This window comes from Hippoglossus hippoglossus, chromosome 16 (assembly GCF_009819705.1).
Source record: "Hippoglossus hippoglossus isolate fHipHip1 chromosome 16, fHipHip1.pri, whole genome shotgun sequence".
NCBI classification, from domain to species: Eukaryota; Metazoa; Chordata; class Actinopteri; order Pleuronectiformes; family Pleuronectidae; genus Hippoglossus; species Hippoglossus hippoglossus.
In genome coordinates, this window is record NC_047166.1 from 26,087,786 (window position 1) to 26,357,277 (window position 269,492).

Here is a 269,492-nt window from a genome sequence, read left to right on the forward strand (position 1 = left end):
AATATGTTGTTTATATCGACGGATAATACGGGTTTAAATGTAATCGGAATTATTTCCTTAAATTTAGCTACAGCACTATCAGGTAAACATCTAGAAAATTAGTTTATTATTAGTGGCATATATTCTGATAGTGAAAAATCTAAGGTTATTAAATTATGGTCTGATAGAATTGGATTGCGCGGAAGTACCGTTAGATGTTCAATTTTGACACCGTATGATAGTACAAGGTCAAGTGTGTGGTTACAACAATGAGTAGGTTGGTGTACACACTGACTGAAACCAATTGAGTCTAATATCGAAATAAATGCTACGCTAAGGCTATCTTTATTATTGTCAACATGAATATTAAAGTCACCAACAATAATAATTTATAAGCAGTTTCTGTTGCCAACGGGAATGGTGTGTCTTTCTGTGTAATGACATTTATCCAGGCATCATATTTAGATGTTGATAGAGAGTTGATCTGTTATTAAAACGATGTACAACAATCTGGTACACACGAATGTGGTAGGACTTGGCAGTGATGCCGGTAGAACATGATGCTTAATGACTGAAACTGGAACACTGCTTTCTTTTCAATGAGTTACATAAAAAGATTAACATTTTCTATGACTTTACTCCTCTGTCTGAAATGATGATGGTGAGAAGCTGTTATTAATGTATCATTAGCCAATTAATGTTCGTGCCTTGAGTTTTTAATATTAAAGTCACTTTAACCCAGTCCTTACTACAATACCTTTGCTATCAGTGACACATGTAAAGCCTGCTGTTTGTGTCTGTTATTGCAGCTCTGTAGCCCTTTTTAAGGTTCCATTATTAAAATTACCATCGTTGAAACAATAAATCATTACAATATTCAATGCTATAATTTAATGCTTTAATTTAGTTATCATGATCTGCATTTGCACAAATTACTCAAACATAAAAAAGGCAATTATTTACACATTGTTAATATCTATCTGTCATCAGCTTTCTAGTTGTACCTGGTAACCTTGGTGGAGATGTTCTTGAAATTACTGGTTAGCCAGGAAAGTATAAATAACAGTTTGCTTCAATATCAGTACATTTCACTTTATTTTAACAAGATAAGCCAGCCTGTATCAATATTGCTGTCCATGGAGTCATTGTCAGTTAACTGAATTCATACAAATACTGAAGACATGAGAATAAAACTTGGGCAAAGTAGTAGGTCAGTAGATGTTTGTTGTGTACAGCTCCATCTGTCATTTGTCTCACTGATGCTTTTACACCATAGAAGTTCCTAACTTGAAGTTGAAGGACTAACAATAAGTCTATTTTAAATGTTCTTATGGATGTTAGTGTATTTAACTAAGAGTCCTTGGAGAATGACTATGAGATCCCGTCATAAGGAAAACATTTTGGCCAAAGTCAACTTATGATATTGTAAAATAAGTAAAAAGTAAAATTTTGTGAGTCTCTCTTTGCTGTCTTGTAACACAAAAACACTGAATACAGTTATTCAGCCTAGAGAGAACATAACTATAAATGAAGAGTGTTTCTGGTCCTACCATTACTAAAAACTTTGTTCCTTTGTGGTATTTCCATCTACTTTGGTACAGGTGTAATCAATAAATTGCTACATGAACAGTGGTATCTCTATGCATCATTGCTATCATGGAGTTATTCACAATCTTATGTAGAATTTAAGGCAAGGATACAAATTTACATTTTTCCTTTGGTTTATCACAGTTTACTCAGGCACAGTATCAGTCACACTGTAACTGATACTGGGAATAGTCTTTGAGTTTTAGCTTTTCTTGATTCATTTTGAGTCCAACCCCTAAGAGCTAACAAACTATCTAATACACTTTCATAAACCAGTATATATGTTACTGAATAAATCACAAACAGCTTTAGTTGCTCTCAGACGGTGTGGCGGCAGTGACAACTGCCCCCAAACACTTGTGGCAACTGAGACAGCTTCCCCCAAACAGTGTGGCAACAAAGGCAGCTGCCTTTAAACAGTGTGGCAGCAAAGGCAGCTGCCTTTAAACAGTGTGGCAGCAAAGGCAGCTGCCTTCACATTGGCAGTTTCTGTTGACACCGGAAGTGCCTCTACTGGTTACCGCTGCCACCATTTGTGCTTCCCCTTACTGTGCATCTGGCCTGCCCTGCCCTGCGTGGTTACCATAGTAACACAGCCCACTCTTCAGAGAAGACTTTCAACAAACAGCAGCAGGTACTGTTATTTATTTGAACTTTGGTAGCATTTCTCTAGTTTAAGTCACTATTAACAGTTTATGGGCAACGATTTTCTGTCTTGACCCAAATACGAAGACACAGCGCACGTTCTGTAGAGACAACGCAGTCTAAATTAACAATAACGTTGGGTTAGCTCACTGTTCTAAGCTAGCAATAGCTATATATCATTCAGAGCTGCCAAGCTAACTTCATCCAGTAAACAGGACGACATGTCCCTCTGGCTGCCATGTATGAATAAATAAATACAGAAAACGACTATTTCTGCATTCATTTAATTCATTTCTATTTTTATTATTTACTCCTTTGCTTGCACTGGCATTTGCCTGTTTATGTCCATGTATGTTCCCTGTATGTCCTTGTCGATTTGTTGTACTATTTGATTGAGTAAAGTGTTAAAGACTCGTAAGTATCTAAAATTCTTTGCAGGCATGAGTGCAGATGCAGTTTTGTCTCTTCAAAGCCAATCCACCATCGTTGACTATAGTGTCCCTGTGGAGCACCTGGACTATAATTACATTGAAAAATGCAAAAATGTGAAATACCTGGAGAAGATTCTGAAAGTGCTGAGGTAAAATCCATATGAGCTCGAGGTGTGAAAAGAAAGTATATGATTGTCAAGTTTTCTACTATTATTTGTGTTTGTTAGCTATTCTCCATACGATAATTGTTCACTATCACATAGATTATATATCAATCAAATATACAACTTACAACTTTTTAAAGGGTTAGGCACAACCTAAGTAAATATCTGATACAAAGTTTGATACACTTGACATTATTAGAATTTCAGAAAACATTGTTTTACTTTGTGTAAAGGTCTGGTCACGAGGGCATTTATCCTCACCTGATTGAGTTCTGTGAGAGTCACTTGGAGAAACTGCACCCTAGGAGCCCAGCCCTCAGGAAGGAAAACTTAGTCGCAACAGCAGCCAGCCTCTCAAAAGACGAGTGGAGCCTAATTGCTGAGGAGTTGAAGGTATGAGATGTGAGGTAGTGTATTTTATTTATTTATTGATTGATTTTTACTAGATTTTGTTTTTACAGACATGGCAAGAAGAAACCAAAAAGACTGAAACTTCACTGAAACAACAGACAGTGTTTGATGATCTAGTGAAGGAAAATATTCCACCAATAAGAGGTTCTCATTGCTCCATTCTACTTACTAAGGTAACAGTTGTTGTCACCAATGTACATAACTATGAACATGTATGCATACAAAAAACTGTTCGATGAAATGTTATGTCATCACAGACTTTAAATGCAGAGGAAAAGAAGAATCCTACAAAAAGCACTCCTCCACGTGATTATCGAGAATGGGACAAGTGAGTCATTTTGTCTCTACACTCTGTTACAGCAGCTGCAGCCACTATACACAAAAGGTTCCCAAGAGTTTTACTTTGTAAGATTAGGTGTTGATGATGTTTTAATCATTTTTGCAGATTATCAAATAGCCAAATATAGTTTGTTCTTTTTCCAGCTTTGATGTGGAAAGAGAATGTGAAAGGATTGATGGGAATGTGGTCAACAACAACAATCCTCCAGCCATTATAACCAAAGGACATTCTAAACTCAAGACAAAAGTGGATGCATCATGTAATGTATTTTGTAGAACATCATATTTATTTTGTGGTCATTGCAAAGCATTGTGTATACTTCAGTTGTGTGGGTATGTATGTGAAATGTGTGGTCTCTTCCAAAACTGTCCGTCCAGTTCTGACCCAACAGGAGAAGCTCCTCCTGGCAAATCGTGAAAAGGACAAAGGCAACGAAGCTTTCAGAGTTAAAGATTATGTGGAGGCAGTTGTGTACTATTCCAGGTCAGATTACTTTTACAACATCATTTATTATTGAAAGTGTTTCACGTCTCTGAGGTGGGATTGATAATTTTGCCTGGCATTTAATCACAATGACTTCTATTTTCAATGAAAGTGTGATGTTTTCCATCAACTGTACCTCCAAGTGTTTGTCCATTGTAAAGAAAGGTCTGTTTTATTCGTGGCCTTCCATGATAGGAGCCTTTCCATTTTACCAACTGTGGCTGCATACAACAACAAAGCCCAGGCCGAGATCAATCTCAAGCACTGGTACGATGCAATGTCCGACTGCCAGCGTGTTCTGGAGCTGGAACCAGGCAATGTGAAAGGTGCTTTTCGTTGTTTACTGAACTTCAACTGGAATAGCCTATTACAGTGCTTGCAAACAGACCTACTATCATGTAAAATGTTATGTTGTTTGATGTGCTATAATTATAACTTTAAACACAGCAGCATACAAGAACTTAAGTGTGTGTAAAGTATGAATGTGTGTATTTTTTATGAACAGCCCTGCTACGTCGTGCCGCTGTGCACAAGCACATGGGTCAATTTGAATTGGCTGTTGAAGACCTGAGGATAGTCCTTATGGAGGAGCCTCACAATGTAACAGCCAAAGTAAGTCAGCGAAGTAGTTAGTTAGTTATTACCTACCAGGAGCCCTTTGTCCACTAGATGTCACTGTAGTTGTGTGAGGTCAGGGAATTATATTCAGTGCATCATTCGCACTCTGTTACTGCTGTAAATAGAGAATGACATCAATGATTTCAATAGTCAATATATAATATATATGATTGTGGTATCAATGCATGTATAACCATTGCTGACTTTTACTTAACTGAACTGGGTTGGTGTTCTGCTGTTGATGAATTCTAATATTTGTGTATTATTTGTGGTACAGAAACTTCTTTCTGAAACTGAGAAGCTGAAGGAAAGTCAACCAGAGCAACAGAGAAAAGGCAAAAAAATCCTCATCCAAGAGGAAGAAGATGCATATGACAACAGCAACGATGATACAAAAGCAGAAGGTATGTTATTTTTACTGACTCTATATAATAAATATATATATCCTTGATTTACACACAGACAAAACTCTATAAACAAGCAGGTGACAATTCATAATTCCCTGAATCCATCCAGAAATCTGTTTCTATCCAATCTATTTAATTAAATTAGGGGATTGTTCCCTATTTTAGCATTTTTGCTGCTGTGAAGCCATAAATTGATTGTTGAATGATAATCACTCCTTCATACACCAGTTATTGCTGGCACACTTAAATTAACAACCAAAGAACCAAATTATTTAAATCAATATGCCTGTGGTGGGAAAAATGACTTAATTTGCGTAGTCATCCAGTTGAGTCTGACCAATGCATCTATCAGCCAATAAGTGGCATTGTAATTGTATTACAGAGATGCAAAAGATATGTTTAACATAATTTGGATAGACATCATTATATAGGCAGAGCTGACAATAAAATGCCCCACTCAAAACCTGTACTGTAAAGCAATTTGAGTGGTCATCAAGACCAAAAAAGTGTTATATAAATACAGACCGGCTACCACTTAGATTATGTCTTATTCATAATTCTTTAATGATCAAATTTAAATGATTTTAAAAATGTTTGGTTCATTTGTTAAAAAAAGTATCAGCTGACTAAAACCCCTGAAGAGCCTGAATAGAATTGGAATAGCCCTCGAACCACTTACGCTCTATAGAAAACGTGTCGCTATTTTCTGCTGTGCCGCAGAGAGAGGAAACTCTCCTCTGCATAACGTGACATACTATGCATGCGTGTTATCCACCCTGCCCCCACCCACCACTTTGGTCATTCACTGTCAAGAGTGGCTGCTTCCTGGAACTCCCTCTTTGAAGTGGCTGTGTCTTGTGTGTCCAACCCTCCCCCACTGTGATGTAACCACTGACTCCTTCCGGTGGGTGTGCCCACCCCTCTTCTCTCTGCCTCTCCCTCCTCTCCTCTCTCTTCCAGCTTTTCTGGTTGAACCCAGCCAGCCTGTGGGAGGGGAGAGCTCAGCTTCTCCTGCCGAGAGGGGAGACATGGGTAACGCTCAAAAGAAGCCCCACAGCAGAGGTGACGGGGGTCCACACAGTGAGTCCAGCAACTCTCACACAGGACACCGGAGGAGCAAAGGAGGCAGCTCAGACAAGTACAAAGTCACACAGGAGTCCAAGGAAAAGGTAGCCAATGGAACAGGCAAGAGGGGCTCGACAGCTTCAGTCCAGACTGACCCGAGCAGCAGCGGGAAGGGGACTCCAGTTGGAGGAACTGCAAGGGAAACTATCAACCTAGATGCCCCGTGTGGAGCCCTGCCCCCACCCCTGTCCCGGCTAAAAAACGAAGGAAACCTGCTGTTTAAAAATGGACAGTTTTCCGATGCACTGGATAAATACTCACAAGCCATCCAGGGCTATTCGGATTCAGGTAGGTTTGAGGAGTTGTTTATGGTGATGCTTTTCTTGTCGTTATAGTCTAAAGTGACTGTTAATTCAGTTATGTAGTGAGCAAATCAATGTATGGTTGCTGTATGACACCATAGAAAAGATAACTATGTGCCTCAATGTCATTAACATATAATGTTTACACAGTGATATAAACATTCTGACACAAACAGCCTAAATATAACTGACTGATGTTTGATCACCAGTGTCAGCCATATTTGAATAAATGTTGCTTCATGGTTTTAGTCAATCAAAGCTCTTGAGATGGTTTACTGTAACTGGTGAGTGCTACTGTAAGTCAAAGGTTTTGCATGACCTTGCCACTAGAATACTAGTGATTTCATTTACATTTTGTTCCTTTTAATCACACTCCAGTATATATTTTGTCAAAAACGAAAACACACATCAAAATGTACTTTCTTGTGAATACCTAAAAAACCGAAACAATATCTTCCACCACCCTTGCATACATACAGTAATGAAATGGTTAAATGATTTCAAAAAGAGCTAAACAAGTTAAAAGGCTGTTTGTTGATGTATGTAGTGACTGTCCCTAAAGTGATGCGTCACAGTGTGTCTGTTGTGTTGCATATGGACAGTGTTTCTGTTTTAGCCTCAGCCTGGTGCTAAGCCTCTCAGCTCAGCTCAGCCGGTCCAGGTCACATGACTGCTCACCACTCACTGTGAAATTGAATCTGTGGGACCACAGCCATAATTCTTACTGAGAGCGAGAGAGTGGTCGATGGAGGCAGAGAAACTGCTGGTCGTCAGGCCTGACACAACATCAAACATACTTTCTCTGTGATCCACCATAATACACTCATTGCCAACTGTGAAAGAGGATGGTTAAGTGATTGGACATAAACATTATCCAAGGTCCATCATCTGACTGATGTATTGCAGGCTACGTGTAGTGCAGATTACAGCTCAGGATAGTGAAGAAGTTACACTCTGGCAACCCTGTTAAACCCACTGAACATGCACATAGACTGTTAAAAGAAACTTAAATGTAAACATCAAATGTTTGGGTATGTATTTGGATGGCCTAGTTAATAACTTTAACACACTGTGTTATAATAACATAACTGTGTAAGTGTAAGCATTTGCAGAGACATCACTGTCATCATTCCCACACTGTCATCATCCATGTTCTGATTTCATGTGGGATGCTCTGATGACATAGTTCGTAAAGATTAGAGAAGAATGTTACTCAGACCTTAGTGAGGGGCTATCTGATTTGCCCATGTTAGTAATGACACAAATAAATGAATAAGGTGAGTAGAGAGAAAAGCAAATATGCTGTGAGAGCAAGTTGTTAAGGAAAACATCTGTAAACTTGTTAGACAACCTTTTCATTGGACTTCACTGACTGTTTGGTTTTTCATCTTGTCAGTCCTGGAAACAAATGAGAAATTTTGTCTAGGAACATGTGCTCATAATTATACATCTCTCAAAGGCGTATGAGGGTGTAGGAGCAGAAGAAAAGATAGACATCCTAGTTACTCAGACAGGAAGATTGGTGAAACTTAGGAATTTCTGCATCGTAAATGTGTGAATACAACTTTAGGTTATTGTCTTATTATTAAGGAGTTTTGAAAAGTTACACTTCCCACAAATGCGTTCTTTATTCCATCAATACAGGATCACAAATACACACCTAGCACAAGATTTTCACAATTTAAAATAAACCTAAGCAGAATTCCCATGTTTCAACAGTTCCTCGGTTAGTGATAAATTAACTGATTCAGCCAACAACCCGAACATTATAAAAAAATAATAAGACATATGCAGGCATTTTACAGCCACAGGCAGTCAAGAGATTCTTTGAAGCCTAGTAGAATTTATGACACATATATCCAGAGGGAAACTATGAAATGTGTTTTCTAAGTATGATATATTTGTGATGATATTTCTCTCCCTGTGCAGGGATTGACAGTCCAGAGGATCTATCTATTCTGTATTCTAACAGAGCAGCTTGTTACTTGAAAGATGGCAACAGTCAGGAATGCATACAGGACTGCACAAGGTGAGATCATTTGTTATTTTGTTTCGTAAAACAAGTGGGAAGTAATGTCTGCTGTGGGTCACTGAGTCTTACCCGAAAATCAAACAGCCCTATCATTTTGTAGAAGATCACTATCATGTTATGAGGAGATTTGCAACTGGTTGGGTTGTGAGGGATTTCCGTTTCGGAAGCGGTTCTATGAGCAGAAATCACAGGTTTACTTGAGGGAACCTCTCTCTTGAAAGCCTAAATACTTAGTATGTTTGCTTTGAATTCAATTTCTAATGAAAAAATAAAGGAAAACCAATGTGTGACAGTTTACTTACAGATACAACTGTACAACTGTACACCTATATCAACTTTAGGTATATATGTATAGGTATATATTTACTTACACAGAAGAATATATCCATTTGAATATCTCAGATTCACATATATTGACAGTACTACCAGACATCAGCATCTATAACCGAAGCTGCAGACTTGATCCTTTACTTCTATCTCATCCCATCTATTAATACCAACCAGAGCTCTGGAGCTGCAGCCATTCTTCCTAAAGCCCCTCCTCCGCCGGGCCATGGCTTATGAGTCCTTGGAGCGCTACCGAAAGGCCTATGTGGATTACAAGACTGTCCTGCAGATAGACATCAGTGTGCAGGCAGCACACGACAGCGCCAACAGGTATTAGCCTTCACCTCTTGACTGAGCTGAGAGGCCGCAGAGGACAGGAAGACATGAGCACTGAAACACAGACCTGAATGAGTTTTAACATTCATATTCACATTTCTGACTGGTCTGGATAGCAACACAAAGCCAGCCTTTGTCTGTAGGTTATATTGAAATGTCAGCCACTCTAATGATTGTGAGTACCATGTTTTTTGTACAGAGAAAGAGAGCAAAGACCAAAGTGTCCTTACTATCCATTATTTTGTTGAATATTTTCTTCTAATGTTTTAATTTAGAGAATGGACTGTACCTTAACCACAAGACTAAATCAAACCAAATCAAATGAACAAACACATACACTCTAATTACTGGCAAATGGCTTTAGCTTGTGTTCAACAGTCCCAGCTAGAGGCTAAATGTGGCTCGGCATGTGTTCTCTGTTATGCAGTGCAGAAACTCACCTGGCCGCTTTGTGTTCAGGAGAACCAGAGGGTCAAAGCTATAATACATGTCCATGTACTTTATCTGTAAACTGAACAAAGTTGGTTTTAGTTCCATATACATTTCATGCTTATTTTCTCTGAGCCATTCCAATATCCTGTTCATATGGGACTGTCCAGTGTCCAGTGTAAAATCCAAGTAGCAACTTACTGATCTGGCACCTCCTCCAGGATCACCAGGCTACTAATTGATCAGGACGGTCCAGAGTGGAGAGAGAAACTTTCGGAGATTCCCCTGGTGCCTCTGTCGGCTCAGCACCACCGCAGAGAGGAGCCACCCAGTGCAGAGGTCCTCCAGGCACGGGCAGAAAAGGCTGCCAGGGACACAGGTTTGTGTTTTTAGAAGAAAAATCATAAAACATGCTCTGGATAATATTCACAGCAACACAGGATCACACTTATTGGTGTAAACTAGGAGTAGTCGTGACTGTCACATGCTGACAGTGAGCCTCTCATGTAAATCCTTCACTCTGATCTTAAAGTAACCTCTGGATCAGTAAATACAAGTGTGACACAAGGACCAGGTAGCCCTGTGCCTTCTGGGGCCCATGTTTATTTCTGAGTTGAGAAATGCACAGTGTGAAAAACATTTTAATGAGAGCACTATTTAAAAGCTTGGGCCCATTCATCCATTAGCTACAGCTGCTTATTCCTCAAGGATCACACAGTGTCTAATCCCAGGTGACACTGGGCGAGAGGCAGGCTACACCCTGTACAGGTCAATAACAGTGCTGTCACATTGAGACACATTCACTGGCAGTGGAGAGTTGCCAGTTAAACTAACCTACATGTCTTTGCACTGTGGGAGGAAACATGTAGCACTGTCACCTGACATAGAAACACAGACTTTAAGCCTGTGAGTCTTCTCTCTGTTTCAGTAATTAAACAGTCATGTGTATACTATATGTAATATACTATATGTAGTACATATATATATACTCAGATTTATTCTTGATATTAGTAAGCAATATTACAAAGTGAAGATTTACATGCATTTATTCTTTATATTTTCCAAAATATAAAGCCCTTTTTAGATGGCATAACACACTGGTTCATAAAATCCCACAGTAAAGTGATGAATGAAAGTTGTGTACACATAAAGGCATCGGTAATTATCTGGTAATACAAGATATAACAGTGTAGTGCTCACAGGGTCAGTTTTCTACGTTGGGTTATTTCAAACCTTTACTTAAGTTACATTTTCAATGTCGACTCTTTACTTTGAGAAGGGTATTCTTACATATTTTTTACTCAACTAAAGGATCAAGATATTTCTTCTTCCACTGCTCACATCAACATAGAGGAACTGAAAAGAATAAGCTGATGCGCTCTGTTCCTGTTTCTCTGTCACACCCCATGAGATACTATGGAGGAGAGGGAGGCTAAAGGCCTAACTTTTATATAAGTGGACGTGTTACCTCTGTTCACTGACCATGCAGTTTCTTTATTCCCAAGGCCATGTTGCAGCTATTATTTTGAAACTCTAATGAAAGAATGGAGCTGCTGGCACAGTTTTTCTCCCTGAAGACACTGAAGGCAGCAGATTGATTGCTGACTTAACTCATTCCTCATGTCCAGCCAGCACAACATTGATTTGTTTAAACCTTCAAGCTCTGTAGCACAGAGGACTGACGCATAGCCTTACGTTAGGTTTTGTAAGAAATTCAATTTAAATCTAAGTGTCAATGTGGGTTCATGGCTTCACCAGAAAGGAGAGTTGAACTGGTCTGAATAAGCAGTGGTAAGTAATCACCCCTTGACTTTGTCTTCCAGAGAGGAAAGCAGAAGTTCGTTTCACAGTGTTGAAGCAAGAAGGGAATGATTTTGTGAAGAAGGGCCAATACCAGGACGCACTTGGAAAGTACAGTGAATGCCTTAAACTTAAGCCAGAGGAGTGTGCAGTCTACACCAACAGGTTTGAATCTTCACTCTCATGGACACTGCTGTGGTCCTTTCACTTTCTGTTCCTCTCGGTTTTGTGATACTCTACATTCTCATGGTGTATTTCATCATCAAGCAGGAATGTTACAAAACACCTGGAAAAATTAAGTCATTGGTTTGGCATGGTGCATTCAGCACTGCCATGAATCCCAACCAGTCATCAGTCTGCCACTGGCTGTAAATCCAGATCTATTGTTGGTAAGAGTAGAACAGTCAGGGCTCAGGAAGCAGCTGCCTGCTTCAGCTCTTTGTTTATCACAACTTCTCCTAAAGCCAATACCAAACGTATTGTCTAACAGAAAGCATGGTGCATGCGGGAGGCAGGTCTCACTTCATTCTTTTCACACACTCAACTTAATCAGGCATAGATTGTTGATCATATCACAGAGGAAACTGTGACGTTGATGAAAAATGTCCTATTGTGTGTTCGTGTTTGCGTGTGTGTGTGTTGGGCTTTGTTAGCCACACCAGAGAAAACACACATATATTACTTCTACTACACAGCTGCTGAGACCCGAGAACAATATATAATATGTATAGTATACATTTCGTCTCTTGCATCGTGTATTTTTATATGAAATGAATTCATTTAATCTGAGTAACAACTGATGAGTCACAGACAAATTGTATTAATTGTGTGTGTGTGTGTGTGTGTGTTTGTGTGTGTGTGTAGAGCCCTGTGCTACTTGAAGCTGGAGAGGTTTACTGAAGCCAAGCAGGACTGTGACGCAGCACTGAAACTAGAGCCGACCAATAAGAAAGCCTTCTACAGAAGAGCCCTGGCCAATAAAGGCCTTAAGGTGAACAGATTGAACAAAGCTGTCTTATTAATGACAAATGTCATAAGGTGATGTGTTCATTTAAAAGGGGGGGTCAGAGGGAAATCCATTAATTTAAATTTTAAAAAAGTGTGAAAAAGATAATTAATTGAACTTGTTAAAATCCTTAAAATAATGAAACCCGCTTGAAACTATTGGTTTCATGTGTAAAGCTATATTTTGTCTCTGCATCAAACAGGACTACCTGGCATGCACCTGTGACTTGCAGGAGGTGCTGCAGCAGGACCCCAACCTGCAGGAGGCTGAGAAGGAGCTGGAGGAAGTCACAGTCCTGCTCAGACAGAGTCTGGCCCTCGACTCACAAGCCAAGTCCAGAAAGACTGTCCCCATTACAGAGGTATACACACATGTACTGTGGATGCCTAATTTAACCAGGGTACAGTGTTTACATGGAAAGAGCATATCCTTTTTCCCCCTCTGCTGGATTTGTTTACCAGTGGGGCGGCACGGTTGTGCCCTCCAGGTACTCTGACTTCCTCCCTCAGTCCTAGGACAGGTTAGGTTAACCGGTTAACTCTAAATAAATTGTAAATATAAGTGTATATTATAAGAATGGTTGTTTGTCTCTATGTGGCGGCCTGTTCAGTTCCCCACCTCTCTCCAAATATGAGGCTACATATCGATAGACAGAGCCTGACTCAGGTTGTCGATCAGTGCTCGGCTGTATGGGTTTTATGGTCCAGTGTAGTGGCCATTGTATGAACTACAGAACACATGCATCCACTGCAAAACGATTTCCTACATGTTACACAGACTTAGAATGTCCTATTTGAGTTCTTACTCTTTCAACCGTTACAGCCTTTATGTTAACACTAAATTCAACTATTACCTACAACCCACTGCAAATCAACACCTGACATGGCAGCTTTTAGCCACTCGCAGCCTTTCACTGGTTCATTTATGTTCATTCATACAGCCCCTCCAGAGAATGTCCAGAGGATCTCCAGAGTTCAGTGCATGTCTGAAAGCAGCTTTAGGATCATAGTTAGGATTTTCTAAGCACATAGAGAAACTTTAATGGAGTCTCCTCACTCTCATCACCCTCCACTAATGATTGTGTAGAAAATATATCAAGTCCAGACAAGCCTGCACACTACCTGCCCCGAAGTAAAGAGCAGATATCCAAAGTAAAGGAGCAACACACAGTGTTCTATATCACAGCTGTATTTGTTGGAGCCATAGACGTGATGCACATGCACCAACTCCTAGACACCGAACACTGAGCAGGATTCCAAAGTTTTGTCTCATTTGTTTCACCTCCACACCAGAGAAAGACCAGATTACATCACAGATTGGATCATGGTGGCCCAACTGAATAATTTATAAAAAAGGAAGTGAATTCTGTAGTATTTTTTTGTAATTCTGTAAATTACGTGTTGGGATCATACCTGGAATCTTTGTTTTCATGTCTGTCATTGTCTTTATGTGTGCACTGCATGCACACAAAGGCAGCACTGTCTTTCTACCTCAAAGCTTAAAACTTCTCCACAACTGAAGTCCTTCTTTTGTAAATCACCTGTGTTGATCTTCCTCAGGTTGAAGGTGATGAGGAGGTGACAGCCATTCCTACCTCGGAGAGCAGCTGCAGAGGAGAAGACATCACCATCAACATTCATCCAACAAACGTCTACGAGTTCGGCCAGGCTCTGAATGCAGCTCGCTGTAGCAGAAATACTGCAGCCTGTGCTGACCTGCTGGCCTCCACAGTTCCGCAGATGCTTCCACAGTACCTGAGCACCCAGCTGGACGGACCCACCATCACCTTCATCGTACAGGTGCTGGACTCCCACCTCCTGGAGAAAGACCCCAATCTGGTCTTCCAACACCTCAACCATCTGCACACAACGGACAGGTTCTCGGTAAGAGAGGTTTTCTCTTCATTGGAACACGCTTTTTGGACTCAGAAAAATGTACAATCTAAAAATGTATTTTCTATTGCTGCACAGTGACTATTACCTTTTTATAAATTTACAGTATTTCGTGAGTAATCTGTCCACATTGTTTCCAGCAACTGACGTTTTTGTGATAAATGATGATGTGCTGTTTCTGCAGATTGTGCTGATGCTGCTGGAGACGGATGAACGTCACCACATCACCCATCTGTTCGAGCATCTGTCGGCTATCGAGAGCACAGAGTTCACTAAGAACGATGTTCAGAACTTAGCCAACAAATATATCTGACCCTCCTGCCCCTGCTGCATGAGCTGCTGCACCACTACAACTCTATGATCTATGCAAACCACTGCACAAGAACTGAGTAAACAAAGGCAGGAAGCTGTAGAATGTTTCCCCAGAGCAATTCAATGGCACTGGGTCACATTCACTCCACTGATCTGTACTGTAAATGATCACCATATGTTTAAATGACAGGATAAGGAATTGTTCTCTCTGGAAACATTTTGCTATGCAGATTTACTTTTGTACCACCACTTATGACTCGCATTGTACCACAGGCAGACATCAGGATACTATGGACCTTTGACTTAGGGTCCAATGTACAAAGTTATGTAACGCTACAAGCTGTAGCTTTTGCTCAGGACAAGCTCATATTCGCAGAACTGTGCTTAGCTGTGAGCTGGTCCTTGAACCCTGTCAGTCTTCTGATTTGATAACTGAGCTGCTGCCACTAACCTAGATCAGAAAGTTTCAGAAATACCAAGCAAATGAACAAGTGAGGTCATTTGCTACTGAGGTGGTTAAGTAGATGTTCTACGCAGAAGGACAAAACCTTAAGATAGAGAAATTTGATTTTGACCATATGTATTGTATTTTCTTTGAGGAAGAAATAGTCTTACTGCTGTTCTGCGCCGTATGGTAACAGTATCTCTGACAGGTACCTACTGACAGCACTGTGTGAGCAAATACAGTTTGTAACCTTACATGACCCAGAGGCTCTTTGGTTTATTCAGCTATGCCTTCAGCATCTCTGGGCTCTGATGTAAAATTTCATTTAAAAGACGACGACAGTCATTCATGCTGTTTGTTACCAAATTAGCCTGCCAGGCAATGCATATCTGCACACTCATTTTCACAGCAGTTCAGCCATGCAGAAGTGCACACACTGGAGAGAAGCAGCATCTTAATGAGATGCGTGCCTTGGATTTCACACTGTGGGTTGCTTACATTTTAGTGAGTGTGCAAATATTCCCTATAAGAGATGTCATTCAGTAAGTTATCAAATGGATTTGCATCAGAAATTATTCATATTTACTAACATGAATGCATTTGTTTAAAATGTGTCATTTGCTCTTTTTAAGCCACTCTTCTTTCTATCCATGTTAATAACTGTTCAATATTTGAGTCATACAAAATTGTTGACTGCCTAAGTTTTGTTTTCGATTGTTTATCTGCTCTACATTATTGTACCAAATTTATTTCATGCTGATAAGTCAGCGGGCAACAGGCAATAATTACACATTCCACTTTCTCCTCATTGTGGTTTTAAATTATATTTTAGTAGTGATGTAAAAATGTGTACAATATTAACAGAGGGCTATTCAATAAACTGGAAACAGATTTTCTTCCTTATGCCGAGTTCAAATATTTGAAAGTTATAACCATTAAAGATGGAATACCTTAAATATGTGAAGCATTGTATTAACCTGAAAAACAGAGGACAACACATCATATATCATATTTTATTTTTCTGATATGCATTTACACGCATATAGTAAAGCAAATTACCAAACAAATATACAATTACCTTAAGCCATTCTGCACAAATTACAAATTATATCTGGCACTGGTGTTCAAATTAGAATGAAGAACAGGTTTTTGTTTCGGTGAAGAATGATAAACAGATAATGTTTTTGTATGGATTCAGGGAGGACTGCAGATTGTAGCCTTATCCACCCAACCAAATTGAGGGCTCAATCAGTAACAGCCTAGAGTCAAAATACCATTCAGGCTGCTTTTACCTACCTGGTAGAGGTTCACCTGATCCGACTCAGTGGCCTCAATAGAGCCGACCACTGAGCTGTAAAGACAGGCATCAGCAAAACACTCTGTAAGAGGGAAAAGTGCTGGAAACCGATTTTGACTTCAAGTCTGCTCAGCAGCACCGATTGCCAACAAGAATCACAGGAAAATCAGTAGGAGAAGGTAACCCAAAACAAAACTATGTATCCCTATCAACCTTGTGCATTGCAGAATATCAATGTAATAAGAAATAGAGTAAACAGTGCAGGTGCCTTTGGCTGTTGTGCAGCCTCAGTTATTTGCGTAGCATTAGTGAAGCGTGTATGAAACAGCGTTCTGCATGTCGGTATAATCCTGGGTCTTGTCTTCATTCATCTCCTGGTGTAAAAGGATGCACCACACTGTGTACAGCTGACAAGTCAAAGGTATGAGATTTAACAAGAGCCTGAGTGCTGTCTTTGGTAGGCAATTGAAAAGTTTTCATTTACCATGTCTACCACAGTATGTTCTGTATGTAAATGCATAACCCCTACACAGATAGACATTCTGTAACCTACAATAAGTTGCTGTTTGGAGTCTTGAAGACACAGTGGAGAGAGAGACACAAACAACACAAACAACTTCTTAAAGGCACCATGAGTTTACAAAGAAAGATATCGAAGCTCTCTCTTACTCAGTGAGGCGAGACCATCAGCTTGAATAAATCACCTTTGAAAAGTAAAAAAAATCATAATTTTGAAGAACTGACCAACCCATTGGTTAATGTTAATATAATATCTGGACAACTGTGGCCTTCCAGAGACCTTCTCTCAAATCAACGCTCACCCCCCAAACCTATCATCAAAAGCTTTTCACAGAACTAAACAAAGCCTGAGCTCCCAGAGTCTTCTTAGCACTAAAAGCACATATAAGGGTTTTCAGGCTACAGGTCAAAACTCAGTGGATACCAGGCTGCCAAGCACCACTTCCCACAAAGGGTCTACAGCCATCTGTGCATACATCTAAAGATACCATTGGATGTGTTACAGGTCCGTTTTAGTGCTAAACTGTTTAACAATGTTGAGCTCAGTCATTATAATTATACATCCAGGTGAGAAAGAAACTCTAATAATAAATACAGACAGGAGCACAAAGGCTCCTCTGCGACTTATACATTTTTGAAAGAAAAAAAAAAGAGGAACTAGTGAGTCACATTGCCTGGTCCCTGTTGTTGTCAACCTCAAGAACTGAAACATTAAGATTACTGCATGGTGTTGCATCTGCATTAAAAAGCCAGAATCAAATAGTAGCAAAACTGGCACCGTGGTTTTATCATAACCTACACAGATCTAAATGAGTGTGCTGTCTTCTGTTACAAGTGGCTAGAAGGTGAACTGTCAGAAATGTGTCAGCAGTCTGCAGGCCACACAGGGAGAAACACCAGCATTCACAACCTTAACTATTCTCACATGGCTGCACTTTGGTAACCTTTTAATACTTCCAGCGAGCCTTTCAACACTCAGTGGGCACAGAGTTCTATTTTACTAAAACGTTTTTCATGAAGGACACAAATCCCCAAATAGCATGTTCCCTTTACAAGGGAGTACCAGAAAATGCAGGCTAAAGTGTAAGCTGATTGTTAATTTAGTGGAGGACAGGATGTTGAATAAAAACAGCATCTGTGCAGCACTTAAGGTATTGAGATTTTAGATTTCAGTCTGTATACAGGAGTTCTTGGGCTGCTGCTGGATTTGTTGCGGTCGGTGGTGGTTGTTGTTGGTTTCTTTAAGCTGCTCTCCAGTTTTGCTGTCCAGCTCAGCCTGACACACCAGGTTGACATTCTCTTCTGTGATGAAGCAGAGGGGCGAGAGCTCTGTGCCCTGGCCCAGGGAAGAGGAGGTGGATGTGGGGGAATGGGGTGTGATCACAGCTCCTTGTTCCTGGGACGAGAACGATGAAGAAGTGGGGCAGGTTTCCAGACGGTCATTCTCCACCTCAGGTAAGGGGCTGACGGTGGCAAAGCGCATGTTGTAGTCGCCTCCACCGGAGCCATGGCTACAGGACGTCTTCATGCTTTCCAGATCGGAGCAACTGAACTCAGAGAAGTGGCTGGAGTGGGAGTCAGCCACCGAGGGCAGGCTGCCGCTCAGTGAAGGAGAATCGAACTCGGAGGAGTTGGTGCTGCGCTGCTCCAGCAGCTGAGCATCCATGTCCTCCCGCGTCTCGTTGATCTTTGTGCCTCCGCAGCCTTTCTTGCGTAGCTTGCCTTTACTCTTTTTTCCCCCGCAGCTGGTGGAGGAGCAGCAAGAGGCCTCTTTGGCCCACTTGGTAGAGGTTCCTTTGCCTTCTGAGGAGGTGCAGCCGTTAGAAGGGCAGGTCCAGCCACAGCGGCCAACGTGGCTACCGTCATCTATACTGCTGCTGCCGCTGTGGTGCCGTCGTTTGCTAGGTTTGGATTCAATGTCAACCTGGACCTCCATACTGTTCCCATCTCTGGAAGAGTACAGAGACAAAAAGTAAGCTATTAAAAAAAAATGTATGTACAGTCTGTAGGTTTGTACGTGAGAGTGTACATCTTTGTACATGTCACATGATTAAGCAATAAGCCTCAGAAAGCTGTAATACTTCTCAAGTCTGCAACTGCTGACATTTGCCAACATGCCTAATACTAAATACTTGCTTAGTAAATAACAAATGTTGGTCTATTCAATTAATGTTTTTTGTTAAAATAACAATCACAGAAAAGAGAACACTATTCAAACACTCTGTGGCAGAGCAGGGACAGGAGCTATGTTAAAAACCCTGATCCTTCAATAGTGAAAACATTGGGTTCAATCTGGCACTCTTTATAGAAAACAATGGAAATTACACTATTGCACCACATTATAATAACATCATGTTTGAACATCTGCAATCTGTTTTATAATAAAGATTTCTGGGAGGACTCCAGCTACACAGAACAACATCAGTGCTGCCAATGAACAGACTCTGATTTATCCCAATAAAAAGTTAATCATGCTCACCTGTCTAGGGGCATGTAGGCGTTAAGAATGGATCCAGCCATTGCTTTGGTGCTAGCATTGTCACTGATTGTACCCAGGCTGACGGTGCCAGATTCACCGCTGAGACTACAGCGTTCCTTCTGCACATCAGCCTGCACCTCCAGCCTGACAACATGTGAGGGGGGAGATAAGACGACACAAGAAAGCACCACAAGGTCCAAGGTTGCATTAACGTGTGTGTGTTTCTGTTTCAGCACCTGTTCAGGTAGTTGACCATGGCACTGCCTGAGAGGCTGCCAGTGATGCTGGCTCCAGCCAAGGCCATGGTGGAGGCCGTCTCACTCAGGTTGTCCCTGATGGCGCCCAGACGGTCCATGTGGCTGCCACTGGCACTCAGGCTGCCCGTCAACCCCCCAACACTGCCCTCACCTATACTGGGGTTGTTCCTTGTGTCTGCCACGGATGTAGTGTCTACAGAGACGATACCATCATGAAATAACATTAAAAATAGACAAAAAAGGGATAAAACTGTCTGAAAAATTCTGGACTTGAGGCTTTTTCTCCAAGCAGTTGTTGTAACAGAAGATGCACACATTTCTTTAGATTTTCAGTTTTGTTAAAAATTATTTGTTAAACCTGCACTAGATTACATTTAAATCAGGACTCTGTAATGAGCAAAAAACAAACTGTGATGTTTGCTGACTTGGGCATCATCACAAAAGGTGGATTTTGGATGCGAGTGTGGTCAGGGGTCTGTGGGGGCCCCTAAAACTTACCAGTGGCAGCTGCCCCACTGCCAACATTCATGTCATTTTCATCATCAAACTCTATGCGAACTCCTTTGCCATTCCCAGCTGAGACGCCACAACCTCCGCTACGGCACAGAGAGATGGGCACCACACCATAGACATACGCAAGCATGATTGGAACGCCGATGCCTGAAGGGTGAAAAAGAGACAGGGAAAGGTTAGACCATTCTTCCACTGGACCATCCTTATGCGCAACTCTCGAGACATCCAATTGACTTTGGAAACAAACTTTTGCATAATGTGAACACCAAAGGCAAACAAGGTTATGTCAATGAAGATCTCCAGGCGTGCAGAGAGTTACAGCAGGGCAGAGACACACAAGAGACACAGGAAGGAGCTCGGCGGTATTAGAGAACAAACTGACCGACAGTGACTGCAGCTACCACTGGTGACACAATGACGGAGAGCGTCACCCCACCAGCAATCACCAGGTTCCTCTTGTGGTTGGAAATATCTTTGCCTTCGTAGCGGTTATGGATCTGATAGAGAAAAGGGAACAAACAGGTTCTCACAGCAAGGACTCAAACAAACGGTCTTCATTTAAACATCACATAAGAAGAACACTAAGGTTCTTCCTTTTCCCACCTGTTTGCCTACTTGTCTTTTGCTGGGAAGTGTGATGCTTTACTTACCTCCCAAAAAGACTACTTGTTGCTATTATCATACATCAGTCAACTTATAAGGGACAACGTAAACCTACTACAAGACTTAAGAGTATGAGGCTGTGACTGAGGGGGGTAGAGCAGTTGTCCTCCAACCAGAATGTCAGTGGCTCAAATTCCAGCCCATGCCGAAGTGTCCTTGGGCAAGATGCTGAGCCCCAAAAATGGCCTAAATGTAATTGTAAGTCACTTTGGATAAAAGCATCAGCTAAATGACATGTAATGTAATGTAATATGACCATACAGCAAGAAATTGGCCCTGGTTTTGGTGTAAACAGATTCAATACCACGTCTGGGCAGCTACATTTGTTCAGTGCATTAAATGCAGGTGATTCATAATCAGATGGTTCAGATGTGTCAGGTGATCACAACTGGATTTGCTCTGGATTAGTCAAAGGAAAAAGTTGGTTGATTCTGCTTTCTTCTTCGCAGGCGAAGGAGGGGAATTCTGCAGTCCGAGTCTGAATGCGTTCATTTTATTGCAATGTCAAACTGTAATTACAGACCTAAACTGATGTGTGATACAACATAAGTGTGTAGACAGACGCAAAGGTTGGAAATGTCCTAAGCCAGCTTTCATAGTCTGAGAAACAGACGAAAGTCGCTTTCTATATAACTGGTTAGTTAATGATTTATATGTAGTACTTGTTTCTGGTCATGTTTATTACCATAACTGACAACGGTGATATGTACGATGTTATGCAACACCATAGAGTATATTTACCACTAAAAATATATTGCTGGAATTCTGTGTAAGAAGGTGAATTCCACAACAAGGGAACTATTCAAATGATTAAAATGAAACATTGAGAATGAAGCCCAATGTTTTATAATAATCCATCCAGCTCAATACAGTCAAGTGTTAGAGCTGTAAATCTTAGCAGCGACCGAATGAGTCAATGTTCAATCATGTAGTAAGAATTACAAGCAGTGGAACTTGAATATACTAATACAAACACTGTGCCTATCGAGCCTCACCTTCCTTCCCACATAAACAGGGATGCCGATAATCATGGCGGGAATAGCTATGCCGGCTATGAGTGCGATGCCGACAGGGGCCCCCACAAGTGTTCCCAGTTGCCACAGGATCTTCTTCTTCCTGCTCCATGGCTTCTTTCCCCAGAAAGTACAGCCTGATGGACTGAAAGAGAAAAAGAAAAATGTATATTAGTCAGCCATAGATTAGTGTAATGGCACTTCAGCTTTTACATTTCCTATCACACAACTGAATGAAAAAACATTTTCCAGATGTTGACTTAAGATCTTCACTGTGCTGACTTGCTTTTGATTGATTTAATATATTTTATTGTTATTTAGCCAGACAGCTAAACAGTTTGAAGAGTAATAATCACTTGAAAAGATCTTGTAAACTGCCACAAATAAAAGTGACACACAATCTCACAAAACCAAAATAGTACGTAGTTTAGTTCTTATTGGCCTGGACATAATTTGAATGACTGTTATGATTGGCTTATGATATTATGTTGGACATTGTACATTGATGTGTACTTAAAAGGGATATTTCACCAAAAAATGGTGTAAATGACCTCGTTTCGAATTGAATATGAATGTTGAGGCTTGAAGACACTTGGATAACACCACACGAGCAGTATGGAGGCATGTTGTGTTTGTTTCTGTTTTATTACGCCTGAAGAGGGCTCATTGGATTCTGCTGCAACAAAGTTTACCCCTGAAACTCCAGAAGTGTTTTGTGGACTCAAACACTTCATCCACCCCTCCATCGGCATAGTCGTGAGTAGATAATGAGTGACTTATAATTTTTCGATGAACTATCCCTTTAAGAAAGCGATGCGTTTGTGTGGATTTACTGACCTCAAGTAGTGCAGGTCTGAGATTTCCTTCATACAGAGCCAACAGAACTCACAGCCGCAGACGGCGCAGGTCATGTGGTTACAGCTTCCATCATTCATCTTGATGATGTAAGCAGCACAACGCGGACATGGCTTGATGTCATCAGCTGAGAGACAGAGAATGAATGTTCATAGGGTTCAAGGTTTTTGTATGTATGTGTGTGTGCACTTGCATGCGTAGGCAGCTAACCTGCAGCTCCGCTCTCTTGACTATAGCTGAGGGAGGATGAGCGGACGGTCCTCAGGCGCAGGCTTTGCGCTCTCTGCTGCCGTGCTGCATCACAGGTTTGGTTGGGATGCCACAGCTGCTTACAGTGGTAACAGAACTCAGTACCACAGCCCTCCCTGCCGCACGTGATCTTAGGACAGCTGGCACAGCCGAAGGCTATCACTGCATATCTAGTAGAGGACAAACAAATCATATAAATACCCACACGCATTATTTTATCAAATGTTTTTCAACTTCTTTCAGTTATTCAATGGTTTGCTTCCAGTTTTCAAAAGAACAAGATCCTTTAAAAGGGGACCTCAGATTTAAAATTAAAAAAGCTTTGCTCCATCTTCACTGACACCAAACTTTCTGTTCAAGATGACTCCCACAGAGCTGATACTCGGAACAACTCAGTCCGTCTCTCACGCCCTGTTCAGACCTGGTTTAAACATCCATCTCAAATGATCCAATCACAAGTGGACAGCTCTAAGTGCAGGTGTGAACGGACCCAAGTGAGTAAAAACTTACTTCATTGTAAAGCGAGATTCACAACATTGATGCAAACAGCATCATTTGCGAACAGAACATAGTGTGAGGAATGAGATCCAGTCACAAGTGGTCATAGGAGACACATGCAGGGAGGTATTCCAATAGCAGGTGTGAAGTGACGTACTTGTGATCGGATCGCTCAGGATTCATGTCAATACCAGGTACGAAGACTACGACCCAGTGGGTGATGCTTCTGCAGATTCGTCATCCTTGGAAGAAGAAGGACAAGACCACGGCGACACCACCACCACCGGACTCGTGGAAAGAGAGACCTTCCCGTCAAGAAACGGGGAAATAACATGGTCCTCGAGGGCGTATGGCCGAGAGGAGGGCCGCTGCTCCTCCTCCTCTGCTGCGGCTCAAAGCAGGGTCCCCCCGGGCCACACGATCCACGCGACGTCCCGCACCGGTGACCTAGCCTCGACGTTCCGCCTGTTCATCACGCCGACGGTAGAGAACATCATCCTGGAGATGACGAATCGGGAGGGTCGTCGAAAATACGGCGACGAATGGAAAGGGATGGACGATCTTAGCGGGCGTGTACAGGTCCCGGGGCGAGGCCGCCGCCGCCAGCCTGTGGGACGCAGAGAGCGGCCGGGCGATATTTCGTGCCACGATGCCCCTAAAACTCTTCCACACGTACTCCAGACTGCTGTGCTTCGACGGCCGCGAGACGAGACGCACGAGACGAGCCACGGACAAATTGGCGGCCGTGCGAGAGGTCTGGGACGCGTGGGTGGCGCGGCTGCTGCGCCTCTACAACCCGGGGCCCAAAGTGACCGTGGACGAGCAACTGGTTCCGTTCAGAGGTTAGTCTTTTTTTTCCTTTTTTAAAAATATTATTATTATGTTATGTTATTATGTTGTGTAGATAGCGGCTGCTAGTCCTCGTCCTCATCTCCTCTCCTCTCATCTCTTCTCCTCCTCTTGTTCTCCCTAGGCCGGTATCCTTTCCGACAGTACATGCCCAGCAAGTCGGCGAAATACGGGATCAAGTCGTGAGTGGCCTGCGATGCAAAATCCAGCTACGCTTGGAAGATGCAAGTGAAAGCCGAGCGGCGGACGCCCAGAACGGAACCAGGGGTTGCGGGTAGTGCTCGATGTAACGGAGCACTGCACGGTCGTAACGTCACGTGCAACAATTACTTCACCTCCTACGAACTCGCGCGGCAGCTCCTGGAGAGGAATATCACGTGGTCAGTTCGGAAGAACAAGCCCGAGCTCCCGACCGGGCTGCTCACGGTCAAGGGAAGAGCGGTGTTCTCATTCACGCCCACCGCCACTCTGGTGTCCTACATCCCAAAGAAAACAGGAACATGGTGCTCCTGAGCACGCGGCACGCCGAGGCCGACGTCAGCGACCGCGAGGACGGGAAACTGGTCATCGTCCTTGACTACAACCGCAACAAAGGTGGCGTGGACAACCTAGACAAGGTGATCGGAACGTACAGCTGCAGGAGGATGACCGTGCGCTGGCCCCTGGTCGTCTTTCACAAAATTCTCGACGTCTCTTCCTAAAACGCCTTCGTGATATGGAGAGAGATCAACCCCGACTGGATGCGGGGCAAGCGGAACAAGCGGAGGGTGTTCCTAGAGCAGCTGGGAAAGGCTCTCGTGACTCCATTCATCGCACGAAGGGAGCGCATCCCCCGCACGGAAGCGTCCGCCGCGGTTGTGAAGGCAGTAAAAGCCGCCGCCGCACAGAAAGCTATTGACCACGACGATGACGACGCTCGACCCGAGTGTCCGGCCTCCTCCATAGCCCTAGCAGCAGCCCCGCTCGGGGCGAGTAAGAGGTGTCAGATATGCCCCAGGAAAAAGGACTATAAAACTCACACCGTGTGCCGCGGGTGTAACAAATACATCTGCAAGGGCTGCTCACTTGTCTATTGCCCTACGTGTGCGTCCTAATATGGGGTGGGCTATGTGAGGGGGCCAACAGCCGGGGGAAGCAGGAACCACACAAGGGTTAAGAAAGTGCTTTAAAAAGTATTATAGACTGTTACTGTTATTACAACTGTGATTCACAAAATAAAGTTTTAAATTCAAAAATCTGACTACAACAGTAAGTCTATGACAGGGGTCAGTGCTCTCCACACTGATTTGACATGCATTCAGTTCAGACTTGTGTGCTGTACCTAAGGCTTAAAAGGACAAACTCTGATTATATATTAGTTACGTCTCTTGTTGTGTAGCAGGTTTAAACATGTGTCTCATAAACTCTAGAGCGACTCAAACAAACACAAAGTAAACGTCAGTCCTGTACGTATCCTAATAACTTCTGATCAGTGCAGGTGTCTATTGTTAAAGTGTAAAGTGAACGCAGGTCAGAGGGGTAGTGAGGAGGAAAGAGACTACGACAGGAGACTGCGACACAGGACGACGGGACCTTAAATGTGCATCTGTCCTGATACTGAAGCATTGCTGGTTATAATTATGCAGCGGCAGGACATCCCTAAAACAATGAACGTAACAGAAACATGAATGGATTACGTTCTGTCACTGCATCGATTCAGTTGTCCAGTCAAGACATTTTCACACCTCTAGTTTTGATGTCTTTGTTTTAGAAGTCTTGTTCAACAGTCTCTGCAGCAATGTTCATTGCTTCCTTGAATAAATCGCCATCTGTAAAAGGCTTCTTGTCTTAAACCAAAAAGTGATGAAATGATGCTTCAGTAGCAGCCTTATTTTGAGCAGGAGGTTTTGTGAAAAGCGATTGCTGAGCCTTCAACTCGAATTCGATTTTAGCTCGTCAACTTCCTAGCACGGAAAGTTGATGGGTAGCGGTCTTTGATTTTCTGTTGGTTGGTATTGTGGTGCCGCTCCAGATGTCCTCTTTTAGACAGTGCTTGTGTTTGCTGGCACAACATACACTTGTCTTTCACCAAGGTAAAAGAAATTCCTCTTCGTATTCTGAACGTTTTCACCTTCTTTTTAGGAGCCTCAGCCATGCTAGCTAACTGTTAGCTACCCAATACCGGCGAGAGCCGTATATTGACGTTTGCGACAGTTAATGTGCCGGTACTTTAACGCAGCACCTGCTACTCTGAAAAAATACAACAACTAGATAGAGAGATAGATAGAGATTACAGTGTAAATAGGCAAAAGTTTACTCTAACTGTGCTGATACAGAATTTAATTTTAAATTCAAAATAAATAACTTTACTGTTAGTTTACACTGAAATTCATTTTGGGTCAATGGGCAGATCCATTCAATAAATAAAAACATAAATTAAACATACAATAACACAAATGACAATATTTCAACAACATATCACACAATCATATCTACTGGATTCAGAACAGGAGGAAAGGATAGAGCAGAGAAAAGGAAAAACTAAAAAGGAAGGACACTGTAGTTTCCTCAGAACCCAAACCAACCTGTTGTTGCACAAGAAACACACTTGCTTTCTTGTCTAACAAACATAGATGTGAGAGGAAGCAAGGCGGTGGCTGATAAAAACACTGTGTACTGCAGTGGTACAGCCAACAAGTTTTTATCAACATAAATTCTATCTCAGTCTATCTGAGAAGAAATAGCTGACCTGTCTGATGAGTTGCAACTGCTACCGTCAAGTTTTGTTTTCCTTGGCTATTTTTGACACATGGTCCTGTGATCCCATATGAAAAAACATTAAAGATATACAGAATATAATAAATATAACTGGACATATTCCCATCTAAAGTTTTGAGAAAACCCCTTTTAACAAGTCACAAGTGTCAATCAAAACATTAGTGGCGTACTACTGGTCTGCTGATCAGCTAATGAAGGTGACCCTCACAAATGTCATTACAACCAAACATTTTAGAGAACACTCATGTCTATTTGTATGCTTACCCACAGTCTGGTGCAGGGCACCAGCGGCAGTCAGGGTCAGCCACAAGCCATCTCCTCAGCATGAACTCCTCATATTTCTCCATGAGTGCCCGATCACTCAATATCATGCGGATGTCGTGCGGGTTGAAGCGCTCTGAGCACTCTGGGCAGCTGATGTTGACCCGTGACTCTGAGATTTCAATGCGCAGGTACTGGCGCAGGCAGTCGATGCAGGACCGGTGGTGACAGGTCATGATGTCAGGGAAGTTCTCCCTTGAGTGGCGCAGAAGGCACAGCGGGCACTCCAGTAGCTCTGCTCCCACCCCACCCCCTCCCCTTGAGGTGGAGGAAGAGGAGGAGGTAGAGGAAGAAGGCCCTGAGGCAGATGAGGTGGTGGCAGCAGCAGCAGCAGCAGAGGCAGAGGCAGCTCCGGTCCCAGCCACATAGAAGAAGGCAGAGTTCTTGTCATTACACATCTCAGAGTGGATGCTCTCGATGCTGGCGATGCCATCCACCCCTCCAAGGCTACTAGGTCCAGGTTGCTGGAGCTCTCGGGACCTTTGGCGCCCTGATTTGGGCTCCCATCCTCGCCGTCTGAAAAGAGACGTCAAAGAGAGGCGCCTCTTCTTGGGGGCCTTTTTCACCGAGGGCAGGGAGATGGAGGAAGCAGTGGAGTGCAGGTCCCGGTCTGAACCCATCACCCCACCACTACCACCACTCAGCGGCTGGTGCTTCTGCAGGGTCATCTCTCCTGAGGGAGGGGAAGGATGTGCCAGTGGGGAGCCAGGGTTAGGTAGCCTGTCCCTCACATGTCCAGGGAAGTCTGGGAGAGGGATGGGGATTGGGTAAGGGGTAAGGTGGTGGATGAGGGAGGAGGAAGATTGGCCAGGGTGGGGAGATAGGGCTCCAGAGGGCCCGTCTGTGTTTAAGACATGGTGGCTTCGCCTTATCAACCTCGTGGTCACATCTAATAGCCGGATTTTGGCGGAGGGGTGGGGGTCACCTGTTGTGAAACTAATGCAACAGAACCTGGAGAGAGGAAGACAAGCAAAGTGTGAAAAAGATATGTTAATATGATATCGATTTGAATAATTCAGTCATAGTATGAATGCGTTTGAATAGAAATACAATGCAATTTTTTTGTTGGACACATAAGCATTCTTCAAAGTTAAAATTAAGCAATATTCAAAGTGTCAAAACAAATCAATATTTTATAGCTGGACACTGAGGAGAGAAGAGGAATTATCAATCCTTCTGTTGTTGGCAGCCAGTAGGTACACCACTGTGTCAAGAATAGTCTTTAGCTGAGTTAATAATGGCCTATTACAATTGAGCATAAAACATTAATTATGAACATTTAATTTTGACTATATAAAGCATCATCTTAATTGAATTTTGATAAACAATGGTCATCAGGAACAGTGATCATCGTGTGACAAGTTTATGATGCAAGATCTAAAATAAATATTATTGTATGTTAATGTCATTGATAGTTGTATGCATTTATTTATCTGATAAATGCTATCCAATCCTCAGTTACAATAAACACTGTGGTTTTCCAACATAGTTTTAGACACTTGGCTCATTCGGTATCACAGCTGTCAGGGTACAGGCAAGTCTTGGTTACAAATCTCTGACTTAGGTCAGGTTCAGACACAAATATGTGTCCTGAGCAACACTCCAATCTATGTTAGATCAAGGATAGTTGGGTATAAATGGAAATATAAGATAATACAAAGACACCTATGACAAACTACACTGCTCCAAATAATTAAGGGACCACTTAATCGTCACAGTATAACACCAAGTCAGGTAAACTTCAGGGATATCAAGTGATTGTGAATCAATTTCACCTGCTTTGGTGCAAATGAAAGTGACAACAGGTGCAATGGACAGGCTAAAACAAGACAACCCCCAAAAAGGGAACAGTTGTATATGTGGTGGCCACAGACAATTGTTCTCTCCTTATCCTTCCTGGCTGATTCTTCTCTAGTTTTGTGTTCTGCGAGTGTCCTTGTCACTTCTGGTATTCATGAGGCTGTACCTGCAACCCAATCAGGTTGCGCAGGTAGTCCAGCTGCTCCAGGATGGCACATCCATGCGTACAGTGCCAAGAAGGTTTGCTGTGTCTTCCAGCACAGTCTCAAGAGCATGGAGGAGATACCAGGAGACCGGCCGTTACAAAAGGAGAGCTGGACTGGGCCTTAAAAGGGCATCAACCCAGCAGCAGGACCGGTGTCCACTCCTTTGAGCGATGAGGAACAGGAGGACTACTGCCGGAGTCCTACAAAATGACCTCCAGCAAGTTACTGACGTGCATGTTTCTGACCAAACTGTCAGAAACAGACTCCATGAGGGTGGCATGAGGAACAGACGTCCTCTGGTGGGACCTGTGCCCAGCCCAGCACCATGCAGCTTGATTGGCATTCACCAGAGAACACCAGAATTGGCAGGTCTGCCACTTGTGCCCCATTCTCTTCACAGATTAGAGCAGGTGTGACAGGCGGGAAAGAATCTGGAGACACCTATGGGACATTATGTATTGGTGTATGCGATGCCACCAAGTACCACCACAGACTGTCCAGGAGCTCACTGATGCCCTGATCCAGGTCTGGGAGGAGATCCCCCAGGACACCATGAGCCAACTCATTAGGAGCATGCCCAGACGTCATTGGGAGTGTATACAGGCACGCGGAGGCCATACACACTACTGAGTCAATGTGATGAAATTCACACAAGGTGGATCAGCCTATGATTTCATTTTACTTTGATTTTTGGTGTGGTTTTGAAGCCAGACCTCAATGGGTTGATTATTTTGGTTTTCATTGACTGTTGTTTTGTTCTCAACAAATTATACAATGTACATCAGTAAAGATTTCCAACTTGAATAATTCATTCATCAAGATCTGATATGTGATTTAATTTCTAAATTAATTTCTTTGAGCAGTGTATAAGAGCTGAAGAAGTAACAATTGCCAATAATTAGGACCTAGATTTACATTGTAATCTTCTAAGACCTACAAACACACACCACTTTCATCTGAATTCCTACAGAAGTTTGCTGGGTATATCAGCTCATTTAAATTCCTTGTATTACACAACATAGTTACTTCCTTGTAATCTCCATGTCTGCATGGATGTGTGTTTATGTGTCTATTGTACTTCACAAAATGAGCCAATCTGATGTGTACTTCACACATTTGAACAGGTGAGACAAACAAAAGGTAGAAAGTGGAAGACTATGCAAACAACAATGAAACAATGCTGCAGAGGCAAAAGAAACTCAAGACAAATTAACAGCAGATCTTTAAGATTAGGACACATTTTGCATTGACTGCTTAAATGTAAGAGTAGGCTTAAAACCTTCCTTTACGATAAAGCTTATAGTTAGAGACGGTCCAGGCTTGTCTTGGACCTGCTCTTACTTATGCTGCTATAGGTCTAGAATGTCGGGGGACAAATGACAAACGGAGCTTCTCTTCCCAGCAAGAGAGTCTCGCCTGATAATGCGGAGGATTTGTTGCTGTTGTGAACACGTCTGTGCAGAGAACCTCCGGCTGTGCTGTGCATGTGTGAAAGGCATACTGCTCCGTACACTCCGTAGCCAATTCAGGTCTGAAAACAGCTTTAGCGAGGAAACTCATAGGTATAACGCTTTTGCCAGCCCCTTACCCTTACTTAATTCTAACCCTAAGCCTAAAACGAAGTCGAAACCCTCAAACAACCACAAAGGGAGGATCGGCCAAAATGTCCATTGTTTGAAATGACTGTTTGACTGTTTGACTGTTACTGTTATAACAATTGTGCCGTAATTTAAAAAATAAGGTTTTTCAATTCAAAAAGCAGACTACAACAGTAAGTCTATGACAGTGGTCAGTGCTCTCCACACTGATTTTACATTCATTCAGTTTAGACTTTTGTGCTGCACCTAAGGCTTAAAAGGACAAACTCTGATTATAGCCTTTAATGTATCAAGGTGGCCCCACCTGGCTGAAAAAAACTGCAAAAAAAGTCCAGATCCAGTTATCCGGACCTCCGCAGGACATGACTGAACCCTACTTAAGTGTTGAGCACTTCTTGTAACCTTGAGTGAAATTTTAAATGGTTGAAAAATAATAACTCAAGTTTTTTGCTGTCACCTGGAATTAATGAAATCCTTTATCAACTTTGCCCTTAGTTAAAAAGTGGTTTCCTACCATATGATTACCAACACCTTAATTCCTGCTAGTGTGCTACACCCACATATAACAAGTCCATGACGGTTATAGCAACTTCAGAAACTTCTTCATTCTTACATAAAAAACTGTCACTTTTTTTCTTCTCTTTCTTTGCATTGTTCTTTTCCACGCCCTTCCCACAAATACGCAGTACAGTGGTGATTGGCTATTTACTTTTGCCCAAAACCAATAAGTGAAAACCACAGAAGGTTTTATGGCCCCTTGTTAATTGTCTCTTTTAAAGAAAGAACAGTTTTTCACTGTTCTTATTTTTCTGCATTGCCTCACAACAAAATATACCTTGGATAAGTTTAAAGGCCCTGCAGATTTATAATCATAGCATATTGTCATACAGGGAAATCCAATGGTCCTGAGAAGTTTCTCACCATTAAACCGTGTGATGCTACTGCTAAAACGAAGACACTGGAAAGAAGAAGTAAACATGTTTAATTGCTCAGATAGTGCAAATATAAATGCACTTCATAGAATCTTAATTGTTGTTGCTAATAGAGCATGTATTGAAGGACAGGCAGAGCTGTTGTGCTGCTAGATATACCACGACAATGACCACACAAATCAAACAAAAAGGTTCAAATCATCAATTCAAAGACAGGCTTTATGACGTTAGTTGGACTTGGGTATGACTAATGAGTAGTATGAGACTGCATGCACACACTCTGCATAAGTGTGTGCATGCATAAGAACACCAACTGAGATAGCAGATAGAAAGATGAGAGCTGGTAGGCATACCAAATCGTTCCATGGGGACGGAGTTCATTCGGCAATCCAGAGAGAGACACATCCATTACTGACCTCAGCTGACATACTGCAGCCTGGGGGAGTACGACTCTCAACAAACACTGAGAACCATGCTACAATCAAAAGATTTTCATGATTTCCCCCTAAAATTTCTCTGATCACCTCCATGAATATGGAAAAATATTCAGCTCAGTGCCATATGGTGGCACGACAAAGTAAGGGAACCATTTGGAATCACCTGCATTTATGCATAAACATTATGGTCAGGTCTTCGTCTAACGGTAATCAATCTAATCTATCTCATAATAATTAACAATGATAATAATAATAATAATAATAATAATAATAATAACATACTTGCCATCATCAAGGGGAAAATGTATCTCTAATGAATTTATCAATGTGTATTGCAAAAAAGAAAATCTGTATAGCTGTCTGTCAGCTGAAGCTCTGTAGAAATTGAGTGAGGGTAACAACCTTAAAAATCCAAGTAAATCTGGGACAAAATTAGGGCTGCACGATATTAGGAAAACATGCAATGTTGAATACCGATGATGATATGACTTCTGATGAATGAACAAATGCTTAAGTATACAGTGTTTTTATCATGTCTTTCTGCTTTGGTTTCACTGCCAACAAAGACCCCATACATTAAGTGGTCAGACACAAAAAAGAAAAGCAGTATTTCCATTCCAACAAGAGGGTTTTATTGAAATAAGTTCAGCTGGCTATGAACGCAGGGACTACGGACCACTCCAAAGCCTGAGGGAGAGGGCGCACAGCCCGGCCACAGTGCCATCAAATCAACATTTAAAATTAAGCGAGCCTGAGATTTATCACCTTTAAAGCAGTCTTTTGCGATACGTATATCATGCATATTGCTCTGTCTATAAAAAGATATAACCTCAAGCAGGTTTAACTGTGGTCCAAGCTACAGTGCATACAATGAACATAAAATATATCATACTAAGGGTTTCCTAAAGCAAAAACATAATGGTGACAGTGCATCTCAAAGTAAAATATGCTTCCAGATTAGTGTTGCACAGTATACCGATATTAGAAAGGTATCACGATACCCAGCCATTAAAAGAGAGTTCTTTATGTTAACCTTTAATTTAATTACACCATTTCTGAGGTTTCTAGTATAACTAAGGTATTTCCTTGTATAAAAGTAGTCCTATGTACTTAAATAGATACCAGTACTATACAGTATAAAGCTGTTCATCTTCCGCTCCTGCAAATATTTCAAAATAAAACTCTTTAAAAAACAAATTAATGAATTCAGTCAACAGAAATGCTGGAGTGCTTTTATTCTGAAAATGGTGGAAGTGTTGCAACCATTTATGTTTGTGACATATTTGACAGCAACATTGAAACTTTTGACTTCACTGCAGCATGAATACAAACAAACAAGAAAACGCTCAATAAACATGCATAAATGACTTTGTATGTCTGACATTTCGTGTTGATGAAGCTCAAACCCAGGATTAGCTTGCACACTACTGGTCGTCTCACAAACTAACTAGGCCCTCTACTATGACAAATTTATCACCAAAAATGTAGAGCCCGACCTATTTAACAGTTGGCTGATTAGAATCAATTAGATGGCTTTCACAGACATTTGATATTATTGTAATTTCTGCCGACATGTGATTAGGACTGGGCAATATGGAAAAAAATCATATCGATATTTTTTCCCCGTCAATAAATAAATCAAATCCCTAGTTTTGTCATTTCTGCTTCAGATGGTAAAAAAAATTGCGGTATTACGTGTCTTTGCAGGAACATGCTTTCGACACAATTTGCAGTACACACTACTCTGCTTCTTGTCTGACTTTAAATAGTAGTAATAACACTACCGAATACTCTGACCCTTCTAAGGGTCTAAACTAAGTATGCACTGCAAGGCATTATTCCAACAAAGAGTAGCCCAGCCTGAACTCCTAATCTCCCCTTTTACAGTCCCATACAAAATCTCTTCAAAATAAAATTTTGTTAATGAAAATTTTCACTGATATAAAAAAATATTTTCTACAGATTAAACAATGCAGAAAATTATACATTTGCATTATATGTTTATATTTTACCTAAAAAAAATTAAAAAAAACTTCATTCAGGCTCTATATAATTGGGTGTACTTCTGTTTTTTTATTTATGTTTATTTAAAATAAAGTTTAGAGTTAACCATTTGTCATTTTTAAAATTATATTTCAGCAAATGTATTAGTATTTGAACTATTTTACTCCCTTTTATTGGTATCAGCATCGGCCACCCCAAAAACACATCAGTCAGGCTTTGGAAAAATGTAATATATGACATCAGATAGTTCTCATTTTATTTTTTATATAGTTTTGTTTTGATTGTAAATATAAATAAATATTTTTCAGTTTTCGCTAACAATTTGAAGCTGTCTACCAGCACCTTTGGTTAGTAGGAGTAGGGAAAAGAGAGGACCACCCTGTGAGACTCAGCAGTGCAGGAGAATGCTTGTTATTTCACTGAGTTAATTGATGAGGGAATATACTAGGTTTAAAGTTAGCCAGCACAGACTCACTAGTCAACTGTGTTTCTATAAATGGTAAGCAGTGTGTGTGTGTGTGCACTGTTACATATGAGTGAGGCAAGGAAATCAAAAACAGACTGAAAGGTCTATTAGCTACTGCCTGGCATGGTATCATGAAATTAGTTAACCTACTATATTTCACATAGTATTAAGTAACACATACAGAAGAAGCGCAAATAAAGGAAATTGATACAGAAGGTGATAGAGATGCAACTAGGAATAAACAAGACACAATAGACCGAAAGACGGACTGATAGATGAAAAGATATACAGACAGGGAGACAACAGTGATGAAAGGCACACAGACAACTGTGACCAGTGAAACATGCAGCAGCTGAGCCAGTGTAGTCAGTCAGTCAGTATCACTTCAGCTGCATTCCTGACCTGCCTGTCTCCTGTGTAATGTTGCCTCTATGCACATTCCTGGGCCTCTATGGGGCTGGGGACAGCCACTGCATCATGTGCAGACAGAGGACATCTGCCTGGCAGGGAAATTGATCAGCTATTGACTGTTGTGGGATGAAAGTCAAACAGTGTCCTGTCCTGCTCACCAAAGTGTGAAGCAAGCGGAAACCTTTGTGCTAGTGTGGTCAGTGAAGACTTTCAAAACATATCAGTGTTATTAACTGAATATCTCCCTCTTTTTCATGGAGTAAATATAAAAAATATTCAGTATTCAAAGTAGAAGAAAAATATATAAAACCTATATTTCAAACAATCAAAAACCTGGCCATGCAGTATGTTTTGCATCTGACCCTTAAAAATGCAAAGAATTAAAAACAGTGAAAACATCCACCACAACAGCAGTGCTAACAGGGAAAACAATGCTGTACAAAGAGAGACAAGGCAGGCCAATAGTGGGAAGAAAAGGAAAAGTTTCCAACCCCAACAATGCCAGTACAGTCTCCAACTGCCCCCTCCTCCCAGACTTCCCCTCTTTCCTCCCTCGCTTCACTCAAGAAGGGAGGAAATGAGGTAAGCTTCCTAGCATTTCTGCTGAGCTGAGAGAGCCAACAGCTCAGGAAAAGGGTGTGAAAACGAATGAAATGAACTGATAAATTGGGAGTATGTGATACATTTCCCCTGGTGACACTGAAAAAAGAGACAAAGAAATTATTTAAGTATGTAAACTGAAGGTTTGGTGATAAAATGAAGATGAGCACATGAGCATTGTTAACCAGTAGAGATTTTGTATTATTGGCTCTTTTTAAACGACCAATTTTAGTGTGCTATGCTAAAACACAAGCATCTGTCACTTGAATAGTGTAATCCGAGCTGTGGCCACACTGTATTTGGTAGGTTAGGGGGTATGTCAAAAAATATTATCACAATGATATTGACCAATATTATTTATTAATGGTATATATTTAATACCACTGAGGCAGAAAACATATTTGTTACAACTCAAGAGTACATACAATGTGGTATGGTGAGTAAAGATTTGTCATTAGCATTAAGAAATTCTACATGGTACCTATTCATTTAAAGTGTGTAGAATTCACATAGAATACAATGTTTGTTATTGTTCTAAATATTAATTAATATATTTTTATCAATAATTCATCACCTCTGTAATTAATTGGGTAAAAGATGTATGGCCATTAGATTCATGTAAGCCTGTGTTGAGCAGTTAGACCACAAGTTAGTAGTGGTGGCAAATTATACCTGCAGTTAACCACTTTCATTAGATAATTCCATGCAGATCAGAATCAGGTTTTATTGCCAAGTAGGTTTATACATACAAGGAATTTGCTTTGGTATGTTTGTGCTGACCATACTTATAAAATATTGAAAATATGTAACAGATTACAAAAAATTTAAAAACAAATGACAAAAAACTTCAGATGGTAAAAAAATTCGCGGTATTACGTGTCTTTGCGGGAACATGCTTTCGGCACAATTTGCAGTACACACTACTCTGCTTCTTGTCTGACTTTAAATAGTAGTAATAACACTACTGAATACTCTGACCCTTCTAAGGGTCTAAACTAAGTATGCACTGCAAGGCATTATTCCACAACAAAGAGTAGCCCAGCCTGAACTCCTAATCTCCCTTTAACAGTCCCATACAAAACACTTCAAAATAAAATTTGTGCAAAAGCTTGTTCCATTTGATTTAATTGTGTAAATTATTTCTTCTATATTCAGTTCCTCATGACTCAGCTTGTTCCCTCTCTTTCTCAGACCGACGGGCACAAAGATTCCGACAACATCGGACATAAAAAAAATGTTAATTTGCATATAGAGTGAAGAGAAGTGTCATCCGATTACAGATGGTAACAAGGAGTGTGCGAAATACACAGTGGCAGTCCGAGGGTTGTACTGAAGTACCCCCCACCCCTAGATCGTAATCTTAACCCCCCCCTCAAAAAGAAAATAAATAAATAGAACAATAACATAAATAGTGCTGATTATATTTTGATTATTCTGACGCTCTCCAAACAAATGCACTAAGCCTTGAGTGGGGAAAAACTCTGTTTATATAGCCTTAACAGTATCCAGTTGTCCCTGCTGGTCATCAAGAGACTCTGCTCCTCTCCTCTTCAGAAATAGAAAAATGCCTCCATAATGCTCCTGTGGTATCATCCAAGTGTCCATAAGCCCAGAATTCAAGTCGACTCAAAACAAGGTAATTTACACCATGTTTTGGGCCTAAATGTCCGCTTAAAAAACATGGTGTAAATGACCTTGTTTAGTTTTTCTGTTGTTTTTCGACGTTTGAAGAAGTGGTCAATTTGGTCAATTGTATTGAATTTGGCTGCAACGCTTTTTACCCCGGAAACTCCCAAAGTGTTTTGTGGACTCAAACACTTCACCCACCCCTCCATCGGCATAGTGGTGAGTAGATAATGAGTTAATTTTCATTTTTGGGTGAACTATCCCTTTAACCAACAAGGCTGAGGAATTGGTGTCAAAGTGAAAAGGAAAGGTGCATATTTGGCACCATTTTGGATTTGACCTGAAAGCCAAAAGGGAACCTGGCAATATTAATGAGGCAATATGCAAACTGTCTGATGAAAGTGTCAGCATCTGGAGGTACCGCTTCCAATCTAGACACACACCTTCAAGTGCACCACAAGAGTGAGACTGCATGCTATACACCTACTGACCCGACACATGTCTTCTCTAAAATGTCTGGTGTAATTGTTTGTGTTTAAAACCTGGTCATTATGTCATCCCAAACTATGAGATAGGTGCCTGATCATCCACGATGCATAAATGCATGTCCTAATCAATGACAGCAACATGTGTTAGCTAGACCACCACCACCTAGCTTAGCAGCTATGTTTAACATAAAGCAAGAAAGGGAGGTCACACACAGGTCCTGACAAACACACACACAAAGAACACAGGCCAGGTTGTAATTCTGGCCTGATGACCTTTCTTTGGAAGAACACACAGGTCTGGAAAACATGTTGCTAAGCCTAGATGGGCCTCTGACAACCAAACATTGATGACCCTGGAGGGCAGCCTCTAGCACTCGTATCATAATACGAGTGCTAGAATAATTGAATGTGGGGAGTCTCATTAGAATTTGACATTAGAGAAATCTGTAGTGCTGAGCTAGTGTTTAACTAGAAATTAACTAGACTCACTAGGGTACCTGTAAAAGTAAAACATTAGCTAAGCACAATTTACTGACCAAACTAATATATCACTAGCTTTGTCACATATTTATTTGTTTTTGTAATTTATTGAGATAAAAAGGTCATTATGTTGAAGAGAAATTTTAAGATATCAGAACAAAATCTTAAGTCAAATATATTGATCCGTGGTTAATAATTCATTGAATTCAACAAAATACAAGTCAAGAAATAATGGTCTTAAAATTCTACTGAAATTATTTGCCCTACTATCACCACATCAGCTGTCCTACGCATGTTGAGAACACACTCGATTATGTTTCAACTCCTTTCCCGGATGAATACAAGGCCCTCCCTCACGCCCCTTTTGGCAAATCAGATCATGTCTCAGTTCTGCTGCTGCCTTCCTATAGGCAAAAACTAAAAAATGACAGGCCGGTGACTTGCACCATTCAGCGGTGGTTCGACCAATCAGAATCTGCTCTACGTGACTGCTTCAGCACTACGGAGTGGTGTCGTTTCAGGACAACAACATAAACACATACACGGACGAGGTCATCTTTTACATCAGCAAATGCATCGATGACGTCGTACTGAGGATTACTGTACGGACATTCCCGAACCAGAAGCCCTGGATTAATGGTTACGTCCATGCCAAACTTAAAGCACAGAACGACGCCTACAACTCAGGTGATCTGGAGGAGTACAGGAAGTCCAGGGACCGCGCTATTAGCAGTGGTAAGAGACAGTACAGGGACAAAGTGGAGTCTCACTGCCAGGGCTCCAACACAAGGAACATGTGGGCTGGACTAAAAACCATCACAGACTACAAATGAAGGCCAGCACTGCTGAGGTGGTGTCTGCATCTCTCCCAGATGAACTGAACACCTTTTATGCACGCTTTGAGAGTTACTCCCCGGCTGTGGAGGACCAAGAGGCCCAGGAGGACCGCTGCCTACCTGCAATATCCAGGGCAGATGTGTGGAGATCACTTAAACAAATTAACACACCCAAGGCACCTGGACCTGATGGAATCCCTGGCCGAGCTCTCAAGGTGTGTGCAGATCAGCTGGCAGATGTGTTCACAGACATTTTCAACCTGTCACTGCTTTAGTCTGTAGTCCCCACATGCTTCAAGGAGACCATCATTGTCCCTGTTCCGAAGAAACCCCAAACCCTCTGACTGAAAGACTACCGCCCGGTAGCAGTCACCTCCACCATCATGAAGTGATTTGCGCAATTAATCAAATCCTTAATCACCTCCTGACTCACTGGACCCACTTCAGTTTTCCTACAGGCCAAATAGGTCGACTGCAGATGCCCTCTCCCACCTCGACCAGAGGAACACATATGTGAGAATGCTGTTCATTGACTAAAATTCAGCGTTCAATACCATCGTGCCCTTGAATCTTTTCACCAAGCTCAGAGACCTTGGGCTCAACACCGCCCTCTATGATGGATCCTGAACTTCCTGATGGGGAGACCCCAGGCTGTGTGGATAGGCAGCACCACATCCTCCACTCTGACTCTCAACATCGGCACCCCCCAGGGCTGCGTGCTCAGTCCTCAGTCCTCTCCTGTACTTCCTGTTCACGAATGACTGCGTGGCCACCAACAGCTCAGACACCATCATCAAATTTGCTGATGACACTACCATCATAGGCCTGATCACCGGCGACGATGAGATGGCCTACAGAGAGGAGGTCAGAGCCCTGACATCTTGGTGCCAGGACAACAACCTCCATCTCAACGTCAGCAAAACGAGGGGAGCTGATTGTGGACTACAGGAAGAGACTGGGAGAAGAACACCTCCCACTCTCCATCAGCGGGACTACGGTGGAGAGAGTCAGCAGCTTCAGGTTCCTCTGGGTTTACATCAGTAAGGACCTGACCTGGTCTCACCACACAGACTCCATCACAAAGACGGCCAGACAGCGGCTCTTCTTCCTCCGCAGGCTACGGAGGCTCAACATGGATTCCAGGATTCTCTGCAACTTCTTCAGGTGCAACACTAGAGAGTATCCTGACTGGCTGCATCACCGCCTGGTATGGCAGCTGCCCCACCCTGAACCGTAAGGCTCTACAGAGGGTGGTGAAGTCTGCCCAGCACATCACCAGGACGGAGCTGCCATACGTGGAGGACCTCTACACCCAGCAGTGTAGGAAGAAGGCCAACAGGATCATTAATGACACCCATCAACCCAGCCATAAACTATTCTGTCTGCTGCCGTCTGGCCGACGGTACCGCAGCATCCAGGCCCGCACCACCAGGCTCAGAGACAGCTTCATCCCCAAGGCCATTCTCCTGTCTGTCACTCCTCTGAACTTTGCACCTTGCAATATTTGCATAACCCTATCAGTATTACTTACATTCATTCATTCATTGTACTCTGCAAGATACTTTATTTTAGTTTATAATTTACATATTTAGGTGTGTTTTATATATTATATTTTAATACTTTAGATTTATTTTATTATATTTTTTATATTCAGTTTTTTTTTTTTAGCATAGCTGGAAGGGAGCCTGTGACACAAGAATTTAATTGCTAGTGTCTGCTGTATGTAATTGTTGTGCACATGATGATAAAGATAATGATAAAGAGTTTGTGGTTTTAAGAGCTGACGACGGTGTCTGGCTGCTGTAAACACGTGATCTCGGCAGCAGAGTTAATATGTCACTTCCTGCCTCTGTCGGCTGCACCCGGTTGCTCCAGCTCTTGCCTAAATAACACAGAGGATTTGATGCTGTTGTGATCGTGCCTGTGCAGAAAACCTCCGCTGTGTTGTGCATGTGTGAAAGGCAACCTACGGGTAAACTCCGTAGCCAATTCTCCGGATTTTAGGTCATGTCTGAAAACGGATCTAGTGTAAACATACTCACTGTATAATGACAGACTTGGTTAGTATAGTATATAGTATATAACATAATTAGAAAATGTAAATGAGCTTACATTTTTTCTTGATTAGTTCATCTGCATACTGAATTATATATGCTCTAACTTAGACTCAAGATTTAGGCATGGTGCTGATAAAAAGCAGCAGAGTGGCAGCTTCATTAGTATACATGAGTCCCTGGCATACAAATATCTAAGATATACCATAGGGCTGATCATGTTGACCCAAGGATCATGGCAGTTCTTCTACTGCTCTAAGTTATCAGTTGCTAATTCAAAGCAAATGATGATGTCTAGTCAAATTCACATATCCATGTGTGTTTATAATTGTTGAAATTGAGCAGTGGGGTCCATCTAAATCTCAGACTGGAAGCTTTCACAAGAAGCAAACTCATACCAACTCTGACTTTCTTAAATACAATTATAATTATTATTAATAATAATAATAATGAGAAACATTAAGCACTGAGATAAATCTGAGACATTTCTCAAGTCTATCACTGACACATAGCCCTGTTTTACATTTATGTTGAGAGTGTAACATACACAACGTAACAAACCCTGTAAAATCACAGCTTTTTCCTCTGGCTGCTTGCTGTTTTATGGTGTCATGGCAGTCATTAGCAAACCAGCCCTGCTGCCCAAGTTGGACACACTGCTGAAATACTTAGTTGGTTTGATGCTAGTTCAAAACTCAGCGTCTATAATTGTCTACATTCTAAAAGTATACCAAGTCAAATACTACTAAGCATTAGATATGATTCAAAAGGCTATGATAGTACCAGACGTGCCGTTTCAGATTGCTATTTGACTTCATAATAGCGTTAAACCGATAGCTAGGTTAGCTTCATAGTTAATTGTGTTAAATGCCACTTTACGTTACCTCATAATTTACCACAATCAGATAGACATGACGTTAGCAAAATGTAATTACGTTGCATTGGTCTAAGCTTGGCTTGTTAATGGTATCTAGAATACCAACCAGCTAACTACCAAAGATCGAGTGTTAGCGGCTGGCTAGCAAGGTTAGCTCCAAACGATGAGAACGTACCGTCTGTTGCTAGTGACACTTGTTCCGAAGACAGCAACAAAGAAGAAAGGACTCGTTGTGCTTTCCAAAGACGAGTTTAAGTTCAGCAGTGACTTGTTCCGCTGCAGTGCCGTGAATTATGTCCTCTCTGCCACAATCACTTCTTTTCCTCAGTCTTAGGTCCCACCTATCTGTTCCGTTCCGAGCGACAACAGCTCCTCTGGAGCTTGCTCTGTTGTTCACTGTTCTCGTTGTAGCTCACAAATTCAAATGGTATCGCGAGATTTACATCATAGCTGCATGGGCCTGAAGGTCTGGCAGATTTCTTTGGAGCTGGCATGTCACCTACAAAGCATAAATACTAATATTATTAGGTCACGAGCAAGGACCTATTGTTTTTGCTAGGATTGTTTTACTTCTCCTTCTTCCCCTTCTTCTTCTGCATGTTGAAATGCCTTTTTGGTGCCTTAACATACTCAAAAACTAACCAATTTCTGCGGATGCGTCAGGTCTGGTGAAAATGTACATATTTTAATGTGCCCGGGAATGTTCGTCCAAAAATGCCACAATAGCGCCCCCTACAAATTTCAATGAGGGTCTTCTTATTCATTTACTTTCGCCTACAATTATGAGAATAGGCACATGTGTATCATGCCCAGACGTACAAAAAAATCCCTCTACAAATTCATACTTCTCCTACAGATGTCATGCGATCGACTTCACATTTGGTTTATGTCACGTTAAAGACTCTCATATCAAAAGTTATTAACTATAAACTATGAGGTTTCGTCAGGGGGCGTGGCCGTGGCGTGGCAGCGAATTTAGATGATTCGCCAGAAAACAATAAGTGCTTATAACTTCCATGTATATTGTCCAATCTGCCAAATTGGCAGTGAATCTCGATGACTCGCCAAAAGCCTTCAAGTAGCTTTAACTTCCATGTTTTTGCTCTAATTACTGTCAAACTGTATATGTGTGATAAGGAACCGCCCTGAAGACTTCTATTTGCAAATATACTCTAATAGTCACATTGTCCCCTATCTGTGACAGGAAGTACCCTGTTTTATACTTTGAAATGCTCCGCCTACATTTTTCAATTGATCCACCTCAAAATAGGTCAGGGAAGCCTTGAGAAGCTGGTGACGCCATGTTGTGACATTTAAGCCTTTACATTGAACCGCAACGGCGTGCATTTCGATGGAACGCCAACAAACAGGAAGTGGTTTTAATGTCACTGCACATGCCCCAATCTCCCTCAAAATGGACATGTACAATGACCGTCACTATGTGAACACAAGGACAATATTTGGCAGCTGAGGCAGAATGGCTCAACAGCGTCACCTACTGGAAACTGCAAGTAGTCCCTCTGGTTTCAATATGAGTTGGATTATTGAGTCAACAAAGTCTAGTGCTCATGAAGATATTGAGTGAACAGATGCTCTCTATTTTGGTGAGGTATGTTTTACTGAAAATGGAAAGATCTTTTTTTAACCAAGCATAAAGCCTACCTTTACATTCATCCACTTTGTTAAAAAAGCAGGTCATGTTCAGTCAGATCTTTTGTTTACATAGATATCAAGGCAATTCGTCGAAGTTTTAACATATGATTTATCACAAGACTCCAGAGGCCTTTGAAAAAAGACTGATATTCTGCATCACAGCCAGAATCTGATGTTCATCTGTACGAAACAAGATTTATGAAGTTCTCCCTTTTTTTTTATCATCATACTCAACATTTCTTCAATAAAACCTTTCTGATCATCAAAATGAAGTGAGGTACCATGACATCATGAATCATAGCTTGTAATGTTCTAGAATAAAGTCTCCCATGACTTCTATGAAACATCCCCAAAACTAAATGCCTGAAAGATCATTAAGCAAAGTTAAATCACAAGCAATGATTTTTTGAAATTAACAAATAGAATGATGCTCTTATCATTATACAATTCACAATTCTATTGAAAATGGGCAAGTATGATCCAAAATATGGTCATAAATAAAAAAATAAATCACAAAAGGTGATGTTTGTGATTGACATTTTTGGAGGTCAAATTTTGTGATTGGTTATGATATACAACTGCTGCATCACAAATCACTTCTCAGGTGTCACATGTTGCTGATTTAGTTTCATTCATTCCGGTGATTGGCCTAGTCAAGGGACAGATGAATAACTGGATGTTTCAAGTTCATATTTAAAAAGTCTTAGTTTCAGTGTTGCATACTTTATGTAGACAGGGTATTAATGGTACATGAGTAAATATATAGTAGCTGTATTTACCACAAAGCACAATATTTGCTTGTAATAAATCCTTTGATCGGGTCTTTAGTACTCAGCTATATCACAGTCAAACATTTAAGAACTTAATGTTTTTTTCCCCTTCTACCTAACAAACCAGTTGTCAGTTGAGGGGGCTGGGGTTCCCTGTCCAAACCATGTCCCCCCCCCAGTAATATAATGCAGTTCAACTTAAAATGTCTAATAACAAAACCTTAGTCAAAGATTGATTTCTGACTGACACAAATAACTTTCCAAAAGGCCCCTTTTATAAATGACTGGTATAAAATAAGATTAGTTAGCTTTCACTGCAATGCCCTCAGGATTAAGGACAGGATACCGCTGGGATCTGGTATCAACATTTATAGATCCTGTGTATACAAGAGGCAGGTAAGTGAAAAATTAAGCTGACACCATGTTATATGGTCCACAAAAATAATATAACAGTGGTTAGTGTATTCCTGGATGTTGCCCTGACCGTAGCCCTTTGAGACATTCATAATTAGTTGGTTCTATTAAGACAAACCCTGTGCTCTGGTTGGACGGATTTACCAGCACCGAATGACACTGACACCTGGTGGAAGACAGCTCTTCCACCAGGTGTCAGTGAGAATCATCTTGGTACACCAGACCATCATGCTTTCAGATATGGCAAATATGACCAACACATGAATTCTATCCACTGGTGTAAATGTGTGCATTACTTTTACAGAGTATAATAATGGCAATTCATAGGGACAATAACCAGTCATAAAACAGGCACATCTTTTGAATGAGAATTTATTACAGCCTGTAGTTTACGATACAAATCACCTTTCAAAATCGCTCAGCTACCACTTTCGTGAACATGGCTGATATTCTTTGCACTGACAGTAAAATGACATAAAACAGAGGAATGCATTCAAATTCATAAATTCAATTTTCTCTATTTTGCTATTTTTTTTTCCAACAAATTTTTATTTATGATCAAGGTCTAGTCAAACCATCCCTAGACCTGGCAAAGTCAATTGTTTTCTTTTTTTATAAGAAATAATTTATCATTTTGCGATGTTTTCAGAGTTTTAGGTTTTTCAATGTTTAATATTTTTTTTCTCTTTTTCCATCGGTGAAGCAGGTTTCAAAATGCTCAATCTGTAAGAGAGAATATTGATAATGAAGTTAACACTTTAATTAACTTGTGAATTTATAAAAACAGAATTCCTCCTTGCACACACCTTAGACACTGGGAACACCAGCAGGGGTGGTGGACTTCTGAGCAGCCTCCTTGGCCTGGTGGGCCTGAAGCACAGCAACAGCCTCATCCACCTGAAACAAGTAAATATATACAAATACTGCATATGGAGCATTTCACATTTAACTTTCAAGTTAAATAATAAGCTCAAACTATATGCTGTCCATTCATGAGTATTGCTTTATGTAGACGCTAAATAGCAACCAGGCTAATGGTAATTCTAAGAAACAAATATTTTAAAAATGATCAAATTCTAATGACAATCGCAGCCAACTGGCTTCGGGAGATAAATCTGACATATTAGCCATTAACTGACCTTTGAGCGCAGTGACTCAGGTGACTCGAGCATGTGAAGAAGCTCTGAGTTGTCGATCTCCAGTAGCATACCAGTGATCTTGCCTGCCAGACTGGGGTGCATGTTCTGGATCAGGGGGAACAGACGCTCACCTGAAAGAACAGTTAGCAACAACTATTATGAATACTATTGAGGTCAATGTAAGGAACCAGACACAAGTTGTCAAATAACTTGGTGACTTTATATTAGTTTAACCCCCGAAAAACTAATGAAGTCAGAGCAGGTTAAGTACTAACCAAGCATCTGCTTCTGTTCCTGAGGAGGGGCAGCAGCCAGCATGGAGGCAGTCAGGGGCTCCTGTCCTTGGACATGGACAGCAGGCTATAGACAGGGGGAAAAAAAAAAAAATCAAGGAAAATGTTAAAGAAAACCGAGCAGTTATTACAATCTAGTTCTAGACTTTATAAATGACTGAATGAGTAGTGTTGAGTATTGTTTGAATTGTCTGATTCCTGTGTAAATTCAAATTATGTTTATTACCTCTGCCAAGGAAGTTATGTTTTTGCCTGACCATTTGTTCATTTGTCAGCAGGTTTACATAAAAGCTACTTAATATTTCCCCAAACAATTGTTAAAAAAAGAAAAGAAAAAAATAACCCATTAAATGAAGTGGCAGATTTGGGCAAAGGGGTAAATCCACATGTATCTTGATGAAAAAACAGGCACATTGTGGGGACTAATATCTATTTGGTGCAGCTTCATTTAATTTATGGGGACTAGTGGGCTTTGGTGGAGGTATGAATGTTATTCTAGTTGGCACTGTTTCTTGTCAAATCCATGGCATATTAGATTCTTAATAGCAGATTCAGAATTCCAAATTTATTTGTTTTTTTAAATGTAAATTAAGTCTAAATATGCCATTGCCATACACAAGCTAAATTCTCAGTTTCAGTTCTTAAATTTTGTTGGCTATAACTAAGGCAGGTTCTAGAGTAAAACAACCATACACAACTTATGAAATGCATTCCTACACCATCCAATATGAAAGCAACTGAATTTCACCTTTTTATGTCTATGCCCTGAGTAAGCCAGCTCTGACCTGCCACACTAAATACAGACCATGCTTAGCCAACACCACAAACAGAAACGGTGGTTTAAATTTTGCTGTCAGTAATCACCAAGTACAGTCAAGTTTATTTAGTATTCAATCACCACATGCAGTTGGAAAACATGAAACCTATGTGTTATCACCTTGTTTGGAAAAGAAACTGCCTTTTTTTCCTTCCAAATCCTCATATTGAGGCAATGAAAGTTATAGTGATTTTTACCTGCTGCATGGTGACCTGTGGCTGGGACGCCATGTGCTGCTGGGGGTTGCGCACACCAGCAGCATATTTGTACTGGGGCATGGCACGCACTGGGGCAGCAGTGGCTGAAGCACTGGCAGGGCGCTGGCTGAGGGCCTGGGTGGCTGAGGTAAGAGAGGAGGGAAAAAAGGCAATTAATTACATCTATTGACAAAAACAAAGTGACAGAGGAACAAATTATAGCAGATTCTTTTGTTCTTTAGACTGAAATACTTACGCATGCGCTGAGAAGCCATCATGCGTGGCACCTGAGTGTTGGTGGTAGAGGTGGGACGGATGGTGTTAAAAGTCTGTGGCCTGGGAGCTGATGGGCGCATGGCACTAGGCATATTTGGAAGTCTGAAGGAACAGAAAACAGAAGAGAACCAGAATATAGTTAGAATTCTGTTCTTTAGGTGTTAAGAGGTGGCTGGTTAACAATAGTTATCATTACCACGTGCCTGGAGGTTGAATCATAGTGGATTCTGACCTATCAAGTTTAAGTTGCCAGTTGATTATCCTGTCAATAAATGCAGCTCTAGGCTAGATAAAGCTGTTACATTATGAAATTAGTCCTTTTTCTTAACTTACAGCAATAATGCTACATGCATACTTTTAGGGTAAATGTTCTCAAGTGGGTTTATAACACTATGCAATACTGTACTTAATTCATTTAGATGGCCAACAGTTAGTTCAGCAACATATTAAAGAATAATAGCCAGAGGAAGGCTAAACCTTTTGTCATTCTCTGACTTAACATATGGAGCCAGCACATTCCAGTCTGAACTTCATTCTTGTTATGCTTTGAGTATTTTAAGAGCAATTCAACTGTGGTTACTTACGCTGGGGACGCACTCCCTGAGTGGCCCAACGGGGGCTTGGGCGGAGCTGTGCCAGCTGGTTGGCAGAGTAGTAAGCAGCACGGTTCTGGGCCTGACATGGTTGGGAGCAAAGATTCATCATTGTATGGTGTTTTACTTACATGGACCATAATCTTTATTTTACCCCTACAACCAACATATGATTCATATAATGTACACAAGTACTAGGGCTGCATGATATTAGGAAAACATGCGATATCCGATAACGTTTAATATCGCGATGACAATTTGATTTGCAATAAATAAACAAACAGTCCCTGGCTACTGACGCAGAGACCACAGACAGCTCCACGGCCGGGAGAAGGCGCACACAGCCCGGCCGCAGCACCACCAAGTCGGGGCAGACATCAGGGAACCATGCACAGCTCCACTATGTCCACTTACAGTGTTAATGTGGGGTTTTTTCCATATACGTTCTGACCGTGAAAAGTATATATTTTTTAAAAAACAGTTTTTAGTGGCTCTGTCTGTAATTTACATCCTCTTGTGTGTCTGTCATTGTTGCTGTGCGCTGCACCAACCTCGTCAAACCAGGCCGAGCACGCAGCCATCTCCTCCAGCTCTACATACATTTACTAAGATTATAAAATTGTTTACAAATGTTTCCGATCACACTGTTTGTGTGTGTTAGAGAGCGAGCAAGACGGATAGACAGGAAAAGAGCGAGCGACTGATGAATGCGCTACTCTGAAGAAAGACTGAACTCATTAATAAAAGTACCAATCATTACGTGATGATCGGTGTTGATATTGTCGTGACAAACAAATCAACTTTAAAACTGTAGCGAATCATGTTAAGCTGAGTAAGTTCAGCTGAGAGAGGGAGAATCCGTGTGTGCTCTATTACTTTTCCCTCAGGTTCTGGGATCATAAATAAGCTTCACAATTCTTTTATATAATAAACCGCTCATAATGATGAATTTAACTCGGGACAAAAACTGATCACTAGAAGTTTCCACAGTAGAGTTTCGTTGGAGGAGGCGAAGCGAGATTGACGGAGCCGCGTCGCGTCAGATTTCTGTTTTCTCTCGATTCTCTTCTTCAGATGATTCAATACCGCAAAACCTGGTAATCATCTCAATGTCTCTAAATTACCATCTAGGGCAGCAGGGCTCCATCTGATTGGCCAAATATATTGACATGCAGAGTGTGAATGCGTGGCGCAGGACACCATTTGTCACAGTTTTTGCGAAGCCTCTGTTGATATACCCACATGATATCAAGATGACGATAGATTTTCGATATATCGTGCAGCTCTAACAAGTACATGAATATTTTTTGCAAATGGACTGGCTCACCTGAGGTATAGCAGCCATGAAATAGCCTGAGGGTGGGGCAGGCTGGTATGGGTTGAGGACAGGGTTGGGCACAGCACGGACAGTGGCCATCCTCTGCATGTACTGATTGGTTAAATGGGCCTGACGCTCCTCTTTGCGCTGTGCCAGGGCCACATACAGAGGCTTTGTGGCAACAATACGACCATTCATCTCCGTTACAGCTTTAGTAGCCTCTTCTGGGGAAGAGAAGCACACAAATCCAAAGCCTTTGCTGCGGCCACCTTCCATCATCACCTAGCAAAGGAGGGAATGATTAGCATCTATTCTGAAATAATGTCATCTTGCCAATAAAAATTAAGTTAAAATGAAAATCAAAAACTCAATTAACAAAGTAATGAAATATTTTCACATGATATATCAAGTGCTGAAATCTTTACCTTAGCGCTTGTTATGGTTCCAAAGGGAGAGAATTCTTTACGCAGACGCTCGTCATCCAGACCATCATCCAGGTTTTTTACATACAGATTGACACCCTGGTGTACATTAAAATTGACAGTTAGACTAATCTCAAGAAGTTAAATCAACTCTTATCTTTGTAGCACCAACACTGTAGCACTTGAGACAGAGCATTTGACCCAAGATTTGAATGGCAGCAAAATGTGCCATTGACATAGCTGTACTTTAGGCATTTATTCCAATATTAGAACAGACACGTCCATTTAAACCACCCTTGTGATATCATATACTGAATTTAATAACTCTGAAAAACTTCAAAAGTTAAACAAACCTGGTATCTGGTCATGCGATCTTGTTTCATTTGCTCAAATTTGCGCTTGAGTTCGTTCTGGCGCTCCCCTTTCTTCTGTGCGCGGCCCACATACACTTGTCTGCCATTCAGTTCTTTACCATTCATTTCATCGACAGCCTACAATTAAATAAGCAGAAGTCCACTGAAACAAGCTTAAACAAGAGCCACATCTATATTGATTCAAAGCCAAAAGCAGAGGTACAGTGACAGCGTAGCTCATTTTATATTTTCCTGATAGACAAATACATAGGAAGGAGGCCATGTCTTCGAAGAACATGGAGTAGATCCTAACCTTCTGTGCATCTTCGTGTCTCTCGAAACTAACAAAGCCAAATCCCTTGGATTTGCCACTTTCATCAGTCATAACACGGATACTGAGTGCCGGACCTACAACATACAACAGTGTATCAAAACTCAACACGCCAAATCACACTGGTAACATACTTAATCGTAAACCTGTTGACGTCTAAATGTCTTTGTCTTACCATATTGGCCGAACAACTCCTTTAGCTTCTCATCATCCATGTCCTCCCCAAAGTTCTTGATGTAAACATTGGTGAACTCTCTGGCACGTGCCCCAAGCTCAGCCTCCCTTTCTTTACGGGATTTAAAGCGTCCAACAAATCTGTTGGTCAAACGGGAAAGTTAACAACAAATCACTCATGCTGTGACAACCTTTAGACTTTTCTTAACTCCTAAGTGATGCTAGTATCCCACTAACTGTTGCTCAAATATCAAAGACACTCCAGTTTTTGTTCAATGTTGAAAATAAATATTTAGTTTGACAAATCAGAATACAATGAAAACTGTTATCTACTAATTGTAGAACAGGACACACTTGGCTTCATCTTGCTTAAAGGGATTGTTCACTGAAAATTCACTAGTTATCTACTCACCACTATGCCGATGGAGGGGTTGATGAAGTGTTTGAGTCCACAAAACACTTTTGGAGTTTCAGGGGTACACAGCATTGCAGCCTAATCCAATATAATGGAAGTAACTGGTGGCCACGTCTTCAAACGTGAAAAGACGTCTCCATACTGCTCCTGTGGTGTCATCCAAGTGTCCGTAAGCCCCGACACTGCAGAAACAGCGTCATTTACACCATGTTTATAGCCTATTTGAATGTCAGGGCTTACGGAGGTATTATAAGTTGTTTTTTTTACGTTTTAAGATGTGCTCACATGTTACTTCCATTGGATTAGGCTGCAATGACGTTAACCCCCAAAACTCCTAAAGTGTTTCACCCACCCCTCCATCAGCAAAGTGATGAATAGATCATATATCAAAGAGCTCATAACACCATATTGTCCAAATAGATCACTTCACTCCCAAAACACAGGCTCTCTTGTGGTTCCAAGACTCTGTAAGAGTAGAACGGGAGGTAGAGCCTTCAGCTACCAGGCTGCTCTCCTGTGGAACCAGCTCCCAACTCTGGGTTTGGGAGGCAGACACCATCTCTATATTTAAGGTTAAACTTAAAACGTTCCCATTTGATAAGCCTATAGTTTAGGGCTGGATCAGGTGAGTCTTGAACCATCCCTTAGTTATGCTGCTATAGGTCTACACTGCTGGGAAAATTCCCATCATGCACTGAGCACTTCTCCCCTTCTCTCTGTCTCTCTAATTTCTCTGGGATGTTTGTCATTCTTAACTGGGTTGTTGTATGAAGACCCGAAAAACCATCTGGCATTAATGGTAGGTGAGTTTGTGGACAAGATGCAGTTCAACACAAAAAACAAACTTGAGTAGATATATAAACTCTTGTTAATCAAGAGGGGGCCCCAAAAAACACAGACTTAAACATTGACTGTAAAATGTAGTCCCACTTACACTTTTCTGTCATTGAGCAACATGCCATTCATTTTCTCAATGGCCCGCTCAGCAGCCTCGTGGGTCTCAAAGTGCACAAAGCCGTAACCTTTGAGCCATTTCATCACAAACCACCTTGGAAAAGGAAGATTTGAGCATGTCAACAACCCTGAGCACCATGCAGTGTAAAAAAAACACACACAATCACCTTTAAAACAACAGCAATCTTTAGTCGTGCAAATTAGTGGGTTTTTTAATCACTAAAACAGACAAGCAGACAAACTTATCATGTATTGCCTACCTTGCATGAAAGGATATTTCCAATGCAGAGAAGGTGTCATAGAGCGCCTTGTTATCAATGGGACTTGTCCAGGTTCTTGATGAAGATGTTGCCCACTCCACTCTTCCTCAGGGGAGGGGTCACGCTGAGACCACATGATGCGGAGAGGTCTGCCTTGATCACATCAAATTCATGGTGTCCAGGCTCGCTCAGCTGAAACAGATGACAATACCTCTGACATTAGCTTCAGGACTGCACAATGCAAAGCACTTCTGTACCTGTAACAGTGGATTCATGCCATTCATAACTGGTATTCTGAATATTATTACAACCACGTCACAACATATTGACTAAAACAATAGTGCTAATAGAAACAAATGCTTTAACATGGCATGCATAGTCCTCGTTCAAAATGGAGTAGGATGGTGCCACATTCATCTCGCTAGCGGTCCTTACTTCATTACGTGACGGTACACCTACCATCTGCAGGCTGCTGGAAGTTGACATAGGCATAGCCGAGGGATCGACGGGTGATCATGTCTCTGCACACTCTGATGGAGAGAATTGGTCCAGCTGGGCTGAATTTCTCGTAGAGCATGGCCTCTGTAACGTCTGGATGCAGGTCTCCCACATAGAGGGAGGCCATTGGGTAGCTAGGCGCACTGGGATTCATATCCGACCACGCGTGTTCTTAACCAGACAAATGTGGGATTGTAATAGTTTGATATGTCTAAAAAAAACGTCAACCTTTGCCAACCCTCTATACGAAGGGACTGTTTGCTAAGTCTCAGTTAGCTTCACAAAAATAAATGGGAGCGCCAACACTAATGCTAGCTTTTTAAGAGTTAGCAACGTGGGCTAGTTAGCTTGATTAGCAAATGTCGGAGCGTGGCCTAATCAATGTGGCTCGCACACTACACAATTCTGAATCTGTTCTCCTCCACAGTCAGTATACGACGCAATAGTCCTCGCTTATAATACAAACAGGGATGACAAAGCCCTAAAAGAGAAAAATAAGTGGTTAACAGTACAACCGGCTAACGTTAATCACACACGTTTCAACAATGACGCTAGCTGCTCAACGTGCTACCGTTCCTCTCGTTCCGTCTTTCGTTGTTTTTCGAAGGCAGTGTCTTCTTCGCGTTGCTTGGGCAAATTAAATCCTGCTTCACCGATTTTAATTTTTCTTATAAAAATATGTCTGCGTGTGCGCTCTAGCTTTTGGTTTGTTTCATAATAATAAAATGTGTGCCGAGACTAGCTCCGGAGCACACCCTGCGCAGACGGATTACGGGAATGAAAGGAAGGTCGGTAGAGGTTGTTTCACGATTGCGGTCGAAAACTGCTGCGCTTTCACCACAGAGATTGACGTCACACATCTCGCGATATTTGTCATTTGAAGGAACGTGTTTGGTTTACAGGCCATGGTCATTTCCCTTTATCTCTAATTCAGTTAAACCTTAACACTATAATGTATTCCAATGTGAAATATGTACTGCCAAAATCTGTGATTATTTTTTGTCACCTTAAGATAAAAAAATCTAACAAGAAATGTATTTGTGCTGTTTTGAAATCCATAGTTTTCTTTATTATAATCGAGGGTTACATTTTTATTGAATGGAGTCCCTGTCCAGTATGGATAAGGCATTTTCAAAATGTATCAAATGGCCTATTCCTCAAAAGGTTAAAATAATTTACAAGGTTTACCCAGTGGCAGAATCCCTGAAAAAAGGTTAAAGTTTGAGGTGGATTCTTTTGTAATGAGTTGACGAAACATTAGAACACATGTTTTTTTCTTGCTCTGTGTCTTGTAAATTTTGGCTAGATATTAGAACTTGGTTATCACCTAAAGTAAAAAACACCTTTTACATTTCCCTTATTCTTTTTTATTAGGATAGTCTAAATTCATTTGTTTTTTAAATGGTTAAGGTGATAATCCTAATAATCAAATACCATATTCATTGTAGTAAATGCAGAAATTCCACACCCCCAATTTAGCGTTTATGAAAGATTTTATCTTGTTTTTTCATAACTTAAGAGAATGCATTATGGTAAAGCAAGGATGTTTTATGAGGATATATCTAAATTCTTGTTTTGATTCACGTTCCCCTTTTTTGAGGTAAGGTATTCATAAGCAGGCTTTTACTGGTGTACACACTGAACCTTTGTCTTTATTGCTAGTTTCTTGTATGTGTCAAGCCACCTATTGTTATATATGCCCCCTTTCATATGCTTGACAACATTTAAATTGCCTTTGTCTATGTGTGCTCTCTGCGAGTGGTTTGTGTATGTTCAATAAAAAAACATCCATGGTCCTTGTGTAACAGCTATCACTGTGGTGTGCTCTCTTTATTTTTAACATATTATGTTCTCAATACCTTGTTCATTTGTCACAGTAAAACTGTAACAATTATATATTGTCTTAATAACCACTGAAAATGAAATAAACATTGTTATATCCAAGATTTACAACTTAAATCCACTCAGAACGAAAAGATGACAACATATGTAAAACAAGATATAATCAATCAAATTTTATTGATTTGTATAACCCATATTCACAAATCACAATTTTTCTCATAGGGCTTTAACATGGTGTGACATCCTTAACAGCCCTTAACCCTCAACAACAGTAAGGAAAAACTACTAAATCAGCCGCCACCACGATCAGGATCCACGATCACGATCGGTTGCCACCATAGTCCACAATCACGATCCACTGCCGCCATCAGGATCCACCATCAGCTGCCACCTCGATCGTGGTCCACCACCAGTATTCACGATCAGATGCCAGCACGATACAGGATCCGCCATTACGATCACGATCTCTGATTCGCGATCCACCATCATGATCCACGATGTGGCCTCCGGGGAAGAAGTCACAAAAATGAATTGATAAAAATAGGGGTGATGGAGATGTATGTGAATTTAAAATGAACTGTAGAATGGATGTGAAAAATGGAGTAAGTCATTATTAAGTGATTTGATGAAGGATGATTTGATTAAAAAAGTAACTTACAACAGTAACAGGTAAAAAGTCAGTGGAGCTGTCAGTCAAATGATTTGTGCACACCTATGTAACCCTGAGATACGGGGCTCCCTGGTGACTTTGGGGAAAAACCAAGTCAGGTAAACTTCAGGGATATCAAGTGATTGTGAATCAATTTCACCTGCTTTGGCGCAAATGAAAGTGACAACAGGTGCAATGGACAGGCTAAAACAAGACAACCCCCAAAAAGGGAACAGTTGTATATGTGGTGACCACAGACAATTGTTCTCTCCTTATCCTTCCTGACTGATTCTTCTCTAGTTTTGTGTTCTGCGAGTGTCCTTGTCACTTCTGGTATTCATGAGGCTGTACCTGCAACCCAATCAGGTTGCGCAGGTAGTCCAGATGCTCCAGGATGGCACATCCATACGTACAGTGCCAAGAAGGTTTGCTGTGTCTTCCAGCATAGTCTCAATAGCATGGAGGAGATACCAGGAGACCGGCCGTTACAAAAGGAGAGCTGGACTGGGCCTTAAAAGGGCATCAACCCAGCAGCAGGACCGGTGTCCACTCCTTTGAGCGATGAGGAACAGGAGGACTACTGCCGGAGTCCTACAAAATGACCTCCAGCAAGTTACTGACGTGCATGTTTCTGACCAAACTGTCAGAAACAGACTCCATGAGGGTGGCATGAGGAACAGATGTCCTCTGGTGGGACCTGTGCCCAGCCCAGCACCATGCAGCTTGATTGGCATTCACCAGAGAACACCAGAATTGGCAGGTCTGCCACTGGCGCCCCATTCTCTTCACAGATTAGAGCAGGTTCACACTAAGCACATGTGACAGGCGGGAAAGAGTCTGGAAACGCCGTGGTGAATGTTATGCTGCCTGTAACATCATCCAGCATGACCGGTTTGGTTGTTGGTCAGTGATGGTCTATGGAGGCATATCCTTGGAGGGTCGCACAGACCTCCATGTCACAGTCAATGGTACCCTGACTGCTGTTAAGTACCGGAATTAAATCCTCAGAGTGATTGTCAGACCATATGCTGGTGAGGTGGGCCCTGTGTTCATTCTGGTGCAGAACAATGTGGCCAGAGTGTGTAGGCAGTTCCTGGATGATGAACACATTGATGCCTTTGACTGGCCCTCTCGTTCTCCTGACCTAAATCCAATTAAGCACCTATGGGGCGTTATGTATCAGTGTATGCCCCGCCACCAAGTACCGTCCAGGAGCTCACTGATGCCCTGATCCAGGTCTGGGAGGAGATTCCCTAGGACACCATTCGCAGACTCATCAGGAGCATGCCCAGATGTTGTCGGGAGTGATTACAGGCACGAGGAGGCCCTACACACTACTGAGTCAACGTGATGAAATTCACACAAGTCGCATCAGCCTGTAATTTAAATTTTTACTTTGTTTTTCAGTGTGGTTTTGAATCCAGCCCTCAATAGGTTGACGAATTTTGTTCTCAACAAATTATAGAATGTGCATCAGTAAAGATTTTCAACTTTAATACTTCGTTCATCAAGATCTGATATGTGATTTAAGTCTTCCCTAATTTTTTGGAGCATTGTATAAACCAATGTCTGGTTGGTTAAGTCAATCAATATTTCCTGGTTTCCAGATGCGCCAGGCGCATCCTGTCACCTAGGTATCTCTTATAGAGGCTACATAATGCAATTAAATGAAAAGTTAAATTTCTTATCCAAGAAGCTGTTGTGAGATAATAGATTCTTATCTCCTGGCAACAAGTTATTTAACTTTCCAACAATTTAATAAATTGTGGCTATAGGACTTACCGGGGGACTCTGTACTTAAAGGACGTGGGTGGACTGCAAGCAGTGACAAAATAGTTACCCCCTTCACTGTAGGTCGTGCACTTCTTGGCGAACAGCAGGCATGTTGAGATAAGTAGTAAACAAACACAGGTGTTTACAGAGCCTTCATTTATGTGATTAGTTACACCTGTGTTGAGCAACTATTTCAAATCAAAATGGCTGCTGTGAAAAAGATCATTTATGAATTCTAATGTTTATACAATTGTGTGTCATGATAAAGGAAGATGTTTATGTGGGTCTCCCCTGCTTCCAGACTCCCCTTACTATCAGAACTAATAGGCGACCACTACAGCCAATCAGAGCATAGGATAGGTTTGATTCAATTCTATTTGAATAGTGCCAAATGAGGTGACACCTGGGAAAAACCAATAAGTCGTGACCACGATTATTATTTCAAGGCACTTTAGATAAGTCCACAACGAACAAGCACTTCAGCGGTTGCAGAACTAATGCCTGTTTAATTGTAAGAAACCTCAGGCAGAACCAAATACAATGTGGGCGGCCATCTGCCTCAACCATTTGGGGTGAACAGATAAAAATGGGAATGAAAAGAGAAGGGGGACATGAACAGTTGTGAAAGCAGTCATATTTGAGCTCTGTCAGACTGGTTGTGATAAACATAAGTGATATTTATATATGTAATCATGTTCTTAAGGATAGCAGCAGTTTAATAATAGTTTTGGTGTTGTGTCAGATTCGGATAGAGAGAGAGCACTAACTATGGAAGAGGAAAATCAAAGTCAGTGACATGTAGTTAAATAGGCTCACCGTGTCCCTTCTCACATTTTGTGATCAAATGTAGTTTGGAGACCAGACCTGGTGAAAAAAATGTGTGATCCCTATGCTATGCATCTGAGAAAGAAAATACCCCATATTGATCAGGATGGACACAATTGATTCAGACGTTTATGATGACGTCCCCCCAGTAAATAATCTCTTAATATAATTACCGGCCTGCTGTAGTATGCCTCTGCCAACCATTGCTTTTTCTCAGTTTACATACATTTTTTCTAGAAATCTAAAATCAATTAATCTTTGAGTCCAAGTTTCCAATTCATAAACGCAAATTATAGATTTTGGATCATATGTTACAATCAAAAATCTATCCACTAAGGGCTACCAAAATGGATCAAAACAGACAAAACAGAAGTTTGTTTTCTTTATTTCACCTACATGAAATTACACATTTCTCCCAATAAAAGTTCTCTATGGTAATCCCAAAGACAAAAACCCTTCTTGCATTTCCAGAAACTACGTATCAACATGCAGTTTAGGCAAGTACTGAAAGAAAAAATTGAAAAGGCAGAAACAAGACAAACATGTGGGATTTTCTTACTGCCATATCATACAAAACAGCAACAAGCTTGTATGCTCTTTTGTTCTTCCAAATTTTCTATACCTCAAAAGTGAAAACAGAAATACAAAAGCAGGTCACCCAAAAACAGAACAAAATAATAGTGAGTATAAAGTTAAGCAACTGAAAGTAAATGGAATGTAACCTTTGTGTTCCAACAAAACCCTGCCTTCTTTCTACCAATCCCCATCATTTCCTTCACTGCCCTCAACTCTTAGGTCATCAAGTCAAAACGTGATTTTGTAAACCCACAAGTTTGACAAGAAAAAGACCATTATTATGAATAGAATACATACAATATAACCTTTTTTTGACTCTAAAAACTCCACCTGCATGTTTCATGAGTTGAAAACGTGCCTACTCTCCCACCACCACAATAATACAATAGCTATATTGTTACCACAAGAGGTCAGCAGACAGGCAATCAACCCATACATTTGAGCCCCTGATGTGGACCCACCCACCAAACAAATTAAACTATACCCTTATTCCCAGTCCCCTTTTCTCACAGTTACTACAAAAAAGGAAATCGTAAACAGATGAGAGATGAGTGTTGAGACTCCTAAATAGAAAAAAGATGGAAAGAGTTGGACAATGATAGTGAGGTGGTCTCAGTGTTGAGGATCATGATACAGATGAGCCAGGATGATAGTAGGCAGACAGGGGGTCGCCTATGCCCCCATCTGGCTCAATTTTTGGTTTCTTCTTGATCATCTGCATCAGAGTTCCACAGCTGAGGAAAGACAGAAGAACAAAAAGGAGAATGAGAGAAATTTCATTTAAAAATTGTGAATGGATGAATATGACTCAGTGTGAAGTGCTTGGAGTGGTTGTTACAAGTAGAAAAACTAAATAAAAATTGAAATTTAAAAACTAGACTAACAATGAAAATAATAGGTAGTAGTTGAAATGAAACTTACTGTCAAGTTGTCTCTCAATAACTGCATGATAAGCGTACTGTCTTTGTACGATTCTTCACTCAGTGTATCGAGCTCTGCAATAGCATCATCAAAAGCCTACAGGAATTCAAACAAATGTTAGATTAGCCGGAAATAGATGGCCTAGAACAGTGGTCGCCAACCCGTCGATCGCGATCTACTGGTCGATCTATATCTACTGGTCGAACTCGACATTCTTAACCGTCGATCCCCGTAACTCTCTGGACTCACTGGCTGCGGTTGCTCTGCAGATCAGCTGTGTGTCAGTTGTCTGTTGTTCACAAGCGCCGTGTGTCCGCTACTGGCGGCCGAGCTGCAGGTTTATCTACTGCATTTCCTTCAGTACAAGTCGGATTATGTACTAAACATAATGTCAGGACTCTACGATATGAAGACAGCATCTTCCGGTCTGTCGATAACAATCAAAGCCCCGTTAGAACAAATGAATGGATTCAGAAAGTGAAACGCTGGAGTGCTTTTACTTTGTAACGGGTTCAGGAAGTGTTGGAAATACATTTGTGACATAGACAGATAAACATTGTGGTTCACAGCAGAATAAACAGAGAAATGACCTTTCACTGTTGAATTTATGTCACAAACAAATGGTTGCAACACTTTCTGTATGCGTTCCAAAATAAAAGCACTCCAGCCTTTCTGTTGACCCAATCCATTATTTTGTTTAAAAAAGTGGTTTTATTGTGAAATATTTGCAGGATAAGAAGATGCACGGCTTCATACTGTATAGTACCAGTATTTATTTGAGTACACAGGACTAATTTTATACAAGGAAATGTCATTTGTGGCCGTATTCAAGTCAAAGCCTATGTAAAAAACATTGTCCTGCAGTAGCAGCTCCTCTGCAGAACTTATTGTTGAACTGAAGCTAAATATTGTGCATTGAACAGATGCTGTAAATATAAATTGATATTAATGTGAATATTGTGCATCAAACAGATGCTGTAGATATTGATATTGTGCATTGAATAAAGTTGCACAACTACCTTTATATGTGTATATTTATGCTTGTACATTCAGCCTTTAACAGAAATGGCAAAAAATTATGCACAAGACCTAAGTGTTTTTTTTGGAGGGTATCAGGGTGGTAGATCTCGGCTTATGTTTGGAATTGGAAAAAAAGTGATATTGGGCTCGAAAATGTTGATGACCACTGGACTAGAACAAGCTGTGCAGTTATGGAGCAGTAGAATGCGTATGCATTTCAGGTTGGTTTTCACAAAATCAATGCAAATATCAAAAATGATTGCATTTAAAATACTCCCAAATAAGAAAAGAAAGTTAAGTGGTGTCATGAACTCACTTGTTTGGCCAAACTGCAGGCATCTTGAGGTGACTGCATGATTTCGTAGTAGAAAACCGAGAAATTGAGTGCAAGACCAAGGCGGATTGGGTGCGTGGGCTTTATATCGGTTTTGCTGATTTCAAAGGCCTTCTCGTAGGCCTCCTTTGAGTTTGTAATGATTTCTGTAGGGAAACAAAGAGTATGAGTACTGTGGACTCTAAGCATAACAACAAATGGACGTGTAAAATGCTACAGTGTGCGAAAAGAGACCAAGAAGGATAGAAAAGCCTGAAACGGACACAACACACTTAAGGGATAGTTCACTGAAAAAGGAAAATTCACTAATCATGTACTCACACTATGCCAATGGAGGGATGGGTGAAGTGTTTGAGTCCACAAAACAATTTTTAAGAGTTTTAAGCCTAAATGATATCGTCCTTCAAGGTGCATTCATGGACCCTCAGACACACTACATCTGCTAGTTTAGCCACTTCCAGTGGACATTTAGGCTTAAAACATGGTGTAAATGACCTCGTTTTGAGTCACATATGCAGTATTGTTCAGGTCCTAATAACTTTTGATGTGTTCAGTGTTTATAGTTAAAGTGTAATGTGAGCGCAGGTCAGCAGGAGTGTGGAGGGACGACAAATTTACAATGATTTTAAGAGTAATAAACCTCTAGAAGCCCACACACAGATGGTATAAAAAAAGGACTTGGAGCTTACCATTCCTCTCTTCTTTTGTAGCCACCTCAGCCAAGTAACGGTAGTAATCTCCCTTCATTTTCAAATAAAAGACCTTGCTTTGTGGTTTGGTGGCATTTTTAATGAGATGATTGTCCAAGAGATTCTGTGGCAGAAAACAAACAAAACAGACTGTTAGAAAAGAAAAAGCACCACTGTCCTCATGTTTAAACAATTTTTCTGGCAAAAACATTACTCTTAACAGATAGAGCCAATAATCAAATGTAAGCAGTCTCACCAACACGTCGTCGCAGATTTCTTTCAGCTCGCACTCAATCTTTTTCTTGTACTCTTCGACAATGAGCGCCTTCCTTTCGTTTTCTGTGTTTTTAGGCTCGATGCTGGACACCACACGCCACGAGGAGCGTCGGGCACCCACCACATTCTTGTAGGCCACTGACAGCAGATTACGGGCATCATCACTCAGCTCTTCTGTACTTTCCCCTGCAACCAACTTCATTATAGCAGCCATATCATCATATCGCTCAGCCTGCTCGGCCAGCTTGGCCTTCGTCTCAAGACTGCTCATGACTGCTCACTGGAAGAAAGAAAAAAAAGGGGAAAAGAACCACAGATTACATATTATTGAGAAGCAAGGGGGTAATTTTTATTTTCGACTACAGATATTTAAATGAATACCCAAAATAAATGTGCAGAGCAAAGTCAAGTGAAAAAAAAAGAAAGAATTACTCTGTTCTGTAGTTATATGCTTCTGCCAACCAGTGCAGTTTCAGTCTAAAAACATTTTTTAAGCCTAAATGTCTGCTGTGATCCTCCTGCCTGGAGCCGTGTTCACGTTTGCCGCACAAGCTTGCGTCTCTATGCTCTTGCCCAAGGGGCACGTGACGACATCAGCGATACGAAAGCACTAACTGCAGCTATGCAGCCATGCTACCGGAACTGGAGATGCTACAGCGCACCCCGCGCACACTCTCGGGCGAGAGCTTGTGTGTGGTGTGTGTGCATGCGAATGTTAAGCGGCTCCGGAGGAGGATAAGAGTGGACATTTAGGCTAAAAACATGGTGTAAATGACACCACAGGATGATATTAGAAAAACATGCAATACCATTGTGGAATATTGCGATATATAAACAAATGCTTAAGTATACAGTGTATACAGCCATGCACAGCTACACCAAGTCCGCTGACAAGATCATTTTGGGACTTTTCATACATGTTTGGACTACAAAAAGTTATGTTTTACAGTTTTTAGCAGCACTGTCAGTAAGCGCTGAAGAAAGATGTAATTAATAAAATGTTTGATCATTATGTGCTGATCAGTGTGATATTGTGGCATCATTTTAAACAAATCAACATTTAAACTGTAGCGAGTAAGAGATGTCAGATGAGAGCGAGAAAGTGAGCAGCGGAGTCAGTGTGTGTGGCACTATCATAAATAAGCCACTTAATTATTTTATATGATCAACTGCTCATAGTGATGCTTGGCACATGGAACACCATTTATCGCAGTTCAAGCAGTCTTTTGCGATAAGTATATCGTGCAACCCTAGTTTAAAGAAGTGGTCACCAGTCACTTCAATTGTTGTTGCTGCTTACCCCGGATACTATGCTGTTTGAAGTGTTTTGTGGTCTTTAACACTTCACCCACTCCTCCATCAGCATAGTGGTGAGTAGATAATAGGGATGCACGAGATAGAGATATATATATAAATAAATAAAATGGGAATTTTATATTATTATTTATCGGAAATGATAGCCGATAAAAGGTCTGATAAACATGACATGATGTCATACATCCGTGCCTGTCAGTGATGCATTTATCAGAGGCTTTCAGTTCTATAAAAGCCTTTATTTTTTAATGCACATTATTTTATCTGAATTACTATTTTAATACATTGACATGTCCTATTTGAGATGTCAAAATATTTAATTTATTCAATGTAATTTTGTTTTCTGTTAACTATAGCTTTAATCTGTGAGTCTAAGTGAACATTTGTGCCAAATTTGAAGAAATTTCCTCAAGGTGCTCTCGAGATATTCTGTTCATAAGAATATCATGGACGGACAACCTGAACACAAATACATATAAACTGACACAGAGAAATAGTCTGTGCTGGCTCTGGTGTGAATATCAATAAATGCTTATACTTATTCCAACTAACAAAACCTATAGCACATGACGTAACTACTGTCTCTGAGGCTTGCTGCCCTCTCCAGGAAGTACTTGTACAAGGAAATGTGATGCACACCAAGGCAGTTCAAGGATGTGGGTGAGAAGAACATAGCAAGTTAGCACATAAGCAACACTGCACTATATTCAAACTATAAACTGTTTTTTTATTTGAAATGTTAAATGTTTGTTAGCTACAAAAGGAGAGGGTGTAGTAGGTAAACATACAGTTGTATTCAAATTAAATCATGGCTCTAAGACCTATAAGCATAGGAAGTTGAGAAAACGTGCTCTGGCTGCGCTATTAAACCCTACTGTCGTACAGTATTAGCCGAGTGAATTCCTAAGCAATGTTGAGTGCCACAGGGTTGTAAGAGGAGAAGTAATGTACCAGCGCTCACCACTACACCATGACCTACATCCTTTTGACCTATCCAAAATAGCAAACAGGCTTGAACAAAATCAATCTCATTAGTTTCCATTCCAGAGAGCATGCAGTTTGACATGTTCAAGATCTGTCCTGAGATAAGGAAAATGAAGCCAATTCTAACATAGGTACAAACCTCTCACAAGTTGGGCAACCAAGTAAACTGAAAAAAGAGCCAGGAAATGAACTAATGACAACCTGACAAATACCAGAGGATTTGCAGTTTGCACTGATCAAACCTGGGTTGATTCAGTAACTGATTAAGGTACATCTATGGCTTCCACACATAACGACTTATGTTAAAGTACAATGCAGTTAACAAGTTCTGTTGAATAGTAACCCTGAAGACAAATGCATTGAGTGCGTTAAGTATTCCATTTATATTGCAGCATTACTATGACCACTCCAAAACATTAACACACACACACACTGCTTTACAATGACCTTTTGATGATAATTATAATCAAAGGGATTTGGTCAATCAATAAAAGATGCAACATGTTGGACAACGTGACACGTGAACATGATTGAATAAGACTCACGGTTATATTTCCATCAGTAAATAACTTGCGCAGCAAAAAGGGTTAATAAGTAGTCACGTATTTGGAATCCACTCGACAAAAGAATGCAAGCTACAGCCACAGTACAATAGAAAACGACATTTTCTCCAGGGCAAACGTCCCCGTTCTCTCGCCAACGCACACACCACACCCATCCCTCTACCTGCGACTCGCCCAACAGGGAAGTGAGGAATTTATGTGCCTTCAGACTTAGCCTGCTGTGACTATTAGCACTATGCCTTACTAATATAGATCCAGAAACCCCCATTACTTAGACAAACTTGGTTGTAACGAGGAGTACCATGTAGTACATCAAAATCAACCTAAACTGCTTTCCCATAGGCCCTCGTGACCACTTTCAAACATGGCGTTGACTATTTCCTGAAACGTAAGCATTCCTAGCCAAAAATCTTTAGTAAATGATTTCTGCGTTAGATTCCAAAATGAGTCACCAATTATTGTTTATCTCAACCAAAGAAAGTGTTACCTTGGTTTGATAGCGCGACACACAACCCATAAAAGGGTTGCAACTTAGCCCGTTAGGTAGCAGTTTAACTCGTCTTTCTATATCTTTGTTAATACACTGATAGACACATAACATTAGCAAATACAACCGATACTGTCTGCGAACTTGTAATATTACAGACGCTAAACCTGATTTACATTTATCGTTACCCGCAAAATAACAGACACATTTCGCCAAAGCTGTCTGTTCGAATCCAGCCATTAGACATATCCCGAACTATAGCAAAGCTAGCCATTGTTCATTGAGCTGATATCTGTCGCAGCTAGTCGGGGCAAAGGCGCTTCCAATAATGCTATATCTGTTAGAAGGTCTTACAATAACTAATACAAACAGAACAAATCATTTCAAAGCCCTAAGTGATCCCATACCGAAGTGCTAGCAGATGTCGGCGTAGCCAGCAACAGCTGATTCTCTGGGTAAGTCTGCGTGTGAGTGCTGAGTGTGGTCCACGGGGTCTCCCTCCAACCACTCCAGGCCAAGGCAAGGCCCGAGGGGAGGGGTTAGTGGTGACGTCAAACGTTACCGAGGCAACCGAACACGAGAGCCTCTGGAAGTTGCAGTGAACCTTCCTGTTCCTGCCCCAGTCTTAAAGAGGCGAAGGGCTGACAAGTGATTGCAAATAATGTAATTAACGTGAGGACATTTTGATTTTCATGGTAAAATAATTGTTTTATTACAATTATGACATTGTGCCATGGTTTTGCATTCCAACAAGTAGAGATGCAAATGTATGAAAACCATGCATACCTTTGAACATCACAGCAAGTTTAATATGGAAGTCATCACTGACAGATTCAAACACTGTTTTACTGCAGATCACCCATATGTTTCAAGACAGTCTTCTCACTGTAAAAAGACTAAGGCAGAAAGTAATTCTTGCATCTTGAATGACACCTGTAATATGGATCCTATGACAGAGATCATGGCTGTGTGCAGATAATATTTTATTCAATTCTTAAAAAATGGGACAGGTTAACTCTTAAGCTGCATAATTAGATATTACAATTTCTCACACATTTGCGGAATTGTCTAGAACAGCATCAGAATTACATCAAAAAAGTAGAACACAGGATATTGTTTCTGAAGGGGAGAGAGTGGGTTATTTTTGCCTTGTCGTGTTTCCCTTATAGGAAAATAAAAATCCTGTATTTCATAATTATGAGATTCTAAGTCATAATTATGAGATACTATCTCATAATAATGAGATACTAAATCATAATTATGAGATACAGGATTTGTATTTTCTTCATCACAGTGGCGGAAATGGGCTTCCATAGCTACGAGAATGATTTCAAGTAAAGAAAAAAGTAAAGAAAAAAAGGGATACCCTAAAGATGTGTAACCGGTTAGTCCACTTCTTAAAAACCTTAACACACACATAAATGTTTCTCACCAACATTCTTCTGCAATATTATTCACAGTAGTCATACTTAAGCCTGTAAGATCCATTCAGTTTCTGTATGTTGTAATAGTCAAATAAACAGTGAACTAATTTCAATAAGCAGTATTTTGGGAGATTTCTAATGTAAAACTCTAAATGGTCCTGGGGGTGTAAAGTATTGTCAAGTTGAACACAACATTAATACGTGCTTTTTAACTTATTTTTTTATAAAGATTCACTATGCTCCCAAAATGTATGCTAATATGCAACTAGTCAATGGTTAATAAGTGAACCTTATTATTATTTTATAAAACCTATATGGGATGAATTGGATGAACTCAGGAATGTGCTACGATAAGTTTTGATATTATGCCTGTCGTTATAGTCCCAGACTACATGCTAGAATGTTGCCATGCTAAAACCTTTTCCCACCAACCTCATTCAAGCAACATCTCCCACCACTGTGTTAGCAAGCACACATGTAATAAATGCTTCATAGGCATTTCCAATCATATTCAAACAGGTTCAGCTAACGCCTCTGCTCAAAACACCTTCACTTCAAATGAAGTATCGGCTGGTCTCATTACTTCCATTCTTATCTAAAGCTATTGAAAGGGTAGTTTTCAAACATAGTTCAGAGTTCCTCTGAGAGAACATCGTCATTGATCCAAATCAGTTGAGCTTTAGGAGCAGCAGCTTTATGGAAATCTGTGACAGAAACTCTAAAGGCAGCTTGAGTTGCAGTGGAATCCTCAGCTCTTAGTTTGGTATATTACAGCAGCCTTTGATACAGTAAACCCCCACATCATCCTGCTATCTGTGCTCTCCAATATGGGCATCTTGGGCGAGGAGCTTTCTAGTTTTGAATTCTGTTTTACTGGGCTTTCCTTCAATGTCTCAAGAACAATGTGGCAAGGACAAATGTCCTTATGCTTCACCCACCCACCCCACAGGAGTGACACCTGGGGCCCCTATGAGAATGACACTCATCTCCCTCCTAATCAGTTCACATGAATCTCAACTGGCTTGTCTAAATACAGATGACGGAGCCTTATGGTTAAAGAAAACAAACACTTTAACTTCAAAAGAAAAAATTGTTGTGTTGACTATTCTCTTTTCAGGCTTCTGAGGAACTCTGAATGTGCATTTTCAACATTCCCTTGATATATCATATACTTCTCAACTCATATTCTTCCCCCAACAGATCCTTATGACTGCTTACTAGTAAAATTGGTGATAACTTTCATATAATACTTAACAAATATGTCACAACACTTGTATTAGTTTTTAATTTATATTAAATATGAACAAACAAGCACATGAGTGCCACAAATAGGATATTTATCAGCCATGTCAACAGATATCAGCCAGATAAAAGTCGGTTGCCTTTAACGATGAAAACTAGGCTCCAAGTTTCAGTGTCTTTTTTTCTGTCCAGAAATTCTCAGATCTGAGTGAAGATCTGACAAACTCAGGAAGTTCCTGCAGAACAGGTACCTGTTTAGCAGGAGGTTGAAAGAGTCTGCTTCTGAAACGTCAGACCTCAAATCAATAATTCCGTTTAAAAGGATAAAACACCTACATTAATTTCATAGCACTTTCATCCAATTGTACTGTACATTATGCCTTTCATTCATCTGTACACACACACATACACACACGTTTGTACAGCTGTCTCAGTGAGGACACTCATTGGCATAATGCATTCCTAGCCCCTTACCCTAACCATCTAAACTAAATGCCTAACCCTAACCTAACCCTAAAACCAAGTCTTGACCCCCAAACTGTCCATTAAAGTGGGGTCACAAAGTGAGGACCGGGCAAAAGGTGATTACTTTCCCAAAATGTCCTGACTCCGTTGGTTGTAGGCTCAAACTGGTCCTCACAAAGATAGCTGTACAAGACCCCACACACACACACACACACACACACACACACACACACACACACACACACACACACACACACACACACACACACACACACACACACACACACACACACACACACACACACACACACACACCAGGGTGGCCTAGGGATGAATGGTTCTCAATACAGTCAAGTCATTTGCTCAGATTCAGCAGCATCACAGAGGCTTGCTGTCAAGGCAAATGACCAGAGAATATCGTGTCACAGAAACTTACACTATGCTAAGGAATGGTCACATTAAAGCAGTTTTGTTGGGTGACTGCTCTGCTCATGTGGATGATAAAGGTAATGATAAGCAGATTAATTGGAAGAGGGACTACATAATGATAAAACAAGCTTACAAAATCATTATTTAGAACAGGTATTGTTAACACCTGGTAGACCAGGGTTACTTTTCGAGGAGTTTCCTGAACAGAAAGTGGAACGACCTGAAGTTCTATACTCAGCTTTTCAAAAGGTTGTTAGAGCCTGCTCCCTGGCAAGGCTGTCGGAGGCCTTAGTAGCATCTAGCCCTAGGTCCTATTTGCACATATCTGGCACTAGATTGTTCCTTTGTTATCTGGAGGGCTGGCAAAGCTAGCTATCATATTAGTGCTTTTCAAAAATATGTTTAAAAACACACACATAGAAGATAGTGACAGTCAATATATAACCTTTATTAAAAGGCTATACATTACATTGCATGGTTAAAGGTATGAATATTACAAAAGTAAAAACAGGGCTGGTTGTCTGTCAAGGCTTATGCACAGTGATACAATGTCAGTGGTAAATGACCAGTAGGTCCAAATTGTTAATCAGAGTTCCAAATTTGTAGTTAGTACTTTCATGAGACCTAATTGATATATTGGCTATCTTTTCCCTTCCTTTGAAGGGTGGTGCCCCGAGGTAACTTTAATCAATTAAAGTTATTATTTATATGAATTACTAAATTTACATTTTTAATATTCTATTTTTTCTGATAACCACATTTATTGAATGCCCAAAGGCACACAGTTTAATGGTGTAACGCCTAAGGTATCATATGCACAACAATTGATATGCAGCTACATACCATCCCTGCATTAAACACCCATGCATCAGTGACGGAATTAAGCAGCATAAGGAATAATTGAAGCTGGTTGGAAATAATTTCAACTGAAATACTGTCAAACATAGAAGTCTGGCCTGAGTCAACCCCAATTGTCTTACTGAAATGAAGGGGAATCTGTTACACCTCCACATCGTCCAGGTTTGGGGGCATTGGGGACTTTGGATGTTTGCTCTCAAAGTGGTGCTTAAAGGTCTTCGGGTCAGGCATTTTTGTCTAAGAAAATGTGGAGAAGACAAAATAAAGAAAAATTCAAAAACACAAATACAGACAGCACATAAAACACACATTCAAAAAAAGCTAATAATTTCCAAGATACAAGGCACCCACTCCATGTCTTGGGTATATTTTCAGATAAATTGTCATTAAATACCTTGGCTCAGGTACATCAACACCAACAGCACCATAACGGTGGATATATGGTCTTTCACAACAAGATCAGTCAACAGGTCGAAGTATACATCCATGATGTTAAAAAAGGCCAGCGTCTTAATACTCTGCCAGAGTAGCTACAACCAGCTTTCAGAAAGGGGCTTTTCTCAAGAGTGTACAAGGGGTATACAGGTTTGAAGATTTGTTTAAAGATCCCTAAAGAAAGCACAGACAAGGATCAGCTATGGTTTATCTATCCATCTTATTACAATATTACTGTGAAGAGCTGCAGGAGCCCTCTGTTCTATTTGCAAAATACAACACTAACCATTAACTCCAGCCTACTGATCAACAATATATTGTAATGACATTTTTTTTAAATCAGTTGTTCTAGGCAGTGTAGCTATCTGCTACAGGGCCAAAGCAATACATAACATGAAATGATCTGGTACGGGTGTTACCTACATCATGCTTACACATAATATAAACTCTTTAATACATACTTTCATTGAAAAGTCAAAACTTTAAGAACAATTTCATGTTTCAGAGCAGGAAGGCATGAGGCCCTTTGCCTGAGTGCTATCCTAAGGTCATTGGAGAATAATTATTTTATGTTCTTCACCTATGCACATACCCGACACATGTATACTAAAGCAGCCATCGCTGCTGTCTTCTGGTCATGCCCTTTGCTCTTCTTGATCTCTGACTGCTTTTTGGCATTCTTCTGCTGGGACTGGAACTTCTGGTGCCCGCGGGCCATATTCGATGCTACACCTGAAGAACTTGTACAGGAATTTGGTCAGCACAACACCACAAAGAAGGTGATGAGCCATCAGCTGTGAGAGACTTTGCCTGTAAAGAATGACTTCCAGGAAAATGGAAAGCACCAAGGGACTGAAGGTTGCTCTTATTTGAAATGCAACGCTTCCACAGCAGCTAAGGCTTCAGATAAAATAACCTTGATGATTGATAGTTTAAAGAAAGCTGTCTCAAATACCACTTACAGTCCTAAAAAGCAGCAGTGGCTGTGAACAATCTTTTAAAACTAGGTTAAATGTCATGTTTTGGGGTTAGAAGGATAAGGCAATTAACTTTGATTTCCCCAAAGAAAATCAGACTGCAGATATTTATATGGACAAAACACTAGAACTAGGCCAGGCCTATGGTTCTATAAACTATATTTCTGACTGATGGTGACGATAGGGGGACATTTTTTATCAGGACCCTGGGGGACGTAGTGTTACCAGGGGCGACCATGATCCTCTTCTCTAGCACCCTTTTACACTGAAAGGTATGTCCACCATTAACGTTGTGGGTGACGTGAGTAGGTCTCTGAAACGCATTGCTCTCATTCGTGAAACCAGACTTAAGCTAACACTACCTGACAATGCTGGCCAATCAGTAACGTTAGGAACTTTACCGATGGTTTAGTTTAAGAGAACTTAACTTAGAACTTACTGAGGAACAGAGCCGTCTTACACTTTGTTAGCCGGTTGCTATTATTGAAGCTAGCAAGGTAGAATACAGGTACACAGACTTTGATGGATATTACAAGTCACAATACACTTTGTAAATGGCTATTGGTGAAGGCATCCAACAAATTAAAGTGAAGAACAGACCCATTAACTCCTCTGGACCTCCCACCACTTCCTGTGCTCAACTTCTTGTTTGTTGTCGGAGCTTTAAAGGTTTATACCGCCACCTAGCGTGTGGGTTAGTGTATAGTCATGGCATTAGTTCATCTGAATTGATTGGTCTGGAAAAAGCACCCACACCAGTGATGGGATATAACAGACATTTACTATGTTACTGTACTTAAGTACATTTTTCATGGGTCTGTACTCTAACTAATTATATTTTTTTCGGGTATTTTTAGTACTATAATTCCACTACATATATCAGCAAATATCTGCAATCCCTTCTCCACTACATTTTCACAATGCATTACTTTATATGTCAACATCGTATTTAATTAATCATTAATGAGAGGGGACTTCGCAGTGGGCAGGTAACATTAGACCCTGCCTCCTTCAATGAGCGCAAAGCTGCAGCACTCGCATTACTGGTCAAGAAACAGCTCAAATGGATTTGGATGAGGCCACTGCTGAGACTCAGCCATGAATTAGTATGACAATGTAGGTGTTTTCACTAGGGACGGTTAAGAGCAAAGGCAGAACTGTCGGGTTATCAAGAGCTGCATTACAAATCCTCGGGGCTACACTCTACTGTTGCTTACTAACAATTAAGGACAAAACAAAAGAAGCAATTAATGTATTACCTTAAAATTTACAATGAGACAGAGATAAAAACAGATTTTAAATAAGACAAATGATATGAAAACATTTTATTAAAATCCAAAATGGAGCACCAGCACATATAAACTAAAATGTAATAGACAAAACTGTGTGTCAATATCCATGTAAATCAATGTTTAAATGAAAACCCTGAATGTATGTAATATAACATTAAATAGAAGGCGGTGTGATAATAAAGTCAGAGCTTGATTCACTGTTTCTGTATTGCCAGCTCGCTTGAAATGAGAATATGTTTTTCAGGCACAATAAAGAAGCAGAGCATTTTGTAGTCACTGGGAGACAGAGGACAGTGTGTGGACAGACTGTGAAGCGGCAGAGCTGCCCTCTCTGACTCTGGCCGCTAGCTTCTGTCTCAGGTCTCTGATTTCCTTTAGCAGTTCTCTCTCACTGCTGTCCAACTGGGCCCGGCCTCTGTCTAAGGAGACTTACAGAGTAGAGAGAGAGAGATAAGGACAAACTGGAATATGATTAACTGATACAAAAAATATGTCAAAATAATAACAGTCATTTTATTCACATTCTGAATGAAAAAGCATATATTTTTTTTAATTTAATTTAATTTCACTTTCTCAAAAAAGTAAAAGGAGATCTCTTTTGCTGTTTTAATCTATGGTGACTGATTAATATATCTTGCTACATTGATTTTGTGGTCTCTGAAACTGACCATTATCTTACTGCGATTGCACCAGGAAAACACAATAATATGACAAAAATCACAATTATAAAATACATTACTGTAGCCTTTAAAAACAAGAACATATATATAGTGACTTACAGTTGGTAGAAGTGCTCTCTGAAGGTGAGTTGCTGTTCAGACACACCATGTCAGTTCCTGCCTGTCTTGCAGTGGTGGCAGAGTTGAGTTTGAGGGCCTGACCAGCTCCGTTGATTTCAATATGAAAAGCAGCGGTGGTGCTGGGTCTAAGTGGAAGTCCTCTGATAAAACCTGGTGACCTCGTCCTCGTATGTCTCTGGTCATCTGATACAAAGCAAACACTGTCATACTACGTCCAAATTTCAACTCACCAGCCACAATCAACACGTGTGTGTGCATACTGTATGTGTGTTAATACCTGCGTCTGCTGAAGACCAGGCCTGTCGCTGCTCCTGTAACTGGGCTCTTGCACTCATCACTTCATCCCACTGCAAAAGAACAAATACTGTCTAAATGAATAACAGTAGACAATGAACTTAGGCCAGTGCTGTGGTTCTATTATCCCACAGTTTGTCTTCAGTGATAATTCATAATTAACTAGGGCAGTGCCTGTTCTAAACCTGTATGCTTAGAAAGTGCTGTTTGATTGGCCTGTGGTGATGCTGGTTGCAGCTTTCTGTCTGTAACTGTGAGTGAGTGAGTGAGTTTCTGCCACTGTGCTCCTCTGCCCAGTCAGTGTGCTGTGCAGGGGGTGGTGAGTAATGTCCAGCAGTTTGTTTCTGGTCTTCTTTCTGCCACTGATATGAGGGATTCCAGCGCCGTTCCCACCACAGAGCCAGCTATCCCCACCAGTCTGTCCAGCCTCATAGTATTTCTATTCTTCATGCTTCTATTCTTACACCACAGCATAAAAGAAGGGGCTTGCAACAACTGACTGGTAAAACAAAGGACCCCAGCCTCCTCCTTGTTCCGTTTCTGTGGAGGGTGTCTGTGTTCACTGACGAGTCCAGTCTATCATCCAGCTGCAGTCCGAGGTATTTACAAACTGGCTGCAGATGTGGCCACCAGACTCCTGTACTCTCCTCCCTGTCTGTCCCTGAGTCTCCCCTTGTCCAGGTGAGAGTCAGCCCTGTGTAGCAGAAAGAGGATGGCGTCTTCCACAACCACTTTCTCCTGGTAGGCAAACTGCAGTGGGTCAAGCCGAAGGTGATCGAGAAAAAGCCTTTCCAAGGTCTTCATAATATGAGATGTAAGTCACCTGCAGTAATTGAGCTGTGGCCAGTAAAGACCTGCTGCTGGACTTAGTCCACAGAAACCTGAAGCTGCACCACAGCTACAGCACAAAGAGCTGTTCACCTGTTTATTCAAAGTTCTGTCAAGCTCATCTCAGTACGCAGAACATGTATGCGTGTCATGAACACACTTGTTGTCGCGGTCGACAATGTCACTTACGTGGATGAGTCCCAGCTGCTGCTGCTACAGAGTGTATGTCCTCTATTTATTATTGTTTAAGTTTATTAATATTGATCATAACATGCCAAGTGTGAAGCTGATAAGATGAACTGTTCTCGAGATATGTGAGCCACATAAAGACTTTTTAAGTATTTTTAAAAATTTGTTCTCAAGTAGTTTCCTACGAAAACTATTCTAAAGTTCTAAAATTGCAGAATTGTTCGCACGTGTTCTTATATTGATGAATGCCACGAGTTCCAAAGTTAAAAGCGAATGCCATTTTTTTCTAATTAGCATAGGTAAATGCCCCACCAATGCCCATAAAAGGGTATGAGACTACAGTGCTGTGTGCACACACAGAAATCACAGAAACTGAAAAAAACATTTAAGAAGCCAGGGGTGATTTAACGAAAATCGAAAGACAGCGCTGCACCAGACTCAAACCGTTATATTTTGTAGTGTCAGAAGCGGAAATAAAATACCACAAACCAAAATCACACTCAGTAGATCAGACACCATTACCTCTATGCCTTTTTTTAACTAAACACTGTCCCATTTTAGAACATTGGACAATATGGAGAATATCCCTTGTACGTTCTGCCGCACTTATTAATGCCTACCGCCAGTAGATGTTATCTGATGTTAGTGACCACCAGCAGATATTAGGGACATGTCTTCAGCTGTGTGCCTTAGTGTCATCAGTTGTTTTCCGCCTTTAATCACAAGACACCCTCTTCTAAGGCAGGCCCACCACAGGTTGATCAGACCTGGGTGCATGTCCCTAGCCTTTTGGGGCCTGGTTGGGATCTGTCCTCCTGATCCAGAGCCATTGGCTACAGTGTTCTGCAGTGTGTGATGTTTCTTTTATGGTCTGGTGCAGGACTTGTCCATGGATCCCCAGATCTTTGAGCAACCTGATGGTGGATGTTTCAATGAAACCCCTGCAGCCAATCTCCACAAGGCAAACTATTCCCCTTCAGCCATGTTGTTTTGCCTCAAATGCCATGTCTGCATACAGCAGCCTTTTCTTCTCATTCGCTTCATCAACAGCATCCTCCCAGGGTACTGTCAATACTACAGACTAAATGATGCACAGGGTGTTGGACCAGGGTACCAGGTCTGGTATCAGGGTGGTAGTGACAATATGTGATGGGACTGTAAGCTGCTGGCCAACATCATCCAATCTTTTCCAGTCTCATGTCTGTAAACGGCTAAACATACTCTTGTTGTTCTCACCTTCCTTCCTGCCACATCTCTCATGGTGTCAGCCAGTCTCTCCTCCTCTGCCAGGGTTTGCCTGTGAAGCTCTGCCAGCCTCTCCCTCTTCCTCTCCTTCTCAGCGTTGACCTGCTGCAGCCGGTCCGCTATGTCTCTCTGCCAGTCTGACTCCAGGCCCAGCTGGCATGCCTCCGCCAGGGATTCCTCCAGGATCTGCAAGCATAGAGGAGGAGATCATGGATACTACAATATGATTGTGAGGCTTTCTTGTAAAACCAGATGTGGTATTGAGATATATATTATATATATATATATATATATATATATATATATATATATTAAAAAACAGGGTCCATACTGGAAATTGTCATTCACCTGCATGTTTGTCTCAGGGCAATGCAGCAGCTCTGCAAGGCTCTCCTCCTCTCTGTCTGCCTTCCTCATTCTTATCTCCACCTCCTCTTCCACTTCCCGTCCCATGCGCCCCTGCTCCTTCAGCAGGTGCTGAGGGCAAATGGTCATGGAAAAATATTTTCAACTAAAAGTCACTGCAATAATCTCAAAGTGCCTATTACATCAAGTTAACAGCCGCAACTTAACATCCTAAGCCTTACTGGCTGACCGGTTACTACTGTTACACTATTTAATTTGTTCTATATCTAGGAGGAAAGCAGCTATAACTTATTACATTTTATGGTATTACAATTGCAAATAGGTTTCTTGGTTGATAAAAGATATTATTGAGGAACAAAAGTAAATACAAGCCACAAAATAGAGAAGAGTTTAAAAACGAGGCATTCATCACCTGTTCAAGTCTTTTCCTCTGAGCCTCTAGCTCCATCTGCCTTATCTCCAGATCCTGGACTGCTGCAGCTGATTCTTGCTCTCGGAGATCCATCTGTGGCAGAACATGGATGTTAGTGTTTGTATCCTTAGTAGGAAACAGCTGATTATTAGCTGACATTTATTTTTAATGTGATCACTTATTTATAGACCAAATTAAAGTTAAAATGAGGTAGCATCAAGTCACAGAGGGTGATCATAGACACAGGCAGGGTAACAGTGTTCAACTTGTGCCAGCAGTAAATAACATGATCCATCCAGTGAGTAGTTTTTAGCAGAAACTTCCAAACTACAAAAACTATGTTGAGGATAAAGAATAAACTGACAACATTTATTACAGTTATGATTCGCTGGTGAGTTTGGGAGCTCATATAATGAAATGCTGTCAATTTTAAACCCTACAGTTTTGGTATGGTTACGGTGACCTGGACCCACGACCACCAAATTCCCAAAAGAAATTCCCTCAAGGTGTTCTTGAGATATTGGGTTCACGACAATCAGAGGACATATGGGCAGAGGGACAACCCAAAAACACAATGCCTCCGGCTACTGGCTGTTGTTGGCGCAGAGGCATATAAATATATAAACTACATGTTGTTTTTTTGACCACAGAACACTGTGTTTACCTTTCTTCTGATCTCCTGGTCTAGTCGTTGTATCTGTGAGGCTCTCAGGTCCTGCTGGTGTTTGAGGAAGCGTCTTCTAGATGTGTCCAGCAGCTGTAACTCCTTCACCTTCAGCTCTCTCTTCATGGCTGCCAACCTACAGAGGACAGAGAAGTTTCAACAACCAATTTCAAAACATCAACATCGTTTTGTTTCTCATAACTAAACTATAGAATTGTCTGTGTCTTGTGCTTTTACTTTGCCTTCTGCTGTGTTAGTTTTTCCTCTTCTTGTGCCAGGTTGTTTCTGCGCTGTTCCTCCGCCTTTTGTAGCAGCTCCTGTGTTCAAACCAATCACGTACCTTGATTCAGTTTACTTACTTTCCGTGCAAAGCCTGTGTTTCATATACAGATACACTGTATGAGCAAGCCAACAACCTACACTACAGTAAAATCTACTTTTAGTGAATTTTGAAAAGCTGCACAACCAATCAACCTGTTGAGTGTAATATGCCTCCTCTTCAGCTTGACGACGAACGAAATCTGCCCGAAGCGCTGACACCTCCTGCCTGTTTAAACAACACATATACACTAACATGTGATGCATCTTTGCACAGCATTCACTTTAAATGTTATTATCCAACATGAGCTTAAGTTAAATAAATAAAAATCATAAATTATCACCTCATTCTCATTTATCTCACCTTTCACCGAGATACTCCATCTCCTGCAATCGTATCTTCTCCCTCTCCTGGCTCTGATATTCCACTATGAATTCTGGGTAGTGGTTGAACACGGGGTACTGGCCTTTGGTCAGTGGTGCGAAATCAGACAGCAGAGTCCTGGGATGGATGTCTGCAGGTGTGCTACTCAGCAGCCGGTAGGCCTCCCTTATCATGGCTCCCACATCCAGATTGTTTCGATGGTGAAAAAAATACTGATAAAGAGGTAAACAGGAGAGATGAGGGAAATTTTAATGGAGGAGGAGAAACCAAATATTTTGTTGAGTGACGTTGGGAAACCCTTATTTTCAGAAGAAAGAAGTAGAAAAGAGAGATGGGAGAGTTGTTACCGAAAAATCCTGTTTCTGGGAGCAGAGAAGCAGTGGCTCACGGCAGCAGGTGATGTAGGCCACACAGGCCATGATCAGGAATGACGGATGGTTGGAGAAAACGTTGTCAAAGAGTCTGAGCCACTCCTCTCGAGTCAAAACCTCTGAGAACAGGGTCTCCATCAGGGGCCACACATAAAGCTGGGGGAGACACAAAGATGCAAAATAATGTGTTTAAAATTAACCAGTCAGAGATGTAGTCACATAGATGTCTATCTGACCTCTCGTCCACCTTTCTATTCCACCTGCATGTAGCTGTGTGTTTAAGATACCTGGGAAGTAATGCCACAGTCCACCAGGTGTTGTAGCAGCTCCTTGTCATGATGAGCCAGTACGTTCTCCGCCATGTTCAGGATGTTCAGAGGAGGGTTAGGGAAGTACTCGAACCAGTGCTGGCACCAGTTCACTGCAAAACATCGCTGAGTAAACAAAACTCCAACTAGCATGTTTAATAAACTGACAATAACTTAACATTGCCACATGACATTCGGTGACCTCATAAACAACAATGAAAACTGTAGTTCAGAATTTCAAAAAATTCTGTTTAAAGCAACAGAATCTAAAATGACAAGTACCAATGAGAGTTGCCACCACCTCGAAGCAGAGCATTGGGTTGTTCTGGAAGAGCTTCACAAAGGGGAATGCCACCAGGGGAAGGTACTCCACCTCTCCAAAGATGGCTGCCCAGTGAGCTAAGGCAGACAAAACCCTGCGAAGTAGAGGCAAATTAGGTCTAAAAATTATTGGAAAATCTAAATAGTGAAAAACTTCTACAATTAAAGGTTCAACTCTCTATATATAGCAGGTTTAGGTTAGAGTTAGGCATTCAGGCATTTGGGAGTGATGGTTAAAACACGTTTAATCTTTACTGTTCCTCTCTCCCTCATTACTGTGTGTTCCTGTACTTTGTGAGGACCATTTGAAGCATAGATCCTAGTACATTTTTGGATGAGGGCATTTTGACCAGTCTGTACTTTGGTTTTAGGGTTAGGCATTAAGTTGTGATAGTTAAGGTTAGGGTAAGGGGCTGGGGAATATATTATGTCAATGAGTGTCCTCACTAAGATAGAGGTACAAACATGTGTCTGTGTGTGTGAAGGAGAGAAAGAGTACCTCTGAAGTCCTCTCTGTAACTTGTGACTTTTGATGGGGTATTTATCGTGCAGGGTGAGGTAGGCTGAATGCAGGCCTTTATCAGTCAGACTGCTGTATGCTGCATGGTTCTCTGGGAGACACAGCAAAGACCGCCACACAAACATCCTGCAACACACACACACACACACACACACACACACACACACACACACACACACACACACACACACACACACACACACACACACACCATAGAAATCTTTAAAATACATAAAGTATACGAAAAACTCTTAAAACTTGACTGGTATGCATTTTTTGGTCAACAGACACAATTTAATCCTACATTTACCTATATTTAGCAGGATATTCTCCAAAGGCCTTAAGCAGAGCCACCAGTCTCCTCTTATTCAGACCAGCTGGTAGTTCATTCTGTTCAAAGAATGATACAGTCACTACACCTGGTCAGAGAGGGGGGTGCTTTGTTTGTTAAGTGAAGATCTTAATGTTGAAACAAAACATTGCCTTCCATAAAGAAAATTGAGAAAATGACAAAATATGCAGTGAAAAAAACACACTTCAAAATAAACAACACTTACAAAAGAAAACCAATGTGTTGGGACACGTAAGTACATATCTGTATGATCTCCTACCTCTTTATCATCAGTTGTAGGCACAGCAGGAGGTCTAAGTATCTTCACCCGTGTCCTACCTGAGCTCATGACTGGTCTTTGAACAACCTCTGACCTGACTGTGACCTTTGACAATTCCTGGTGAGCATCACCATCTGAAACTACTGCCACCCTGGAGGGAGGAGGCTGGGTGAGGGCCAGAGAAAAACGCACACAACATGAAAAAATGAACACTTAATTATCAGCAACATATCAGAAAACTCTTGTAGATCATTGCACTGTTGTCACAACTGCCTCTCACCTTGTTTAATTCCTGTGTGAGACTCTGGACATTGTAGATATTGATGCTGCCATTATCCATGATGGCCGCAACATGTCTTCCATTGGGGCTGACTGCCACTGTGGTAATGGCATTGTCATGGGAACCCATGTGGAAAAGCAGCTTGCAGGTTTGAATGTTGATGAAACGCATTACACCATCCTGGCTCAATACACCTATTGTCTACACAGACGGGAAAAAAAGCCACGAACGCATGACACATATAAACAGACTACAGGCTCACCCACAGACACACAAACAGAATCTCTTACAGGAGAATAATGTCAAATATTTCTGAAACTGATACAAATGTTTGAGACCCCATAGCAGAAGAACAGAGGAGATGAGAGAGGAAGTGAAGTTTACTGGTCATGTTTTCTGTGTACCTGGCTGGCTCCTCTGTCAAAGCTGTCTGGTAGAAATTCCAGCTGTCTGACTGTTCGGACCTGCGTGGGCATCTGTATCACCCTGACCAGCTGTTTGCTGTCCAGACACCACAGGTGCAGCAGGTTGGAGCGCCCACCTGCTACAAGTCTCTTTCCATCACTGTCAAAAAAGTCATTGTTTGGTGATCCCTTCTGATCCCTATTTACGCTAACTTTTAGTTTGCTTATGAAGTGTAGTGTTATGTAGTCAGAAAAATACAGCAAAGAGCTCACTGGTTGTGAGGTGAGAGACCCACCGTGTGACAGCAAAAGCCTTGTAGGAGATTTGGGGGCCACAGTCAGGAACAGGGAGCTGGTATTTGCACAACAGTGTGTCACTCTCCCAAGCAAAGATGGAGTCATCACTGAAACAGCTGAGTATGGTGTTACTGTCAGGCAGAAAAAACACCTACAACACAAAGAACAGCATCCCATTACCATAACAACAATGAAAAGGACAATTCATTTAAACCATTAATTTACAAGGTTAATTTACTTTGACAGACTTCCTCAGATGAATGACAACCTTCATCAATTGATCAAACTACTATTTTCATACGCAGAGTTTGAGGAAAGGCAAAAGGAGCATTGCACCATGTGATAGTATGCTGTGATGGGCAACATTAGATGTGAGTTTACTTGTTTTTGTGCATTCAGTGATTTAGCTAGCTATCTTTCTGTTATAAAATGAGCAATGATGAACATTTCTAAAATGTAGAATTTCAAGTAAAGGTTCAACAATTATTGAACGTGACTCAAGCTTTACTTGAAATTTACTTGAAAAAAGTTCACTTCATATCTCAGAGACAGGCAGGTGTGTGCAGCAATGTGTGGGGATGTTTGTATCCACCCACCTTTTTCGACACTTTTGGGCCACAGAGAAACTGAGTGGCACACAAATGTCACAGAGTGAGACTTCTGGAGTTTAGCAGCCCATGCATGGGCTTGGGCAAAAATGGAGTTGAATGCCTTACATGAAAATTCGTAAATCAATCAATCAATCAAATTTTATTTGTATAGCCCATATTCACAAATCACAGTTTGTCTCATAGGGCTTTAACAGGGTGTGACACCCTCTGCCCTTAACCCTCAACAAGAGTAAGGAAAAACTACTAAAAACCCTTTTAACAGGGTAAAAAGAAGTAGAAACCTCAGAGAGAGCCACATGTGAGGGATCCCTCTCCCAGGACGGACAGAAGTGCAATAGATGTCAAGTGTAAAGGAGAACATCATCAAAGATAAAGGTTTTAGCAGCATTGATAAGGGTAAACATTTTGAAGCATAACTGAAGGTGAATGAATTGATGGATTATTGTCAGTAATGGTCGAGTATCTGAGGAGAAATACTATATATCAGGCAGTCCTGCTGCAATCATAGTCTATGGTCAGCTGCCACCACGATCATGATCCACCATCAAGATCGGATGCCAACACGATAAAGGATTCAGGTAAAGTAACTGAAAGTTCCCCCTCTCCTTGTTGGAGCAGAGATGGATCTTGTTAAACGTGAGCATCTTCAAAAGGCACTGACTGCCTGTTGGTTCTGCCACTTCTGAGAGAAGTTTATCTACAATGAGGAGAATTTGGAACTCGTTCCATCACTTGGGGTTCTTCACATTGAGGTTGACATAACAGCAAAGCTATCGCTTGAGATGATAGTTCAATTCAATTCATTATAATTGTAGTTGTATATCGCCAAATCTTGTTTACTTCTACACTAGGTAGGACACTGTTTATTTATTGTATATATTTTACAAGCCTTTTGTATCAGGCAACACTATTGCTGAGCATATTGATATCTCACTTTTAAAAGACTGTGATTCAGTTGTGTGCACTCCTACAGTTCAAAGTGGTCAGAACCCCCCCCATGGCTAATGTTAAACACTGCCTCTGACTATTTGTAATTATTGTTTTCACTTAGTATGTCTACACATTTACCTTCTGTATGCAAAAAGACTGTCTGATGTTCAGCTTCCTCTTCCTCTGGAAGGTGTCCAGGTCCCAGAGCTGTGCCGTGTCTGAGGACGTGGTGATGGCATATCGGCCTGAGCTGTGGACAGAGATTGATGAAACTGCTCCCTCGTGACCTCGCATCCAACTGACCAGCTGCTTTGTGTCTGTGCAAACATACAGAGGTAAATTGTATTGAACAAGTTTATTTACAGTTAATTGTGGTGGTGTGGAATGGATGAAGTGAATGCATCATGAATGCTGATTTCCAATATAATTGGAAGGGGGGAAAAAAGAGAGCAGCAGAGAACAAAGAATAGCAACTTTGATTTAAAATGAACGATAAAAGTTGTGACTTGAAAAACTAAAAGCAGAAAATATCCCTTATATCAAAATCAAAATAACGAAACAATGTGTTGTGTGTATGTGTCCATCATACCCTTGTCAAAGCACTTGATAGTGTAGTCAGCCAGCGCCACAAGTAGCTCTGTGGTCCTGCGGAGGCTGAAAGCCAGAGCAGTGCAGGCCTGTCCGGTCTTCTGCACCAGACGAAATCTACCCCAAGAAGAAGCAATAAAAAAACAAAACAAAGGAGTGGATAAATGGGAAAGCATGCTGGGTTTCAGGGTAATGGCTGACCACTGATTGTGTCCTCTAAGTTGAAAGAAAAACCATTTACACTGACATGTACTCATTTGGCTGATCCGTGTATCCACAGTTATTTACTACTGAAGGACAACACTAAAACACAGTAAGAACTAGTTTAGGATGTCAGATGTGTTAGAAGAGGAGGTGCTGTCAGAGGAGATGAGTCCTTAAGGGGTTCTTGACGATAAACAAAAATGTCCCTGTTCTGATTGCAATAAGTACAGTAGTTTGTTTCCACCATTGGGGAACCACCAACCAGAACAGTCTGGACTGTGATTGACTTGTGTGCAAGGATGGCAATAGCAAACAACGTTCTTTGAAGAAAGGCAGTGACTTTAATTTGGGTAGCCAGTGGAGGTCAATGAGCAGCTTAGTGATGTGCAGCTCTTTTTGGCTGATTGAAGACCAGCCACTCCACTGCATTCTGGACCATGAGGTTGCATTATGAGTGAGGTAAGGCTGGATTTTTCTTATGTTGTATAGTGCAATGTTGCATTACTGGGAGAAAAATAAAAAATGTTCAGAAAAGGAAAGCTGGTCATCAAATATCGCACCAAGATTTCTCACAACCTTAGTAAGGGTGAGAGATGAATAGGTTTTTTAATGTTGAAATGGTGCTGGAGAGAGCAAGTAGATTAATTTGACTGAAGAGATTATATACATTGCAAAGAGAAGGGGCCTCAGCACTGAGCCTTGCGGGATCCCTGTGGCCATGAGACATTAAGGGAATGTCTGGTGATATGAATCATTGTCATGTTCATATAGATGAAATGAAAGGGTGTTTTTTGCGTCATTAGCATGATTGTCAATCACCTGTTTCTGCTGATGTCAAAGACATAGATGTTTCCGTGGTGATCTCCAGCCAGAAAGGAATCTCCTTTGATGTCAAAGGTCACATGGAGGAAACGCACAGTCTTGCCCCGCTGAGTTGTGCGAGCAACTGTCACTAAAACACTGAGGAAGACAAACAGCACATGTTAATAACAGAAAAGGAAATTCAGACATCACTGAAAATTAAACTCAGTGCTTTTCACTTAATTGTGGTGGCTCTCTGTGGTTATAATTTACCCTGAAAAAAGTGGCAGAAACGCTTAAGCAGCTGGTCTCATGATCAAACTTACGTTGAGTGCAACTCATCAGCATTTTGTAATTAAATATGGCCAAGTCAATTCCTCCAATTCTCAAAAATTGTTACAATTTAATTTTCTCTTGCTATTGATTAACCAATAGCCGTACAACTGGACAGTTACAGAATGGTTACAGCACAACAATAACTACCTGATTACTTATCCATGCAATTGTGAGACACAGCAAAGGGTAATTTGATATTAGACCATACAACAGATGAGATCTGATTTAATCAGGATTCTATCTAAACTCCACAATTTAGATTGGACTGCGTGGCTGAAGTCCTGTTGCTGTCTAAATAAATCCGACTTGACTATATGACATTATCGCGTAGTAGTCTATCTATATTGAGTTTTAGCTTTGTATATCTGTATTATAATTGTCACCATGAATGCACAAGCAGTGCAACAAGTGTGAGTGAACAAACTCCCCACACAGTGATCATATGCTTTCACAACACAGTCCAGACAGAGCTGCCCCCCCCTCAGCGTCAGATACAACAAGAGACCCATCTTGTGTCGTTCAGACGTTTCAAACCCACCTCTTTCCTGCTGTTGGTTTCCGATGCCACACGTTCCCCTCTTCTTTGTTTCCTATGTCCGTCACCTCCATTTTACAACGCTTTATAGAAACCAAGTGCAAACTTTTGGAAAGCAGAACAATTGGCACTTTACTTTGTGTTTCCGCGACAGCCAACAGAAACACGGTGGGCTAACAGGCTAGCCGGCGAATCTCTGTTCAGGCGGGGCAAATAGCGCTAAATTTGAAAGAGCAGTATTGGCGATAAATAACGACCAGAGAAGACGCAGAGGTTATCGATAAAAGCTCGGTTACATCATATAATATTATTCAGAGTTCTACAGTAACCCAAAACTTTAGGGGACATTGTGCTGACAATTTTCTTCAAACTGCAGTTGCAGTTTTTATGTTGATGACGGTTATTGTGTCGCTTAAAGTTGACGTAAGAGGTAAACAGAGTTGGGCATTATGGGAAACGTAGTTCAAAAAGCTCACGGAGTCTTTCATTTTAAACCTTTAGGTCTTATTCTTATTCTTATGATTTTATCATTAGATCTAAACATGCTTAAAATGTGTTGATGGCTATGATTTAATAGGAAATTGCAGCTTTCCCTAAAATATACGAGTAGATCAAGCTATAATTTTTTTAATCATAATTTAGCTTTCAGATGCCTTATCAAGTGAAAGTTGTCTGAGTATATGTGATCTGAAGCTGCTTGTCGAATAGCACACAACACATTCTATCATTGTGATGTTAAAAAGATAAAGGAGTGTGCTGTGTATTGTTTGCTGCTCATTGAACTCCAGCTGCGTGGTGACTCCTCTTCTACATGAACAGTATAGATGTTGTGATGTGCAGAGCATCACCAGGTCAGATATCAAGACAGTGGACACCTACACACCTCTCATCAAATACAAGGCCACGTTTAAATTTGATGATTCCTTTATTCAGACTATGTTTATACCTAATGTTAATACATGCATTACTTTATTGAACGAATGCAAATTTGCATCAGTACAAACAATACTAGCAATCAAACTTTGATTTGATTTGGAAATGACACCAAAACATAAAATGAGCCTCACTTCCATCGAGAAGCCTCGAGGCCATTGACCAATCAAACCTCAGAAAAAAGAACTTTCCAAAACACAAAGCAGTCACAGTCATGTACCTGCATGGTGCAAAATGAAATGAAATGTCTACCACAAGGTGTCAGGGTGGAGACAACAATGCAGAAACGCTGGCTAAGAACAGTTACTTTTGACCTAACACATATGATAAAGAAATGTGATTTAGCCTGTGTTATAAAAACGAATCATATACACAGTCTCATCATCAAGTAAGAGAAATGGAATGTAGCTATTCATATCAGTAAACGTCTGTTTGCCTCTGATTAATCCACCACTTTCAGTCAAAGTAAGTTATATTACTGTTGTAAAACCTGATTGAAGATGTAGTCATTCTCTACTTTCATGCTTCATTGACACGTTATATAAACTCAGTTGGTAAAGACAGAAACTGAATTTTAGCATTTTCTTTTCAACATTTCCCTCGTTTTCTCTGCTGATTTTTTAAAGCTTCATCAGATTAATACCAGTACTAAAAGTTATGGTTTTGTTTATGAACATTACAAATCTGAGTGCTTCAGAACACCCCTAATATTTGCCTATTTTGTATTAAATTACAACATCTACATGAATTTGTTTCAACAATAACAATAAACATAAAATGTTACTATAACCCCTCAGATTTGGGGGGAAATCTGAGGGGTACAAAATCTGATAACGTACAAAATACACCATAAATTGATGTTATCATCTCCCTTATACATTTTTGTTTGTATTTCTATTCCTTTTTTTACTTTTTCTTTCGTATTTGATATGAGTCATTATCACAAAATGACAACGATGTGATCAGGAGGATGTATACGTGTGTATACGTCAATGAAAAAGAAAAACAGGTCACGCCTCCTCCTGTCTGTGCCACCTGTGTAGGAACATTAAACCAATCAGCAAGGACACTTTTGTTTTGTTGTTTGCGCCGCTTCTTCCGGTTCCGTTGTTCCCTTCTCTTTAATTTAACAACTTTCTACACAACACATTCATCCATGGTGCTCGACTATGTTTAGTTGCGCAATGATTTCATTGAATGATTTCATTGGCTGTTTGAATTGAGACGTTAAATACGACCCGCCTCTTGTGGGCCCTGTTTCGTCAGTGTCCCACACGAACTCACCTGCTCCAACTAGAAAGTCCAGTTTCTCCAGCGAGTCTCAGACAACAGCAGAGAGTGGGGAGGCAGCATGGACATGGACAGGTAAGACACAAACACTCACCTAACAGTTGTTCCGTGAGAGATAAAATGCCCTAAATGCATCACAGAAACAGAGTTTACTTGATTAATATAATGGTGATGTTACAGGTACTAAAGATTTGACTTCACTCTGCATATTAAAAACTGTGCCTTTCTGGGACTGAGAGCTTGTTTCTTCTGTGCTGACTAATAACTTATAAATTACATATTTACTTATTGATCTTATTTATTTTGATCATGAAACAGTAGCTTGACACTTTCAGCACTGACTCACTATATTTTTCTGTTATTTAAATGTGGTAAATGCAAGCAGTTGTTATTCAGTGAACTTAAATAAACACACTTCACATGTAGCAGACAATTAGATGGAGGTTTGGTGAGAAACAGCCTGGGGCAGACTTGGTGGCTTGGCAGAAGAGGCTTCGGAGAATAAGTAGTGACAACATGTCTTATTGTCTCTTCCCTTTGTTCTGCTGTCCTCTCAGTAAACGGCTGGTGGTGGTGGTACCAAACGAAGCGTCAGCGACCTCGGGCAGGGTGTTTAGCAGTGATGATGAGGCGTGGAGGGGCTACCTGGAGAACCCTCTGTCTGCTGCCACTAAGGCCATGATGAGCATCAATGGAGACGAGGACAGCGCAGCTGCTCTGGGATTACTCTATGACTACTACAAGGTGAGAAAAGTGTTACATTACATAAAATAATACCAACACAGTGCATAATGATTTGTTTCTGATCCTATTTTTTTGTATCTGCTATAACCTTGTCAGGTTCCTAGGGAGAGGAGACTTGCAGCCAGTTGTGTAAAACCCACAGACCCCTCTGCTCTTGGGCCCAATAACTGTGGTAACTTGGAAATACTAGATCAGCGTCTTCAGGCTCTTAGATGCATGCCTGTCAACCTCTCTCTAAACAACAGCACCACTATAGAACACCAGGGCTCCAAGTACGACTCTACAGGCCTTACAGGAGGCATTAGAGGAGGAGATGGTAAAAGTGAAGGTGGGGTATATTTTGCTCTGGTCAAGACAGAGGGACAGAAGCCTATGGGAGAGTCCTCCTGTGGAGGTTCCTATCCAGCAGTGACCGGAGAGCAGAGAGAGATGGTTTACAAACAGAGCTGCTATGATTTGTCCTTGTCTGGATACTTGAAAGATGAACAGAGAAGCACTCCAGACAGCACATATGAGGAAGCTGTGGAAGGAGAGGTGATATTATGTCTTGCTTTACATTATTTGTACTTTTTGCTTTATGTGTCGTCGTTTCCTGTTTTCCTCTCGGAACACAATGTATATCTTCTTCTTTTACAGATGTACCAGAGAAGTCCCTCCTCAGGACCTGGGTGAGTTAAAATTCAACATGTAGAAACTGGAAGTCCAAATTATTAACATTTTGTTTGTGGGCACACAGAATACTCTGATACAGAAGTATTGAAAGATAAGACGGTAATCCTCTATAATCACTGTTTTTGTCAAGTCCCATGGAAAGAAAAAAACAACAACAATGCGTTAAATACAGCTTCCTCTGCCTTCCTCTACGCATAACACTGGAGCACTGGCTAGGGGGGGACCCCCCCAGAATGCCACTGTGTATTTCGCACACTCATGCATAGACCCCTGTCAGACTTGTTATTAACATTTGACCTGCGTGATCCAATCACAAGTGATTAGTTCAGGTCTCAAAGCCCCCAAATGTGTCCTGAGATCCGATCACTCAGATGCCATTCGAACGTGGTGTAGGAAACATATGTCCACATTCTTTTTACTGTGTGACTACAAATTGCCTCTTGGGCCACATATGGACAGTCCAGTCAGCTGGTATCCTCTGACCCACTACAGTTTCATCTGCTGGTTGTCGGCAACTTATCATCAAACTAATGTGGAAGACCTTTAAATGTCAAAGGGATATTCACCATCTTGTCCTATGCTTTAAAACATTGAATAAGAATAAGAAGTCATTTGGGGACTAATAATGGACATGGATAGAACATGAACATGAACATGGACATGAATCAAACATATTTTTACTTTTCTCAGTGCCCATACATTATCAGTATCTACACTGACTGCCACATAGTGATTTCTATTTTTTTCAAATGGGTAAAATCTTTCTTCATAGTAGCTCTAACACAGCATTAATTATTTCACTCCCTCCTGAATCTGCTCACTCTCTTTCTCTCTTGCGCTGACACACACCCAAACATTGTCATCAGACAAATCTGTAAACTCATACTGGGTTAAAATAACATAATTTCTTTGTGAATAGAAATGACGTATCTGAAATGTAACCACCTCCTCCTGTTCAACACAGCCATCATGAAAGCATACTCGTGTCATTCAAAATACTTTGGTACACCATAAGGACCCTGAATACCCTGCAACAATCACCTCTGTCCATGTAGATGTTTTGCAATTTTTCAGGCCTCCGCACTGGCCGGACACATTATGTTTTGGGATTGTCTATCCGTACGTAAATATACTGCACCGCTCTCGAGGGAATCTCCTTAATTTTGGTGCAAACATTCACTTGGACTGGATATGGGTGCCTGGGGGTCAAAGATCAAGGTCACGACTATGTCATGTTCCTGTGAATGTGAGATATCAGCATGGCCTGTAGGGAATTTCATTTCATCTGGCAAAATTTACTTGAACTCATGGATGACTTGATTAGAATTTGGTAGTCAAAGATCAATGTCACTGGTATCTGTGTTTTGCCTTTTGAAAGCGATATCTCAGGAACACCTCAAATTGTGCACATGTGTTCACTTCAGATTCTTTTGGACTCACGGATTAACTGAGTCGATTTTGGTAGTCAAAGGTCACGGTGGCCTCACAAAACACGTTTTTGGCCTCTTGAATGTGATATCTCAAGACCGCCTTGAGGAAGTTTCTATATTGATCAGTTGTCACTTGAATTTAAACATGAACTAATTAGATGTCAAAGGTAAAGGTCACAGTGACCTTTATTTGAATCTGGACTTTTTTTTTATGTAGATGGTAAAGGCACTGGTTGGGGGACGTATCCAACTGCAGTGCAATATTTCTAGTTATGTTAATGAGCTGTTCCAGGCTTTACCAAAAAACAATTCCACCAGCTTGATTGTGTGGCCATTGATACATTTTTCTGATATGATTATTTGCATATAGGGTGGGTAAGTGAAATCTGATCTAGGTACTCACAGCACACACTTTAATGCCAGATGTGAACAGACTAACATTACCCTGTCCACTGGTGATCTTAATACTGGGTCTGAACAGGTTGGTAATTGTTGCTGACATCAGTGATGTTTTAAGTTGTTTGATAATTAGAAAAACATAGAACGTTACTTGGGCTAAATCTTAAAAATGAATTGGTGTACTTTTTATTTTTTATTAAAGGTGATACCGTTTGTTCCCATTTTTATTTGCACTCATGTCAATTATTATTATTATTTTATTTATTATTTTATCTGTGGAGATGTTCCAGATGTGCATCTTAATGAGGGGTTGTCAGATGGTTCCACACATGCTTGTGTTCTTACAGCAACAGTTTCCAGTACAATCTGGAGGCCAGCATGTCGCTGCGGCAGGGAGAGGGACCCATGGCTTACCTGAACCGGGGACAGTTCTATGCTCTGACGCTGTCTGAGACCGCCTTCAGTTCAACCCAACGTCAGCACAGAGGCAAAGTGCGGGTGAGTCGACCTTCACCCTCACAGGGGCCTGATGGGAGCTCATGCAGTAGTGAGCAATGCACCATGGGAGGCTCTGAGCTGCAGTGGGACAGTATTGTACAGGTGAGGGAGGGGAGACAGTGTAGAAGTATATTTCTGTTAGCTTTTTGTTGGTTAGCATGAAACCATGTCCTGCTTAGAAATGTTATATTTCTTTTAGATTTTTGGCCTAATGATCCTTTATCCTGCACCGCAGAGTGTTATCATGGTCGTCTTTGGAGAAGACAAGTGCAGAGACGAGCAGCTGAAGAATTGGAAATACTGGCACTCCCGTCAGCACACTGCCAAACAGAGGGTCCTGGACATTGGTAAGATGATTGCTGTTGTGCTTGTCATTGACAGGATAGTCTCCCATAGTCAGATCTCTGCAGCACTGTGTCTTTGCTGGAGAACGGTCTGGCTGCAGACATTATCATTCTGCTAAAGGAAAAAAAAACCTTTTTGAGTTTCTTCAAACAAATCTCTGTCTTTGGTGGTGATAAGCTCAGGGTGCAGCCTCAGTGCCACTGCAAAGTCGTGTTTTTGGTGAGAGGGACTTGTTTCGGTGTAACATTTGCACTTGGAGAGGCGAGGACTGTCATTAAAATGGCAAATCTCAAAATGTAAACAGGCAGAAACTTACCTTAAATATGCGCCCAGATATAGATTACTCAGATATAGATATTTTGACACCTAAACTGCACAGAACCAGGCGTGAAAAGAGACTATGCAGGTCTAAACTCCACAGGAAGGCTGCGTGAGAATCCTGTCACATATCCTGAAGTGCAACCCTACATAATTTTAATAACTGTCAATACTCAATCCTCCCAGCTCAGTGTCGAGGGAGTCGGTAGGTCTGCATTTGCATAGATGTTAACTGGAGAAGTAGGCTGGGGCCTGGAGGAAGGCCATGTCCTCTCAGCAAGAGACAGGCCTCAACCTGTGGTTTCAAACTCTAAGGAATGAACCACAGATTTCACATTGGTGACTTTGTCTCTGGCAAGTTAATGTCAACATGAACATAGGTTGAGAGGAAATGGCAAGGGCATTATGGGAATCTGTATCTAGCTTAGCAAATTTGTCAATTTGTTGGCATAGTTATTCCGTGAGAAAATGCCAGATTATTATCCGAAATCAGTATTTCCAATTTATACTACTTTACACCTCCATCCCACTACATTTTGGAAGGAAATACTGCACCACAACATACATGTTAGAGCCATAGTTTCCTCACATATCAATTATAAGCTTATTGAATTCAATACAATTCTAAAGATGGACCTTTTTGACCCTGTGATACTTAAAAAAACAGATCAGATTCCTCTCTTGGAAAGTAATTTGGACTAAACTAGCCAACTGTATCCAAAGTAGCCTGTATGAATATAGATGTATGTGTGTACTACTATATTTGTATGTAGTACTATATTATGGAAAACTTTCACAGTCAGTAAAACTGCATTGATAAAGCAGTATTAAAATCATATACACTACCGTTCAAAAGTTTGGGGTCACCCAGACAAGTTCGTGTTTTCCATGAAAACTCACACTTTTATTTATCAAATGAGTTGCAAAATGAATAGAAAATATAGTCAAGACATTGACAAGGTTAGAAATAATGATTTTTATTTGAAATATTAATTTTGTTCTTCAAACTTTGCTTTCGTCAAAGAATGCTCCATTTGCAGCAATTACAGCATTGCAGACCTTTGGCATTCTAGCTGTTAATTTGTTGAGGTAATCTGTAGAAATTTCACCCCACGCTTCCTGAAGCACCTCCCACAAGTTGGATTGGCTTGATGGGCACTTCTTGCGTACCATACGGTCAAGCTGCTCCCACAACAGCTCAATGGGGTTGAGATCTGGTGACTGCGCTGGCCACTCCATTACAGACAGCATACCAGCTGCCTGCTTCTTCCCTAAATAGTTCTTGCATAATTTGGAGGTGTGCTTTGGGTCATTGTCCTGTTGTAGGAGGAAATTGGCTCCAATCAAGCGCTGTCCACAGGGTATGGCATGGCGTTGCAAAATGGAATGATAGCCTTCCTTATTAAAATCCCTTTTACCTTGTACAAATCTCCCACTTTACCAGCACCAAAGCAGCCCCAGACCATCACATTACCTCCACCATGCTTGACAGATGGCGTCAGGCACTCTTCCAGCATCTTTTCACCTGTTCTGCGTCTCACAAATGTTCTTCTGTGTGATCCAAACACCTCAAACTTTGATTCGTCTGTCCATAACACTTTTTTCCAATCTTCCTCTGTCCAATGTCTGTGTTCTTTTGCCCATATCAATCTTTTCTTTTTATTGGCCAGTCTCAGATATGGCTTTTTCTTTGCCACTCTGCCTAGAAGGCCAGCATCCCGGAGTCGCCTCTTCACTGTAGACGTTGACACTGGCGTTTTGCGGGTACCATTTAAAGAAGCTGCCAGTTGAGGACCTGTGAGGCGTCTATTTCTCAAACTAGAGACTCTAATATACTTGTCTTCTTGCTGAGTTGTGCACCGGGGCCTCCCACTTCTCTTTCTACTCTGGTTACAGCCCATTTGTGCTGTTCTCTGAAGGGAGTAGTACACACCGTTGTAGGAAATTTTCAGTTTCTTCGCAATTTCTCACATGGAATAGCCTTCATTTCTAAGAACAAGAATAGACTGGCGAGTTTCACATGAAAGTTCTCTTTTTCTGGCCATTTTGAGAGTATAATCGAACCCACAAATGTGATGCTCCAGATACTCAACTAGCTCAAAGGAAGGCCAGTTTTATAGCTTCTCTCACCAGCAAAACAGTTTTCAGCTGTGCTAACATAATTGCACAAGGGTTTTCAAGGGTTTTCTAATCAACCATTAGTCTTCTAAGGCGATTAGCAAACACAATGTACCATTAGAACACTGGAGTGATAGTTGCTGGAAATGGGCCTCTATACACCTATGTAGATATTTCATTAAAAACCAGACGTTTCCACCTAGAATAGTCATTTACCACATTAACAATGTATAGAGTGTATTTCTGATTAATTTAATGTTATCTTCATTGAAAAAAACAGTGCTTTTCTTTGAAAAATAAGGACATTTCTAAGTGACCCCAAACTTTTGAACGGTAGTGTATATTCTCAGCAGAATCAAAATGATTATTTTTGATAATTGAAGTATATTTGCTTCAATATCTGTATACTTTTAGTAAAGTGGGATTTTGAATGAAGTACTTTTACATTGTTTTTATCATTGCTTGTGTCCTGACATGTCATAATAAGGGTTGACACCAAACTTCCCTGAACCCAAAAGTGTTTCCTCTGATCTTCACTTCTCATGCAGCCGACTACAAGGAGAGTTTCAGTACAATTGGGAATGTGGAGGAAATTGCCTACAATGCTGTCTCTTTCACGTGGGACGTCAGTGAAGAAGCCAAGGTAAATAACAAGCAAAAGAAGAATTGTGAGATTGTACTGTGATTAAAAAGCTGTTTTTCAATCTTCACTGGATAACCCATAATGACAAAGTGACAAACTTTATTAAATGTATAAAACAAAAACTGAAATATATTATTTATTTATCTCTTGCTTATTTGCTGTGGCTCTCCAAATTATGGTCAGGTGCATCCCAAGCTATGAAGTCCAAGGAGATCTCTGTAGAAATTTGCGATAAAATAGCGGCAAGCTATGAGGTATAAAATCATTTCTAAGGCTCTGAGCTTTCTCAGAAGCACAATTATCATAATAATTGGGAAATTGAAGAAGTTTGGAAACGCCAGGACTCTTTCTTGAGTTGGTCATCCAGTCTAAATGAGGACAAGAAGGACCCAACGGTTAATCTATCAGAGCAGAGATGGAAGAACATGCTGAATGGATGAGCACCAAAGCGACACCTCATCTGTCACACATTGTATGGTGGAGTTAAAGAACTCTGAGAATGTATGGAAAACTTTCTCAGCTCTGATTAAACTAAATTTGAACCCCTTGGACAGAAATATGTCTGGTGAACACCACGTACTGTTCATCACCTGGCTGATAGCCTCCCTGAGGTGAAGCATGCTGGTGGCAGTGTCAGACAGAGAGACTGGTCAGTATTGACCCTAACATGGGGTCAAGTCCAAAAAACACATCCAGCATTTCCCATTAGTAAGTCAATTGCATTTTTTCAACTGACCCTCTATATGGTTGACAACTTTAAATTTTTATTTTAATAATAATTGTATCTAGTTTCTGCATTACTAAACAATTTAGTACAGACCTTCAAATTCCCCTCAGGATGAACATTAGTGACTTTTCATCAAGTTTTCCAGTACTACAATACCTGCAAGATGTGTGTACCAATATCTGTAAAACATTCTCATTAGCCTTAGCCTCTTTCTTGTTAACAAGTGGCTGCATGCTCACACTCTAAGGTTAGGCTGTAAACATATAAACTTATGCTAAACAAAATGATAAGAAAATGATCAGCGGCCAATGGCTCAATATAAAAGCCTTTTTAGCATGATTTGGTCTAAGTGTACCAAATTAGAGATTTCAAGATGATCCTTATCAGGCCTCTCTTAGCCATACTGACTAACACAGGACTAGGGCTCACTGTAAACACGTCTGTTATTGTGAGGAAGTATGCAGGCTCACATGTCTCCACTATCACTTCCCTCCTCTCTCTGTGCCACAGAGACATTTCGGTTTCCATTATTATTAAATCCGAATCAAATTGTTGTTTTTATCCCAATCATTTGTTTTGGCATGGCTTTGCTGTTGCCAGGCAACAGTCATCACCCCCATTGTAAATTAGTGTGAGATGTATTGATAGGGGAGATGAGCCGCTTCCTGCAGGACCTCTCTGTTTTGTTTGTGCCTGGTTGAGCGGACAGCAAAAAACAGCCACTTTATTCTGCCCTCATGAACTCGTGAACACACACACACACACACACACACACACACACACACACACACACACTTGCAGCAATGCGTTTACCACTTGTGGAGATTTTTAAATGGCTTGGGTCTGTGGAGGTGTGGATTTGCAGATGTGTGTAGGAGGCTCGTTTGTGCTCCAGGCCTTCCCAGCGATCAGCCCTCTCCACTGCAGGTTCCAACACGATGCTGTTGGTGCTTGCATAGTGGGAAAATCGCTGTGGAGCCACGGGGAGGAATCTCTACCGTTATCTGTCTTCACCGACCTGTTGCTCAGGCTGTTGATCCTGTTTAACTGGAGGATTAATGTTGGTTTACATGATTTGGCTTTAAAAAAAACCTTGTCATCCCTCATTGGTAATCTTCTCCATAATGTTATTTAATATGTTAGAATAACCATATGTCAAAAGGTGGTCCGTGGACCACTGCCAGGGTGCTCGTGAAAAGTTTCCAAATTCATCCATTAAAATGATCATGATATATTGATAATTAGTGTTGACATGGTTAAAATATTTTTTATACATGTCTAACATCTTTCAAAGATATTTAACCTGTGTTGTTCTTTGGGCTATGTCAATTTATTTCAAGGGTTGTTTTCCCTGGAAAACGGAGAACATCTGGTTCAACGTGTACACTTTACAGTTTGAAGTGGTTCAATATTTGGTTGTGATTTTGAAATTCAACTGCTAAGCAGCTCCACTCTGCTTCATCAGGTCAGGAAGAATATTAAACAACTGGCAATTCAGTTGGTTCAGTGCCGATGTTACACTTTCCTCTCAGTCGATATTTCCATATTTCCAAATTTCAAGCTTGTTTGTTGGCATGTGAAATATTTTCCATAAGTAATGTGTTGAGAAGTGGTGGAGTTGTCTTGGCTGAGTGTTGATTCTGGGGCTGCTGCTGTTGTGACTCAAGACCCTATGACCCTTTAACTTGTCACTGCACATTTTATGAGTCAGGTCAAGATTCACAACAACAGGTTATACAATTATACATCAGCTGATAAGAGGTGAATAATTGGTTTTAGTTGTTAGAAAAAAGAGTGATACCTTTTCAATATCAACTGTAATACACCATCTGCTAGTGGGAGAAGATCAGAGCTCAGCCCATACACCCTGTTTGACTTCACATCTCATTCAGACAAGAATAAATGACGGACATCACTTTTTTATTCTTTACTTGTGACCGATCAACTAGTTAGGTAATTTAAGGTTTCAGATAAGATAGTCAGATGTACCCAGACAGATGATCTCATGTATGTTCATGTTCCATTATGTTTAATTGTTTATTTAAACTATTTAAACATTGATATGCCTCTCAATTTATGGCTGACACTGTCGTTTCTCATGAGGGTTTTATATATTGTTACTTTGTTGATGTGCTCTGTTACACGCAACATCGATTGCACTTCTGTCCATCCAGTGAGAGGGATCCCTCACTTGTGACCCACTCAGAGGTTTCTGTTATTTTCCTCCATGTTAAAAGGCTTTTTGTTTTTGGTAGTTTTCCATACTCTAGTTGAGTGTTAAGGGCAGAGGATATCCCACTTTATACAGATTGTTAAGCCCTATGAGGCAAATTGTGATTTGTGAATATGGCCTATACAAACATTTAATGTGACATGTGTTCATTGCTATAAGCTACATATGAACTTACTGTGCACTTTACTAGGAGCATGTGTCCACTCATGCATTCATGCAACTATCCAATAGGCCAATTGTGTGCCAACACTGCAATGCATAAAATCATGCAGATATGAGAGGTGCATTGATTCCCAACACTAATGCATGATCACTGTGATAAACATCTCTTCCACTGCTTGTGTCAAAGACTCCTCCAGAAATGAAGCCTGCCCTCTGTCTTATGTTTGTTTCTCAGGTCTTTATCTCTGTGAACTGTCTGAGCACAGACTTCTCCTCGCAGAAGGGCGTGAAGGGGATGCCTCTGATCATCCAGATCGACACCTACAGCTACAACAGCTGCAGCAGCAGACCCATCCACAGGGCCTTCTCCGAGATCAAGGTTTTCTGTGACAAGGTGAGGAAGGCTGCCGGCACAGTCCACTGCCTGGTCGGGCCAATGATTAGAGAATGGTTCAATTCTTTACTTTTACTCTTTGTAAGCATTCTGCACTTCATGTCATTGTAACCTGCTGCTGTTTTGCAGGGTGCTGAGAGGAAGCTTCGTGATGAGGAGAAGAAACATCTCAGAAAGAGGGTGAAAGGTAAAAAATTAAGTTTTTCCTTCCTTTATTTGCCAGATAATAAAATTATATTAATTTCCATTATGTTTATCAATGATTAGTCACCCAGCTTGATTAGAATTTTGCCGAAATGAGGTTGTAAAGCACTTTCTGGGAAATCATGAAATTGAATAGAGAGGACAGTCAGTGTAATCAAACCTGATGGGGCCTTTACTTGGACTTGTTGCCTGGCAACAGTTGCTGAATTCACACTCTCTGGGTATTAGGGAAAAATGGCAGCTCGGGGCCAACCTCTAACATTAAGAGGACTGACTGCACGCTGTTCAAAGCCATGACCGACCTGGACTCCCAGCCTGTCCTCTTCATTCCTGACATCCACTTTGGAAACCTGCAGAGAGCAGGGCAGGTAACCCTTTCTGTGTCTCTCTCACACACACACACACACACACACACACACACACACACACACACACACACACACACACACACACACACACAGACACACACACACAGACACTGTTCTGGTGCAGTGTGATTCATAATGTTTTTTTCTGCTATTTGCAGGTGTTTGCTTTTAACACAGAGGAGGTTGACAGAGATGGGTGAGTATTATCAGTGCTGTTATTTACACACAACTGGTTTTCTCTAAATGTTCATGTGTTGCACATAAATCAGTGTGATAAGAATGACAAAAAATGACAGAAACCATCTTTAAGAAAAATGTAACAGGTCCAGGGGCCATCAAGATAATTTGGGGAGCTGTCATGTCGTCCATCTTTATCGATCAATCAATCAATCAATCAAATTTTATTTGTATAGCCTATATTCACAAATCACAATTTGTCTCATAGGGCTTTAACAAGGTGTGACATCCTCTGCCCTTAACCCTCAACAAGAGTAAGGAAAAACTACTAAAAAACCCTTTTAACAGGGTAAAAAGAAGTAGAAACTCCCAGGACGGACAGAAGTGCAATGGATGTCAAGTGTAAAGGAGAACATCATCAAGATAAGGGTATTTGCAGCATTGATTAGAATAAACACTTTGTAGCATAATGGAAGGTCAATTAATTGATGGATTGTCAGTAATGGTCGAGTAGCTGAGGAGAAATATTGTATATCAAGCAGTCTTGTTGTAATCATAGTCCATGGTCAGCAGCCACCACGATCATGATCCACTGCTGCCATCAGGATCCACCATCAGCTGCCACCTCGATCGTGGTCCACCACCACTATCAGATGCCAACACGATAAAGGATCCACCATTACGATCACAATCAGCCAGATTTATATCCACTTAATGATGCTGCTCAACAAACGTGACATAGTTTGACTTTAAATGGTGTCTGTATGTTTATGTACATATGTCAGGAGTGTTGTGGTGAAGAGGATGTCCTGTGTTGATGAGGAGGCTGTCTGTCCCCCTAAGAAGTCCAGAGTAGACCATGGAAGGAAAGGTTTGTCTTTTGCGTTCTCAATGTTTTTGTTGCATTTGAGTAAAAGATATAACTGCATATAAATATTTGTTTGTCTTGTTTACCCTATGCCCTATTAGTCCTCCTGTATGTGAGGAAGGAGTGTGATGAAGTGTTTGATGCCTTAATGCTGCACACCCCAACACTCAAAGCACTGATTGAGGCAGTGAGTATTAAGAGTTGTACTGTCATGAGGTTTTAACTGCAGCATAGAACATGTTCTAAACATTAGATCTATTGTGTTTATTGTAGGATTATCTTATCTTGGAAAACTAATATATTTTATTAAATAGTTCAACTTTGTTCCTTCACAGATCTCAGAGAAATATGCACTGCCTGTTGACAAGATGGCCAAAGTTTACCAAAAAAGCAAGAAAGGGTGAGTCAAACTGCCCAGAAAGGACACAAACACTAACAGGCTGCTAACATGCTCACAATATGAATGCTCACACGCTGATGCTAAGCAGATGATCTTGTTCATCATCTTTGTTATCGTTTCTGACGATATAATGTTTGAACGATGAGGACTTTCACGTTTCTGGTAGCAATACCATGATGATATCACAGGGGCAACGTAATTAACAAAGTAAACTGGCTATTCATTTTATCCATTCAAACACAATGTTCGCAATGTTAAACCAAAACTTACTGCATGGAGTGTGATCGATGTAACAGAGACATGGTCCTTGGTTTGGACTTTCATTTGTGTAATGCCCTGGTAACTGATTACAAATGTCAATCATTGTTGAGACATTTCATTTTAAGCCACAAACTAGTGGTGGCGCAAGAAAATAATCAAAGGATCACCAAAATGTCTAGGGTACATCATCTAAGAACCATGAATGTGGAAATTTGGTGCCGATCCATCCAGTTGGTCTGTATTTATACAGCACTTTTCTAGTTATGATGACCACTCAAAGCACTTCACATTACAGTTTTGCTATTCACACACACATTCATACAGTGCATCCATGTGCAACACTTTCTCTATCACTAACACACTGCTTGCACAGCCATCAGGGCCAGTTTGAGTCATACTATGGTTCAGTTTCTCCTGCATAATGGGGGAGACGGGTATTGGATGACTGCTCTACCTCCTTAGCCACAGCCGATATTCTTGATTTTAATATAAAAATACAAACAGAATATCTGACAGCGTCATCCCTGGAGTCACCTTATCAATTTGACTGACTCTGAGAATCAACCAAGTGATGTTAATGTGTGTGTTGTCTTCCTCAGGGTCCTAGTGAACATGGATGACAACATCATCCAACATTATTCCAACGAGGACACCTTCACCCTGGCTATCGAGAGCTCAGCAGACTCCTTGCGGGTGACTCTGTCAGAGATCTGACGGTTGTTTGTCACAGCTCTGTACTCTTCAGTCAGACAGAGGGTATCAGTGTGGGCTGAAGCCATGCCATGTGTAATAATTGTGAATAGTGATAACAGTGTTAGATGACAGCGCTATCATCATGGTAACAAACATTTCTGTACTCTTCACCTGCTGGAGTACGCGTCGACAACCTGCAATAAAAAGACAGGCTGACTATTAAAAACTCATGGATCTGTTTTTAGGTGGGAAGAATCTTTTGATCTTTCCTGGATACCAAGCTTCACACGTTTTCACTAGCTTCATTTCCTGACACTTCTTGTCTGTCTGTGACTGAGATGAGATCACCATAAATCATCCATCCAGCCAATTTGCTGTGGTTTCACAGGAAGAGGACAGTTGTTTTTAAATTAACAGCAGGGATGCTGTTGTTTGTCTCCTCCGCTCTTCTTCCTCTCACATCTTTCAGCAGCAGGAAGCTTTTTAATGACTTGACCCAAGCAGGTTTGTTATTTGCTGAAAGTCAGCTGTTTAAGGTAACAGCTAATTGTTTTATATGTTCATAATTATTTCTCAACTTGTCTTGAAAGTGAAATATAATCTTTATTGGTTGTCCGTCTTTGTAATTCATTTGTTTATATTTTTATATATGTTGATTAGTTTTCTGTCCATTTGCTGCCAGTGAAACAAGGGTTATCCCAGGTTGCGATTACATGCTGATCTCTCACAGTCCATAAATTACATCAGGCATGCTGTAAAATTGTTTAGCTCCCACTGTGTGTTATGTTCATTGCTTTTTCTCTCACTGAAGAGGCTGCAGTCATGTTTATGAGATCAGTTTTGTAGATATACACAACCTTGTCCAAGGCGACTGTGAGACATCAGCGCTTCAGTCTTAACTGCTCTGTCCCTGTTTCCACCTGATCCACCCACAGCTTCTCCATCCTCCACATGTGTCATGCACTGTCTTGTATTTTATATGAGCCAATAAATAGTTTTATATGTAGTCACCTGTTTTTCTTTATTTTCTAACTATTATTTGCAGTTTTATTAAAAAGATTCTGCATCTAAGTTCAACTTTGCAGCTAATGTTGTCTGATAAGACGCCATCTATCAAGGCTTTTTAAGTTGTAATTAATGGCTTTTATAAATAAACTAGAAATACTGCACTGAGGTTCTATGCCTCTACCAAGTTTGTGAGTTTCAGTCCACATACATTTTTTCCAGACTTCCACAAGGTCACTCTGACCTTTGACCACTGAACTCTAATCAGTTAATCCTTGAGTACAATTGACAACTGATACAAATTGGAAGACATCCACTAAAAGCAGAGATAAAATATACTCAAAAAGCCCAAACATGTTCTGTGAGGCCACCGTGACCTTTGACCATCCAAATCGAATCAGTTTATCTGAATCTAAAAGAACATTTGTGCGAAATTTGAAAGGATTCATTGAGTCACCTTGATCTTTGACCTCCAATTTCTACTCAGGTCATCAAAGCACTGATGGAGGCCCCTATGAGTGTTCCTGATACACCAAAACATTAGGTCACATTGACTTTGACCTTTAACCTTAGACCACCAAGATCTAATCAGTTCATCTTTGAGTCAAATTGAACATTTACACCAAATTTAAAGAAACTCCCTTAAAGTGCTTCTGAGCAGATGCATTTGTCACAGTGACCTTGACCTCCAAGATGCTTCCAGCCATTGGCTGTCGCTGGCGTGGAGGCATGAAAATATATCAGTCATAATCCAGTAAAAACACATGCAGTAATAGTGCAGTTATATTGGTATCCAATTATAATTAAATAATTATATATATATATATATATAATCCCCATTAGTAAAAATACGTTTTTTGTGCCCAGGCCCCATAAATCTTGGGGGTTAGTGGTTTAAACGGAACAGGTGCTGTGTGTGTATCAGTAAAATTTAGTTCTGAAATGCTGAAAAATATAACACAATTTTGTACTTTTCCTTACAATTAGCACCATGTGTGACATTCCTAAAAGCCAGTCTTTGTCTTGTCATCTTCCAAATTAATTGAGAAGGGCACGGCAACTACAGACAATGTTGGAAATGTGTATATGGTAAAGTGACATAGTCTGTCCCAAAACACAAACTCATACAACATGAAAAAGTTCATGACGTGATGCGTTCAGCATAAATACATCCACATTCGTGTTTGTGTGACCCATCCTGATGTTCCATTTACCTTCAGTATATTTACTGGAGCCTGCAGCTTATAAAGAGTAAGATGTAGAACAGACTGTTTCTCTCGGTGCCTTCTTGTATTGGAGGATCAAAGTCATGAGATCAGTGTGACAGAACACAGAGATCTTATCTTTTGAAAGCAACGTTTTCATCTGAGAAAAATGGCTCTGAATCTAAAGAAGGGTTTGGATGGTTTGGGTCGATCAGAGCTGATGATGATAATGCCATTTCTACCTGATCAGTAGGGGCAGCAGCGTTGGCCAATCCACCACTTTGGTCCAGACATCTCAACAACTTTTGAATGGATTGTATTTTTGTATGATTTTTGTTTATGATCCCCAGTGGATGATTAATTTGGTGATCCCCTGACATAACCACTAATGCAACAATGAGTATGACAGATGTATTAATGACACCTTTCATAATGTGAAAGCTTTGATTGTCCCAGACCTTCCAAACTCCAGTTCCTTTTCATTTTCAGATGTTGACATTTTTGTGAAAAACTGTTGGAAGAATAGAAGTTGGTTCAGACTTTATTTTTGTCTTGTGCTATTCTCAGGTTAGAATCTGATCCAGAACTTTAGATTTTGGACAAATACCTAAAAAGCTTATGATATTCCCATTAATTTGTTCTTGCAAAATGATGTGTCCATAGCAATCGAATGAATTGGTGGTATGTTTCCTGCATGTTAGCAAGCTGACATGGATTATGATGGTGGATCGCGAATCAGAGATCGGGATCTTAATGGTGGATCCTGTATCGTGTTGGCATCTGATAATGGTGGTGGACCACGATCAAGGTGGCAGCTGATGATGGATCCTAATGGCGGCAGTGGACAATGACTGTGGACTATAGTGGCATCCGATCTTGATGGTGGATCATGATCGTGCTGGCTGCTGACCATGGACTATGATTACAACAAGACTGCTTGATATATAATATTTCTCCTCAGATACTCGACCATTACTGACAATAATCCATCAATTCACTGACCTTCAGTTATGCTTCAAAATGTTTACCCTTATCAATGCTGCTAAAACCTTTATCTTGATGTTCTCCTTTACACTTGACATCTATTGCACTTCTGTCCGTCCTGGGAGAGGGATCCTCACATGTGGCTCTCTCTGAGGTTTCTACTTCTTTTTACCCTGTTAAAAGGGTTTTTTAGTAGTTTTTCCTTACTCTTGTTGAGGGTTAAGGGCAGAGGGTGTCACACCCTGTTAAAGCCCTATGAGACAAATTGTGATTTGTGAATATGGGCTATACAAATACAATTTGATTGATTGATTGACATTAGCATTCAGCTCAAAGCTGCTCATTCATTTGCAGCATCGAAAAAGTTGCTAGCATGGCTGTAGCAAAGGGCTGTTAAATTTGGTTGCTGCTATGCATAATCCAAGATTGCCCCCCACCCCTGGCTAAATTAACCACCCAGGCATTAAAAAGAGACTGTACAAATCTTAGGTACTTCATTACACTCACTACACACTAGAATACAGTGAAAATTTGTTAGCACCCCTGGTCAATGGACAATGCCAAGTTTAGGGGAACTTGGAGATATGAGCTTTTACCAAGTAGCTTCTTAGGGCGAAGGCTATGGCTTGTTCATGTTCATCATGGTTGGAAAAGGCAACATGATTAAAACCTTGTTCCAACATTCCGCCGCCAACTGGAAGATGCTGTGTAGCACTCTGAAAATGAAATGAAATGACTCAAGAGTGTGAAGTGCATTGTTCTACACAAATATGACCTTCATGGAATCAGACCAAACCTTAACTGTGTTCTCCCCACATAGTTCAGCATTTGAGCTTTTCAAAGAAACGTCAAAACACACCTGATGCAGTCCTGTGGACTGATGAAGTTCTACTAAAGTTTTCTGTACAAACTATGTAAATGCAACACTGTCCCTGATCGAAATTATCTTCAGCTATGGTCAAACATACAAGTATAAACCAATATGATATCTGAATAATAACACTGGCCATGATTTATTCATCATGCTAGAAATGAAAACCACAATTACACAACTAAACAAACATCATTTGAATGGTTGCACACAATAATTTGTAAATTTAATTCTAGCCTTTTAAAGTTGACAAAAAACAGAATCCTTTACCAAAAAACTGCAGTCACTAAAATACAGAATACCATACAAAACCTACAAAATGCGACAATTACAAACATTTTGTTCAACAGATAACATTTGTACAGTATAAATTTATACAATACTGTTTTTTGTTTTTATTTGGCACAAGATGCTATTTTGTGTTTTAACAGAAATGTTTTACCTGACACTGCTTACAAAGGAACTAAATTATAAAAATACAGTAAAAGCAACACATTGTGACAGTGTCATTGCAGTAGTTGTGATTCTCCGTGTGTTTGTCTGCATCTTTTTCTTCTTTACAAAAAAACAGCAGTTATTTAATAAAACATTCAAAGCTTTTCTAATCGGGAACCAATGTAAAAACTGAAACAGCTTTGCTCAGGTACGTTCCCGGCTCCTGGCTGAAATTCCAAAAAGTATCTAAGGGGGGAGCAAGGGAGCTTCCTCCTCTTTGTATATGTTTCTAGTTGCAGCTGAGCTAAGAAGGACGGCGTGAGGAAGTGAGAAAACCTAAAATCAATGATTTGTTGTAAGTGTTTTATTAAGTGGGACACCAGCACTTAAGTTGCCATTATTTTGATGTAATACTATAAATTGTGTAGATGCCATTTAGTTGATAGTATATACTTAGAATTGGGCAATTTTAAAGATAATTACTGAGCTCAACTGCAACAGAAAAAATATATCTTTGCTGAATAACCAGCATCTCGGCTGAACAGCATGTGTCATTATGTGTCGTTTGGTGTGCATGGCGTTTGTCCTCATGGTTTCCCTCCATAAAGTTATGAACCTTCAGATGTGTCATCTTTGGCAGTCCATGCACCAACAACACTGACTACTGGTCGTACTAATGACAATACCAACATACAGAAGTGAGTACAGAGCTGGGTGGACGAAGAGTCGCCGATAACCATAAACACACATTAAAAACACACACATGCGCACGAGCCACATGCATATGTTATTTAGTCTATGCACTGCTGTACCCAACTGTTCCAACAACTGATTCAACATGCAGCATTTAAAGAAACCTGAACGTGACTGTAAAGAAATGTGTGTCTGTTCTTCACATAGTACATGTCGAAAATAAAGAAAGTGGTTTGCATGCTTGATATCCTGCAACAGCTTAAATACACAGACAGATTTTTAAAAATTATTATTTCACAACATCTGTTATGAACTAAGCATTCTGGACTATGTAAATTTGCTTTACAAATGTAGTTACACTTTAAAATATCTACACTACTCATAATACTTTAATAACTAGTTTTCTATTTGACCTGAAGATAGAGCACAGTGACACTGTAGCTCTATAATTTGTCAAATTCTAACTGGTATGAAAAACCACTGGAACAGATGATGGGGATAGATCTCATCCTTCATTACATCAGCGACAGGTCACAAAATCAGACTTTTGATTAGGGTGTACTGTTTATGCATAGTAGCATAATATAACATGTTCTTGTTGTCCCAGAACAAAATATGAAACAAAATCTATCAAGTTTGCAAAAATACTCAAACATGCGTACACATTCTCACAGTAGAAAAGAGGAAACTAAAAGCAGTACTCATTCTGAGTGAAGGACAAACCGTCCTCTCTGTAGATTCAATGATCTCACCTATGATACGTGCTGTTGTTCAACACCATCATCCCTCGTCTGTTGTCTCATGCACACAATCCATCTATGGTACATGTTTGAGTGATGGAAGCTCTGTGTCACCCTGGCTGGAAGCTCAGGGGGCACAGAGAGCCAAGCAAAGACACTGATACAGATACTCCAGTTTATACTGTATATATACAACCTACTGTAGACCTTCTTCACACTCTGACATGCCTAAAGGACAACTGAGGATTCCTGGTCAAATACAATCAACGGGGTTAGAAAACCTGATGAGGATGTGGGAAAGTCTTCAGGTTTTTGTTGGAGTTTGGAAGTTTTAGAAAAAAACATCTTTAGGTGAAAAAACTGTAGGATGTGGCTCCTGTGTCCGTCTTTGAAGTCCTCAGTGCAAATTGATGGCCTCTCTTCATCGTCATCGTCATCGTCGTCATCGCCGTCATCATCATCATCATCATCATCATCATCATCAGCTCATCTTCCTTCATCATCAGTCTGCTCCATGGTGGAGAGTTAAGGGCATTTAGAGTCACCTAATGAAGCAATGCGAGGAGACAAGGTGAAGATGAACAGTCAGACCAGCACTGAGACACACAACACAACAGGTCAGTGGCTGCCAGGTCAACAAACGCTGTAGCCTGGCTCCGCCCAAAGAGAATAATAGTGCCCCAATCCGCATCTCCATCTATTACAAGAAACACAAGCTGTGGATTTATGGAAAGTAGCCAATTGGAAGTAGGAATGCATTATTGGACTCTAGAGTTATAAACGCATGCATCCTATAATATTCTGTAACTGTTCCTTTAAATTATGAAATCAGTGTTTGGTTCCTTAAAATGTCTCTTTCCTTCTAGATCATGTGTAAAAAGGCTACACACGCACGCATACATACACACATACACACACATAGGACAAAATCATCATCCATGATAACAAAACACTAGAACTAAACAGAATTAAAATAAATCATGTCACAAGAATAATTTACACCTTTACAACATGGACATTTGACATCTCATGTCTGTCTACAGTTCATCATTACTAGACTTTTCCTCGCCCCCTTTGTAACACAACTTCTTTATTCATCTATCTGTAGTTTGAGGGAATATGTGGTAGTTCGAAGAAGAAAAAGTCCAAGCAAACTCTAGAAGACCTACTGTAGTCTCCCCCAGGAGAGAGAGGGCTCTCACTGCTTCTTGTAGAAATAATAATCATCATCACCTTCCTCATCGTCATCATCATCTTGACATTCAACTGAGAAGTAAAGTTGTAGCCCAAGTTCACAGAGTGATGAAAGAAGTAATCTCTCACTCATCAGAGCTCAGGGTTTAAATAAACAGCTATGGGAATACTGAGTTTTTAAATTTTTTTTTTTACAAGAGTTGCCCACAAAGACAGTACTTCAGTAAATCCTACACATGGAGGCTTTACAAAGAAGAAACTTCTTAAACAACTTCGGTGCATGTTTCAAAATACCAGGCCACCTCCTACAAAGTCTCTCATATCGGTCCATGAGCTACAAATAGTCACACAGCCAGTGACACTGTGGATGACCCATCCCACATCCTGCACAGTGCACGCAGCCTCTGAATAGCTTCCCTCCAGCAAGCCTCTTCACTGCCTGGGAGGCACAACTGTTCGTAGGAGAAACACCTTCATTCCTGAAACCTGAACTTGAGCTTTCCAACGGACACGTCCTGTTACAACACCAGTGCACTTTAAGTAACTATCACCTCTCTGAACCTGCTGAGCCCTGCAAATTTTTTAACATTTCATTTTATGTACAGGGTGAAAGTGACATATGCTCTATGATTTTGAGAGTGAGTTGCTGACTGTGAGACCTACAGGTTATGTCCGAGCCTCAGGTTTAGAACTGTCCTGCACTGCTGGGGTCGCACTGCAACAGGCGGACGATGGAGGGGTCGCTCTTAGCTCCTTTGATGAACTCCTCCAAAGACAGTTTACCTACAACACAGACAAGACCAGTGTGCAATAATCATTTTGTTATTTTTGTCATTTAATATATCAATAAAACTGATGGATAGTAAGGAAAAAAAGTCTGCATTGATAACATGTAGGATTGCAAGAGCTACACTTCTTTCAACACATAGTTTGTTTCCGAAACAAGCAGATTCTGACAGTATGATGGTGCCTTTGACGTCCTCATTAAAGCTAGGGTTGGATCCTGGAAAAGCTGGCAATTGCAGGCTACACTGACTGACAACTGCTAGAAGCCGACTTTATCATGACTTGCTCGCTATCTCTCCGCCTTCCCAGCTGAAGGCTCCAGTCATGTGCATTGAGAGCACTGGCAGAGTGTGCACAGGCCGGCAGATCTGTTGGTGACAGACGGGTACACCAGCCAATAATTTAATTCAATCCAAATGTAAGGATTGGTCATGTTTATCACGGCCCTATGACAGCCACAGACACCAGACATTTTATTTCCAGGCTACCTCATGCAGTGAGGAAGTACATGTCCATGTCAGTGCAATTCTCTGGACCGTGGAGCAGAAAGACCTAAAAAACTTTAGACCCGTTTGCTGGAGCGGCTGATGAAATCTGTGACATTTGAAAAGTAATTTAAATGTGAATCTTCTCTGTTCTCACTTGAGATTTCACCTCCTTCATAAGTGACTCTTAATGATGTCCCTTTTCTCACCAAAAGGTGGCAGTGTTGATGATGTTCTTCTTTCTCTTGACCACCCACCATTGTAACAGAGACACTCGAGCTTCCTCTCCCCCGCTTTTGAAGAGAGAGCGAGAGCGAGAGCAAGAGCAAGCTCCTTGCTACTTGTTATTTTTATCAGAAAGAAAGATAAGACATTTCCATGTCCAGTCCCAACACTGTCTTTCTCCCTGTTGCACTTCTGCTTCCTTCCATTTCCTCTTCTCTCTCCACTATCTTCCACTATGTCTCCTCCTCTAATTGTCCATCTCTCCTCCTCTTATTTCTGTGTCTCCTGTGCTCAGGATCACCTTTGGAGTTGTTCTGCTGTATGAAAGGGCTTTCTGAGTACATGCACTACAATTGTGTGTGACTCAAGTGTGTTGTATATGACTGGAATCAAAGTGTGAATTCTGCCATCAGTGAAAAGCTGCTTCAGACGGGAGAATGCCTCAGGTGTCAGAGACCAACTGTTCAATACATTTGCTTTTTAATGTCTGTAATGTCTTAATTCACTGAATTCACTCTATCACTCAATCAATCAAAGATTTCTAACCCTAACCCTTTTAAAGGGATTTTCCGCATCCTGATAGATAAACAATAGCAAAATATAAGGAAAATATGTGCATGTCAAACCAGTTCACAAGTTACAATCACAGATATTCTCTAATACCTGATGATTTTCGTTTTTTTCAGCAGCAGAGTCAGTTTTAACTTGATGCAGCATGTTTTGGCTTTAAGCAGAGTGGTGACGCCAGTGGGTGTTTTTATGATCTTAATACAACATAGTCTTGTCATCAAAATGACCAACATGTTGTTTTACAATTATCAATGTGAAACTACCTCACTTAAAATAAGATAATCAGTAGATGGAGTTCAGCCTACCATCCCTGTTGGTGTCCATCTGCCTGAAGATCTTCTCTGTCCTCTTCTCAGGTGTAGACTCATCCTCAGGCATCTTCATCACTGAGGAAACCATCTTATAGATTGCCTACATGGAAACACAAGTGAGATCATTTAATCACAAGCACTTTAGTAGAATATACAGTATACATATATATCTGTGTATTTCCATCTGACTGTATCTGACAAGAGTTGCAAATTTAGGAATGCATTTACTCCCCAACACACTTGATCCTGTCAACTATTCATCTTTAATTTTGATAGTGGTTTTACTGTGGCACATGTATGCGCTCTACTAAGTGGCATTGTAGTTTTGTATCACACTATTTTAACCCTTGAAGGTTTACAAGATACTGACAGTACAGTTGCAACGGTTATACATTTTGAAACATTTCATCTCAATTCCAACACTAATGGTTATTTTAGAGCTCAATCTTAAAAATATTCTGCCTTCTCTCTTAATCTTAGCAAGCAAAATCTTTACAGAAAAAGTTTCATTCCCTAAGCACAACTCAAGTTTTTCCATAATGTTTCGAAATAGAAGAAAATAACATTAATAAAAGGTAAAAAGTATGTTCCTTATGTCCTCATAGACAAGACAGTAGACTTTCCAGTTTGGAAAGAAGAAAACACGTTTGAAGAGTTCTTTCATGACATTAACTCTCTGTGTGTCTTTAAATAAATATTAAACAATAAAAACAATGCTAACCATGGTTCTTTATCAATTCAGTCCCTACATCTGCACACTTAAAAGATCTCACTCTTTAAAATTAGAAAATGTAAAATCTGTCTCTGTAATCAGTCACTCAAGTTAACTTGACATTTTAAGTTTATTAAACTTAAGATGAACTCATGTTTAGTTAACTCTAGTTTAACATTTTCAAAGCTCATAAAGTTACACAAACTCAATTCATTCATACCTTTAACCTTTAAGTTTACTCACATTTTTAAGGCATCAAGGGAACTTGAAACTATTGTTTGGGTTTTTCTGTACATATTTAGTCCCAAAGATGCTCAACCACAATATGAATATTAACTTCTTTTCTTCTGTGCTGAATAGGAAACCTTCACCATACTTTCCTTTTCAGCTTGCACAGTTGCTGCTGTGCTACAGTTTGTTCACCTGAAGATTAATTCACTCTCACAAAAGGGGAGCTACACCGTTTTCATTTGTTTTTGAAAGAATTAAGAGAAAGTGTAACAAAGAGTGTAAAACAAACAGATGATAATTAATTTACTGAAACGAGTAACATTTATTATGCTCTTTCACAAAAACAAACACAGGTGCGTCATAATAGATTCTCAGAGTTTGCACCCACTGACAGGAATGTTTTCGTATATGTCAGCTCGTAGCACTGCTTCACCGCTCTGTGATTACATTTTCACAGTTTAGGTGGAGGGGTGGAGACAAACATGTGCACATACACAATCCCACACAGACTATTCATCAGTGTTGTGTCTCCTCTGCTCTCTGTTGCATTACAGGCTGTTTGACAGTAAACAGTGAAATCACAACCCACTCTCTAATAAAGAGGCGGGCTTGAAGGGAATGGGAGCTGACATGTGAACAGAGGATGTTTGATTGTAATTACAGTACGGTGGGAGCTTTAAATAGGTGCTGGCTATGCCTCCTATTAGAGGCAGGGCGGCTCAGCTTCTGGGTCAAAGTGGAGCCGAGAGACAAGCAGCATCCATGGTTAATATCAGCCTTCATTTCTATTTGGAGCTCGGTCAGTCATTATTCAAAATCCTTCAACCTGCTGGTGAGTGTTTAGTACATTTAGCCAATATAACATCATGGGGATTTAGCTGCTTATCTAAAGCTATGCAGTGGAATGAACTTAAACTTAAAAATCCCAAAATTACAAGCAACCGATACAAATTTGAATGATCTGCAGCTTATAGACACAATATTTCGGACTTTTTTGTCTCGATGCTCTGTATTCTACACTGACATCTAATGAATGATTCAAATACACAACAAACAAGGACTGCTTGATTTAAAGTACAAGTCTGTTGATGCCTTTATCTTATCATTTCTTTTGTGTGTCTCATACATCTTATTTTTCTTTGACACTGAGTGCTACTGCCATTTAAAAACTATTACAACAGTAAGAAAAAACACACTGTAGTTTATTTAGACTCAATCCCACATGCATGACCTGGTGGCTAAAGGTGCCAACCAATTCTGTATTAACCTGTGGCTGAAAGCAAAGCCTTGTCACTCACATTTAAAGATTTACATCTTTGCCAGGAACAACTGTTCCAAGAAAGGGATGGAACTAGGGTTGGCTACCAAAGTCCGTACTTTTAAGGGTTCTGACAAAATTACGTTGGTACAACTGAGAAATGATAGATGTTAAATGAAATGGTTCCAAATTTTGGTAGCTAAGATCAACTTCTGGGTAAGAGAGTGTAGAAAGAGAGAGCGAAATTAATTTAAATCCACTTTAAATCTGGAAATTTATTTAAATCCACTGTGGCGATAATGCACCTGAAAGCTGAAGACGACTAAAGTGATATGCAGTGAGTCATTACAATTTTCAAACATGGACGCAGGCAATGCTTGCTGCAATATTTGTTATGTTAATGCTAAAGTGGCCAGAGCAACATTTATTGATATTATATATTTTATTGACAGTTACAAAAATAGAAATAAATGCTGCAATATCATTTAGAGTCAGTTTTTAGATCGCATATTTGAGGGTGTTAAATTATCGGGCAGATTAATTCTCTTATATCTAAAGTAAAACCAGTGTAATTCAGGTTTCTTCTGTATCCACAGAACAGAATCTGTGTTGAAACTGTTTGAAGCTTCCCATCTTTTTTCCTTCTCAAGATGCCCTACCTGTGAGGTATCCTCCCCTGTATCCCGGCTCCCACCTTATTCTATACATTATTCTTTATTTCTCATAAATCTAACAACAACACCTCAACCTTTTCCCCTCTCTGTCAGCAATCTTTCCTTTATTTTTTGGTAACAAAATGTACATTTTCAGACAGATTTCACCAAGCAGCATCCAATCTACAACTTGAATGCTCCAAAGAGAAAAACAAAGGTTCCGTCATTCCCTTTCAGCCAGTGAGCGCGGAAAGAGAGAATAAAAGGGACAATTCCAAGGGCCCAGCACAGACAGGGGCCCTCAGAAAACACTATTATTGTTATTATTATTAATAAGTTAATGCAGTAAAAATTATATATATATATATATATATATATATATATATTTTATACATGAAATAAACGTGTGTTTTTTCTCTCCATATTTGTCAAAACAGGATAGGCTTTATATTTCACCCCTCTCTCTGTTCACTGCATGGTTCAGTCTTGCTTGTTTTCCAGTGGGCGCTAGAAGCAGAACAGAAGGTGAACTCTCAGGCCCTACCTACCTAAATACCCTTTTCTAATTTTTATGCATCATTCTCCAGGCAGCACTTTATGACTAATTTGTTGATTTGTGTTTAAAAAAAGCATTTTATAGATATATTACCCATCTCTATCGCACAATAAAGTCCATAACTCACTTTTAAAATGTATTGAGTGGTTATCTAGCTCATTTGGGGAAGAGTGTTGTTCTAGTTCACTGTTTTCTGTCTTTCTTTCTTTTTTTCTATTATTAAAGGGATAGTTCACCAAAAAAATGAAAATTCACTCATTATCTACTCACCACTATGTCGATGAAGGGGTGGGTGAAGTGTTTGAGTCCACCAAACACTTTAGGAGTTTCAGGTGTAAACAGTGTTTCAGCACAGGCGACCACTTCTTAAAACAACCGAAAAAACCTACTGCTTGTGTGGTGTCATCCAAGTGTCCGCAAGCCCAGACATTCATATTCGACTCGAAACGAGGTGTTTTAAGCCTTAAAGTCCACTACCGGAGGTGGCGATGCTAGCGGACGCAGCCACACCATGGTGTGCCTGAGGCTCCATTAACGCACCTGGGAGGACACTATCAGTGGACATTTAGGCTAAAAACATGGTGTAAATGACGCTGTTTCGCGTAGAATATGAATGTTGGGGCTTGCAGACACTTGGATGACACCGCACAAGCAGTATGGAGGCATGTTACGTTTTTTTCTGTTGTTTTATTAAGTCTGAAGAAGAGGGCACAATTAACTTCAATTGTATTGGATTCGGCTGCTATGCTGTTTGAGACTCCAGAAGTGTTTTGTGGACTCAAACACTTCACCCACCCTTCCATCGGCATAGTGGTGGGGAAGGAGTGTCCAGTATTATATTCTTTAAGGGGGCCCGACATTTCTAGCAACTATGCCTCACTGATCACTGATATTTGTGTTTCACACTGAAGGTAGGAATAGAAGGTTAGAAGTGAAAACTATTGAGGATCGGATGAGACGGATTTATCTTTCTCCCTGCTTTCACATTTGGTCATTATCTGAATAGGATGCGCCAGGCTGGCTGTGATCCATGTCATTCAATTACTCCCACAGCAAGGCTAATTATGAGCATCACCAGCATTTACACACACTCTACAGGAGAACATTTTCTACCCCCCAGTCACTACAGCAAATGGAGGTGAGTGAGAATAGAGAACATGGAGAGCACCGTGGGAGGCATGACCGGGCCCTTTCGGTAAAGCATTGGAAAAGTGCTGCCCACAAATACTGGTGTGACAGAAAGAATAAACTCAAAAAACTGGGCTACCTGCTGTCATTTGAGGATTCAAATAGTTATTTCTGTAATGGCCAACAATGCAACAGGCTGCACAAACAAGATTCAGTACAGGAATAACAGTCTACACTATCAAATGAACTGCATGTGCAAAGAATGCTCCTAAAACCAGAATAACATTGAAATATCCTATATATCTTCATCAGAAAATGCTAGACATTTTGATCTTTATTTGTCTGTTAGTTATCAGGATTAGGCAAAAATTTGTGAATGGATGACCATGAAACTTGATGGTAGGATGTGGCATGATCGGGAAACAACCCATTAAATATTGGTACGGATCCAGGAATTCTTTCACTTACTTTAACGTTGCGGGAATAAGCATTTTTCAACCATCAGGCATATTTAGAGGAATAAAATCTATGAGTGTATGTATGTGGTGCGGCTGGGTGCCAGTCTAGTTTCTATAATCATTATTATGCTAATTATCTTGTATGTAAGCACACCTGCAAAAAGAATGACTAATGAAAGAAACTAAAATATTGGACAAATCAAAACTTTGATCTAAGTTCATACATTAACACTTGTTGGCTTTCAAGAACTGAAAAACGGTTGTTTTTGCTTCAAACAGCGTTTCCAGAATTAGCTGGTTAGCATGGATGTAGCCAACAAACCTGCCAACAAGCTCGCTAGCGTTCGCTCTCAGTAAATGCCTGTCCCTTGAGTGTACTAAAACTGAAGAAGGTTATCCATTGTCAGCAGAAAGAGTTCATAAATAAAATGATGACAACTGATGGTCGACAATATTTAAATTAAACTTTTCAAGAGAGCAACAGCCTGGATGCTCCACTACACCAAAATGACATGGCACCATCTAATCGGATGAGTAAAACACAGAGTTCCTGCTGCTAAATTGCTACAGCTACAATCACATTTGAGAGTTAACTACAATACTTGATAACAAATGCAACACACACACACATGCAAATTTATTAGGCAATCAAAAACCCACTCAACTTTTCAACACTCTTGTTCACTCACATTAATAAGCCCTGCAGAGAATCACGTGAGCAGCGACACAATTTATTTATTACTTTCTATCCTTCTGTGCAGGGGAACCGCACCACCCTTTAATGAAGAGTAGGTGGAGGGTTTACATACAGTGCCTTGCATAAGTATTCACCCCCCTTGGACTTTTTCCCATTATGTACTGTTACTAACTGGAATTCAAATAGACTTAAATAAACTTTTTCCCATTTGATCAACAAAACATGCATAGTACTTTGGAGGTGCAAAATAAATTTTATTGTGACACAAACAATAATGACAACAAAAAAGTTGACATCTGTTGGGTGCATAAGTATTCACCCCCCTGTGTCAATACTTGGTAGAACCCCCTTTCGCTGCAATTACAGCTGCAAGTCTTTTGGGGTATGTCTCTACCAGCTTTGCACATCTAGAGATGGAAAGGTTTGTCCATTCTTCTTGGCAAAAAAGATGAAGCTCAGTCAGATTGGATGGAGACCGTCTGTGAACCGCAATCTTCAAGTCTTGCCATAGAGTCTCTATTGGATTGAGGTCTGGGCTTTGACTGGGCCATTTTAAGACATTAACATTCTTTAATCCAAACCATTCCTTTGTAGCTCTGGCTGTATGTTTAGGGTCATTGTCCTGCTGGAAGATGAACCTCCGCCCCAGTCTCAAGTCTTTTGCAGACTGCATCAGATTTTCTTCAAGGATTTCCCTGTATTTGGCTCCATCCATCTTTCCCTCTATTCTGACCAGTTTCCCTGTACCTGCTGAAGAGAAGCATCCCCACAGCATGATGCTACCACCACCATATTTCACTGTTGGGATGGTGTGCTCAGGGTGATGGGCAGTGTTGGGTTTTCGCCACACATAGCGTTTTGCATTGAGGCCAAAAAGTTCAATTTTGGTCTCATCTGACCAGAGCACCTTCTTCCACATGTTTGCTGTGTCTCCCACATGGCTTCTGGCAAACTCCAAACGGGATTTTTTATGGATCCCTTTCAACAATGGCTTTCTTCTTGCCACTCTTCCATAAAGGCCAGATTTGTGGAGTAGACGACTAATAGTTGTCCTGTGGACAGATTCTCCCACCTCAGCTGTGGATCTCTGCAACTCCTCCAGAGTAACCATGGGCCTCCTGGTTGCTTCTCTGATTAATTTTCTCCTTGTCCGACTCTTCAGTTTGGGTGGACGGCCTCCTCTTGGTAGGTTTGCGGTTGTGCCATATTCTTTCCATTTTCTTATGATGGATTTTATGGTGCTCAGAGAGATGTTCAAAGCTCTGGATATTTTTTTATAACCTAACCCTGCTTCATATTTCTCCACAACTTTATCCCTGACCTGTTTGGTGAGCTCCTTGGTCTTCATGATGCTGTTTGTTCAGTAATGATCTCCAACAAACTCTGAGTCCGTCACAGAACAGGTGTATTTATACTGAGATTAAATTGCAGACAGGTGGACCCTATTTACTAATTATGTGACTTGCAAATGTGACTTGTGAATGCAATTGGTCGCACCAGATCTTTGTTAGGGGTTTCACAGTAAAGGGGGTGAATACATATGCACTCAACACTTTTCAGATTTTTATTTGTAAATAATTGTGAAATCCATGTAATATTTCCCCCCACTTCCAAATGATGCACTATTTTGTGTTGGTCCATTACATAAACTCACGATGAAATAAATTTTAATCTGTGGTTATACCATGACAAAATGTAGAAAAGTCCAAAGGGGGTGAATACTTATGCAAGGCACTGTATGTCATCAGGAGGCAGATAGAAGTGACAGGCTTCAGTCTGAATCACTGCAGGCGGTCTTGAGGTAGGAGTTTAATCTTAAATTGACAGTAGGTGTGATACATGTGAGACATTATAAACTGATATTTACTTTGGAGTGGCTACTTGGACATGACTCAGAAGACTTGGCTTAATTAGCACAACTTTATAGCTACTGTAACTATATAGCAGTGGTTCAGAGAAAGCTTCTAAAATATAAACCAATGCTCTGTGAGATTATGATGGGAGTGACATAAGAAGAGTATTTACTCAAAACTATAACGCAGCTTTAACACAATGGAAAAGGTATATAACGATGGACGACATGATGGCTCCTCAAAAGTGAAGCCCCGATTGCCCTCTTGTGGCTGACTGTATATAGGTCATGAACCCTGCCTCCTCCATGTTAGTTGATGGGATATGGGTGAAACATTGACAACTGAGACTGACTCACGATTGGTCGATTGTGTATCGGCGGGACCTCGCTACTACGGCTTCATCCTCCACCGATCGCTCCTGCTCTAAATGCACAACATGGCAGCATTCGTATTCTAAACATATTTTGGCATAATTTCTGGATAGTGGTAGGAAATGGAAAAACATTGTCCATCTACTGTATACACAGTCTATGGTTTACAGTTACTTCTAGCTGCGAGGTTAAAGACATTTAGCATGTATATCATCTGAAGAACTGAGGAGCCATATCTCTCATCTTACAACACCAATAAAGTCAGAGTGTCATTGAAAAAGAGTAAAAACCTACAAAAAAGCAATGGTTCGAAGTTGCACGAAGAGTTATTGGTGGAAATATGTCTTTTGATAAAAAGGTAAGCAGGGCCCAACAGTTTAAAATCTACTTATTACTATGAATTCCACAATCTGTGTACAATGTCTATGTTATATTAATTTTTCTGTTTGAGATATTTGTTTCTTTACTATTAAAAACTAATTTGCCAGCTCTATGGCTTGTCTCCAATAAGTAAGTATGCAACTCATTTCCTCACTTAGGCAAACACCTCATGTTTATAAAAGGACTCCCAGCATAAAGACAAGGTGAGAAGAACTAAAAGCGAGTTGAATTTGGGTGATACTGAGGCGAGAGAAACCGCCTGCTGTTACACAAATGTCCAGGAAAAAAAAAAGAAAAAAAGATGAAAAGCAGGCTGACACACTCACACACACACTTAGACTAGACTAGATATACTGCATTTGGGTGTGCGCGAATGGTGTGTTTACTTGAGGAGCTCTTGTACAGGAAATGCCAACCTAACCACTCCCCCTTTTCCCTTGCTGTTTTCTTTTTTTTCTTTTTTTAAAGGTGAGCTGTGCCCTGCTATTGAGCTCAGAAATAAAATGTCAGTTTACACACAAAAAGTATGTTTGCTAAATGCTCCAAGATGTATAAATCATGTTTTGGTCATAGGAAAAAATAACAAGGGTTTCTGAAATTCAGTCAGTAATATCTCTTTTCAAACACCAATATCTTGCTATTAAGTTTGAAATCCATCCGAGTCGACTGACATGTATCTTTATTACCTTTATGAATAACAGGTTAATATGCAGGCTGGGGTTTAAATATCCTTCCTCATGTTTCCAGCATAAGGCTGTTTTTGGCAGCTAAAAAATAAAATAAGTAGACTTTACAAAATATGCCAATGCTTGTGATGGAAAACAATAGTCTTAAAGTGATAGTTAAAGGGATAGTTCACCCAAAAATAAAAATTCACTATTTATCTCACCACTATGCCGACGGAGGTGTGGGTGATGTGTTTGACTCCACAAAACACTTTTGGAGTTTCCGGGGTAAACAGCGTTACAGCCAAATCCAATACAATTCAATTAAATGGTGACCGCTTCTTGAAATGTATAAAAAAACAAAACATAAAATGCCTCCATACTGTTCCTGTGGTGTCATCCAACTGTCCCTAAGCCCCGACATTCAAATTTGATGGTCATTTACACCGTTTTTTAAGCCTAAATGTCCTCTGATATCCTCAGCCCAGAGCCGTGTTCACAGAGGACATTTAGGCTAGAAACACAGTGTAAATGACACCATTTCGAGTTGAATTTGAATGCCTGGGCTTACAGACACTTGGATGACACCACAGGAGCAGTATGGAGGCATTTAATGTTTTTTCAAAAACGTTTTTATACGTTTAAAGAATTGCTCACCATTCAAATGAATTGTATTGGATTTGGCTGCAACGCTGTTTACCCCTGAAACTCCAAAAGTGATTTGTGGCCTCAAACACTCCAAACACAGAGTGGTGATTAGATAATGAGTGAATTTTCATTTTTGGGTGAGCTATCCCTTTAATGCAGACATTAAGCCATCCTTAGAAATGTTCAAATGGAAGAATGTATATACTAAACAGCAGACATGGATTAGGCTAAGGTTTACTTCCGTTTGCTCCTGTAAATGGTGCGGAGCAGATAGAAAATCTATCATTTTCCTTTCTTGATAAAGCTACAAGCCACATGTAAAAAAGGAGTAAAGCTAATTAACCACGTTCTGAAACTGTATCCATGTGCAGGACAAGGAACATTTCAAATGAGTCTAACTAGTCCTAATATTTAATTTTGAAAAGCACTGACATGAAGCAGAGCCATACGTCCTCCTGTTTTTAAAATGCCTGTACTGTCATAAAGAGTGTGTTATGGATACACGGGCCGTACTGTTAATACAACGGTGGTTAAGAGTCAGTGGCCTGGCTAATGTCACAGTTGAGTGGATGTTTGAATATCTGTGATTCACGTGATTGCAATTTTTTTCAGAATTGAATGATTCGCAGTCAAAGGCCACCTGAGGCCTTTATGACATCAACACTTTCTTCTTGGTGCTACAATTTTCTTTTTTGCACTTTTCAGTATGTTAGACACTGAGAACTTTGGTTACTCATTATCTGTTTAATATGTACTATTTGTGTACACAAATAGCATGCACACTCACCTGTACTATCTCCAGCATCTCAGCTTTACTGATGTACCCGTTCCCGTCCAGGTCATACATACTGAATGCCCATTTCAGCTTCTGCTCCAGCTTGCCACGTGATGTCACACTTAGTGCAATGATAAACTCCCGGAAGTCTATTGTCCCATCACCGTTAGCATCAAATGTGCGAAACACATGCTCGGCGAACTTTGAAGCGTCTCCATAGGGGAAGAAGTTACCATAGATCTTCTTGAACTCCTCCATGGACAAGTTCCCGCTGGGGCAGTCCCTTAGGAAGCCCTTGTACCACTCCTGGATCTCATGCTCGGTGAAGTCGGTGCTCTCAAGCAGGTCCTGCATCACCTCAGGACGGAGCTTGCTGTTCTGCTTTCCCATGTCTGTCAGTCCTTTTGATCAATCAGCTCACAGCTGGAGGGGACAGAGAACAGAGAAGGAGATGCTTTTAGGATGAGATACATGCAGATATCAGTTCATATCCTGAGCAGCACTATGGCCTTTTGATTACTAAGTCCCAGCTGAGCGACAGAGATAAAAAGAAAAACTGTTTACACATTTAATTAAACAAACAAAATTAATTAAAAAGAAACTTTTCTCTATAGGTGACAACATCACAAAGGGAGGAAAATAAACTTGAATGACTGAGACCTTATGAGCATATCCACATGATGAGTTGTTTTTGTGACCCAAACTGCATGAATTTAAAAAAGTAATGGTTGGAAGTGTTCAATATTCCAATAAGTGCAAACTTTGCTCTTAGCATCTATTTGGTCAGAGAAATTTAATAAGCTGGTTGATGGTTTCACATGCCCAGGTACCCCCTTCTATCCCCTGCTTTGCCCTGGTCCAGGTGAAGTGACACAAAAAATACAACCTCCATCAGGGTTGTATGAATTGCTTTGAGATTGACCCCTCCACGAGGACTAATTTTCTTTGGAAGACTCTACCAGGGGCTGTTTACCCCGACAGTGCAGCTCCTAGGATCAACAGGACACTACATTATTGTGGTGATTTTCAGATGAGAGTCAGCACCTCTAAGTCTGAGGACCTGGTTCATGGTTGGAAAATGGTTGGCTGCTGCCTTTGGGTTGAGAGTCAGTTGATGCCTCAAGTGAGGAAGTTTAAGTATTTCAGGGTCTTGTTCACAAGGGACTTTTGTGTAGTGACCGAAAGAACGACATCGCAAATACATGCTAATTTAGTAAAATGATGGGAGTAAAATTCCCTCCTTGGATGGCTGGGTTATCCCTTGTAGATATAGGAGCTCAGATATCGGAAGGGAGCAAGGAATAAAGCTGTGGGTCCTCAGCCATTTTAGGTGGTTCAGGGTAGATCACTATGGTTGGTTTGTAGGAACTATCCATTCAAGTTTTTTTTGGCACGGTCAACTGGTAGGAGGGCCCTGGGAACACCTTGGGGTCCACCAGCAGAAACTAGAAAACGCTGCAAAGGAAACAACATCTGGACTACTCCACCTGCTGCAACTGTGACCAGTCGCAAGCTAGACAGAAAATAAAGGGATAACATTTTGTGGCAGTGTGTGGTTTTACCACACATCTAACTGGTGTAATTCTTTACACCGTGAGCCCCAAAACAAATAACTGGTAATTTTACCATGTGTCCTTCTTTCTGTGCCATTTCTTTCATAAACTACAGAGTAACTGTATCCCTGTTAAATTCTACTTTACTTCAAAAGCGTAGTTTAGCAATTGGTTCTACTGTAGGGTGTTGGTTTTGAGGTCTGATTCTGATCCATGCATCAGCTACATAACCACCAGACTAAGCTGAGGAAGCAGCTGCTGCGTCCTCAAGTGGTTTTGTCGAAGTATAAACCAAAATGTAAGCAACCGTTCTTTATAAACTAAAAACTCCAAAGTGCCATATGCCTAACATGGATTTAATTAGTCTATAAAATCTCTAGACACACATTAAACTTGGCTTTAACGCACAGGGAGGCAAAAGATGTGTTGTCAAATGACATTTAAACTGAGTTGCTCGACAAACACAATTTAGATTCTCTTCCTGGAACTGGAGTATAAGTGTTTGTAGTGCCAATCTTTATGAACAGGATAAAGCTTATAATCCCTCTTCACAGTCAATTCAAATGTTCATTTAAAATGAGAAATAAAACATTGACTCTGAATATTAACAATGATAAGTCATCATCTATATGCAGTTGATCCAGCCACATTGCTTTACTTTCTAACAATAAACTCATGCTTATCAAAGTGACTGTTTTCTGTCTGTCATGTTAAGTGATTAACATGAGTACACACTATTCTGGTAGGATACTACCATTCCATATTGATATTATATATCATATCCATATTTTATGTCTGTGTGTATTTATGTACCTCTTACACAATGTGTATATGATGCTAGTCATAAATACATATTTTATCACTAAATTACTGCTACTGTTTTATTACGGATATTACTATTCTATCTATCCATCGATGGATGAATGGATCTATCTTTTTCATCTATATGAGACTATTTCTTATGTATAAATACTTTAAACATTGACACACCTTTCCATTATGCTAAAATCTGTTTATTCTAATCAATGTTGTAAATATTGTCATTTTGTTAATGTGTTCAGCTACACGAGGAATTTATTGCACTTCTGTTCTTCCTGGGAGAGGGATCCCTCACATGTGGTTCTCTCTGAGGGACAGAAGGGAGTTTTGGAGTAAAAGAAACATTGACAGTGACGAGAGACACAGTGAAAGAGTTCTGAGTCTGTTTTCTATCTTCCATTTTGTTAACACAAACAGGAAGTGCCTGCTCCATGGTCTCAGTGATAATGTGCTCTAAAGTAACCACCCTCTATATTTTATGGAATAATACATTCTTATATTTTATCATGTGTGTTATAACAAGTGTTTATGTAAATACAAGAATCATAAACATGTTTGAAATGAGACATGCAGTAGTATTATTAACATTCTTTTGTGTTTCTTGTGTGTGTTCAGGTTGTATGGACATGTACTGTATTTATGTATGAGTTCAGCCCTGTGCATTGCCCTGTTTGCCTTGCTCTGGCCTACAACTCTCAGAAGATGAGTCACTTGTGTACTCAAATGTAGCAAGGTCTTTTAATACTACTGCACTTCATGAAACCATAGGAAACGACAATAGCTTTACTGCTATAATTTCATATTGGGAGAATGGAGAAAACTGAGCAGTTCAATGTATCATCAGCTCAAGTTCAATTATGACAAATAGTTAAAAAACTATTCTGCCCCCAAGGTTCAATCAAGGCTACCACTGAGTAGAAATTCCATAGCAAGGATATTTGAGAAGTGATAACATATCAGAGCCTCTCAAAGTCTAATGGAAAATCTCCAGCTCCTAGCGTTCTGTAAAACTCAGTAAAATACCCAGTGAGGTGTTCGACAGCTTCTACCTGTTTTTGACAAACAGGATGATGAACACAGCTCTTATGTATGGGTGGGGCAGAATCATAATGAGAGTGAAATCACTTGAGTGGCTCATGAATGAATGCAAGAATGATTTTCACAGAGCATTATTTTTTGACACTCTCCTTTGTTTACCTCTATCACTGACTTATTTGTACAATCACACTGAGCTCGGTAAAATCAACTGATCAACATTTAAACAGCAGCATATGGAAAATGTGTGAAGGGAGATAACATGGAAATAGATAACATTTCACAGGCTGCACATACAGTATATCAAAAAAACAAGATAACATGAAGACTGGAATTAACACAAGGGAAAACTCTTAATGCCATGTGGACGTTAGAAGTTAGAACCCAGATACTAATACACATGGCAAAGCATATTTGAGTAAATGTTGACAAATTTAATAAGACTGAGAGTCAGCCATATTAGCAGGTCTGTGAGCCTGTGTTTAGTTGTACACTGGTGCTTGTAGCTATATGCTAACAAAAGCATGCTCACGAAGACACTATGTTTAGCAGCTATGCTTATCATAGTTTATTGTATATGAATGCCAACATTTGCTAATTAACACTAAACACAAGTAACATTTGAGGCTGATGGGAATGTGTAAATTGATATTTTCACCTGATGAAAATTTAGAGGATCAACAAAGATTGTACATATCATCTCGTGGGAAACATGAACCTGTCTACCACAGTTCATGGGAATACTGTAACTGTCAAGACATTTTCCTCAAAACAAAGTCATTCGGATTTATTCTATAAACCACAAAATGTATTGCAATTAATCCAATAGGTGCTGAGATTTTCAGTCTGGATTAAAGTGGTGGACTGACCAACAGACCATCCAGCCATGCCACTAACCTGACTAAAAAGTAGAAACAAACTGCATGACTAAATGTGGATACAATGCCATTTGAGAATGATAAACGATGAGGTAGTAGTAGTAGTTTCTACACTAAGTCCAGTGTTACAATTTACAAATACTATTCAGACAAGAAACTTAATTACTTTTATGCATGTTCTCCACAGTGATTTAAATTTATCTGCTTGATTTTTACTGAATCTAGTAAGCAAAGAAAGCGCAAGACCTTCTAAATGAAATAAAGGGGTACAAAGATTTTACATATTGCCTTTAAATAACATCTTTTGATTAGTAAGTTTTTGTTGTTTAGTTACGTTTTATTCTGTCTTTTAATGGCATGTGAAACTGCAAAAAAAGAAAAAACTACTTTTTTGCCAATTACTGTACTCTTTATAATACTGCTACAGCGACTGACCCTCAGAGTGATTACGGTAATGGAATGACATACAGTACATGTGCACACACATGCACTCACACACACATGTACGCATGTACGCACAGGCGCGCGCGCACACACACACACACACACACACGTACATCTTAATTACTAACCCACTCTGCTCCGTCACCTGGTATGAGGCACTTTCCAGTCCACACACAACTTTAGCTATACAACCTCTGATGACATGCTCAGCCAACTCAGGATGCTGCTAGCAACAGCAGCCTGAGTGTGTGAGTGTAGCTGGAGCCTTGTGAACATTGTAAATATTATTATTCTGTTGACTTGCTCTCCTACACACAACATCTATTGCACTTCATAACATCCTGGGACAGGGTTCCCTCACATGTGGCTCTTTCTGAGTGTTCTACTGACAAATCTTGGACAGCAGATCACAAATCGAAGAAGCATGATAGGGACTGCTTTGTTGCACAGAGGCAACTCAATAAAGAAATTAAAGTTAGTGTTATTTCCACACTGCTGTTGCAAATTTTGTCTCTTGAAGCAAACTACCGACTATCTCTACAGCCAACAACAGATTATTGTTCAAATCGAGGGTGCAGACAGTGATTCAGATTCTCACGGGCCTGAGACCCGCTGCTCACGCAGGCAGTGTGGACACTCTAACCTGATAACATGGGTGCCTAAATGGAAAGCAAGACGATCAGCGACGCGCATGCGCAGCTCACGCAGCCAGTGTGGCCTGTGTGTTAGTTTACAAAGACACACCAGTTAAGCTGCTGATGTTTTCCAATCACTTCCTTTTTGGACAAAATAACTTGACTTAACTATGAAAACACAAAGCTTCTCAATGATGAAAGGCTGTGTGGACTGTGATGATGTTAATGACGTATGAATACATGTTTATAATCTATTACAGTATTTATTCCATTTTAATTTATAAGAGAGAGAGGTGAAGAGACTGCAGCAGTGAGAGTAAGAGGAGACAGGGAGGCAAGATGAAAACAAATGCATACTGTATAGTGTGTATGTGTACACGTACACACACACACACAGACACACACACACACACACACACACACAGAGTCTACTCAACCTTGTCTACACCTTATTTCATACTCTTTATCCTCAGAAGACCAATTCACTCCCTTATGAAGAAATATTATTGCAGTCACCATAGTAACATACAGCAAAGTCTTCCAGCCATTGACTAGCTTTCTGGCCGAGCGCATACACACACACAGACACACACACAGTCTCTAACTACAGGATGTGTGTGCCAGTGTATGTAGGTGTATGGGTAGTTGTGTGGGTGCATCTCCAGTAAGAAAACGAGTTAAGTTACAAGTAGCAAACTGTGATGAACACATGAAAAAATTCAGAAAAGTAATGAAAAACCCAATAATCAAATAATAACTGAGACACAAAATGATCAGTCTATTTTGCATTTATCTTTTCATCTGAAGCAGTTTTTTCTCTGATGAATTACAATCAGCAGTATATAGACAAAGTAAAAAAGGAAAACCTTTACAAACAATTCTCACCTCATTTCTGAATGCAAGGATGCATTAACAAGGGGGACATCTCATAGTCTTTTTATTGCTAAAATTTTCAAAATCCATATATTCACAATTAACTTGACAGAGTGTTTGCAGTTTCCATCATGTCTTAGAGCTACAGTCGCCAGTCGCCAGACTCCCTTGCAGGATATTTCAAATACTTTATCTCTTTTTAGAATAACACTGGAGAATAGCAGGGCAGCAAATATGGATGTGGGCTCTCTATTGCAGCTGTACACAAAGGCAGGCCCCTGTCAATGACTTAAATCTTTGGATCCCACTGTGCAGAATGCACACCTTCATCTGGATTCAAAGAACATTCAGCAAAGCCTTGGTGACCTAGCTGCATTCTGGTCTACTCACAATGTGCAAGACTGTTCAGTATTACACAATACAAGACATGCAGAAACTATACATAGAATATTGGTATGAGTATAAAAGATATTTAGAATTAGTATTCAAATGGCTCATGCCATAATTGTACTAATAAATGTAGTAACTCAATATACAATAGCCTTTTTTAAAAGGTCACTAATGTATGAATACATATGGCACTAATTAAAAAGTAATTAACCTGTATCTTTTTACTCACAGACGATATTTCTTAATGAAAAACATTAACAAATAGATTTAGTTTGTGGAGCATAAATGAGAAAGAAAAGAGAGCCCCCCCCCCTTTTTTTTTTTCTTTCCAAAAACATATAACCACTTTGTTTTTCTAAATGAAAGGCAGCAGCTTGAGTTTTCAGGACAACAGGCAGCAGGACTGACAGGAGTGGGAATGGGGAGGAAAAAGACACACGCACACACCAATCTATCCACAGGGTTAGCCGTCAATGTATCTGTTTATGCTTTTCCAGATAAAAAAAAAGTCCAAATGCATCTTATTCTACCCATTAAGCTATAGCCTCGGTTCCAAGGAGTCCTTCAAAAGGAGAAACATCTCCCCTCAATGCTCTGAATCTGGGAATTGAAATAGGAAAACAGGCAGTGGCAAACAGCCAGGCAGTAGCTGGATAGAGAAGCTGGATAGAGGGTGAACCAAGAGGGGGGGCAGATGAGTTTGTACTACTTGGACTGAAGCCAACATTTCTAGGATCGGCTCCTTCATGCTTCCCTTCCCTTTTGTAATAAGGCTGACCGTTGTGTAAGCTTCTTCCAATTAAATGAACTCTGAACCTGATACAGGAGACAAACAGTGTGTGACTCGAGTCAGAGTGATTGGTGGCTGCTACCTGGTGAGCGTGATGCTGTCGTCTTCAGCCCTTATACTTTTAAATGGCCCTCTTATCCTTCATTAAGTTGCTATGGTAACAGACCTGAGAGGATGTTGTGGAGGAGGCAACCACACATTGTGCCTACTGATTCTGGAGAAGAAGAGTGTACCAGTGAGAGGCAGATGACACACTTCCTCAAGTCAATTTCATAATCAACTTTAAGGGTTATGCAACTTAATGTGTGAAGCCCCAGTGCAGAGGTCCGTAGTCCCAGCTATGTGTAATTGTTCTTGTATTAAATAAGGATTACATAACAATGTTACTATTTATACTGGCGTCCATTAGATATACAAATGTGTAAAGCTTTTCGATAACCACGGACTAAACATTTACTCAGCTGAGTCACATTTAAAACTATTCTGGTGTACTGTTGTAAGAGTCACATCTGTTTGAGTCTCTGGGTGGACTCTCCTTCTTCGTCCAACAGAAAATGACCCGTCTTGTACACAGAGGTCATAACTACTTTCTTTGGCTCTTTGTCTGCAGTGCCTTGGTGGGAGCTCCCTGCCTGCCAGGCAATGGATCACTGGACCTGGTTAATTGGATGTCTAACTGCTGGGTCCCAACAGGGGGGAGACAGTATAGATATCCCCCTGTCTCTTATAAATTATATTACAATTCTCTGCCGCCAACATCAATAGCTTCAACATGAAGCCTGACTCGTCTGATTCATGTCACTAAACATTTGCAAAGCCCAGCCACATTAGTCAATAATCGTGACAGATTTCTAACTTTGTTTTCCAAATGATTTTACTTCCTGCTCACACATATTAAACTGGAATTACCATGTTACAAGAAGTAACTGGTAATATAGTCTCCCGTTAAAATACGTGATTTATGGCACTGAATAATGTCCAGAAAAGTGTTTTGATGTCATGCATATAGTTCAGAAATGCATTCTTTTGAGGTATCCCTGCTTCCTATAGGACTACAGACATGACCTTAAGCTGAGAGATCAAAAATGTATTTATGATCATTTGATAGGAATGATGCCATCATGATATAACCATGAAGTCAGAAAGTAACGTCATATAGTGAGGCCAGTAACTTTTGCAACAAATAAGTTAAACTAGTTAATCATTTGTCATCATACGGAATAAAGATATCATGATGACATCATTATGAAATGTTGTTATTACAGCATAAAAAGTTAGCAGTGCCTGATTGAGGTATAGATGGTGCCCATGCAGTAAATGCTTTTCATTAGTCCTAGTATTCAAATGCAAAATGTAAACAAAGAATGTTAAATAAATTTCTTACACTTCTCCTTTTGTAGTTTGGTTTTGGAGAGGGTAAACAATAACAAACCACCATCAAAGCTGTGTATAAATTAGCCATGCCTAGCTACACTTTGTAAGCTAGGACTGGATGTTTGGTGTTCAGTGTCGTGGCTTAGGGAACTGTCAGACAGTTAACCTTACATGTGCTCAGTTACATACCCATCTGTGTATTAAACACATCTGAATAAAATGCTCCTGACAGACTAAAGATAATGGATAACTTTCTATAAAAACTTTCAAAGAAACTGATGGGGGATGATAACAAAAGAACTGCCTCACACCTGCTGGACACACGCACCCATTAGTATTGTTAAAGTTGAAGTGAGTTGGCTGTAAAAGGAGACAAAGAACCATTACAGATAAGAGATGTTGAGAGCAGCTGGAGAATGAATGGCTGTTACAGGATGAGTGCAAGGTCTATCATGTCTTATAGTGTATGCTTAATAAGAGACAGAGTGTAAAAAGAGCGTGGGACAGTAAAAAGAAAGGGAAGGAGAAAACATGGAGATGGTTCTGATTGAAGACTGCCCCAGGGGATTCAACAAAGCTTGCTCTGTTTCCTGTGGTCAAGAAAAATATAGAAACAGGATACAACATCATGGAAAATAACAGAGCGGAAGTTACATCACAGTAGAGGTCATGGGTCACGATGAACATAGGGAACTGGGATATGCTGAACAGTGAACATGTATTAAAGCCTAAAGGTTACTGAGAATTCACATTAGTGGACAGTTACACTGAGTGGTTTTCATTGTTGTGAAATCTAATAAAAAAATTGGAAACGGTTTAATGTGAATATGTGTAATTATGGTTTTGGGCAACCATCAAAGTAGCTATATGTCACACCACGGGCACTGCTGCCAATCAATGATAATTTTCACTTTTTGGCAATAATGGATTTACAGGATGTCTGTGTAAACAAAGTAAAGTAATAAGTTGTGAGACAGAAGGAGCTAAGAGTGGTTCTGACACGTCTACCACTGCTGTTGTCATTCAAACTCAGTCGTACACAAAGAAAAACACACTGACATAGTATGTAATCACAAAACTAATTCAGGATCTCCCTTCCACATATTGCATTCAAGTTACTTTTAAGTGAAGATTCAGACATGGCACTCTTCTCCTTTCACCTCACATATAAGATGTACATTCTGACAGCCAAAGATATCTGCAAGCACTGAGGAATTCCAAGTAGCTGTGTATTAGAGATTCATAACCTCCCTGCTGCCACATAGTCATTTACTCTCATCCTCAGTGGCTGAGAGCTGTGTCTGAGCTCCATCTGAAAGGTAAAAAAATCGGATAGAATCAAAATAATGTAGTGAATAAATTGATTTTTTTTTGTTATTCCCCCAAAAAAGATCAAATTTGATGTTCAATTAGGTGAGGAGTGAATTATTAAATTATTTTATTCCTAATATCTAATGTGTTTTCAGTGACCCAGTACCAAATGTTCTTTCATTAAGTCTTCTATATCCAAGTCTTGACAGTAATCGAGAACCATGCCTCAACAAACATGAAGAACATTCGGGTCAAGTAAGCACATAAATTAAATTTAGCCTTCAAGAAACGCTTGGAGATTTGTGATCAGAACAATAGACTATGGTGCAAAAGAGCCAAAAAACATGCAGATAATTCATTCAATAACTATGCTAAACTTTTGTTGCAATTCAGTATCTTGCTAGACAGTGGTTTATTTTATGTACCATGAATGACACAATTCAGCTCCTTACCTTATAACTGAGGTTAAAACTATTTTCTGCATGGTACCTGTCTAGAGCTGGAAGTGTAATTATTTTGCTCTAGAAATTCAGTTTCCTCTTTCCTTTTTCTGCCAAATGCTTCTAAAATGTTGTTGAGGCTGGGGGTTGGGCTGGGATATGGACCCAAATAAATGGGCAGCATCAGGAATTGCTTTCACCTGCACAAAACAGCAGCTGAAACTATGAGGTCAGATTGTCTGTGTGGTAACAACTTAATGGATGATAGCGTGTGGAAAATAGTGAGCACAGCAATACAATGCAGTGGCAGAGCAAAACACAAAGTTCAAGATCTTTTATGTGATTATAAGAAGTGTAAAAAAAAAAATTAGGGTTCATTATGAAACTTTGGCAGGGCAAATAAGAATATGTCTAGAAGGAACACTGCTTTGAGCCCACTTATAGTTCAACTTTGTCCCTACTGTGTGGGACAGAATGAAACTTGGTGGAGTAAAAGCTACTAAACTGAGTCAGTTCCACAGCTGGTAATTTTGGTATTGATTGTTTTTCCTGCTAAGAAAATAGCGAAGAAATTAAACTGAACTCACTTAACTGGACTTTTCAAATGTTCTCATAGTAGGCTAACAATCACCTACCTGACTAAAGCAAACCCTGACCCTTTTTTATGACTGTTGTAGGACTGCATCCATTGATTAGTTTTTCTTAACAATTATTCTGCTGATTAAAGAAACTGCAAAAACATGCCACTCACAATTTCTTTAGGTGATGTCTTCATATTGCTTGTTAATTTAAAAGACCAATACTCTAAAATCAAAAGATACTCAGTTAACTATAATATAAAAAAAGCTAGTGTTCTGTTTAATTACTGAAATCATTCATTGATTAGCAAAAATAATCCAAACCATTACTGAAAATGTACATTATTTGTTGATTGACCAATTATGAATCTTTTGGACTCACAAATGATCACAAAGCAGCCTTTAATAAGTACTATCAGATATGAAGATTCCAGTGCATTGTCTTTTATTCTGAACATTGATGATTTTTTTGAAAAAAGAATTCAAATTACAAATTCAAAATAAAACTTGGATGAGAGTCATTTAGTTTTGTCTAAATATCTGTACAGCACTATCACATGCTCCTGTGTACTGACAAGGATGACACTGAAATCCGATGTTGTCGTTTTCCCATGCTTCCTTTTCAACATTTTGCAAATTGTTCTCCATTCCCACAACACATTCTCTTTCCATCACAACAAGCAGATACATAGAAACACATTCCTTTTATCTGTGTAGCATAGTACATTATTGCTTGTAAAAAGTCAATGCAGCACCAACTACCATAACTAAATACCTCATAACTAAACCTCATAGGGAATGTTCTTCAACATTATGACAGGGGACTGAAGGAACACATTTATCAAGTGCCTGGCCGTTGCCTCAGTTGCTGCACTGTGGCTTCAAAGGTTAAACAACAGGTTTAGTTTCTGGCAAATCTTTTCTTTTTTTCGATTCACAGAAGGTGAACTTTGAGTAGTAATTTCCAGTGTAGTGAAACTGACTCAAATTACTTCCCTTACTATAGGGTGCATTCTCAGTTATGGCAGCCAATAAGATCTTGTTTGAGCATCAAGTACAACCAAGGAACACAGCGACAGGCTACAGGAAAAGAACTCGTTTTTTTCCCGTGTGTCCTGCATGACACAACAGTCTGTGTGAATTCCTCTCTGTAACTAGAAATAGAACATCTGTTTCCCATAGTTTGCCTAAACCAATGCCTGGCAGCCTATAGACCTAGACTTTCCCTTAAAAATGATATATGTCAGCGAGTGTGGAACCTTTTAACTGCAGGCAGCCTGAGAGAGCATTCTACAGCCTACTGAGGCTGGATTTGGGTTAAATGACCTATGACCTCTTCAAATAAACACCCATGGGAGAATGACAAAGAGCACGGATGACCAGCTGTCCCTTGAAACTAGCTCTAACATGTCTGTCCATAAGCAATTGCTCTTGCAAATCACAGAGATCACGACTTTCGCAGAAGATAGAGAGTGCAATTATTTCTACATGGCTGCTCTGAAGGAAATTTGTTTTATTTGCTACTATTCCACGAATAAACTAATCTCTAGGTCAATTACAGCCCAGCAAAACACAACTGAGAAAAACTACTCTTCTATTATCCAGGCTAACAATGACCAACAATACAGAGCATTGCTGTTTGTCCAACGTGCAGTGAACACATGAATATTTCCATAAGTGTGGCTGATGTCATATTTCTAAATGTGTTTTTTCCTCTCCTTACAATCACTGATGAGTCCCAGGCCACAGCTGCTCACACAGGCAGCTTAAAACATCACAATACCTTGGCAAAGAAGTGTAATTGTACCCCAACTGTCCTGGTTGCCCTGTCCCTCTTGTTTTGACCTGCATGAGGAGTGCATTCAAAGGAGTGAAATATGTCACAGCCAACTCAGTGACGGGACCATGATGTCTGACATTTCCACAATTCAGTTAAATGTTTGAAAATGTTCAATACATTTGAATTAACACTGTACAAACGCATTAAATGCCATTGTCATTGTTGAATGCCCTTTTAGTCACTCAGGTACACACAGAGACAATTATGTGGACAATGCCCCATGTCTCATAGTTTATCTCTTTGATAAAAAACAATGGCTGAGTGGTAGAGCGATTGCCCTCCAACCAGAAGATCGGCAGTTCGATTCCTTGGGCAAGATGCTGAACCCCGAATTGCCTCTCATAGAACAAAAAAAAGTGCTGCTAATAGATGCACCGTATGAATGTGTGTGTGAATGGGTGAATGGCAAACTGTACTGTACATCAAGACTAGAAAAGCGCTATATAAATACAAACCAAAAAAAAACAAGTATATACCAAGCCTAATGCTAGAATGTGCTCGGTGAGGGTATTCTAATGCAACAATGTGTGACAAACATGTTACCGGCTTGAGACCTCCAATTCACCCAGGGAAGCTTTTGTTCGGCTTCCGACACAAGACACAGTGTAGTAGAGGGAGCTCTTATTGAGTGGGTGTTTATGTGAGAAAGCCCACATTTAACAAACTCTTCCAAGTGCTTCACAAATCATTTGTAAGTTGTACCATAAAACTGTGAGTGGTGCTGTATAGCAGTGTCTTGATGAGTAGGTTTGTATTTTGTGTCATGTATGTGCAAATGCATGATGCAATAAATAATTAGTTTAACCATTTTATGTGATGAAATAAATAATTTCAGCTATCTGGCGACAGAAACAGAAACATTTCCTTTTATAATAAAGTAAATATAATAACAGCCAGTCCCTTCAAAGTCACTCCTTATCTACTCACCACTATTGAGGTAAATGGGACCCCTTCTTCAGACGTAATAAAACAACAGAAAAAAACACAACATCTCCATACTGCTTGTGTGGTTTCATCCAAGTGTCCATAAGCCGCGGCATTCAAATTTGACTCAAAACAGCGTCATTTACACCATGTTTTAAGCCTAAATGTCCTCTGATATCTTCCTGAGGCACGTTTACGTTCTCATGGGCACACCGGAAAACCGCATACACTGCACACAAGCTCTCGCCTAAGGGCATGCGTGGGGTGCGTTTAAAACACGGTGTAAATGATCTCGTTTCTAGTCGAATATGAATGTCGGGGTGTGCGGACACTTGCAAACTTACAAATAACAGCGGTGAATCCAGAGGGTGCAGGTGATTTGTGTAGGCTTCTTGTGATAATAACTGTCAAGTAGATAAAAACACTTGCAGCTTTAGAGCTAGAACCAGTTGGTAACTGATGTTGATTTATTATGTTATTCTAGAACCCCCTACCATGCTATTTTTTATTTTCAATTCACCTGAAATTCCTGGTCTAGTAGTATAGAAGACAATTCTTCTGCTACATCTAAAAACACACCTGGGGCCTCATTTATAACTGAGAAAGTATATAACTGAAAGTTGCATACGCCACTTCTCACGCAAACGTTGGGATTTATAAAAACAAAACTTGACAGGAGAATGTGCGAACTTCTGACCCATGCGTACAAACATTTTGGAGACGGGAAAATGACGATGCTGATGTGACTTACATTAAAACCAACAGCGTTATTGGTGCTTGCTTGACATAACTGTTCCATACGAACAACGAACAACTTCAATTGAAAATTATATAAAACAACTTACAGCAAATTATATTCCTATACCATTTAACAGCAGAGTTGCAGAGTCATTAATAGTTTGTCATAATATCTTCTAACAATGTGCGTATATAATCAAGTACAAGTGTGTGTAAAAACACTTGTGCGTAATGCTGCGTGATGGTTGCACTGGCACTGATAGAGTGCGCAAATGGAAGGATTAGGAGGAAACAAGAGTTCAGTGATCACATATATTTGTTGTCCCATGATGCTAACTAATCAGCTGATATAGATTCTATAAATCTGTGATCTTGGACCTTTGTGCTGAGTCCAGTATTACACAGATCGACCCGACGGAACCGAACCATCCCAGTACAAACACAAGCTCTCACCACTCTAGTTTATTAGCTGACAGGTATGTGTGTAGCATGATTAACACTGTATAATATTCACATACCTTCTATGTAGAGCCTCTTTTAATCATTAAAATAATAATTCTGTTAAATTTTATAGATTGGGGACATTTTTTGCCTTCACCTTTGAATTCGATTTTTTTTATTTATTTCAGGCTCCATTCTCTTGAAGTCACTCTCGCTCACTGTATTATCCGCAGCAGCAGCAGTGTATCAGTGTATTTCTTTATTAATGACATCCCTGCTGTGGCCACCAAACAATCCGTCTGTCTTCAACTGCAACTCACTAACAAACACCTCGATGTCGGTGTCAGAAAGTTGCTCTTCTTCTTTTCATCGCTTAATGCCACGATTCACCATGGAAACCCATTGGTCAGCAGGACAATTTAATATTCATGCTTTGCATTGACCATTTATGGTTGAATGTGGGATATGAGGCAGATTCACGTACGAACGTTTCCAGGTGGACTGTGATTTATACAGGGAAAATTCTGTTCAGGTGTGCGTGTGCACGGTTTTATAAATGCGATTTTTCTTTTGCGTACAGCATTTTCTGTTTTCATGCGCATGTACATTTTTCGTATGAATGCTACGCATTGTTGTATAAATGAGGCCCCTGGTATTTTTAGTTCCTAAAATTGGATCATTATCTGTGGTTGATGATGATAATGATGATTTCTAGTTGTGTGATGTACTGATGGTGACAAAGTAGTCTTTGTCTTTATTAAGTTCCTTATGTTAAAATAACGGCAGCCCTGCCAGCTGTGTTGCTTCGAGGTGAAGTGTTGAAATTTACCAACATTTTGGTAAAGCAAGCAGTTTCAAACATTGTGAACCATGGCACAGGACGCTGTAGCTGTTTCACATTTCCAGGTGGAAACCAATGGTTGGTTAGTGAAAGCTTCATCTCAGAACAAGTTGCAGGATGTGTTAAGTGTTTAAACTGCAACTCTAAAAAGCAGTAAGTTCTAGCAAGTAAAATTGTTTCAACTCTGCATTATTATGCTATCCATCCCAGTTGGATGTAATACACTGGTGTTAAAGATATAAAGAAGTGCTTATTTATAATTTGGATGTAGAAAAATATACACAATATCAGTAAAGCAGTTTTGTTGTCTTCACACAGAGGATCTGACCCAGAGAAAAGGACAACCACAGAGAATAAAGCTGGAAAAAACCTGACGTGACACGGTGTGTGTTCTTTGTAACCGAAAGGCTGAGAAAAAAATGAGAAAATACCATGGTAACCATGTCGCCAATTTTACATGACAGATTTAAGTTAACTGTTCAATACGTAGATCTAGCACTTGCATGTGTTTGTGTGTGTGTGATTCTGCCTCAGGGTTATCTGCTTAGTGTAAAAATGGTTTCACACAGTGGTTTTGGCATCACTCACTGTATATATTCATTCTAAATAACAGCACATTCATATATTTTGAATTCATATTTTCATGTGAAATCAATGAGCCATTGTGTCAATACAGCACTACAATAAAAGCTGTCACCGCCTTCATTTTATGAATTCAGTCTCCGCATGTCAATGTTAAACTTGCAAGGTTATACAATTACCTTTTTTAAAGTACTAATTTTGGACAGTATTATATTTATGTATTTTCATCTGTAAAACTGTCTGAAAAACATTCAACAGCACAAACACAACGAGACACTCTGAGACAATCCACTGCAGCAGGATGTCAGATAAAGCTACAGGCCGAATTGCTAGCGGAGTGTGTGTGTGTGTGTGTGTGTGTGTGTATGCAAGTGACAGTGCTGCCAACATGCCACAGTTTATAATGCGCACATGATATGCAAACACATAAAATCTAGATAACAGTATTTTTGTGCACAAAATTGGGAAATGACACTAGTCTCCTAATTCAAAATGGCCTCTTGTGGTATTAATGCAGCTAATTTCAGAACAAGAAGACATTTCGGGAATGATGTGAGCTCAGGCTCAGGGGATTGTTGGAACTGTTGAACACAAACCATAAAAGGTGGAGGAAGACTAACATACCTTATAAAATGTAGCTTGAACAATCTATTAAATGTCACAATTCGTAGAACTTTCAGTCTGCTTCTGAGGATCCTGAAGGAACATTTACATTTTATCATAAAGCAGCAATAAAAAGTATAACACATACCAACTCCTATATCTAACCTAAAAAAAACTCATTACAATGGACAATATAAGGTAACAACTCCTTCCAAAAAAAACCAACCATAAATCCCATGTGATCATCACCTCAAATTCCAGTTTGTGTCCTTCAGTGATCTTCTACATGTTACTAATGGGCATTCACAGTAATTATAGTCAGTAGATGTGCGACTGTGATAATTCAGGTACAGAGACAATGACCTGTTATACGCATGTTTGTTGGGTTGGAGGAGGGAGGCACTGCTGAAGAGGAGGAGATAAAGTCTCACAGCAAATGAAGAGCTATACTTCTAGAGAAGTAGATAGAGAAGAAGGTGGAGTATTGAAGGGAAATCTGGACAATTTGTAATCCTTGTTTCCTTTCCACCCTATTTGGGCTAAATGGGGGCTGGCATGCCTTTGTTTGAGGCACGCAGGGAGTTGGGGGTGTGTATGTGTGTGTCCGGGGGTGGGGGATGTCTCAAGCGTGACATTTCTCGAGAAAATTCCTCAAAGAAAAATAAATAAATAAAATAAAATGACCTGATCTCACCCCAGTATTAAATATCTTTACAAAAACAGAATGTCTAAACTGACCTTGAGACTATGAGCGTTACATTTTTGCAGCACATACCTCTGAGGCTTTCCCATCCCCAGTGAGGGAGGGGGGCAGGTGGCAGCTGTGCTGCCCCTCTCCCTGCCTCTGATTCTCTGGCAGACAGAGCCAGCAGCTCCAGCCCACACTACTGCCTCTAACATTAGCAACACTTTGGGGGAAAAATGTGGAGCTGCCCATCACATCCAGCTACATGCATATCACACTCAGCCCCCATAATGATCAACCTCCCCTTCTCTATGCCTTCTCTCATCAGTCATTTCCTGCAGGGTGAAGGGGGGGGGGGGGGGGTTATTGGTTGAAAACAGATCTGGCTGCATTTGCCAGGAAATGAAGCAGCTAGTCTTCTCCCCCCCCATTGAAACCTAAAACATTGCACTACATGTGTGCACTAATTCGATTCTCAAGTTCATCTCGGCCATTACAAAAAGAGTTCCCTCACATTCACAGAGACTCATTCACTCGCTGTCTGACTATTCATCTAAAAGACAATCTCCCCTCTGCACAAGTATGTGACTCAGAGGCAGGAGCTACAAGCTCTTCTGGAAGAAACCACTGGCTTCTAAAGCAAAGAGAAAACACAGGAAGCTTACCTCGCGTTGTAGCAATGTAGCTGCTCAGCAGTCCATCACCGAGCACTTTCTCCCTAGACTAAGTTTGTGTCAGCAGCAGCTGCAGGACAAGCAACAGGCGAGGAAACAGAACTGCACAAGAGAGAAACAAAGATGAGAGGAAAAGAAAGGGAGCTTGAACAACAGAGAGGGGGGGGGGGGGAGAGCAATGAATGAATTACTGAGACAGAGCTAAAAGGTACACACAGAGACTCCTAGCTTGGGCAAGAGGTTTGTTAAAAGCCCACAAACTGACTAGCTCTTCTGCCTGCCTGCCCAGCTTGACGTCAGAGTGGTCACATGACCTCAGTCTAGTGCGGAGGGGAAATGAAAATGGAGGAGAGACAGAGGGAGAGAAGGACTGAGAGACTGAGAAGCCTGCGTTGCTGTGGTAACAGGCATACTGCACCGCAATGATTTCAATAGGTCATCTGACACACGCACGCACGCACACACATAGATTGTAACACAGAGGAGCGGGTAAAAGCCAAGCTGCGTGCTGCACAGACAGACTGACCCAGACAAGATGAACAGAGTGAAGCAACTTGAGAGAAATAAAGAAGAAATTTAGAAACTGAGACAAATTTGTTTCAAGTTTACTATATATTGTTTTCAAAGTTCTCAGAAACACATGCAATCAAAAAAGGAATGTACACAAGACAAGCTGCACTTTTAAACTCGTGCTTAGGCTCCTTGAACCAAAATATATGCATGTTTTTCCCTGATTTGTTGCTTAAGATGAAAGGGCTGATGCGTATGTGACAAAATAAAAAAAAATGGCTTCCGTTAATGGAAATTGAATTAACCTATATATGTTGCCACTCTAATCCAAATAATCCCTTACTCCATAGGATTCCAGTTATTCATTCAGCACATGACTAACAAAATGACTATATATACACAAAAGAGTATGGAGAAAAGTAAATAAGCAACTAAATAAGTTTCATTACTTTAGGTAAGAGGAAAAAAAAGTAGCTCCAGTTAAAACATTTTTTATTTCACACACACACACACACACACATATATATATATGTATGTATAATACTGTGACATGGGAAACAATCAAACCTTAACACATATAGCTAGGTTTAACACTATGACTAACAGCTAACCGGCAATAAAAATGTAATCAATGGTAACAATTAAGACTGGGGTATTGGTATGTTTACAATGTATCGTCTCATTAGAAGAGTGGACGTTATGTTGTCACTAAGGCACTTGCTTTATACAAATTGACAAAACCTGCACATTAAATTCTATTTTCACAGTGAAGACATCCAAAATCAATAAAGGGTGCAATGTCAAAAAAACCTTAAGGTCTGTTTGAAATGTCCAATTGCAATTTGTCAAGTATTAAATCAGCAACTTTACAGATAACTGAAAAAAAATGTATAGTTCCATGAGTTCTCAAATGTGTGACACCGACAAAAAAATACAGTTTGGACAAATCAAGGAAATATTTTCTGATGAATCAATAATTCAAACATTTGTTGGTCCCAGCCACAGTAGTGTGTACTTTAAAGGAGCTCTATTCAGAGCATTCACAATTTTAAGATTTTTAAATGCTGGTGTATGTAAGTATCAGCCCCGCTCTAGTTCAAAACTTCCGAAATGTGCTGTTCATTGGGTCAACTTTATCAGTGTGTGTGTGTGTGTGTGTGTGTGTGTGTGTGTGTGTGTGTGTGTGTGTGTGTAGACTAGACAAAGACCAGTTTGAAGAGAAAAAACATTTCTAGGCCAACCAAAGACCCTCCTTATCCCACCCTCCACCATGCTGTGAGTATGAACAGCTTTGGTCTGATTACATTCATTTGAATAGCATCTGCTGGCCAGTTGAATGGAGTGCTGTGGGGCCCAGAGCAGGGTGGGGTCGTGTGAAGGGTGGGGCTAAGGTCAGCCGAGTGAAACCCCCCCTCTCCCCCCCTCCGGACGACTGTGAGTAAGGGTATGTATGACTGACTCAGAGCCACATGGACAGGGACACAAGATGAAATGCCACAAAGGGTAGAGAGAATTTGCAGAGGACTGGGAAAAGTAATTTAATGAAGCCTGCTGCCTGGATAAATATACTGAGGAGAAGCAAGAGGCAGGACTGAAAAGCCAAAGCACAGAGGCTTAGATGATGTAACAAAGTGAAACAAGAGTCTGTGGCTTAATTGACAGAGGGATGAATTATAGTTAGATTAAAGCCTTAGATTAAATGGTACTTGGATTAGTGGGCTGACTGGTGATGCCTTAATACATGGTCTTTCAGAATAAGTTTTAAAGAAGCATTATCTACTATGTTAAAAAGCTAAACTGTGTATAGTGTTTTATAAGAAGTGCCTCTGAAGGTAGACCCTGCTCCTCATAATGAAGGGAGGGGGAATGATAAGGCAAAGTATTAATTGGTATAGAACAGGCTTTGGAAAATGGCAGCAACATTCAGTTACTGCACTGCACAACATTTTCACCTCCCATTGATAACTGAACCCATCATTGTGGAAAGTGGGAACAACTTATAGGTTTGTATTAACTGTAGACCACCTTTTGTGACTGTGGATCTGGAACGACAACCTTATGTGACTTTTTGAAAGGTGCTTCACTGCTTTGAGTCTCTTTTGGAGGAGCAATTCTGTAGAAGAATGGTAACAGCTTTCTCTATGTGTGAGTGTGTGTGTGTGTTTATGTAGGGTGGGTTAACAGGCGCTAGAGGGAATTCCTTCCTCCAGAAGGCTCAGGAAGCAACAGCATGAGAGGAAGTGAAAACAACTTCTCTTTCCAAGGCAAACCCTTCAGAAGTTGTTCCTTTGGAAAAGGAAACGCTCCCTGCGCTGTGTCAGTGTTCTCACTTCTAAAGACCTCCAACATTGTCTGCAGCATGTAACTATAATCAGTAGTTACATTATAGTTAGACAGGTATGAAACAGCAGGCTCAAACTCACACATTTCTAGTATCTTAAATGAACCAAAACAAGCAGTTGTTTGTGTAAATGTATGTTTCAAATTGGAAGTGGTTTTGTAAGAGTTAATTGTTATGCCATTGTGAGACCTTGAAGCTCAGGGTTAGACCTGTATCAGAGAGCTGTCATGTAAATCTCAGTGGATTGGGGGTATTACAGATTATAAAATAGATTAGATAAATAGAATAGAATCCCATCACTTCCCCTCTCGACTGGATTATGATGGATATTCTGATGGGCATCGGCCCGTCATCCTAATCCTGTTTGCAACTGATGCAGATGCTGCGGCTGGAATACTAACTTGTAGCAAGAACTCACTGTACTTGCATCCCTACACTGGCCACTGGTCAAGTATAGTATTGAGTGTCAGTGTTCTTTCTTTGTTTCTAAAGTTTAACATGGTCTGTTGCCCCACAACATCTCTGTCCCCTTTCTATCCCCAGATCTCTCAGATTCACAGACCAGTTGCTCCAGGTTGTCCCTTAGTTGACGTGAAGGGGTAAGGGCAATTGTGCGTTGGTTGTAGCTGCCCTCAACCTTTTGAACTGTTAACAATTAAGTGTTCCTCCACCATAGACATGTTTAAGACCAAACTGAAGGCCCCACATTATTTCTCAGGCTTATATTCTCTTCTTCGCTTCTTATCCCTTTGTGCTTTACATTTTTAAACTGTTCCTTACTTGTGTGTGCACCTATTATGGGACTGGGCAATAAAAATATATCAATAATTATCGCTACAATATTCATTGTGCAAGAATTCTCCTTATGTTATATTACGAACACTTGGCTGTTATATGTCTATGACTTATCAGCTGCCAAGGAGGGACGGCCCAGAGATGTTAACAAGGTTTGAGTGCTTAATGTAACGAACCAACTAATGCATACAAGAACAAAGTGATTCCTCAACAGGTTTGAGATGAAGTAGAAGGTGATGTTGGTGTTTCACCATTTCGCTCAATGGTTTAAGAGCAACATGTGGGAAGCATGTTTGTAAATGCATCTACATCAATCAATCAATCAATAAAATTGTATTTGTATAGCCCATATTCACAAATCACAATTTGTCTCATAGGGCTTTAACAAGGTGTGACATCCTTTGTCCTTAACCCTCAACAAGAGTAAGGAAAAACTACAAAAAAAAAACCTTTAACCGGGGGAAAAAAACTTTGAAACCTCAGAAAGAGAAACATGTGAGGGATCCCTCTCCCAGGACGGACTGAAGTGCAATGGATGCCGCATGTAACTGAACACATCAACAAAATAACAGTATTTAAAACATTGATTAGAAGAAACAGTTTGTATGAATTGAAAGAGTTGTGAATGAATGTCAGTCATGATGAGTATGTGAGTAGGTGTATTGTATGTCAAGCAGTCTTGTTGTAGTCATATTCCACGATCAGATGCCACCACTATCCACAATCCATCTACATGCTAAGTTTTGTAGCTATGAAAGGAAGAAAAGGGATCAGAGCTCTACAAGTAAACTTGTGGACAACATGTAAACTGAGTCTCAGGAACATTTGATTTAGATTAAAGCTCTTAAATCAATGCTGGATTTTTACACCTGCAGCACCCTGTACAGTGAGCAAATGTAGCCAAAGTCTAGTTTTACTTGATATAGGCTCTTTCACCTCAGTAACGTAAGCTGTTAATATACTTTAACTACATGTTCTCATGGCTTGATGGAATCCAGTATATCCAGTGTTGTTGTTGATTATTTTAAAACAGACTTTCAAAAACTGCACAATTATCCTTAAATACTACAGTGATGATAAGAATGTGGTGTTGCACAATTAATAAGTGTACCCTCTCTATGTAGCTGCCAGTAACAACACATAAATCAGCAAAATAAACTAGCCAGCACACAGGAAAGTGACTTCATGTTCTACACACACCATATGGCTATGACATGTAAATGTGCAGCCATGCATAACCTTAAGAAACCTTTTTTTACAGAAGCTTCACTGTGTAACTCTATTATCACCAATAGAGACAACCTCTGACAATACATACTCCTTTATGCGACAGCACTAATACTCAGTCTCTTGATAACAGCTGCTGTTCTCATACTTTTGAGCATGTATAAGTTAATTCATTTAATTAGCTGCTCACTGAAATGAGTGGACAAGATTGTTTAAAAACAAATCTCATTTGTTACATTACTGTGGTACATGAGGTGGGCGAACTGATGCAACTCACTCATCAGGCTAATCTAATGTACGACAAGGCTTACCAAAACAAATAGAAAGAAAGTATCTTAAAGGTCTATGTTAAAGGTGGGGTTGGTAAGTTGTTTCTGAATTATTTTCTTTTTCTTTGTTGAATTCAACTTCGATGATTAATTTGTGGAATTAACGCAGGCGCAGAATGACCGGCTCCATGTACCCATACCCGCCCCCACTCACTCGCTCAGAGCGACACACGCAGTGAGATCAGAGCTCGTTCACGTGAAGCAGCCGGTCAGTGACTTCGTACAAGAACAGTGAAACACAGAGTTTCTCTGGTCACAGCTGCTCAGTGATCAGCGGCGCTGCATCATGATCAGAGCAGAAGCTGCAGTTGGTTTGTACCGAGCTGGAGTTTCTGTGTCATCCTCCACTCTGCTCTCACTTGAACTAATAAACACTCATCACTAGTTATCAGGACCTGATCAGCACATGAAGTCACTTAGTGTTTGTTTGATTCGCTCCAGAGTTTATGAGGCTGCATTTAAACATCATGAAAATGACTCGTCAACATTTTGTGCTCAGTACAACACGAGACGTGACACTCAGTCAGGACGCAGACATGATTTGACACCATGGATTCCTAACCAAACACATGACCGTACGTTTGTCACCTTAATCATCCCAATAAAAAATGAACTATGAACGTGAACCAGTTCATTTTCACCTGCATGAACTGAACTTGGAACTCGTTCTTTTTAAGTGTGAACTGGCTCAGCACTGCTTCTACAGATGGGCTCAGATTCAGATTTCACATTCACATTTAATTGTGTAAAGGTTTGGTTGTTTGTTTGATATAAAAAAGAAAAGAAAAAAGTTTTATTCAACCATCCTATATTTGCTTAAAAAAAAGAGAGCAAAGGCTAAGATGCCCCAATTGTTAAGGAAAAAGGTTATCTTTGAGTTTGATAAAAAAAAAAGAAAAAAAAAAGTTCTAAATAACATCATCCTATGTTTGCTCAGAGGCATAGCAAAGAGACACATTTACCTTGGAAATATATTTTCACCCATCTGACACTTGGTCAAATTTCACTCCTCTGCTGCCTGGGTCAGTGAGCTCCAGGGCCAGTGCTTCACCTCCACTGCCTGAGTCAGTGAGCTCCAGGGCCAGTGCTTCACCTCCACTGCCTGAGTCAGTGAGCTCCAGGGCCAGTGCTTCACCTCCACTGCCTGAGTCAGTGAGCTCCAGGGCCAGTAAGTATTCCAGAAGAATACGTTGGCCGCAAGCTCCACCTCGGCAAGAGCTAACCAATAGAGAAATAGGATACCTTTCTCAATTTACCCAGTGACTGAAAAACTGGAAAAATGTTTTCTCTTCTAATTATGGTGTGGTATGTTTTAGTTTGATTATATTTTTCAATCTTAATAACTATCATTTGGACTTGTCATCAATAAAAAAACAAATGTTAAATGTATATATCTTTCCGTTACCACAACAATATACAAAAATGGGAATTTTTCGGGCATTTAGAAATGGTAGTTAATCGTGATTAAGCTACCCTGTGATTAATCTGATTAAAAATGTTAATCGTTTGACAGGCCTAATATATATATATATATATATATATATGTATATATATATATATATATATATATATATATATATATATATATATATATATATATATATATATATATATATATATATATATATACACACTACCGTTCAAAAGTTTGGGGTCACCCAGACAATTTTGTGTTTTCCATGAAAACTCACACTTTTATTTATCAAATGAGTTGCAAAATGAATAGAAAATATAGTCAAGACATTGACAAGGTTAGAAATAATGATTTTTATTTGAAATATTAATTTTGTTCTTCAAACTTTGCTTTCGTCAAAGAATGCTCCATTTGCAGCAATTACAGCATTGCAGACCTTTGGCATTCTAGCTGTTAATTTGTTGAGGTAATCTGTAGAAATGTCACCCCACGCTTCCTGAAGCACCTCCCACAAGTTGGATTGGCTTGATGGGCACTTCTTGCATACCATACGGTCAAGCTGCTCCCACAACAGCTCAATGGGGTTGAGATCTGGTGACTGCGCTGGCCACTCCGTTACAGACAGCATACCAGCTGCCTGCTTCTTCCCTAAATAGTTCTTGCATAATTTGGAGGTGTGCTTTGGGTCATTGTCCTGTTGTAGGAGGAAATTGGCTCCAATCAAGCGCTGTCCACAGGGTATGGCATGGCGTTGCAAAATGGAGTGATAGCCTTCCTTATTTAAAATCCCTTTTACCTTGTACAAATCTCCCACTTTACCAGCACCAAAGCAGCCCCAGACCATCACATTACCTCCACCATGCTTGACAGATGGCGTCAGGCACTCGTCCAGCATCTTTTCACCTGTTCTGCGTCTCACAAATGTTCTTCTGTGTGATCCAAACACCTCAAACTTTGATTCGTCTGTCCATAACACTTTTTTCCAATCTTCCTCTGTCCAATGTCTGTGTTCTTTTGCCCATATCAATCTTTTCTTTTTATTGGCCAGTCTCAGATATGGCTTTTTCTTTGCCACTCTGCCTAGAAGGCCAGCATCCCGGAGTCGCCTCTTCACTGTAGACGTTGACACTGGCGTTTTGCGGGTACCATTTAAAGAAGCTGCCAGTTGAGGACCTGTGAGGCGTCTATTTCTCAAACTAGAGACTCTAATATACTTGTCTTCTTGCTGAGTTGTGCACCGGGGCCTCCCACTTCTCTTTCTACTCTGGCTAGAGCCCATTTGTGCTGTTCTCTGAAGGGAGTAGTACACACCGTTGTAGGAAATTTTTAGTTTCTTCGCAATTTCTCGCATGGAATAGCCTTCATTTCTAAGAACAAGAATAGACTGGCGAGTTTCACATGAAAGTTCTCTTTTTCTGGCCATTTTGAGAGTATAATCGAACCCACAAATGTGATGCTCCAGATACTCAACTAGCTCAAAGGAAGGCCAGTTTTATAGCTTCTCTCACCAGCAAAACAGTTTTCAGCTGTGCTAACATAATTGCACAAGGGTTTTCAAGGGTTTTCTAATCATCCATTAGTCTTCTAAGCCGATTAGCAAACACAATGTACCATTAGAACACTGGAGTGATAGTTGCTGGAAATGGGCCTCTATACACCTATGTAGATATTTCATTAAAAACCGGACGTTTCCACCTAGAATAGTCATTTACCACATTAACAATGTATAAAGTGTATTTCTGATTAATTTAATGTTATCTTCATTGAAAAAAACAGTGCTTTTCTTTGAAAAATAAGGAAATTTCTAAGTGACCCCAAACTTTTGAACGGTAGTGTGTATATATATATATATATATACACACACACACTCACCGGCCACTTTATTAGGCACACCTGTTCAATTGCTTGTTAACACAAATAGCTAATCAGCCAATCACATGGCAGCAACTCAATGCATTTAGGCATCTAGATGTGGTGAAGACGACTTTCTGAAGTTCAAACTGAGCATCAGAATGGGGCAGAAAGGGGATTTAAGTGACTTTGAACGTGGCATGGTTGTTGGTGCCAGACGGGCTGGTCTGAGTATTTCAAAAACTGCTGATCTACTGGGATTTTCACGCACCTCTAGGGTTTAAAGAGAATGGTCCCAAAAAGAGAAAATATCCAGTGAGTGGCAGTTGTGTGGATGAAAATGCCTTGTTGATGTCAGAGGTCAGAGGAGAATGGGCAGAGTGGTTCGAGATGATAGAAAGGCAACAGTAACTCAAATAACCACTCGTTACAACCAAGGTATGCAGAATACTATCTCTGAACGCACAACACGTCGAACCTTGAAGCAGATGGGCTACAGCAGCAGAAGACCACACCGGGTGCCACTCCTGTCAGCTAAGAACAGGAAACTGAGGCTACGATTCGCACAGGCTCACCAAAATAGGACAATAGAAGATTGGAAAAACGTTGCCTGGTCTGATGAGTCTCGATTTCAGCTGCGACATTCAGATGGTGGAGTCAGAATTTGGCGTAAACAACATGAAAGCATGGATCCATCCTGCCTTGTATCAACGGTTCAGGCTGGTGGTGGTGGTGTAATGGTGTGGGGGATATTTTCTTGGCACACTTTGGGCCCCTTAGTACCAATTGAGCATCGTTTAAACACCACGCCTTGTTGAATCCATGCTACGAAGAATTAAGGCAGTTCTGAAGGCAAAAGGGGGTCCAACCCGGTACTAGCAAGGTGTACCTAATAAAGTGGCCGGGGAGTGTATATACAGTACCTACCTACTTTGAAAACTAAAACATAATCACTTTATCTTTAAGTCTACTCCGCTCCTCCGCTCCCTTCACTGGTTACTGGTGGCTGCCCGCATCCGTTTCAAAACATTAGTACTTGCGTACCGTGCTGCGAACGGATCAGGTCCAGTCTACATCCAGGACATGGTCAAACGTTACACCCCAGCCCGTTCACTCCGCTCTGCTTCGGCCAATCGGCTTGTTGCTCCCTCACTGCGAGCTAAACACTCATCTAAATCACGACTGTTAGCTGTCCTGGCTCCTAAATGGTGGAATGAGCTCCCCATGGACATGCAGAAAGCAGAAAGTTTACACATCTTCCGCCGCAAACTAAAAACACACCTTTTCCGACTATACCTAGAATAAAATTTGAAACTAACAGTTTAGTAGCACTTATATGTCACTTACTTATAGCACTTTGTAGTTTAGCTTTTTTGAAGAAATTGTACTTTCTTGATTCTTGTTGTTCTGGGTTTGTACCCTCATGGTTGAATGCACTTATTGTAAGTCGCTTTGGATAAAAGCGTCAGCTAAATGAAATGTAATGTAATGTAAAAGTCCAAGTGACAACTCATCAAAAGTTGAAGAAATTCCCTCAAGCACTCTAGAGATATCAAATTCAAGAGGCAAAAAACATGTTTTTGGAGCCACCGTGACCCTGACTACTGAAATCTAATCAATTTATCAGTGACTCCAAGTGAATAGTGCCAGTGGTAAAGATATTCCCTACGGGCAGTCCTAATATATCACATTTATAGTAACATGAGGTCACTGTGACCCTGACCTGTGACCTCCAGGTACCAAAATCGAATCAGTTCATCTTTGAGTCCAAGTGAAAGTTTTTACCAAATTTGAAGACATTCCCATAAATTGATCTTTAGATATCATGTTCAAGAAAAACATAAACATACTTTGTGAGGCCACCGTGACCTTGACCTTCGGCCTTTGGCTACTTAGATGAAATCCAAGCTCAAGTGAATGTTTGTGCCAAATGTTAAAGAATTTCCTCAAGGTGTTTCAGAGATATTGCATTCACATTTGCTTTGTGAGGTCACAGTGAACTTGACCTTTGACTTTTGGCCACCCAAGTCTATTCAGGTCATCCTTGAGTCCAATGTTTGTGTGCCAAAATTTGATGACATTCTCTCAAGCTGATCTTAAGACATACTTTGTAAGGCCACTGTGACCTTGACCTTTAACCCTTGGCTACCAAAATCAAGTGAGATAATCCTTGATTCTAAGTGAATGTTTGTGCCAAATGTGAAACCCTAACCCGAACTGCTTGCATACCTATCCGTCATTACCTGGCAGATTTAAGTTAACTGTTCAATACGTAGATCTAGCACTTGCATGTGTTTGTGTGTGTGTGATTCTGCCTCAGGGTTATCTGCTTAGTGTAAAAATGGTTTCACACAGTGGTTTTGGCATCACTTACTGCACATGAATGGAATCTTTAGCTGGGCAGACATACATCGCTACAGCATAGACGAAAGCCAGTGAGGGAGATAGTCACAGAAAAGTCGGCTTTTAACCAGTTGTCAGGCAGTGTGCATTCATGTTTTGAGAGCGTAGCTTAGATGAGAGGGCTGCTGGGAGGGGTGGGATGTATTGTGGGATGTAATGTGTAAAAAACAGAATATGATGTACATTTACCTATTAATCAAAATCATTGAATATTCAAAATGACATTTAATTTACTCAATCTGTAACAATAAAAGAGGTGCACACTCTAAAGAGATGCACTGAATCAACATTAGAAGAGGTATTTAAATAATTGCTGATGGGAAATGGCACAATATGCATTTAAGCTGATGCTGCTGTATTAAAACTGTGAATAAATTTAGTAAAACTTAAATTAAGAGTGCATCTCTTCGTATATTTTTTTGTCTTTCTCACTCAGATATTATGTGAATTATGTCTTCTGATCCAAATCTAGGAAGAGAACTGTAACTGCAGTCATCAGCCAAAATAATGTCTGCCCACAGAGAGGAAAATTATCTTTATTCTGATCAGTAGAGGATATGTTATCTGTAATGACACACTGAGATAATACCATGAGGGGAAAAGATGAAGAAAATCATTCATCATTCAAACACTTTTGTTTACTTAAATGCTACGCTTTTACACCCTTACATAACCTGCTTTGGCAAATCTAAACTTAAACTTAGAAATAAAAGATTTTTTTGAATTCAGAAAGAAACGTACATTGCCGGCCATCCTCCTCCGTCTCTTGCTTCATACTTGCTTTCCATCACCCTTGTTCAACCACGCTGACTAGACACACTGCTGCACTAAAAGGAAAAACTTCAAGTTGTCAGAGCTCTGGGCAGTTACAAATATTTTTTCTTTCATGCTGAAAGTGATGACCGCAAGATTTTGTATCAAGGATTTTTTAGTTTGGGTGCTCTGACAGAGTAGTCTTAAAGGAGGTGAAAAAGACAAGGATACCATCATGAAATCTCATTTCAGCAGAAGAAATATAGTACTATTAACAGGTGGAGATAGAACTCAAAACAAGACAACGCAAGAACCCACTGTGGTCAGTTTGTGAAATTGAAGATGAAATCTGTTTTGGAAAAGCTGTAAACAACTACTCTCGGTGGAAAGGGTTGAGCAATCGTTGAGCCAACACCGTGATGCCCAAGCCCTCTCGTTCGACACTGACATAGGGGTGCAGCCTACCCGCGCAGACTACAATTTCAGTGTCTACTATAACTTAGAAAAATATATTTATTACTTGTTTGTGGGATTTCCCGACAGATCAACTTGAGCTGTAGAACTGATGAATATGTAGGCTAGGCTACTTTAACACCCGGGGGACACTGGCTGCAGTTTCACCATGGAATGGCTATGCCACGGTTCTTCTGCATGTCTTGGTTTTATGTTGTTCACACTGGCACGTGTCTGCTGCTAGTATTATGAATTTTTTTTTAAACGGGTACAGGAAGTGTTGCAAACAATCATGTTTTTGAAACAGAAAAATACTGAAACTGTGCTGAAAGATTATTTTCACAGCCAATTCTGCTGTGAACCTTGCATGGTACGCAGAAAATCTGCGAGACCTCAAATCTCGAGAAGAGCAGCGTTGCTTCTGTGGCTGAACTACAGCTGAACCGTGGCAGAACCGCAGGCAGTGTGGTCACTCTAATCTGTTAACATGGGCGGGAAATGAAAAGCAAGGCATCACGTGGCGATTCCGCGGCCGTTCTGCAGCCAGTGTGGCCTGGGTGTGAGAGCTATGAAATGAAAAATCTGTATATTCTAATTATTAGCCTATAGTAGCTCCTTACACCTGATTTTTACATAATAAATCATTTTAAAATCCTGCTGGTTTGCGTCTGCCTCTTAGGGGTTGAGTCTTTGTATTGCAAAACTGATGATTAAAACATACCTACAGAAGGAAGTGAGCGAACTCTCTGCTACAGTATTCCCGTCTTAAACAAATGGTCTTCGTTATATTGTTGTTATTAAACCTTTTTCACGATGTCTACGCCCCTCCTTGGCATCATCCATCGCAATGTTTCACTGCATACATTGTAAAATGCCAATTAAGATGAGATTGCCCAACCCAAGTGGAAAGTAGCTAAAGCTGCTTGATAAGTCACTATGCCATAATATGTTAATTAGCATATTTATAATAACGTTGTATTGTATTGTCATGCAGCAGGTTTTTGTCCTTTATCTGTTTGTTTCTCCCCTCTCTATGCTCATTCATACAGCTGTATTCATAATGGAGCTGCTCTCAGTTACATGTTTTCTTTAACTGAGAGCAAGTATGAAACAGTGAGTGAAACACAGTCCTTTAAGATAGGATGTAACTACCAATTACTTCCATCCAAGCTGCTTATTGGGCCAGATACAATTTCTGAGATAATAACCACGGTGTGTTCTGAGGAAATCACCATATACATCAGTTAAATACAATAGCTGTTGTTTGGGCTACATTTATGTCTTCAATGTTCAACCAGAGAGAAAGTTAGAGGCTCATTTAAGTCTATTTGCTCCATTGCAAACAATGGTTCAACTTTACTCCGTCACATGGCATTCAGCTGGCCAATGGTGTAAAACTCAGTCGGTCGCTCAGTCATAGATATTCACATTTCTAGGGCTAACCTCACTCCTGCCATCTTGGCAACAACACTTAAGCTTAGTGCTTGCGTACAGTTCCTGTCCTTGCGCACTGCGTCGGTTGCCAAAAATGCACCTCTCATGCACCTGCCCACTTTTTGATCTTGCTGCGGGCGGCGCTGCTAACATGGATGAGCTGGAGGCAAGAGTTTGCCAACAGGTCTGTCTCTACAGAGATCTCTCTGCTCCTATGCTCCCTCCAGATGGCTCTTGGAGGGAGATTGCAGAGACTGTTGGTAAAGACTAGGCATTCTGCAGGAAACTATGGAAATACCTCTGTGAGTATAAATCGAAGCAAAGCGCACACAAGCCTAAAGCAATGCTCCTGGAGGAAACAGGCCGGTGCCAAAACTGTGTTGTGTTTCTTCTTCTTCTTTGCCTCAGTGGCCACACCTGTTGTTTAGGAGAAGACTGCACTGAGTCACCGCACCTCTAGCACAAAACAGAAAAGTGCCTTGCAATGACAAATCTGTCAGGGATAACTGTGACTTAGGCGTGGCTGCTCCTGTACATTACAAAACATCTGATTTGGTAATTGGACTGAGAATATTTGTCATACAAAACAGCCTAGTTACAACTACAGTCTACAGTCATGCTAGCGGCTCTGTGAAATGTGTTTCCTGTTTTCAAACAATCTAAGATGCAGGCACATCTGAATGAGTTAAAAACACATTTTCTAACAAAACTAAACAAATAAAATGAATCTTAATGGGCTCTTGAACAATCAACATAGTCTTTCTTCTCAGGAGTGTCTACGCACCACGACGACTCTTCTCTCCTGGTAGTCCTTGTAATTACATTAGTGTGTATGACTCAACCTTTGATGTGTCTATATTTCTTTACAATCCACAGAGGCGAGAAGAAAATTATTTACAGAAAGTTTTATTCAATCCAATTTGTAGCTGTTATACAATCTACAGTGTCACAAGAGTTTCTCAACAGCATTGCAACCCACTCCATCCTTGGTGATTCAGGAGCTATAAACAGAAGCCAGAAGAATAGCCTGATGACCAGTCTGTCCCATCTATTGTTTTTCATGGCAGACAGCAGGCTGGATGCAGGGCGAGGATTAGCCAGAGCCCACTGTCTCAGTCTCTCTCTTATCAGAGAGCAGGTTGAGAACCAGGAGCGGGAAAAAGACACATCACCTCCTCCCTATTAGTCATGCTCACTATACTGATACACGCATTGACTCCGCACACATATCAGTAATATTTACACAGAAACAGAGCAGTTGTCCCTGCATACTAATGACTGTCTACTGGCATGGAAAGGATGGACAGATGCAGCCAGCCTATCAAATGTCAGATATTACCAGATTCATGGAGTAAGCAGCAGCCAGGCGCTTCCTGTGAGTCACAGTTTTTTCTCACTTTGGACAACTGGAGATTTGAATCAGGAAGAGTAACTTAACTCTTCTCCATTCACTCTCTTTCTCTGTTAAACCAATCAGATGATTCCCAGCATTCACAAGTCCATCTACTGACCTCATCAAAGATCCTGCTCCAAATTAAGCCTACCCAAGTGGCAACCTACCGTGACGTCACCCATTGGTTTGTGAACTGCCGTTTTGAAGCCGAGAGTTTTTAATTTGATCAGCACCATCTTGGCAGTTTGAAGCCAGAAATGTCCATATTTGGTTAAAAAGGAGGAGCTGGAGGGGTCGGTCTAAACGCTGACCTCTGAACCACAGGAGTGTAAACACGCCCAATTACACCAGATACTGACAACATCGAGCTCCTGACTGCGTTGTGAGAACTAGCTATTAACACAGTTAGCTTCCATCATCCGAGTTAAGTTCATAGCTGAATGTTAAAATAATATGAGAAATATGTCCAGATTACATTTCAGAGCAGTAATAAATTGTAGCTGAAGTTAGAGTGTATGCTAAGGTTAATTAGTGCTGTGTTAAATATTTTCTAACATGTGTATTATTCTGCAGAACATGGAGAGACTTCAGATAAGATGTGGGGCATGCCTTCTGATCATTGAGCAGCTGTTGATCATAGAGGAAACTCTGTGTTTTCACTCCAAGCACAGACACACACACACACACACACACACACACACACACACACACACACACACACACACACACACACACACACACACACACACACACACACACACACACACACACACACACACACACACACACACACACACACACAAAAGTGCCCACTCTCGCTGGAGTGAACGCCGCTCATGTTCATCATTTGTAAACTGATTTGTTCGGTTCAGCATTCACCAAGAATATGAACAAACTATCAATAACTCTGAACTCTCGTAAACTAGCCAAAACTCTTCACCTTCTTTCGCTCTCTCCATGCTCTCTGAGTCTCTTCCCTCCTCTCCTGATACAAAAATACGCATGAGCGCAGGAGAGTTTTCTGGATGGACAGGGAGTAAGCTGTCTGCTGTGAGAGGGGCATGAGAAGAGAAAAGCGAATTTCATGCTGAGGGCTTCAAACATTCACGTGACAATACGATATAGTCATCTTATACATCGCACGTAGTACAAGCCACGATACATTGAGTATATTCGATATATCGCAGAGAGAGAGAGAGAGAGCGAGAGCGAGAGAGAGCGAGAGCGAGAGAGAGAGAGAGAGAGAGAGAGAGAAGTGGGCATTGGAGTCAGTGTGCGTGTGCCGTTACGTTTCCCTCAAGTTCCGGGACTCATAGAGAAGCTATGTAATTCGTTTATAGTAATCAACTGCTTATTGTGATCAAACAGAAAGTTATATGGAACAATATTTAGCTTAAAAGTTGCCAGCTAATTATTACCCCTGTTCTAGAGTTTAAGTATCAAATTGAATGAAATAGCTTAATTTCAATGAGACTGTTTGTGGTTGTCCTTAAAAAAGTTCAGAGGTTTCACTGACAGCAAGCGACCTGACACTTGCAGTCGGCCCTTGTTGAAAAGCAGTGGGCCTCTTAACTGGACAAGCTGCAGCTGTCCCTTAGTCTGAGAGCCCCCTCAGGCCAGTGTGTGTGTGTGTGTGTGTGTGTGTGTGTGTGTGTGTGTGTGTGTGTGTGTGTGTGTGTGTGTGTGTGTGTGTGTGTGGCAAGTTAAAGTTAGCATATCAAACCAAAAGTGTGTGTGTATGTGTGACTTTGTGTAATGGCCTGTGTTTGGAGGCATTTGAGGGCCTGGGAACTGTGTGGAAATCACACTGGGCTTCGTCTGGCTCATCTCAGAGTCATGGGAAACAACAGTACCAGAAACAAGAGGATCTATGCACGATGCAGCTAGACCACCAAACATTTACCAGCTTAGCCTAAACAAAATACACAAGGACTATGACAGGAGAGAGCAGTTTTGATTATGATTATGATACTATAATTTCATCACCAACAAGTTACAAAGATATATTCAACATGCCACATTTAAACTTATGGGATATTTATCATTCTGAAATTTTAAAAAGATAGAAAACTATGTTTTGAAGCCTTGCATAATATTTTAAAAGGCTGAAAAAAATCTCTGCAAACATTATTTTATAATTGAGTTTTTCGTTCTTCAAAACTACAGCATTCTTTACAGTGTTTCTCCAATACATTGTTTTAAATTTGTCACTGATCACCTATAGTGCTAGTAACTTTGTGGACGTATGACATATTTATCCCTATAAATTCATGTTTTTCCCCATTTAGTCAAATCTTTTTCCCCTTACCAGAACAAAATCTCATTATCTAAAAATATGTATTTATATATGTATTTACATATTTGATCTTGTTTTAACTTTGCAAAGCCCTTTTTGAATTTGTTTTGAAAACAGCTATATAAATAAAGTTTATTATTGTCTGTGGTCTCCCACTTTTTGAAAAACCGGTCAAGAGTTGAAACTCCTCTAGTGTGCAGCAGCCCTAGGCAGATCCACATAGTGATCTGGGGTAAGAAAATAAAGTCTCACATTCATTCAGTATACTCTTCTCATGCTTTCGTATGTCACAATGTCCTTCATGTCATACAAAAGTCTTTGAACCAACACAACCAATGAGCAGTGTGTCCCTCCTGACTGCCCCAATGATTTTTGCATCCACAAAATAAAAAAACCCACAATAAGGCCGTCTATCCAGGATGATTGTCTGAAGATCAAATTACAGAATAATGATAAAAATCTGATTTAAATCTTTTTTGTGCAAACCTTTAGCGTCTTCGTCTCTCACAGTGTAATTTCTGCCGATCAGACAGCACAGTCGGATCTGTGGAAAACAAGGGAAAATGTTTCAAATAGTTAAACAAGGCTAAGTGCTTACAGCCATGCTAATACTATGGCACCTAGGGATAAATGCTGATGAAAGCATACTCTCTTTCTGTCTTGGACAGATTCTGGAATATTATTGATTTAGTGCTTTTCTATTAAGGAGAGTAACATTGGCGATTGTCTGAAGAATGACCATTTATAATAATAGTAATTAATATTGACCAATGAACTGAGCAGTAAACTAGATAGAATGTGAGGAGTATATGAAGCTGTTTTTATGGCATGTCCTGTGGAGGATGTCCGGAGAATTGGGTCAAGACTTTCTCCACAGTTTGCATATCAACACACGCAACACGCTGCAGGGGGTTCTCTGCTCAGACGAGTTCACAACGGCAACAGATTCTCCACAGGATTCAGGTGAGTGGTGGTGTAGCAGGCGGAGGCAGGATGTCACATATTAATTCTGCTGCAGGGATCATGTGATTTTGTTCACAACAAATGGACGCCTGCGTCGGTTCTTATAACCACAAACTCTATTAACATCTTTGTTGGTGTTTTCTACATGTGTGACACCACTTTTCAATCTCAGTTATTTGTGTTAGTGTTAAAGTGAGCGGAGCGACACGCAGACATGATCGACACCATTGATTAATAACTAAACACATGATTGTAACTTTGTGACCTAAATCATCCTGATAAAAAATAGAACAAATGAACGTGAACCAGTTCATTTTTGGAATCAGGAACTTAGTTGAAAACTAAGTTCCCGATTCCCGAGTTTTTTTTTTTACTATGAACGTGATCTAGTTCATTTTCATCTGCATGAACTGAACTTTGAATTTAGTTAATTTTAAGTATGAAGTGGCACAACACTGAGTATAACTATATATAAAACCTTATAAGCTGTGTTATCAAATATGTTTTGCGGTTCCAGCCAAATTTTATTTGGTGGAAAAGAGGTCAAAATGGCTCTTTTGTTAGTAAAGGTTGCCGACCCCTGCCCTAGCCTCTAGTAAAGATGATTGTGTACAAGCCATAGCCCTAATAAGCTACTTAAAGGGATAGTTTACCCATAAATGAAGGTTCACTCATTATCGACTCACCACTATGCTGATGGAGGGGTGGGGTATGTGTTTGATTCCACAAAACACTTTTAGAGTCTCAGGGGTAAACAGTGTTGCAACCAAATCCAATGACAAACACAAAATGACTGATGATAATACAGACACAATGTACAGCATGAGCCAATATCCAACAATCACTAAGCCAAGCAGGATAACATCACACTGTGCTACTTTTAGACAATATATTTATAAATAATATGGACAAAAATACAGTTAGCGTGCTATTTATAAATGACATAGTGACCATTTGCCGGTGTTTACAATTTATGACCGTGATATTGAGAAGGACATGGAAGATAATAAAGTAGTAAGGACTGGATTGTTTTGGCCATGTAATCAACGATACAAGCCAAACTTGAGGGTACACTGAGGCTAAAGGTAAATCGGACTGGCTACTGGCTTGTATGGCAGTACTATGAAGCCATGTGGCCCGCTCAGTAGATCAGACACCATTACCTCTATGCCTATTTAAACTAAACACTGAATATCCCTTGTATGTTCTAACGCACTAATTAATGCCTACCACCAGTTGATGTTATCAGGTGTTAGTGACCACCAGCAGATGTTAGGGACATGTTTAATCACAAGACACCCTCTTCTAAGGCAGGCCCACCACAGGTTAATCAAACCTGGGTGCATCTTAGGGCCCATTTGGGATCTTTCCTCCGTATCAAGAGCCATTAACTGCAGCGTTCTGCAGGAGAGCCTTTTCTGCAGGATGTGCCCGAGGGTAGGTGGAGTTGAGCATAGTGGGCAGGATGGATCTTCGTTCAACCACTAGTGAAGGTTTTTGGGTGAGGGAAGGATGTCATAGGTATCCTGCTTGCTTCCATACCCCACAGGTCCTTCCAGCTGATCTTCGTTTTCTCTATGCTCTCCCATTTCATCCACTGCCCCTGTTTTGCTTGAGTGACAGCCTTTGCACATCTTGCTGGTTCTTCCTGATGCTGGATTTCCAGGACTACCAATTTTCGCCACTCTGAAGGAGTTGCCTTGTTCCACAGGGTTCTACTCTCCCGAGGCCCACAACCTCCTCGTGCTGCTTTGCCTATTAAGTTGCTTCTTTTGGTCTCTATTTCCATCCTGATCGATGTTCTTAAAGCTGCTGCTGACATCCTACTTCAGTTGCTGGACCTGCTCGCGGATCTTTGAAGTAGGCTTTAATCAAATTCAACATTACAAAATAACCAAAGTAATATTAAGGGCATATGGAATATATTAAATAGTATTATAAGAAAAGGATATTTAGTTTATCATTGATTATTATTGATAATGAAAAATATGAATGGTATGGGTCGTGGGTTTAACAACTTTTTTGTCAGTAAGGGACCTAAACTGGCTGATAAAATCAATGAGCCACCACTAGAAGGGTGGAGACTGTTAATGATCATGTAGATAGAAATCCAAGCTCTATTTTCTTAAGAGCAGTAGAAGAAAAACAAATCATGAATATTTTAAGCAAGTGTAAAAGTAAAACGTCTACTGACTGTAATGAAAATGATATGACTCTAGTAAAGAAAATCATTGATGGAATTGTAAACCCACTAACCTATATCTGCAACTTGTCATTCAAAACTGAAAAAGCAGTATTTATTCCTTTATATAAATCTGGTGACTAAACATTACCAATTATTATATCGCTACTTCCACAGTTCTCTAAAATATTGAAGGTTTTATTGAAAGGTTGGATTATTTTAACACAAACTGTTAGTGGACAGTCAATATGGCTCTAATGGAACTAACCAATGGAAATATACCAATGGTATAGATAATAAAAAATATGCACTGGGAATATTTATTGATTTAAAAAAAGCATTTGACACCATAGATCATGCCGTATTAATCAATAAAATGGGTTTATGATGGTATGGCATCAGAGAGGTTGTCTTGGACTGGCTGAAAAGCTACTGAACCGCCGACAGTTTGAGCAGATGGGTGAATGCAGATCTGCATGCTTGGACATTACTTGTCAAGTCCCACAGGGTTCAGTACTAGGGCCAAAATTGTTTGTATTATATATTAACGATATATGCAAAGTATCAAAAATATTGAAGTTTGTTTTATTTGCAGACAATACAAATATTTTCTGCTCTGAAGAAACTTTATAGCAGTGGTCACATCAGAAAAGGGTAAACTATCAAACAAATTATCATTAAATTTGAACAAAACTTATGATGTTTGGAAATCGTAAAACAATTCAAGAAGTTCAAATCATTATAGATAATGTCATCATTGAAAGAGTGACTAAAAATACATTTCAGGGTATGATGATAGCCAACAAAATGTGCTGCAAAGTAACCACATATCAAATACGAGCAAAGTTGGCAAGGAGCATTGGAGTTCTGGGCAAAGCCAGACACATACTGGAACACAAAACATTGTATACTCTGTACTGTTCTCTGGTATTACCATATTTGAATTATTTTGTAGAGGTATGAGGAAACACCTACAAAAGCACCCTGCAACCATTATTCATACTGCAAAAAAGAGTCATGAGGATTGTACACAACGTTGGAAATCGAGAACACACTAACAACCTATTTTTAAGGTCACATGCATTGAAATTCAGGGATCTGGTCGAACTCAAAACAGCACAAATCATGTAAAAAGCAAGAAATTATTTACTTCCTGGCAACATACAAATCATGTTTATGGACAGAGAGGGGGGGTTAAAACTTAAGAGGGAAATTAAACTTTAAACAACTATGTTTTCACACCACTCTTAAAAGCATGTGCATACCAATTTGTGGGGTGATTTTGTGGAATGCACTAGTTGATGAAATCCAACATAGTTAAAACATCACACTTCAAAATGATGTACAAAGATATTATTTTTGCGAGGTAAAGTAATGTGGAAGGCGAATGTAAAGCACGGTAAGGGTAATACTGTTGCTAATGGTTTCTTATTTTTCACACTGTATAGGGGGCAATGTAGTTGGTACATGAAGCCCAATGGTTTAATCTGGGGAGGATCACTGGGGAGGAGGGTGCATTTATGTTATGAATTGAATTATTGATGTATTGATATTGATTAGGAGTAGGGCTGTTTATTATTCATTGTTGTTTTGTTTTTTCTACATATGTTTCTTTTTTAAATGTTCGAAATAAATAAACAAATCAAATAAAAAATGATTTACAAAAGGTTGTAGGAAGCGCTGCACTGTTTTGGCTGATCCGCCGGTGCTCTAGAGGAAGGTAGAAGAAGAAGACATTCTGCTCAACAGCTGAAGCCCGTACAGCACATTAAGGGCAATAAATCACAAACATTCGCCTGCTTTTGCATAAAAAAAGGAAAAAGATCATGCTGGAACTTACTTTCATTTTCCTTTTTTAATACTTTAAACATTTATTTATTATTATTTATTTAAAAAATGTATTTGTTGACAGTATCAGGATTTATTATATTTTGATTCAATATAAAGTGTTTATTTCTATTCAACAAATTGCAAGACCTCTGGGATCTTGTTTCTTGTAATAAAAGCAATATTTTAACCACCACACCAGTGTGGGTGTGTGTTTTTTTAAAGACGATGTGGTTTTTGACTCTGAGGGAGTGGTCAGCTCCCCTGTGGAGACACATGGTCACTGAGATACTGAGAGTACTGAGATACAGAGAGATAGAGAGACACAGAGGGTTTGGAAATAAGGTTGTCTTTGAACAAAATGTGACAAGAGGGAGACCTCAGCCTTTTCACTGGTGCCATGGCAACTTGTTCCACGCATACAGTAGGTAGAAAAAAGCAGCTAGAATCAGGTGTAAAAACAAGAACACTCAACTCCTAGAGAGCAAAAGCCCCCATTGTGTGTGCAAAACATCAAAAACATTAGCAGCAATGTCAAATGAGCAGGACGAAGCATTAATTCAAGGGATTAACATTTTATTAGCTGCAAACCTTTGGGCTCCATTTCCATTATTCAAAAGGATAAAAGATCCTTATGAATGACCAAACCCCACAGCTCAACAAGCTAATTATGAAATCCAAAAACTTAGACATGATTTTGCAATTGTCAGCTATGCTCGTGGTCAGTGTGAGTGAGACAGAGATTTTCCATGTGCTATTCATATTGAATAGAATACCATTTGTCATTCCACCATCATATTGTGGTGCAGCACAAGGATCCCAATTGTATGAAAATTACAAATACATGAAAATTGATATGAAAATGTTCAGCCCAAAAGCAAATCACCAGTGCAACTTATAGCAGCACTCACTGATCACTAGGGCTGCACCTATCGATAATTTTTTTTAGCGATTAATCTAACAATTATTTCGATTAATAGATTAACCTAACAATAATAGTGAACTCTACTGTGTGCTGCCAGGATTTACTACCGTAAAGACGGAAAAAGCTGCGCAGGTTCAAATAAAACTACCGTAAATGCAAGAAATCAAAACGCTCCATCACAATCTAATAACAGTGTCTGGGTCCGTATAGAACGGCTCCCTGGGTCCGGTCCGGACTATTGGTGACCTATGCTAGATGATCGTGGGCGATTTTTTTTTCGCTTCAGCTTGCTCTTCAGGTGAGTCCATGCTTTGACTGTGCGCAGCCACCTTTCATACAACGCGTAGACGTACGTTTCGCAAATATACGTATTTACATAATCGATGATGTCGACGCGTCGCCCCAGCCCTACTGTTATTGACAGATATTTACTATTTACTATTCACTTATTGCTAAGCTTGTCAACAGATTAACTTTTGTATTTGTTTTCTTAAAAAATAATATACTGACAGTATCTAAATGCAGGATTTCAAATTAGAAACTTTACAGTGCATTTAATTTTCAAAGAACAAATCTACAGACAAAACTTGCCCAGGAAGTTTTCATCAGGAGCACATGTACATCTTTCTGTTTGAATCTGTTCAAGCCCAAGATAAAACTAAGCAAGTCCAATGTTTTCCTCGATTACAGCAACGTGAATCAAGTAGACACCCCAGCTAACGTGACCGAACTCCAATATTATCACATCCTGATATGCTTGCGTCAGGTATCCACACTCTCGTACAGACAGCTAAACAACATTTGGTGTCAGTGGTCCGATTTTCACAAATCAGTATGAATCTTGTGTTGCTTGGTGACATGTGGTTGGTGGACATGCAGATGATTTGTACTAGTGCTGCCAAACACTTGGAAACTCCTTTGATGGCTGACAGTTGACTGATAGATATTCAGTTTTGCAGACACTGCTCTGGTTGACGTTCTAGCAATCAGCACGCTGGCTGCATGCTCCCTTATGTCTAACGGTGTTTGTGGTCTTTTGACGTTCGAGAAGATCGGACTTTTAGATCAATAATCAAGTGAGCAATAATCATCCTAAGTAATTAGCATCTTAATATTCCACACAGATCAGGTCTTGACAAAAAAGGAAAGCTCATCAACATGGATTAAAAAAAGATTGTGAACAAAATTCGAGAGGAATAAACCTTTTGGTGTGTGTGTGCTGAGAAAAACAGTTCAAATCTTTAATTTCAACTTGAAAACAGGAGCAGACACAGAATCTTTTCTTCATTACTGAGGTCTGTGATTATCCTTGAAGTACAGGTGACACACACTAAATGGCCCTGCTTTCCAGGATGTGCGGAATACACTACATTTATCTGGGGTAAAATGTATACATTATCATACTAACTGTATGGCAATGGTCTTCTTGTCACTTAGGAATGGCCGGTAAAGTCTTTCACTGCTCCAATACAAAAACCTCAGGGATGGATACAGAAATGGCAGCAGGTATTAAAAACAACATAACACAGGGAGAAAAACAGAGAAAGACATAACAATGCATTGCCAATCTCCTAGGACGCCAGCCCAGGCAGAGTAGGTGTCTGGACGAGACACGCTTCATCACTGATTCGCTCATCTGCTCAATAAAACTGGGCTGCGGCTCCAACGAGCTGTCGTCCTACCATGTTCGCTCCCACATGTAACCCCTCCTCTTATTTACAGCTTCTCTTGCGCTCCCCTACTTGTGGCAGACCAGCTGTCACAGTTTCCAGCCCACTCATTACCATTACTCTCTCATGTAACTGTCGCTCTGCGAAGCTTTCATCCCACCTCTCCTCTACTGTGCACTGGGTGGCAAACTGGAACATTATATAAAGAGAATGTGGGCTCAACTCGTGTGCATGTGTGTGGATGTGTGCATTTACATATGTATATTCACCTCCATTGACAGGTTTATGGATGTAATATGTTAATTATGGTCATAAATGTGGCTTTAATATAACAAACTGTACAAACGTAAGTAAAAACAGAAAGGCCTAATTCTGCAGAGGGAGTTTAATATCCATGATATTGTGTTCTGGCAGAATTTCATTAGTTCTGTTTTATGACAGAGGGCAGAAGATTTCCAGAAGTGTTATTATAGCAACCTCTGTGATATAACCCTCACTTCCAAATAATAAGTCTCTCAAAGGGTTTAGAACAAAAGTAATTCATTTATATGAGTGAATGCAGTCTGCACAAGTTTTTTTTTAATTGCTCATGCTTGAAACAAAAAATCCCACTTAAATAAATGTTACTAGAAATTCATGCTATAGGATTGAAATAACAACCATTTACGGTGCCTAAAAATCCCTGTATTGTCAACTGAATACCCAGGGTTTCATGCTTGTCTGACAGCGACAGGCATTTCAGCCACCATAGAATTCTCACACAGTGGGAAAGCCTTGTGCTAATTCAGGGCATCCCCGTGGACTCTTGGCCAGCCAGGGTGTGAAGCCAAAGCCTCTCAGTAAAGCTCAACTCCTCTTAGCTCTCCCAACACAACCTAGTAGCAAGCGATGCCACCACTTCTGACAATCTGTCTGGCCTTGGTGTAGGGGTGTCAATGTGAAGCTGGTGAGGTAATGAGTGTGTGGTTTAAGGGTGTCATAGTGCATACAACTTTTAGAACATGAGATTAAAAATACATGTCTGTCAGGAACTGTTTGACTCCGTCTACCTGCCTGTCTGTATACAGTATCTCTGCTTCACCTCTGCATTAATATTTGTAATGAGGTCTACATAAGAAGTCTCCATTCTGTTTTTTCTTCAGTCTGTATTAATATATCAATGTGTGCCTTTGAGACATCAGATAGAGGTTTAGCAGCTGCTGTACAAGCCTAAACACGCAAGTAAAAAGTAAAAAAGGACTAACGGTGTGCTTAGCTTCTGTGCGATTTCTCTCATCTTCACATTCAAGTTCCAAAGCTGCCTTAACAAAGACAAATACAGAATGTGCATATTCATGTGTTTGTTCCAAGACTTCATTAAACCTGCAACAGCAGATTTGGGGCAGCAAAAACAAGCTGTATTGGCCGATTTATGTTTTCTCAGAGCTAGCTCGTAAGATGTGGAGCCTGATCCTGTTGGAAATCAAGATTGTGCATTGTTGTTCAAAAATAGCAAAACTGGAAGGCTGAGTTAAAAGCCAGCCACCATATGATATAATGATATAATGATATTGAGTAAAGATGGGGATAGCACTGCACGTTTTCACAGTGTTTCCAGGAAGACGTTCATGGTGGTGCAGTTAGTTAGAAATAATGTACTTTTACACTGTGTAAAAAAGGAGAAAAATATAGAGCTAGAAAGGCTGGTACAAAATCTGGCTTTTCACTCATCTCTGCACAGCTGCCCAATCTGGGCATGAAGTGGGTTTGAATAACAGATTGATGATTTCAGAAAGTTACTGAAAGATCTACTGCAACTCCCTTCTGGCTGGTCTGCCTGCTAGTACCATCTGACCCCTGCAGCTTATCCAGAATGCAGCAGCTCGAATGGTCTTCAACCAACATCACTCACACTACTGTGCTCCTCCGCTCCCTTCACTGGTTACCAGTGGCTACTCGCATCCGCTTCAAGACACTAGTAGTTGCATACCGTGCTGCGAACGGATCGGGCCCAGTCTACATCCAGGACATGGTTAAACCTTATACCCCAGCCCGTCCACCCCGCTCTGCATCTGCCAATCAGCTAGACTGTTTGCTGTCCTGGCTCCTAAATGGTGGAACGAGCTCCCCATTGACATCAGGACAGCAGAAAGTCTACACATCTTCCGCCGCACACTAAAAACACATCTCTTCCGACTACACCTTGGTTAAGAAGATGATGTCTTATAACCACCGTCAACTCTGAAACTCATGAAAAATATATTAAGTTTAGTTTTAATAGCACTTATATATTACACTTACATGTAGCACTTGTGGTTTGGCTTTTTTGAAGTGAATGTACTTACATGATTTTTGCTGTTCTGGGTTAGTACCCTCATGGTTGAATGCACTTGTGAGTTACTTTGGATAAAAGCATCAGCTAAATGATATGTAATGTAATGTACTGTAACGGGTGGACACAGACCTCCCCCGATCCAATATTGGGATTGAGGCTATTCAACATAGACCAATCAGACAAATTACACATCCTACTTCATTCTGACAATGATATTCATAATTTAAAAAAAATATGGAAGCAAATTATAGAGGAGGATTTTTTCATGTCAACAACTCAGACAGGGAGATGAGTCGGGTTCTGAGTCCCAGTGAGGACACAAACAACTGTAACTGTACTTCCCAGTTGAGTTTTTAATGTGAAGCCCACACTGCACTGTGCTGGAGGTGAGTTTGAAGCCACATAAAGAGCAGGCAGAATGACATACAAAGAGAGATGACACAGCTGCAACCCATTAAGACAGTTCGTATGGCTGCACTATGATATGTCCCCACTGGATCAGTTGTTCCACACTTACTGAGAGCACCTGGGTGATGTTGAAAGAGGTGTTTGCCAAAACTATTTCAGTGGGACTACTTGCATTGGGGAATTGAGTCATTTACTTTGCCTCTGAGCAGATGCATGGTATATATCTAGGATACTGGGGCCTGTTTCAAAATGGTCACTTGCTCTAATGGTGCTAGTGTCCTGTCTCACGACTGATGTTGCTTGTAACGTGCAAATAAATATAAAACAGGGTCCCATATTTGTCTCTAGTGACCAAGCGGGTCACCAGTACATTGCTCCTTTGGATTGGGTAAATGTGTCGACGAAACTTCTCTCATGTTGCAAGTTGCATATGTCTAGTATTTCTCTGTCTTGCACATATTCCACAAATCCCTGAGGAAAATATCTGTCTCATTGGCTATTATATGCTCGACAATTTTCCCCAACCTGTTGCTAACTGTGCCTGTCTGTTGTTTTATGCTGAGCTAATAGGGTATATTGGGTTTGTTAACTGACAACACACAGCCTGCTGTGCCTGAACATAATGTGGATGAGCGCGAGATTGAACCAAAAACTGTTATAGGCTCGAAAACCAAACCAATAAGCTGAAAGATGATCAAATGCTCTGTAGAGCTGAGGGGAACTTGAGAGGTTGTTGATAATCACTAAGTGTTTCTACTGTTATCCATTGAAAGTATTGATTATAGCAAATTTGGGCAATATCAAACTTGGCTCAGGTGTTACTGCATGAGCTCAGTGAGTCAGAGTATTTTTTGCTCCACAAAGGTAATCAGTCTTCTTCAGATTTTGGCTGATCCATACAGTTTTCAGCAACCAACAGTCAAATGCAGCACTGACTCCACTCAAATAAGTTTCTGCACTTTTATGATGAAACAGAAATATTCTGCTTTATTTAGCATCAGGCCCTGAAGCCCATCACCAGATTGTTAGACATCGGCAGTTGGTCTCTGCATTTCTATCTGATCCTAATGAAGGAAAGTCATGCCAGACAAACAGATGGACAGAAAGACATGTACAGACACACATACAGAGTTGAGTCTAACTGCCAGCTGGTGTGTACAGCTGACATTTGAATGGGAGGCTGCAGAGGGATGTAGTTTTCTGGGAATATCAACACAAGGGTGCAAAGGTAATCGAGAGCAAATAAATATGATTGAATGTAAGAAGACCTTCGTGTAAAATTTAAAGATCTACAACCACTGGGAACCACTGGAGAGCCTTCTACTGGCAACAGGACAGGAACTGTTAGGTCACATCGTAAAGACAAACAGACTGGTGATAGCACTCACACTCAGTGCCTGTAATAATACAATAAGAACATTTGTATATCCTTTAAAGGTTATACACAAATAAGTATGTTTATGAGCAAATTCTGCTTAAGCCAGTTCATAATATAATACATTAATAATAGAAGATGAAAAAGGAAAAAGGCTAGTATTGGACTCTTACCCCAAATAATGCAAATGGGGTGCATGGTATTAGCCAACAGAGTTTGGAAGCAAATCCAAAATTACTGCAGAGTACAGGGTCTGTTATCACATCTAATGGCACTTTGTCCTATGATCTAACATAACAGACAGGCCTGCAGTGTATAGGTGTGATGACTCATAGGTCAAAAGATAGCATCTGACATAGCCAGGTGTCGACATTCAAACATCTATGGACTGCAGACTCACTCTGACATCCTCCTCTGGGGCCACATTTACTTTCCCACGCACACACAGCACACACAAGCTCCTGCCCAAGGGCATGCACGGGGTGCGCGGTAGCACCGCTACTTCCGCTAGCATTGCTATTTCCGGGAGAGGACATTTAAAACATTGCGTAAATACGCTGTTTGGAGTTGAATTTGAATGTCGGGGCTTAAGGACACTTGGATGACACCACAGGAGCAATACGGAGACATGTCGTTTTTTTCTGTTATTGGATTTTGCTGCAACGCTGTCCAGAAGTGTCTTGTGGACTCAAACACTTCACCCACACAAAGCGGCTTCTTTTGACATAACCTCACTATGCTTTGATTGATCAGTTTGGCTGCTACCTTACTACTATGCACCTTGCATGAAGGATGCTACAAGATATACTGTATAAGGACAAGAATTCAGACCACAATTGAGCATTTGATGAAAGAAAAAAGATTTGTGTTTACTAATTAGGCAATTGATTTATCACTTTGATGATTACAAAATCAATGCTGAGGTGCACTATCACACCAGTGATGATTTTGACACTGGTTCACCGCCCATAATGCCATAGGTAAAAAATAATAATAAACCTACAAAAATTCTAGTCTGACGTCAACCTCGGAGAGAAGTAGGCAGGCACAGTTAACAATAACAACATTTGGATTGTCAGCTAGTGTGGGTGCAGTAATAGATCCAACACGAGTTGTGGGGGAAAAAAAACCCACTCCCCAAGTGTGGTGTATGGAGATATATCACATCATCAGGAAGAACTAATAGCCACAAACCAGTATGCAACGGTGCCACAGAGAATTTCAAACAAAAGGAGGAAACACAGGCAAGCCTATCCTGAAATGTTAACGTTACAGGGGCAGATGGTGGCTGTTGTAGCAACGGTCAACAAAGTGTTTACAAAGGCAAACATCACCTTGTTTAGGCTAATGTAGTGACAGCACATGATGATATCTGTGTGCTCACAATGTTAGGTTACTGTCATCACGGTTCAGTCTGTTCCTTTATTATCCCCCGTGGCATAACGATATTTTAAATGAATATATTCACGTCAGTTTACACTACCGCTCGCACACAAACTGGAGGAGTGGGGATGTGTGTTTACGCTTGCACATTTGTGTGTGCGGAACCCTGTTTTAATTTTTTGCTGTGGTTTTGAATTTGGTATAGATAATTGTGGTATTGGTACTGACTATTAAATCTCTGGCAAAATAACACTTCTTTATGGGCGACTGTGGCTGAGGAGGTAGAGCCTGTCGTCATCTAACCAGAATGTCGGCGGTTCGATCCCTGTCTCCCTCATTCTGCGTGCTTTAGTGTCCCTGGGCAAGATACTGGGACCGTACAGTTTTGTACTGTAGCTCTTTGAGTGATCAACAAGACTAGAAAAGCGCTATATAAAAATACAGACCATTTACGATTCTATTGTTAATATTCACAAGGAAATCTGGCCCAAATACACCAAGGTTTACGGTTGTGAAGTGCTGGCTGAGTGAGTTACTGCTGTTGTTATTGACGCAGTTTACCTGGAGGAAACACAGTGAGAGTACAGTGATCAACAAATAGTACTCCTTAACAGATTTTTCACCCTCAACTGATTTTTCATTATTGCTGACGACTTCAATCATGTTAATTCAAAGACTGTTTCACATGTCAAGGTCACGGCATGAGTGCGCAAAGCTTGGATACACATGCACTGAGCACCCGCTCCTCTCAGGAGCTCCGTGAGCCAGGAGGGCCAGCCTGGCCCCTCTCACCATCCACAGTGGCTGAGTCAGAGTGCGTAAAGAGCGGATACACATGCACTGAGCGCCCGCTCCTCTCAGGTGAATTTCGCTGGACCTTGTTAACAGCCAAGTTATTAATGCTAAATGTCACATTCCCTTGAGACTGGATAGAACTGTTGAAAAACATCCTTTTAGGAGCATAGGCGTACTGAACCACTGAATAAATAGAGTATATCTCTCTATTCTCTCTGATGTGATGGCTGTAACTGCCCTTTGACAAGGCGTTTGATGTAAGATCATGGTGTGATCTCTTTCTTTTAAAAGGTTCAGTGTGTAAGATTTAAGTGAAAAGGATCTATTGGCAGAAATTGAATATAAAATAATCCTAGGTGTGTTTTCACTAGTGTGTTTCATCTAAATTGTACGAATTGTTGTTTTCTTCACCGTAGAATGGACCCTTTATATTTAAATTCTTTATATTTACATCGGGAGCGGGTCCTCTCTCAGGAGGCGCCATGTTTTTTACAGTCGTCAAAACCGGACAAACTAAACACCATTTGAGTTTTTATGACAACTGAAGGCTGCCACAGGTTCTCTGTCATGTTTGGAAAAGGAGGGTGAGGTGAGGGGTATTCAGGGGCAACATGCAACTTCTCCACTAGATGTCACTAAATTCTACACACTGAACCTTTAAGCTGCCACAATGTTTATCAACTTACAGGCATTCCACCTAAAGGAATCTAATATTTATGTTGTTTTTTTGTTGCTTTTTTTTTTTATTCATGAGTTGTCTAGTAGTTTGTTAATGGCTCGGGGGGCAAAGGTTTGGCACCCTGGTATATTGTAGTCCATTAAAACTGTAATACAATTTCATTTCCCAGGCATATGATGTACAATAAATGACAGTAAAAGCTGAAAATATTTTTTTTGTGGGTTCTTTGACACAGTGTGTGGAAACAGGTTCATTAAGTAGCTCTATGAGTAACTAATCAGTCACAGAAAAACCCTGAATGATGTCAGTTGGGTGTTTTTTCTCACTCACACTGGTTGAGACCTAAGACAACTAGTGAAAGTGTTTAATTTTAGAAAGAAAGTTTCGAAACACCAGTTGTTACTCCCACAATGCATGACAGACTAAAGAGTGAGCCATATTTTCAATGTGATAATTCAGCCAACTTTTCTTATTTCTACACCATAGTTTTGGTTTGTAGTGTTTTTATATTTCACTGCAATGTTAACTATAGTGCTCAGGCGACATATTGAAACTTTGATTTGGATTGATGATAACTGCCATATCTGTGAATTACTGGAGCTAGAAAATTTGAAGAAAAGATGGTGTTGTTTCAATAATATGAAACTTATTGGCATGGAGTCATGATTGAACCCGAATCTACTATATTCACAAATGATCTGTCTTGAATGGATGGAATGAGGAGGTGTAGTGAGTTAGGCATTATAGTGAGGGCGGTGGCCAGCACATCATGTTCCCTTGTTCAACCTGTCACCAACGTGTCCACGGACTGATAGTTGATGGTCCTGTTTGGTCTCAGCCATGAAGCCACACTCTGTCGAGCAGAGCAGAGGGACAGGGGAACAAGGGCAGATCTCCCACTGTGTTAGTGAGATGCTGTGATATTTGCCTGTACAGTGGGGCTTCAGGGAGTTTTTTATCAAAAATATATTATATAAATATATACACTGCTCAAATATATTAAGGGAACACTCAATCGTCACAGTAGAAAACCAAGTCAGTTAAACTCCAGGGATATCAATCTGTCCATTTAGGAAGCACAAGTCATTGTGAATAAATTCCACCTGCTTTGGTGCAAATGAAAGTGACAGGTGCAATAGAGAGGCAAAAGCAAGACAACCCCCCAAAAAGGGGAACAGGTTGTATATGTGGTGACCACAGACAATTGTTTTCTCCTTATCCTTCCTGACTGATTCTTCTCTAGTTTTGGGTTCTGCGAGTGTCCTTGTCACTACTGGTATTCATGAGGCTGTACCTGCAACCCAATCAGGTAGTCCAGCTCATCCAGGATGGCACATCCATACGTGCAGTTGCAAGACGGTTTGCTGTGTCTCCCTCAGCAGGTTTCAGCCCTGTATCTGTTGCACATCTGCTCAATTTAACATTTGATGCACAGTTCAACTGACATTTACGTCTCACCTACAGCTCCTCCGGGTAATGTCTATATGAATTCAGGATTGCAGTGGATGTGTGAACCCGTTCACACAGCGCAAAGCTTCGCTCTGAGCAACCATCTGCTGATCCACCTCTCGGCCTCATTGACTGGAGCACAAGCAAACAGAATGGAGCCTCTCATTTGCAAGGCAGTGGTGATGGTTTAGTAGAAGGTTTGTCTCAAAAGTCACTAGATTTATTACTAGGTGCTTTTTCAAAGAAAATCAAAGGCTGCTAAAGGAGTCTGATGATTACATTTTAAAACAGCAAGGGACAAAACTCAGCTAGCTGACCAATGGTGTAAGTTCATCACAAACTCAATTCTATCACTCACTCTGTCAATCAGTCAGTCAATCAGACATTCGGATATGTAGCGCTGGACTGTGGTTGGTCCAGCCAAAGAACAACCAAGAGGCAATGTCAGCTCTCTTGCTTAATGCCTATAAAGTAATAAAAAAAACATCTTCATCATGTCTTTACATGGACCATATCTATAGCTCTTATCCTGTTCACCACTGTCCATTTTTATTCATTATAGTACTTCATTTTCAGAAATTTTGAAATGCTGCTGACCCTGTCTTAGTTTGAAAACTCTGGAGTAGTGTTTTAGTCTGATGGGCAGAAACTGAGACTAAGACTAAGACAAAATCCAAAAATATACTTGCTGATAACCACACGTACATGTATGTAAGATGGTTGCTTCACTTATCCTGCGTCCGTTTGGTGCGTAGGTTGTGGACATCCTCAGAAATTAATGCAACATGTCAAAACCACATAAAAGTCAGGACAGTAGCGAGTACTTGACAGGGTAAATGGGCACATCATTAGCGGCATGTCATCAAGTCAGAAAACGCAGAGTTTTGAAGACAAGCTGTGTGACCAGTTCTGGAATTACCCACTTTTCCACATTTCTGTTTTGATCTTAACATTAGCCAAATGTTAATCTCCTTGAGTGCCGTCATCTTAGTTTATGTTTACTGCACACAAATCAGGAAGTGGCAGAAGAGAGCGGTGCACTCTACAAACAGTCTGAGTTCTGTGGTGTGCCCTCTACTGGTTGCCTATGCATGCGCATGGTTTAACAGCGAGTATATCACACCCACATTTTTTCCTGATTGGGTCTTATCAGTCCTGACTCGACTAACAGCTGAATGCAAAATGTTGCTAACAATTACTGTCAGTAGCAATTCCACCTGATCTTAGTTCCGAGAAAAGAAATCCCTGTTCTTATTTTTTATCATTGCTATTTCTCATTCGAAGCATTTTAAGTAACTAAGCAACCAACTGCAGAGTAGACAGTCTGCTTCCTGTTTACACTGGCACACCCATGACCAATGTTAGTGAATGGCCTGGATGTATTTTCAAGTATGTTGGTATAGACGGAGATTACTTCCAACACAGATCCAAAATGTTTGTCTAGACAGAGATTGTATTTGTGTGGATGTAGCCTTCATGTAGTCCTTAACAATTAATTTAGTTTCTGTAGTTGTGTCACTCACCAGATGGAATGTGTAGACGCCTTCAGCCCAGGGGAGAGGTGTCACACTGCTGGCTCACTCCCTCTGCTATCTCAGTTTACAGTGTCCTTCCTTATTCACCACTGAACTTCACTGCAACTTAACAGCACCTGAGGAGGGATGTAAAGAAACTAACTTTTCAATTTAAAAGTGTAACGGTACTTTCTGTTTAATCCTGTTAACTAACTAACAGAAAGATAGACAAACAAACGCAGACGAAAACATAACGTCCTTGACAGAGGAAATAAAGAAAAAGAGACACAAGTAGGTATCATTCACCTGCAGCTCTGTTTAATAAACAGGTTAGCCTGACTGAAAACATGTCACCAAATTCCTCATCAAGCTTTAACACTAGCAATGAAACTCCTTCCTTTTCAGCCAGTTGATGTCGACTGCAGCTGTGAGGGGGGGATATCACAGCCTGCAGATGTGCGACGTGCCCCAGATGTTGGCTCATCTGTCTCTCCGTGCATGTTATGAACTCCAGAGATGAGGTGACAAATCTACTTTGCACATCCAGACACCTTCCACACTCTGACACTGCTGTAATATGTTTTACTCTCCTGTCACATCACAAGATAAAAACAAATCCTAATCACACTGACTGAGAGTCAAGTGGAGTCAGTTTTTTTAGTGCAATGTCATACCAGAAGTTATCTCAGGGGACATTTCCTAAAGAGATGTGCTCAATAAATACATGTTTTTCACTATTAAGGGAGAGTGATCTTGGACTTGCTCCAACCTTAAATTGGAATAAACAGCTGATTAAACGATTAGTTGATTTACAGCTAAATTAATCTGCAATGCTTTAAAAATGTATTTATCTTTTATGTCGCTTTTCTAGCTAAGAATATTTCCCCAAAAAATGTTTGCTTCTCAAGTGTGAAGGTTTATTGCTCTGCCTTTTATTACAATGATTAGAATATTTTTGTCATTAATGGGCTCAAGGTAACAGACACTTCTCACAAACATTTAAACATGTCATTATACATCTGCAAAGAAGAGCATAGGCATTACAACACCAAGTTAGCATGCAAAATACCAGGACCCTGAAACTGAAGCAGCAAATAAATTATTGATGAATTATTTGGCCTATAAACCATCCAAAAAATGATGAAAAATGTTCATCACAGTTGGCCCTTTTCCCAGCAGACATTTTGCCATGTCACAATAATACAAAATGAGTGATGGCTAAATTCTGAGGGATTAGTTGTAAGATTGATCGATATAAAAAAAAATGATTGTTCTTACCATTAATCTAAATATACTGTATCAATATAAAAAAAAATACCAGTAGTGACAAGGACACTCGCATTGCCTAATATTAGACCGATAAGTCAAAGCAGGTGTCTCGTGTATACATATACATGTCCATTACTGATATCTATTTATAAGAACTAGATATTTGTAAGTTTAAAAAAAAGATCTGATGACAATGTACTGGCTAACTTTAAAAAACAACAACACATATTTGTATTTTAAAAGAATTGTGACCAAGATGCACAATGTGGGCTGGACATTTTTCTATGTAAAAATAAATAGGCCTATGTCAAATCTCTGTTGAACTAACTATATAATAATGATAATATTTCTGACTTAGTTAAGCATTTCTGTACATTTCTGTACGTTAATATGGCTTGATCAATGAGTGTGGTTGATTTAGCTCAAGCTTCTCACTCATCTTACTGTGATTTAGGGCTGGGCGATAAAACAATATCAAAAATCCTCACAATACAACAAAAGTCCAGGATATATTGATATAATGCTTGTTCATTGTGCAAGCACAGTGAGGCAGTATAATAAATGACCAACAACCTCAGATTTGTAAAATGTTTTGCTGTTTATCAAGTGTTTGCCCTTCTCTGCTCAAAAGGAATAGCTTTAAACCACAACCTTCATTCAGGAGTAATAATCCCTCCGAAATAATAATGTGACATTTAAAGTGACAATTATTGAAATTACCTGATGTGATTTTTTCCCCCGTCTGTATATGATTTTGGCCATATTACCCATGCTTTGGTTCACATAATATATTCAAGGATGAAAGTCGTGGATATTGGTGAAATCTCTGTTTTGGGAGTGTGTACAGAGAGACTACACACATGGTTAAAGACTGACACACACGCGCGCGCGCGCACACACACACACACACACACACGCACACACACACACACACACCTCTTCACTTGAGCATGTACAACACAATCTGAGGAAACCTAGTGGCTCAGGTCATACACAACAGTGAGACACAACACCGCGGACACTACAGATGTAAGTTTGGGAGAAAAGCCGGCGGAGCATTGAAAGGGGTGCAGGGGTGGTTTGTATCCTACGCAGCTCATACTAGCATAACAAGCTAAATGCTACTGTTGATGCTTCCACAGCTACACACGGTTCAACACAGCACAAACCCTGGGAACCGCAGCTAGCTACATATCTGATAAGCCACAGTGCAGGGACGGAAATGTTTACCGGACTGTTTACATTGTTAGAGGAGGACACGGTGCTGAGTTTACCACAGTAACTGTGTGTTGAGTCTCCAGAGGAATGAAAGTGAAACATGCTGTAGACAGCTGAGATCAAACTAAAGACTCACCGCTCAGGTTCAATGTGTCACCAGTCGTAGCTTTTTCATCTGCCGTGAAATCTGTACACAGCAGCACAAAGCGACACGAACACATGAAACCACAACAAGTGTCAGTGTGGCTACATCAAAGATCGCATTCAATGAAGATGTGCTATGGGAGGAAGATCTGGCTCATCTTCCGGCCTGTGTCCGGCATTACGCATGCGCCCTCGGGAAAAGCACTGATGTTTTGTTTCTGTGAAACGACGGTGTAGTTATTTTACTATATCTATAGATATATATCTATATCTATAGATATAGATATAGATATATCTGTGTTTGCATTTGTGGTATTTTGTTAAAGAGCAGAGTAAGACTTCTGTCTTCTCCATTCTATCTATTCACCCCCACAGCTAGAGCGCGATACAATCATTTTAAAATCAGCCTGTGGCGTCATCTAGTGGGCAACAAGGGAAGCTAGACATTTTCCTCAGGATTTACTAAGGCACCATAACAGAATTTGATGATATAACTATTTTTAATAATAATAATAATAATAATAATAATAATAATAATAATAATAATAATAATGTATTATTATAATTATTGTTATTGTTATTATTATTATTATTATTATTATTATTATTATTATTATTATTATACCAAAAACATTGTACGGCATTAATAGTACATACAGATCATCATTATAAACTTTACCTTACATAATAGTCCAGTAAATTCAAGGCTGTCATTGGTGGTGACACTTTTGTGTTGATTTTAGCCAGAGCTTGAGACTGATTTTTGATTAAGGAACACTTTCTAAATCCCTGATGTTTGCTGGTATAGAAATCCACTTCCCCACTACTTTAATTAAGAGAGCAGATTGACCAAAGGTGGACTTGTGAACTGTGGCATCCAGTCACCCCGAGTGGACGCTCTACCCCTACCAGCATTACCACTGCTCTGATAAACATCTTGCAGGAAGAAAAATAAACAGTTATTAAAACTGAGGAAATTATATTTTTCCAGTATGTAAGACTGATAACAACAACAAAAAAATCTATTTATATATACATATATATAAATTAAATTAAATAGCAACAATCCTACATGGCCTCAAAATATAAATTCTGAATTCAAATGCAGGAGGTGAATTGATAAAGAGAGCTGCTTGTCATCCTTCTTGTCTGCCTACGTGTTAACTGTTCCTCGTTATTCATAGACATCCTCAAGAGTATATATGATATACAGTATATATATATATATATATACTGTATAGTGGGTTGAGGGTTTCCTTTCTTCAGTCTCTTTTTACACTATAGCATTTTCCATTGTTTTACAGAAACTTTGTATTCTAGAAAAAAAGCCTGTTTTAATAAACTTTGGATTAACCGCAAGCACTGGTGTAACAATTTTCAGAAATCATAAGTAAATATAGAAAATGCCCAACATGAGATGTGCCAGTCACTACAAAATGAAGAGCAGTTACAGGGAGACCATCACTAACACTCACAGAGCACATACTTGTGACCGGAGGGTTGAATCGACTCACCAGAATCTTTCTAAATTGAAACATGAATTTCTCAGTCACTTCTCTACCCGGAGACCCCTGTTCTCTTTGGTTCCTGTGCTGGTGCCTGGCTGGGTTTAGTTATCCATCCGCTGCTTTACGGATGACAATATTTTCAATACATGATCATATATATCATATCACAACTGTGAAGAATGGCACCCACATCTCAGAGTTTACATCCTTTAATATTTATTATAGTATGCTGCAGGACTTGGTATGATATCTGTGCAGAGAAGTCAGTGTGAATGAATGAATGAATTAATCAATCAATCAATCAATCAATCAATGTTAAAGGCAGGAAATTAAAAGGAAGAGGCAGGGAGTTGTGTGTAGAGAATACCAGCAGGTGGTGATCAAGTTCTGTGCTCCACAGTTAATTCCCATCTATGATCTCACTTCATCTCATACAAGTTCGGGTGCAAAAACAACATTAATTCAATCAATCAATCAATCAATCAATTACTTTATTGTCGGTCATTGAAAAATAAAGTCTGAAATATGTGTGTGTTTGTTTGTGTGTGTCTGCGAGTGTTGGGATGAGAGGCATTGTCACAGCCAATAGTTTTGGTAAAGCAGGTTTCCTCATATAACCTCTGCCTCTGTTTAGAATCTTAATAATTATCCTCCCCACTTCATCTCAGGCACTTTTTAAAAACATGAATCACGCTGCACTGGATCACATATAGATTTCTGAACATTCTGTGTTCCCCCCCCCCCCCCCCCCCCCCCCCCCCCCACACACACACACACACACACACACACACACACACACACAGATCAGTCAGATCTGTCTATGAATCTACTCTCACTTTAATGGGTAGAGACATAATAAACAAGAAGTGATGCCAGGCGTGGTAATAAATTCTGCAGGAATACTAATTAGGGTTTTGAAGGGTCAGAGGACTGTTCCCATAACAAAAATTACTCTGTCACTTGCTCCTGACATTGTGGTTCTCACATTATGCGCTGATGTCTGTTCTGAGAAAACACTGGATTACTTCAAACAATATTTTTATATAAAATATATACATAATGTAAACCATTAGAAACCATAGAAACCATAACAACTAGTTATCATGGATCATATCTATACTGCTCATTGTTAGACTTAATTGAAATATTGTTTCTGGAGAAAATCTTGATGTGGGTGTGGTAGAAAGAAATCAAACTGAAGGAGTTCATCATTCATAGGGACTATTGTCCTGGAAGCAAAACAAATCTATGCTTTGTTTGGCTGAATCTTAATTACTGTTAATCACAGTTAACTGGCCAATAAAGTAGATAGAATTAACGGACAGTTGCGGCCCAAATGACCAATCTCTCCTCCCAAACAAAACCCACTGAATGACGGCGAAACATTCTATAATAAGTAAAGCCTGGCGATCAGAGGGGAGCGTAGAAATGGCCTAAAAACAAAGGAATCTGTCCAGAGGGGAGGATTACATTTATCAGGACTGCCGAGCTGCCATGCAGACAGAGACAGGATCAGAGGGGGATAACTCGCAGAAAGCAGGCTTAGTGAAAAGGGAAAGAAAAGCATGAGGAGTCTGAATAATAAAACACTGCATGTATGAAATAGGACAAAAAGGTTTTTAATTATTTCCCTTGCATTTTGGAACATGAAATTGCTAATTATGTCAACAATGATTTTGTAAAATTGTTATCTCCAGAAAAGATTTGCTCACGCCTTTTACGCCGTGCAGCATTTTTAAATGAATTAATTAGGCGATCACAGTAATTACTGTTTATATTGTTGTTAATGAGCCCAAAGGCAAGCGAGCTGCACTCATCCAAATTACAGTCATGAGGCACGGAGCCAAGAAACAGTCCAAACCAGAGTACCGCATGTTAAACATTCCCCCAGTCTTCCTGGTTAACAAGCAACCAAGAGCATGGTGAGGTATTCTTTGATGTTTCATATATTTTTGACCACCCATTTTACATATTATTACATGTCGATACAGAATACTGTTTTTAACCTTTGTTAATGTCATCAGCCCAAAAAGGCACTATTAATCAGATAGCAACTGCAGTTAAATATACATGTAAAACAGACACATCTGATCACAATCACTGTGTCATCTTCCTCATTTCTCTCATTTCATTTGTCATTTTGTCAGACATCTATCTCAGGTTCTTCGTCCCCATTTGTCAGACTTGGTCTCACATTTACTGACAGCATCTTGCCCATATTGTATTCATCAAGCTCTGCAGCTATTTGAAACACAATAGCTGAGCATTGCAGTGGAAAGGTCTTATTATAAATAATCTGTGCACACACATGCACACACACACACACAGATCCATGTGGAAAATCTGTGTTCCCTTGTTCTTTATTTGCGAAAAAATGTCAAAGCAAATTGTCTTTCTTTCTTTCATTCAGGAACTGAAAAAGATTGTTCTTTTAAGATTTTGATTGTAATATGTTAATAGAGTAAAAAAGTGAAAGAACATTTTATTTATCATAGGATAACTATACCACATAATTAAGTTTTTTTTTATGCACAATAGGTGAAAGTGAAAGGAAATATTGTGGGACAGTAACAATTTATTATTAATATCTAATAAGATCAGGTAAGTGTACTCCATGATACACACATTCTTTACAGCTACTATTTAACAATCATGGGCTACAAGAAACAATACCCTGCCCTGACACAGAGACAACGTTTTGGTTCTTTGCATATGGCAAAGTGCACACACTAAAGTCATTATTTTGAATATATATCGTGATTGTAAACATATTTCCTTTTTTTCCCCTGAACCCCCTCCCTCAATTCATGATTAGAATTGAAAATATACCAGATACCCAAGACTGACCACATATATAGGCCTTGTATAAAACTGTGTGTGTGGTGTGCTTTTATTTGAATAACAGACGCTGTGAGAAAGAGAAAGAAAAGCAAGAGGTTGCACCTGCATTTGGGTCCATCCAGAGTTGATAAAGTCTTCCTCCTATAAAAGAAGAAGGAAAAGATATTTCTGTCGCCTTGGTTACCGTCTGCACTAAAGCATTGATAAGGAAACAGTGTGCATTCAGAGAGCACTGAGGCCTTGTGTATGACATCATACTCCTGTGACCTGTCGCACAGCCAACACATGACTGAGAAAGGACCTGCCATAGTTTACTCTTAAATTCAGGTGTGCTTGATACAATGCATTTTTTTGTGTCATCAGCACTTGAAGCAAGTAAAGAATTAACCAAGACCAGAAGAAATTAAATGTGTGTGTGTAAAGTAGCTTTGAAGTTTAACAGTGAAATAGAGTCTTTGTCCCTTTATTTGTACAGAAACTCAAATGAAACCACTGGACACATGAAGCGGAGGCAAAATGACACATGGTGTTATCTGCAGTTGGCTGTGTGGCTAAAAGGTGTAAGCAATACTGGTCCCAGTCTGTGTGCTCAGGCTGAGCGACAGGCAGCTGCAGCACATGAGGACAGCAGTCAGTAGCGAGTAGGATGCTGCCACAAACTGTTCTGACTGAGAACAGACAGAGAACGGAACCTTTATTCAGAGGGTCTCACACACACACACACACACACACACACACACACACACACACACACACACACACACACACACACACACACACACACACACACACACATTTATTTGTACAGTTGCACCCAAACATGCGTAACATATTCATATGTGTATGTAAGAGTGATGTGTTGTATGAGCTTGATCCGGACCTTTTCTACTGTCCAACCACACTCATTGCTCTGAAGTAAATTAGTAACTTCTGTATGTTGGTTCAAATTACATGAGCCTGTTGTGTGAGGTTGGGATTGGATTATTGAATGATTGTGAGTGTGACTGTGGAAACCATGAATGAATGAACTCTCTGATAGGTGGGCGGTGACGTGATCCAAAATGTTCACCATTCTATCCTTGATAAAACCTCAGTGTGTTTGAAATTCTGGTGAAAGCACAGTGTTTCACATTTATCAAGGTACTGACAGAGAAATATGTGTAAACTGGATTTTATATTACAGGAAATGTTGCAGCTCCATCATTGACATAACCAAATATAAATATGCATGGATATAGTCAAAATAAACCAAGGTAATACAAAAAGGAAAAATATAACCTTTCAATGTTTTATTCACAAAACAAATGTCTATAAAAAGATTGCGTCAGAAAAATAAAATGCAGAGGTGTTATTTCTAGATATTATGAAAAATGGTGTGTAATTATTCATACTGTGTACATCAATAACTTGCCTTGCAGTCCCGCATTCTCTGTCTCTCCCTCAGATGTTTATCTAAATAGATGCTCTCTAATTAATGTGTCTGGAGGCCGTATTATTCTTTGAGGATGATATTTTCCTGTGATGAAAGGCAGAGAAGGTCAATTTTAACAGAGACCCATGGGAGAGAACAGGACGCGCAGAGACTGTGCGTGTGTCTACCTGTGTGCATGTGCACTATTCTACACTGATTGGTTTTAATGTGTGACAAGATTAATCGTGATGTGTGTGTGTGTGTGTGTGGTGCAGGTGTCACTCATGTTGAGGGCTTAAAAACAATAATGTAATAGGGACTTGTCTTCCTTATTGGGACAAAAAAGTCCCTATAACCTACATTTTAGGGTGAGAACATGTTTAAAGGTTTGGGTAAAGTCAGATTTGTGTGTGTGTGTGTGTGTGTGTGTGTGTGTGTGTGTGTGTGTGTGTGTGTGCATTTTGACTTAATTCAAAATAAGCTGATTCTAGCTGGAACATCTACACTTGTGGCATACTAACGTTTTTATTGCCCTTCCTAATGCTTATTCTGAAAACATTTTACATTTACATAAGGCAAGTTGATCTGATTTAAGTGAGGAAAAGTCACAGTAAAACAGAAAAGATTTAATAGAGTTCAAAATGATAAAGTACAGTGTTCTCCAGAACTGCTTGTGATTGACTGTTGACTTCTTTGAATTTAGGAAAATTGTGTGAATAGCCTGAAACCTTTTTTTAAAATGTGACATGGGAACTCATGGAAAATAAATGAAGCACTTACATGTTGCATTAACTTCAGTGTTAGTATTCTGAAATGGCAGAGAAAGACAAATCACACGAGTTCCAGGAAAATGATTCTCCCTTTGACAGAATTGTAGTTGGTTTGTATTTGGAACAAAACCTTTTCCTCAGTTTTGTTCTAGGATATCATCTCTCATTCTTAGTGGTGCTTAAATGATTGGATATTAGAATTTTTTGATCTGTATATTCTCATCACCATTGATCATCTTGACTTTTCATTACAGCCACAAGGTAGTTAGAGATGATCTATCATACCTTATTTACATCATACTAAAAGGTGATCTACATTAGAAATAAGAATAAAGACTGCCTTGGAATAAATATGAATGGAATTGCTGCAGTTTAGGTTCTGCAGAACATCTTGTTTGTCCAAACCTCTCTCCTATATTACATTCATATACTACTACACAGATTTTTGCAAAGGCAGCCTTTTTTTAAATTAATGAAAGCGATTAATTATTTATAATATAATTATAAACGGCAGCACAGTTGTCAGGAGGTGGTTGGGTTAGATGGCAGACATACAAAGTGCATCAGTATATTATCCTCATCTGTGGCTCATGCCTTATTAGAAGAAGCATATATCTACTGTTGTGCTGTCAATGTGTAAAGGTCCAGAATGCTATGAAGCTAACCAAAATACATCACTGCTGCCATTTTACATGCAATAAAAATATTACCACCTACAAAATATAAAGTATTTTAGTGTGAGAACCAAATCTTTTGTTCTTGTATCATGTAAACAAATCTATCAATTGTTACAAACCAAATCCTGTTGTATTGCAGGTAGCACTGTTGCTTGTCCAAAACAATTAATTTATCTGGGCCTATAATCAGCAAAAGTGCTTTCAATGCATATTATTATATTATTCAGAATAGGTCATGGGTCAATAGAGTTATGTTTACGTTGCTATAATGAGGTTATCTTAGAAGTCAAGATCTACATAGCTACAGACAATTGTTTGCATTGCTGGACAAACAAAATCCACAACGTTGCTATTTCTGATATAAAAGGAGTAGAATGTGGCTCTATTCACAGATTTTTCACTAACGATCTCTTGAGAAGCACATGCAGATGTGTCATCCATGTATTACACAGGACCCTTCCATAGGTTGCTGTTTGGAAGCTAACCTTGTCCTGTGACTTTCCACTTATCTAGAGCATTGGGGAACTCTCCCATGAGGTTAAAAGTTTGAATAATTCATCTCATTATCATTATCTAGATTCAGATAAACTGGTATAGCTAGACTTTAGCCCACTTATCCCCACATCACCTGTGTGCACTGTCATTTATGCTATAGTTTATATGCTCTTCAGTTCCTCCTCATAGTTTACCTCTGAACCTAGCTGCTGTGATTGCAACTGGCTGAAACCTGCAATAATGAGACCTGCAATTAGCACTGGCCAATCAATGGGGTAATTGCAGAGCAAGACTGATGGACTATGAGGGGAGAGGAGGGGTTTGCTGCCAGCACCATATCGATTTCCCTAAAACCAATTAGTTGGTTTCTACCACTTTGGAGTGTTTGTCCCCAGCCATCTGCTTCTTTGATACAGAGCAGAAAACATAATGTTGCATAGATTGTATGCTGCACTGATCCACGTCCTATCTGTTTGTGGCTGATGAGGGAATCTAAATTAGGATCTTTGTCCATAAAGACAGTTACATTTAGTTTGTGAAAAGCACAAGCCTTATGCCACAGACACAAACCCATCTTTTAGATGAATGTTTATTATTTTCCTTCATCATGGACTGTAATGTGCTAACAGTGTTTTAATATTGGTTTCCATGTGAAAAGGTAAACTAACAGTTCTAAATTGCTAAGCCCTGCCCACATAGACTGCATTTACACTTGGCAATGAAATATGTCTTATATCCAATTTATCTGTGTATAATGTAAACCTGATAACATTTACACATGGTATTAATGTGACTCCAGTGTCCACACTGAAATCGATCTGTCCAGCTCACACTGGCCTCTGCATTAGTCTTAACTCCATCCACGAGTGTCTCGAATAACAAGAGAACTGAGGAGAGGGCTGCTTTGTGTGTGTAATGGCTAATGGCTGCTAGCTTAAATGACATATGAAGAATTCATTTTTTCAGACAGTCTTCACTCCACGAACTTCCACTCCCAATGAAGTCCTCCATACAGGCCTGGTATTGATTTTGAGTTCCAAGATGATCTTTTTTCCATTCATGCACTAGTAATGTGCAAAAGGCCAGTCAGTCAACCCCCCTAACCCCCACCCCCCAAAGTGAAGCCATTATTGCATGCGACTTGTCCACCCAACCATAATAATAGAGCCACTTGAGATCAGTACTGCAGTTTTTTCCTCTCCGTCTTCCTCCTCTTCTTTTTTCAGGAGCCACAATCAGAAAAAAAATATTTCGTGCTTTTCACGGAAAAGCTAAATGGATCTCTAATTATAATGACCTTCTCTGAAAAGGTTGAGCAGTAATTGGAAAACAGCCCTAGAGTACAGGCCATCTTCTGTAGAAGTGGCGAGCATGGAGAGAGAGAGAGAGAGAGAGAGAGAGAGAGAGAGAGAGAGAGAGAGAGAGAGAGAGTTTAGGTAGGGGGAGAGGCAGAGATATGAGGGATTTGTGAGGCGGATCAATTCAGGCATCAGAATGGCAAAATGAGAGATTTTTCCTTCCTTCCTTCCATCTGTGTCCATCTCTAAAACCCCTGTGTCAGGGTAAAAACAAGTTGTTGATTCAGACACACAGAGGTAAACCGGCAAAGGGCTGTGAAATTATAATGATAAATGATTGATTTAACGTTAAATTCCTCACCAAGATTTTGCTCGTTCGATGATCTTCCTTTCAGAAATGCAAAAGCACATTACTCACCTTGAGATAGTATGGGTAACTTTGCCCACATCTGATGTGCTGTCTTATGAGTCTGCTGTCTTTTCTGATTAATTTAATTAAAAGTGTGACTCCCGAACCATTATGCAGAGAAACCTAACTAGAATGATCTTTAAGGAAAGATATAGAAAGAGGGTTGAGGATGGTAATTGCTGCAGAAAATTAAAAAGTCCTTTCGGATCAGTGAGGCAGCATTTTTATCAACAAATCTTTCTTCACATATTGGATTTACATTTATTTCTGCAGCTATATTAACATAGGGTGGCTATGTCCGTGATTTTCATTACCAAACAAATAGATTTTAATCTATTGTTCATTTTCCTCAGAGTCATCAGAAAGTGACTACCACACACACACACACACACACACACACACACACACACACACACACACACACACACACACACACACACACACACACGCACAAGCACAAGCACACGCACACTGCGCTGTCTATCTGAAGCATGTGCTACCCGTCTTTCTGTCTTCTCTGCTGTCACAATGGCGCTGAAAGCAGGAAGAGAAAACTGCCTCCTCAAGCATACTCTCTCCTTCCCCTTTATTGTCTTGAACAAAGCCACTTTATTAATCCAAAGGGGAAAGAGAGAAGAGAAGGAAAGGGAAGAGAACAAAAAAAAGGTGGGGGAGATGGAGAAAATAAGAGAGAGGGAGGGAGAGAGAGCGGGGCGAACAGAAAAGCAAGTCAAAGCAGTTTTGAGCTTCATCTCATTTTTCTTTGAGAACTGAGGAGTGAGAGAAAAAAAGAAATCAATTATGGAGCACACCTGAATATTATTTCAAGCACCCAGCCACCCACTCGCTAACCGTCCCCTAGAAAACCAAATTACTCAGCAAACTTATCGCTTGCTGTAGCAGGTCTGGTATTAAAGAAAACAATCAAGCAGGCCTGGATTAATCTCTGACAGGCGCCTTATCTTTAACTTGCACCTTTGTTATTTTCTGATGAGCTGCTCTTTTTTTCCCGCCACATTGTACCATACCTCACTGCCCCCTTTCATTTTCTCTATGGGCCACGGCAGAGGACCTTTCAGTTTATTAAAAATCCCTTTATTTGTGAAGAACAAAGAGGTGGCGAAGGCAAACAATAAGGTCAGGCAATCTCCTTTCTGCCAGCAGTCGCTCACCTGTTATTTGGAGTGTTATCAGTGCAGGGGAGGGATTTGCTGTAGGTGAGAGAGACGGACAGGACGGCAGATGCTGCTGCTGCTGCTGCTGAGGGGTAAAATAAAAGCTGATTGACATATATCAGCCTCCAGCAAAGACCTTTTGGCTGCTATTCATATCAAAGAAAAGAGGTCTCTGGCCACTGCATACCCCTGCTGGTATGTTATACAGGAAATAGAGATTCAAAGGGCAATGCACCAGAGCGCATGCATGCACATAGAAATACACATAGAAATACACATAGAAATACACACAAAGAAGTTTCATTATTCCTGTGGGGGAAAATCATTGAAAAACCTTAACCCTAATACCAAGTTAACCACCAAAAAGCATTCCCCACAAGGAAAATAGATTTTTTAATGCAATCTATAAATGTCTGCATGTTGTAAACATACAAAAAAACACAAACCTGTGGAGTCCACACATGCATCTACGCACATTCACATGCATAAATTCATTTGAACACACACACACACACACACACACACACACACACACACATACACACACACACACACACACACACACACGCGCACAGCGGTCTTGTCATTTGATGCACGGCCCTGGTTGCCACAGTTACTGTAGCTTGTGGCTGATGGAGCTAAATGGTAGAGAGATGCCTCACAGATTGCTCCTCGTTATTTACAACTGACCCTCCCATCTCCCACCATTTGTCCTTGACAGCCCAAACAGAGAAACACAACTGAACACAGCTGCACTGCTGAAACACTGTGGGGTCAGGATGATGGACAGGTTACTGCAGGGATGAGATACGGATATGCATAGTTATGATGTCAGAATCAACAAAGATGAGACATGGCAGTGTTAAATGGAAGGAAGTAGGAAGAAATATGTTTAATTTCTCCTTTTTTCAATGTGAACATAATTTCTATTTTAATAATTCTACAGTGACAGACTTTTCAAATAGCTTTCATAACATTCAAAATATGATGGCTCCAAGAATGACAAATTAGAAACAAATGACCCATTGATATTTTATTTTATGTTGGTTACAGCCGAGGATACTCCTGCTTCCTATACCAGCCTGTCCCAATCCTGCCTATAATCCGTTAAATTCCATCTGTGGCAATCTGAAGCAGCATCAGTTTGTGACAAGTGTTGTTATTCAACCTTTTCCATCTTATCTCCCTCCTTCCACAGAGCTGTCTTTCCTTCTTTCTTCCTGGGTCCTTATATCTCCCTCCCTCCTTCAGTCCCTGGACTGGTGGAGAGAAGATACATAAAAACTAACACCTGACCGCACGCACATGCACACACACACACACACACACACACACACACACACACACACACACACACAGACACACACACACACACACACATACACACACACACACACACACACACACACACACACACACACACACATGTACGCACGCACACGCACACGCACACACACACACACACACTAAACAATTATGTTTAAGTCTCAAATAAAGAGCAACAAAGAAACACAGAAACACATATATAGACATACCTCACTCAGTCCTATATTCTAACTGCTGCATAGGTGAAGGTTGAAGTGCTGGCACAGGCTGCTTTTAGTTACACCATGTGAGCAGCACATTACCAGCACCAGCTTTCGTCCTCACACGGGATGCGTTCAGGCACAGTATTAAGTGCAGGTTATCCATGTTTTGGTGGCTCTCAGAGCCCAACACATAATTCAAGAAAAAACTGTTGAAGCATAAAAAGACCCATTTGGATGGCATTCCTTTGTGCGTATTGTGGGAAGAAAAAAAGCAAGCCGTTCCATGGCCAGTGCCAGCTGGATTATTTAAGATATATGAGCGTACATTATCAGTTTCATCAGACAGACTTGAGATGACTGAAAAGCACAGCTAAAAAATGTCTTGTATTGACATGCGCTTGTTAATTTTGAACACAAGCAGTAATTGTATGCATATTTCCAAAGTTTGGTGTTGTAGTAAGGTATAGGTTCCTCCCAGCAAGAGATACAGTTGTTCCTGTAGTACCTTGCTCTGCTGTAATAGTTGGAACAATCACACAAAAGAGGGTAAGAAACACAGCTCAAAAACGTAGGTGGGTCTTGGTGTGAGCAGATTCTTGCTTCGTCTTTAACAACCTTTACTGATAGACAAGCACGATCAGCAGCAATCCAGCTCATTAATTCAGCTTCATGGGATATTTAGACTTCAGATGAGAGGCTGATCATGTGAAACATACTTGAAGCATATAAAAAAAAATGTAACTTCCGTGTGCTTATATTAACAATTGTGTTTCCTCTTTCGATTCAAGCTTCCTGCTGACAGATTTTCATAAATCTGCATTTTAATCTTGCATAGCCTTATGGTAAGCTTATAAACAGATTTAATTGCACCCATTTTTCACACAAAGGAATCATATTTGCATTTGCAGGTTAACCTGCCCTTTTTTCAGGCCCCTGCTTGAAAATGATATGCCCAAAATTAATAGAGTATATCTTAACCACAACTGCAGAGTCTGTATGAATAATCTTGGTATCTATGTAAAGTGAGTCTAACACTTGTGAGATTTTTGAGGTGTAAGCATCAGTTTAGATGATATGGGGTAAGATGGAACAAAATAAATGAAAGAGTTTATTTTGTAACTTATGCAACTGTAGCCCTAAACTATCAAAAGCACAATATCTGAACATTATGTGTGCAAAACTTTAGTCTAATAAAGTGAAACAGATTAAAGTTAGGTTTAAAGTTTCTACACGGCTGAAGAGGGACTCTTCTCTTGTTTCTGTCCCTTTCCCACTCTCACTCTTTATCTCTCTCCCTCCCCTCTCCCCCTCTCATCATCCTCCACAGCTAGGGCGTCATTGTGGCCCTGTGTGTGCATTGTTTGATTTTGTTAAAGAAGTAAATAGATGCGGCAAACACTTGACACAGTTGTTAAACAGAGAGCGTCTAAATGTCTCCTAACTCGACATCAAACACTATGTTAATGTCTGTTGCATTAGTGATAGGGAGCGAACCAGAGAGGAGGGAAGGATATACACAACCGTTGCAGCTCAGCGCAACACAGCTGAGCGTGGCGCCGAACAACTCAACACATCAGAGCACAACACAACGCAGTGTAACACAGAAGAAGATAATCAATACAGAGGAGTGGTGTGAAGAGGCCCCCTCTTGATGCTTGCTGGGTGTTGGAGAGGTTGGGCCTTCTCTGAATACAAGAGTAGGGACACACACTGGAAAACACACTAAGTGCAACCGGTGACATGGGATTATCAGATACACGTCTGAAATGAGATTGCATGATTAGACTTATATTTGACAGAGCTGATTCTTACACACAGTGAGCTTTTAGTTCAGAGCGGTTAATAATTAAATTATAGCTCCCCCTCAAGTCAGAGGACATATCAAGGAAAATGTATCTGCTGAAATTGTTTTATTAAAAGGACTGATGTTATCTCCCCTACCAGCCCTATCACCAACAAAAAACATGGATCTGCTATAAATCTGTGTTTATTTTTGGAGCAACTATAATTTTCTTTGACTCGATTTACTGTCACTTCATTTCATTCACTTTTCCACTTCAGATGTACTTCTGTTGCACTGTTGACTTGTGTGGAGCAAATCATGGTGGATCTTTGGGAAAACAAAGCACAGCACATAAACACCAAGATTAGTGTGTACACTGTATGTGGTTAGGTTATTGTGGTAACATATTGTTAAAGGATCAGGCTGCCATTAATCCATTGTTTTTCTTAAAGTCAACAAATCCCAATGCAAGACTAAAATTACCAATGAGATAGACAGTCTCTCGACTCTGTCTGTGGCATCCAGTCTGTAACAAACTGGTTTAGGTATTTAAGAAATAGGTTGCAAATAAATAGTTTAATTCTTAAACAGAGTATTTGTTGGGGACAATTTACAGTAATTGGGGACAATTTTCAGTAGTGAAATAAACCACATGTTAAAAGAGCTCTATAAGGTAAAGACATATATTATATATTAGGCTTTGGATACACACAATATTTGTTCGTAGTTTTATTTTTCTTCCTTTGCTGGTTTTGGTCTTCATGACATTTGTTGGCTGTAAACGATCCTTATATATAATATTCTTAAAGGAGAAATTGTGTTTTAGATTAACAGAGCCCTGTAGATTGTTTTGACTGTGTATAGAGATGGATCATAAATCTCTGATTCCACTCGTCAGTCTCAGTTGTCAGTCATGACATTTCACTCCATTCTAGCATCAAATAATTAATTAAAAACAAATTTACTGGGATAATGAACACTTGAACAAACATCAGTGTGATAAGAACAGCCTAAAATGACAGAAACCATCTTTGAGAAAAATGGATTTGACATGTACTTTGACTTCTTTGTTTGGCCGATGTCCCTATTGCTAACAAGGAGGACGCTGGGTTTATGACATATACTGCAGCCAGTCACCAGGGGGCAATTGAGATGCTTAATTTTCACTTTTAGGCAGATGTCATGTTGTCCATCCTTATATACCCCTATGGGTTTGGTCAATAGAAGCGCTGTGGACTAGTGTTTTTAAAATAGTCCCCATGACAGATGTAAAAAATTAAGATATTTTATGAATCGGCCTTGCATATGTTCAGTGAAAAGCAAAAATGTGTTCCACATGTTTGTTAAACACAGAGGATACACCTTGAGGTATTTTGGTGAAAAACACTTGATAATAACCATTGTTTGTTAAAAAGTCAGAATTAGAAGTCATATATATATATATATATATATATATATATATATATATATATATATATATATATATATATATATATATATATATATTGTAAGGGTGTTTTGTGTCATGCAATGTGTGTCCATCAACCTCTGTTGACCTCAATGTTTTCTAATCCATTCACACATGTTCTCCTCAGACAGGTCCCACTGAGCTGTCTGCTTTTATGTGTGTGTGTGGTTGTGTGTGTGTGTGAGAGAGAGAGAGAGAGAGAGAGAGAGAGAGAGAGAGATGTATGACAGCCTGGGTGATGGTCTGACAGGAGGTATATGATCCTCTCAGAAGGCTGCTGACATAGAGAAACACTCGCACCACCTTCTTCTATGTCTGTGTACTTCCCTTCTTTCCCTCTCATTTCTTGCAATCTCACTGTTTCTTCTCCTGCCTCTTTTTCTGTCTCCTTCTCCTGTTTCCTTCTCTTTGCACCAACACTCCTTTTAATGACTGTTGCAATTATGGTTTGCCAGAGTCAATCCATTCTAGGCATCCATTTCTTCCAAATCTTTCTTAATTTTACAAGAATAAAGACACATTGACGAGCAGTACCTGGGGAATCGAGTGATTTGACAGAAATTAAAGGAACAAAGTGAGTGAAAATCTCCTGGCTGCTCTACTATTCTTTGGATTTGTTGTCTGATCACAGACTTGACCAAATTAATGTCAAATGGTCTTTCACTGTGGACTCTCCCCATGTTGAATCCCTGTCTGTGTTGCATGCTCTGCTTTCTCTTGTTCTCCTGAACCCACCATGGAGGAAGATGACTGATAAATAATAAATTGTCCCCCACCCCCCGCCAGTCCCAATGCTCCCGACTCTGAATAAATGCTTCAGATGAAAGCAAAGGGGATTCATTCACTTGCTTCGGCCCGTCCTCTGTGCCATATTAGATCTCAGTGTGCCAGTGTGATGTGTCTTATGGAAATAATAGCCTATATTAATGTAGAGGATGGAGGGAATAATGCACAGACAAGCACTTTTTTTGATTTGGGCAGTTATTTCTTTTTTGGGTTTTAATTAATAACAACAATAAATGTGTGTGAGTGTGTGAAGACCCAAATTCTCAGAGTTTACTAACAATTACTAACCTAATTTAAAAAAAAAAATTGGGTTAAAACTGGAAATAAAAACGTCAATGCTTAAATATGGTTACATTTAATTTAAATTGTAAACTGGCCCAATAATGATAATAAAACTGTTATGCTATGACAACAAGCAAAAAAGATGACTGGAGAGGAGAGAGGAGAAGAGAGAGGAGAGGAAAAGAGTGGAGTGGAGAGGAGGGGAGGAGAAGAGGAGGAGAAAGGTTGACTGAAGAGAAGGTTAGTGTAGGTTCAATCAAAACCGATTTGCTAAACCTTTTGCTAAAATAACTCTACTTGTCTCCATAGATCTAATGCATATATTTCTGTTGATTGTTTAAAAAATGATACGATAAAATATTATACATTGTGGGCCCTAATGTGTTTGCTCTCTTATGCCTTAAGTCTAATGTATACATGATAATTTAAAGATATTTATGTATATTTTATATAATTTGATTCTACTTATGTAATTGTATTTTTAAAAATATAAAAAATGAAGTTATAAAGTTATATATAATACACATAAACATGTTTATATTACCATACTTATATTACAGTATTAAACATTGTTTTAAATAACAAAATATATAAAAATGATCTTGTGTGTTCATAATGAGTTGTGAGATTTTGGTCCTCCTAATGTTCACTTCATGACTACGGCCTTGAGAAAAATTCAATCTGAATCCCCACAATGACAAACAGAAATGCCCAAACTGATTATGAGTGACAAAGCTCTGCCTCTCCTTGGCTATTTTATGAAGTATCACTGCTGACTTGTGTTTGAACCACTTACATGTTTTTTTAGCTCAGAAAAAGGCACATACATACGTGCCAACCACTGGCACGTGTGCACATTATCCTGATATATTATTCTATCAACATGTGCAAGTTGGCTAATTACCTTCATAAAATATGCTTCCACTCATGACATAATAAGGTGACCATCTTCTTCCTCAATTCCTTTAGTTTCTCTGTTCGTAGTTCAGACAGCAGAATCTGGTCAGAAAACAGCAACAACATATTCTCATAATCTCAAATAAAAATGTATGACTTCAGCATGGGTATTTATAGATATATTCAAATATATTCAAGCTTTCATATTCTGCAAACAAAGTTGATATTGCTTCATTAACTCAGCTGCTGCCGCCATACTCCATCACTGCCACAGATGTCTAAGTTTCTGCTGCATCATCTCAGTGGCCAACCTCCCACTGAAGATAGAGGCTTTTCTTGTGCAGTGGATAAACTTTAATGTGAGTTTTATGGCTTTCCTGTTGTTTCTGATGGTCTCTTGTATTTCCATGTCTTCATTGAGAGATCAGGTCTAAGTAGTGTAAGAAAAACAAAAAAAGGTTCAGTAAGGCTGCGAATAAAAAAGATATTTTAATATAGATCTGTAGTTTAATCACAGCTGCTCGTCCTTTAGGGCTCTTACTGAGGGAAAAAAAATCAGCAGTATAAAGGAGGTGATGTGATATGATATGAACAAAAGAAACATCAGTTCAGGTGAGATAGGCTGAAGAACAGCTGGGTATTATTTGTGAGAAACTACTAGACACTGAAGCTGTATCGCACATTTCATAGAAAAGATGTGAAGGTGTTTGTTGTGGCAGCTTTCTCATCAGAGAATAATCACCAGACTCTGTGCTTCACTTATAGTGCATTTAACCATCGTTCAGCCTGTTTCTGGTTTCATGAATCATGTGTTTCAGATCGCACCTCTGAAGCTTTACATTCTATTTGTAAGACATTTATCTTTTTATTTCACATTTGAAGCACTTACACTTACACTTCACCTTCTCTAAAAAATGTCAAACTGAAGAATCTTTCCCTTCGAGTTACCCTTGAGACATCTCCCTAAAATTCACATAATGATATATTTTGGAAACTTATTTCAGGGCCGGCGCTTGGTCCCACCTTTAGCATTCTATCTGGTTCCTGTCCACTTACCTGCCACCTTTGTTCCTGCAACTTATCCTAGCATGTGCTTTGCTCTAAATGGTCTGTTTTTATATAGCGCTTTTCTAGTCTTGATGACCACTCAAAGCACTTTATAGTACATTGACACTCATACAGCACACATCATACTGCACTTATGGGCAGCCCTTTTCAGAGGCCATTTGGGCTTCTGTATCTTGCGTGTATCAAGAACACTTCAGCATGGGGAAGACTGGGATCGAACAGCCGACCTTCTGGTTGGAGGACGACCGCTCTACCCCTCAGCCACAGCCACCGTTAGTGTTCTCCTCATGTACAGATCTATAGATATTTGAGTTTTTCCCTGCTACCTGGTTTGAGGATTTTGCCTATTGGCCTGTGTGTGAATTTCCGTTCTGCTTCTCTAACTACATCAAGTCTCCAGGGAGTTTCTATATGTTTGAGTCCCTATTCTTACCAAAAACCTTACAAGCCAAAATTTATGTTAACACATAAGTCAGGTATCATTTCAATTTGACTAATGACCAATATGATTAAGGACAGAAGATGAAGAATTGAATGGCTCATGTGAAAGAGACAAGACAAATGGAAAATCTAGAAAACAAATGTGGTTTTTAAAAAACGGAGCAGAGCCTGTGTGTATACGTTTGACAAACAGGCAGATGGAGGAAGGAGAGGTGAGAAAGACAGACAAAGCAGGGGGGGAAGGATAGAGGCAGCTGGTGGCAGAGGCCAAGCGGACACAGAGAGGAGAGAGAGAGACTTGTTACAGTCACAGACTAATTACAATGCACTTACCAACACCAACAGGCACACGTCTCGACCACAATGCTCACACCTGAGACCTGCGATTGGCCGAAAGGAGGCCTAATGTCAGCCAGCGGGAGGTCTGCAGAGATTCTTTAATAAATAACGATGCCCCTGGATTCAGACAAGTGCACCTGTGCCAATTAACAGGTTCCTAATTGGCCAGAACAAAGTAGGATATAACAAAAATGTCTGTTCCTCTCAGCACACTGATTGATCCACAGGGGAAAATAAGGGTTGTTACTGTGTGTTGTGACAGTAGGTAACTAATTAGTAACTGTTGTATTTAAGATTAAAGCCTGTTGCATTTAGAAGAAAGCTTTTTTTTGAAAGAACAACACTTGATCGTTTTCTTTCTAAGAGTAAGATGAGGAGGTTGATACTATACTCTCATGTTTATATGTAATGTATAGAGATGGATATAGGTGGCGATCATCTTAATTCATCATTTGGAGACTGGAGACAGCTGGTCTGGCTTTTAAACACTTTTTTATAGTCTCATGTGTTTAATCAGTTAACAAAGAGTAACGTAAAACAGCTATGTGTTGTTTTAGTGGAGTTATAGGGGAGTGAGTTAATGATACAACTAGGGAAGACGCTGGACTTATGTTCCACCCATAGAATGTATATAAAGATGACATGAGGAAGTAGAGATCTATCTATCTATCTATCTATCTATCTATTTATCTATCTATCTATCTATCTATCTATCTATCTATCTATCTATCTATCTATCTATCTATCTATCTATTTATCTATCTATCTATCTATATCTATCTATCTATCTATCTATCTATGTATCTATCTATCTATCTATCTATCTATCTATCCTATCTATCTCTACATGTCTTTTGTATCTCTCTAGCTCTCCAATGCCTTATTCTTGCTGCAGTCTTTCTCTTACTGCCTCCAGTCTCTATCTGTCCATCTGTGCTTACATTTCTTGTTTGGATCCTCTTAACACCATTTACTTACCCTGTTTCTCTTTTTCTCTGCCTTCTTCCCTCTCTTTCATTCATTCTCTCTGTCTCTTTTTTCCCCTTGACTACCCATAACACACTCTCTCTCTCTCTCTCTCTCTCTCTCTCTCTCTCTCTCTCTCTCTCTCTCTCTCTCTGCATCGCTCTAACCCTCTCTCGCCCTTGTCTTTCTCTCTGCAGCTGCACACTTAGAGACCCTTGCTGCATTATCCTTTTAATAAAGGCCTGGGCAGGAAGCACAGAGGCTGAGGACGAAGACAAAGACAAGGCCGCCATAGCTGCCACAGCAGCCTTCAAACCTCATTAACTTTTGTCTTGTTGCGGCAGTCACACACACACACAAACGCACACATACACACAATCATGTACTCACAAAAAGCCACAAAAGCCCTGCCGCCCACTCTGAGCTGTACTGTAAAAGCAATTGTTTTGTGTTTCACTTACAGAAACACACACGCACACACACACACACACACCAACACACCACACACACACACACACACACACACACACACACACACACACACACACACACACACACACACACACACACACTCATGCACCTACAGCACAAACAGACCCATACTTTTGCTATCGATGTATACACACAACTCACCTCTGTTCCACATGCCTAAGTGTCCTTGGGTTAGATACTGAACCCAAAATTGCCCCTGACAGCTGTGCTGGCAGTGTGTGAGAGGTGTGTTTGTTACCTAAGGTTTGTTGAGTAAGGTCAGGCAGGGTCAAAGGGGTCTCTCTCTCTCTTCCTTGCCTGTCTCTCTCCCTCCTGCCTGTCTCTCTCCTGCCCATGTCTCTCTCTCCCTCCTGCCTGTCTCTCTCCCTCCTGCCTGTCTCTCTCCCTCCCATGTATCTCTCTCCTGCCCATGTCTCTCTCTCCCTCCTGCCTGTCTCTCTCCCTCCCATGTCTCTCTCTCCCTCCTGCCTGACTCTCTCTCTCCTGCCTGTGTCTCTCCCTCCTGCCTGTCTCTCTCCCTCCTGCCTGTCTCTCTCCCTCCCATGTCTCTCTCTTCTGCCCATGTCTCTCTGTCCCTCCTGCCTGTCTCTCTCCCTCCCATGTCTCTCTCTCTCTCCCTCCTGCCTGTCTCTCTCTCTCCTGCCTGTGTCTCTCCCTCCCATGTCTCTCAAATCCTCCTGCAAGTATCTCTCCCTCCCCTGTCTCTCTCTCTCCCAGGTGCTGCTTCTGCTGCTGCTGCTGCTGATGGCTGCTACCTGTTTGTGCTGCTGCATTGGTTCAGCTCATTGGTTCCCCCCATTCCCCATCAGCCTACTGAACCCGGGACTCCAGAATAAAGATCTAAGATCTTCTGCTACATGTGCTGTTGGCTGAATGCTACTGCAACTATTTGTAAGGTTTGTGGTGGGAGATTTTTGTTAGGACATTAGGTAATTTGGGGTACCCTATATATACTTTTATATATACCTTGAATAAAATTTTTAAACTAACAATTTAGTAGCACTTAAATGAAACTTACTTATAGCACTTTGTAGTTTAGCTTTTTTGAAAAAATTGTACTTTCTTGATTCTTGTTGTTCTGGGTTTGTACCCTCATGGTTGAATGCACTTATTGTAAGTCGCTTTGGATAAAAGCGTCAGCTAAATGAAATGTAATGTAATTATTATAACATGGCTTGGTTGAATTTTCTGTTGTGATGCATTCTTTAAACTTGGAAAAACTGTCAACATTAAGTCCAATGAGTGAAAAGGTGCACACCCCAAATTTCCAATTGCCCCCCCCAATCTGAGCACTCTAGATCCGGGCTCTGGATAAGACCAGAGTCAATATTGGTCTGGCTTGTCCAAGATGGAGCCCTATAAGCTGCTAAATGGGGCGGCTGTGGCTGAGGGGGTAGAGCAGTCTTCCTTTAACCAGATCCCAGATTCCAGTCTTCCCCATTTGCATGCCAAAGTGTCCTTGGGCAAGATACTGAACCCTAAATTGCCCCTCATAGAAGAAGTACTGCTAATAGATAAATTGTATGAATGTGTAAATGGCAATAAACTGTACTGTAAAGTGCTTTGAGTGGTCATCAGGACTTGAAAAGCGCTATATAAATGCAGACCATTTACCAAATGGCTCAGAAATGACATTTCTCAATGCATAAATAATTAGATTTATGGTAGGATCTCAGCCACACAACCAGGTCAGAAGCACAAAGATTGCTAAATAGGGAGGGTAGACACCATTAAAATATTCTTAAAGACCTAAAACTCAAAACCAACTTAACTGTGACTGTACAGACAAACAACTCACTGAACTGTCATAAGTCACTGTATCTGATTTTTCAACTGCAAAACCATAATGGCTGACCTTCCTCGCTCTCTACTGCAATCAGTATTCAAATTAGTTGGAGGCAGTGTATGCACGTCAACATCTGAAAACCCCCAAAGTTCATTGACTGGTACAGTGATAATGATTTGACAAGATAAATCTTACTGGCTGACATCAAATTGTGCAGAGGATCAAGTTGGTTTAAAGAAAATACTGGAAATAAATAAATAATACTTTATTGTTTTTTTACAGTCATTCTGGTACAAAAAACGCAGAGCAAAGCAAGCAAGTGGCAGACTGGACAAAAAGCGAATTAATGTCAATAATCTGGATGTGCAGGTCAGTCTCTTGTGTAACTGTGTACCATAGCCTAAAGCAATTACAAATACATACTGTAAAATAACACAGGAGGGGAATTTAAAAGGGGTGTCAGGGTTGTTTGTGCCACTCAGTCACCCACTAATGAGTAATCAACTTTCACAGCTTGAGTGTTGGGGTGGTAATTCGGGTTGCACACCATGTTCCCCAACCATGGAGTAGTGATTCATTATCATGGAGATCTGTATAATCAAACAATTAGTGAATTTCTTCTCATCAACAAGGCCTGCTCCCTGTCTGATGTGTTAGTCGGTGACAGGGAGGGGGAGCGGGGGAGGGGTGGTTGAAAGGGGGTGATAGTCGTTGACAACTGGCTGCCTCTGTGACGTTCCCTGGCTGTTTTCCAGTTCGGGGCGTTGTGAGGGTTAAACAGCTCTGATGAATGCTCACACACTCTGTGCATGTGTCAGACTCAGGAGGTAAACCACTGGGACAGTAACTGACAAGATAGTAAAATGTGAGGGAGAGGGAGGGCAAGGCAGAGAGAGAGCAAGGACTGCTCATCAGGGGTAGAGAGAAAGAGAGGCCTCTAAAACTGTCCTTGATTGCAGCCTTACTGCTGGAAACACATTCATTTGAAATCCTTATGGCACTGGGAGACAAAAACAGAGCAACATTCTCACAATGCTATGGTTAAATCTACTGTGACTGCCTCAACATGAGATGACATTTATTTGACTGAAGGTTAAAATGACTCATTTTGTTTAGATCCCTCAGACCTGCTTTCTTGAGATCATAATACAAATTGTATAAAAGCTCACATTCTGAAGCCATAGTCATCTCAAATACTATTGACTTATCAAATGTGGTGTCTTCTGATCACAGAAGCAACAATAATTTGTTTGGAATAAACAGGAAGGATTCAGGTAAAGAAGATACAGTGATTCGCTGAAAGAAGTATGATTTTTTTTCACGGATCACTTCAGCTCCAATCTCTTTGTCTGATGTTTAATTATCTTAAAGGGGACATTGTATGCCCATTTTACCACAAGTTGATATGGTTCCTTGGGGTCTTAATGAAATGTCTGTAACATACTTTGGTCAAAATACCACAAGGATCATATAAAACAGCACCCTTTTTACCCTGTCTAAAACAGCCCTCCACAGAGTGACCTGTTTTGAGTGCCTGTTCCTTTAAATGCTAATGAGCCAGCTCCCCCCTCCCCCCCATGATTTTAAACGATATAAATTACATATTTATATGATATAAATTATCAAATATGCATCCCATACTTTGTATTCCCCTTCTGTTGTCCTGGAGTTTTAATTTTCCCAATCACATAATTAAATGTCCCCCTCTGCCCATCCACTACAAGCACACAAGCAGACAGACAGAGAGAGAAAGAGAGGTGGGGGGGGGGGCTATGAAGACCATCATTTACCCCCAAACCCCGACATTCAACGGGTACAACAACAAGCGGAGAAAGCAGAATCGCGGGCTGACCTTATATATACAGTCTATGGGGCTGACCAGCGGAGAAATGCTCGTCCCGTGTGAACAGCCAGGCGGCTGCGCGCTGGAGAACGGCGCTGCGCTGCCTCGCAGCGGCGCTTCTGCGTCCGGTGTAACCCGGTGTAACGAGTGAGGGGGGGGGATGAGGTGGGGGGTGGGCCAAGGCCATGTAGGGAGACTTCCAGTTCCTTGTTACGACACAAAACCCAGGAAGCTCATTCGAGTCACTCAAGCATGACGTTTCTGACTTAAAGGAACCATAACAAAACGCGCGAGTGTTTTTTCCCCAGAGTTTTGGGGTTGGTAGACATGCCAGATACCCACATTAACCTGTAGAAGCACTAACAAAGTGGAATTTGCATGCTATGTCCCCTTTAAGATGGCAATGGCCTTTTTTGGGGGGCCTCCTGTGTAGACAGTGGCCAGGACTCCACCTTCCATCCTCCGTACAATATTTGCAGTCCGACTGGTTTCTTTCTTCAAACGAGTTTAAGATTTCTCCACACAAAAGAAAATCCTTTTGGTAGGTGTTATAGGTCTAGACGACATTTTGGCTAATCTCCATTAACAGGTATCATAGGAAGCTCTAACCTGATTGGAAGAACAAGAAATGGAAGGCTTCCAGCTCCAAACTCTTGTCCCTCACCTTCACATTCTGCATATTCAAACGTAGAATTTGTCTTTATAGATCACTCAAACTCAAACGAGTGATCCTTTTTGTCAAATCTGACAGCACTGATTGAGCCTTATTGATGTATAAAAAACAGTTCGAATGGTGATTGACATCTGGGTAAAGTCACTGTAAAACCATTTCAGAAATAATATGTAGCGCCTAGAAATTAAACAAATCAACAACAATTTTTAGAACAACACAACGGAGTGGAAATGCATCCCCTCTCTCTCTCTCTCTCTCTCTCTCTCCTCTCTCTCTCTCTCTCTCTCTCTAACTTCTCTCTGTGTTTACACACAAATGCTTGTGTACATGGTGCATGAAAGGCAACAGAGCAGAGTGTGGCTGAGTGGTTAATCAGATTTCTCTGTAGTGTCCAAAGGTAACTGTGCCAGGCAGCAGGTAGCCATTAGACAAACACACAGTGCCTCTCCTGTGCCCACTTGGCATCAGATCTGAGAGTGAGAGAGAGAGAGAGCTAGAGAAGGGAGAGAGACAAAGAGTCACAAACTCAGTTTAAAGTGGTAATCTATGTGTTGTTCATTTTTTTCACCTCAATAGCTTCTTTGGTGCAAGGCAGTTTTAATTTGTTTTTACTGAAGTGTTTGAATTAGTCATGTCAAGTGTTTGGGGGGATGTCCTCGACAAGCTAGAGAGACCAGCACTGTGTGGAACTGAAAGAGCGTAAATGGTGACCTGAGTTGTTTCCCGAGTGACACTTCATGTCAGCAATGCAGTCATGAAATGTGTGTAAATTCTTGTATAGTTATCACAGTATGGATAATTTGTACTGACACATGGAAATGATCAGTGCTATTATTATTTGTAAAACCGATAAAACCTCTGTGGTGTGTTCCTCCTGCAGTGCAGTTTCAGTGCCATTAAAATGATCACGTTTCAAGCTGTTCTTACTCATATTTGCTTATTTAGACATTAACCTCACCCTAACCTTACATCTCGAGCACAGCTTACCTACCACCTACAATGAAATAAAAGACAATGTGTACTGTGTGTCACCAGGTAGGTTAAACTTATTTAATGTGTTATTATTCAGTTACTGTCATGGTTTCACAATATTAAAAACTCTAAGGAATATACTGATACCATGCTGTATTCATTCAGCTATGAGGCACTAGAAGACTCTTATTTGCCGGTCTGATAATGCAATCAAAACATTCACATGATGCCGCTTTATTGGTTTAGCAGGAAAACAATATCAGTCTCTGCCAGTGAATAATCCACTACCCAAAATCGATTTTAGTTTTCTGTGATAAATAGTGTTTCATAAAGGGAACAAACCTCCCTATTATTCCTACTACAATGTGTATCCCAGTGACATTACTGTATATTAATTACCCAGGGAAAATAGGTTGGAATACAATGTGAAAATGATGCACATATGATAAATAATGGATTAGCCATATGTGTGTGTGAGAGAAGGAGATAAAAAAGAGGGAACGTGAAAAAGGTTGTACATGTATATTGAAGAGATTTACAGGTCCTTGGGTTAATGTGTAGATAGTGGATAAAACACAGCAGAATGCTCTATCTTTAACTAAATGATAAATATGTGGCATTACAGGGCCAAAATCATATAAATCATCAAAAAACAGTAAGCAAAACATTAAATTCCATCGTGCAATCTCTTAACCTTTCTATGAGATATTCTCAAGAATATTACGGATGATGTATAAAAGGGGACTGGCAAAATTGAAAGGAGGGATGTGAATAACGGGTGCTGAAATTATAATAGTAATAATACATTTTATTTGTATAGCGCTTTTAAAAGGTACTCAAAGGCACTTAACATGGTATAAACAGTGACAATAAAAACAATAACAATAAGGTATCATTATAGCAGTTAAAAGACAGTCAATTTATGTTAAAAACAATTATAATACATAAATAACTCACAGATTAAAAGCAGATTTAAAAAGGTGAGTTTTGAGTCCATTTTTGAAGGAGGTGAGTGAGGGAGAATGTCTGAGGTGTTGGGGAGAGAGTTCCACAAGGAGGGGGCAGCGATGGAGAAGGTCCTGTCCCCCCAGGTTCGGTGCTTGGACAAGGTAAGGGGGGTGAGGAGGTTGGTGTTGATGGATCTGAGGTTGCAGGTGGGATTGTGCCAGTGCAGGAGGTCAGAGAGGTAAGAGGGGGCGAGGATGTGGAGGGTTTTGGATGTGATGAGGAAAATTTGAAGCTGTATTCTTTGTTGAAAGGGGAGCCAGTGAAGGTTTTAAAGGACGGGGGTGATGTGGTCTCTGGTGCGGGACTGGGTGAGCAGACGGGCAGCTGAGTTTTGGACATATTGTAATTTGGATGAGTGTTTAAGCACCTGAGGAGGAGAGGGAGGGGCGTATTCAGGAAATGTTTTAGGTGGAAGAAGGCTGTTTTTGTGATTTGGTGGACGTGGTGCTCAAAGGAGAGGGTTGGGTTCGAAGATGAAACCGAGGTTACGGATTAGTGTGGATGTGGGAACAGTGGAACCGTCGATGGAGAGGGAGAAATTGTGGCAAGAGCTGGTGATTGATTTGGGGCCGATGATGAGGATTTCAGATTTGTCGCTGTTGAGTTGAGAAAGTTATTTGCATCCAGGTTTTATATCTGTGAGGCAGTTTGTGAGAGTGGATGTGAGTGACTGTGAAGGACGAATTATGAGAATGTAGCACTCACATATACAACTCCAAAATAGAAACATATTACTTCTCGTCATATTTGTTTTTTAGGATCAGGCTGGTGGTGTTTGGTGCCATTGCACCATATTTATGGCACCACTGGTCAACAATTCTCAACACAACAGAGTAAACAAGTGTTGCACTTCAGTTGTTTCAACTAACCTTCAGCTGCACTGACCATTGAATGCCCTTGACAGTTCACCACAAATTTAGCAGAAGAAAGAAAAGTGCTGCGGAATAATATTCAGCTAAATTACTGCAAAATGTGTTAATCAATAAACCTTGGAAATTCTTGACCTTAATGCTTTCATGACCCACCAACATTTTGTGGTAAATCCTATATATAGTCTTACATAAGGTCGTGGTCCCTCCTATTCAGAAGCAGCCTCTGCAACAACAAAAACAACTGCAGCTCTCTGCCCTTTGTTGGTATCTAGAGCTGCTTTTAGACCTGCACTGACCTCCTGATTACCTACTGAATTTATCTTGAGGGGTTGTATGCAAGAACACAAATCTACAAGTCTACTAATGACCTAGTAAAAACTCTGGATAATGTCTGAGGTGAGCCCATGTGAAAATACCACTGGAGATTCTCCAGAGGATTCACTGGGAGGTGTTTGGACATGTCTAACATGTGACGGATGCAAAACGAAAAGAACAAAAAGAGAGCCATACACGTAGAAGACACAGACATAGACACAACAAGATTCAAGAGCTTTTGGTGACATGGGACAACGCCGGTGTCAATTTGCTGTAACACAAAACGTCGATTTCCACAGTGGCCTCATGCATGCTTTTGGTACCTCTTGCCTGAAGGATCCGGAGATTTTTCTGTTGGTTGTTAAAGCGTCTGACACAAATACCAACTTAACAACCTAGATATTTGAATTCTCTGCCATTGCATCCTTGGTCTGTCTACCTCATCTATCCGTGGGTCACTCATTTTCACATCAGTTCAGAACCTAACACACAGTGCACCAGTGGCATACTGGGCCATCCCTCACCAGGTTACAATAAACATGCAGTTAAGCATCTTGATTAGGTTTAGAAAAAGATTGTGGTTCTGTGTAAAAAGCTATCTTGGAGCCCATCAACTATTTATTATACAAATTAGCCTCTTGGGAAAATGGCCAATATTTTGAGGCTTTTGGTGTAGAATGCAGATATCCCAATCAAGACTCTTTCTTCCATTCCCCCATACACTGTTTACTGTCCAACTGTCTTTCATCTCACAAAACACAAACAGCGATACTTTTTTGTTTTGTTAAATTTTTTAAATTACTAAATTGCTTAACAATGAAATTGACTATAGGTTAAAAATATGCTGCTGACACATCTTTTATTTATCAGACAGTCCTTCACTGTGCTGTAAAATGATCATATATGACCCCATATAACACCAAGCTTTATCAAGCTTTAATAAAGTATTTAGATGCACACCATGGACCCTGTGCACCTTGGGTGCAGCCTCTGTAGCATACTCAAGGAGACATCTTCGATGTTCCACGTGTGTGTGTGTGTTTGTCTGTATGTGTGTTTTATCTACTTTTTCCACCGTCGTCTCAATAAAAGTTTTGGTTGTATCAGCACAAATTAGCATTGATGGTACCTAGCTAATCTCACACAGCTGCAGAATGGAGCATTAGGGAAAGGGTGCAGGGCCCCGGCCCATCTGTGGAGGGACTGACTTGCGGTCCCCTGAAACCAACATCACTTTGGCCTTGTCAGATGGTCCCTGTAGTGTGGCAGGTTGTGTGTGTGTGTGTGTGTGTGTGTGTGTGTGTGTGTGTGTGTGTGTGTGTGTGTGTGTGTATGTGTGTGTCTGTGAGAGAGAGAGAGAGAGAGAGAGAGAGAGAGAGAGGAGAGAGAGAGAGAGAGAATGTTGCTGTATGTGTGTCATTGTTTGCTGGTGTTGCATTAACTTACAGTGTGTGAAATAGTGAACTAGTGAGTTGCTGTAGATGCCTCCCTCTGCAGACGTACACAGCTGTGATCAAGGTACTTTGAAGAGAGATGACAAATTATTTCTCTGTACACTTCCTGTGAATTTTAGCTTTTCTTCTCGCATTGGCTCCAGTGTTGTCACTGCTATCCCCGTCTGTCCCTCTGTACTAAATATGGTTATTGTCAGCTCCCTTCCTCTCCCATTCATCTCTGATGTGTCCCCCCTGCTTTCTAACCAAGTGGCAGTCTGATGTATGTAGAATAGTTTTAGGTCTGTCACATGTCTCATTCTTCAGTGTGTCTGTCTGTGTCTCTTTCAGTGGCCTGTGCCCTGTCATGCTGCAAATCAGCAGCTGCTTGCATTTTCAGACTAGAGCAGGGAGTTGGAATATGAAGAATGATCTTTCTATCCCAGTTCATATTACTGAATGGCTGTTTTACACACTACACTTGCTAGACACCTCTGAATATTATGTCATCTAATAGATTTTGAATTGATTTTGGACTTGTTACCATGGCGTGAGTGGCATTCAGTGGAAATGCCATCAGCCATCTTGTTGGTTCTTTATAAATCTGATTCCCATCCATCCTACAAACAAAAAATCACATTGTAGTAAGAATACAGTAACGGCTCTCTGTCCATTTCTGGAAAACCAGTCCTCTCAAAGCTGTTTCATGTGTCCAAGTGCCTCTGTCAGACCTGAGGTGGTGCAGAAGCTCCTCTGAGTGTGGCGCCAGTGGCTTCACAGTCCAGCTGATAGCGGCGGATACCCTGTCAACACTGACTGTTTGTGTCACGAGCACAAAAGAACTATGAGTGCTGCTGTGGCACACCGATGCAAACAAGTGAGTGGTTCAGCTGTGCAAAGGAAGTAGATACCTAAAGATGGTGGCCACATAATGAAATCTATGTAGAAAAATTCTAATCTATTGACTTGCTTTTCCATTATGGTCAGTGACAGGATGTTTGATTTGAACATTAACTCAAATACAAACACAAATAATATTAATTGATTGAGTTAATTACACCATCCAGTTTTTTGCAGACATAAACTAATTCCAAACAGAAAAAAAGTCAAAGCTTTAGTTTCACAAAATTGAAAGATTGACCATTGAGAAATAGTAAAAATATGACAACAGAATGCAGGAAATGTTTCTCTTTTGTAATGAATCCTCTATTATTCTTAACATTGCACCTCTCTGAACCTTGATATAGACAACCATATGTTTTCATGAAAAATGGAAAGGTCAACAATAAACATAAAAAAACGACGAAAGTGAAAGAGGAGTTGTATGATCTGTGTAACTGATCTTTCATTACAAACTTACAAAAATTCTTGCTACTGAAGAAACATGCGACTAACCTTGATTTTTAGCTCAAAGCCAGCAACAATAAACAACATTAAATAAATAAGCGTTACGGGTGTTCCTCATTGTGATACAGACATTAGGGCCCAGTGGCTAAGAGGAGTGAATATGACATGAAGATTTGTGTGCAGAGTATTTTCTGTCTTCTCATCAAATCTTTGTATTTATTTACTAATTTGCCATGGTATTATATTCAAGGGTTGTAGTTTGTAACTTTACAAAGACACTTTTTACAAATATTTATTTTCATTATCTAGATATGAATTAACTTACAGCATCCTTTTTCTAGCATTTAAAGGATCCACTATCTAATTTGTTTTAGACTGTTTTTACCTTAATGGCTAACAATGATTCTCTTTTAAACTGATCTTCGTTTGATTTGATGTCATGCAATTTTGTTCCCAATGTCTGGATTGGAATAGACAAGAAAGCATTTAGGTTTTTGGCACTTAATGAAAGGAATGATTGATTATTCCGCGTCACAACCTGATAAGGTTAAGCAAGATTAAAGGTCTGGTAAAAATGTCTTGTCCATGATCAAGTTTCAATGTCACTAACATATGTGTTTGTATTTTAATTACTTTTATTGTTCAAAGTGTGTTGCTGCTATTTTTCTCCAGGTCTCCCTTGTAAAATAGATTTCTGATCTCAATGAGACTAAAGTTATTTACTTTAATTATTTGTTGCAGTAGTTTTGCATTTTTGTCTCTCCTCTCCTCTCCTCTCCTCTCCTCTCCTCTCCTCTGTTGCCCACTATCCTTGCTCAGCCCTTCAACATCCACAGAGACCATTAAGTTAATGAGACCTGAGGTAGAGGGGCTGCAGCAGGAGGCTGCTCCCTCTCTTTCCTCCCCCTACCACCCCTCTGTCACTCTGTCTCTCACGTCCTCTGTCGTATTCTTTCAGCCCTCCTCATTCTTCTTCTTTTCCTCTCCCACATCCTCCCCTCTGTCTGACTGTAGATTTATAATTTGATGCCCGTTGCAGTCACCAAACTTGTGCCACAGCAGCAAAGCTCTGTTTCTCAGGGGACAGACATTTCATTTCCACCTTCTTAACGAGTTAGTGCTGAGTGTGTGCTAATATGTGTGTGCGTGTGTATGTGTGTGTACAGGAGCAATGAGGAGAGCTGGTTGATGGGGGGTGGGGGAGGCAGACTTCATCGTTGTCCTCCTCCCCTCCTCCTCTTCCACACTCTCAGACAGAGATAATGGGGGAGCTGATAGCAGCCTTGGAGACTGCTGTGGCTCCAAGCACAGATATGGGCCGATAACGCCTCCACCACCTCGCCTGCTGCTGCTGTGTTGTGTGTGTGTCTTTGTGTTTGTATGTTCTGACTGTGTAAAGTGGAGTTAAGTTAATCCATACAGGTGTACATAAATGTGGGTGTATCTTTCCATGTGTTTTCTTTTTTGTGTGCCTTTTTGCTGTTAATTTCTTATGTCTTACATCTGCTCCTCTCAAGCAAGTGTGTGTGTCTCTGCAGCCTCCTTCATCCCACCAGACATTCCTGTCTCCTTTTTATGGGCACAGGAACAGCTGGCTGCCCCAGTGGGCCATTTTCACAATGAGACAATCACAATATATGAGCCTGGTGCCAACACACACACACACACACACAGAAAATCACATACAGTATATGCAGACACACACTCTCCTGGCTACTGCTAATATGTTTCCTGGTGTGCTGTGTTACGGCACCATCAGGATCTAACAGCCAGAGTGTGTTACTGGTGCAAATGCATTTATCATCACTTTTTTCTTTTACTCCATTAAGATGTGAGAAGGATTTTCATTGTTATAGTTTAGATCAGACGAATCACTGAATGACGTTCAATTTTTTTTTGGGATGATGAATGGGAAAAGCTGAGTATTTTCGCTGAACTTCAAACAATGTCCTCATACAGCAATCATGTCCTGACAGTTCAAATGAGAAAATGATTAATCGCGCTTGTGATTAACATAATGAATTATTATGGAGGACAGGTAGAGAAATGATTTCATCAAGCCGTGATATATTTATCTTTGTTCACCTATGCACCTGTTCATTTCACAGCATTTTATTTCATGTGAGATTAGAGTGCTTTCCCATTTGTCAGCTTTGTTTGGAACAGTGAGAATATGATTGGGTATAAATTGTTTCCTTTTGTGCAAGAAAATACATATATATGATAGCCATGCTCAGCTTCCAACATTTCACACAATAGCATTTTATCCCTCTATTTTTACATAGTCTGTCTCTTCATTTTGCAGATCTAAACTGAAAGCAACAACACATATTTGCTTTTATTTTCTGGTACACTTGCACTTACAGGAAACATGTGCTTACTTGAATGAAGACAAATGTGTTGTTATATACAGTCTATTATTATACAATATACTTTCGCAAATGTCTTAATACCGCAATCTCCATAAAAATTGTAAGTTACTGTAAATTACATATGGCATCATGTATTATCCACGATGCCATGCAAATTGTGGTTACCAACTGTAAATATGTTTTATGATATTTTTACTGTGTATTTTGTGGTGTTTGACTATAAAAATACAGCAAAGATTAACAGTGTACACTGTAGATGCATGAAAGGTTAGATGATAGAGGAGTCTTCTAATGTTCTAATGTTCTAAGATTGGATAATCTGTCATAGAGCACTACTGGCACAGCTTTGGCAAGTCTGAAAAAAATAATGATGTCATGAGAAAGTCAGTGTATCCTGCTCTTTAGCGTTTCTATCACTATTGGCCCATTGGAAGATTTGAATGGTGGCTGTGAAAGACTTCCTCATCAATAACAACCGATTAACTCTTGACCAACCAATGTGAAGCATTTTTTATTCTCTCTGTGTAAATTAATGGATAAATCCTGAACTTTTTCACTTCATGATGCGTTTAAGCAGACCAAGGGTGTGTTTGAACAGTTTATTTTGCTTATAAAGGTTCCTAAATGAATGAAAAGACCTGGAAGTGTTTAAGCAGTGTTTCAGTGTTTCCTTGGTCACACCAGTGCACCAAACATTTAGCTCTGTATTTGATCGAGTAGTGTTCCTTCCTCATCTCATCTCCTCTGCAGAGTTTACACACACACACACACACACACACACACACACACACACACACACACACACACACACACACACACACACACACACACACACACACAGGCCCGGGCTGGCCCCGCACCCACACACTCACAAACTGACACACGTGAAGCAGAGATGAGGGAGAAGAGGAGGAGAACGAGGTGATGTATGTTGAACAGTGGAAACAGAAAGTGTGAATACAGAGTTTCCACTACGGACCAACATTGTATAACGGTTAGTTGGTTTGTACCGTGTCAGAGTCTCTGTCTGAGTGTCGTCCCTCCACACTCCTGCTGACCTGCGCTCACTTTACACTGTAACTAGAAACACCAACACTCATCACGTTCAAGTTATTAATTAATGAATTAATATTTTTGAGAATGCACCAAGTTAAAGGTTTCCTTGTTCAGTTTACAGCTTTTGTTTTTTGTTTATTTTTATGCAATAATTTCTCAATACAGAGGTAAATTCTTTACACTAAATAATCATTAAAAAAAACCTTCGGAAACCTAATTTCCACTGTTGGCGCAGTTGTCAGATGTTGGGAACTATTATTGTGTGACAGATCAAGACCTTGATTGACAGCCAGTGTGAAGGAGAGCAACCTCAAAAGAGAGGAACGCTGGTAAAATGGATGATAACAAGGGTTTTGCATGAATAAGTATACAGGTATGCCTTTCGATTTTGGCTTGGCCTGCGGTGGGCCTTGGGCAGAAAAAGTTTGAAAACCACTGCTCTAAATGATAAAGAAAGATGCGTCAATGCTTCTCCTTAAGCTTGGGAAACAACGGATCATCCTTTGAAAAAGGACAGGAGAAAATGTCGTCCCATGTGTCATTACAGCAGTAACAATTCAAGTTACACAACCTCGTAGTTGCACAAGGACAGACTCACTTAAATATAAAACAAAGCAGCTGTTTTATTATTGTCACATGATTCACAACTGATATGAATCCTTATTTTCTGAGCTCCTGATCTCTTGTCTGTTGTCTTATCTATCCAGTCAGGAGTCATGTTGAACAATAAGCATATTGAACTTAAGGATCACAATATCATCATCAGAACTAAATACAAATATAAAAGTAATTGCAATCATTCATGCACAAAAAACTCCACTTAAGAAATTAATAAAAAGGTTAAAAGCACGATACAAGTAAACTCAATATACAAATGTCTGAATATATTTCACTTTTTTTGTCTAATTTAATTATTACGTTAATTGCTCACCTTTCTCTGAAGGTATATTCCTCATTAAATTGTATTATTTCAACATTTCAGTCCTGTTTGTTTTATTTTTGTTTTCAGTAATATCTATTTCAATTTTACTTCCCCTGAATAACTGATGGTTAAATGTTACCTCTTCATGAACTAAACACGTCTTTGGTTAGAAGTTGTCATTCTGTTTCGTTTGTTTTCATGCCTCATCACTAACTCTTCTGTCATTTTAGAACCTGCCTTCCTCTCATGCTATGCAGTAAACTCATTCCTCTAGATCCCTGGCAGTGTATATATATCTATATATATCTATATATAGATAGATATCTATATATAGAGAGAGAGAGAGAGAGAGAGAGAGAGAGAGAGAGAGAGAGAGAGAGAGAGAAGTAAGTATATATAAGATGTATAGTGTATATGTATATGATGTATAGTGTGTGTGTGTGTGTGTGTGTGTGTGTGTGTGTGTGTGCTGCTGTAGTCATTCCCGAATCTGTTGCTCATAAAAGCTCAAAAAGCTAAGAGAGACAGTGGTAGTACCCAGAATGCCTTGTTCTGCGGAGTCATACACACTTAGTAGTAGTAGTAGCACACACACTCCCAACTACACAAGACTGACATTCTCCTCACACAACTGCAGAGAAAAGTCTCCTGAGAAAGACTGCTGCAGGCACAAAAATGGAGAGAGGAGAGAGTGGAGAGAGAGCAGAGCAAGAGGTGAGGGAGAGATGTGCCTGGTGGATGAGGAGGAGGAGGAGAGAAATAGAAATTCAGATTTTTTTCTCTCTTTCCTTTGCACAAGCTGCAGCTGTTTTTTCCTCAGCGCTTGCACCTTCACTACTAACTCCACATTGACGAGTTTCATTGCCCTCGACTGTATTGACTGCGGTCTTGGCAAGCACGAGGACAAATCAATTAAGAGCGACTGATACAGTGTCTGTGTTCCCCCCATTCTCAATAGCAAATAAGAGCAATTAAAAGCCGACTGTAGCACATGATGTGACAGTAATGCCCATAATGGATCGTCGCCAAGGTTCAGACGCCAGATAATGTTGTTGTTTATCTAGATGATTGTTGTTGTTTATTCATAAGCCTGGGAGCCCCACCCCCTACACACACACACAACCCTGTGACACAAACAGACGTCTGTGATATTGAAAGGTGGCCATCTGTCCAATCAGGGAATCAAGTCAATAAGGGGAACCAGTTTGGGGGCGAGACCTGATTTGGAAGACATTAGCATGTGAATTTGTTGTTGACTGGGTGCCAAAGTCAGCAGCCTAATCGCTGCCAACTAGATGACAGCGTTTCCATAATCGATGGCTTAATATCTATATGGAAACATATGGAGGGATCAGGAGTACAGGCTGTGCTATTTCATTTTGATTTAGTTGCGTGCTGAATTTCATCTCAGCATGTGAAAGCTTTTTCAGCTGCTGTGCACCAGAAATCATTACTATAAAAATAAACTGACATTAAACAAACAGAGCAATGGAAATAGAACAGACAGACAGAAATATGGAGCTATATTTCAGATGAACTGAGACCTTGGGGATCTGACTTTCTCTTTGTTCAAGGTTATAGTTTAGTTTACCACACTGAAAAAGCATTAGAAACCAACCCAGATTTACATTCGTGTTGTCCAATGAATATTTATAAGCTTTCAGTATAGTGTATGTTACAAAGTTGCTGCTATTAGTTCATAAGGCCTCCTCCACAAATTGTTTTTTTCTTTTTAAAAAAAATATACAATAAGAAGTGGAAGCCTCACATTTTCAGTCATTTACACCAGGTAACCCACATTTTCTCTTTGCTGGAGTCACTTGTTTCATTCTTTACACAGTTCTCTTTGCTTACCTGCAGCTCAACTTAAAACACTTCACACACATCTCAGGATCAACTCTTGGTGGAAATATGTAATTGAGTGCGACTGTCAAACTAGCGGAGTTAGGCGGCTAGTAGCCATTTGCAAGTAAACACACAAAGCAGTACAGTCCTAAGTCCCCTCACGTTCATGTAATGAAGACGAGGCCTTCTTCACAGGTGGCTACCGTCATCTTCTATTCTTCTTCCATAATGTCTTTGTTATTGTTTGTTGTTGTTTTGGACTTGTGCAAATGAGAGGAGGATGCGACCTGGGCAGGAAAAAATTATAGGATCTCATTGTGGAAACATATGTGTATATTAAGATTAAAATCATATCTTTTTACAATCTGAAGTCTTTGGCATTCAGAACACGATGACCTAAAACATCACTAGCAACAGTTGAGATTACAATATTAATCTGTCTCTAAAGTTTATTTAATTTATTCCTTTGGCATTAATTAAGATTCCATCTCAACTAAAAAACAATACTTCTTTAACAGAGTAAGGGGCCCTATATATAGCAGTAATGAATCAGAAATATTCAGTGAGCCCCCGGTGAAGAATGAAAGATCCTCTGTGCTCACCTGTAATGTCAGTTACCACAATTACGAGACTCTTTCTAGATTCTAGACTCTTAATTGAGTAAGGTATAATGTAAGTTATTTTATGTTGCTAATCCAACTTGTTTGTCAAAAAACCACAACACAAATTAATAATATTTGTACATGTCATAGAACAAAGTCTTGGAGAGCTTTTGGGACGTTTTGTCCAATCTCCCCATATTGTCTCTTCTTTCAGTTTAATTTCAGCCCCAAAGCTCAGTCAGATAACACAAATAAAGAATGCTGCAAATGCAAACAAAGGATTTCCTATTGAAATTGTGAATGATGTAAATCAGAACGCATATCTGTGGCTGGCTGCAAAGCTGTAGGAAGCTGAGACATTGTACCGCCATGAAATGCATTTTCTTCCATTTCCAAATATAATGGCAGTAATGCAGTTATTCAACATCTCTATTTGTCATCTCAGACTCCAATGTGATTTCTGCTTAGTTTCATGTAGTTCACCTTCAGGCAGTCGCTGTAATAAAATCCCCATTTTCCATTTTGAACTGGAATTCCCACTAAGGGACAATTTGGCCTATCTGTCTGCCTGTCTGTCTGTATGTCTATCTATAAACTTTCATATACTCACAGTATATTTTACTCATTTATTATTTTTCTTTGCTTGATCTGTCCATTAATTAAAACATTATTTATAGGGACAACAACACTCTAAATCTTGATAACAGATGTTAGAATGCAGACCACCAACATAAATCATCAAATTACAGCTTTTTAAAATAATTGCTTACCTCAGTATTGAGCTCATATTTTCAAAACTCTTCAGTCAGCTCTACAGTAATCTGTCTGGACTACAGTGCATCACTTGTCATTGCTTTGACAAACAATTATTCTCAAACTCGACCACCAGAGTTCTGTGCATTTAATTGTCTTTTTGTACATGTTGACATACTATTTTCAAAGCTGTTAAATGTGTACACCTAACCTAACACATAATAAATGTAAGTTAGACTGCATTTACTGTACATCAAAAGAGAAATACAAAATCAACAATGTATAAATTAATAATTAGTGCCTCATTTCATTTGTTGATGACCTCTGGGGATGATGTGCACCAGATGAGGGGAGAGGGCAGGTGAGACAGAATCCAGGATGTTGTTGTATGGAATGATGTTGGTTCACAGCCCGTCCAATGGTGCCACGTTTCCCTCCACCTTATTCTCTTATTACCGTAACATGTTTGATTATTTATTTTTCTGGGCCTACATCCTTATTGCCTCAATCCATCTCCCTTTTTTTAAGCTCATCATCATAAAACAATAAAATGAATTAGATGGTTAATTAGATGGTTATCCTTCATACTCCATTCAATCATGCTGATAAATAAACTGTATATGCATCTTAAACCCAAAGAACATTGTTCTTTACTGCTCTGATTAAATGTCTTATAGAAATCAAGTTAAAATAAATACACTGAAACTGCAAATATGTTTCGTAAGAATTGTGGTCTGTGGTTTGTAAGGTATTCATTGTAATTAACAAGTTAATTTACTTTTCAGTTGATAATGAAAATATCAACATTTTTACATTTTCTGGTAAATAATACAGGATTCACTTGATATGACTGCAGCACCATGACACTTTGAATGGTTATATTTAGGCTTTCAGGTTGGTGAAAGATCATTATCTGCTTTAATGTTGGAAAATAAACAAGTTCACGGTGACTGTAGACATAACATGTTTATTATCATGTTACTACAGATGAGACTATCCATGTTGTTACATCTGTGCACTCTATAGTCCACCGCCTTACAAAACCGCAGCATCAATAAATATACAACCTTGTTTTTGCTTCTGAATGTAATCCTGCCATAATGTTTCGCACAATATATATTTGCGGTTCCTCAGAACAGTTTTTAGTGTCAGACACTTTTCCTCTTACGCAGAGTATTGCTCCAACCTCCACCAATTAGAGCAGGAAAAATAATTATGAATCTGTCCGTCCATATTTAATTTTGGTAACATTTTATAAAAAAAATGTATAGAAATACAAATAGATGTACACAACTGAACCCTAATTACATCCTGTTTGATTCAGTAGATAAGAAAAAATGAATAAATACTTGGATGAGAAATGTCATGATGTGTTTTAAAAAAAACACTTGTTGACATTTGTCATTTACAAAAAAGAGCTAAATAAGTGGAGTTAAACAGCTGAAGGCGTCTAGTTAAAATGCATTACTGTCTGAGTCAGAGAGAAACTGTAATGACTGGTAGGCTAAATGTGGTACATTGTTCCCTCTTTTGGAGCAAAGAAGCGTAAACTAAGCCTCATTAATTAAGCTCATTAGGTGAACAGAAACCTGTTTGATTGGAGGCAGTTGGAGCCCTTCCGCTCTGATGCAGCAGCGGTATTTAACTCGCCATATTGGCTGTCTGATGGCTGCACCTCAGGGTCATGTTCTCTGACATGGCTGTTGTCCCGGTGCCATCCCTACACACACACTTTACACAGACTCACACAGATCCTTTAAGGGGCTTGGCAGACCCCCGACTCCCCCTCTATAATCACTGTGTTCTCTGGGGAAGGGTTGCAGCCATTGGTTGCTCTTTGGAAAAGCTTGGCATTTGTCTGAGATCTCATTTCTGTAATTCATCGCATGTCTCCCGGGAGCCTCGGTTGGCACTGGTGATGCCAAGTCCTCCCTCCTCCTTCTACCTCTCCCACAGTGTCTATCCTGATTCCTCCTCTCTTACTACATGTCTCACTCAGTCCTCCTCTCTTTCACCCCTGTCAGTATTTGTATTTGTATTTGCAAGAGGCCCCGACTGAAACTGAACTAATGGGTGTACCAAATTGTGTCCTATCCTTTTTTCTCGAGTGTCTCTAACTGTTGAGTGTCGAGTCAGGCTGCTAAATTAAAATAAGGGATCCGCAGTAGGATTTTTGTTTCTTAATATTTTCCTCCCATATATAGTATATATAGTAGTATATAACTGTCAAATTATGAATACACACAAATGAAGAAATAATTACACATGAGTTATAAATGTGCAAAACATAATTGTGATTAATTAGAAATCAGTAAAATTGTACATCGGAACAGCATCAAACTTAAAGAGATGGATCGCTAGAAGATTTTCATTGCATATTTAAAAAGCAGGGCAAACCATTACATGAAGTATTCAATTGCTTTGGGGAAAATAAAACTTTAAATATATTTTATTGCCAAATTTATATTTTTATGATAAGTGCTGTTATGTCTGGCTGCTTCCCGTGAATCTGCAAGACTTGTTTTCCACTCAGAGCTGTACAGGTGAATTGCTGCTTCTCATATTTTGTTTATGAGGAAATGGCTGTTGGTGGCAGGCATTTTAAGCTAATAGCTGCTTTAAATAGCTGCAATTACTGAGAAGCATGAGATATTTAATCACTCTAGACCAATTAGTCTGTAATCAAGTAGTGTCCAAGAGTGAGCACGTTTTTGTCCTCCACTGTTCCTCTGCAAGCACCCACCATATATTTCTCCGTACGCTGGGAAGAGAAGTGATTAACACGCAGGGATATGGGCCCCCGTGGAACGGCGTAATGTGCAGTTAAATCAGGGAGAGAGGGAGGTGATGCACCACAGCTAAACCTGTTGTTGCAGTTTAACATATGCAGAAGGTTAATTCAAGGCAGAGACGCTGGCGAGCATCCTTGTTTTATGTGTTTGTGTCACAGTGCCTTGTACAGATTTGTGGAAAGGAGGAGTTGGTGTGTTTCTTCTGTGTGGAGCTGCAGTAGAAAAAGCTGATTGATCCTTTTCTTATTGGAGACAATAGTGACGGTAGATTCATTATCCTCTAACGGAGTGTGAGCTGGCAAGATTTAATCAGAAACACTCAGAAACTAACAAATAGGAGTCATGCAACACTCACTGGCACCTGTGCAAACAACTCCACTTGCAGCCTGGTCAATCCCTTCTTTTTAAGATAGTGATACTGTGATCATAGAGACCTTTCAAGTGAATGGCCTCAGGGCCAGTGTGTCTAGCTTGTGTGTGCGAAAAAGGTCGACCGATATAATTTGGACGTCCTTATTAAAAAGGATGAGATACTTTCTCACGATCTGGATCAGGGAGCACAAACATGAGGAGAGGATGGTCACAGGTAAGAATCAATTCTGTTTGTCATTTTTCTCAAATTAAAAGAAAACGCTGATGAAGCCTTTGCGCACCTTCCCTGTGCTCCTCCATCTTGCTGCTGCGCTGCACTGCCTCACTCCCAACAGGGGTTATTTGGAAAATCCTGCAGTGCTAATGTTGGACAGACACAGGATGGGGCACAACAGTGGTGGCTAATAAGCAGACAGAGGAAATTGTTAGTCAACATAGAGCAGGAAAGTATAATAGGAGAGTCGATGAATAATGTATCTAGGGATGGTAGCAGTCTCAGTGCTGACTAATAGAGAGAATTATAGCTGTATATATTATACAACTGTAATGGAAGGCTCCTGCCTTGTGTCAGTGCTGTAACACTGCAGTTGTGAGGGACATCAAGTAATAGGATAATATGACTGTCTAAACACTGTACAGCACGTGTGAATGTAAGCATCAATGTATGACTGGCTGTTGAAGTTACTATACAAAATGTTATTGCCGGAAAAAGTCAAATTTATTATGTTACTTGGTTGCATGTAAATTAATTTTCATAAAAATATCCAATATATTTTCTGCAGATGTAAAAGTGTATCTGGACGGCAGCTACCACAGTAGGAATTTTAATTGATCGTGAGACCGAAAAGATCATGAGATTAGAGAATTAGCAGTAAAAATAAATCCAGCCTTAATTGAAGCAAATAAGAATTCATTGTGTGATCATGATGAGATCTCACTTTCTTACCTTCACTTTACATGGCACCTAACGTTGATACTTCCAACTGTTATGTGATAAATCAAATGGCATTATGGAAAGAAGTGGGTAAAGTATTATGCAAATAAAAAAGAGGGTCAGCAGGGTTGACTGAGTCCAGGTTTCGGTTGGTTTACCACCCATTCAAATTGTATTTACCGCTAAACAAATGTCATATTTCTTTTTAAATGTACAATATTTCTGCTCTGTACTTAACACACACACACACACACACACACACACACACACACACACACACACACACACACACACACACAGTTTAAATCACAAGGTCACAGTGCTTGTGAAGCGCAGCGAGGCCAGGCCCTTACTGTGGACTACAAACACACACAGGTTCCCTGTGTCGCCTGCTTATCCTCAGACGGCCACAGTGGAGGGAGCAGGATGTCTGAAAGGTGTCAGCAGCACCCACAGGGGGCCTCCGTTGCTGGATGTGCCTGTGTGTCACCGTAGCTTTAAACATGCATTTAGCAGGTTGAAGTGAGGACAACTAAACTAGGGTCAGTGTGTCTGCGAGCAAACCCTGCAGCTCTGTGGGAAAGAAGGACGACAGGAAGGACACACATGTCACTAACAAGTGTTAGAATGATACAGGTGTTGTTTAGGACAGTGTTTTCTGAAAGCTGTCAGGAATAGTACTCCAGGATAAATCTCATAATTATTTCAGTAATGAAAAACACAAATTATTAAAATTATAATCAGTTATTATATAACTATATATATTATAACTATAATCTGTCTCTTTTTTCTTCAAAATATTTATAACATCTGAGATCCCTATTTCTATCTGAATTATTGGCATGTGCCTTTATTCTACTATATTCAGTTTTTACACAGAAATATAATTGTAATTGTGGCTTACATTGTACTTGTTTGACTCTTCTATAATGTCCATATGAGATGAAAAAGCTACTGTTGATTCTCTTCAAGGAAGAGAATCCCCAATATCCTTTGGTTCGTTGAGGTTATATGTTTTTTTTATTTTTTCAACAATTGCTGAATAAAAATTAGTTTTTGGCTGTAACATATTATATGTCAAATTGGAAAAAAGGAAGGTGCCTTGAACATTTTAATATTAATAAAGAACAGATAATTTCCCCTGAATGTGAGGATGAAATGAATGACACCTGACTCAGTTACACATGAATTTGACCTCTTCACTATGTGTGAAGCAGTAGTCATGTGTGTGATTGCATTAATAAAACCCTACAACATAAGACACTTTCTACCTGACTCCTGTTTTAATAGATTTGAGGACTGACAGTAGACTCTAATATAGTCTATGCATCCTTTATTTTTCGTGAAGCTACAGAATACATTATGCAGTGTTACACCCGCTCCTCCCTCTTTCTCCTCATTGTTTCATGTGACAGCGCTGGCATTGAAGGCAATAAACCAAGATTCCCCTTGAGACAAAACTTGAGACAACACAATTCTTCCTGGAAACTTTAATTGTTTTGACAACTCCTCACAAGCCAGTGAAGGTCAAGTCCAACAGTGCAGCTGACAGTAATGTACAAGTGCCCTCTCACACTGGCAGGAGGGCGGTGAGGTAAATTCGGTGTTCAATGTCATGAAAAATAAAGGAATTATTTTCCTCCTTTACATTAACAATGGCTGCTGACTCTCCTACAGGGAAATCAGTTTGTACCGACTTAAAGACAATGCCGGCATTAATTCAAGTGTTTGTTGTCCAAAAAGATTCTTTCATTGTTCACATATTTCATCAGTTCATAACCAAAACATTAATGATATCATGGTGTCAATCATTAACTTTTCAAGGAGTAACTCCAACAGCACAAATATAACAGAGACATTGTTTTGAGTGATTTTTATGTATTATACTTTAAGAAGTGTTGCAGCAATCAGATTGAATTTTTGAATCAAATTGGGGCTTTTCTTCTCTTTTTTTGTTTGAAGATCAAATAGAAAACTGACTCCTAGCTGGCCACACTTGCCATAGTTAATGTACAACACAACTGAAAAAAAAGCTGAGCAGGCCAAATTATAATTGTGTTGAACTCCACCACATATATACACAAGGAGGGCTGCTTCAGTGCACATTCAATATCTCTGCAATGAGCCTGACATGCTACATATTCAACTATTCCAAAAACACTGCAAAGAGTTAACTGATACCGTCATGTGAGGACATCACTGGCAGAGCAAAACCTTGGAAACACAATATTTACATGACAACAAAAAAAGTTTTAATAAAAATATCTTATAATTACAATAATCTATTTTAAACATATAAGTCTTCCTTCCACATACTTTTATAGAACATTTGAGTCTCTTTATGTACAATCTTAATTGTCTCGAATCAGAATTGTTCTTCTTTACAATATGAAACATTTTAAGGTTCCAGGGATGAAGTCCCTGTTCAACACAAAGCATCTATTTTAAACAATAGATGTACAAAACATATACAATTATTTTTCGCAGTTTAGTAAAGCTTGAAACTGGAGTCATTTTTAGCTTTTCATTTAGCACAATTCACAAACAGTTTTTATAGCTGTTGACAGACGACTTCTGAGCCTGGGGATTCAATGTTTTCACTCTTTTAGAAAAATTTAAAGCCAGAAGAAGTAAAGTTAGAGCAACTTAAACAGGAGGGGGGAGAGGGAGGTTTCTACACAGTGAGTCCTTGTTAAATGGAACAAAAACATTCTTATGTGAATGGTGACTTTATTTGGGTTTAATTCCTCCCAGCGGTTTTGAAATCCCCTTGTGATTGTGCCTCCAGTTGGGTGTGAGTCCCTGGCGAAGCTTTGCTGGCTTTGGAGCAGCTCTGTGAAGCCTGCACACCTGTGGAGGGGGAATCGGAGGGTGAGGTAAGAGGGGGGGTGAGCTGCACAACTCCAGACTGACTGGCGCCACCAACAAAACAGAGGCCACGCTTGATCAACAACCCAAAACAAACCAGGTCAAACAATAGCCACACAGCTCCTCAGGCTATTGGGAAAGGCTGATGAGAGGCAGCCGAGACTCTCTGAGAGAATGTGAGTGTCTTGCACACACACACACACACACACACACACACACACACACACACACACACACACACACACACACACACACACACACACACACACACACACACACACACATTTAAGGTCTTATTAGATGTGTTTAGATTCAGTGCAATAAATCTGACATTAAAGCCAGAACAGCAGCTTGAATAGAACTAGGGGATGCCGAGAGTGAATGAGAGAGCAAGGAAGGGGTGTGTGTGTGTGTGTGTGTGTGTGTGTAACAATGAAAGAGAGGACAAGCTGAGGTTTTAACCCCCTCTTCTTCAGATTGCTACACCAGTGACAGTTATTGCGCAAAGCACAGCTGCTTCTGAGGTTGGTGCCAAATTCATGTTCCTCAATTTTTTTTCCCTCTGACTACTACTAGCCTCCTCAGAGCACTCCAGAGACTGTCCATTTACACCACATATATAGGCTACAGTAATCAAGTAAATGGAGATGCTTCAACGACCACCACTGAGGCCTGTGGTTTCACTACTGGCCACATGTGTTTGATAAGGAGAAAAATCCAGAAACATGACTAATATTATTTTAAAATCAACTACTTACCAATGCAGTGCTCTTGTCTCAGCGGCATAAAATCGAGTCATCCGGCTTTTTGACTATTGACGTCCTCTACAAAAAAAGAAAAGAAAAAAAAAGAAGAAACATGTCAAATAATTTAGATATTTTGGTTAGAGAAACAAGGCCAAAATCCCTACAAAAGAAATTATCTAGGAGAGCGGCAGAAAATTTGCCAACTATAATAAATTCTCTTATAGCCTATTGAATAACAAATTGCTCTTATTGTGCGCAGTGGAGTGGGCTGCGGGTACTTCACCAATCCTGGGATAAGGTAGGGCCTCTGAATACTGCTATTATCATGCAAATCATAAAGCCCGCAATCAAGTGCGCAATCTAGCATAACGCACGCCAAATGTATTTTTACGCATCGTTTTCCAAGGCTGCGATAAGACGCGTATTGCATTCAGATTCTTTTTTGTTCTTTCACACTGGAAGGACAACGACACATAACGGGCATGACGCGCTTTGTCTGAGGTAAACAGGGAGGTGAACCCTGGTAAGTTCCGACTAGTTTCGGGCTAAAGCAGAGTGGTCTCCTCTGGTTAAAGCTCACCTGGTGGTGGTCAGTGTTGAGCACCGTCAGCGGTGTACGGCTGGGGTTGGAGGGTGGCGCGGGGCAGGTCCCGGTCCACTGTGGCTGCTGTTTGTGGAGGGAAGGGTGCGTCTCCAGGGCCAGCTGCAGGTCCAGGATGTAGTCTATGACATGCTGGAGGATTTCCACTTTACTGACTTTCTTATCCTGCGGGATGGTGGGCACCAGGCGCTTCAGTCGGCTGTAGCAGTCGTTCATATCGTACTGCAGGCAGAACAGATCCTCCTCCTCCATCCTGCACCGGGCGATGTTGAGGCTCTGCTTCGACAGATAGTGCAGGGAGAGCTGGCTGCCGGTGGAGGAGGAGTCCTGGGGGCGGACTGGAGTAACAGCCTTCATCTTAAATAAACAGCGGCAAGGGAGAAGAGAAAAACCCGTACAATTACACGACTGGCAGGATGATACCACGGCGCTGAAAACACGACAGATGCCACAACAATATAGCCTCAAATTACCGAGAGAATACGACAAAAATCAAACGGCGGATTTCGAATCTGTCAAAACATCCCGCGAGCCTCAGAGTTCCTCTGACTTCAACACGCTCGTTGTGGAAGGAATGAACTGATGTCCTGTATTTATAGAGGGGAGGGAGGCGCCAAGTCAGTCGGCTGACAGATCAGGGAGAGGAGCTGGTCAATCACATCACCGGCAGCCCGCTGCCCACCGACCCAACAACGGAGCCAAGAAAAAGGCGTGTCTCATTCTCTGCGGTGGGCTGTGTGTGTGTGTGTGTGTGTGTGTGTGTGTGTGTGTGTGTGTGTGTGTGTGTGTGTGTGTGTGTGTGTGTGCGAGAGAGAGAGAGAGAGAGAGAGAGAGAGAGAGAGAGAGAGAGAGAGAGAGCGAGAGTGAGAGAGATCAAGAAACAGGGAGACGGGGTGATCTTGGAGGTTTTCTAATTGACCCAGTCAGAGGTGATGGTTTATTTGCACAATTCACGGGTTGATTAGTGTCTGATTGCATCTTTAGTGCCGGAGTCACTGATGCGCTCAGCCTCTCATGTATTGATGATCCCGAGCCGAACCATCTTCTTATAGAGGGGGAAACAAACACCTGTCTCACCTCACTTTGGAAAATGAAGCATTTGAAGATGAAAATCAAAATGTCACAGAGAACAGTCGAAATCATCCAACTGCTCGATGCATACAAAATAACAAAAAGTGAAACTTGGGGATGCGTTTATTCTATAGTCTGTTATTACACTGTGTTTAAATTGAATAAATAATAACAATAACTCCCATAATATCTGATTGAATAAATTGTTATGTTTTCGTATAAAAACATTACACTTCCTGGGCCCTGGCAGCAGGGTTGCATTAGGGCACCGGCTAATTTGGCAAGGCCTCCTGTCCATTCCTTCCCCTGCTGTGTGTTATTATGCCTCATACATTCCTCCACTCTCCGGGCCGCGTTGCCGCTCCGCTCCCTCCCTCACAGCCGCGTACTGAGTCGCCCCACCGGGCAGACTGCCGGGCGCCACTCTTCCATTCACACCCAAGCCTCTCTTCTCCTTTCTTTCTTTCTTTCTTTCTTTCTTTCTTTCTTTCTTTCTTTCTTTCTTTCTTTCTTTCTGTCTTTCTGTCTGTCTGTGCATGCAGGTTGCCATGACAACATGGACGCTACTCTCAGCTTTAGTTTACCCGATCCATCCGAGATGCATTTGGGGCCACAATGGTTTGCATGTAGCAGGGATGACACCCACCTCAGTGCCTCTTTGGAGGTTTAATGTCCCAAACTTTATGGGAACCACCACAGTCATGAACACTGAAAGGCTTAAATGCCTGTAAATGGGTATTTCCCTCTCATTTCTCTCCCTGTCCTCTATATCTCTCTGTTTTCTGTTGCCATGGGAAGTGACTGTTGTGCTAAATAATGTGTGCAGCAATGTTTGGTTGTGGGACAACTTCAAAGAGGTCAGTGGTATAAATCTTTGATGGTAGCCTTTCCACCAGCAACATGGTGCATGAACTCTTGCCCATGACAAGCAGATGATGGATGAGGTCTGGGAGAAAAACACTGTCCATTTTGCCTCAGCAATGACTCACAATTTCTAATACTTTGACAAATCAAACTGAACTTAGGGATTCAAATGCCATTTTTCTCATGAGGTGGGTACATTAAACTCTTCTCAGATTAGCTTTTCCGGCATTTCCTTGTTGGACATTCATTTCAGATAGTTACTGTATTTGAAGTTTAAAGATCACAACAGCTTTTTAGCACATTTTTGCAGACAGATCTATTTATTCCAATTTGATCACTGTGATTTGATTTGTCATTTGAGAGTGTTAACCTTTGAGGGAAGCTAGCTCATTTGAGCTGCTTTCAGACATCCCATCAACTCAAGAGAAGCTCTCAACATTTCTCTTGCCATCCCTCCGGAAGGAGCTATATGAGTGAACAACAGGCATTCCTCTGCAGAATCCAGTGAGTGGGTTTACTGACCAAATATGAGATGAATCGTGTACATATATCATTTGATTTGAAACAATAAAAGCAATTGGAAAACGGAAAAAAGGCAAAGGTACAAGACTGTGTACATTATTTTAAGAGGGAAGGAACGACACATCCCCTAAATCATTGCAAATGATCCCTTTCCAGCACCAGCATGCTTCTTCTTGAATTTAACCTTGTTATTAATTTAGTGTTGCAATATGTTCTCGTAGCTTGTGGTATTTCTACATTGGATTGTTATAGTACAATGGCTGACAATCATAATCTCTATTCAGAAAATAAAGGGGATTTTTACTTCAGGAACCATGCTGTTGAGCTCTGTTATTAGGGCTAGCACCAAAACTACCGCCTACATAGCATATTAACTGTTAGCTCACAAACTGCAGACTACTTCGCCAAGTAGTCCCAATCTCACCAGTTTTATAGAAATATGTAGATGTTTCATAAAGTCCCAAACATGATTTCTAATGTGCCATTTAGCCTACTGATGTGACTGGGCCTTCCTCTAACCTCTCTTTATTCTTTTGTTAAAATATTGATAAGTTGTGATTATATATTGATTACAGGTCAAATAATTATCTTGCTAAAAACACAGAGTTTGTTGTGTTTTGTTTGTGTGGCTAATGGGTGTGAACAGGAATTTAAACAGTGACTATTACTGAGTAACTTAGTTATATTCCATTCTCATCTGTATTTGACCTGGTATATGCAGTCGATATGCCCATCAACTTGAAGTTTAACACATCATTCACTCAATCATTCAAGGTTGGTCAGAAAAAGAGCAAATGGGTGTGCTTTATCTCTTTGCCCCACTCTCTTTGAGTTTGCTTTCTCATGGTTCCTTTGCATGTACTTTGCTGATTGTGGTCCTTTTGGCTCTACTTCCCTAAAGGCTGTAAAGCCCTGAAGACTGGCGACTGGAGCTTGGTAACTAGAGACTCATTAGCCGACTAGATAAGCCTGATAGGTGAACCTTTCTGTTTGTTGTGGCTACACAGTGTGGAGACGGAGAACAGACTACTTACTTAACCAGTCTGTTTTTTTATTTGACAAAGGACATGTGAGTAGCTCAGTAGAGAAACTAAAGGATGGTAGATAAAGTCTTGCATTAATTGTATTTCAAATAAATTCTGATGTGGTAGGCCAACAGAGGTTTTCCTGGGATGTGGTTGGAGTTGTGGTGAAACATGCTCAGGTCCCCCAACCTTTTAATCATACTGGATTCACATCGGTTTCATTTTATCACTGTGAGGATTTTTGTAGGTAAGAAAAAGCTATGTTAAAAATATGATATAAACACAGATTAAGAGTCCACAGGTTATGCAAATACACATTTCTGAACAAGTTATTATCAAGGCCTTTTGGACTCATGGTAGATTTTAAAATTGTTCTGAATAATTAATAGGCTGAACAATGACTCACACTACACATTTATTTCCAGATACATACAGTGTAGCCAAAACATCACAATCACCCCCTGCTGGCTGACTATACCTTGGGTAATATACCCAACCCTCTCCATGTTAGCCGATAGGACATGAGCTAAAAAGTCACATTACATGTCAAATACATTTTTCACATTGATAGTTTTTGTCTTGTTATGTAGTTCTTTTCACATTGATGTATATTCAAGTGCAATTGTTCCTTATAAGTGTGGTTTGAACTAGTTATTTCAGGCTATAAAAACAGAGTGAGACACCATAATTTGCAGCTGAGATTTAGATGAAATAGGTTGAGCGGCTGTCCTCAATACTGTGGCACTCCAGCAAGATCACTACTGCACTAAGGCTTTAAACTACGTAACCTGTGCTAGATGGCAAAGCCCAAATCTGGGACATTTTGGCTTCAGTATTCAACAATGGAATAAGGGAAATAATAGGTGTTTGTAATAACAACAACAGCGGATCTATTCTGTGTCACAGTAAGCCATTAGCCACATTATGACAGTGTGCCAGCATGCACAATACAAGGACCTTGCAGCTGAAGAAGCTAAATGGTAATCAGCTAATTGCTTTCCCTACTTTGAAATGTAAGTAAGTGTTTCAATGCCTTCAAGCCAGCGATGTATGTTTTTGGGTTGTCTATCCTTCTGTCCATCCGTCCCATTCTCGTGAACGCGGTATCTAGAGCCTTAAGGGAATTTCTTTGAATTTGGCAAAAAGATTCACTTGGACTCAAGAATTAACTAATTTGATTTTAGTGGTCAAGGTCAAAGGTCACAGTGATCTGATGACTTTTGAATGTGATTAATGGGGAACAACGAGAGAGAATGATTTTAAATTTAGCACAAATTTTCACGTAGACTCACAGATTTGAATTTGAATGTCTGTCTTTCGGGAATTTCTTCAAATTTTGACCAGTTGTCACTTGGACTCAAACATGAACTCATAAGATTTCACTGGTCAAAGGTCAAACATCACATTGAACTCACATAAGTAATAAGTAGTAATTCTAGTTTTGTTGAAGTAGTATTCTGAAGTAGAATCCAGTGTGATACAAAAGGCCTGTTTCGAGTTTTTTAACTAGTTTAACTAATTTGGATGAGTTGCAAGAACAGATGCTTTTGGATAACGTTGACGCTCTTCAGTGTAGTTAGATGCCAATCGAACAGCTTTTACAATACCAGAATCTGACTAGGAAGTGTCTGAAAAAACTAACAAAAATTTGTTTGCATAGAACAAAAGTCTTTATTGCATCTCAATATGCTTGTCAGTTCTGACATTTGCTGATAGGTTTCTGAAACTGAACATATTTGTTAAGCTGTTAAATGTGGAACCAGCTAATATACCTGCAACCTACAACACAAAATCATTGAGCTACAAAGCAACAGTGATCTCAAAGCTGCCTCTGTTTTTATCGGATTCTCCTATTCTGAGGAGACTTGAACTGAAGTGTCCATCTCTGTAATGGACAATCTACTGCTGTGAACTGTTCTTTTAAAAATTGATTTTTGCAAAGACTCTACTGACTTCACTGACTTAACCAACTGCCAGTATCATCATCATCATCATCATCATCATCATCATCACTACTTTCTAACATCAGACACACTCATCAAGGATAAGCAGTGATTTGCATTGGTTAGAATGATATATATATATATATATATATATATATATATATATATATATATTACTAATTTAGTTTTGCCCTGTGGATGTTATATCATTTGAAATGGCTCTTGATGATTCAAAGTTTTAATATGACTTTTCATACTTTTTCTATACTCCATTTATCAACTTTCAAACTGTCTCCAGCTGACACACACAGCCCAACTGTTCTTAGAGCACAACAGATCTTAATAATCCTGCTTTCTGTTACACTGTCTCCAAGTGTCACATCCAACACAACACTTCTTAATCCTTAAGTATACAGCATCTTTCATTTGCATGCAAAGTTTTACTACCTATCAAATACAGGTGAGCTGCAGGTATCTTCTGAACCCAGATCTGTCTCAAATTGCTTGGTTCAGCTTTGGTTGTGATAGGCGGTGCCACACTTTTCTTTTTCTCTCCAGGTGACACATTTTGCACAACATGCATTATTCCCTGATGTCCTCCCAGATCAACGTCTCTCGCTGTGTCATTTACACAGGTGCATTCACTGTTTACATTGTGCAACATGAGTAACCACACACACACACGTACACGCACACACACACAGACTACTGCAGCTACATTGAAAAGGAAAGGAACTACATTTAAACTATTCCTGTCACAGAGGTGCACATAATGTGGCAGTCCACCTGTAGGGTTTGTGTTTACTCTGGACTTGCTTGTGTTTCTTGAAGATTTTCAAGTAACACAAGCAAGTCCAGTTGCCTACATAGATTCGTACACTTTTTGAAGATACCATGACCCGGATGACTGAGAATCCTCACAGACATGTTTGTTAGTTTTTCAGCAGGGTTACACTAAAACTGATGAATGGATGTCCTTGCAATATGGTCAAAGTTAGTTTTTTCACATTTTATATCAAATATTATTGAAAGAAATTTGCTATATTTATGAGTGTGTGCAATTTGCCGTGGCTAGACTGAATGTCATTATCCTACTTTCCTCATAAAAGAAAAAAAAAGAAAAGAAAATGACTCTTTGGCCAGAGAGGGGACAAAATGTTTTGCGGGAATCAAAAAGAGGGCACAAGGACACAGAGGGACACAATTTCAGTGACATCACAGTTGCATTTCAAAGGATCAGCATCAGCACATTAGGGCAGGGCCCTGAAATGCGTTTGTCAGGTTGCAGTATAATTTCAGGGGACATTTCAGTCTCCAGAATAAGCTCCAGCTTGAGCACTCCTCGCTCCAGGGTAAAATAATTCCACTACCTCAAATCCTTCTTTCTGCTTGGTGAAGATCTCTGGATACAAGCAGCTGCCCACCAGGATCCAGGGTGAGTTCGAATGAGACGGAGGCAGCTGCCTGGTCAGGTCGGAGAAAACATCATCCTCTGGCCTCTGCTGGTGGTGGAGGCCAAAGTGAATTTCCTGTTCACAAGAATTGAATGGAATTGAATAAGGAATTACAATCAAGTCTGGAGGTAACATAGACAGTAACTACTTTTCTGTATGTTTTTGAGACTGGATTTGTGTTCTGTCGGTTACAAAATGCAGTCCTTGAAGTTTATTTTCAAGGTGTATGATGTCCTGCTAAGTCCATCCAACCTGCATTCCTGGGGTCTAGCCGACACAGGAGCATGCTTGGGGAGAGGTTCTCTGGAGCACATTCTAAGCTACTGCCTGAAAGCCTTGGGAGAGGGCAGGTACAGGTGGCGGCATGACCAGATACTGAAAAGGCAGTAGCTGACACTATCTGCACAGGGATCCAGCACAGCAAGCAGCGGCCACACTCTTGGCACAACATCACCTTTGTCAGACCGGGAGAAAGACTTGAGGTGGCACACAGGGCCTCAACTGGGCTGCTAGTCATAGCCCGCATGTAGCAGCTGAAGATGGACCTAGTGAGGCAACTGAAGTTCCCAGATCACATTGCAAGGAAAACACTCAGGTCAGAGATGGTTCTAACATCAGAGTCGTCCAAGCAGGTGGTCATGATAGAGCTCACTGTCCCCTGGGAAGACAAGATGGAGGAGGCCAACCAGCATAAGAGGGCCAAATATCTCGATCTTTGAGATAGATCTTTCAGAAGTCAAGGGCAGAGGGCCCGCTGTGGCCAGCAGGAGCTTCTGCGAACCAAGCAAGCTACTTTGACACAAACCGGGGACTGACAGGTGAGGGTGTATGATGATCAAAGACCGAAACACTCTGGGTTCATCACTGATGATGTGTTGAAGTTTCACTAGCTGTTGTCTTAAGAAACTATTCAGTAGCATGGACATTACATGTCATTTAGCTGACACTTTTATCCAAAGCGACTTACAATTACAATTATTACATTCAACATCTATGAGGGGCCATTTTTGGGGTTCAGCATCTTGCCCAAGAATATTTGCGCATGGGCTTGGATTCGGGCCGCCGATCTTCCGGACAACTGCTTTAAACCCTCAGCCACAGCCGCCCATGGACGACACAACGACTCAGTGTGGGGGTTTTGACCCCCAAAAGATCAGATTTAAATTGAGCTCAGTTGAGTTTGGGATGGACGGATATCGTTGAGGTTATTGGGGATGTAGGAACGATATGCTTGTGATGAGCAGCGGCAAGGACCTGGTAGGTTTGATCTGAGATGCCCAGTCTGGCCTCAGTGGATGCTGCTCCGATGCGGAAGGAATGGTAGGAATAGTGATCAGACGAAAAGCCTGAAACTTTTAGGTGCTTTTGAAACCAGAATCTGGTGGCCATTTAATTTGTCTCTGTGACGAAGAGAGAGTGTTGTGGAGTTGCCATGGCGGTGTACCTGGAGCTGAAATATTTGATCAGAGGCTCGTATGGGCTGAGATAGGAATCAAGGCGAAATATGTAGATGGGGAAAGAAACTCCCAGCTGATCTGTCTTACTCCGTGGGACCGTAAATATGAGAGGTACAGGAGTATAGATGGAGATGTCTGATAGGCTGGGATGGCGAAAAGGGTTGTAGACAGATGTTCGGAGCACCTCAAGAAGCCAAACAAAGCTGAAAGAAACATGGCTTCTAGGGTTAAATCGACTGCAGGGGATATATAGCCTGAACAAAGAGGGCGGATGCAGAGACTGAGAAGGTCAGAGGTGAGTGGCATGCGTTTAGTGGTGAGGACAAATTCCTGTTTCCGCAGGATTTTGATCAACTTTGTCTCGTGGGAATGAGAAATAGAAGGGCATTGTTAATCAGTGTCCAATTTGACAAAGAAGTTGATTCTGGCCAGGTAGTTCTGGATGGTTGGGGACCAAGTTTTTTTAATAGAATGAAATGCCTTGAAACAAATCCAGCCGGTGAAGTAGGCTGAGAGAGTGCTTGGGGCGAGGCTATTAAGGATGGCTTCTTGGGAGGTGTGAATAAGGATTTCCAACTGTGGAGCTAGTTGAAAATTAGGGATGAAAACGGTGGGACTGGTATGGGATGAGTATCCAATTCTGGGGCCAAGAGTCAGAATTTCTGAAATGAGAACCGAGTCAGTGAACCAGTGATGTTGTTCAGGTAACCGGGGATGTGGACTGCCCTGAGGGTGAACTGGTGTTGGGCTGAGATTAATGTGAGTCCGCACAGGAATTGCTGGAGACCGGGAGCGACCTTTGTTGAGGATATCTCTGACTGTGTTGTTATTGGTGTGGATGAGTATGGACTTCCTGGACCATTGATGCCCCCAAAGAATGGCAGCTATGACTATTGGATATCTCATGAGGCGCAGATGAAGGACGGCTGGAGTCTGATTCGAGAGATTTAAGGTCTGGGGGCCAAGCAGAAGTGAACCATCTCCCTCTGCAATAGCCGCTGAAACCTGTGGAAGGGGCTGCGTCCGTTAAAAGTTGGATATCTTCAGGGTGAGTGATGGAGTCATCATAAAAGAACAAAATTCTGTTCCAAGAGGACAGAAAAGTTGCCACAGGCACATTTCCAGTTTGCATGCGTTGTCCTGGACGACTCTATTATGGTGAGACTGTTAATGCTTGATATGTGTGAGCCATGTGGGGAAGACAGGTGATCGAGGTGGTGTAGCAGTAACTGTGCAAGCTGTGGCTGAGTGGGAAGGGGCTCCACATAGCTCGCCTGATTGGCAAAATGGGCATGGTAGCTATAGAAGCCTGTACCTCCGAAACATAAGGCCATGTCTAGCACGATAGAGAGATAATCATCTAACTCAGATCTCCTAGTGGGAAAAGCTGAGCAACTGGTGTCTCGGTAGAATGAGAAAGCGAGGGCAAATTCGGTGTAGTTAATCATTATTAAGCGGTGGATTCAAATCAACACCACATCCTTTGCCAGAGCATCGGAATAAGGAGATAACAGTCTTGAAACTATCAAACGATACAACACTCTATATTGCATCATTTAAAAAATGCTTAACAAACTGCATTTATAGGGTTTTTTCGGTGGTTAATTGATCATTTACTAATCTTTCATTCATTAGGGATACCTCTCCAATGGACAGCTGCAGACATGATGGATCGTAGAAATCATTAGTTATTGTTACAGTTGACAACTGCAGGTGGAGTAACTTTTTCTCATGCCTCATTTGAAACTGACCGACGGGATTTGCTCTTTGAGTTTCCATTGCTCTATGCCAAAAAAGTACCCATTAACTTTTACTGTGAATCTGGACAGAGGAGCTGATCTACAAATTATTTTATCACTTTCTTTAACATTTTGAGATTTTTTTTAAATTCACAGATTTCCCAGAGAATAATGCATGGATCTTGATATTTAGTAGTATCCATGACAATGTGTTATTTGGTGCAGATGACTGGATTTAAATGTACTTCGAAAGGGAACTGTTGGGCCTTGGCAGAGGCAGGCTCTCTACAGAGTGCCATTCTAGTGGACTTAATGGAATCTTCATTTTTTCACTTAATAAGAGTTCTTTCAGCATCCATGGCTACAACACTAATACTTTCCAAGTATCTCCATTATCAAGTACTATTCTTTTATTCATACAAAAGCTGAACCATTTTCAGTGAGAACAATGTATTAATTTGTTTGAAAATAATACAGTGTGATAGTTTAACAATGTCTGTGTTTTGTGTACTGTATATATATCACTGCACCCCTGGCATTGAGTCATCTCAGCAGGATTCACTAAAATCAGAGGTCTGTTCTGTTCCACCATTCATCACCAGGGTTGTTTAATTCACAGGAATGGGAATGAGAAGTAATTGTTTGGAGACAAGACTGACAACAACTGTGTCAGAGATAATGAGGAACTCGACCCTGTGACCTGCAGGATCATTGGGAGCTCTATAATGCTCTGAGGTGACAGCGTACAGACCTCATTTTACTGCTTTGTTAAAAAGGCTGCAGCTGATGGACAAATTGATTGAAGTGCTGATTGATCACTTTGGAATACTAATTAGTTGACATGGGCGACTGATTTGTATGATGTAATGAAAATCAGTATATACACTCAATGAGCACTTAATTAGTAACATTCATGATGCAAATCTCCCTCAACCCAAAGGTGTTCTACTGGAATCAGATCAGGTGATTGGGGAGGTCACTGTAGTTTACTGAAGTCATTGTCACATTCATAAAAGCAGTTTGAGCGACTGTGAGTATATTCTGTTGTTCCAGTTTAGATTTAGCTGTGGAACGCAGAAATTCCTTTATTGACCCTTGAACCTCTTTCATTGAGAAAAGTTCCCATACACAGCCTTATACTTTACGCACGCTTTTCTTGCCTGGATAAAAACTCCCCCTTTCCTTTTTTGCCTGTTCTTCTTAGAAGCCTTCACCCTTATAAAACCTCTAAACCTTTTTTTTTCTTGGAAGGATTTTTAAGGAGGAATGTCTTTCAACCATGTGCCCCCAAATCTCTGCTGCAAACATGTTCTCACTGATTCTCTCAAAGAATTAATTGCTCCAAATAATCTCACCATCTGGTTGCTGAGGTCCATACCTATGAGGCTGCTTGCATTGCAGAGGCTGGGACACCATTCAGACGCCCGGAGTGCTGCTGTGGTGCACAGAGAGAGAGGGAGCGAGAGAAAGAAGGGGGGCAGTGAGGCTTGCCAGGGGGCTGAGAAAAGGAGTGAATGACAAAGACCACCATCTGCTCCTTGTCTTTCTTGTTGGCGACCCTGCACGCCAGTAGAGACCCTGCATCACTATGATCCAACTGCGTATCACTGACTGGAATGTTATTGAACGGCAGGATGGGGAGGAGAAGAAAGAAAGAAAGAAAGAAAAAAAGAATGAAAAAAGAAAGAAAGAAGAGCATCTGGAGAGCACAACAATCATGATATAGGGGGTTTGGATTCTTTACTCTAAAGGTGTCTTTCCTCCTTGTATCATACCATTAAACTGTCATCCAAATGCTTAGCAAACCTTTGAATTGTTGCAAAGGAACCAAAAGTTAGGTTAGGTTGAATCTCTCTTAAGGTCTGAAAAACACAATTACTGGAACCATTCATCAAGCAGATTTCTGATCCCGACCCCAAATTATTATTTATTTATTAAAGTGAGGCTTTATAACATTTACGTATAGAAAAATGTATTTCCACTGTTACATTTGATTTGGCCACTAAATCCTTCTTTTTCTGTAGTGGTTGGGTTCCACCACTTTCTATGGCTGCAGTTATAAATCGAGTTGAACTCAATGGAAAATGTCATGATGTTAAGGAAAGATGGGAATAAGAATTCGTAAGGAGTTAGGGAAAAATGGCCAAGGTGTGAAGACAAACCTCAAACAAGTTCATGATAAGTACAGTGACAAACTCAGTGCTGTACTCAAGTAATGCCCTGGCCACACTGGCTGCATGAGCGGAGCATGCATGACGGCTACGCCATGGATCTGCTGCGTGTCGTGGCCGTCTGTTGTTCATACAAGCAGCGTTTCTGCTTCATGTCTGCAATGTAAGGTTTCTTGTAAATCACTCTATTTCCTTGAATAAAAGTATGATTATAAACGCAACTAAATGTCTGACTCTACGGTATGAAGCCATGCAACTTCCCGTCCTGCGATAACAATCAAAATCTTGAAAGTGGTAATTGTTTCTTATTTATATAGCATTTTTCTAGTCTTGACGACCACTCAAAGTGCTTTAAAGTACAGTTTTGGCCATTCACACACACATTCATACACTGCATCTTTGCGCAGTACTTTCTCTTTGATAAGGGGCAAGTTGGGGTTTAGTATCTTGCCCATGCTGAATCGGGAAAACTGGGATCGAACCGCCAACCTGGTGAAAGGCTTCCTGTCCAAAACAGAATCACTCGTCCCAAGAAGTAAAATAGTCTAACATGACAGTGATTTATTTTTGACAAAATATTAACACTAACAGCAACTGTATTTATTTCCTTTCATTCAATAGTCCCTTTGATGAATCATATTATTTGCCGGAACATTCGCTTGTTAGCTCATTAGCTTGTTATCTCAATATCTGTTTTTCTTTACATTTCGTCAATATGCAACACAGCTTGCATCACTCTTAATGGCCATATGGAACCAGCCAGGAACGACATCAGCATTTACGTCAGCATTCATGTCAGCATCTGATTAGAAATTCTGATCGAAGATATCTCTGAAATAAGACATATCAGTTTATCTAATTTGATAAATTTTCCCTCTGCCTTTACCTTGCCACTAACTCCTTATTAAAGCCCACCTGTGGTAGCAGTAGATGGTATTATGTTTTGCTTGTTCTCTGATGAAAACATGGGGCCCATGTGGGTTGACCCACCTTCAAATCATTAATCCATCCTGTCGTCATCCTTATGCATTCCTCTTCTTATCACTTCAGAAGATACAAGAGATGATTCATCTGATTTCCTTGTCTAATCTCTGAATTGATTTTTATAACACTTCAGAAATGGACACATGCTGTTTATAAAATCTGTTTTCATTCATCCACTAATGTCTGCCTGTGCCCACTTTCTCTTTGTTGTCTTTAAAAAAATAGATTTTCCTCTACAAAGCATGCCTCCCCCTGCTGACTTTTTTTGTGGGAGCAAAGTATGTGTGTGTGCACTCTTTGTGCTCCAAGGTTCTTGTGCCCCCTACACCTCCACAGCCCCAGCCTCCACAGGTAGGCTATGCCTTCCAGAGCAGCAGGGTTGAAGGCAGGCAAGCCTCTGAACCCCCTCTGGGTGCTGTGACCCGGCATGCATCCTGTCTCCAACCACCAGTCCCACTGGCTCCAGTGGCCTTCCTGAGAAAGGAGTCAAAGAATGTGGTTGTTAATTTCTCCATTCATACGATAATTTAACAGGCAATTCATGACACACACTCATGAAAAAAACTAAACCAAGACAACATATTAACAACTTTAACACAGCTTGTCAAATATGAGAATTTGCTACTTTTCTCCATTATATATAACTCAACAGCACATTGTTTGGTTTTGGGCTGTTCATTTAACTAAATCAAAGTGCTATTTCATTGAGAAACTCTTCACTATGCTGATATTTCTAACCCTAACCCTACTAAACGATAAATGGATCAATCATAAAATGATTGAGAAAGATAATTCATAATGGAAATAATGACAAAACAGTCTCACTACACAGTCCATTTGGTCCCTGTTCTGGAGCTTTGTCCTACTCAGCAGGTGAATGCATTATGTAAATGATCGAATTTCCATTTTGTTTTCCAGAGCACTATGAACACTATTTTTGTTTCACAAATTGAGACAGAAACTCCCTCTTCCAATCTTTCTGACTGTAGAATTGGGGGTCTTGCATTGGTCCATGCATTGGTCAGCCCCCCACCTTCACACATTGATTCGTCAGGTGTGTAAAGGTGAAAAAGTAGGCAAAATATAAGTCTCTTTCAATGTCTCTATTTTCATTCTTCTACTTCTGTCACTTTTTATATCATCAAGGAGCAACACTATGAAAAATTGACATATGATTTTCTAAAACTGGGCAGTGTTGTCCCCAATTAAACAGCTACGATGTCTTGTCCTTTTTTATGATGACAGACTTTTTACTCCACCTTCCAGTGTGTCCACTCTGAACCACTATATGCAATAAGGGGGGGCTGCTGTTGCTCCAAACGTAGAGCTGGTCATCCACTGACCAGCTCTACATTTGGTCGTTCAATCCATGGCTTCTCCATTCCACATGCTTAAGTGTTCTAGGGCCAGACACTGAACCCCATATTACACCTGACAGTTATGTTGTCTGTGTGTACATGATGTGTGATAGAAAAAGCACTGTATGAATATGTTTGTGTGAGAATAGGTAAATCGCTTTGAGCGGTCCTTAAGCACTATATAAATGCAGCACAACAAACAATATGCGGATGACACTTTTATAAATGTTTCAATCATAACCTGACCTAAAATCTCAGCCTCTGAGGCAGAATTAGTGGCAAAATTATTTGCAGCTTTGAAGATATATCTTTCTTGAGTTGTTGACTGAAATTTTATTATAAAAATGAAACAGACTCAGCCAGATGCAGCAGTTAATTTCCAAATATTTCTAACAACCACTTAGCATTAAAAAAGAAGTGGAGACTTTGTACAATCTACTTTTTTCAGGCCCAAATTTAAGAGCGTGAGTAAATCCTGAAACTGTGAAGTGATACGTTTGATGTATTTTCCGTAACAGCCCTGTTATTTTATATCCCGACACACTGGTTGTCTGCTTTGGCAGAGCATCCACAAACAATCTATTACAAACTAAGAGATTTTCAAAAATGGACTTGTCATGGAAAATTGCCTGCTTGGTCTCGAATCCAAACAGCTTTATTTGGATGAGCAAAGCACTGGAGCCTATCTGAATTAATAGAAGTTGTGCAAGAAAGGCTTATTTTCAGAGGCAGGGTTCAAAGTATGAGCCCTGGGTGGCTCCTGAAGTTGTGTTTGCAGTGCAAGGAGAGAAGCCAGCACAGATGGTTAGGTACCAAAGGCAGCAGACTTTTTCTCATGCCTTTAAATGGGAGCGCTCTCATTCTTAGCTAATATTTAGCTCCTTCAAATGCAAATGTGGTGGCTTCGCTCTCCAAGGTTAGCATAACAACTATGGGAAAGCTTTTAGATCTCAGACATTTGTTTACCAGATGAAAGAGCCTGCACATGGTAAGAGCAGAGAGGGACAGTCAGGCCTCTCAGCACTATATCTCCTGAACTGTTCACAGTCAAGTCCAAGTTACAGGCTGGATATTTTCAGTCAACAACAACAACCCACTGTGTGTGTGTGTGTGTGTGTGTGTGTGTGTGTGTGTGTGTGTAAAGTAGGATTCTGTATGATAATAGATAGGCTGAGAGAATTGATGGCAAAATGATGACGATGATGCAAAAATGAATGCTTAGTACAGTATGTTTTTATACAATTTATAAAGCATTTTGTGTCTTACTGATCCTTTTAAAACATCTGAAGATTTTCATTTTCATTGTGATAAGCAAAATCTGAGATATTTAGGTGACTCATATCTATAAGCTTTTGAAATTTGGTGCAGCTTGATTAAATTTAAGGAGACTGTTGGGCCTGAGGTATGGTACTGAGTGTCATTGTATTTTTTTATTTCAAGAAAAAGTTCAAGATGCACCCCCAAGGTGCTTTGATAATGTTTTTAGCTCCATTTGATCCATTGTTTAGTGGGAGAAAAACGATTTGTGTCACCATGGAAACACCAATATCAGGCACAGAATATCCAAAAAGAAAACCAAGATCCCCCAAAAGAACAACAGCTTTGATCAGAGCTTTTAGTCCTGTGACTTAAACAACCATGTAGCTGTGTGTATGTGAGTGTGCGCATGTGTGTGTGTGGGTGTTTTAATATAATTATTAAACATGCATCAAAAGAGCAAAAAATAGAACGGCCCAAAAAAAGGCCCACAATAAGTAGCAGCATTTTCCCTGATGAACAGTTTCAGAGGCAAACAGCTCATATTATACTTCAAAACTGTAATAAAGCACTATCTTCCCTGCATCTCTGTAATGCATTATTCACTTCCAGTTGCCAAAAGGAGACTCTAGAGGATGGTTAAGAACCCACTGCAATATTTATGTAGCAAGCTGCAGTGTACTGTTCACGCACACACACACACACACACACACACACACACACACACACACACACACACACACACACACACACACACACACACACACAAATACACACAACCCCATCGTTATATCAAGTTCTTGCTGCCAGATATCCATATGCATAGACCTATATCCCTGTGAAACCCTGTTTCCATACATCTAAATTGCACCAGTAAATGTTTTTTGTAGGAATATAATTGCAACCATATTAGGTTTTCTATTAATATAATCAAGATACAACTCTATCAGTAAAATGTTCACAGAGAGCATGTTTTTCCTGCTAAAATGTCTGATCTAGCAGCTTAATATCCATATGAATACAGCATAGTTAAACATTTTGTTATTTTAAGGTACTTACAACACAACCAGACTGCAAATATTGTGATCTGGTTTGACACAAAACAGATTCTTTACATAAAATGGTCACTTATGTACTTTCATTTATAAACTAATCACTTACTAACAATGCTATGAGCATTTTTTAAGTACACAATGTGCTTGAACAAGGAACCATTTTTAAAATATATTGAATGATGCTTGGATTTGCTCTAGCTAGATAGATAGAGTAATAGAGTAAACAATGAATGACTTAAATGTTCACCTTACTGAATCACAAATGGTACATGGATGTTTTATACGTAATTGGCCACTCTGTGTAAATTGTGCCCCTTGATGGCCCCTGATTTAGAAAAGTCCTAGATTCACCACTGGGTGTAACAATTGAAAACTTTACGCAGTTGATAACAAATGTAGGACTTTGTTGATAGATTCATTCATACCTTGCATCTGAATATAATCCAAATATTGGTTACATTCCTACTACAGAGATCTGTTGTTATAGAAACCAAATTTCCAGGCTTGCTCTGTGGAATTAACAGCATCAACATAAAACTATTAACTCTCTTATCTTCCTATCTGACGCACTAAATATGTTTTTTCTGTATGTAGTAGACAGTTGTTAACAGAAGAACGTTTTGTGTCTTGAGAATTCTTCCCTTTTATGCCACACAATCACTTACCTCCCATGCATTGGCCCATATACTGCAGATTGTCTGTTTGAAGATCCAGGCCAGCCATGACTGTTTTCATTTGGGATTTCTATATTGGGAGAATTCTCAACAAGGATCCCCCATTGAAAATGGGGGATTAAAAAACACATTCCTTAGAGATGCTAAATATATTTCTGAAGAGGCTCAGAAAGCATGTTTGATTAAAGAGCACAGTGTTGTAGCCTATGTAATGCATCAACTTTTCAAAGTAGCAGAGTAGAGCTTCACTTTGCAGATCATTAATGATATTGATGTATGCTGTATGGTAATGATTGCAGGCCATCAGATGATCATGGTGATGGCTGCTCTGCTTGTCTAATGAGAAAGAAAGTGCAGGCTCCTATGTGTGGAGAAAGGCCTATACATTCCACCATGGATATTGTTGTTTCTGTGATGTTCTTTTTCCTGGGAAAGTCAGAACAGATGTTTGTTTTTTTAGATCTGCCACACAACTAAATTTGACAAAATGTAAAAAGCAAGAGAAATAAATGCCCAGATAAAGTGAAATAATACCATTAAGAATTTACTCTTTATCTCTATTATAGCAGACTAATGAACCTAAAAAACGTACAGTATCAAAAGTGTGAATCTGTGTTAAGCCAACCCTACAATTTAAAATAAAAGATCAGTATTGATAGCAGGGTCAAGGTCTGTTGTACTTGGAGGGAAAGTTCAGGTTGCAACCTCTGTTGCTTTTGGGTTTACATCTCTGTAATGAACCCAGTTGAGCATATTTATCATGTTCTTTGACACTGATCATAACAGAAAATAGAAAGTTCTGATATGACACAATTAAAGGGAGAATTCTATATAAATAAAATACTCGTATACATATCCTGAGAGAGTTATTGGTCTCAGTTATCTATTCTGCTGACCATACCACCTTGCTGTTCAGGTATTCAGACTGAAAATAGCTCTGTGCCACAAAGTATGCATTGGTGGGAGCATGTTTTTTTCAGTTACAGTCTGGCAATAGGATCCAGGAAGTCCAGTCTGAGGAACAGATCATCTTTAAATAAACTGCAAGTTTTTTCTTTATTATGTGAACCTAAATAAAACCAGAACAAATTAATATTGTCAGCATTGTGTCCCTGCAACAAATATGCAGGTGACAAACAGATCATATCCCACATGGCTCTGGTACCATAGCTTTCGCCAAAATCCACTTGATTTGAAAAACAGCCCACTAAAGCCTCATCAGAACATCATCGGAGATTCTTTATCAATATCAGCATTAATTCATCAAAATGGGAACTGTTAAAATGATTTATCCAATCGTTCCCTGACATAAAGAAGTTTCCTACAATGCTGCTGTTGTCTTCCTATCTCCTATCTCTCTACACTCTTCACAACTGGATAACAAGCTCTGAGTCAGCGAGTCCAGATTGAGAGGACTGGCATTTCATAGTCAGGGAGACTTTTGTGGCTATTTCAGCGAATTTTGAGGTCAGGGCATTCAAGGAGCTGTCTGCTCAATGCTTGTAAAGAGAATGAATAAATAGAGAGTGAGTGCAGCAGAGATAGAGTGTGTGTGTATACTTGTGTAGGTGAGAGAGAGAGAGGCAGAAGGATAGTGTGTGTGTGTGTGTGTGTGTGTGTGTGTGTGTAGGTGGAAGTGGAAGAGAGAAGCAGGGAGATAGATAGATAGAGAGAGTACACACTTTCACACATGGACAGAGAGCAGAAGATAGGGATCTTTGTGTGGATGTGTTCGGTGACCTTGCGCTCTCAGTGATGGGCCTCTATCTCCACTTACACAAAAGAACAGCAAAATAGGATTCTTAGATACATCAGCACACTGACTGGAGACTGGATCTCACTGATGCAGTGTGCCCAATACCAAGGGGTAGAGCAACAAGGAAGTACGTGTGTGTGTGTGTGTGTGTGTGTGTGTGTGTGTGTGTGTGTGTGTGTGTGTGTGTTGTGTACGTGATGTGATAGTTGAAAAGCAGAAATAGAGACAAAGTGTGTGGGCGAGCTTTAGCGCCCTGCCTGGTAACACAGCACATAGATTTAGAGCTAAGGTATCATGCTCCTGTCAGGCACATCATATTAAACAAGCAACAAAGAAAGTACAGAAAGTCTATTCCAAAACTATATATATATATATATATATATATATATATATATACATACATACATATATATACATATATATATATGTATATATTGGAAGGCAAACAATAACTCCCATTGAAATTACCTTAGAAAAGAATAGTCCCCCAGGACTATGAGAATTTTAAAGAATTTGAGGATGCAATTAATGTATCATATCACATACGCACACTGAATCCTGGCTGTCACGTTTTTTGTTATTTATATTTTCCCCTTGTCCACACAATAAAATGACTACAAACGCTCAAGCAAGCATATCAGGCAAGGGCGATGAAGTCTACATCAACAGTATGTTAAATACCAGAGAGGAACGCTGTAGTCCAAGAGGTATCGGGTGAGGCAGATGTTTGTGAATGCGGCTAATGTGGTACAGTAATGCTAAATGTTGCTGCAAACCTGTAATTAGACATGGCAGTGTTAACCAAGTGTACAGAAACTGACATAGGTTATAGCCGCCATTGTTTGTTGTTGTTCCTGGAGCATGCTCATTACACGAAGCAACAGTTGGCATGTTCGAAGTAAGCTTTGATGTCATCCTTTCAAAAACGCTCAGTTGAACATGTACCACCTGATATGCAGAAGTTTTGGGAAATATACACACTGAAAGGCCCAAATGCAGAGAAAATTGTTATTTTGCATATATATTTACAAACCCTGTCCACCCTGTATATATTCAAGCACTCCAGCTTCACATTCTCCCATTGTTCCGTTTCCCGCCACTGAACTTACCACAGCTGCACCACATCACCAAACCAGTCACCCAGTATATATACATCTACTGACACACTACTTCCCTTTCTGATTGTCTCTGCACTTCAGATCGAGCTTTCCTGCACTCATCTATAGTCCTCCTCTGTATGACCATGGCCTAGTTTTTATTTTTGACTTTTGAATTTTTGCTTATTTTTTGATTTTGGGGTTTTGGCCTGTGGATTGACTATAACCTTTTCATCACTGACTGCCTTCCCATGTAAGATGCTGTCTGCATTAAAACCGAGACTGTTGATCTGTACTTGATTCCTGCATGCAAGTCTTTGTTTTTGGATCAATCATCACAAAATGTCAGTTAAATAAACATATAGAATGCATTCATTTCTTTGGTGTTATACATCCTCTATCTGATCTCAGGACAGACATTTTGAATCGATTAAGCTCTTTTCTGAATCCTAATTTTGTATCCTTTGGCAACTTTCTGAGCTTCTGTTTTATAGGAATAAAGAGAACCAAGAATGAAAAATTGACTGATTTGACTAAAGACTTATCTTGAATCTACCCACAACATTATCCTATCATTAATCCTGTATTTCATTGCTTTTCAATTTGTCTCAAACACAAGCAGCACAGCCCCATCCAACCCCCTCTCCTCTCCACCCCGTGTGCTCCCTCTTCCTCCCATCATCTGTCCGTTTAGCCATGATTCGATCAGACAGGTATGGCTACCCCCATGCTGGATACATCTTGATACATCACTGGCTCTGTGGTACTCAAACCCCAAAGTCTTTGCACAGATCAATCTCCTCGACAGGTTCCCACAAGGAAGAAAATGCTTTACAGCTGAGACACAACTGTCCCTCAGCAGCAGAGAGAGAGAGAGAGCGACACAGGGGTAGGGAGAGAGCAACGAAGAAGGAGAGGAGGGAGGTGATAAATTAGGGGTGTGAGGGATTAAGTCTTTTCTTCCAGGATAAGGACCTGTCTCTTGGAGGAGGAGAGGGTTTGATCCCTCATTCTTACCCTCCTCCCTCTCTCCTCTTCCCTCCCTCTGTCTTTCTTCTTTTTTCCTCTTTTGTGTTTTTCTCCTACTCACTGTAATCCAACGTGATACAATTACAGATGCAGATGGTCTATCAATGCCTCCACCCATCAGAGCTGTGTTGAGGGGCCTGCTGGGGGCCTGTGGGCGCCTGATACCCTGCCTGCCTGCATGTGTGTGTGTGTGTGTGTATGTGTGAGAGTGTCCATCCACACATCTATGTGTGTGTACCTCCTGTTACTCCCCCTTTGCTCATGTGGGACCAACCAAGACGGCCAACACATCAAACAGCCATGGCTTTGATGTCAGTCACAGGATGGAGATATGTGATGTTTATATATATGGTACAGGGTTACACTACTGCTTCAACACAATGCTTTCTTAGGAGGCAGAAAGAAAGAAACCAGGATGACACTTTGACAGATGAATGCAGAGTGGTGTGTTTGTGAGGAAGGGCCTCCTGTGCCATCTCACCATGGTAATGGCATCCCAGAGGAGAGGCCTATTTGACTATATGTCTTATCCCATACATACTCTCCAAGTCTCAGATGTCATATCTTACCTGAGGAGGTGCAGCTCACTGATTGATCCTGAAAGTAGAAAACACATAGATTTTTTATGGTAATCACACACTGAGCACAAAAGATACAGCACATAGGACAGATGCTATATGAGCATCATATACAATAAAAAAGGGGCACTGTAATAATCCTGAATACGTTAATGGTATGGTAATATTCTTGGATAAGAAAGGGCTTGAGTGAATATCACAGTAATACTTGAGGATCAAGGCAAGATCCTTTGTAATTTTTATTACATATTTTTTTATTAAAATAGTTATATGTAATTTCATAATATTTTTGAATACACAATTTTTAAATACAGTTGAAAAATGATGCCACAAGCCACAATGCCACAAGCTGCAGCACATACACCTGCTGATTGTCAACTTACAGACCGACAGCCTTAAAAAGGAACACATTATTGAATCAACACCACTGTGACATAGTCTCAACAAATACTGAACTTTGGGACCACCACAAAGCTGGTATTTGTAGCAGGGCTGTGACCTGGGAGCAGGCTCCATTCTCAGTACACTCTACACAGTACACGCAGATGGTTGCATGTATTTCTGAGCACCTCTGTCAATCGAGTGGATTTGACTGTGTCTCTCAGGGCTGTGCGATATGACCAAAGCCTCATATGCCCATAGAGGCCATTTCATATCCATATAATGATACATATCATTATTCAATTTTAATCCATGTAAATTATGTCCATGTCTTTGTAAATGTGAAGTTGCAACACCAGCTGTCTCCTTCTATCTTCACAATTCTTTGTTGTCTGTTGTGTTGCAGGAAAATCCTCTTGTGATATCAGAGTATTTGGGTTTGTTTGAAGCCCTCGACTGTACTTTTGTGGCTCTCATCGATAGACTCTCTGTGTGCTGTTTGACATGATTCTTGTGTTAGTGACTAGACACATTCTAGTTAAAGCTGTGCGCAGAATAATTCAGTCAAATAATGGGCCAGCGTGGGTCAATGGATATTGTGGGTCATTCTCTGGCTTCTTCTGTCCACAAGTTCTTGCGCCAAACACTGAACCTCTCATTGCTCTTCATGGTCAGACCAGCACCTTGTTAGCTAGCTCACTGCTGTGTGTGAGTGTGTATGTGAATGGGTAAATTAAAATCAAATTGCAAGTACTTTGCTCTATATACATACACTCCAATCACTATGTATGTAACAACCAGTGAACATCAGAAAATGTGTGCATCCTGTTGTGCACACTACATGGAAAACCACCATACAAGTAGTGCAAAGGAAATACATTCATATAACAAATACTTTAGAGGATTTTGGTGGACAAAAGTTACATTTAAAGTTCACTGTTACTTCACAAATCACATGAACGCAACATTTACAGAATGCCTCAAGGGAATCTTTTCACATTTGGCACAAACATTCGCTTGGACTCAAGATTTAACTGATTTGGGAGCTAAAGGTCAAGGTCACTGTCGCCTCACATACTTGTGAACACGACGTATCAGAAATGCCCAAAAGGACTTTCATTACATCTGGCACAAGCATTCACTAGGACTCAAAGATAAACTGATTAGATGTCAGTGGTCAAAGGTAAAGGTCACAATTATCTGATATGAATTTGTAAAAAAAAAAGGACAATGAATGAGTGATTGGCAGCAGGGGCGTCAGCAGCACTGTAAAACATCCAGGGCTAAGCCCAGAGTCTCTGGTTAAGAGAAGAACATCCAGTTTATCCATGCACCCCAAGGGATATATGATCACTCAACTTCAGGCTGGACAGTTTACACTACACAATGTCACAAATACTATAAATCCCAAATATTTCTTGTTTTATTTATCAACATGTAAGCACTTGTACTTTAGTATTTCCACTTTATGTTACTTCATACTTTCCACTGATACATTTCAGAGGGAATCGTGTTATCTAGTCCATTACATTTATTTGACAGCTTTAGTTATTTCATATTATTAGAGTAAACCAGTGGTGATGTCATGAGAGCGATTAAATAGAGATTAAATAATATAATAATCATTCAAATGAGTACTTTATCTGATGGTGTTAGGTGTAATTAAATTTAAATATTTCAGACCAGAAACCAGAGAAAAATGGTGCGATGGTGGTAACTTTTGCTAGTTACGTACACTGGGCCAGTGTAAACAGGAAGCAGATAGTCTATGCTGCAGTTGGTTGCTTGGTAACAGAAAATGCAATGAACAAGGAGCAACGATGGTGAAACGTTTTCAGACATAATTGTCAGAAAATGTGCAAACGACTCGGTCTGGACTCTGCCCGAAGTTTGTTTTTCACATATAAATACAGAAGGAGAGTCTCTGCTCGGACGCGTTCACAACAACAACAGATCTGCGACTGAGCCTCGCTGCCCACGCAGCCAATGTGGATGCTCTAATCTGATAACATGGGCGCTGAAATGAAAAGCAATACGTTGGTGACTAGCTAATTATTCAGGGCTGATGAAATAAAGGTTCAGGGCTTACAGCCCTGCATGCCCAAGCCTGACGACGCCCATGGTTGGCAGAGTGTGGGATAACTACTTTGTCATTAGCAAAAGTGAAAAAGATAATTTACACACTCTTGAAAAGGTACACATGAGATTCATCAAATACTCTCCTTTATCAGGGTTGAATAATTCCTAGACAGGAACTTACACACACACACACACACACACACACACACACACACACACACACACACACACACACACACACACACACACACACACTTACAGTGTATCGGTTGGAGAGAAAACTTCTCTGTGAAGGTGAGATTTACAAATGTATAGGGAGCAAGGATAATGAGGAGTAAAGCAAGTGAGTGAGAAAGAAAGAGTGAAAAGCTCCCTGACACAATCATGTGAACTTTTTATACAGTGTGTGTATGTGATTGTGTATTTGTGTCTGCAATTAAAGTCTATGTATTTACGCGTGTATATGTGTGGTTGTCTTTGTGTGTGTGAGTGACACCAAGGCGTGGGGTGTTGTCTGCCCTCTTGTCGACTGCTGGCATATCCCAGAATCCTATTAGGAGCAAGTCACACTTGGGTGGCACATTCATCATGGGCCCTGCACATTCAGATTGCTGTTATGAATATAATTACAGAGGAGCACAGAGGAGATGCTCAGGGCACACACACACACACACACACACACACAGTCACATGTGAGCGAACAAACACATATGTCAGCACACACACACCTGTGTGTATAAACTACTTTGTTGTGCTTACACAAAATGATCATGCATGTGAACCAACAGTACAGGCCAAATAATACATACATGCACATGTCCTTTTCACACACTATCTGACTAGTATCACTGTCTTTTTCTAACACACATACATGGTGACACACATACACACACACTCCTGTAGTGATTTCAGACACTTCATTTTCACCCTAGTGCTCAGTGTGCCTCACCTCCCCACTTCAAGTACAGGCCGGCCAGCTCACCTGGGACAAGTCGGCACCAATGTGACCCTGTTGAATCACATTAAAAGGTATGTGTATTATACTTTTTCATTACATTGCTTTCAAATTACTGATCACTTTCTACGAGAATAAGAACATGTTAGAATAATGTCACTATAAGAACAAAGTTATGATATTACAAGATGATGTTACAAAAATCGTTGGATATAGAAACGCTGTTTGAATGTGTTAATGAATAGGTAAAAGTGACTTGTAGTGTAAAGCACTGTAACAATGCCCGAACCAAGCGACTCAAATGCAGAGAACACTGAGGAAGAAAAACCAGGGACAAGGTAAAAGTCACTCACTGTGAAGCAATGCTAAGAAAACGAGAGAGAGCTTTGTACACGGAGGAAACATAAGAAATCTGGCAGGAAAGAGGTGTGTGAGCAGGTGTATATGTACTTTGTAGTGAGGTGCAGGTGTGGTTAGTGCAGTAGCGGGAAACTGAACAATGGGAGGAAGTGAAGCTGGAGTTCATAGCTTTGTCCATAATCACCCCACTCACTATTCCCTACTTCACTATATATTGACTTATATATAGGGAACTGTATAGTGAGATCATTGGAAAAAATAAAAATAAACTTTCGGACACGTTTTCTTTGTCGCAGGATTATGACGTACAACAACGTAGGTCAGTGGAAACTCTACTATTTTACACTTACTATTAATACTACTAATGATCATCTCTCAATCATCCCGCAAATTGCGGTTTTCTCAACAATACTTCAGAAAAAAAACATGTAGACACTGTTTAGTTTTAAAGGCCACAAGTTAAAGGTTAGAGACCTCTGTGTAAAGCCTTTAACTCAACCTAAGTACAACAATATATATATTTATATATATATATTCCTTTCACACAGTAGTTTGAATGATAACACATCTGGGCTGACACCCAACCAATCTAGTCATACAGCTTCTTTTGTCCACCTCTGAAATTCATCATGGAGCTGATGCAAAAACTCAAATTAACAAAATGACGGAACGCTTGATGTTTGTGATGGCACGCTCTCTGTCATTCTCCTTTACACGCACATACATGCACGCACGCACGCACGCACGCACGCACGCACGCACTTTATTTACTCTTCTCTTTCTCTCCCCATGTCTATCACCATCTCTCTCATCCCTCTGCTGAACACTTTCAGGAAGCTGGCCAAGACTCTTGGAGAGCCAGCATGTGTTTACCACCCTTTGAATGCATGCCACGTCGAGGGCTTTGCCTGCCATCTGAATGCTCCGTAATATCAATAATTGATGCTCTTGAGGAGTAGTAATTAAATTAGTTAATTATGCCGGTAAAATTACATGTAATTATGAGACTGGAGGGTATATTTAGTAAATTAGTCTCATCCATGCTCACTGTGTGTACTGCTGCCAAAATGTATTCCTTGATGATTAGGTAATATAGATACCGTCTCTGTTTTTTGGAACAAATACTGTACTTGGTTTACACACAGGCATCTGATCCAGATTACAAGCTTTTCTCACTGGAGGCATTGCTTTTCATCCTGGAAAAATCTGCTGCTTCAAGACAATGTGATGAGTGTTTTTGGCAACAATTAATTAATTTTTGGTGCATTTTGAATCTTTCTTTTAAAATGCTAAAGATTGCTGAAGTTAATTTAGCAGTTTAATGAAAAATAACCTGACATTGATTATAATAATAAAAACAACTGATAACAAGAGGAAGAAACAGAAATAACCTGTGGGCCAGTTAACCTGTCTAGCCTAAAAATATATCTAAACTTGGACAAATAAAACCACAGTTGTCATTTTGACTAGCCACCAATTTAAATGAGAAAATATAGACTTTAATTTTATGTTTATGCATTTTGTCATTTGGATGAAAGGATCCATTGATAACATTGTCTATAGATGCATTAAGCTTAAGGTTTTCCATAATCTATCGATCCGAACTACAACTGAGCAAAATGGTGACCACCCACTTTTAGAAGGGCTCAGGTTCTGCAAGTAAATTGCAGGTAAAGGTACAAGACAATTATAAAGAGCAGAGGTGGGAAGTAATAAAGTACAAATACTTTGTTACTGTACTTAAGTATGTAACCATTTTCCTAAAATATAGTAGATATCATATAGACTTGTGGCTTCTACAGGAGCATATAATGTTGTTCCTGGCACAAGGGATTATATATATATATATATATATATATATATATATATATTTGTAATTGGCTAATGAGTGTGAGTGCATACATGAGAAAATACAATATTTTTACAGCCACTAAACTCACTTTACATAACTATTGAGTTGCATGGACACTTCAGCTTACAGTATGTTGCTTTTAAATAATTATCCCATAAAAAGATGTGGGAGACACTGAATCAATACAGCAGCAATATCAATAAATCAAGTGCAACACAAATATGCTGTCAAAAAATAAAACCACATCTCCAGCATCTCTGTATAAAAGGTTTTATAAATGTGGCTGTGTTTAGGGTGGAGACTCTATGTCAATAATGCCAGTGAACGCTGGCAGGCAGTGGACCAACTCTCTCTTGTTTGACTTTGTGTGCTGGAGGGAGGCTTATCTGTAAGCCACGCCATATTGCAGCAGCACATTTCCCTCAAGGTTTCCTAAACAGCTTGTCGTGCTCCTACTTGTGAAATCGATGGCATATTGTCTAGACCAGGCTGAATGCACAGACAAATAGCAAAGCTTAAGACATTGTGTACTGTAGTTAAAGAGATTAAACTCAGTGCTGAGCAAGTTCTTCCTCCATTAACGGTCTCTGGATTACACAGCGAGAACAATTGCACCAAATTATATCAGGGTTAGGGTTAGTCATATGTGGACATTGACATTTGAGAGTAGGCCTGTGCTGTATGTTTTTCTTAAGTGACAACTGATGTCATGGATTATTTGATAAATTCATATGGGTTAAGACATTTTTACAAGCGCTGGAGTCATAGATAGTCATATAGACAACAACTGACTCAGAAATCCCTCTCTCTTTCTCCTCCTTTCTTTTCATCTTGTTCTTCCTAATGTTCATTTTGGGTGACTGACTTGAGACCACTCATCTGATGTGATACCCATGGATGCAAGAACAGTCATATTTGTAAAGAAGCATTCCACACCACATAAAATCAGTTTAGTTTTTATTTGATATCTAATGTGACCGTGTTCAGTTTTTCAGAGCACCTGTTATGAATAGCAGTAGCAGTCACTGTCTGTTTTAACCAGCAAATATAACCTTCTATAAATTGACGATAGACTGAATGTTATTGTGTTAAAGTTAAATCACTTGGTGAAAGAGAGAAGAAAAGCGGACATTTATTTATATGATAATGTTGAAATGTAATTTACTGTGAAGCATTTTGAGGTGCTACAGGCTCTGTTAGTACCTCTCTCTCTCTCCCTGTATCTTGCCCACTGTTACTGCTGGTTTTACTCAGCATGAAGACAAATTGAACAACCTGAGCTATGAATACAGTCATGAGGAGTTTAACTTTTTTTTTTTTTAAATGATTCTACTGACATCTGCTTATACTGCCATAACTCCAGTTTTTAGCTGTTCACTGAAAAAATGATATAAATAGGTGGATCATGTACACATCTAGCTAGCTACAGATACAGAGATCGGGAAAGTAGAGACAGAGTCTCAAATGCAGTTAGTATTTGTTCACAGTAAAAATATTTAAAAAACACCAGTTGTCCTCATTCTAGACAGTGTGTAAGTCTTTCATACATACTCAAATTGAATGACAGCTCCTTATTAAAGCAAGATGACACTGCTGGCTTTAATAAATAGTCTAAGCTTTATAAGCTCCAGTAATTATTCAAAATTGTCCAATAAAAATCATGACATGTGGCTTAAATGTTTGCATATTTAGTTTATTATAACTCATCTTGTGATGCCCTTTTTTCTTCTCAAATGACAGCAAACATTACAAAATCTGTTTAATTACATTCCATAATCCCCCCGTCGATCTTATTGGATCTAAGGTTGCTGTTGAAAACCTTAGATCTCCAATTCTGCCATGACATGTCCTAATCATCAATGGTGGTATAATAATCTGTATTATTATTATTACCATAAGTAAATAACTGATCAAAACAAAGACAGGCCACATCCATTGGTTCCTATTAGGTCTTAATTTCCCCGCATGACACTACAAGGCTGCCTGCTAATTTTGGATCTCTGGCAATACTTCATATCAGACTCATAGACTATAGATACATGCATTTACTTTGGACTAAGAATTCATATTTTGAGTGCAGCAAAAAAAATGCCTTCTAATTGCCGAACAGATGCAGCAATACAGTGTGTGTGTGTGTGTGTGTGTGTGTGTGTATGTGTGTGTGTGTGTGTGTGTGTGTGTGTGTATACGAGTGTGTGTGGATACCAGTCACGTGTATTTGACTGAGCAGGGTAAAGGCTATGGAGTATTAAGGTAGTTACTACAAACAAACATTTCAGTAAACTCTAATTTGTAGATACCAGCACACTCAATAATTTCTTTATTTGTATTGAAGCAATGAAAGTAAATATGTAGGAGAAGAAAAGAAAACATAATGTAGAGGGATAAGATCTTCTGAAGAGCAATGATGCAAAGTGAAGCAATGTATCAAAAATGGCCCAAAAAAAGAAAATATCCAGGAGTGGCTCTTAAACACTGTAGTGCCTCACAGAGAAACCAGAGGAACAGCCCCACTTAGATTTGTAAAGTCTTAAGATAAAATGTTGAGAAATATGTTTGAAATGGTTACAATTTTGAATAAATCCCCAGAGATGTGATGGCTTTAAATGTAGCAAAGGCAAATGATCTTTAAATTTAAGTTGAGTAATGCTGAGAAAATATGAATCTCAATAAATCAACGTCTCCTAGAAAATTATTTATATATACAATTAATAAGCATTTACAAACTGGGAAATTCAATTGCATCTGAACTAAGTTTTCAATTTACGTATTGAGGATTTGTTGTTAGTATAAATATTTGTCAAGTCTCAAGTATATTGAACAGTCAAACTGGTCTGGTTGAAATTGTTCACAGCAGGGGCTGATCTAGGATTTTTATAAATCAGGGTCCATTGAAGGGCTATAGTTTTCAAAGAGGGGGCAATTATATGTCCAACATTCATGCACAATTCCTGGTTCAGTAAAGTGCATATTTAAGTCATTCCATTTTTCCTGTTAGCTCTATAGCGTTGAGCAAAGCAAAACATCATTAAAAAGAATTTGGAAATTGTTCCATGAAAAAAGAAAATAATCATTTTATTTATTTAATTTATTGATAGTTTTGAAAGTGACTATTACAAAGAAATGACTACTGACAGGACACTTCAGAGGCCAATCATCAGATTTCAGCCAAGGCCAGTGCTCCCCTGGCCCTGCCCCTGGTTCACACTGATTTCAGATACAACATGTTTATTTACAATTCATGAAAAACTACAACCTTAAGCAACCAAAGTGCTTTTGTTGCCAAAACAAAACAAAAGACTGGCTCTGGTCTGTGACCGTACCTCTTTGTACATCTAACATCCATAATAACCTTCTCTTAGTGACTCTGCTGCCACTAATAAAATAGTTATTTCTTCATTACAAAAACAAATCGCCTCTGAACAATATTCAACCAGTGATATCCTTCAGATATATTTACTTATACTTTTTGCTGCTCTCTCTGCTATTGGTAAGATGTGTGAGTATGTTGCAAGGGTCCATTACATCTTTACAGGGCAAAAATTCTGCGGCACGCAGGAAGTGTTATGAGCAGAGAGATATTAGTTAATATTACATTCCCTTCAATTACTGAAATTAATGTGGCACAGAATAAGTAAATGCACGTCCACCTCACATTCACACATCTTTAGCTTTTATATAAATATCGATATTGGTGTTGTTGTTTCATTTATTAAATGTTATTGTTGATTTATTGACTCATATTTTCTCCATGTTAATTTTGTGTTTTCAATTTTTGTGAAACTTTATAACAATATTTAGGTAGAGGGTTTAAACTAAGCACACTTGGTTTTCTGCATCCCTCTGCACTGTAGTGCTATGCATTTTTTATCTGTGCTGAAATAAAAATAAATAAATAAAAATCTGCCTTGAAACTGAGTCCGGGAAATATCTCCTGGAAATAAAATGTTTTGCACTACAAACTGTGCTAATGTTTGTTCTGCAGTCACCCAAATAACCAAATTATGTCTGTGTTCAGCCTTCAGCACAGTGAACCATGAGTGTACTCTTTCTTCTTTATGGTCTTCCTGTGAAGCCAGCATTAAAGTTTAACAGTTAAACGCCGACCTTATGCTGCTGTCCAACCTGTGTTTCGAGGTGAGTAATCACCTTCCCACCTGCAGATGGGCTTGCCAAATGGAAAGGGAGCATGAGCTTGTAAGTGTAGCTGTGTGTGTTTGTTCTATACCTGCATACTCGCATGTGTGTTTGTGTGTGATTTATGAGTACAAGACCTTTGAGTGGCCCTGTTTTTCTACCTCACAGGCGACATGTTACCCAGACTGCTCCTCTCTAAGTCTTTAATCACAATGCAGACTGCTGTTCTACTATACGAACAAATTAAGTAATGAAATATTGATTGTCCACAACATTATAAAATTATAATAGTCAATGAAACCACATGAGCCTGTTATTAATATGATAAAACTTTAAGAAATAATTATACCTCATCTTACATACTTCATTCTACTGAATATATGGCTCAAAGGGCCCATATTGTGTAAAATACATTTTCTGGGCTTTAACCATCCGTAATTACTTGAAGGGGGTCAGTAGAGACCCTCAAAGTATGAAAACAGTCACTCCACGGACTTTTTCACTCAGTCCATTCTAAGAAATATGTTATCGAAACGTCTCGTTTTGTACTTCCTCCTTTGTACTAGCCCCACCCAGCCAGTACCAGTCCAGCCTCCGAACCCACCACCCCCGCTCCCCTTCACCTCCACCAACACCACCCCTCCACACCGAACGCGACACCAAGCAGACATGTTGCTGAGCTAGCAGCTTGTTAGCTACCACAGGCTAACAACAACAAGCAACACACAAGAAACACTGCAGCGTGGAGGGATGCAAGGAAGAGAATGTGTCCTTGCACATTCGTCTTAAGAACGATACTATTCGAGAACAGCGGTTACGCTTTATTTCTTCTGATGTGCATTGTCGGTGTGCTCGGTATGGAGTAACGTAGACGTTACTCGTTACTCCATATTGAAACTCCGTTATGAAACTCCTTGTAACTCGGGTCGTTACTCCTAAATTGGCCGAGGGTCCTGCTAAAACTTGAACAAACATGAGGACGGTGTAACTTACCATTCAGAAACATCCTGTTGTAACCGACTGTAAATATGTGGCTGGTTTTCTATAGCTGCAAACATAACAACTGACTTTCAGCTGTGTTTACCACAGTGAATGCACCAGAATGAGACCGGTGATAAGCCTGGTCGCATGTCGCTCAAAGTGCAGTCAGCCAATCAGAGGAGGGGCTCAAGAGGCAGGCGAAAACAGCCTATTCTGTCTGCAGCTCCAGAGAGAGGCAGAAGAGAGGACAAGGAAATACACATTGCAGCAGTTTTTTCAACTTTAAACCACTGATATATCATCTTAGGGGTACCAATACCTCAAACTAAATCCCAGAAAGGTGTAAAATATGGGCCCTTTAAAGTATAGAGACTGTGTACATAATTTTTGTGCAAAGCCATATCCATAAATAAGTGGTTTCTTTAGTTTGTTGTGGAGGAACTTGACTGGGGGCTTGACCTCAACTACATCTTTCAGATGAACTGGTATGTTGACGTATCAGCCCACATTCATGTACAGCAGCTAAATATGTAATGTTTTGTTATCCCCATACTTTTGACCATGTAGTGTATGTATATTATAAGAGATAAAACATTTACTCATTACAAATGAGTAAATTGGGGTAATAATGGATAAGCTATAAAGTAATCCTTTTACATTTTACACGTATGTAAAATGTATTGAAACATGGTGAAACTAATGACATTAAATGACCATTTCCCTTAATGTTGATATTCACGATCTATGTTTTTGTAAATCAACAAACTGAATCATTCATCTACTATTTGTTCACTGACAGTTACATCGACTTCCTGTGTTAACCAGTACCAGTTCGGTGCTGCCCAACTAATCCAGGCTTAAAGGAATAGTTCACCGAAAAAATGATAATTCACTCTTTATCTACTCACCCCTATGCCGAAGGAGGGGTGAGTGAAGTGTTTGAGTCCACAAAACACTTCTGGAGTGTCAGGGGTAAACAGTGTAGCAGCCAGGTAGCAGCCGATTCCAATACAATTGAAGATATCAGTGAGCTATCTTCGAACGTAAAAAAACTAAAGAAAAAGAACATAACATGCCTCCATACTGCTCCTGTGGTGTCATCCAAGTGTCCACAAGCCCCGACATTCATATTCGACCCTAAACCAGTGTAGTGCCCGCGTACCAAAAGCAACATCCTCCAACTTCAGTCCTGTCTCAGCTATCCTCAGCTTCTGAATGTCTGGATCAGAAACTTGATCTGCTGCCATGCAATCATAGGCCAAACCCAAATGGACGGCTCCAGTAACCGCTCGGGAGAGGCAATCAGCCACTGGGTTGTGCTTGCCTTCCACATGTATATCTGTGGTGAACTCTGACCACGACTCTGCCACTTCAGCCATGGCGAAAGTCACTGGCTTGTGGTCCACGTAAGCTGTGAAACGTCGGCCCTACAGCAGGTAAAGGCCAAGCAGCTCCTGATCGATGTTATTGTACTTCCGCTCACTGGGGCACAGCTGTCTGCTGAAAAAAGCAAGCGGCTGCCAGGCCCCATTGACCCACTGCTCATGCACCGCCCCAACTGCATAGTCAGAAGCGTCAGTTGTGATGGAAATTGGAACATTGGGTGCGGGGTGCGCCAGCATCGTCGCATTAGCCAGGGCTGCCTTGGCCTCCACAAATGCCTTATTCCTTTCCTCAGTCCAAATCACTGCGTACCTGGCAGCTTTCCCCTTCAGAGCCTCAGCTGTGCTGCCTGTGGTATAAAGCGATGGTAAAAGTTCACCATACCCAAAAACTCCTGCAGAGACTTCACCAAGAGTGGAAGTGGGAAGTTTGTGACAGCGTCCACCTTTGAAGGACCAGTATATCTTCCAGATAAACAAATAAAAAAGCCAGGTCCTTCAGCACAGTATCAATCAGTCGCTGGAAAGTCTGTGCTGTATTTTTAAGGCATCCGAAGGAATTGGAAAAGGCCAAATGCTGTGATAACCGCTGTCTTGGGCACATCCAGTGGGTGCACAGGCACCTGGTGATAGCCACGGACTAGGTCCACCTAGGAAAATATGACTTTACCAGCCAGGCGGGCAGAAAAGTCCTGGATGTGTGGGACTGGATAGTGATCGGGCGTCGTTGGGTCATTGAGCTGGCGGTAATCGCCGCATGGGCACCATCCGCCGCCTTGCTTTGCCACCATATGCAGCGGTGAAGACCATGGGCTGCTGGAACGACGAATGATTCCAAGACGCTCCATGTTCTCAAACTCAGCCTTAGCAATAACCAGCTTAACCGGGTCGAGGTGCCGGCTCCGAGTGTGAACTGGTGGGCCAGCCGTAGAGATATGATGTTCCACCCAATGATTGCTGGTGTTGGATGAGAAAGTGGGCTTTGTTAAACTTGGAAACTGTACCAGGAGGCGGTGGAACTCGTCTGTGGCAGGTACAATGCTGGACATTCCCACAAAGTCTGATACACCATGTGAACAGGCATATGAACAAAAAATTCACTGCATCAACTAACAACCCATAAGCACACAGGAGATCCGCGTCTAACAGGGGAACAGTAACTTTTGCTCTAACAAAGTCCAAGCTGAAACGTTGGTCTCCAAAACGTTGGTCTCCGACCGGCGCTCATGGCAGCTAGTGGGCGCTGGCCACTCCGTTTCCTGTCCCGTTGAAATGGCATGGGGAGCGACACCTTTTAGCCTTGAAACCAAATTGTGCATGGTAAAAACCCAAGTGGGAGCTTTGTTGCCGTTTAACCACTGTGGCGCTGACATCAGCCATTTCCCCCTGCCGCGATGAACAGTCACCGGATGAGTCCCACGCAGCCGCGCAGCTCTGTTGCCCCGCCAGGAAAGATTTATCGGCTTCCTCAGCCAACACCCGGCAATCTGTGACGATAGTACCTGAGGAACAGCTCGTGTATGTCCACTACAATATAAAGTAATTCAGAAAAAGATTTAGTGAAATCGCAGTAACAGAAACTTGTTTAAAGGATGGCGATATGGATGAAGATCAGATAGGTGGATATGAGTCATATTATGCAAATAGAAGAAATAGAATAGGTAGAGGAGTAGCTTTTTATATAAACTCAACTTTGAAATGTAAAATTGTTTGCAATACGTCAACTGTTAATATGGAAAGGATCACCACTGAAAAAATGTTATACAGTTGTGTCTATAGAACACCAGGTTCCTGTGTTGAGACATCCACAGACAAAATAACGAAGTTGTTTAACAAGATCTATAATAAGAATGTTTTTCTATGTGAGGACTTCAATATTAATCTGGAAAATCAATGTGGGCCGAGGACATCAAGTGAATTCATTAATGCAATGTTTAGTTTGAGTCTTTTTCCAATGATAACTAAACCAACAAAAATCACAGCAATGTTATTCGTAACATTATACAACAGACGGAATAGTAGTGAGTGGGATCTTGACGACTGACTTTTTTTTTTTTTACAGTGTATACCAATTATTACTTTAATACAATGCAAAAAAATTACAAGATCACAATCAAGAGGTACTGAAAGAAGACTGAAAAGAAGACCTTAAAGTTGGGATGAAGCGTAAGTAATTGATGTTAATACAGGTTATGATTCAGTTATGACGTTATTGATAGGTTTGTATGAAAAAAACAGTGTAAATAAACCATGGATGACTAAAGGACTACTAAATGCCTGCAAGAAGAAAAAATATTAAAATAAGAACAAAAGAGGCAGAAAACAGTTATAAGAAATATGAAAATAAATTGGAATGGATAATAAGAAGGAATAAAAGGAATACTATGGTTATTTACTAAATCAAAACAGAAGCAATATGAAGGCTACATGGGGAATAATAAATAGTGTAATAAATATTTATTTTTATTTTGTGAAAGACAAATTACATAAATAAAATGGTAAACAAATATAATAAATGTTTGGTAAATGAAGGACCTACTCTTGCAATAAATATTCCCAAAATAATGGAAGATAATGCAGATGGAAAGCCAATGATGGATAGGGGTGGGAAAGGATGAATAACTGAAATTATTCTGAAATAATAACTGAATAACTGAAATTTACATTAGTAAACATTAGTAAGAAGAAAATAATTGAAATGGTTATTGAGCCTGTAACATACATATGCAATCTGTCATTTTCAACAGGAGTATTTCCTGAATGAATGAAAACAGCTAAAGTGATTCCACTTTATAAAACTGGAGATAAACATGTTTTTTCCTACTACAGACCAGTATCCTTGCTTCCACAATTTTCAAAAATATTAGAGAAATTACTTGTAGCTAGGTTAGACAAATTCATAGACAGATACAATATTTTAAGCAGTAGTCAATGTGGATTTAGGAACAATCACTCCACAGCAATGGCACTTATGGAATTAACTGAAGAAATATCGATTGCAATTGATAAGAAACATTATTTAATGAGCATCTTTGTTGACCTCAAAAAAGCATTTGATACCATAGATCATACCATACTTCTTACATCATACCATACTAAGAAACATAGCAAATACGGCATCAGAGGGGTGGCACATCACTGGGTAGCAAATTACTTACAAAATAGAAAACAGTTTGTTCAGATAAATAATATAAAATCTAAATAATATATTATTAATTGTGAGGTACCTCAGGGCTCAGTTCTTGGACCAAAACTGTTCATTTTGTATATCAATGATTTGGTTTATGTATTCAAACTGCAAAATTTATTCTGTTTGCTGACGATACTACTTTATCTTACTCTAGGACATTTTTAACACAGGTGTTGGATGTGGTTGAAAAAGAATGAAGAATGAAAAAATGGTTTGGTATTAATGAATTATCACTGAAACTTGACAAAACAAACTTTATGATATTTAGTAACTGAAGGAAAAGCATTGATGAATCAATACATATAGAAGGTATTGAAATTTGTAGAGTCAAGGACACTAAGTTTTAAGATGTCATTCAAATGAGAATTTGAACTGGAAATCGCATAAAAATTACACAACGGTGAAAATATCTAAAACAATAGCTCTGTTACATAAAGTAAAGGATTCATTAGATAATAAAGCATTGTATATTTTATACAACTCAAACTAATAAATTACAGTATTCTGCAAATCATGTTTAAAGAAACTTTGCCTACCAACATCAATAAAATATTTGAAAAAACAGAAAGCAATTATAACTTAAAAGGAACAGATATCTTAAAAAACTGAGATTCAAAACCAAATCGATATGAAAGGAATCAGTTTATGCAACAATCTCAACAAAGAAACCAAACAAACATTTCTTAATTGTTTTGTTGTGAAAGGGAAATCATTTTGTGAGCTTTTTTAAAGAATATAAAATGTACTGTAACTTGGGAACTGATAGAGGTATGTGAGGGGCTGCTTTGACCTGCAGCTATTTAAATTTATACATTTTTATTAATTATTGCTTTGTTAATTAATGGCTTGTGAAAGAGGGGCAGATTATATAAGATTCTTCTTCTTTCTTCTACATTTCATTCAATATATGTGATTTTGCATTTGCAATTTTAAGGTCTTACCCTTCTATGTAAAGTGCCTTGAGTTAGTGTATATTATGATTTGCCGCGTTACAAATAAAATTGAATTGACTGTCAATTGTTTTGTTTGGTCGATGAATGAAATAAACTTCTATATATACATCTCTCCGTCAGATGGGACTAGCTCCAGTGACTCTTGAAAGGATAAATATGTAAATAGACTGTATTTATACAGCACTTTTTCAAGTCTTGATGACCACTCAAGGTGCTTTACAGTACAGTGTTTGCCATTAACCAATTCACATTCATACACTGCATCTATGGCCAGCACTTTTTCTATGAAAACAGCACAGCCGTCAGCGGAAATTTGGGCTTCTTGCCCATCGACAATTCGGCATACAGAATGGGGAGACTGGGATCGAAACACCGACCTTCTGGCTTGAGGACAACCTGCCCCAAATATCTATAGGATATAGATATATATGTTGATTTAATGTTATGACTTGTGGCTGGACATTGTTTATTTTATGTTTAGAAAGAAGTGTTTCATTGTTGGAGAACATTTAACTGCCCTAATTACATCCAACTATAACGTATGGATTGTTGGCGAAGTCGTATCAGAGGAGGCATTTGGGAGTGCAGAAGGTTGAAATGCAAAAGGATCTGTTGCAAATCTTTTTCGGGATTAGGGAGGCTTAAAGTCTGGAGAAAACCCAGGGGGGCCTTCTCCTGGTCTGTGTATGTGATATCTACTTATGCTACAGGTGACCAACAACACAGGTACATGCACACAAATCACTCCCACACATATAATATTAAAGGGGACATAGCATGCAAATTCCACTTTGTTAGTGCTTCTACAGGTTAATGTGGGTATCTGGCATGTCTACCAACCCAAAAACTCTGGGGAAAAAACACTCGCGCGTTTTGTTATAGTTCCTCTAAGTCAGAAACGTCATGCTTGAGCGACTCGATTGCGCTTCCTGGGTATTGTGTCGTAACAAGGAACTGGAAGTCTCCCTACATGGTCTTGGCCCACCCCCCCCCCCCGTCCCCCCCACACTCGTTACTTCCGGGTTTACACCGGAGGCAGCGAGGCTGCGAGGCAGCGCAGCGCCGTTCCCAAGCACGCAGCCGCCTGGCTGTTCACACGGGACGAGCATTTCTCCGCTGGTCAGCCCGCGATTCACTCACATGTGGCATTTGTCTGGATCGTTGGGACTGGGAGGCTGCAGCAGCTGCTCGGGAGCGACCGCTCGCTCTCCCGTGCGTGAGCTGGAATTTGTGTCAGCGCCACACAGCCAGCAGTGTGGAAGACTTCCGCAGTGTTCAGCGCTACTGTAACCCCCGAACCCCGACATTCAACGGGTACAACAACAAGCGGAGAAAGCAGAATCGCGGGCTGACCTTATATATACAGTCTATGGGGCTGACCAGCGCGGAGAAATGCACGTCCCGTGTGAACAGCCAGGCGGCTGCGCGCTGGAGAACGGCGCTGCGCTGCCTCGCAGCGGTCTTCCACACTGCCAGCTGTGTGGAAGACTTCCGCAGTGTTCAGCTCTACTGTACGCCGGGGTACAGTAATTACGCCGGGTTACAGTAGTTACGCCGGGTTACAGTAGTTACGCCGGGGTACACCGGACGCGGAAGTGCCGCTGCGAGGCAGCGCAGCGCCGTTCTCCAGCACGCAGCCGCCTGGCTGTTCACACGGGACGAGCATTTCTCCGCTGGTCAGCCCCATAGACTGTATATATAAGGTCAGCCCGCGATTCTGCTTTCTCCGCTTGTTGTTGTACCCGTTGAATGTCGGGGTTCGGGGGTAAATGATGGTCTTCATAGCCCCCCCCCCACCCCTCTTTCTCTCTCTGTCTGTCTGCTTGTGTGCTTGTAGTGGATGGGCAGAGGGGGACATTTAATTATGTGATTGGGAAAATTAAAACTCCAGGACAACAAGGGGAATACAAAGTATGGGATGCATATTTGATAATTTATATCATATAAAATATGTAATTTATATCGTTTAAAATCATGGGGGGAGAGGGGGAGGGGGGAGCTGGCTCATTAGCATTTAAAGGAACAGGCACTCAAAACAGGTCACTCTGTGGAGGGCTGTTTTATACAGGGTAAAAAGGGTGCTGTTTTATATGATCCTTGTGGTATTTTGACCAAAGTATGTTACAGATATTTCATTAAGACCCCAAGGAACCATATCAACTTGTGGTAAAATGGGCATGCTATGTCCCCTTTAAACATATTAACACATAGGCAGTGGTGTGCAGACCTGCCTCTTTCTATCTTTCCATCCATGTGTGTTACTCTGCACTGTGTGTGTGTGTGTGTGTGTGCGTGTGTGCGTGCGTGTGGCTGCGTATATTGAGGTGTGAATTGGTTGTGGATCTGCCGAATGTTGTCTCCAACAGGCTTAAAAGTGAGATGACCTGCAGGGTCAAACCCATTCTCTCTGACGTGTCCCTTATTGTCGCCAAGCATTTTAGAGGCTCATCCACAGTCAAGCCCAGTTAAAGCGTGAAGGATCTTGGGGCTATCAGACAGTGTGGCCATCACATCACGTCTGTGTCTGTCTCAGTAGTCCTGACAGGGAAGGCAGAGAAGTTTCAGCCTGACAGCTGTCAGACATGTAGTGTAAATGACAGGCAGGAAGACAGACAGGTAGATGGAAAAACAGACACAGGGACACGCTAATCAACTGATTAATATACAGACAGGCAGGCAATACCTGCTCACACACATACACTAACACGCACGCGACCACACACTCACACACACATATAAACACAAAACACACACACAGTGGCCCAGGTGCATCAATGGTAGCTGCAGTCCATTTGGTCATGTGCTGCATGAAAACAATAGAGAGGGCAGTGGAAATACTGAAAGAAGGGAGCCACTATGATGAATAATAAGCTCTTCATATGGGCTCAGGCAGACAGGGAGTTTGCCCAGGTGGTGCTCTTTTTGAAAGTGTATGTGTGTCTGTGTGTATGGGGCTGCATTCAGAATTTGTTTGCATTGGAACACAATTTTTGTGTGTGAAGGAAAATCTTGATAGCTGAAAAGGCTGTCACCCGTCAGTCACCAGTCTTTCTTTCTTCTCGACTTTTTAAATCAGAAGAGGAAGAATAAGAAAATATTTTTCTTTCTCAAACTTGTTTTTGCAGTTCTTCTGGCTTCTCCTTCACAGAGTAATGATGCCGATTCATTTTGGGTGGCGGCTGGTAAAAAGCATCTGAGCTGCAGCATTAGTTTTCCCTTCGCTGATAGAGACAGATGGTGTCCATTTAAAAGGTCCCATGGAAGTGTGTTATTTCTGGTGCCTACAACCCCCACAGATACAGAGACACAGAAACAAACACTCGCACAGATGTAGACAAGTAGTGGTGTCTGCATTTGTATGTGCACATGTTTGCGCGTGCAAATACAGATGCAAAATACACATAACATACAGGATGGATGTGTAAAATAGATGTGTTTGCACAAACAGATGGAGAGGGGCAGCAAAGTAAGAGGTATCTCTCTATGTGTGAAACTACAATGTCACACCTTTCACGCTGCCCCATTTCAGGAGCCAGGCATAAATATCAGCGTTTATGGACCCCCTTCACCAACCCACAACCCCTACCCCTCCTGTTTTCTAGCATTAGAGCTATGAAAATAAAGGCAAACAAAATTCTGCTGATGCATAAAATGAGGATGGGAAAGGCACACAGTAGCACCTGGTGGCATAGTATCAATTGGTGGCTGTTAAATAGCTCCCTGTTTGTGCCAGCTGCTGCATTGTTGGACTGAGACAATATGAGAGTTCCAGCATTAGGGCTCACCACATGTTCGTGTGTGTGTGTGTGTGTGTATTCAGACTGACTGCACACCCACTCCAGGGTATTTTCTAGATCTTATTTGACTGGTGTGGAAGACTTTCTGGAGTCAAATCACAACAATTGCATTCAAATTCAAATAATTTATTCTAAGCAAAAGGGTTCACCCTAGGGTGCACAACATCAGGTGGACAACCTGGCTGTCCACATCGGCCGGACTGAGCTGTTTTCCTCCATCAGTCAATTTTGGATCAGTAGTTACTGGTTAATTCATGATACGGCTTACATACACGGACGTGGTGGATATGGTAGAAGTGTGGAGTTTCTCTGCAGGGGCTGTGGGAGGAAACAGTAATTGCTGTTTGGCAATGCATGCTTTCATGCTCCATTGGTTTGTCATTTTTCAAAGTGTAATATTTTCCCTTTCATGACGTGATCCACATGAGAGCTTCTTTCACAGCCACTGTTTGTCTCCACTATGGTACTGATGGTGATGATACAAATGATAAATGTGGGGCAATTTAGGATCTTTCTCTCTGCTTGTAGCAGATGACATATTTATAATTAATTATCTATTTGATTGAAAACGACCATATTATTGCAGGTTGACTTTTTAACTTTTAGGGTGTACTTTAGAAATTTAGGGTATAGGTTTTCCTTAATGCTAAATCCTTAATCCTTAATTTTCAAACCAAACACTTCACATGCATACAACATAGATTTTCAGCCTTTACAAAAAGTGGAAAACATTGCATGAGAGGCTTGCTCTGTTAGGACCAGGTTTTCTACCTCTTTTCTTGCTCTGTGTTCTTGTTGCTCTCCTTCCCTGTGTTTCTACCTGAAGCTGGGCGGGGCCTCCTGTTTACTACCTGTGCAGCTGAGCTTCATATTCTTCATAACTCCACCTCTCAGTCTACAAAATCCCAGCTCATCTCTCCTGTCGTCGCCAGATCGTCCATTCACCAGTGTGGTAACCTATCTCGGCTTAGTTATTGAACGTCTATCCTCTAGTGCAGTGATTCTCAACTGGAGGGTCGCGACCCAAAAGTGGGTCGCGGACCCGTTTTCAGTGGGTCGCGGGCCTTTGCCTGGGCAAAAAAAAAGGTTAAGAAAAAAATCCTGTGCTTTTATTTTGAAGGGGATTTTTTATGCAGCGGAGTGCCGTCTATTCACACTCCTTAACAGTATTTGTTAAGGAGTGTGATTAGGATCAGTTTTGTTTTCATAGATTCAGTGAGTGAGTATTCTTAGCTAAAGCTACATAATTTGAGTCTTTTTGAAACTACTTCTCAGTAGTTGGACTTTTTTATTTCACATTTGTGCATGACAGCACTGTTGAGTCTGTTAAAAAAGGCTGAAGTTACTGAATTGTTATGTATGTTGTTTTACCACTTTTTGGTTTTTAATTAAAATACAGCTAATTTAGTGTAAAGGGAATATTTCCCTCTCTAGCATCTCCACCTGCTGGTCCTTTTGGTTTATCATTAAACTTGTTTTTTTGTGTTGGCATACTGTGATATTCCGTACTATCTCAGGTTCAAACTGTACCATCTTTTCATTAAATACATTTGAGAAGTTGAAAATGTTCCTCGATTTGGGTCACGGTTTGTCATTAAGGGGTGATGGTGGGTCCCGCAGCCAGACCAGTTGAAAACCACTGCTCTAGTGTGTTTTTTGTTCTTGCCTTTTATCCTGCTTATTTACCCCATGCTCCTTTTTTTGTCTCAGAACCAGCTGTTTGTTCACCTTCATCTGCTCCGGCTTCTGCCTACCAGCACCTTTGGATCTCCACTGCCGGCCACCACCACCCCAGCTCCAGCAATCGAATATTAAACCTTTTTTGTTACCATCAATCTGCTGTGTTTATGTTGTGCACTTTGGGTCCGCCAGAAGCAAATTATGAAATGCTTATGCGAAAAAGGAACCATTATAGTTCATAGTGACCCTGAGATATTTAAAGCAATGGACAATCTCTAGATTTTCTCCATTGCAAGCAAACGTAAGTTTACTGATATTAGCTTTTCTACAACCAAAAACTGTTTTATCAAAGAAATTACCATTACACCACCAGCAGCCTTGACTGTTGACATGAAGCAGGTTAGATCTCTGTATTCATGTTATTGGTGTCAGATTCTGACCCTATACCATTTGCAGCCTTAGCTAAAACCCTGATTCAACAAACCAATCTACGTTTTCCCTGTCATCAACTGTCTAGTGTAGATGAGTCTGTGTCACTGCAGCCTCAGATTTCTGTTCTTGGCTGTCAGGAAGTTGCTCATCCACCCCAAGGTTGGATATGATATGCTTTCTGATGTTTCTCTGTTCACCACAGATGTTAAGAATATCTGAGTTACAGAAGTCATTCTGTCAGCTTGAAAAAAAACCTGACTTCTCTCATCAACAAGGTGTTTACTTCCAAAGAACTGCTGCTTACTGGAGTTTTTTTGTTTTTTTGCCATAAAAACTCCAGAGACTGTTGCTCGTGGAAATCCAGGAGATCAGTAGTTTCAGAAAGCCTCAAACAAGACAGTCGATCATGCAAGTCAGTGAGATCACATTTTTCCTCATCTTGATGTTTGATGTGAAGATTAACTGAATCTCCTGTCCTTTATCTGAATTGCTGTACAGATTGCACTGCTGCCATGCATGTATTAATATAAAAATACATTTTGTAGGTGTCGGTCCATGCTTGGTTTGAACCATTAGCATGGACTGAGTGTACCTTAAGCATTTTCAAATGATGTGTTATCAATGTGAAAAATCCAAGGCACCCCACTTAATCACACTTCTATACCTCTCCCACTTTCCTAATGAAGGCCCCCCTCAGCCCCCTAAACCTCCCCCAATCCCTACCACCTTCTCATTAGTGCCCCCCGTCAACCCTCTAACAACACTGACTCTTCCTGTGCCTGCTATTAATGAGGGAACTGAGGATTCCTAATAAGCAGTTTTTATTTTAATTAAAAAGTCTCCATAAATAAGCACCTCATAATCCATCTGTCAGATTCCATCCAGCTCCTACTTAGTTAGAAACCAAGATTAGAGACCAGAGTAGGTGATGATTCATGCAGGAAATATCTATCTATCCATCCATCCATCCATCCAGCATGCAGCTGAGATGAATATGCTAATAATGTTAGTGTGTGTTAATAATTGATGGTCATATAAGACTTGGCTGTGCTTTGCTGATTCGACAGTATTGGTGAGGGCGGCCGGTCGTGCTAAATGATTTATTGTGGCCAACATTCCTCCAGCGGGGACTCTGAATTACTAATAAGGAAATATTCCTCCTGTGCCAGTGTGTATTCATTAAAAAGTAAGCTGTTTTCTGATAGGCCCAGCAAGTCTCTGGGTTTCCACAGCAGAGACAAGACACAGCCACAGTTGATGCTTACTCAATATTTCTGGGAGTCATTTTTACAGTTTTCCTTGATCTCTTTTGCATATTTCTTGCAAACAGAGAAAATTAACCAGCCTTTGTTTGAGGCAAAGAATGCATCACTTTAACTGAACCTGGCACTGTCCTGTAACCTCATAAGATGAATTCCAATTTGAATCCTTAATCTTATTATTTAGTATCTTGTGTATTTATAAACAGATCTGAACAGTAAGAAAGCTTTGAGGCTTAAAGGGATAGTTCACCCAAAAATGAAAATGCACTCATTATCTAGTCACCACTATGCCGATGGAGGGGTGGGTGAAGTGTTTGAGTCCACAAAACACTTTTGAGGTTTCAGTGGTAAACAGCGTTGCAGCCAAATCCAACACAATTCAAGTAAATGCTGAACACTTCTTCAAATGTAGAAAAACAACAGAAAAAAAGATGCCTCCATACTGCTCCTGAGGTGTCATCCAAGTGTCCGTGAGCCCCGACAATCAAATTCGACTCGAAACGGCGTCATTTACACTGGGTTTTTAGCCTAAATGTCCACTCCTCCTGCCTGGAGCTGTGTTCACGTTCACGCGCACACACCACACACAAGCTTTCGTCCAAGGTTGCGCGAGACGAGATCTGCGGGAACTCGCGATAAGTTCCGGTAGCATTGCTGCATAGCTGCAGTTACTGCTGAGTATCGCTGATGTCATCACTTGCCCCTTGGGCCAGAC

At 40.3% G+C, this 269,492-nt stretch overlaps 7 protein-coding genes and 1 pseudogene across 17 annotated transcripts; 2 read left to right on the plus strand and 6 right to left on the minus strand.

The window, feature by feature from the left end:
• The first annotated feature begins 2,128 nt into the window (after positions 1-2,128).
• Positions 2,129-17,522, plus strand: LOC117776526 (sperm-associated antigen 1-like). 2 transcript variants are annotated; one of them, XM_034610498.1, is made up of 19 exons: positions 2,129-2,200; positions 2,650-2,791; positions 3,040-3,199; positions 3,268-3,390; positions 3,475-3,545; positions 3,701-3,816; positions 3,935-4,040; positions 4,236-4,366; positions 4,546-4,652; positions 4,936-5,062; positions 6,026-6,478; positions 8,422-8,521; positions 9,029-9,181; positions 9,838-9,995; positions 11,440-11,581; positions 12,281-12,407; positions 12,625-12,783; positions 13,982-14,305; positions 14,499-17,522. In XM_034610498.1, the coding sequence occupies exons 2-19, from the start codon at positions 2,652-2,654 to the stop codon at positions 14,625-14,627; spliced, it is 2,826 nt and encodes a 941-aa protein (XP_034466389.1). In that variant the 5' UTR covers positions 2,129-2,200; positions 2,650-2,651; the 3' UTR covers positions 14,628-17,522. The 2 variants fall into 2 exon arrangements, with proteins under 2 accessions (XP_034466389.1, XP_034466390.1); XM_034610499.1 differs by having other exon boundaries at positions 6,026-6,440; positions 8,423-8,521.
• LOC117776528 (E3 ubiquitin-protein ligase RNF19A-like) lies at positions 16,071-42,817 on the minus strand. The gene is made up of 10 exons (XM_034610500.1): positions 42,332-42,817; positions 27,285-28,292; positions 22,878-23,086; positions 22,650-22,794; positions 21,795-21,957; positions 20,519-20,633; positions 20,122-20,283; positions 19,603-19,816; positions 19,367-19,510; positions 16,071-18,836 (listed from the first exon to the last, which is right to left on the minus strand). The coding sequence occupies exons 2-10, from the start codon at positions 28,007-28,009 to the stop codon at positions 18,050-18,052; spliced, it is 2,664 nt and encodes an 887-aa protein (XP_034466391.1). The 5' UTR covers positions 28,010-28,292; positions 42,332-42,817; the 3' UTR covers positions 16,071-18,049.
• Positions 42,818-45,351: 2,534 nt separating this feature from the next.
• On the minus strand, positions 45,352-53,869 carry LOC117776534 (annotated as a pseudogene).
• Positions 53,870-58,487: 4,618 nt separating this feature from the next.
• On the minus strand, positions 58,488-65,840 carry LOC117776532 (14-3-3 protein beta/alpha-like). Of its 2 annotated transcripts, XM_034610510.1 has the most exons (8): positions 65,694-65,816; positions 65,153-65,154; positions 64,100-64,104; positions 61,919-62,218; positions 61,663-61,786; positions 60,956-61,119; positions 59,620-59,715; positions 58,488-59,432 (listed from the first exon to the last, which is right to left on the minus strand). In XM_034610510.1, exons 4-8 carry the CDS (start codon positions 62,207-62,209, stop codon positions 59,388-59,390), a joined length of 720 nt encoding a protein of 239 aa, XP_034466401.1. In that variant the 5' UTR covers positions 62,210-62,218; positions 64,100-64,104; positions 65,153-65,154; positions 65,694-65,816; the 3' UTR covers positions 58,488-59,387. The 2 variants fall into 2 exon arrangements, with proteins under 2 accessions (XP_034466401.1, XP_034466402.1); XM_034610511.1 differs by lacking the exons at positions 64,100-64,104; positions 65,153-65,154 and having other exon boundaries at positions 65,694-65,840.
• A 6,567-nt stretch (positions 65,841-72,407) lies between these two features.
• On the minus strand, positions 72,408-85,431 carry tbc1d31 (TBC1 domain family, member 31). 2 transcript variants are annotated; one of them, XM_034610496.1, is made up of 23 exons: positions 85,030-85,431; positions 84,174-84,314; positions 83,152-83,267; positions 82,701-82,879; positions 81,021-81,172; positions 80,725-80,884; positions 80,321-80,521; positions 80,041-80,205; positions 79,740-79,819; positions 79,409-79,555; positions 78,871-79,004; positions 78,568-78,701; positions 78,257-78,436; positions 77,889-78,121; positions 77,681-77,753; positions 77,444-77,523; positions 77,207-77,342; positions 76,543-76,635; positions 76,113-76,241; positions 75,756-75,950; positions 73,486-73,555; positions 73,188-73,391; positions 72,408-72,836 (listed from the first exon to the last, which is right to left on the minus strand). In XM_034610496.1, exons 1-23 carry the CDS (start codon positions 85,098-85,100, stop codon positions 72,682-72,684), a joined length of 3,228 nt encoding a protein of 1,075 aa, XP_034466387.1. In that variant the 5' UTR covers positions 85,101-85,431; the 3' UTR covers positions 72,408-72,681. The 2 variants fall into 2 exon arrangements, with proteins under 2 accessions (XP_034466387.1, XP_034466388.1); XM_034610497.1 differs by lacking the exons at positions 76,113-76,241; positions 76,543-76,635 and having other exon boundaries at positions 73,486-73,576; positions 85,030-85,412.
• A 1,635-nt stretch (positions 85,432-87,066) lies between these two features.
• On the plus strand, positions 87,067-101,655 carry LOC117776535 (grainyhead-like protein 2 homolog). Its single transcript, XM_034610520.1, has 15 exons — positions 87,067-87,324; positions 87,807-87,993; positions 88,090-88,527; positions 88,630-88,661; positions 90,812-91,094; positions 91,228-91,339; positions 94,322-94,416; positions 97,774-97,932; positions 98,062-98,119; positions 98,365-98,504; positions 98,663-98,700; positions 99,467-99,552; positions 99,651-99,736; positions 99,885-99,949; positions 100,810-101,655. The coding sequence occupies exons 1-15, from the start codon at positions 87,311-87,313 to the stop codon at positions 100,922-100,924; spliced, it is 1,908 nt and encodes a 635-aa protein (XP_034466411.1). The 5' UTR covers positions 87,067-87,310; the 3' UTR covers positions 100,925-101,655.
• Positions 101,656-105,085: 3,430 nt separating this feature from the next.
• LOC117776533 (neurocalcin-delta A) lies at positions 105,086-176,734 on the minus strand. 7 transcript variants are annotated; one of them, XM_034610518.1, is made up of 8 exons: positions 176,548-176,733; positions 173,934-174,061; positions 156,927-156,984; positions 139,233-139,311; positions 120,806-121,216; positions 110,402-110,507; positions 108,694-108,813; positions 105,086-107,381 (listed from the first exon to the last, which is right to left on the minus strand). In XM_034610518.1, exons 5-7 carry the CDS (start codon positions 121,181-121,183, stop codon positions 108,716-108,718), a joined length of 582 nt encoding a protein of 193 aa, XP_034466409.1. In that variant the 5' UTR covers positions 121,184-121,216; positions 139,233-139,311; positions 156,927-156,984; positions 173,934-174,061; positions 176,548-176,733; the 3' UTR covers positions 105,086-107,381; positions 108,694-108,715. The 7 variants fall into 7 exon arrangements, with proteins under 7 accessions (XP_034466409.1, XP_034466404.1, XP_034466410.1 ...); XM_034610513.1 differs by having other exon boundaries at positions 108,682-108,813; XM_034610519.1 differs by lacking the exon at positions 139,233-139,311 and having other exon boundaries at positions 176,548-176,734.
• Positions 176,735-220,403: 43,669 nt separating this feature from the next.
• Positions 220,404-224,002, minus strand: id4 (inhibitor of DNA binding 4). Of its 2 annotated transcripts, none has more exons than XM_034611885.1 (4): positions 223,776-224,002; positions 223,282-223,659; positions 222,714-222,779; positions 220,404-221,937 (listed from the first exon to the last, which is right to left on the minus strand). In XM_034611885.1, exons 2-3 carry the CDS (start codon positions 223,657-223,659, stop codon positions 222,732-222,734), a joined length of 426 nt encoding a protein of 141 aa, XP_034467776.1. In that variant the 5' UTR covers positions 223,776-224,002; the 3' UTR covers positions 220,404-221,937; positions 222,714-222,731. The 2 variants fall into 2 exon arrangements, with proteins under 2 accessions (XP_034467776.1, XP_034467775.1); XM_034611884.1 differs by having other exon boundaries at positions 223,282-223,668; positions 223,720-224,000.
• Between the last annotated feature and the right edge of the window lie 45,490 nt (positions 224,003-269,492).

What these genes read in the sequence shown, in the direction of transcription:
- LOC117776528 (XM_034610500.1), bottom strand. Translation starts at nt 28,009, where the DNA reads ATGACCCTGCAGAAGCACCAGCCGCTGAGTGGTGGTAGTGGTGGGGTG. An exon ending in TCAAGAGAGCGGAGCTGCAG is followed by an intron (nt 22,795 to 22,877) that starts GTTAGCTGCCTA and finishes TCTGTCTCTCAG; the next exon opens with CTGATGACATCAAGCCATGT. An exon ending in ATGGTCAACTACCTGAACAG is followed by an intron (nt 19,511 to 19,602) that starts GTGCTGAAACAG and finishes ACATGTTGTCAG; the next exon opens with GCTGGAGGTGCAGGCTGATG.
- tbc1d31 (XM_034610496.1), bottom strand. Translation starts at nt 85,100, where the DNA reads ATGGAGGTGACGGACATAGGAAACAAAGAAGAGGGGAACGTGTGGCAT. An exon ending in ATGGAGTATCTCGGTGAAAG is followed by an intron (nt 77,754 to 77,888) that starts GTGAGATAAATG and finishes TTGTTTAAACAG; the next exon opens with GCAGGAGGTGTCAGCGCTTC. An exon ending in CTGGTCTTCAGCAGACGCAG is followed by an intron (nt 73,392 to 73,485) that starts GTATTAACACAC and finishes GCTTTGTATCAG; the next exon opens with ATGACCAGAGACATACGAGG.
- LOC117776533 (XM_034610519.1), bottom strand. Translation starts at nt 121,183, where the DNA reads ATGGGAAAGCAGAACAGCAAGCTCCGTCCTGAGGTGATGCAGGACCTG. An exon ending in AGATGCTGGAGATAGTACAG is followed by an intron (nt 110,508 to 120,805) that starts GTGAGTGTGCAT and finishes GTTTCCATGTAG; the next exon opens with GCAATCTATAAGATGGTTTC. An exon ending in GATGGACACCAACAGGGATG is followed by an intron (nt 108,814 to 110,401) that starts GTAGGCTGAACT and finishes TCTGTGTTGTAG; the next exon opens with GTAAACTGTCTTTGGAGGAG.
- LOC117776532 (XM_034610511.1), bottom strand. Translation starts at nt 62,209, where the DNA reads ATGAGCAGTCTTGAGACGAAGGCCAAGCTGGCCGAGCAGGCTGAGCGA. An exon ending in AAATCTGCGACGACGTGTTG is followed by an intron (nt 61,787 to 61,918) that starts GTGAGACTGCTT and finishes TTTCTGCCACAG; the next exon opens with AATCTCTTGGACAATCATCT. An exon ending in TACAAAAGAAGAGAGGAATG is followed by an intron (nt 61,120 to 61,662) that starts GTAAGCTCCAAG and finishes GTTTCCCTACAG; the next exon opens with AAATCATTACAAACTCAAAG.
- id4 (XM_034611885.1), bottom strand. Translation starts at nt 223,659, where the DNA reads ATGAAGGCTGTTACTCCAGTCCGCCCCCAGGACTCCTCCTCCACCGGC. An exon ending in TCAACACTGACCACCACCAG is followed by an intron (nt 222,780 to 223,281) that starts GTGAGCTTTAAC and finishes CTTTTTTTGTAG; the next exon opens with AGGACGTCAATAGTCAAAAA.
- LOC117776526 (XM_034610498.1), top strand. Translation starts at nt 2,652, where the DNA reads ATGAGTGCAGATGCAGTTTTGTCTCTTCAAAGCCAATCCACCATCGTT. An exon ending in CTCACAATGTAACAGCCAAA is followed by an intron (nt 4,653 to 4,935) that starts GTAAGTCAGCGA and finishes TTTGTGGTACAG; the next exon opens with AAACTTCTTTCTGAAACTGA. An exon ending in CCAGGGCTATTCGGATTCAG is followed by an intron (nt 6,479 to 8,421) that starts GTAGGTTTGAGG and finishes CTCCCTGTGCAG; the next exon opens with GGATTGACAGTCCAGAGGAT.
- LOC117776535 (XM_034610520.1), top strand. An exon ending in AGTGGGACAGTATTGTACAG is followed by an intron (nt 91,095 to 91,227) that starts GTGAGGGAGGGG and finishes CCTGCACCGCAG; the next exon opens with AGTGTTATCATGGTCGTCTT. An exon ending in TACCAAAAAAGCAAGAAAGG is followed by an intron (nt 99,950 to 100,809) that starts GTGAGTCAAACT and finishes TGTCTTCCTCAG; the next exon opens with GGTCCTAGTGAACATGGATG.